Here is a 288358-nt window from a genome sequence, read left to right as displayed (position 1 = left end):
GTGCATCCGGAGCCTGTGCTCTGCAACGGGAGAGGCCACAGCAGTGAGAGGCCCGCGTACCGCAAAAAAATAATAATAAATAAATAAAATATTGATCAAAAGGTATATTAAGAACCACCAAAAACAAAATAAGAAGAGCTGAATAATAGAATCAGAATTCTGTGGGAGGATAAGATCTTTGAAATCATCTGGTCCAGCCTCTTCACTTGTATACATGAGGAAACTGAGGTTCTGAGAAACAAGACTTGCTCATTCTCAATGGCAAAACTGAAAAGAAAATCAAGGAGACAACTCACTGATCAGTGCCAGGATATAAACTGAATATTTAAAACCAGGTTTCTGGCATTCGATATACAGATTACTATGTTTAAATATACAGGTCCCTTCTAGAGTTTATAAAGCAGTATTTGCTGGCAAGTGTTAACCAGATCTCAACATGGCCATCTGGTACATTTCTGTTTTATAGACGTCCCTTAAGAATAAGCCTTCAGGGAAAAAGATATAGGAATAAACTTATGTTTTATGTATGCCACTTTAAGCCACCCCACTGCCCCTTTTCTGTTATTGTTCATTTCTCCAAATGATATCTATTCTTTTCCATTGCACTTCTCTGATTAAAAAGAATTTTTTTTCAACAGACAAAACAGTTCTAAATAAATCAAATATGAAGCAACTAATGACTGATTAAGGAGATGCAAAGTGGAATAATCCAGAACAAATATAAATTGATACATTTTAGAATGTATCATCTGCCAGACATAATTAGGAATCATATACTCAACCAGGTGTCTTCTGGGTTTTTGAAAATGAAATAGTCCAAGATAATAATACATATGCTGTCTCCTAGGATATTTCTAAATGTCTTAGGATTTCTTAGTAGTGAATTTAGAGAGAAAACAAGAATATGAAGCTCTGGAGTAGAGCTTCTGGGATTTAATTCCCACTACATCATCAAATAGCTTATTTGTGTTAGAAAAATCTATTTAACCTCCTTGTGCCAATGTTTCCAAATCTGTAAAATAGAATTGTATAGGGTTGGTCTGAGAATTAAATAATTTATTCTTCTTCAAGATGATGAAGAGCCAAATGCTTTTGTTAATCCCTCTGAAAACCTTATTTAAATAACCCTGAAAGTTATTTTCAGTGTATAAACCCACAACATTTAAGAGAGAAGGTAAGCCATTAGAAAACACATTATTTTAACAAATTTTTGGGAAACAGAAAGAGGATGAAAGACCGATGACTAATAAAGCAGGGCAGGAGGAACCACTACTTAGAATATGAGTGGAAAAGAATGTAATGGAGGAGTGCACCAATATTACCTGAGGAAACCCAAAATACTTAGAGCCAGGAAATTCTGACTAGGATGGACAACAGGAGCTGGGTCTGAAAGCAGGGTAATTAATTAAAGCCTGTATATGGAAAGCACCCACTCTCCTGCCAAGAACCAGGAAGCAAAATAGCCATCAGACAGGTGATTATCTTTGGGGCAAAAAATAATAATGCAGGAAGTGGTAGACAGTAGAAAGCATGTTCTTAACCATGAATACTGCATATTTTGTTTTGTTTTGGTTAACTTTCACAACAAAGGAGATGAAAGACCTGCAGAATGCAAACTATAAGACATTGATCAAAGAAATTGAAGAAGGCACAAATTAATGGAAAGATATTCCATGCACATGGTTTGGAAGAATTAATATTGTTAAAATGTCCATTTTACCGAAAGCAATCTATAGATTCAGTGCAATCCCTATCAAAATTCCAATGGCATTTTTCACAGAAATAGAACAATCCTAAAATCTGTACAGAATCACAGAAGCCCCATTTTAGCCAAAGCAATCTGGAGAAAGAACAAAGCTGGAGGCATCATGCTCCCTGATTTCAAGCTATACTACAAAGCTGTAATAATCAAAACAGTATTGGCATAAAAACAGATCAATGAAACAGAATAGAGAGCCCAGAAATAAACCCATATATATAGTCAATTAATTTACAACAAAGGAGCCAAGAATATAAAATGTAGAAAGGACAATCTCTTCAATATATGGTGTTGAGAAAACTGGAAAGCCACATGCAAAAGAATGAAACTAGACCACTATTGTACACCATACAAAAAAATTAACTCAAAATGGATTAAAAACTTGACTGTTAAGACCAGAAACCATAAAACTCCTGGAAAAAAATATTGACAATAAGCTCCTTGACATCACTCTTGGCAGTATTTTTTTTGGATCTGACTCCAAAGGCAATGGCAACTAAAGCAAAAATAAACAAATGGGCCAACATTAAACTAAAAAGCTTTTGCACTGCAAAGGAAACCATCAACAAAACAAAAAGACAACCTAGTGAATGGGAGAAGATATTTGCAAATCATAGATCCAATAAGCATATCCAAATATATAAAGAACTCATATAGCTCAATAACCACAACAAAAATATCCATTTTAAAAATGGGCAGAGGATCTGAATAGACATTTTCCTACAGACAAACAGATGGCCAGGGGACCGTATATATATTATATATACAAAACATGTTATGTATATATAATATATATACATATACAATCAACTATACTTCAATTTAAAAAAAAAAAAAAGTGTGCCTGGAATCACCCAGGGAATTAGGTTAGAGGGAGGTAAAGAGGAGAAAAATGAGAAATTTGGAAAGGGGGGAGAATTCTCCAAAACTGGAAAGCAGATGGCAGAGTGTGGGAATTCCAATAATAAAACCCATTCCCCTTGGGCTTCCCTGGTGGCGCAATGGTTGAGAGTCCGCCTGCCGATGCAGGGGACACGGGTTCATGCATCCAGAGCCTGTGCTCCACAACGGGAGAGGCCACAACAGTGAGAGGCCCACGTACTGCAAAAAAAAAAAAAAAAAAAAAAAAACCATTCCCCACCCCACCCCTGAAAGGGGAATGGCTATTGGTGCACTTAGGAAAGTTGGGCTTAGCACCAGGGCTCAAGAACCTAAAGAAAGAGTCAAACAGCCTTATGGCCAATATATGGGGAAGCTGAAGAGAAGTAAATATGTGCAAATTCTGATGAGACCAAAAAACCCTTTCATTATCCCTCATCTTCATATATATATATATATATTTTTATTATTATTATTTTATTTCTTTGACTGCATTGGGTCTTTGTTGCTGTGTGGGCTTCTCATTGCCGTGGCTTCTCTTGTGGAGCACGGTCTCTAGGCATGCAGGCTTCAGTAGTTATGGTGCACGGGCTTAGTTGCTCCACAGTATGTGGGATCTTCCCAGACCAGGGATCAAACCCGTGTCCCTGCTTTGGCAGGTGGATTCTTAACCACTGCACCACCAGGGAAGTCCCCCTGCACGTATATTTATATTCTCTAGGCTATTCTGGAGGTTCTTTCCTTGGCAAAGTAGAATGTACCCCATATGGCACAAAAGGAGTCATTTGGGCTTATACCATGAATATCAGCTGTAAACATCATGGACTAGGGACCAGTGGGGCCTCATCTAATGTTCAGTTCTTTCTAAAGCCCTCTGGAAACTTCACACGAATCTGAGTAATGGAACCCAACTATTATCTGTGGTTGAGCTTTCCACCAACCCAAGAAGGATTAAAGTCAAATTAAAGATGTAGGGGGAAATGTGTGCTACAATAGAAAACTACATCTTGTGTAGATAACTCTCCTCCCAGTTATCTAATTCTGATCCTAAGGGAGCTATTTTACAACTCTGTAAGTTGTAGATACCTGATAGCAATGCAAAACAATTGTCTATAGACATGCAAGTTGTCTTATCTGACAGAGGATCAGCTAAGTTCCTGTCCTCTCTGTGGAAAGACCAGTTTTGCCTCCATTTGTACATTACTTTCAACATCCCTTTACTCCATATAAATTTGTGTTTCCTATTCTGATTACATATATTGTAACCGTTTATAGGAAATACTTGCTGAAGTATTTGGGGGTGACACAGCTTAAGTTTGCATTTTCATATAAATTTTAGAATCAGCTCGGTTTACACTAACATGTTCTACTGAAAATGTGATATTGCATTGAATCCATAGATTCAATGATGCAAAGATTTGGGGAGCACTGACATCTTTAAAATATTGAGTATTCTAATCTATGAACTGAATTTACTTACATCTTTAATATTTTGTGGGTTTTAGTGTAGAAGTCTTACACATCTTTCATTACATTCATTGCAAAGTAGCTGATGCTTATGCTAGTAAATAGCAGTTTCTCTTTTCATTTTATATTTGTTCCTGATACATGAAAACACAATCAAGTGTTTTTTTCTATTGTCCTATATACAGTAACATTGCCAAGTACAATGTACTACTAATAGTTTATAGATTTTGGATTTCCTACATACACAAGTCATTGGCAAATAAATAAAGAAGTTTATTTCTCTCCAACACTTGTTTGGTTTTCTTTTTTCTAGCCTTATTACTCTGGCTAGGACCTCCAGAACAGAGTTGAACAGAAGTACTAATAGCAGATATCCAGTCTTAATCCCAATCCTAAGTATGATGTCTACTATAGGTTTTATGTAGATACCCTTCATTAGAATAAGAAAACTACCTCTTACTAGTTTGTTTTTATTATGAATACATAAATTTTATCAAATGCTTCTTCTGCATCTACTGGAATGGGCTTATAGTTTTTATCTCTTAATGGGAATTACATTTACTGGTTAAACTATCCTTGCTTTCCTGAAATAACCCCACTTTGTCATGATGTATTCTTTTTATATTTTTAGGTTTAATTGCTAATATTATATTTAGGATGAATTTATATTTTGAAATTATATTCATGAGGATTAATCTGTAATTCTTTTTTTCAATCTCCTATGCACATTCAAAGTTATGTCAGCCTAGAAAAAGAATTGGGAAATATCCTCTTGCTGTCTAATCTCTGGAAGAATTTATGTAGAGTGGTGTTAATTTTCAATATTTGGAAGAACTCACTGGGGATGCCATCTAGGTCTGGATTTGTGAGCTTTCAAATAGTAGGTCACCCTTTTAAAGTGTACAATTGACCGTGGTTCTTAGTATATTAATAAAGTTGTGCGACCATCACAACCATCTAATTTCAGAGCGTGTAAATCATCCCCCAAAAAAGCCCATATCCATTAGCAGTCATTCACTGATTATCCTCCCTTCTGCTCTGGGCAACCAAGAATCACTTTCTGTCTCTATGGATTTAACTATTATGGATATTTCATATAAGTGGGATCATACACTGTGTGGTCTTTTGTGTTACTTTTTACACTTAGAATAATGCTTTTCGAGATTCATCCATGTTGTTCCATTTATCAATAATTCATTCCTTTTTATGGATGAATAGTATTCCATTGTACATATGTATGCATTTTGTTTCATCAGTTGATGAACATTTGGGTTGTTTCCACTTTTTGGTTATTATGAGTAATGCAGCTATGAATATTCATATATAAGTTTTTGTGTGAGCATACACTTTCAATTTTCTTGGGTAAGAATGGAATTGCTAAGTCATATGGTAACTCTATATTTAGGAAATGCCAGACTGTTTTCCAAAGAGGCTGTACCATCTTACAGCCCCATCAATATATGAAGGTTCCAATTTCTCCACATCCTTGCCAAAACTATCATTGTCTCTTTGATTACAGCTATCCTAGTGAGTGTATAGTACCTCACTGTGGTGTTCATTTGCATTTCCCTAGTGACTCATGATCTTGAGCATTTTATGTACTTATTGGCCATTCATAGATCTTCTTTGAAGAAATATCTATTCAAACACTTTGCCCATTTTTAAATTGGATTATTTGTTTTTATTGTTGAGTTGTAGGATTTTAGATACTAATCTCTTATCAGATATATAACTTACAAATATACTCTCCCAGTCTGAGGGTTGTTTTTTCATTTTCTTGATAGACTTTGGAAGCACAATTTTTTTTTTAAATTTTTATGAAGTCCAATTTATCTGTTTCTTCTTTGGTTGTCATGTATAAGAAACCATTGCCCCATCCAAGGTCACAAAAACTTACAACTATGTTTTCTTCCAAAGAGTTTTATAGTTACAGCTCTTACATTTGGGTATTCAATCCACTCTGAGTTAATTTTTGTATATGATGTGAGCTATAGGTTCAACTTCTTTCTTTTGCATGTGGCTATGCAGTTGTACCAACACCATTAATTGAAGACTATTATTTCCCCTTGACAAAAATAAATTCAACTACTTTAACAAAATACGGAGCAATTTAGATTTTTCTTTCTTCTTCTATCTGTAGCTTTTCAGGTATTTGACCATTTCATCTAAATTGTTTAATGCCTCAGCATTTATTCATAATATATTCTTAGAAGATTTTTAATATATATAGAAACAATAAGTGGTGTCTCTATTTCATTTGATATTTTTGTCTTCACACTTTTCCCTTCATTTGAATCTCAAAGAAGCAACTCTTAGCTTTAATTTTAGTATGTTTGATTCCTATTTCAATAAATTAGGCTCTTTTTCTTCCCCCTTTGTGCTTAATTTGCAGTTTTTATAACTTACTGGGATAAATGCTCCACTCATTGACTTTTAGCCATCTTTTCTACTAAATTAAAGATATAAAGTCCCCTCTAAGCACAGCTTTACCTACACCTCATGAATTGATACTTTATTTTTTAAATGAAATATTTTCTAATTTTCATTGTGGATTCTTCCTTAACCCAAGGTTACTTCGGAGTATCTTTTGTAGTTTCTAAATATATGAGATTTTCTAAACCCCTGCCTTTATTTTTTTTGTATCTCATTTTAATTATGGTCAGAGAGTATACTCTGGTTACAATTCTTTAAATCTTGTTTAGATGTGCTTCCTGGTATGGAAAATGGAGTTTTTGTAAATGTCCCGCATGTCCATGAAAAACTATTATCCATTTGTTGAGTACAATAGCCTACACATGGTTGTTAGGTCAATTGTACTTTCTATATCCCTACTAACTTTTGATTACTGAGTGTGTGATCTTCCTCTATGATTATAGATTTCTCTATTTCTCCTTGTAGTCCTCTGATAAACTTAGAAGCAATATATAGAATTCTATAAATTTCAAATTGCAAAATCTTCCTAATAATTAGTCCTTTTATCATTATCAACTACTAGTAAGTCTCTAGTAGTATTAATTCTCTTTACTACTAGTAAGTCTTTTGCCTAAAATTCTGTTTGATATTAATATAAGCATAGCAGCTTTCTTTTGGTTAGTGTTTATATATTTTTTATATAAACTTTTCTGTATCATTACATTTTGTTTCTTTTGTATATACAAGCATACCTCGGAGATATTCTGGGTTCAGTTCCAGACCTCCACAATAAAGCGATTATCACAATAAAGTGAATCACATAAATTTTTTTGGTTTCCCAGTGCATATAAAAGTTATCTTTACACTATACTGTATTAAGTGTGCACTAGCAGTATATCTAAAAAAATGTACATACCTTAATTTAAAAATAACACTGTTGGGCTTCCCTGGTGGCGCAGTGGTTGAGAGTCCGCCTGCTGATGCAGGGGACACAGGTTCGTGCCCCGGTCCGGGAAGATCCCACATGCCACGGAGCAGCTAGGCCCATGAGCCATGGCCCCTGAGCCTGCGCGTCAGGAGCCTGTGCTCCGCAACGGGAGAGGCCACAACAGTGAGAGGCCCACGTACCGCAAAAAAATAAAAAATAAAAATAACACTGTTTATAAAGCAGAAACTAACACACCACCGTAAAGCAATTATACTCCAATAAAGATGTTAAAAAATAAATAAAAATTTTAAAAAGTAATAAAAAATAAAAGTACTAAATGCCACTGAAATAAAAACACTGTTGGGAAAATGGTGCCAAAGACTTGCTAACCAGGGTTACTACAAACCTTCAATTTATAAAAATCACAATAAAGCAAAGCACAGTAAAGCAAAGCACAAGGTATGCCTGTCAATTGGATTGTGTTGTTAACTGACAATGTTTGTCTTTTATTGGAAGAATTAGCTTATTTACATTTAATGGAATTTCTGATCCATTTGGATTTTTTTAACATCTTTATTGGAGAATAATTGCTTTACAATGTTGTTAGTTTCTGCTGTATAACAAAGTGAATCAGCTACATGTATACATATATCCCCATATCCCCTCCCTCTTGCATCTCCCTCCCACCCTCCCTTTCCCACCCCTCTAGGTGGTCACAAAGCATGGAGCCGATCCCCCTGTGCTATGCAGCTGCTTCCCACTATCTATTTTACATTTGGTAGTGTATATCGTCAATGCTACTCTCTCACTTTGTCCCAGCTTACCCTTTCCTCTCCCTGTGTCAAGTCTATTCTCTACATCTGCGTCTTTATTCCTGTCCTGCCCCTGGGTTCATCAGAACCTTTTTTTTTTTTTATTCCATATATATGTGTTAGCATACGGTATTTGTTTTTCTGACTTTCTTCACTCTGTATGACAGACTCTAGGTCCATCCACCTCACTACAAATAATTTCATTTTTTATGTCTGAGTAATATTCCATTGTATATATGTGCCACATCTTCTTTAACCATTCATCTGTCAGTGAACACTTAGGTTGCTTCCATGTCCTGGCTATTGTAAACAGGGCTGCAGTGAACATTGTGGTACATGACTCCTTTTGAATTATGGTTTTCCCAGGGTATATGCCCCATAGTGCGATTGCTGGGTCATATGGTAGTTCTATTTTAGTTTTTAAAGGAACCGCCATACTGTTCTCCATAGTGGCTGTATCAATTTACATTCCCACCAACAGTGCAAGAGGGTTCTCTTTTCTCCACACCCTCTCCAGCATTTGTTGTTTGTAGATTTTCTGATGATACTCATTCTAACTGGTGTGAGGTGATACCTCATTGTAGTTTTTTTTTTTTGATGATATGCGGGCCTCTCACTGCTGTGGCCTCTCCCGTTGTGGAGCACAGGCTCCGGACGCGCAGGCACAGCAGCCATGACTCACGGGCCTAGCCGCTCCGGGGCATGTGGGATCTTCCGGGACCGGAGCATGAACCCACGTCCCCTGCATCAGCAGGTGGTCTCTCAACCACTGCGCCACCAGGGAAGCCCCTCATTGTAGTTTTGATTTGCATTTCTCTAATGATTAGTGATGTTGGTCAGCTTTTCATGTGCCTCTTGGCCATCTGTATGTCTTCTTTGGAGAAATGTCTATTTAGGTTTTCTGCCCATTTTCAGATTGGGTTGTTTGTTTTTTTAATATTGAGCTGCATGAGCTGCTAATATGTTTTGGAGATTAATCCTTTGTCCATTGATTCATTTGCAAATATTTTCTCCCATTCTGAGGGTTGTCTTTTCGTCTTTTTTATGGCTTCCTTTGCCATGCAAAAGCTTTTAAGTTTCATTAGGTCTCATTTGTTTATTCTTGCTTTTATTTCCATTTCTCTAGGAGGTGGGTCAAAAAGGATCTTGCTATGATTTATGTCATAGAGTGTTCTTCCTATGTTTTCCTCTAAGAGTTTTATAGTGTCTGGCCTTATATTTAGGTCTTTAATCCATTTTCAGTTTATTTTGTGTACGGTGTTAGGGAGTGTTCCAATTTCATTCTTTTACATGTTGCTGTCCAGTTTTCCCAGCACCACTTATTGAAGAGGCTGTCTTTTCCCCACTGTATATTCTTTCCTCTTTTATCAAAGATAAGGTGACCATATGTGTGTGCGTTTATCTCTCTGGGTGATCCATTTGGATTTAAATTTACCACCTCACCCACTGTTTTTCCTATATACCATTTTTTCTTTGTTCTTTTCCCTTTCTTGCTCTTTTGGGTTGAGAACACTTTTTTGCTCTTGTTATTCTTTTTATTCTCATTAGTATATAGTGATAGACTACTTTTCAAATCTTTTAGCATCTATACTCTAAATATAACATGCAACTTTGAATATTGAAGTCCAATATAAAACAGCAGATTTAACCTTTTCTCTGACATAAGGACCTTAAAATACTTTTCTTTATCCCTCACTCAACTGCCATTGTTTTCATGTAGTTTAGTCCTTTGGTTTTTTTTAACCCTCGACATTATTTTCATTTCAAAATTGCTATTCATTTAACCCATATATTTACCCTTTCAGTTGTTCATCATTCCTTCCTGTGTCTCCAAGCTTCCATCTGGTTACCATTTTCCTTCTGCTTAAAGACAACCTTCTTGTGTAGTTTGTTAGGGAAAAAATTATTTTTGTGTGTGAATTTTTCTTAATTTTACCAATTGCACCCTTACTGTTAAGGGCATTGTTGGTTTGTACAGAACTCTAGGTTGGTACTTATTTTTTCTATCATTTTGAAGATGCCATCCCATTGTCTTCTGATCCCCAAATTTTTTAATTGAGGTAAAATTGGCATATAAGTTTCAGGAGCACACCATCATGATTCCCACTGTATTTAGTCAGTTGCCATGTTTTTGGTCCTTTGAAATATGCCTTCTTTCACTGCTCTTTTTCTCTTTTTTTAGCTTTCAATGGTATTGATAATATTTGCACAGGTATGATTTTCTCTGAATATATTTTGCTTGGGGTTTGTGGGACTTCTGAAACCTGTAGCTTGATTTCCATAAACTTTATAAATTTCTTAAGCATTAACTCTAAGTGTTCTCTATTTCCTCTCTTTCAAGGACTACAGCTACATTAATGTTAGCCCTTCTTGGTGTTATACTGTTTTCTGGTTCTTTTCCATGCTTTTGTCTTTCTATACATTAATCTGAATTTTTTTCTTCTGACCAAATTTAATTCACTGTATCCTCAGCTGTGTTTCATCAGGAGTTAAACTCATTCACTGATTTTTTATTTTTAGCTATTATAGTCCTTTAGTTTTTTAAAATTCCCAATTCCCTATTGATATTTTCAAACTTTTCTGTTTTCCTCTTGCGCATATTACACAGTTGTCCATGAGTGTCTGAGCATTTCTTGTAGTGCCTGCTAACTCCAGAATTGAGCAGATGTACCCACCCAATCACAAGCAGTGGTGGACTAGGGCAGGGGCCAATACATGTAAGATATACAGAATGGAGGAGCAAAGAATATGTACTCTCTGAAAGCAGATTCACTCCTAAGAGGCACACAAAGATGATCTGATTATGCCCATGTTTTCCCCTTCCCATCTGCTTCTGCCAGCCTCCCACAGCGTCATTCTTTTTTGAATTCTCAGTTGGAGATTATCATGCAGGTAACTTGAGTGTCTGCTTAGTCTCACATAAGAGCAGACCTATGGGTACGAATTCTCAGGGAAAACTTTTTACCTCTCTACTAGAATCTAGGTGAAGTCAACCAAGTTTTCTTATAGTCTCCCTTTGCTATTGGGCAGATTTTTCTAATTTACTCTTTCATTGAAGAAGATATTTGAGGTGCCATGTATGCAGAGGTTTCAGGGCTTTAAGTACCATGTTATTGAACAGATGATGAGAAATCACTAAAAGATATTAAGCAAGGGAACGCAAATGATCAGATATGTTGATTCATTTGTAATAACAATAAATACTTACTGGAGTTACAAAGGTAAATCACTTAGCCATACCCCCAAGCCGCTTATATTCCATTAAAGCAATGGTTCTCAACCAAGGGCAGTTTTGTCTCCCAGGGAATATTTTCTGGTTGTCACAAATGGAAGGATTCTACTGCCATCACATGGGTAAAGGCCAGCCCATGACAGCTCTCTACAACAAAGAATTATTCTGCCCGAAATATAGCAGTAAAATAAAGGAAGCAAATAAGTACAATAATATATATAATATTAGTCTGTACAATGTATAGAGGGCATGGAAGTGGGCAGGGGAATTCATGAAACACTTCAGTGGGCATCTAAAGCTTAAGCTCAGTGGAAATACAAATAAATATGGGAGGTAGCGGTATTACTATGAGCCATGCATGAGGCATATTCCCCACATCTGGAGAACAACTATGACTAAAATTTAGTGGCAGACCAGGTAGGTGAATAAGGAGATAATGGGACTTCCCTGGTGGCGCAGTGGTAAAGAATCCACCTGCCAAAGCATGGGACACGGGTTCAAGCCCTGGTTAGGGAAGATCCCACATGCCGCAGAGCAACTAAGTCCATGTGCCACAACTGAAGCCCACGCACCTAGAGCCTGTGCTCCACAGCAGGAGAAGCCACTGCAATGAGAAGCCCACGCACCACAACAAAGAGTAGTCCCCACTCGCCGCAACTAGAGAAAGCCTGTGCGCAGCAACGAAGACCCAACGCAGCCAAAAATAAATAAATAAAAATTTATTAAAAAAAAAAAAGAATAAGGAGGCAAGATGAGGCTGAAAAGGAAGGCAAGAGTCAGATTGCAAAAGGCCTTACATACTATACATGAAGAGTTTGGACTTCACCCTGTAGGTAAGCGGATAGGAGGAGGTTGTTATTTAAGGGTAACAAAAAGAAAACAAGAAATTTATTATTCAAGAAAGATCATTCAGGAAGAATTACGGGAAAAGGCTTAAGGGCAAAATAAGGCACAGGCCAATTAGTAAAACTACTGGAATACTTAAGGCCAGAGAAAACTAGAGCCAGAATTAAAGCACCAATTAGAAGGATGGACTGATATGGTAAAATACTATACCCAGTCTTTAGTGACAGAATATGAAGAGAAAATAAGGTTTAATCCCAGCTTTCCAGCACTACTCAAAGAGATAGAGTACAGGAGAACATTTACAAGAAAGATAATGAAAGATAACATCCATTTAGATCTCTTGTAGTAAAAGAGCTATGCAAGTATATAGAAGTGGTTATTATCAGATGATATAGCAGCAAAATCTGGATTGTGCCTTGAACTCTGATTATCATCCTTCAAGCAACAATGACAAAAGATTTTAGAATATTTTTCTACTATATCCATATATTTTTATATATGTATTTATCTTACTTCCAGATATTTTCCTATTACATTATTTTAACTAAAAACACAGTGTCTTCATTTTATTATTTAAGTATTTGTTTAATGTTTTAAAATTCAAGACACTTTAATTTAGATTTTTTTAAAAACAGAAGAATAATAAAAATAATTTTACCTTTCAAATGTGACTTTTTAACAGCAAAGTGGGAAAGTGGGAAACAGTCTCCCTTCTGGGTTTTTTTTGTGGGGGTGGGAGGCCGGGGGGAACAATCTCCCTAAAAAAGAAATCAGCACTTCCAACAAAACTAAAGGAAGAACTTACATGTACACCTAATTCAGAAAGGAGATAACTGGGACTTCCCTGGTGGTGCAGTGGTTAAGAATCCGCCTGCCAATGCAGGGCACACGGGTTCAAGCCCTGGGCCAGGAAGATCCCACATGCCGCGGAGCAACTAAGCCCACAACTACTGAGCCTGTGCTCTGGAGCCCACGAGCCACAACTACTGAGCCCATGTGCCACAACTACTGAAGCCCGCGCACCTAGAGCCCATGCTCCGCAACGAGAAGCCACCGCAATGAGAAGCTGTGCACCACGACGAAGAGTAGCCCCCGCTCACCGCAACTAGAGAAAGCCCGCGTGCAGCAACAAAGACCCAACGCAGCCAAAAATAAATAAAATAAAATAAATTTAAAAAAAAAAAAAGAAAGGAAATAACTAAAGACATGTGTAAATACCTTATTTTAATCCAGAAAAAAAAATGAAATACTTACTGGATCTTCTTAATAATAGATTATCGTTGAAAATAAGGTTTTTAACTATTCAATATAATCTCTGAAATGGTATCTAGTTAAGATAATATTTGTTTTAAATATACCAAATATTTCCAATCAGCAAAACAAAACCCAGCAAAACAATTTGTATCTGAGTCTGACATTCTAATCCACTGGATTTACATTTTTTCCTAATAATATAAACAAATATTTTGGGGTACTCTACATATTAGAAGTACTCAACTACCTATTTGTAATTGTTAACTTTCAACAGTATGATTCATCAGTAAACACCAATACAGTACTTTAGCAGTCACCTTATGTGAAATAACAAGTGGAAAACAAAATTTCTCAACAACAGTGGGTCATCAAATTGCTTCAGCAGTTACTATAAAAAATTTATTTAAAAAACTTATATACACAAACATAATTAAACATTTTAAAATTAGACTGAAATCAGTTATGAAACTTCCTTTTCCCCTTTTACAAAAAGAAAGTTGTGAAAAGTAAAAGGACAAATTTAATTCTAAATATTTCCTTGTTTTTTTAAATTGTTTGCTAGTAAATTATTTCTTTACTCGCCTCTTTAGGTTCTCAAGGTGTTCCACATTAACATCTTGTAATGCCAGTACCGTTCCCTTAGACAAGGAGGGATTCAATGAAATAGTCATTAGACAGCACAAATCTATTAGATCTCTCTGACATTTCTGCAAACCTTCCAGGAACTTTTGGTATTTACAAGGATCCTTTTTTAACTGTTTCATTTCTAGTACTGAAAACCCTATCAGACTAGTAAGTATTTCATCTACAAAGTCTACATCTAGATATGCAGTACCATCAGAAATTTTTGCTGTTATGCTCCAAATGCCACCAGAACTTGAGAGATTTCCAGTTAAGGTTACAATAAATGCTTTGACTTTCACTGTTGTAACTTCCTTTGGTTTGCTGGCCATTAGAACAGACAAATAGATAAAAGGTGGAGAATATAAATCCATGGTGATAGAAAGATTAGTGCTATTCTCTGATAATCTTGAAGAACAAGTCTGTAAGTGGTGCTCATTTTTATTAGAAATGTGTGAACAACTTTTTGGTACATAATTGACCAGCTCTCCGTTTAATATTTTATTATTTAAGGAATGTCCATCTGAACTGCTGGTTTGTTTTATTTTATTGTATGTCTCTGAGTTGTTATCTTTATTTGTAAAATTATGGGGTAGGGGTACATTATGATTAACTGAAACAATACTACTGTTTTGGTCTCTAGCAGATGGACAACTAAAAGATTTCTCTTCATTAGTTATTTGCTCAGATAAATTTTTTTCATTCCAATTATTATTTCCATTTTTGCAAATCAAAGAAAAATTATTCAGAGTATTAGATCTATGTGAAAATCTCTCTATACTTTCATCTGCAGTTCTGTTCAAAGTCAGTGGCTGTAATTCTTTGGTCTCTGTTTGTTCTTTCTGGACAGCTTCTTCTAAAAGCAAGGCCTCCTCCAATGAAAAGTCATCTAATTCCTCATCAGTAAAAAGCATAGACTGGTTTTGTGGTTTCTCCTTTGATCTTGGAGAAATAACAAGTCCTGGTTCAAAATCTGACTGTCTGATGGGAACAGTATTTGAAGAACTACCTGTGCTGAAACAACTTCTTTCCAAAGAGGTGTTATTATTTGCTGCAAGCTCATCGTTTTCATCAAGACTTGCCAAGAGTTCTTCATCAGAAGGTCCTAACGCAGGATGTAGAACATCTGTAATTCTGGGGATGCTTTGGTTAGAATTATTTGGTATGACTGGAACTATAGGATCAGGTTCCCCAATTAATCTTGCAAGAACTTTTTCTTGGGCATATTCCTCTAAAAGAGCATCTACTTCTCCTCCCAACACCTTCACATTTTCTGGTTTCAATAAGAGAACACCAAGACGGAAAGAAATGTTTCCATAAATCAAAATTTTTGTACCTGGAGGAAGATCACTATGAAGAGCTGGAATAGACTGATATTCCATCCCCTGTATTTGTACAATTCCATCAGTAAGCTGTAGCATCAACATTCGTGAAGGCTTTGCTTCCCAAGGTTTTGGGGTTACTTGTGTTTCAGCTGTAATTAGGTCATTGGTTGTATTCTTTCCTCTCAGCTTTTGTATCTGGGCATACGCAGGTTGACTTACATCAACCAATGAATTAATCTGCAGAGCAAAATATCCATTCAGTTCTCCTTTTGGAACTTCTAAAATGCCATCAGGTAAAAGACGATGCTCCAAATCTCTCAGATCAGTAAGGAGCCATTGCTCAAACACTTGTTTATTCATTTGTGCCTGACTCAAATTAACATTATCATTTTCTTCTTGGATCCAGTTAATACAAGCTTCCAGCCACATTAAAGGCACTTTAACATGCCATGTAGCTAAAAGCCAGGTTTCAACTCTTAATGTAATACTAGCTATACTCATTTCTTTTATATAAAAGAAATATTAGGCATCTATTACCTGAAAACAAACAAAAAAAATTATGGTAATTCAGTACATCTAAATATAGTTTCTATAATTCTCTACAATGCACAAACAGGAGCAATCAAACTTTTAGATTTTTCTCTCTTCAGCACCTTTATAATTCTTTGACTTTCTACATGGCAAAACTTCAAATGCCACAAGTAATCAGATGGTAAAATAAGAAAAGCAAAAGGTTTGAGACAAGATATACCTAGGTTTGAAGGCTAGCTCTTCAAACTATAAGTTCTGTGATCTAGTATAAATTTCTTAACTTCTCTAACCTAATTTTTTCATCTGTAAAATGTCAGTACCACCTCCTATCTAACACAGTTGTTGTGAGGATTACATGGGTAACATTTGTAAAGCATAATGTCAGACCTACGAAATACCTGTAGTAATTAGTAGTTATGTTAATATAATAATCAGATTCTAATCATTTAAAATTTAGCTAGGAAACAATATTTACTAAGGTCCTTTCTATATCTATAATTCATACTCTATTAAAACTTATACCATTGTATTCCATAAAATTATAACAAGTAACAATAGATTCTGAGCTGATGTAAAGCATCTTATTTGTTTGGCTAAATAATTCTCAACAGTCCTATCAGGTAAATATACTTCTGATTTTCTCAGTATGATAAAAAAGTAGCCAAACACTAAAGACTAACCTTTTTTCACAAAAGTATATTTTTTCCTTCTACAGATGAAGATATCTAAGAGTTCAAATTTATAAAAGTTTTAACATGCCCGTAAGAAAACTTACCATTTGGAACAGAAGCACAGGATTTGAGGACGGGATTTGGAACTGGTTGTTCAGTGGAGTACTTGTAACCTCTATTGCTCAGAAATGGCCCTGAGAGCTAAGACAAGAAGCAGTAAGCGTTATAAGAGGAAGCTGCAGAAAGAATCACTGGCCTATTTTCATAAGTGCAAAGTTTGATGGTATGGTTTGAAGGTTCCTATTATCAATCAGGGTAGAGTAGAGGTAGTACAGAATAAAAACATGAGGTTTGGAATGAAATAAACAAAAGCAAGTTACCACGAGAAACTCAGACACTCTACCTTAGCTTGTTTCCTTCCCTTTATACTTACTTCATAGGGCTACTGTGAAAATTAAAGGATAGGAGAAGATGGCGGGCAGAGCACCAGCACAGGCACAAATCAGCTGACCCGAGGTAGCAATCCAATCATTTAGGCTGCTCACTTAGGCCCCAGCAATGGTTGCAGGCCAGAAGCAGGCCACCCAAAAGGCGTCCGAGGCCCGCAAGCAACCTGAGGCTGAAGCAGACCAAAGCAGCTGAAACTGAAATTGAACAGTACCAACTGCAGAGGGAGAAAGGTTCAAAGCCAGAGAAGCTGGAGCTCTGGGATTCCATGGGAGGGGCAGCACTGGGGTGGAAAAAGAGACCCAGGTGATGACCATTCTCCAGATCTACCTCTGGCAAAACAGGGATGAAAGTGTTAGATAACCTCTTGGCCTTTGTCTGCTACATCTAGCCAGAGATCCATGAAAACTACTGCATAAATGCATAGGCGAAGAAGCTCTGTTCCACGGACTGGCATTTTAGATGCCTTCATGGAAAATGAAATTCTAACAAAGCTCAAGTTACATTCTTGTGAAAAGGCATTAAATTATCTCTGTATATTATATAGTAGGTCCTCTCACTTTTTGGAAAATAGCAAATCTAGCTCCCTTGTAAAAACTTAAAGCTTATCCAAAGATTTCATTTTTTTAACATTGCATTTCTTAGAAAATTTAATAGGCATATATTGTCTGGTTTCCCATACCTTTTAGCTAAAGCAACATATATATCAATACTGACGACTTCTTTTGTAGATGCAGTTTTGTTTGTTTGTTTTTAATTTTTTAAGAAGAAAGGGATTAATTTTTTTCCCCCTAAAGCTTTGTGAAGGTCAGGGGATTTATCTATCAAAAAATAGTAAATAGTTATTTGTAACCTGTACTAAGCAGCATCCAGCCTTAAAACAGTCTTTTCTGGCTAAAGGTTAGAACAATGAATACTAGTATAATTGTTTGGGCTGCTTTTAATATCTTTTAATAAAAATTACTAGAGGACAAGAATTTGTTACATGTTGTTATTTGGTGTACTGATAATCATTTAAAAGTAAAACCCGGGGCTCCCCTGGTGGCGCAGTGGTTGAGAGTCCGTCTGCCGATGCAGGGAAACACAGGTTCATGCCCCGGTCTAGGAAGATCCCACATGCCGCGGAGCAGCTGGGCCCGTGGGCCATGGCCGCTGGGCCTGCGCGTCCAGAGCCTGTGCTCCACAACGGGTGAGGCCACAGCAGTGAGAGGCCCACATACCACAAAAAAATAAAAAATAAAATAAATAAAAGTAAAACCCCCTTATCGTGTAAAAAAAAAAAGAAATAAAAAAACAAATGAGAGCCAGTATATAATCTAGCGGTTCAGAGTGCAAGTGTGATGCCAAATTATCTTTCACTTACAAACTCTGTGACCCTAAACAAGTGGTCACATTATTAATTTAACAAATGGTTAAAATTTAAAGGAAGAGTTAGTTATTGTGAGGAATACAAGAATAACATTTTAAAGGAGGAATTAAGGTCATAACTACCAAACTGATAAATCTTTACACTGAAGAAAATAATTGAGCGTACAGATATATAATTTTTAAATTACATGTGAAAAACAATGTAAAAATTCAAAGGTAGGATAGGTCCCTGCCCAGAGTGATAAAAATAAACCATGCAGAGTCAAATCGGCATGTCTCTTTAACAAAGAAACCAACAATCTCTACATGAGTCCTCTGATTTATCAAATGGAAATATTTTCTACCTTCTGGCTAAAAAAAGCAAAACACAGTGTGCTAACTTTTGTGTACAAAAGAAAGGAAAATAAGCACATTCTTATTTACTTTATACATAAAGGACCTCTAGAAGGATATACAAGAAACTAGATAAAACTTTAAATACATAGCTACACTCAATAACAAAGAGCAAAATCTTGTGGGCCAGGGCTTCCCTGGTGGCACAGTGGTTAAGACTCTGCCTGCCAATGCAGGGGACACAGGTTTGAGCCCTGGTCCAGGAAGATCCCACATGCCATGGAGCAACTAAGCCCGTGGGCCATGACTGCTGAGCCTGTGCTCTAGAGCCTGCGAGCCACAACTACTGAGCCCGTGTGCCACAACTACTGAAGCCCACGTGCCTAGAGCCCATGCTCCACAACAAGAGAAGCCACCGCAATGACAAGCCCGTGTACCTCAGCAAAGAGCAGCCCCCGCTCGCCGCAACTAGAGAAAAGCCCGCACACAACAACAAAGAACCAACGCAGCCAAAAATAAAAAATAAGTAATTTTTAAAAAAGTCTTGTGGGCTAGGAACAGAGGAGAAACCTAAAGTTTTAGTGCTGATTTAAAGCCACCAGGAAAAGGAGACTTCAGGCTAAAGCTCCAAGGCTTTAAGTTTAAGGGTCCAGTGTGCCAATTATAGGTCAGAAGACCAGAACAGACTACTTGCTAGAACTGGGCCAAAAAAATCTTCCACTCAATACCTACCTATGGCCTATGGAGGAAACAGAGATAACCTAAGAATGGAAATGAGGCCTACATAACTTGTATAGTACATATAGCATGGTCCAGAACTAGGCTATTCACATAAAAACCCAAGTCTCTAATGACACAGCTGATCTAGAGCTATGCCAGCCAGAGGGTCAGGTTGAAGCAACTCCAAAAAAACACAAAAGGGAAAAACACACATGGGAAAAACCTCTATCCAACATGAGCTCTCAAACCAAAATTATAACATATTTAAGGAAAATCACCACCATAAGCCACATCAGCAGACACAACTAACAGGAGAATTTATACCTAGAGAAATCTGTTTTTAAATGAAGAATCTTAAATATTTTTAAAATAATCTTAAATATTTTTAAAATGTCTTTGAGCATACTAAATACACTTTAAAAGTAGGACTAATCCTTAAAGAAGAATAGAAGATAATTAAACAGTAACAGGCATTTATGAAAAGTATCAATTGGACATCTTGGAAATGGGAAACAGCCTCAGAAATTTAAAACTCAGTAGATGGGATAAACAAAAGGCTAAAAACAAATGAAGAAAAAACTTACACTTTGGAAATTACATAGAACAGAGTATGAAAATTTAAGAAATTAAGTAAAGAAGGGAAAAAAAGGCTAAGTAGGGAAAACAGGCTTCTACACTGAAGTAATCAGTTTCAGAAGAAAATAGAAGAGGTGAAGGAAACAGTTTTGTTTTTTTTAAGATAATGGTTAAAGGTGGTCAAAAGGAACAAATTTCCAATTATAAGATAAACAAGTAATGGGGATGTAATGCACAACATGATGACTGTAGTTAACACTGCTGTTCGATATATACGAAAGTTGTTAAGAGATTAGATCCTAAGAGTTCTCATCACAAGGAGAATTTATTTTTTCTTTTTCTTTTTCTTTTTTTTTTGGCTGTGTTGGGTCTTTGTTGCTGCCCGCAGGCCTTCTCTAGTTGCAGTGAGCGGTGGCTGCTCTTCCTTGCAGTGCACGGGCTTCTCATCGCAGTGGCTTCTCTTGTTTCGGAGCACAGGCTCTGGGTGCGTGGGCTTCAGTAGTTGTGGCACGTGGGCTCAGAAGTTGTGGCTCACGAGCTCTAGAGCACAGGCTCAGTAGTTGTGGCACACGGGTTCAGTTGCTCCGTGGCATGTGGGATCTTCCCGGACCAGGGCTCGAACCCGCATCCCCTGCATTGGCAGGTGGATTCTTAACCACTGCACCACTGGGGAAGCCCAATTACCTTTTTATCTGTATGAGATGATGGATGTTAGCTTAATCTGTTGTGGTAATCTTTCACAGTATATGTAAATGCTATACACCTTAAACTTATATGGTGATGTATGCCAATTATTTCTCAATAAAACTAGAAAAAAATATATAAATAAAAGTGAAATTTTTTCATAATAAAAAAATAAAGAATAATGGTTGAAATTTTTCTAAAATTCAAGAAAGATATGATTCTGTAGGGTGTAAAAGCTCAATACTGCTAAGCAACAAGTGTAAAAATCCACCTGTAAACATAGCATGGTAAACTGTAAAACATCAAGGACAAAGAAAAAAAATCTTTTTTTTTTTAAATCTTAAGATTCAACAAGCTGGATCTAAAATTTGAGGTAACAAAAATGTAGAAAATACAAAAAGAATTCAGAGGGAAGTTAAGGTATTATGTTTTGTCAAGGAGGATAATAGAGATTCTGATTATGTTTACTATTTTATAAGAAAAATATAAAACTTATGTGTTTAAGGGTAAAAATGAAAGATTGAAAAAACATTCTTATAATCCCCACAAAACTCAGATAATAGATTTTTTAAAAGTCATAAAATTCTAAGAACAAAGAAAATGGGAGAAGAAACAATGGCAACAAATTTTGGAAACTGGAAAGCAAACAGATTAGTACATGATTTAGCAGACACTAGAAAGTTGAATTCTAAGGTGGCATTAAGAATGGCTGATATAAAAACCCAGAACCCACAAAAGGCAATACTAAGTATGCCTGGAAGTAAAGGGTACTCTAAAAACAAGATTGATTAGACGATTCTTTAAGACATTTAAGACTGTGGCATCCCTATCCCACATCAGGAAGATACATAATGTACACTTCAAAACTGTTAAGAGGGTAAATTTATGTTATATGTTTTTTACCATAATTTTTTAGAAAGAGAGAAAAATCAAGAGGGAAGTAGAGGAGGAAAAAAGGGAAAAAATAAAATTACCTCTATTTGCAGATGACATGAATGTTTATGAAAAAATGCCAAAGAATGTACAAAGAAGCTATATCACCTGATAAATGAGTTAGCAAGATGCAAGTGTCTTTTTTGTACTCTATTTAGTGCCACATTTTCACACTTTTGTGCTTTTTGTTGATGATTTCACTATTTAAAACAGCCCCGTAGCATACTTCTGAAGTGCTGTCTAGTGTTCCAAAGCATAAGAAAACTGTGTGAGATGTGTCATATGTAAAATCTGTGTGTTAGATTAAGCTTCATTCAGGCATTAGTTATAGTGCCACTGGTCGTAAGTTCAGTTAATGAATCAACAACATATAGTGAATAAAGTGTCTTTAAACAGAAACACAAATAAAACAAGGTTATGTACTAATCAGTTGGTGAAAATGTCATGACCAGAGGCTCAGAGGAACCTAACCTTGTCTTTCCTCTAGGAACAACAGTTCAGAATTCCCTAATTCAGTGTTCACAGGGACTTTATATAGAACATAACTACCAGGAATAATGAGACTTGACTGTACAAGCAATGAACAAAGAGTACAATTTACAGTAGCCCTCAAAACTTAAATCTAACAAAATATGTGCAGGATGTATATGCTGAAAACTACAAACTACTGTTGAAAGAAATCAAAGACAACCTAGACAAATGAAGAGATATGCTGTGTTGAAGACTCTATGATCAAGTTTCAATTCTCCCCAAACAGATATATAGATTCAATGCAATTCCATTCAAAATCCCAGCATTTTTTTTTTTTTTTAAAGAATGGCAAGCTGATTCTAAGATTTACATGGGAAGGCAAAGAAACTAGAATAACCAAGGTAATTTTAGAAAAAAAAAAGTTGGAGACTCACACTGAGTTCAAGACTTAGTATAAACTACAGTAATCAAGACAGTGAAGTATTGGCAAAAGGATTAACATATCAGTCAATGGGAAGAGAAGACAGCCTAGAAAATAGATCCATTCATATACAGTCAATTGATTTTGCAAAGGCATTTCAAAGGAAACAGGATAGTCTTTTGAACAAATGATGCTAAAACAACTGAACATCCATATGCAAAACTATGAACCTCAACCAATACCTCAAATCATATATAAAAGTTAAATGGACCACAAACCTAAATGTGAAAACTAAAACTGTAAAACATCTATAAGAAAAGTTAGGAGAAAAAAAAACCAAGCTCATAGATAAGAGAGAACAGATTGGTAGCCGCAAGAGGTAAGGGGTGGGGGTGGGCAAAATGGGTGCACGGGGTCACAAGGTACAAACTTCCAGTTATAAAATCAGTAAGTCATGGAAATGTAATGTACATGGTCACTGTAGTTAAAATACTATATTGCATATCTAAAAGTTGCTAAGAGAGTAGATCTTAAAAGTTCTCATCACAAGAAAAAAAATTTTTTTCTAACTAAGTGGTGATGGATGTTAACTGGATTTACTGTGGTGATCATTTTGCAACGTATACAAATATCAAATTATTATGTTGTATACCTGAAACTAAAAGGTTATATGTCAATTATACCTCAATTTTTTTTAAAGGGGAAGAAAAGTTAGGAGAAAAATCTTTGTGATCTTGGTTTCTTAACAGTGTTCTTAGATACAACACCAGAAGCATAATCCATAAAAGAAAGAAATTAATAAACTGAGCTTCACCAAAATTTTAAAATTCTGCTCTGTGAAAGACACTGTTAAGAGTATAAAGACAAGCCAAACACACACAAAGACAAGCCACAGACTGGGAGAAATACATAATTGACAAAAGACTTATATCCAGACTATATAAAGAATTCTAAAATTCAATAGGAAGACAAACTAATTTTAAAAGGAACAAAAGATTTGAATAGACATTTCACCAAAAGATATGCAGATAACGAGTAAGACATTAAGGAAATGCAAAATTGAAATCACAGTGTGATATTACACATCTATTAGCATAGCTAAAATAAAAAATAACTGACAATACCAACTACTGGAATTCTCATACATTGCTGGTGGGAAAGCAAAATGACACAGCCACTTTAAAAAACAGTTTAGCAGTTTCTTAGGAAGAAAAACAGTTTAGCATTTTCTTACAAAGTTAAACTCACCATACAACCCAGCATTACTAGGTATTTACTCAAGAGAAATGAAAACGTATACTCATTAAAAATCTCTATGTGAACATTTATAGCAGCTTTTTTCATAATCACCAAAAAACTAGAAACAACCCACATGTCCTTCAAGTGGTGAATGGATTAACAAATTGTTGTACATCATTACAATGGAATACTATTCAGTAATAAAAAGGAATAAACTAATAGATGCAATAACATGGATGAATATTGCTACAGATGGTATCACTCAGAAAATTCATATGTTGAAATCTTAATGCCCAATGTGATGGCATTAGGAGGTGGGGCCTTTGTGAAGTGTTTACATTATGAGAATGAAGCCCTCATGGGACTTCCCTGGCAGTCCAGTGGTTAAGACTCTGTGCTTCCACTACAGGGAGCACGGGTTCGATCCCTGGTTGGGGAACTAAGATCCCACATGCCGTGCAGCATGGCCAAAATAAATCAATAAATCAATAAATAAAAATAAAGTCAGAATTTTGAAAAGATATTAATTAAAAAAAAAAACTTACAACCCAATAACAAAAAAATAAATAAACAGTAGAGACGTCTCCACACAGCTACTTACCCCTTCTGCCATGGGAGGTTACTGTAAAAAGACTGTCATCTAAGAACCAAAGAAGCATGTTCTCATCAGACACCCACTAAATCTGCCATCACCTTGACCTTGGACTTCCCAGTCTCCAAAGAAATAAATCTCTGTTGTTTATCAACCACCCAGTTTATGCTATTTTGTCACAATAGCCCAAATAGACTAAGACAAATGTTAAATGCAGCGAGCTAAGTAAAAGAAGCCAGACAAACACTGTATAAGTCCAAGATGGCATTATGGAAAAGACAACACTATAGAAACAGGTGGCAGCAATGATGTGACTAATGTTTGTCAAAACTCATAGAACTATATACGAAAAAGAACATGAATTTTACTGAATGTAAATTATATCCTCAATAAAAATACTGAAGACAAACACCAAAAGGATAGATATTTAATAACTAATTTTCAAACTTGCTGAGGAAAACACAGAATAAAGAAAACAATCCAAAAGAAGGCACAAAAGGAACTGGCAAGCACTATAAATAGAAAGAATAAACAAGGTGGTAGAAATAAGTCTAAATATATCAGCAATCATAATGAACATAGATTAACTCACCTGTTAAAAGATACTCTCAAATTGAAAAAACCAAGTTCAGCTGCATGCTTAAAAGATGACCCTAAAACAAAATAACATCGAAGCATGAAATTAATTAAAATAAGGCATGTTAAAATCCCCAAGCATGATATTATGAGGCCACAGCTGAGTGACATCTTATCCTCAAGACAGAGATCTGTACTTCTATAACCTAAGATTCCCAAGTGCTACTTTATCGCATCTGTTGTCATTTTTTTAACCTCAAAAATTAAGCTAGATCCAAGGCTCTTAGGTGTGCTCATTCAATAGTAAGTTACCTTACTTTCTCCACTAAAATTTAAACACCACAGCACTGGCAAATGGGCCTAGTCTAATTGGCAGAGTGTTGTAGTAATGAGATGACAGTCATTAAGTAAACTGAAATCAAGACAGTGTACTTTCAGTAGAGTTATAATTATTTAAATGAATTATCAAGTATAAATGCCACAATTAATTAAGTTGTTTGCAGAATGTTTTGTACTATAAATTATTCGGTGTATACAGTATATATCCCTAAATTATTATATGCAGCCATTTAACACAAATGCTATTTTCTACCTGAACCTGTTAAACAGTAGGAGTTAATACTGTTAGTACTTCTAGGAGGATGAAGGAACCAATAAAAAAGAAAGACTGATTGATTGTGAACTGAAAAGGTCAAGGCTGGATAGAAAATGAAAGAAAGGAATTTCAGTGGTGTTAATTCTATATCCCAGCAGTACAGCTGTTTAAACAGAGAACTGAAGAAAAAGGTTTAATAAAAATTAAAACCTCTTATTTGTAAGATTTTAAACTTTTTCAAAATACATACTTTTACATCTGTAATATTATCTAAACCTCAAAATAGTCATTTATGATAGAAAGGGTAGGGATTGTCATCTATTTGGGTGAGAATGAAACAGGCATGAAGATTAAGACATACAGATCATACATGGTAGCAGACGCAGAACGAAATTCTGCTAACCTCCATTTCTATATCATTTTCTAGACCCTGTTCGACTTAAAAGAGAAAGTAAAGCCAGTCCCTCATTTACATATACCCACTTGCATATAAACTATAAAACTCATTCATAAATGGCCATTCTATAAGAGCACTACACTATTACAATGAACAGACTTTTCTCAGATCTCATTTAAACGACAAGCTCACCTAGTATATTCTAAATTATTTCCTTTACAAAGTCAAATCAAAGAAACACCTACTGCATCTATCTTTGTAACAGCTTCAAAACAGTGTTATCATTAAGTACTTTTCCTTTTGCTATAACTCTACTAAAATATGACATAAAAGTTTTTTAAATTTTTAAATATTACAAACTGATATTTTAAGGCTTATGTATTCATTTATTTTATTTTTTTAATTTTGTAGTTATCTCAAACACGCACTTCCTTGTTTGTGTTGTTGCATTCGGCAAGTGACAAAACTCCTTTCAGATGATAGTTGGGACAAATTCTGAGAAACAGTGCTCAATGAACCACAGTGAAATTGTTCTATAAACACGTGGCAGTTCTAATTAATAATTTTCTCCAAATACTACCTTCTAGGATTTAAATTTCCACTTCCAGAGCTACATGATATACTACAATTTTATAATAATGTTATAACTAAATGCACATTTGCTACATAGAATTCTTCATTTAACAGCAAAGTAAGTAAAGTGGAGGGCATATTGATCTGAAACATGGTTTACTCCCCACAACTGCATGTTAAAAACAATTTCAATAAGAAGATGTTTCTATATATAATAGGATTTTTTTTTCCTACAGGTAAAAAAGAAAAGCTTATTAAATTTTTTAATTAAATGGAAAAAGTATTATCATGTGGGATTACAAAGTTTAGACTGGGTTTCAATAACCGAGCCCTTTAATAATTTAGTAAATTGTATTACTTGCATCTACTCCTTCAAGAGAATTCCTAAAGTTTTGTTCCTCCCTTTCTTGAGAAACTGAGTAACCACAGTCACCGCAGGTAGAAGCAACTCAGAGGGGAGGTGTTAGCTACAGCAGCACAACTTCTCATCTGCTCATACATAAAGAACAGCCCCTGATCCTCAAGAACATCACTGTCCAAGAAAAAAATATGAAAAAGTATACGTTGTTGAAATTGTACATTAAGAAGTGTTCACACCGTATGATTTCAAAACTTAATCTTAAGAAAATAATCAGAAATGAGGACAAAGATTTTATGTGCCAGAGTGTTTACCACTGTGCTTTTACACTTTGGGAAAAAAACAGAACAATCTAAATGTTCAACAACAGTAAAAAAAATTTTTTTAATTAAATATATTACATTGGATCCATGAAATAGTCTTCTGAAAAAACATTTTTAAGTACTATTTAATGACATGAAAATATGTTCATATTTTTATTCTGTTAGGAGAAAAGGTCAGATGTAAAACTACATACATCTTAATCTCCATTAATTTTATAATCATGAAAAAAATGTTTTTTAAAAATTGATTTACATCTTGTGCTTGTTAAACTTGGCTGACCACACTAATCTACATTCTAGATCTTGACTGCAGGAACTAAGCAGAAGAGAATAGAGTAAGAAAATTCTATCATTTGCCACTAAGACTTAGGCAAATTTGATTTATATTACTTTTCAGTCAGCCTCACATATTTCAATTTTTTAAAAAATAGAAAAAGAGGCAGAAGTATTGATACCATCCTTTTGGACATTGTATGCAGCGTTCAATCAATAGCTAAGACTTAAAAGCACTAACAAATACTCAAGTTATAACCAGTCCATGTTTCCACTGTCTTCATCTAAAAAATACAGGTGAGTCTGTGTTTTAACTCCTTGGGGATGACTTTAAGGTAACCCCAGAATTTTGAGAAGGCACTCTGAAAATTATGGGAAAAAAATTTGTATTTAATGACTGAAATCAGAAAGAAGTAATTAGTGGAGCTGTTTGTGGATCCTCCATAACCTAATGTAAGGAAAAGACAGACAGAGAATAGGTTTAGGAGTCTGAATCCCATTTCTGCTATGTGACCTTAGACGTGTTCCTTAACTTTTTCTTAACCACAATTTACTAGCTGAACTGTAATAAGCATTAAACTGCCAGCACAAGGTCTGGCACAAACTCAGAAAATAGTAGTTATAAAATTTTAAGTAATCATCCAGCTCGCTGGTGTACAATCTCAATTATATTAGTTTATCTAAAGCAAATCCCACAAGCTAAGTAATACTAGCTCTAAATTCATCAGGAATCCAAATAATCATACAATTATTTACTCAACACAGGAGCCACAATGTATCAACCAAGTTGGTAAGTTCTTGAATGAGCACAGATGTAACAGTTTGGCTGAAAACAATAGAGAATGAAAGGATGGTGAAAAGACAGACTTTCCTCAAGAGAGCAAGTCCCTGAATGAAAATGGTGGAAAAAACAGACTTTCTTGTTATTTAAACAGTAAACCTATAAAGCAAATTAAAAGAGGTAAGGAAGAAAACAAGTAGAAAAAGAAAAAAGCAAAAAAAAAACAACAACAACAACAAAAAAAAAAAACCTGACAATGGCATCTAGAAAAGAGAAATAAGACCTTTCAGCAATTAGGGTCCGGTCAGAAGACAGTGAAACTGGGAATAAGTCCTTAAGATAAAGCTGCTTACTTTGCATTCCTGCTCATCAATCATCACTGTTTATCAAGGCAGAAAATGATGGTTGCGACAGAAATACTAGCTTGAAAGAAAACATCATTAGTACAGTACCCCTATATGTGCCTATCTGTGTTAGTGAAGTGTCCCAGGTTTTAAATGACAGATTCAATTAAATGCTGCAAATCCTGACTGGCAGATTAAATCTCTACAATCCAAGTATCGCCAGCCCCTTCATACACTCAATTTTCTTGGCTGAACATTAAATAAAAATCCAAACTATGTATCGTAAAACCAAACACAAGTTAAGTTTTACCTCCCAACAAGGCTATGATATTCTTCATGGTGGGGCCATTAAAAAATTATATTACCACTCAAAGAGCCTTTTAAAAACTCCACAATCCCAGACAGTATGCTCTAACAGTATTTGTTAACTATCCTCCCAGCCAGTAAATGTTGGTGGTTCATGAAGTTCTCCGTTCCTCCTAAAGAGTTCTCTTCCTGATTAAGCAAGTAAAAGATAAAAGATGGCGGAAATCAGACATTTTTTAAAATGCTGGTTACATCTAATTTGCAAAGTATTCAAGAGGAAAATCAAGTTACAGCGGAATGAATCAGCACAAATTCATAATTACAAAAAAAAAAGTGTATTCTAACGGTGGGTTTACATCCCATGTAAATTATAACATTTTTATGCTTGAACACAAGTTTGGGGTTGTGGGTGAGAGCAGGAGAGCTGAGTCAGGTTGTGGATACTGGGTACTAGTTACTGGCAATTTCCCAGGTTTGTCACCGATTCAGAGTGACCTTAAGTGCCTTAACAGAAGAAACCATCAAAGCCTGACACAGGGGCCTTAGAAGTAACCGCACACAAAGCAAGTATAAACTGAACACGCTAGAACGGTAACATATCTGAGGGCGAGGGTTTTAGTCTGTTTTAATCACTGCCGAATACCTTGACACACGGTGGGCGCTTTAAAGAGGTGAACGAACGCAAAGCGGATGTCTACAACGCATTTTGCGATTTGCATTCATTGTAGGACATGAAAGCAATACTTCCAGAAATTTTTCACACGTAGCGGCAGCACCGACACTACAAAATACTCGTATCGCAGGTCCCATTAACAAAAAAGAAAGAAAGAAAAAGAAAGGAAAAACGAAAGGTTTCGTCAGAACCGAGAGCCCTGTAAAGACCCCGGGAGTACAGGCTCAGCGCCGGAAGCAAAGGGACTGAGTTCTCCCGGACTCCGAGGCTCGCCCGCCACAGCCCAGCGGGACGGCCAACAATTCCCGGAACCCCAAGCCGCCAGCGGACAGCGGGCCGCGACCCTCCGGCTGCGCCCCCGGCCCAGGCCACGCCTGAGGGGCGCCGCGGCCCGTTACACACAACTCGCCCCGCAGCCCGGGCGAGAGGGGAGCACGGGGGAAGAAAGGAGACGCGAATGCGGGCTGTGGAAACGGGGACATTCGCCTGGGCCTAACACCGACCTGGACGTCCCGCCTTCCCCTCGCGCAACACTGGTTCCTGGGCCTCGCGACTGTGAGAACGGGAACCACCACGGCGCGCGCCCTAATCCTTTTTTGCTCCTTCCCGCCCGTTTTGCCGCGCACTCACGCCCCTCCTCCAAACCCTGAAGACTCCTCAGGGCCCCGAAGACGCCCCTTCACCCGCCCCCTCCCTGTGCGCGTGAACTGGACAGCCTTTAGTTCTCGCGAGAGGTTTTCCCCCCCTCCCCCCAGCTAGTGAGTGCGCGAACGAGAAAGGAGGAGGGCTCTCCGGGCGAAAGCACTGCAGGCGCCATTATCCTCTGTTTCTCTGCTGCACCAACGTCGACGTCTTCCCTACTTCCCGGTTATTTGCGGCCCATAGGTAATTAGGGTTATTGGGGCTTGGGTATTATGGGTTCGGGCAGGGGTTTGGCCTCCCTAAAGGCTGCGCTGACTTTTTCCAAGTCTGGTTTTTCTCGGGCCCTTAGCGGCCTTACAGCCTGAAGGGAGGCGCCGGCGGGAGGCGGGGCTGTCGCCTCCTCCAGCGCCTTGATTGACGCGGCCTTGGGCCAATCGCTTCGCCCTCGCGCCACCGCTGTAGCTGGGGCAGCCTATCGGGCCCGGCGGCGGAGTAGGAGAGCGCGGGGAGGGCGGTGGGGGCCTACGCTCGTTCTCTGTCTAGCTGTGACCGGCTGAGGCGGCGCGGCGGCATAGGGACGGTAGCCTTGCCCGGTGAGGAATGGGGCTGGGCGAACGGCGCGTGGGGGCGAGGGCCGGAGACCAGTTTCTCCACTTGAGGGAGGCGGTTGGGGCTGCTTGGTGGTTGGCCTGTTCTGGGATGGAACGTTGCCGGGTTTCCCCTCCCCCCACCTCCGCCATTTCCCTGAGCGTATATCTGCAGTCTGCGCTGCGGTACTGGAGGCTTCGGGGAGTCGCGAGGCTTGTGACGGTGGAATGAGCTGCAGTTTTGTAGTGTTGGGAACTAGGTCTTGTGGGAAGGAGAGGGGGTCGGCGGGCGGGCCCCGAGGGCGGTAGAGAACGCCGCTCTCTTTGTGTGGATTCCGGCGCACTTGGGCGCTCCCGGCCTGGGCCCGACGCGGGAACGGGCGAGCTGGAAGGGTCGGAGCTGCCACAGTTGCTTTGTCTCTCCCGCGGTGGGGGGAGGGCGCGGGGGACGAGGTCTCGGGACCGCGTGGTGGGTGGGGGAGGGGGGGTCCGCGCTCGGCTCCGCCTAGTAGCACGTAGTCGCCATTACGCGGGCCGCCATTTCCTGTCGGATCCGGGTGAGGAGAGGTGCGGCGCTGGTGCTCTCGCCTCGGGAGCTTTTTCAACTCCTGTTGCTGGGCCGTTGCCGATCCCGGTGTCCCGGGCGTTGGAGAGAGAACGGCATGTTTGCGCTCGGCTGGCCACGCATGTACTTAGCGATTTTCACGGTCTGAGAAACGGTGACTGAAGGACCTGAAGGATACTTGTTTATTTTCATAAATAGAGCTTGCGGTCGTTAAACCACTTTACCCAAATCTTCCACCACACCTCAGTATTTAACTGAGTGATGGGCCAGGTTAGCGTTTCAGTTGGTCATTGGAAGAGTGGAAGGCGTAAATATGGCCTTGATTTTTAGCTCTAAGCTGTTCAGCTATTCCTGGGGGCCGCAGGTCGCCGCTTTTTGCCAGTCATGAGAGGCGAGCTAAAAGGCTGTTTGCAGTCCTATCGCCAGTGTGGTGTTGGAGGTATAATTGTGAGGTTATACCGCTTTTAACGTAATGTAAAATATCTCGCTAGTGATGGTGTTGGTGTTCAGGGGTTCTGTTGGATAGTCGAGTAGTATTAGCAGTTTGGGTGTGCTCCTGTATCAGCTTTGCAGGTTTATCGCTCCAGTAGATTGACCGGCCTGTTGGGTATGGCTTGAATTCGCTTTTGTATTTGTAAACTTTAAAGATTTCAGAAGGTAGTTTTTCAAGTCACCAATGGAAAGAAACCCAAAAGCGGTTTAAAATCCCAATGTAAAAATAATTTTGTGTATCTTTTTATAAATTTATATTCTTCGGGAACAATAGACTCATGGGTTTATCGATATGCCCTACATGTGTCTAGTTTTCTTTGTATTTATCATATAAAGTAACTAATTGCTGTGGTGGGACTTGATCCAAAGGCTAAAAATGTGTTTTTCCTTTTACAAAAGAATCAGATACGGTCTTTTGGCTTGTGTTTTTGTGTTTGAAGGCAATCGTTTGGAAGTTTAAGACCCTAAAACAAAGAAGCAAGTTTTAGAAATAGATCTTTTGTTTGTTGTGTTCAAATTGGTGTTGATTAGTATTCAGTAATAACCAAAAAAGCAAAACTGATTTGTGTTGGTTTTTATAGGCTACTGCAGCACTAGGGTGTCAGTTGGTCCCGCCCAGAACACTTCAGTTCTGCCCTGCAAGGATATATTTAATAACTGGTACGTTCTAGAAACAGTCATTACTTTCCCTTGTTTTTAACATTTAGCAAGATGCACAGCTTACTTTTCAATAAACCAATTGTACTAGCCTCTTTATTTTTCTACAGATTGGTGTGTTCCTTTAATACAAGAAAATGGAAACTGAACAGCCAGAGGAAACCTTTCCCAACACCGAAACCAATGGCGAATTTGGTGAGAAGACATTTTAACAATTTTATTCTTGTTGGTCTGTTAATTTCATTATTACTTTGTATGTTTAATTTGAGATCCGTGTCAGTTACATCTGAGCATATATTTATGAACCAGAAGTAACTCATTTGCATAGGTAATGGTAAACTGATTAAAAGAAAGCCAGTAAATGTAAAACTAATGTTTTTCTTGCATTTTGAAGTTTCTTATCCTTTGAAGTGTTGTCACAATATCTTGTGTTTGGAAAACCATTTGGAATGGAGTGCTTAAATTCATGCTTAAAAGTCCAAGAACCAGTGCCTTTGGCCTTTTTAAAACATACCTAAGATTGGCAACAAATCCCTTTAAACAGTGGACTTAAAGTTTCTCTAATCTGTAGGTTAAAATTGAAATGTAATTAAACCTACCCTTCCTTGAAGATGCTGGTGCTTTCTGAAATTTGAACTGTTAATTTTTAGGTAAACGCCCTGCTGAAGATATGGAAGAGGAACAAGCTTTTAAAAGATCTAGAAACACTGATGAGATGGTTGAATTACGCATTCTGCTTCAGAGCAAGGTATAAATTTTATTCTTGAAACTTTGAAAGTGGTTCTTAAGTAGGAATTAAGAAAAGTTCTGATTGAACCTTCTGGGAAGCTTGCAAAAGCTTACAGCCTGCAGAATATAAAAGATTTGTTTGGCTTTTCCTAAACAGACTTTCTAGGTTATGGTAATTGTGTTATTTTGCCAACAATTAAAAAGAAAGCCCTTAACATAGTGAGCCTACTACAGGGCTGAACTAGGAGATGGATGTGGATGATCCTTAAAGCATTAATGGATTAAAGATTGTGTCTGATTACATTGTGAATTCATTAGAAAACATCCTGGTTGGTAGCTTACCTGACTGATAATACACCTCACAATGTGAAAGTACCTACTGGCATTTAAATTATTTAATTGGCTTGCAGAAAGACATTGTAAAGTTAGTGCTATTGCTTAAGTTTTAGACTCAGTATGTTCTGAGTATTTCAAAGCTCTGCCTTGGTGTTTAGTCCCTAAAGCACATAGACTCTTTAGTTTTTGCTAACCTGATGGTCTTGACATCCCCAGATAGATTTTCATCTCTATAACCAAAAAAGAGTTTAGACATGTGTGGTGTGTGTTTGTTTGGCTAAAATCTTAAGAGCGTAGGAAGGCACCTTAATTCTAGGAAAAGACAAAATAAGTTTCTTTTTATTTTCTCCAGAATGCTGGGGCAGTGATTGGAAAAGGAGGCAAGAATATTAAGGCTCTCCGTACAGACGTAAGTATTTAAGAGTTTAAACTACTACACAGGAAGCTTCAGTTTATGTGTTTGTAGGATTAAAGAATTGCATCATAGAAATCATTTAATAGTCTAGATTCAAGCCTTTTATAATAATTGGTTACATAGATGATTTTCAAGGTTTGACATTCCTAACTTAACAAAGCCCAGATTGAGCAGGGGGTGGTCTATATTAAATCTCCCTTTCTAATAACTTTACACCAAATTATTCACTTCAAGCAAGATAACATCTTAATTAGAAATAACAATATAAAACTCCTTAATTTGTACCATTTCCCATGTATGAATCAAGTACAGTATTACTGAAAACCATTGCAGGTGGCTGATTAAACTCCAAATTTTTTATTCCTTTTTTTTTCCAATTTGCCCATCTGTTCTTTAACAGCTTGCACATGGAGCACAAAGAAATTAAGGTTGCATGATTAAGATATGGGTAAAGAATAGAGTAGGCACTTAATCTTACAACTGGGAAGCCGTTTGTCAATGCCGATGATTTGTTTTGAGTCTTCATATTTTATAGTGGGTTGACTCTTGTGATTAGACACATTAAATGTTGGTATCACCAGAAGTGAGCATATTTATAGGACTTGGGTACACCAGATTTCCTAAATTTTTTTTCTCATGTACACACTCTTGATGTTTTCTTGCTAAAGTTGAGGCAAATAATAACTGTGTTGAATACTTATTTGGTATTTTTTCATTTCTCTCTTGGTCACAGATCTTTGTATGTTCCTCTTGATTACTGTAAACTGAACTTGAAAAATTGTTTAAATTTTACAAACTTGCCTGTAGGATCTAGGAGTGCGTTTTTAAATCTCCAGGAAACCAAACAGTCTTTTAACAGTTAGGGTTTTTGGTGGTGTGGGAATTTTTGTTTTGTCTTTTATAAACCTCTTTCCTTTTAATCCAGATGTTCTATATAATTATCTGGGTTAATAATTTCCCCATTTCCTCAAGAATTCGAGTCATGACAGGTTTTGTGTCTACCCTCATGAGCCAGCCTGCTACTGAAACATCGTTTGTTTAAAAAAAAAAAGTACCATCATTAAAGGTCCTTAAATGTTAAGCCACAGTCAGATATAGAGAAGTCCATTATTGTGTTAGTCTTCAGAACAACTTAAGCTTGTTTCATTAATTGAGAGTATGAGTATAGTTTGTATTAAATTAAAATTTATTGCTTTTCCCCCTTTTCCCTCTCCTTGTTTTTTTGGCCATATATCTCCGTTGCCCATGTACTGGATCGACTTACCCCTGCGTTGCCCACCATGACGTTGGCCCATCCGCCCCTGAACGCCCATGTGAAAACCCTGGTTGGCTATGCCCAAAAATGTGCTCGTTGCCAAACGGGTACCATACTTGACAACTTCTGATTGAATGCCCATGCCCAATGCCAACATCCACGAACGCCAATGACCAATGCAGTACAATGCCAGTGTTTCAGTCCCAGACAGCAGTGGCCCCGAGCGGTATGTCCCAACAGTTTATGCCTCACTGCCTGATTAGAAAGAGAGAAATGTATTTTATTACCTGCCTTTTATATAATTAAATAGTATCCCCTTTAGACGGTGTATTGTTTTTCAAGTTTCTGTCTTATTTTCCCCATTAAGTCTTTTTGTCACTGAACTTTTACCGTGAGTTGCCCACCCAAACGATCCACTAATTTTATTTCGATGGAAGGAGCACAGCTTCAAGTGTTGCATATTTGCTGCATTGTAAATCAAATTGTTACCGAAATAGTCTCTCGCTCTGTCTTTGTGGCCCACCTTGCTTCCCAACATTGCCTGTTCATAATTTTTTCTGATGAAATGCTAACTCTGGTTCACTTTCCTTCACTTCTCATTTGTGTTGTCTTTGTTTTTGTCTTGCATTTGTATTTGTTTTCTTGCAGAGCCCATTAGTGATCTAATTTCTAACTGGTATTCATAACCTTACTCCAAATATAATGTTCACCACTTGCATATTCCCCCACTTTGCCTAAGAGAAGGTGTGCCAGTTTTACCAATGTAACAGCGAGGGTATCCTTAATTAACTTAGTGGTGGCGGGGAACATAAGTATTCAACTCTGCTTCAGTTCTGGTCAATTTATTGCCCACTTAATCTGAGCCCTTCCAAGAGCCCATTCTCTGTCTCTCTGCAAGTCTCCTAATAATGTTACCATGTTTGTATTGGGCATAAAACAAAATGCATGTGAAAAATGTATAAATAGGCTACTTTAAATGGGGAGGATTAAATAATTGTATGTTCTTCTCTGTAAAAGTTGTTTGACTACTGGTGATGACCACAAAACTCATTTTTCTTTTCCACCTTTTTTTTGTACTATCTGGTATTTGTGATGTTTGACAGCATATTGAGTATCAGTGCTGATATTGAAACAATTGGAGAAATTCTGAAGAAAATCATCCCTACCTTGGAAGAGGTAGGCTCATTTTTAAAATGTATTTGGCAGTTGGGGGGGTGCTTAGAGGATGTTTTAATGAGGCAAAATGGGGGAGGTGGAGAGACATTGGCTATAACAGTTTTGTAGCAGCAGTGTGTTGCACTCTGCCACTTAAGGTGCAGGGTTATTATACCCACATTACTTGTTTGAAAATGTAGTCTAGCCACTGGAGTAGATAGGAACTACCTGTGGCCATACACTTTCATGAGGTTTAGCATATGTTTTATGGGCTTTAGTTTTAGAGATTTTGAGTTAGAATAATGATTGTGGGACTGTCAGAAAGGACTGTGTTTGATTTAGTTCAAGGATTTTTAAATTTTATGTAATCATTTATTTACTAGGTGTATAGAGAAAAGCAATGTATGTTGATCCTTAACGTAGATAAGCAGTTTCTTGTTATTTAATGATATAGATGTGAAATATGTTGTAGTAGCTTTACCAATATATGCGACAATAGCCTGATCACACTAGACACTTAACCTATTACTCTTATTTTTCTACTTTCAGGGCCTGCAGTTGCCATCACCCACTGCAACCAGCCAGCTCCCGCTCGAATCTGATGCTGTGGAATGCTTAAATGTATGTCATAGTGCCATTGAACCCCACTGAAGTATGGAGCCTGGCCCATAGGATCAATTTTATTTTCAACATAGCGTACTTTTCCCATCTCTATAGAAAAAAGGCTTAAAAACATGATAAATGAATGGTCTTACAACTCACTGTTGACCCTGCTCCATGCTGCAGTGGGAATTAACTACATTTGCAAAGTGCTTTGCAGTCATTTTTATTATGGTGTTATTTGAATGTTAATAATAATTTTGTGGTAACAGCGACATGCTAAATGGCTGCAGTGTGGGTATGGTGTTGCAGGACCTGAAAATAAAATAGTTTTTTAAGGTGGTGCAGAATGTCCTTTTTGGGCCTGGCTATTGAGGATAATAAGCACATAACTGGTAAAGTTATTGAAATATAAATTCAGGTTGCTCACTGCAACAGTATATTGGTATGCTTATAGCAGATAAGTGTGTATTCTTGGGGAATCCTTGATTTGGGACTAAAATTTTATAACTCTCCCTCCGCAGTACCAACACTATAAAGGAAGCGACTTTGACTGCGAGTTGAGACTGTTGATTCATCAGAGTCTGGCAGGAGGAATTATTGGGGTCAAAGGTGCTAAAATCAAAGAACTTCGAGAGGTAAAGTGATAGTTTTCTTTTTTCCTGCCATATTACTAGAAAATAGCTTTTTATGTGGACTTGGTTCCGTGGGCTTCTCTCATTCCCCTTTTTGAGTTTCCTCCCTTAAGTTTATCTAGTTTGCTAATTAAAATATAACAGAAAGGCCTGACCATGCTATACAAGTTATTTTGCCAAAAATTTATTGTGCAAAGTCCTAGTGTTACTAACAAGCTTTTTATATGGGGGGAAATTTTACTGAAATACAAATTAAATCTGTCTAAACCTGGACGTTGTTTTGTACTGCATTTCCTTTTTTCTGATTGATCAATGATTGATTAATGCTGCTTTTTTTGTAAATCTGTTACAGAACACTCAGACAACAATCAAGCTTTTCCAGGAATGTTGTCCTCAATCCACTGACAGAGTCGTTCTTATTGGAGGAAAACCTGATAGGGTTGTAGAGTGCATAAAGATCATTCTTGATCTTATATCAGAGGTACCTTCAGAACCCTTTATTTTATTTGCGCTTAATTTTGTAAAACAGATGTCTTGTTCAAAAGTACTTTGAGAACATTTAGACAAATGGCTTTTACTTTTACTTTTCCTTCACCTAACAATTTTCTATCACCCTGCTTTTAGCTATCACTTTAACTTAGAAATACTTTGGGAGAATCTGGAGAGTTGTCTTTACATTGTTGGTGAGGTTTTTAATAGCCTTTGGTCCTTCAAAAGAAGTTTCTATGGTTCCTTTATAGTACTACACTGCATACCCAGGATATCGATCCCCTCAGCCCTTGGGGTGGTCACTTCTTCATAATCCCCATTGTGAAATGTGAAAGGGGTTTGTAGTCTGTTACTTAAGCTCTAAGGGTAAAATAAAGCTGTTAATCCTTACCTCGCAAGCAGTAAAACTCAAATTTTTTTGTTTGAAACTCACCAGAAATGCTTTTTTTAAATCCTTCCTATCTTTGCATATATTCCTAGCCCTATCTCGAGTACCTCCCAGGATAAATACAAAGGGTTTAAATGTTCTGTTTGTTAAAAGAATGTTTGGTGTGAACTAAGGCTTTTTCCTCAGTCTATAAAGTTGCTATGTTTTTGTTTCAGTCTCCCATTAAAGGACGTGCTCAGCCTTATGATCCCAACTTTTACGATGAAACCTATGATTATGGTGGTTTTACAATGATGTTTGATGACCGCCGTGGACGTCCTGTGGGATTTCCCATGCGGGGAAGAGGTGGTTTTGACAGAATGCCTCCTGGTCGGGGTGGGCGTCCCATGCCTCCATCCAGAAGAGATTATGATGATATGAGCCCTCGTCGAGGACCTCCTCCACCTCCTCCTGGACGAGGTGGCCGGGGTGGTAGCAGAGCTCGGAATCTTCCTCTTCCTCCACCACCACCACCTAGAGGGGGGTAAGTTTCTTTCATCCACACATTAACATACAAGAAGCTGCACTTTATGGGTAGAGGGGGTAGGTTTTTATTTGATATGTGTGACCAGCTGAGATTACAACAAGTACTATGCTTGCAGAGATCTAATGGCCTATGACAGAAGAGGAAGACCTGGAGACCGTTATGATGGCATGGTAAGAACTTTGATATTTCATCAGTGTTATTTATGAGTGCTAAAAGGGGTCTTAAAGTCGGATAGCTAACATTTTGTTCAAGATTATTAACTGAGGAATTTTGTCTTACAAACGGGCTTTTGTAGATAGATAGCCACTTAAATCATTGTTTTGGGTGTTTGCTGGGATATTAAGACTTGTTCCATCTTTGTTTCCCCCAAAATACATGATTACTGCCAGTGTATATAGAGATGTGAAATAATAATTGGTCATAAAAATGGTGATTTCAGACAAATATAGTGCAGGTTCATATTAATAGTTTTATCTCTAACACAGGTTGGTTTCAGTGCTGATGAAACCTGGGACTCTGCAATAGATACATGGAGCCCATCAGAGTGGCAGATGGCTTATGAACCACAGGTTGAGTATCATGGGTGTTTATTATTCATGTCACTAATAATTTTAACATTCTCATTTAGTCATCGATAAGTGTTTTATTTCCCCTCAGATAACATTTTTGTTTCTTGGGATACTGTGTACCTGAATGGTTTCTTCCCCTGAGGATTGTCTTTGAGATTTACTTACTAGGGAAGATATAGGAGGACTTTGCTTTCCTAATAAACTCTAGGGGATTTAATGTTAAAACACCTGAAGTTTTGAAGGTGAAGTAATTTTCTGTTTTTTTCTGTTCTGTTTTTAGGGTGGCTCTGGATATGGTAAGTTTTCTTCTTTGTGAAATCAAGTATTATTTCATGCTTTGTAAATGAACTTAATACTCATTATTTAAATCAGATTATTCCTATGCAGGGGGTCGTGGCTCATATGGTGATCTTGGTGGACCTATTATTACTACACAAGTAACTATTCCCAAAGATGTAAGTATCTTTAATATTATAAGGGACATTTAGTAAGTCATTTTAAGTTCCCTGGCTTTTAATAAAAGGTTTTAACAAAAATATTCCATTTTAGGATTAAAATTGTGTTTCAAGGACTTCAGCTGAGGTGTCATTCTCAAGTTTAAGCCTTGTCGAAAGATGTTCAGTACCATTAAAAAGCAGTTAGGAGGGTTCTGAGCCCCTGGTTCATTTATTAAAGGAAATGTCTATGGGTGATGTAACTACATTGTAATTCAAACCTTGACTAGTGTGGGGCATTAAATTAGCACAGCATAGTCAATATGTTGTACAAAGTTAATACTCTTGATGGTCACTGAACATACAGGATAATACTTTGAAAGTATATAATAAACACTTGTTTTTAAAACTCTTTTCAGCTGGCTGGGTCTATTATTGGCAAAGGTGGTCAGCGGATTAAACAAATCCGTCATGAGTCAGGAGCGTCGATCAAAATTGATGAGCCTTTAGAAGGGTCCGAAGACCGGATCATTACCATTACAGGAACACAGGACCAGATACAAAATGCACAGTACTTGCTGCAGAACAGGTCAGTTTGTTTAGCTTTATGTTAGCCTAAACATACTAAAACCTTAAAAAGCTTCTCTTCTCAACTGATTTTTCTTTTTAGAAGCCATGGTGTCTCAACCTTTTGGGGACCTAACTTCTAAACATTCTAATAGCTTTGCTTTAATTTTCTTCTGCTTTCTTACTAAATAAAAGAAGACATTCAATACTAATCTTGCTGGAAGAAGCCTTAACCAAGCAAACTTCTCATTTCTCTGGTGAAAACTGCTGCCAAAACCACTTGTTATAAATTATACAGAGCCTGTAGAAAATATAGAAGATTCAATGGATGTTGGTCTAGTTCTGTGTGGAAGACTAGTGATTTTGTTGTTTTTAGATAACTAAATCGACAACAAATCACAGTCTGCCATATGGCACAGGCCATGCCTCTACAGGACAAATGATTGGTGCTGTAAAATGCAGCATTTCACACCTTAACTGACATTTCTTTGTCTTTTCTACCAAATATTAACAACTTTGGATTTTAATTCTGCTCTACTAATGTCTGATTTACTGTTAATCTTTTTTCTTGGGTTTTACATTGCTCTAATTTGTAATTGCTAATGTTTTAATTCTTATCTCTGTGTAATGGACATGTTTATCATTTTAATTTAGCATTGAAATTGTCTTAATGTTGATTAAGATGTTACGAACAAAAATTCTAATTCGTACTTTTTTTTCTTTTCTTTTATAGTGTGAAGCAGTATGCAGATGTTGAAGGATTCTAATGCAAGATATTTTTTCTTTTTTATAGTGTGAAGCAGTATTCTGGAAAGTTTTTCTAAGACTAGTGAAGAACTGAAGGAGTCCTGCATCTTTTTTTTTTTATCTGCTTCTGTTTAAAAAGCCAACATTCCTCTGCTTCATAGGTGTTCTGCATTTGAGGTGTAGTGAAATCTTTGCTGTTCACCAGATGTAATGTTTTAGTTCCTTACAAACAGGGGTGGGGGGTGGGGGAGGGTGTGCAAAAACTAACATTGAAATTTTGAAACAGCAGCAGAGTGAGTGAATTTTAATTTTTGTTCATTGTTGGTGGTTTAAAAAAAATCCCCCCATGTAATTATTGTGAACACTTTACTTTGTGATCACTGTAACATTTGGGGGGGGTGGGACAGGGAGGGAAAGTAACAATAGTCCATATGTCCCTGGCATCTATTCAGAGCAGTGTGCAGAATGTAATGCTCTTTTGTAAGAAACGTTTTATGATTTTTAAAATAAATTTAGTGAACCTATTTTTGGTGGTCATTTTTTTTTAAGACGGTCATTTTTCAAATGGCTGAATTCCCCCCAACCTGCCCCCAAACTGAACACTAAGTTTAATTTTCAGTCCTCTGTTGGATATAAATAAATGCATCTCTTCTTGGACTTAGGCAAAGTATCTTGACACATTAAGTTCTGGTGATTTCTTAAGTGATTTGAAAGTCCATTGCTTGGGAGGAAATTCCACCACACATTCATGCTTATAATAAGCTGGGGATTTTTGTTTGTTTTTGCAAATGCTTGCCCCTACTTTGCAACGATTTTCTGTTTGTAATTGTGAAGAACCAAGGTGGGGAGCAATACAACAGATATGGAGTAGTTGGTATAAGTATATACCAGAAGCCTAATGGCAGCAAGTTTTATTAATCAGAATAATACTTGGTTATGGAAGTGACTGATGCTAAATAAATTCTGATTATTTTTTATTAGATAATTTCTCACCTATAGACTTAAATTGTCAGCTTGGTAGTGTCTATTAGTTAAACTTTGTAAAATATATATATATATTCTTGTTTTTCCATTGTATGCAAACTGAAAGAAAAAGATGTACCATTTCTCTGTTGTATGTTGGATTATGTAGGAAATGTTTGTGAACAATTCAAAAAAAGATGAAAAAAGTTCCTGTGGATGTTTTGTGTAGTATCTTGACATTTGTATTGATAGTTAAAAGTTCACTTCCAAAATAAAACTCCCAAAATGCTAGATTTGATGTGTGCCCAATTCGAACAAAGGTTGATTGACACCTGTAAAATTTGTTAAAACATTCCTCTTGTAAGGAAATACAGTAATCTTAAATTATATATTTTTCGTGTGAAGTGTTTTTCTAGCATTTATAAATCAGATATGATAGGGGTGGTAAGTTAAAAATTACAGTAGTTGGGCTCTTAGTTTTAAAGGGGAGTCCAGCATAATGAGAGCTGAGTCATTCCAATTCTACAAGTCCTATTCTCACATTGCCTGTGAGCTGCTTTGAGTTTCTTAGGTTTAACTTTAAAATAGTTCCAGTTTGTTGAGAGTGTTTACAGATGAATGTAAAATTTTTTATTCTGGTTCTTGGCTCCGTAAATCCTTAAAATGCTACCTGTTAACTTCCAACTGCCCAGAAAGCCTGAGAACTCAGCAATTACATGGAAAAGAACTCATGGATGCAATTCTGTTTAAGTCTAGAAGAGGCTTGTGTATGATAGAAGAAAGTGAAGTGAGCAGAATTTTCTGGACTATGTATGACTAGTACATGCAAAGGTGTTTAAAATTTCAGTGATACCCCTTTTTAGGGAGGGAGATGGGGTGTTCTCTTGATAAGTGACAGTGATACCACAACATCACTTAAAATGCTACCTGTGATAAGGTTTCCCCAAAGGTGAAATTAGTCTGAATTGCCACTTGGGTGTTAGTTTCCCTCTTGTGTTTAAGTATGGGTAAGTTTGGGTTGCATAGGGTCAGTATAGTGTACTTATGCTGAAATGTGCCCCTCCCCTAGAGAAAAACTATTCGGTAATGACATTTTAGTCAAATTGTTACTTATATTGGAGGAAAGTATCCCTGGAGAGAGCACTGGCTTTCAAAGTTTTCGTTTGTCATTCAAAAATTAGTTGTGTAGGGACTTCCCTGGGGGTCCAGTGGTTAAGACTCCCCCTTCCAATGCAGGAGGTGTGGGTTGGGGAGCTGGGATCCCACGTGCCCTGCAGCCAAAGAACCAGAAAGCAAAAGCATTGTAACAAGTTTAATAATAAAGACTTTAAAATGTTCCACATGAAAAAAAAATCTTTAAAAATTATGTAAATAGACTTGGCTGAAAGTTTTTATTTTTGCCTTTTAAAAATCAGACCTTGAACACAACCTACTAAAAAAAATCTGTGACGTTGGTAAATAGGGGACACAACTTTGGAGGGAGGGGCCTGTTTCATTTCCACTGTTACCTGGTAAATGGTGTCTGAACATGGGCTGGCAATTTGAGAAAATTCTCTGAAGTAAGCTTAAAATTCACTGAACAAACGGAATTTTGAGCCTATTTTGTAAGAAATAAATATTAGGCAAATTTATTGAAGTTTTAAACGTTTAAATGTAGTTTCAAAAATGTTTTTAGCCTAACTTTTTGAAAATCAAGTGATAGGCAAACAATGTTGGAAACCAGATTGCACCAAAGTTTTTTCAGGATCAAGGAAAGGAATTCAAATCTTTTCCCTCCTATTCAAATGTTAATAGTTTGCATAATGAAACTGATAATAAAGTACATGAATTTTATTGAATGATCTGTCAGTTACTCCTAAATCTAATCACTGATACCATTGCAACACATAGAGACTGAATCTTTAAGGAAAGCGGACAGCAATTTTTCTCTTAACCATACTAGTGGTTTTGTTTTGAAATGCCTTATGTTGTTGGTGCTCAAAATGGAATTACTGTTCCACAAACATGATAGGTTGTGGTTTGCTTAAGACTGCTGCTAGATAAAGAGACCTGTATTTTAAATTCTTTTTACACCAGTGGAAACTTTTCTGTCAATAGGTGTTCAGTGTCATCAAAACGTTTATTGAAAAAGTAACCTTGAATGCTACGTTTTACATCTCCCACTTACCAAGGTTTGCCCATTGTTGGCAAGTTTGAAGTGAAACTGATCCAGCTTTTTTTTTTTCCTGCCGCGCCTTGTGGCCTGCAGGATCACAGTTCCCCAAGAAGGAATCAAACCTGTGTACCCTGCACTGGAAGCGTGGAGTCTTAACCATTGGACAGCCAGGGAAGTCCCAACCCAACTTCTTGATGGTGGCATTGAACCCTTGGGAAGCAATATTGCAGTGTTTCTCAGGCTGTTCTTAGGACCACCTTCAAAATCAACAGTGCTGGTTAAAAATGAGAATTTCTGGACCATCCTTCAGCTGTACTGAACCACAATCTCTATAAGAGGTGCCAGGAATCTGCATATTTAACAAATTCCTCGAGTTAAAATAGTTTTGAAGACCTGTAATATAGCAACATGTAGTTAAGAGAACCACAAGTTTCCATATTTTTTCATTAATTCATCAAATACATATTTTGTTCCTAGGTGTACAGTGGTAGGCCCTGAAGAGGCAGTGGTTAGCAAAAAGTATTTGGAGAGAGCAATAATTACAACAAGCTGGTAATGAAAAAGAAACAGTACTGTGAGATGTGTTTAAGAAAGCAGAAACCAGCATACATGTGTGTACGTGTATGTATAGTCATTACAAGCATATTGCTTGAAACAAAACTGCACTAGGAATATCCCAGTGTGTTGACTAAAATTCTGCCTTCTGCTCCTCTTAGCAGATGAAAAAATAAAGACATGGGGCATATATACACAGATCAACATCATTTACCCAGGCCAGGCCTCAACACTTCCAGTCAGGGAAGACATCTGACCTGAGGAAAAAGAAGGGGAATACCTGAAAAATTAAAGCCCAAGCAGTTACCATTTGTCTATATGAAAAATGGGGAGCTCATCTGCTGAATCAAGGTGGTTGGATGTGCAAATACACATGGAAAAATGGAAAATGCAAGTGTTTTGTGGGGTTGGGCTTCCCTGTTTGCTAACTGAGCAACAGGCACTAGCGAGTGTTGGGGTAAAATGATATACCAGCTATCCTATGACTTTAAAGCTTTATCCACCTCACTCTTTGTCCAGAACCCATAAGACTTTCCTATCCTCCCTCTCTACAGATCTCCCCCAATTTCTCCCTCCTCCCCTGAACTCAGACCTATAACCCCCAAACCTGTAATTGTGAAGGAAATAAACATTTGGTCACCAAAACCTCACACTTCTCAAAATCTCATTCTCCCCACTTCCCCCCTCCTTTTTTTTTTTTTGGCCACAGCACACGGCTTGCGGGATCTTAGCTCCCGGACCAACCAGGGATCAAACCTACACAGGGTCCTAACCATTGGACTGCCAGGGAATTCCCCATTTTCCCCTTTTGGACATCTTACTCCCTTTTCCCCTTTTTTCCCTAAAGTCTTTCTACCATTAAGGACAGGCTTCACTGGAAAGGAAGGGTCACCTTGTTCACCTAGTATGAAGGAAGTCTATAGAGTAGCAAGGGAAAGCATATGATATCTGCATATTAGACCAAAAGTGGGAGAAGTGATTTTGACAGTAATGAGACAGATTTGGCAGAAACAGTGTAGAAAGTGCCAGCTAAGTCCCTCAGAGATCGCCCTAGGGTTCAGCCTGGGGCAGGGCAAGTGAGCAGAAATTCCAGGGAGGTTGAATAAGAAGCCAAAAACAGAAGCAAGGCTCAAGACACCTATTTGGAACACTACAAAGTGTCCCTATGACCACATAAGCTAGTAAAGCACAGCAGAATTGAGACATATCACGTTTGGGCACAGAGAGAACCTGAGGCTCTCGTTCTCCTCAGAATTCCCTTTGATTCCTATATGGCATAAGAGGAATATTAGTTAAGTGCTAAGGGGCTTGCCATGGGGCCACTGTGATGAAGGAGGTGGTTACTGCATGACAGGAGCTATAAGGTAGACAGCCCACCCAGGGACTGGATGGAGACACAGCAGAATTTAAAAGGGTTGTCAATACCAGTGAAAGCCAAAGTGAGATCAAGTTAGTCAAGGAAGACCACTGGCCTGAGTGCTGAGAAACCAGACCACCAGTTACACTAGCATTGGTCATTCAGTGGTAACTATAGGGAGAGTAGGTGCCAAAATTCAGACACCAGACAGACTACGCCTCAGAGGTCAGAGTTTACTGATAAAGGCCCTTTCCTTCCATTATCAGAACACCTAAACCCTTTGCACCCAGACCTTGGAAAGTCTTGGAAAGGTGGAAATGAAAGAGCTTTTAGTGAAAACAAATAGCCCTAATAATAGGTCTGACCTTTAAGTTAACTGAAGTTATCTAACTTGAATTAGATCATTTTAAACTGGAAGAGATCAACTTACTTTTACTTGGCAAGTTTATGTGTTTGTTCTAACCTCAGTGGAAAATGGAAACTTAATGAGAAGGAGGGTATAAGGGAATTTGGGACCTCTAGAAGACCCCATTTTAAAAGCAGGAGAGGGGCTTCCCTGATGGTGCAGTGGTCAAGAATCCGCCTGGGAGACATGGGTTCAAGCCCTGGTCAGAGAAGATTCCACATGCCACCAAGCAACTAAGCCAGCATGCCACAACTACTGAGCATGTGCGCTAGAGCCCCTGAGCCACAACTACTGAGCCTGCGAGCCACAACTACTGAAGCCCGTGTGCCTAGAGCCCATGCTCCGCAACAAGAGAAGCCACCACAATGAAGAGTAGCCCCCGCTCGCCACAATTAGAGGAAAAACCCGCGCTCAGCAACGAAGAGCCAACGCAGCCAAAAATAAAAAATAAATAAAATCAGGAGAGGTAAGGCTAATACTACCAAACTATATGTTCCAGGTGGAGGTGGCCCCAGTTGGGTTGGGGCCTTCATTTGGTAAATCACGTGGCCTTTTTTATCTAGATCATTTATTCATACCTGTGTTTCAAAGTGGCACCAATTCTGTGTACGGTCCAGACTCCAGAATTCTGTGGGATCAGGCTGACACTAATCTCCAGCTGAGATCAAATCATGGCTTGACTGATTCCCTGTCCTATCCTGCTTCCCTCACTCCCTTTCACCTGAGAGCATTTCCCCAGCAAATCATTTGCACAAGAATCCCTGGGCTGGGCTCTGCTTCTAGGCACTTGATCTAAGACAGCTGAGCTGGAGCTAGAGCAGAAATTGATTTCACCTAGACACCCTTGACAGAGTTTGATGCAGTAAATAATGATACATTGAATTATCTCCTTCTGAGGAAGGAGTGCGAATCCTTTTACTTTATGAGGCATAGCTGCATTCTGTTAGGCAGGAGTATTTTTGAAAGTATATATATGGGAATAAAATTGTTTGGGTGCCGAACAGCCATAGGGGTGAATTTTGTTAAACAACACAGCATTAGTTTTTCCTTTCTAATAGAACCCAGTTTTCCTTTTAGAATTTTTCTCTCCTGGTTGTATGTAGACTTGATGAGATAGAAATCTTGGTCATTAGAGACTCCTTATCACCCAAAAGAGTGGGCATTTGACCCAGCCTTGCCCAACCAGACACTTTGTCCTGGGACTTTGAACCTTGAACAAAATAACGGAAGCAAGTTACAATTATCATAGATTTTTCAGCAGCACCAGTAGAAGAGAACTTTGGGTAGTTTCTGCTCTCAGTACTCTAGAACTGCCTGATTTCTGTTTACACATTTCATTCCCCAGCCTTCCCTTCCATCCTGAGAGCTTTTTCATAACTTTTTTAAAAATTTGTTTTCCTTAATTAGCTAGCTAGTTGCTATTACATGCAGCCCATCAAATGAAGAGGCTTTTCTATTTATTTATTTATATTGAGGTGTAGTTGATGTACAATATTATATAAGTTGCAGGTGTACAACATAGTCACAATTTTTAAAGGTTATACTTCATTTATAGTTATTATAAAATATTTGCTACATTCCCTGTGTGTACTATATATCCTTGTAGCTTATTTATCTTACACATAGTACTTTGTACCTCTTAATCCCCTACCCCAGTCTTGCCCCTCCCCGCTTCCCTCTTCCCACTGGTAACCACTAGTTTGTTCTCTATATCTGGTAAGTCTGCTTCTGTTTTGTTATATTCACTAGTTTGTTGTATTTTTTAGATTCCACATGAGTGATATCATACAGTATTTGTCTTTCGCTGTCCAGCTTATTTCACTAAGCATAGTACCCTCCAAGTCCATCCATGTTGTTGCAAGAAGAGGTTTTTCTTGTACAGGCAGCATGGCTAATTTCAGGGAGGAGAGCCACAAAGTATGGGTGAGAGCTTCCTGCTCCACCTCAGCTGCCACTGCTGCAACCAGTGTCAGTTGGGCCTTCACAGCTATGCCATCTGGGGCATAAATCAGTCATTTTATAGGAAAGTGCCAGGCCCTATCTCAAGGCTGCCACTGAACATCCAGAGCAACTAGCAATGTGCCCCGAGTTTCTGGCTTTTTCTTCCACTTTCAGACTGCGATAAAATGCCACACGTCACAGGCAAGGAATCTGACTTCTCTAACAGCCACCAAAGGGGCTGGGTGATGCAATCTGGGATGACGGAGGAGTTAACTCCCAGTGGGGAAGACTCTCTGACTATGGGGAAATAAGAGACAGGAGAGAGATGTACACTGTCCTGTGATGGATCCTCTCCAGCCAGCTCCAGCCATGCTGCTCGGGATGCACTGCAAACACTTGGAGGTAGGCAGTCAGTTTTAGCTCAGGCCACCAAGCTGCCTAGCTCTGTGTTGTTAGACATACAAAAAGAACTACTAGACCACAAAGGAGTTGGCATTAGTGTTCTTGAAATGAGCCACAGGCCATCAGCTTTAGCTGAGATTATTAACGGCACATAGAATCTCATGTGAAAAAAAAAAAAAAAGAAGAATCTCATGTGGAAATTGTTAACCGTTCCAGATAATGATTTTTGTGCAAAGAGGAGGGTTGGTTGGGCCAGTTCAGTGCTGTCCCCTTAAACCTGATTGACGTGAAAACCCCCAGAAGCCTAGAAGTTTGGGAACTATGAGTGTCATCTATTCTAAACTTAGAAGTTATAGGAAAATTCTGGATCCAAGCCCCTGGAACTTCAATCAGGTCACTTCCTCTATGTATTACTGCACAAATGAGACCAGGTCCAGAGTAGAATTTTACTTTATCTCTGATGTCAGGGGAGCACTGCTGGTTTTTGACACGTCCTCAAATTTCCCATATAAACCAGTTTGGTGTTTACAAGTTTGGTGTGATTTTTGATGGTGCCCAGCAGAATGCTGGCTCTTCAGGGGTCACAGTGGTGATCTTTCAAGATATCCTGCTAGGATTCACCCTCAGAAAGTGCCCCTCCATCCTGGAATACAAAGTGCAAGCCAGAAACAACTCTATTCAACACAGCTCCCTGTTTCGGCTTCTATGGCATTGGCTTGGTCTTGGAGTATATTAAGAATAACAGTGGTGAAGGACTTCCCTGGTGGTCCAGTGGTTAAAACTCCATGCTTCCACTGCAGGGGGCGAGGGTTTAATCCCTGGTCGGGGAAGTTCTGCAAAAAAAAAAGACTAACAGTGGTGAAGCAACAATGAAGCTTAGCTCTGTCAAATCTCAAATGATTTATGATGTTATTGATAATTCTCAAGGATCCTATGTATATCCAGTGACGCCCAGAATAGAAGCAAGGCAAATATTCCATTCTGAAGCAAGATGAATATTCCATTCTGCATTGGCAATGCCAAAGGAGATGATGCTTTAGACTAAAAGATTTCTCAATAAAGCTTTTGAATTCAATATAATCTCCTTGAAAGGGCATGGGTCTGTGGCAGGCATCATGGCTTCTCTGTATAATGCCAACAGGAGAGAAGATGTTCAGAAGCTGGCAGCCTTCATGAAAAATTATTTGGAGATACATCTATGAACACATCCTAACCAATACGTACTCTGTCCTTGAACATCGGACAAAATTTAAAGTAACTTGGGAATGGCTACGAAAAACTTAACAAACACGGCATTTTTCTCGAATGGACATATTTATTATAGACTCTTCTTTTTTTCAAGGAACAATAGCAAAACATCCACAGCTGGTGGGACTTAGACATCTTAATTCTGACTTGAACAGGAAACATTTAAAAAATCTTCCTCTTGCTTTTCTAACAAAAACTAGCTTATGTTGCCTTTGCTGCTACTTTTTCTAGCTAGATCTCAGTATTCACACTTGATTGTGGACTTAATTACGCAAACTGAAGTTGTTTCTAGAGGCACACAAACACACAGTGAGGAGGGTGGATGGTGTTCTCTACAAACTCGATTCTTGATCTTTAACAAAGTGACAGCAGTGGGGTCTCCTGGCTTCCGCAGCTGTTAATTCAGGTCTGCACTGACCGTGTGCTGAGTGTTCAGAAGTTCCAGACTAAAGGGCAAACTGGAGATCTTTCTTTATACTGTTATTCTCATAAAGCGATAGAAGTGACATACTACATGTTTATATAGCAAGGTCTGTTTTTAGTACCAAATAGTTTATATCACTATGCGCTTATATTTCCAATAATGTGGTTCTCAGTAATACACATAGAGAATTTTAGAATGTGTTAGAATCCTTCACTTCCTGCATTATAGCATTACATTAGCCACAGTTGCGCTCCCCACTTCCACCCTCCCTCCCTTTTAAAGCTGCTTTACAAAAAAGATTTAGAAGTTCTCAGGTTCACTTTTGCTTTCCTTTCAAAGAGTAGAAGAGAAGGTTGGTTGATTGGCTCTTTTTTGGTTATGCCGTTGAACTAAAATTCTCTGTTAAATTCCCTTATCCTTTGTTCACTTGAATGTTCTTTTATAGTGTTTGACCAGAGGGAAACTGAGTTCTGGAAGGTCTTTGCTGAAGAGTCTTTTCCCTTATTGTTTATATATTGTCAATATTTTATGTTGAATAGGTGAAGAACATTAAAATCCTAAAACAGCTAGAAAAAGAGAGAGACAGAGAGAGAGAGGAGGATTTCCTTTCTTTTCTCCCTCCACAGACTGCTCTGAGGCACAGTTTCTTCATGTAGTTTGTCCAGGTAGTGCAGGCTGTGCCAATGCTTCTACACAGTGATTAGCTGTGTCTCTTCCAGGCTCACCGTGAAGCAGTAGTCAGCACACATACTATGTCCCCCTGTGTTACTTGCCAACCGAACTTCCTCTTTTCCTCTCCCTCACTGTCAATGCCCTCAGATTGCACCTCATAGATAAAACATCAGCACTTAATCCCTGCCTCAGATTCTGTCATGATAAATATTCCTTTGTATCTGTTTATTTTTGCACTTTTTAAAAGTAGGTTTTTTGCATATGTTACTGTGAATCCCCACTCCACCCACACCTTTTTTTTTCACTAAGTGATCTGCTGCCAACTGGCACCAATTCTGCAAATCAAAGTGTGCATTGCAAACATGATCATGTGATCCTCTTTACTAGAAGGTACACCAGGCAATCTGTCTACTTCTGTTCCCCAGAACCTCTCCCACATTTGCGTTTTTTTTGGTTCGTGTGTTATTTTCTTCCAGTTTTATTGAGATATAATTGACATACAGCACTGTATAAGTTTAAGATGTACAGCATAATGATTTTTTTTTTTGGCTACTTTTTTTTGTTTGTTTTTTGGTCTTCATTGCTGTGCACAGGTTTTCTCTAGTTGTGGCAAGCAGGGGCTCTTCGTTGCAGTGCACGGACTTCTCATTGTGGTGGCTTCTCTTGTTGTGGAGCATGGGCTCTAGGTGCACGGGCTTCAGTAGTTGTGGCACGTAGGCTCAGTAGTTGTGGCACACAGGCTTAGTTGCTCCACAGCATGTGGGATCTTCCTGGACCAGGGATGGAACCCATGTCCCCTGCATTGACAGGTGGATTCTTAACCACTGCACCACCAGGGAAGTCCCCAGCATAATGATTTGATTTACATACATCAATTTTATTATGAAGTGATTATCATAATAAGTTCAGTGAACATCCATAATCTCATATAGGTCCAAGATTAAAGAAATAGGAAAAAAATTTATTTCTCTTGTGATGAGAACTATTAGGATTTACTCTCTTAACAACTTGCATATATAACATCCAGCAGTGTTAATTATAGTTATCATTACATCCCTAGTACTTATTTCTCTTATAACTGGAAGTTTGTATCTTTTGACTGCCTTCATCCAATTCCCCCTTCCCCTGCCCTGCTTCCACATATTTAAATATCAGTTATGGAAATTTCTTTAGCTTGTCTTTGGGCAGTGCAACAACCCCTTGCTTGATGATTTCCAGAACCCATTCCACTGACAGCTCAGCTCCAGCTTGTAGCATCCTTGAGCTAAAGAAGGTGATTACCAGATCAATACGTTGTGTTACATCCTGAAATGAAGGGTGAGTTCAAAATTGTTCAGAGATCTCATGTTCAAAGCAGTGCATACACCAAGTTTGGATGGTGGTGAAGAGAATTTGGCAGGCAGGAACTGATGATCTCTAATATCATTGAAATCATTTCTTCAATGACATTTAAGTCTTGTTTGTAATCTGCTAAAGGAACATTCCTGGAACTCAGCAAACCTCTCAAGGACTGTCTGGCTTGTTCCAGAACTTTGTTGTGTTTTTTAGACAGCAAGGAAAATAAATAGATTATCAGTTTACTGTAAGAGGATAAAACTCAGGAACAGCCAGATGAAAGAGACACATAGGGCAAGGTATGTGGGAAGGGGCATGGAGCTTCCATGCTCTCCCAGCATGTTACTCTCCCTGAATCTCACCAATCTGGAAGCTCTGTACTGTTTTTTTAATAATACTTAGTTCTTCCTCCAAAGTAGGAAATGTTAATATTAATATTTCACTAGTTAAAAGCAAACTATGGTTCAAAAAAATTCTAATTGGTTTTGAACTGTAGTGAGAATGTTAATGATATATAATGGAAATGATATATTTATTCCATTATAGCTGCATATTTTTAAATAGAAGTTGAAGTATTTAAGAGTCAGAGTTTTCACTAAAAAGAGTCCATTCTGTCCCTAAGCAAAGCCTGTAGATGGGACGTTCTACATACAATAAGAAGAGAGGAGGAAGAGAAGGAGCCTTCAATGGTACTAAGAAAACTAGGATAATATAATATAATGCCCTAGAAGCCAAGAGTGAATTTAAGGAAGTGATCAATTTTAAATGCTATACATGGATAAATCAAGGAGAAAATGAACAGAAAAACTACATAGTAGTGAACCATATCTCTTTTCTGTTAAGCCTTCTTGGGGCTTTAGTATGTTGGTCACTTCGGGAGAGTCAGGAGAAATGAAAATAACAGATATCCTACCTTCACAAAATCCATTTTACTTCTTTAATTTCCTCCTTCTGCATATATCAGAAACTACTGCTCTCTAGCAATGTCTATTGTCCGTCCATTGCTCTAGCCAACTTTTGCCCAAGAATACATTTTAACCCACTTTTTTAAGTATCTGCCATAGCAGATCATGACAGAAAATAGCAGATGTAGCAATGATTGTTGCCAATGCTTGACATTTAATTTAGCTCTTCAGAATGATGGCTCTCTTGATAACTGGAAAAATCTAACTTGATTACTGTTTGGGGGGTGGAAAATGATAGGGACACAACATCATTGACCATGCCTCCCTCCCTTGATCTCTTCAAAAGCCTATGCCTATGTGGTAGAGCTTCTGGCAAAGGTTTTCAAAAGAAACATACTCAGTTGGCATGTTTCCTTGGCCCTTTGCCCCCTTTACTTTCCTCCTTCTTTTTGTGGACACAATGCCTTGTAACGGTAGAGCCATCTTACAACCATAAAGCCACATACTAGTGATAGTGAGACAGGAAGCAAGGAGCCTGGCTCCTTGCTGGCATTCTCAAAGAGTTGCACCAGCCCTGGAGTGCCTACCTCTGGACTTCTTATTATATGAGAATAACAATCCCCTTTTTGTTTAGTCACTAGAATCTGGTTTTCTGTTGCTTGAAGCATAATTCTACCCAGACATTTGATTGTCTGCCTTCCCCACTAGATCATAAGATGTCAGATAGCATGTCTGTATTTGCTACCTAAGATAGGAAGCTTTCATAGCAAATAATAGAAAACCCAACTCAAAACTGCTTTAACTATAAGGAAGTTTATTAACTCAGATAACTGGAATCCAAAAGTAAGACAAACTTAAGAGTTGACGTGAGCTTCGCTGGTGGCACAGTGGTTGAGAGTCTGCCTGCCAATGCAGGGGACATGGGTTCGTGCCCCGGTCCGGGAAGATCCCACATGCCGTGGAGCGGCTGGGCCCGTGAGCCGTGGCCGCTGAGCCTGCGCGTCCGGAGCCTGTGCTCCACAACAGGAGAGGCCACAGCAGTGAGAGGTCTGCGTACCGGAAAAAAAAAAAAAAAAAAAAAAGACTAGCAATTTCAAGCCTCATATCCAAGAACAACCATGTCCAGAAGGAGCATGAATCAATTCTGGAAGTTCTCCTGGAATAGCTTTTCTGGAAGCATCCTGCAAACCTATCCTTGCAACTCATTGAGGTGAACTGGGGAACATGCATGATCCTAATCCAATCCCTGGCAAGAGTGTAATATTACCCTTAGACCAGTCCAGACCACCTCTGGAGCTGAGCATGCTGTGCTACACAAACTATGGGTAAGAGAGAGATTCCTGAACAACGTCAGAATTCTGCTGGACAGGGAGATCAGCTCTGTGCTTTGTGACCACCTAGAGGGGTAGGATAGGGAGGGTGGGAGGGAGACGCAAGAGGGAGGAGATATGGGGACATATGTATATGTATAGCTGATTCACTTCGTTATAAAGTAGAAACTAACACACCATTGTAAAGCAATTATACTCCAATAAAGATGTTAAAAAAAAATTCTGCTGGGAAGGAAGAAAGAGGGAAAGGATGTTGAGTAGGTAAAGAACTCACTTTTTCTATTCCTAGCATCTTGCAAACATACTTTAAAAAAAAACAACTCCTCTTATACACGAAAAGTTTATGCTTTATCTTAACAAGTTCCTTGAGAGAAGGAAGCATGTTTTACTTTTGTTTATACTACTCTTATGTCTCACTCAATAGCCTGAACATAGTAGAATTTTGACTTTTTTTTTTTGTCAACAAGCCTCAGTATAAGAAAATGGCCTAAATTATTTAACCTCTTGGATTCTTTCATAGATTGCTAAATTTTCTTGTTAATCAATCAACTTTTTTTTTCCTTTGGCCACATGGCTTGCAGTATGTTAGTTCCGGACCAGGGATTGAATCTGGGGCCGTGGCAGTGAAAGCACCAAGTCCTAACCACTGGACCGCCAGGGAACTCCCTACTAATCAACTTCTTTGACTCCCAAGACTTACAACTGCTGGGGTAGTCAATAGGTTGACATTTATTCAACAACCGTATTACTGTACTAGTGACTTTTTCTGGAAGAGCAAATCGTAGTGAAGCTCTTAAAGTTCCTTTTTCTTATCCAAATGAAGAAACTGCAGGGATGAAGGTGTTCTGCTTCTCTAAAGGCACAGTTGTCAGACTTAAAGTTCCAAATACTCCCCCAATTCAATAACTAGGGATGACTACTGATGATTATTTTTAATGGGTGATTTTCAAAGATGTGAACGTTTTATATGATCCATGGAGATTTAAGTCTCTGAAGGAGAAAAAAATACATGCCTCTATACCAAAATTTCATCACGAGGCAAACTTGGATCATCGCTAAACTGACTCCTAAACCTCTCTCCTTATACTACTAGAAGGTTTGTGTGCGTTTGTTTTGTTTTGCTTTTTTAAGTTTGGGGCTGTAAGGTGATACTTATATTTTATAATAATGTCTCTTCAGTTGACTAGAGCCACTGACATAGTCCCTTACTTGACCAGGATGGTTGGCACTGGTGAGCTTGTTTCGTGGAAAGTGCCTTTGACTTGGAGATGGAATCTCAGCCCAGACCACTGACATGACCAGGAAGTAAGCACTGAATCACTCAGCTTCTCTTGCACAAATAGGGATTACGATTGCTGCTTTTGACACGGTCGTAGACTAAATGGGATTCGGTATCTAAGCACAAATCCAGGCACATAATATTAATTTAACGATTTAATACACTTGTTTCCTCATCCATTTCTCCAAACATTCCAACTAATCCTAAACCTCCAAATGGGCCAGGATTCAGCAAAATGAAGAAGTGGCCTGCCTGGGACATGTGGGTGGGGGTGGCGGGACCGCCAACCCGTGTCGTAGTCTAGGGGTGGCTCGGCCCCCCATACCGAAACCCGCGGCCAGAAAGCTCCTCGCGTTCCAGGAACCCGGATGCAGGGCGTCGCCACGGATATCTTGCCTAGACTTCGCCCTCCGTGGAGAGGGGAGGGGCGGGAGCCGAGTGAGGGCAACGCAGTACACCGGTCGGAATCATCGCGACTCGGGCCACGGCGGCGGACGCAGGCCCACCTGCCCGAGGGAGGGGGGAGCACGGGCAAAACAGCCAAGCCCCACGTCTCGGAGTGGGCAACTCCCAGCAAGGGCGCGCCGGACGCTTCGAGGCGGTTTCCAGACCTTCAGAAGCGGAAGCGGGTCCCGGGAGTGCGCCCCGGCGCGAGTGGGCGGGGCCGCCCTCCCGGAAGTGCCTGCGGCCTCGGGCTGGCGCGCTGCGCAGCGCAGCGGTATGCACAGTTCCCCAGTCTGGTACGGCTTCGGCTGTCGGGGCCGGGCCCAGTCGGTTTTGCTAGCCTCTCTGAGAGGGCGGGTGTCTTTTAGGGCAGCGATCCCGCGGTGGAAAGGGAGGAGGAGTCGTAGGGGACCCTGGCCCTTGCCCCAGCTAGAGAGGGAAGAGAGTTTGGCCGGCCTGCGGGCGAAAGCGTCGGTTCCCTTTCCACAGGGGAGGGGTGGATGGACGGGCTTCTGACTCCCAGGGAGTCCGCAGAATTCATTGCGGAGAACAGTCGAGATGTGTTCATTGACGGCGGAGGCGTGCGGAGGGTGGCCGAGCTTCTGCTGGCCAAGGCCGCGGGGCCCGAGCTGCGCGTTGGGGCCTGGAAGGCCCTTCATGAGCTGAACCCCAAGGCGGCGGACGAGGCCGCCGTTAACTGGGTGTTCGTGACAGACACGCTCAACTTCTCCTTCTGGTCGGAGAGTGACGAGCACAGATGTCTGGTGGGGTACGGGGGGAAAACGTACAGTGGGTACTGGTCCCTGTGCGCCGCGGTCAACAGAGCCCTGGACGAAGGTTGGTGCCCCTTCTCCCGGTCAGACCCAGCAACTTTGAGGTTTCAGTTTAGTGGGAGGGTCCCACAGAGCGGGTTGGGAGATGGAATAATGTGTTGATAAGGCGAAATTGAAGTTCTTCACTGCCGGTACCTCTGCTTAAAAGTATGAGAAGAGGCTGGCATGAAATCTTTATTCAGTGGGAAATGATTCTAATATTTATCATTGTCACAGCTAAGTCAAAGTCAGTTTTCTAAAGAATGCCACTTTGATGGCATCTGAGGAACAAAGGGCAGAAATTATAACACATTTTACACAGTCAAAATACATCTGATGTAATATTACAATTGTTAGAAGTGAATGAATAAATACAGCCAAGCAAATAGAGAATGAGGGATCTGCTTCAGATTTTTAATTACTCATCCACTTTTACTGCATTCCTGTAACAATTACGCAGTTTCATTTTAATTGTGTTGCAATAGCAAGGGCCTAATGAATATAAATGTATGACGTTATTCCAATGCCTTTTCTTTTCTCCCCAAGGGATACCAATAACTAGTGCTTCGTACTATGCCACAGTTACCCTGGATGAGGTTCGGCATATACTCCGTTCTGATACAGACGTCCCCATGCCTTTGATAGAAGAGAGGCATCGGATTCTCAATGAAACCGGGAAAATTCTGCTTGAGAAATTTGAAGGCTCTTTTCTTAATTGTGTCCGAAAAAGTGATAAAAGTGCTCAGAAGTTATTGCACCTGGTAGTTGAAAGCTTTCCTTCTTATAGAGATGTGACTCAGTTTGAGGTGAGTTGCTTCTGTTGGCCATTTAATTTTTTTTATTTTTTAAAATATACTTATTTATTTTTTGGCAGCATTGGGTCTTCGTTGCAGTGCGCGGGCTTCTCAATGCAGTGGCTTCTCTTGTTGCGGAGCACGGGCTCTAGGCGCGCGGGCTTCAGTAGTTGTGGCACACGGGCTCAGTAGCTGTGGCTCACGGGCTTAGTTGCTCCGTGGCATGTGGGATCTTCCCGGACCAGGGCTCAAACCCGTGTCCCCTACATTGTCAGGCGGATTCTTAATCGCTGTGCCACTAGGGAAGCCCCTGTTGGCCATTTTAGAGTTCTTTAATTATCTTCTCATAGTTAACTCTTTTACTTCCAGAATTCCTTTTGAGAATAAAAATTTAAATTTTGGAATTTTTTTTCATGTGGAACAAAGGAACAATAACAAAATTATTAAGTAGTGTTTCAAAGATATTACTTTTCTTAATGTTTTCTAATCAGTGTATTCTCTTTATTCTGTCCTTTAAAAATGTTTCAAACCTGAATTAACCACTAGACCTTCAACATGATGTTGTCACTTAGGGATAGTGAGGTCCTTTTAGTACTTCAAAAAATTTACTTCATTGGATGAAAATCAGGATGTATACTAAATTCTCTCTAATAAAAAATATTTCTTGCAGAGTTCTAATGTATATATACTGTGTGTTTTCTTTTTCATACACAGGGTACTTTAACAGTATTATTTGCTTTATGGTACAAAAAAGTTTAAATAGGCGTTCTTTTAAAAGGGTGAAAAAAATAAAAAAAAAAAGGTGAACATTTTGTGTACTCTCCCAGTGTACACCTGGATTTTGCTTTTGTATAATTCTTTTAGAATTTGTTATCACTGTTTATTTTAACTGTGACGTAGAATTGAAAGCAACTTGAGGGGGATCATATAATGTAAATCTATTGACTAAGTTAATGAATACTTGTGTCAACTTAAAATTTTGAAGCTACCCTTTTGTAATCACAATTCTACAACTAAAATTACCAGTAATATTGTTCAAATCATTCTTTATGATTTACAAGGTGTTTGCACAGACACTCTCATTTGATCCACAGAACAACTCTGTGGGACCTAGGGACAAGGAACATTACAGTCCTGTTTGCAGACCAAGAACCAAAGTCTGAAAAAAGAAAAGGTTAACTAGTGTATCTTAGGTCACTTAGTCAAGAAATAGCTAGCTTTTCAATTCTGCTGTAAAGTGAGAGATGCCTGATTATGTATGTTAAGATTCTTTTAATTGCAACTGACAGACACAAAACAAGGAAAAACTTAAGCAAAAAGAATTTGGGGATAGGTACTGGGGATAAACATCCAGGATCAGGGACTCAATGCCATCAGGATTCAGTCTCTCTTCTTTGTTTCTTTTGACTCCATTTTTCCTTTACTGCAGACCAGCTTTCTCCATGAAGTAGAAAAGGTCCATAAATTTTGCATTTTATCACTTCAGCCATCAGGGAGAGAGGGAGAAACTTCCTCTGGGTTCTAAAACTCCTGGGCGAGGACTGAATGGGCCGGACAGAGGCAGTTCTTAGAAAAGAGGCCCTAGGCCACTGTTGAACTTTATTCTCTTCTGAGGAACCATTTTACTAATGCAGAGGGTACTTTGAGATTTATCTTTGTCTTCAAAGTATGTCATTTCAACCTTGTTTTTCAGGAAATTTGGATCAGGTTCCTTGGTCCATCATTCCGACCATTTATAAATATATTAAACAGTGTATAAAATAAATCAAACTGCCATTAATGTGGCTAAGACTCTGTGTATTCCAGAACTGACATGGTTGTTGTACAAGAAGGGCTGAGATTAAATCTAACATGACTTCAGGATGGAATGAATTCAGGACACCATGTAGTTTATTTACTTTCAAGTTGTCCTGAATTTTTGTCTTTGTGAAAGAAAGGAGTGATTTTTTTGGTAGATTATGGTGTTGATTTAGTAAGCATTTGTTGAATTTCTCTTTTATTTACAGCATAGTGCTTTCTTTTGATCTGTTATGTATGCTGAAAAGTTCAGTTAAAAACTGTACCAGGATATAGATTAATTTTAAGGCTGATACATTTTAAATGAAAATTAGTACCTGAACCATTTCCCATCAGTATTTATTTCTAAAATACATTCTTACAGAAATATCCCCAAAATGTAACAAAAATCAAACCTAAACCTTTTAACACTTTCCTAAAGGAGTATTATATTTTTTCATGAATTTTTTCATAAGATTATCATTATTGTTACTCAAAAGCACTATATTTCTGAAAGCCATATGATTCCTAACATAACACTGAGCATGTAGTGGGTGTTCACTTAACCCTTTGATTAGTTAATTTACAGTTACTTTTGCATATTCATTTAAAAGATATATAAATAGTTAGAGCACTTTGCTCAATTAATTCCAAGTCTAAAGGAATTCTAATTAAGTTTGGGCGCTGCTTCTGAATTCAGAAAGTGCTAAAATCAAATGTCTTTTAATCCATATTTTAAAATTTTCTAATTGCAAAAGTAAAACAAATTAATACAGAATTTGGAAGGTACAGAGGAGCAGTCTTTATTCTGCCAAGAGGTAACCACTGTTCACAATTTGGTCTTTTTCTCTGTGTGTGTGAATGTGTATACATATGAGTGGGGGAGAGTTATGCTATACAAACTGTTTTAAAATTTAACATATTATGAGCATCTATGTCAATAAAAATTCTTTCACAGCACACTTTTTTTTCCATACTACTATTTTTAAATACAGTATTCCACCATATGGATGTACATTACCATAATTATTTGCCCGAACTATTTTACCAGAATAATTGTGATACACAGTTTTAGTTTTTAAATTAAATTTTGTATCTTATTGTTTTCAGTTTTATATAATAATAAGCAATACTGACAACAGTTCACACCCATAATATTTTCTTAGGATGGATTCCTAGTAATGGGATTACTGAGTCAGAGCATGGCCAGGATTTTCAGGCTTGTGATACATAAAAATGGTAACTCTTCTCCAGAAAGATGATCAGCCACAGCATATTGGAATGCCCTTTTCCCTGCTCCTTCGTAATATGGTCGTGGTATTGGTTGCTGTATTTTTTTTTTTTTTTTTGGTTGCTGTATTTTTTAATCTTCAGCAAGTTACATAAAAATAGTTACAATTGTTTTTAATGTTTAGTTACTGCGATTATCATTCATTTTTAGATATTATGAACAAATTAATGAAATTAGAAAATTTGTCTAAATGAGACAGTTTTAGATCAGTGATTTCCCAACCTGGCTGTGCCCCAGAATCAGTTAGGGAGCTTCAGAATTCAGATACATTTCCAAAGCACCATCCTCAAAGATTCTGATCTATGGGTAAAAGTACTATTTTTTTTAAGCTCTTCAAGTGACTCTGATTTAGACTATTCAGTAGCTATATAAAAGTCCTAATTAATAGATTGGCTTCCTTTACGCTGATGTACTGATAAATATACATGAAAAGCATGAGCTTTTCTGATATTTTAATTGATAACATTTTATGTTACTCTTAAGCATTTGTAATTTTTGACCTTTCTAATTTGTTCATAATAAGTTTGTTGCAGAAAATCAACTCATGGTTATAGAGTTTTACACTGGTAATTACTTTATAAAGGTACTATTTTGAAAATATTTTATTCACAAAGCAATATTATGGAAATATAGGGTAATTGTTATTTGGGGATTTACTGTATTTTCAGTGATATCAGTTAATATTTTACAGATGTAGAATTTTATTACTAAAATTATTTCATTACTAAAAACCATATCAGCTTGTTAAGAAAATGTTTTATAGGTGATTTGAGTTTATTTTTAGATTCCTTGCTTGAATTTGTTTTTGTTTTCATTTTAGGGTATTATAATCTAATCCTTGTGATACTAGTTGGCTACCATGGAAACAGTGCTCATGATGTGACAATTTGTGTTTTGTTAGATGCCAGCACTGATTTTGTTATATAAGTCTGGTTCCTAGATTTTTCCAGTTTGCTCTATGAATCTTGTTAAAAATAGGAGACAGTAGCTTCTATCATAGTAAATATTATGATGTAATAATTTTGTTTGAAACAGTTTTATTTTGCCAATTAAGTTTTATGCCTTGCTGCTTAATAAAGTAGACTTGAATTAGAAACCTAGTTACCATATATAAGTCCAGTGTATATAGAGGAACAGCTGCCAGGTTGTCATATTTTGATAGGTTTGAGAATATAGATTATTAGCAAATGATATAGGGATATTTCTTAGTGGTGATTTGTTCCCCCAGCACTCAGTGTAATTTACAGTCTTTACACGATGTCAAAAAATGAGTGTATGTGTTTGCCCTAGAAAACAAGATACCCGCTTTTTTAGTGGTGGCCTTAGAAAATTTAGTTTAAAAAAAAAAAAGAAATGAAATTTAGTTTATTTAGTAAAAGTAAGTCTGGATTGATTGTAAGAGGTATACCTTAAGGTTAAGGAATATTAGGTTATTTCTCATTAGGACAGTGTAGCATTGGAGGTTTTTTTAGTAAATAAAGGAATCTATATTATCATCTTAAAGAATTTTTATATGGAGTCTTTCCTTGAAGAATTTAATTTCATTTTTTATTTACTTCTTTATGTCATTTACTTATTTAAACATTCTCCAAGGTGGTCAGAATATATTTTGGGAGCCAGTGATACTGATTATTCACATTTAGCAGACTAGCAGTTATAAAAGATGATTTGAGGTTATTAGCATTGGTGTTAGGACTAGGAGTAGACTGTAATTATCTGTTTTTCCATAGTGAAAGCTAATGAGCATTTGTAGTTTTATAGAGAGTTTTAAAAAATTTATTTATTTATTTGGCTGCACCGGGGTCTTAGTTGCGGCACATGGGATCTTTAGTTGCGGCATGTGGGATCTAGTTCCCTGACCAGGGATTGAACCCAGGCCCCCTGCATTGGGAGCATGGAGTGTTAACCACTGGACCACCAGGGAAGTCCCTATAGAGAATTTTTGAGTTAAATTATGACCCATTATCTTATAATGCCTGGTTAAATTTGTTTCTTCCATGTATAAATATAATTGGTAACTAATTTTGTTATATGGACTTACATATTAACTTGGACCATTTCCAAAAAGGGTAGACTTGATAAATTATAGCTGCTGATCAGTTTTGTCTTTATCTCTGAAATAAGTTAATCATTTTATCTGAAAGGAAACATTAAAAAATGGATGTTGTAATTCTCTTCAGAGGTGAATTTAGGAATGAGTATTTTCTTCTTTATACTCTTCCATATTTTATACAATTAATGTGATTTATGTTGCAATCAGAAAAACATATATTTTTTAACTTAAGAAACTTTCTAAAGAAATGCTATCTAGCCCTTAACAATAGCAAGCAGGTGGATTATAGTGACACGGAAATATGTATATGAAGTAATGTCATTGAAAAAGAACACTAAATAGTGCCATGATTCCATAAATTGTATTTTATGTGCTTTGAAAAATATAGGAAGTAAATTTGGAGTGATAGAGATAACTTAGTATTTATTAGACCCCTTCTTTTCTTCTGTAAAAGGCCTATAAATTCTTACCAAAGAGTAAGATTATTCCACCCTTGAAAAATGTTTTCTATGTGTGCCTTTTTTTTAACAGCATACATAAAGCTTTCACATACCCAAGTAACATTTATATTCTCCTCATTCATCAGGGGAAAAGAATTTCTTTTTACAAACGGGCCCAAATCCTTGTGGCAGATACGTGGAGTGTATTAGAGGGAAAAGGAGACGGCTGCTTTAAGGACATCTCCAGAATCACCATGTTTGCTGACTATAGATTACCTCAGGTTCTTGTTTACCTGGGAGCCCTGAAATACTCTGACGAACTACTGGAGAAACTTCTCAAAGGTTTGCCAGCTTAATTAAGCCATTCTTTGTTATATGTTGTGTCTTTGTCTAGTTTCTTTCACAAAAGGTCTTCTTTCCTTAAAAAACAAAACAAAACACTATTACTGTTAAAAGCACATGTAAAGAAGAATGCAGGGACAATTAAATTACAAAGAAAATTGCTTTTTGTTGTTTACAGTGTGGAATATTGATATTGTTGGAAATCACACTATTTGGACATCATCATTTCAGAGTCTTATAATAAAATGAAACCTAAATTTATGTCATGTGAAGGTGTGCAACACTAAGACAGTTCAGGTTTGTATTTAAAGCATGCTAAGCTGAAGAGCACACTACACTGTGAAATAAAAGGTGGGCTGAGGGCTTCCCTGGTGGCTCAGTGGTTGAGAGTCCGCCTGCTGATGCAGGGGACACGGGTTCGTGCCCCAGTCCGGGAAGATCCCACATGCCGTGGAGCGGCTGGGCCCGTGAGCCATGGTCGCTGAGCCTGTGCGTCCAGAGCCTGTGCTCCACAACGGGAGAGGCCACAACAGTGAGAGGCCCGCGTACCGCAAAAAAAAAAAAAAAAAAAAGGTGGGCAGAGAGATAGGTAATATGTACTGGATTTTGCATTAGGAGGCTCCAAGGTCTGTCACTGGCTTATCTTGCACAAGTTGCTCACTTTCCTAGGCTTATTTATTTGCCGTTATTGGGTTTGATTATTGATTCTCAAGAGTGGGAGCCTTATTATAATATGTGAGTATAGATAATTGTGTTTGTATGAAAAGTAGCTTTTTGTTTTTTAAACATTTCTTTGTATAAGGAAAATAATTATACTGTACAATTTTCATGTTAATTTCTCTTTTAGGTACAGTATTTTCAGCTACTTTTTTCTTTATTTTTAAAAGAAGTAGTTTTTATGATTGAATAATTTTCTCTTGTGAAATAGATTTCAATCACCCAAAATAAGAATAGCACAGGATATAAAAGTACCATTATTCCTATGATTGCTTCTACCAGGTTTTTATGCAGCCTTGGGCAATCTGTTTTGCCCATTTCCTCATTTGAAAAATAACAAGCTATTTTATGTCACAGTGCTCATGTCTGGGGTCATTAATTGTTGGATACCTTTAAAAGGGACAACATTGAGCAGTCAGGGCTTCTACATACAGCCATATTCAGCTGATCTTTTTTTTGGCCAACATATAGAATGTTCATTCCTATCTCTAAACACACTCTTGCTTGGTTTCCCTCACCCAGATTTTCTTTTTTTCAATTCAAATCCTACACATCCACAAAGGCTTAGTTCAAATGTTACCTCTTCCACATAGCTTTTCTTAACTCTCCATGCTTTGTCCGTCTCCTTCTCCTGAGTTTTTAGAGCACCCAGTTGTCTCTGCTACTGTGAGAAAAACTCTGGTGAGAAGGGATCACCCAGCATAGTTGTACAGAGTTGTCTGAATTTTCTTCTTCCATCCATTTCACCTCCAGAGGCTCTTTTCCAGATGTGCAGCTGCAGCTGTTACTGCCTCTTATTACATCCAGCTTCAAACTATCCTTCGCTAGTTTGTCATAGGGGGAGCAAATTCCCTTGCCTCTTAGTTTATTTAAGCAAAGTTGGACTTTTTTTTCCCAAAAAAGTACTTTACTAGCAAACTAGAGGAGAAACATTGATAGAACCTATAAATATAAAGGAGCACACATAAGTCTAGGACACTGATTAAAAAAATTTTTTTTTAATATTTATTTATTTGGCTGCGCCGGGTCTTAGTTGCGGCATGTGGGCTCTTTTAGTTGCAGCATGCGAGCTCTTAGTTGCAGCGTGCGGAATCTAGTTCCCTGACCGGGGATTGAACCCGGGCCCCCTGAATTGGGAGCATGGAGTCTTAACCACTGGACCACCAGGGAAGTCCCTAAAGATTATCTTAAGTGAAATCTAGAACCACGTGGCTTGATTAGATGAGGTAGAAACTTCCTTAACTGATATCCAGTGATACTTTTTCCAAACTTGAGGATATGCTACACATATAATTCTTCTCTTCTCTTCTGGGTAGGGCAGCCCTTGGAAGACCTACTTAGATTTCTGTTCATTTACCTACCTAGATTTCTGTTCATTTTATCTTTAGCCCATCTCTTTGCCAAAGGCATATTTTTTAGCTAGCTATAAAGACTGACAATGCAGTTTGGCTTAAATTAGATTCTTCATTGTGATTCTAAGGCTGACTTTTAGGCCTAATATGTTGGCCAAATTACCTTCCCTGACTCTAATCTATGTCAGTCCTCTCAAATGGTTTCATTCTTTTTCTGTTTCAAAGTCCATGTCCTGTTCCATACTATAAGTTGCTGTATTAGTTACTTTGTTTCCTTATGGCTGACATAACAAATTATGACAAACTTGATGGCTTAAAACAACAGAAATATATTCTCTCATGTCTCTGGAGGCTAGAAGTCTGAAATCAAGGTGTTTGCAGGGCCATGCTTGATCCCTCTGAAGGGTGTTGGGAAGAATCTTTCTTTGCCTCTTCCTAGCTTCTGGTCGCTGCCAGCAGTCCTTGGCATTCCTTAGCTTTGTAGCTGCATCACTCCAACCATGGCTTTCTTCACTGTGTGTCTCCTCTGTCTCTTCGTATCCTCTCCTTTTTTTTATGAGGACAGCAGTCATGGCATTGAAGGCCCATCCTAACACAGTTATGACCTCATCTTAACTTGATTACATCTGTAGAGGCTCTTTACGAGTAAGGCCACATCCACAGGTACCAGGAGTTAGGACTCGAATGTATTTTGGGGGCGGGGGGGGGGGGGGAAACACAGTTCAACTCTACAGTTATTTGTTACTGTGTAACAAATTTTGCTCATATTTAATGACTTAAAGTAACAAACATTATCTCACAGTTTCTATGGATCAGGAATTTGGGTGCTGCTTAACTGAGTGCATCTGGCTCAAGGTTGCAGTCAAGCTGTTAGCTGGGGCAGTGGTCTTATCTAATGGCTCCACTTGGGTGTGGTATCTACCTCCAAATTCACTGTCATGGTTGATTTGGCAAATCTGGCAAGTTGATAGTCAAGTTTGAAGGAGTTGATTAGCAAGAGAACTGAAGAATGGATTTGTATGCTGGCACCTGGGGCAAAGGAAATGGAGGGACACAGCCAGTGTCTGTTCTTCCACCTGCCCCAGGGATCAGGGAGAGATGGATGGAGGGGACACTATTTAAGATCCTAGGTGACAGAGTGGAACTCAATGGGGCTAGGGTATTTTCCCTAGGTCTCAGTGGATCACAGGGCCTCTCAGGTACTGTGAAGCTCTGTGCAAGGGTACAGATTGGTGGCCAGAGGCCAAATTTAGCTTGCAGATGTGTTTTGTTTGGCTTGAACAGTGTTTTAAGTGATTTTTAATTAGTTATCAGCACTTGACAAATAGGAGATTTCACATGAAAATCAACTTTCTGGCTTCTCTTGTAAGAGTAGAGAAATATAGGTACATTGGGTTTACCTTTACACGGGGCAGCACATGCTCTCTAGCTCACCACAGTTTGCATCTGGCAGCTGCATCCACTTACTCTATCTGGTTTATCTTTATAGGCAGTTGAGTTGATGAGCCCAACTCTAGTCTCCCTGGCAAAGCACTGCCAGCACCCACCCTGCAGGATCAGATATACCCTGGAGATGGGCGCTGAATATACTGCAGGTCCTATAGGAGCTCGCGGCTCCATATTCAGGCAGAGCTGACTAAAGGATCCTGAATCCAGGATGTGAGGGCAGTCTGGCTACGACATCTGTCACCCCATTGATGGCCAGGGTTGATTCGGCTGATCTGGCTGGCTAGGCAGGTGTCCCCTTCCTCCCTCACCGCTCCATGTGCGTCCCTCCTGAAGCTGCGCGCTCGGTGGAAGAGGACGACCTTCCCTGATAGAGGAGGACCGTTCTTTGGTCAAGGGTATACGAGTAGCTTCGCTCCCCTGCTAGAACCTCCAAACAAGCTCTCAAGGATCCTAAATCCGAAGAATGATGATGGTTTTCCTTGCTCAAGCTAAGAACTTTGATTTCCTAAGTTTTCCTTGATGTACCTGGCATGTCCCCAAGACAGTGTTAAGTGGGGAAGGGAGGTACTGTTTATTTGGCCCCCTAGGAGTCCTCCAGATTTTGCAATAATGTTTTTATTTTTCCTGACATTATCCCAAAATTTAAATCTTCTCTAAAAGTAATTTAATAATCTTGCTGTCATATTTTAAAATGTATGGTTAGGGACTTCCCTGGTGGTGCAGTGGTTAAGAATCCACCTGCCAATGCAGGGGACATGAGTTCAAGCCCTGGTCCGGGAAGATCCCACATGCTGCGGAGCAACTAAGCATGTGTGCCACAACTACTGAGCCTGCACTCTAGAGCCCACGAGCTACAACTACTGCAGCCCGCGTGCCTAGAGCCTGTGCTCCGCAACAAAGAGAAGCCACCGCAACGAGAAGCCCACGCACCGCAACAAAAAGTAGCCCCTGCTCGCCGCTGGAGAAAGCCTGCACACAGCAACAAAGACCCAGCATAGCCAAAAAAAAAAAAAAGTATGGTTACCCCATACTTTTTATTTATTGGGGAGCTAGTATATGCAAGGTGCTAGGTTAGGTCCTAGGAATATTGAGACAACTAAGCCAGACATGATCCTTGTCCTTGTGGAACTTAACTTGCAATTTTGAATTAATGCCTGAGTTTAGAAATGGTTTAAATTACCAAAAATAAATCTGAGATTTACAATTTTAAAATCAGTACTATTTAAATACTGTGTTTTGTCCTATAGTAAAGTTTTGAGTAGATTTCATTTCATTGACTATTAGTGCTTCTTGCTCTGTCTTTTTTCCCTTTCAGGAGAAGTGCTTTCGTATGGGAATAGGCAAGAGGTGGAAATCAGAGGGTGTTCACTTTGGTGTGTTGAGCTGATCCGGGATTGTCTTCTGGAGCTTACTGAAAAAGAGGATGAAAAAACTAGTGGAGAGATCAATTCCATTCTTCTGGATTATTTCTTATGGGACTATGCCCGTGATCACAGGGAAGATATGAAAGGAATTCCATTTCATCGCACACGTTGCATATATTATTGACCCACAGTGTAAACTGATCCTAAAAAAAAACTTGCATTTTTTTTTTTTTTTTCTTTGTGGTATGTGGACCTCTCACTGTTGTGACCTCTCCCGTTGCGGGGCACAGGCTCCGGACGCGCAGGCTCAGCGGCCATGGCTCACGGGCCCAGCCGCTCCGCGGCATGTGAGATCTTCCCAGACCGGGGCACGAACCCGTGTCCCCTGCATCGGCAGGCGGACTCTCAACTACTGTGCCGCCAGGGAAGCCCTAAAAACTTGCATTTTTATATCGCATAATTATTTGTATAATTTTGCTTTGTTATTAGAGAAGGTGGTAGAGGTTACAGCAACAAGAAAATTGATTACCCAGGCTCTCTTAAAATATTTTTCCTGACATATCACTCTGTATTGCCAACTTTTCCCTTTGTTTGCTTGTTTAGTTCTAACTATATTTTTCTTTTCTGTGGATACATGACAGAAATAGTAAAGGAAATTTAATGCTTTCTTTAAATCTCAGATTTCTTTTTTTTTTTTACATCTTTATTGGAGTATAATTGCTTTACAGTGGTGTGTTAGTTTCTGCTTTATAACAAAGTGAATCAGTTATACATATACATATGTTCCCATATCTCTTCCCTCTTGTGTCTCCCTCCCTCCCACCCTCCCTACCCAGATTTCTTAAAATTAATCATGCCTTATAATGTTATTGATCTTTGGTAATAATATTTCATCCATTCTATTGGTATCTTTTTTCAAGGTGTCATAATTTTCTATATACCTTAATCATTTGATATAAGAGAGAGGGAAAGTAGGGTCTTTGCTGTATGAATGCTGCTGCTCTTGTAGAAATCAATCTTGACAGATTTTTAAAAACTTCTTATTGATAAACATAATGATTTTCAATTAGGATATCTGTCCAGTTTTCTTTTTTTCCTTCGGAGTAACTATATTAGAATTTATTGAATAAAGATTTTTTAAACTTCTCTTAAATCTGGAATGAATTATTTCATTAAAATAGAATTTACCACACATATTTTTAAAAGGTTTACAATGAATTTGACTATTTACTTTATGTTGCAGGACTCTCATTACCTACCAAGCAAGCACTCGTCTCCCACCTTCATCCCCACCTCCCTTCTAACGTAATCTTGATTTTTGTTACCTACCTTATCACCTCACTGTGACTTGGTGTGAATCAGAAAAAGCCGGCCTTTCTCCAAGCACTTCACTGCCATCTGCTGGAAACTTGTCATAATAGCTTTACAAATGACAATGAGTGGGAATGTGAGTGGGGCCCCCTGGAGTCCTGTACTGCACAACTTGCCCCGCCAGAAGTAGTGGTCCTGTATCTGTCTCTCCCCTATGTGACTAAGGGGAAGGTGATCTTGTCCCCAGTTCTGGAGATAGACCCGAGTTAATATGAATGGTGTATTATTCATGATAATCCTATTCTCTGCCTGTGATTGTTCTAATAATAGATATATAATCTAGTTCTGGCCAGTGACACTGGAGGGCAAGTCTGCAGGGAGGCTTATGGGAAAAGGTTTCTTCACTTTTAAGAAGGGGCCATGGGAGAAGATCCCTCTTCTTCCTCTGAGCAATGTTCTGCCTAAAATGTGATACCTCAAGCTGTAGTAACGATTGTGTGGAGCCAGAGCCCTCCTGAACCTGCCCTGCCTGAGTCCAACCTAGCTATGGCCTTCATTCCTGAGATAATGAGCTCAGCACCTTATTATTGCCATAATTTTGAATTAGTTTTCTGTAGAAAGTATCATAGTTAATAGTTTCCAATTTAACCCGCTCTTACAAGGCTCCAGGAAGCGTAAGCAGAACAGTTGCTTAGACCTCAGGGCTGGCCCAGCTCCTTCTCCTGTCGCCCTTCTTGCTCCTCTCCCTGTCCTGCCCACCGCTGTACCCTTTCCCCTGCTTCCTGTCTTTTCCCTCTTCTCCCTCCTCCCCACCTCTCCCTCTCCTCCCCTCTCCTTCCCCCTCCAGGCTCAGCCAGCTCTGGGCTTCCTGCTTTCCCCATTTACTTCTCCATCATGTAAAAGACAGGGAAGGCAGTTTAGGGCTGTATGGTGCTCCTTGATGTCCAAGACACAGCTGTCTTTTCTTTTGTTTACACTGAGCATAGCCTGGACTCGCCATCCAAGGTGTCTGCGTTCTAATCTAGGCAGCAGGGTTGAAGAAGCTATGAAGTTGAAGAGTGCAAGGGTTGACAGGAAGCCTCTAGCAGTTACCACGTGCAGTTTTGCTTTCATTTCACTGACTAGAACTTAGTCACATGACCACAACTTACTGCCAGGGAGGCCAGGGAACTATTCTCTATTCCAGGCATTGGAAACCAGCTAAACTAAGGAGTGTGGATGAATATTAAGAAACAGCAAGTTTTCGTCACCATGTATGGATTTTATAGTTTTCATACCTGATACAGACTAAGAATTTAAATAACAATTCACCTAATGGTTTTAACAGTCAATGATGCTCACTTTCCAGATCTATTGTTTCATTAGGGATTGCAAAATAGTAATATTCTAATTCTAATATTCTTGGTTGTGTGAGCCTTGCACAGAGAGAACTTCTCTCTTGATGGATTTCAGGATAGACTGAGGAGCATAATGAACTTGGAGCCACAGCTCCTGAAGTTCCAGAAGATGAGAATGTAGAAATAGGATCTAGAAAGGTTTCTGGTTATGTTGATTTATTGTGCATGCTAATCTCAAAGACAATTAATGTAAATGTGCACAGTTCCTGGAGCCCTCCCCCGCCCTCCCCATCACAGCCCTCCATTCAGGGGAGTCCTTTGTTTACTGTCATTAAACCAGCTCCCTAGCAGAGATCAAACATTAGTTCTGATTCCTTGGTGACTGTTTCCTTTAATAGCTTTTGCTTTGTAACAAGCTCAAAAAACATTTTTTAAAAACATATTTCATTGATTTCTTTAGGATTTTCTGATGGTTTAGCCGTGGTACCATGTCGATGTCCTCCAGCCAAAGTAAACAGGTTGGGTTAATTACTTGTTGCAGCATGGGATGTCTCAGTAAGAGGATGCCTTGGGACAGGGTCTAAGGAAGCAAGGTTCTCTCTAAATTGGATGCCATCAGCCAAAGGCAATTCTACCTTTGGCTATCTCAAATCTTATCCATAAGGAGGGCAGGCTGAAGCAAGGAAAAACAGAAATTGGTAAAGAAGCATCAGTCACTCATTTCAGCCAAGATAGTAGGATGTTTGGTTCTGTGTGTGTGGCACAGTAGCCTAGGCAAAATTATCAAGTGGACTTATTTTGTCTCACTTTATCAAGGTCTCTGAGTAACCTCGTCTGAGATTATGTTCAACAGGCGAATACCATGGCATAGCTGTGAGTGCCAGGGCAGCTTTTGTCAGGGGCTGCTTTTGTTCCTTTCTCAACCTTTAACTTCTCCCTGATTAGCACTAAAGAAATTAATAGATTTCATTCAATTCAGTCCAGAAATCAATTAATGAATTCCTTCACTGTTCCTCTTCCCTGAAGCTGAATGGATAATGGTTTAATAATCCAGTTGCGGAGGTGCAGGTTTAATGAGCCACAGTACGTGACTTGAGGCAACTACACCTTCCTTTTCCTTGTAGCTCTATGACTCATCTCTCCCTCAGTGTGCTTAGATCAGTTTTTTCCTTTTTTCTTCTTTTTTTACTTCGTTTTTTTATTCTCAGCCCTTTGGTGGATGTTATTGCCAAAGAGAATACCCGAACAAGTAAGGAAATTGACCTTATTCAGTTAATTGCAATATGAAGAGCACCCCAGATGCGAAGATCAGGGTTTCTTGGCAGGGTGGTGTTGCCCTAGTCTTTTATAGGGAGGAGTAGACAGGTTACAGGTGGGGGAATTCACAGGTGGGTTTGTTTTGCAATCAGAAGGCATCTCAGTTCCCTGAAGAGGAAATTTTTATCTTTGTGTCTAGCTAGTTTGAGGCAGACAGATAGTTCTGATTTCAGCTAATCATTCACGAGACAAAGAATGAGGAATTGGGGAGTCTGTGGCTGGCCTCCTCAGCAGGTTTGGGTGAAAGGGGAAAGATTCGTGTTTGGTCTTGTCACAGTCACAAGTCAAGCAGGGAGACATGAGAAAGAGTCGACAGACAGTCTTATCTAAGTCACATGGAGAAGGGTCGTTCTTTTGGGTAAACCGTTTCCCAGAACATAAAAGGGTGGGGGATTTCAGAAAACAAAAGGTTAAAAGGTTGAAGGGATTTCTTTTTATTCTTTTTTAAGATATTTATTTAGTTAGTCACTTGGCCACGTCAGGTCTTAGTTGCGGCATGCGTGATCTTCATTGTGGCATGTGGGATCTTTCGTTGTGGCACGCAGGCTCCAGAGTGTGCAGGCTCAGTAGTCGCAGCACATGGGCTCTGTAGTTGTGGCATGTGGGCTAAGTAGTTGTGGCATGCGGGCTCAGTAGTTGTAGCACGCGGGCTCCTGAGTGAGGGCTCAGTAGCTGCGTTGTGCAGGCCTAGTTGCCTTGCGGCATGTGTGATCCTAGTTCCCTGACCAAGGATCTAACCTGCGTCCCCTCCATCGAAAGGCAGATTCCCAACCACTGGACCACCAGAGAAGTCCCTGGAGGGATTTCTTTTTTTATAATTTTTAAAATTAATTAATTTTATTTTTGGCTGCATTGGGTCTTCGTTGCTGTCCGTGGGCTTTCTCTAGTTGTGGTGAGCGGGGGTTACTCTTTGTTGCCGTGTGCGGGCTTCTCATTGCAGTGGCTTCTCTTGTTGTGGAGCATGGGCTCTAGGCACACAGGCTTCAGTAGTTGTGGCTTGCGGGCTGTAGAGCACAGGCTCAGTAGTTGTGGCACACAGGCTTAGTTGCTCTGCAGCATGTGGAATCTTCCCGGACCAGGGCCTGAACCTGTGTCCTCTGCATTGGCAGGCAGATTCTTAACCACTGGATCACCAGGGAAGCCCCTCTGGAGGGATTTCTTAATGTCACTGTTTTCTGAAAGTACAGAGCTCAGGTAAAGTTCAATGTTGTCGCCATCAACCCTTTCTTGTGCTTGTGCGTTTTTTGGGAAAAAGATGAGCTGCCATGGCCTAGGCAACATTTGTATTTGCTCTCAAACCATGGGAGGTAATGATCCTCAAAGTAGGGAAGTCCAGAATTGTGAGTTCTCCATAGTATAAAGTATCCAGAATTAAGATCCAAGGGTCTGGGCTGCCCTAAGGGGAATCACTGTATGCTCACTCCCTTGGTTCTGTCATCAGCTTTTGAACAAATCAGTTAAAATCCCTATGCCTATTTAATTTACATATGCAAGAGGATAATCTGAGTCTGATTTTCTAGTTCTGGTTCCAGTTTTCTTTTTGCATCATTTTGTAAAATATATGCATGTCTCATTTACAGGCTGCAGTAGGATGATATCGTGGTGGTTAATTTTGTGTCAGCTTGACTAGTCCAAGGTGCCCAATTAGTTGGTCAAACACTAGTCTAGATGTTGCTGTGAAGATATTCTCCAGGTGTGATTAACATTTACAATCAATAGACGAGTAAAGCAGTTACACTCCATAACGTGGGGGCTTCAGCCAATCAGTTGAAGGCCTTAAGAGCAAAGACTGAGCTTTCCAGAAGAAGGAACAACCCTGCCTCAAGGCTAAAACGTAGGAACCCTGCCTGAGTTTCCCACTTGCTGCCCTGCCCTGAAGATTTTAGACTCAAGACTGTAACATCAGCTCTCATCTGAATTTCCAATTTGCTAGCCTGCCCTACAGGTTTCAGACTTGACAGCTCCCACAATCACATGAGCCAATTCCTTAAAATATATCTCTTTCTCTCTAGATAGATGAATGGATGGGTGGAGGGATAGATAGACATATATAGATTATATGTCTATAGTTAGATCTATGTATCTATCTCTCTATATATATTCTGTTGGCTCTGTTTCTCTGGAGAACCCTAATACAGGTATGAATAAATAAAATGGCAAAATAATTTTTGTCTAACTCAGGGATATCGAATATATAATAAGAAATTAATAAATGTATAATGGGACTAAGTAATTTTCAAGATTCCTTTCAGGTATAAAATTTGCTGACTAGGGCTTCCCTGGTCGTGCAGTGGTTAAGAATCCGTCTGCCAACTCAGGGGACACGGGTTTGATCCCTGGTCCGGGAAGATCCCACATGCTGCGGAGCAACTAAGCCCGTGCACCGTAACTACTGAGCCTGCGCTCTAGAGTCTGTGTGCCGCAACCACTGAGCCCCTGCGCCACAGCTACTGAAGCCCACATGCCTAGAGCCCATGCTCCGCAACAAGAGAAGCCACCACAATGAGAAGCCTGCACACCGCAACAAAGAGTAGCCCCCGCTCGCCACAACTAGAGAAAGCCCACGTGCAGCAATGAAGACCCAATGCAGCCAAAAATAAATTTAAAAATTAAATCTTTAAAAGAGAAAGAAAAAATCAAGCATGGTTCCTGTACTAACTGTATTTCAGGATAACCTGATAGTGGGAAAGCTCTTCTTTATAGAACAATTCTAGCTAATAAATGCAAAAAAGAATATTAGAATTAGGACATTACCATTTTGGAATTCCTACTGAAATAATACCTCTGTAAAATAATATCAATGGTTGTTAAAACCATTAAGTAAAATGCTGATGGGTAAATTTTAAAGGGATGGATTAGGCTGAAAGCACCTGAACTCACTAATAATCTTATCACCAGAAGTGAGATACTCAGACATCATGTACCTCCTGGTGTGTTGCAATAGGGAAGTATACAGCCCTGTATTCTTGCCAGAAAAATTGAGCCTGAATCTAATCAAGAATCTAGATCTACAAGTTTACAGGAAATGTAGGAAAAAAGAGGAACAAGTTAAATGGCAACACAAAGATGCCATCGCCAAATATAGAATGTGAGATGTTCTAAAGGACAAATGGCACAGCTTCTTCAACAAATAAGTGATTAAAAAAAAAGTGGTGAGCATTGGTGAGGATGTGGAGAAATTGGATCCCTTGTGCACTGTTGGTGGGATTGTAAAATGGTGAAGCTGCTGTAGAAAACAGCAGCTTCCTCAGAAAATTAAAGATAGGATTACCACACAATCCAGCAATTCCATTCTGGGTATATACCCAAAAGAACTGAAAACAGGATCTTGAAGAGATAGTTGTACACCTTTGTGCTTAGCAGCATTATTTTCAATAGCCAAAAGTTGGAAGCAACTCAAGTGTCCAACAAGAGATGAACGGATAAACAAAATGTTATATGCATACAGTGGAATATTAGCCTTAAGAAGGAAAGAAATTCTGACACATGCTACTGAGGCAAGAGACAGATGGGCCCTCAGGGCAAACGGTTTGCGTTCGTTCCTTGTAGATGGATACTCTGAGATGGGAATAACAGGACAACTGAGAGAGGAGGCTCAGCCCTGCCCAGATAGAAGATAAGAGACCTCATTCTCGAAGTTAGAAGACCTTCCCGACTACACATGTGCAGAAAGGCTCCTTGGAGGTCAAAAGGGGAGTCATGCCAAGTGACCAAACCTACACGTAGGCCTCGTTGGTAGAATCCATCTTGGCTAAGAGATGCATGTGCACACATGGGAAAATCCTGAGGTACACCAAATATGGACTCTGAATCAGACAAATCAAAATGCTTGGTCAAAGGAAACATGGAAGAAATGCCCCATATAAGTGATTTAAACTGCCACGATGGCGCGACTCTCTCTCTGAGCCCGCCTGTGTGTCTATCCACACGTACTGTACTTTTTTTTCTCTTAATAAATACTTTACTTGTTTCACTACTTTCCGTCTTTGTGCGAATTCTTCTTCTGCAAAGACGTAGAGCCAGGGCCTTGTCACTGATCACTGGTCTAGTGGCTAGGATTCAGTGCTCTCACCGCCACAACCTGACCTCAGTTACTGGCCGGGAGCCGAAATCTCACTTCAAGCCGCTGCAGGCCAAGGCCACCCAAGATCACTACAACATGCGTGAAGTTTGAGGATATTATGCTAAGAGAATAAGTCAGTCACAAAAGGACAAATACCATATGAATCCACTTAATGAGGTACTTACGGTAGTCAAATTCATAGAGACAGAAATTAGAATGGTGGTTTCCAGGGGGGAAAGGGGTGAATGGGGAATTGTTGTTTACTGGGTATAGAGTTTCAGTTTTGCAAGTCAGAAAGTTCTGGAGATTTGTTGAACAACAGTGTGAATGGACTTAACACTTCTCAACTGCATACCTAAAAATGGTCAAGATGGTAAATTTTATGTTATGTGTATTTTACCACAGTTTTTAAAAAGGTGGAGGTAACTTACTGAAAGAGAATTAAGGGACCTGTCAACCAAATGCTACATGTGAACCATGTTTGGATCCTGATTTGAGTAAATACAGGGAGAGAGAAAGATGGAGAGGGGAACAGACAGAGAGAGAGAAAGAAAGATGTACATTATGTAGAAAGCTATAGCTGAGCTCAGTCTTTGAGGAGGCAGTGTTGACTTTGTCATCTGACACATATAGGCTTCAGTCTTGCCTCTGTCACTTACCAACCATGTAGCCTTGAGCAAATTACTTGCTGTCTGTTTTTTAGTTTTTTATTTCCATAAATATTTGTTGCATCTCTGCGACGAGCTTAGTATTTACTATGTATTAAACGCTGTTCAACAATGGGGGCATAAAAATAAATAATATATGGTCTCTGCTGATGCTGGAGAATAAAATGTGAGGCAAGAAATAGCAGGGATGAGTCTAGAAAGGTAGGCAAAAAGTAGATTAAGGAAGGCCTTTGTATACCATGTCAAGAAGACTGGACTTTATCATGAGAGCCGTTTTATCTTTTTCATAAAAGAGCCATGCAGTTTATACATTTTAAAATTTGTCCTCTATGTTTATAAAAATGTGTTATAAATTTAAAAAATTTAACTGCAATTCAATAAAAAAAATCTCAATGGAACTTTCTTCTGGAAAATGTCAAACTGATTCAAAAGTTCTTCTGGAAGAGAAATGCTAAGAATAGTCAAGAAAGTTACAATAATGAGGAAGGGCTTGCCCTATCAGCAAAATATACAGCAAAATGTGCAAATATACAGTCTGCCTCACTGAATGCTTGCCCGTATTACATTATGAAAAGATGTTGCCAACTTTATAGGGGAAAATGGTTTATCATTTTAATTTTTTAAAATATTTATTTATGGGCTTCCCTGGCAGCACAGTGGTTGAGTCCGCCTGCCGATGCAGGGGACACGGCTTCGTGCCCCAGTCCGGCAGGATCCCGCATGCCGCGGAGCAGCTGGGCCCGTGAGCCATGGCCGCTGAGCCTGCGCATCCGGAGCCTGTGCTCCACAAGGGGAGAGGCTGCGGCGGTGGGAGGCCTGCGTACCGCAAAACAAAAACAAAAGTATTTATTAATTTAATTTATTTTTTAATTTATTTCTTTTGGCTACGTCAGGTCTTAGTTGCAGTATGAAGGGTCTTTGTTGAGGCATGCGGGACCTTTCGTTGTGGTGCAGGCTCTTCACTGCGGCATGCAGGTTTCTCTCTAGTTGTGGTGTACGACCTTCTCTCTAGTTGTTGCTTGTGGGTTTCTCTCTAGTTGTGGCATGCAGGTTTTCTCTCTCTAGTTGTGGCACGCAGGCTCCAGGACACATGGGCTCTGTAGTTGTGGTGCGTGTGTTCCAGAGCGTGTGGGCTCTTGTAGTTTGCAGCATATGGGTTCTCTAGTTGAGGCGCACGAGCTCAGTAATTGTGGCAAGTGGGCTTAGTTGCCCCGCAGCATGTGGGATCTTAGTTCCCCGACCAGGGATTGAACGTGCATCCCCTGCATTGGAAGGCGGATTGTTTACCACTGGACCACCAGGGAAGTCCCTATCATTTTAATTTACATTGTTTTGGTTTATTAGTGAAGTAAAACATCACTGACATGTAAGCCAGACTGGTTTTGTCCAGCACCAGACTTGACTTAGGGGCTGGCAGATCTTTAAGTTGCTACAAGCAATCCTCTGTCACAAATACCTCGGTTAGCAATGTAGACTTTACTGAAGATTTTGCAGGGGAGAGAGAGGAAGAGGTTCACCTTCCTCACAGCATGCAACCTAAAGATCTCCATTAGCCATTTCTGTTCTCCCTGGAATTCCTTTATCAGCTATCCTTTCCCTCTCTCTGATTCAGCTTCTTCCCAGCATCTTGGGCTTCCTCCATCTTTCTCATTCCTTCTCAAGAGCGGTCAAATAATTCTCCTGGTTCATATGCGCAACACCATCTTCTCTGAAGCCTGGGTACCTACCAAAGGTCAAACCCAGGAGACTTAACTTCCACCTGGGTGTAGGCTGGCAAAGCATCTTCTCGGCAAAAGAAGTCTCTCTCTCTACATGGATTTCTCATTCCAGCTGCTGAGTAGTAATATTCTCCATGATGTCATAGAAATGGTATAGGCAAAGGGCAGATTTGTGGTCAAGTTTGTGTCCTGCATAGATCACTATAGCAGGTGTGCAGGAAGGATTTGTGAGGGCAAGATGGGAAACACAGGAAAATCACAGGTTCTTGCCCTGCCAAATGGTGGGAGTGCAGGCTGCTGCACTCCAGCGCCCTCCCTGCACTGCTATCCAATTGCTTTGCTTCAGTATAGAGAGGCACATGCAGCCTCTTGCCCTAGCCCTGTCCAACCAGAAGGCCAGTTTCCCCTTGGTGCCACTCCCCCAGGCTCTCCAGGTCACTCTTAGAGCCTCCTTTGACTTAAGAGAGATGCCTCTTACTTGTGAACCCTCTATTCCCCACTCCACAAGGACCAAGACCCCATGACTCTCCTTTAACATGCCAAGTCCCTCTTTATAAGGGCTATAAAAGGAGATAGGATTGGAGTTGGAATGGAATTAGTTTTGTTCTGCTGTAAATCCTGGGGGTGAAGGGGGTGATAATGACTGGTGTCTACAATGTGGGGAACTTAAGTGACCCCTTCTCTTCAACTTTGGACTCAAGACACCAATTTGGGGGCAACAGGAAATGTCCCGTTCCAATTCTGTTAGGCATTTGCTGACCTCGTCTGCAGACATGTGGCCTCCTGAAACCTGCTGCCTAGTCTTCCCGGGAATTCCCAAACCTAAATTGTTACTGTTATTCATTGCAGTTTTGTCAGCAGACCAGTCATGATAGGCAACTTTAAAAAAAAAAATTCTAAAAGTGCAACATAATTAACAAATTCACATCTTTGGATTTTAAAAATTCAAAATAATTCAATTTAATAATTTAAGCAGCTTTTTTTCCTGCTTTCACTTTTAATTTTTATGAGAGAAGGACTGCTTTTTGAAGATACTTAGATGGTGCTATTAAAAATGGGAGGCATTGAGGCATTTAAAAGTAAATTGGAAAAGTTAAACATAGAATTACCATATGACCCAGCAATTTCATTCCTAGGTCTATACCCAGAAAAACTGAAAAAAACAAAACAAAACATTAAACAGATACTTGTACATGATGTTAATAGCAGCATTATTCATATTATTCCCAAAGTGGAAAAAACCCACATATCCCTCGGCTGATGAATGGATAAATAAAATGTGGTATGTCCACATAACGTAATACTATTCATCCATAAAAGGGAATTAAAGTTCTGATACATGCTACAACATGGGTGAAACTGGGAAACGTTTAGCTCTTGCCAGACACAAGGCCACAAATTGTATGATTCTATGACTATGAAATGCCCAGAACAGGTAAATCCATAGAAACAGAAAGCAGATTAGTGGTCGCCAGTGGCTGGGGAAGAGAGGAATGGGAGTGACTGCTAACTGGTATGAGGCTTTCCTTTTGGGGTGATGAAAATGTTTTGGAAATAGGTTATGGTTGCACAACATTGTGAATGTCTAAAACGCCATTGAATTGTACACTTTAAAACGGTTCATGTTATGTTATGCGGACTTAACTTCAATAAAAATAAACGAATTGGTAGCTAAAATATTGAAAGCAATGTGAATCTTTCTCATATTCATCTTACAAACTCCTGGAGAGTTCTCTGGCTCAGCACTATGAGAGGGGTCCCTGGGTAGTATTTACTTCGGAGCTAATCTGGGAGACGGGGCCTCCAGGTGGCCGGCTCTAGGCTCCTCCCTGACGGGGCGGGGGCATGGGCGGGGCTTGGCGGGCTGGGGCGGGGCCTGGGGAGCTTCCGGCCGCCCTGAGGGGTAGGGGCGCGTCAGCGCGGGCTTTGCCGGTTGCCGGGAGAACCCGCGACAACAAAAGGCGCGGGCTGAGGCGGTAGCTGCGGTGCGGCGGTGCGAAGTGAAGGCGAAGAGTCCTGCGCTGCGCTAGCCGCGGGAGACTGGGGTTTCTCGAACCGGTCAGTGAGTGGCAGGCGGGTCGGGCCGGGCTGGCGGGGTCGGCCCTCGTGCGGCGCCGGCCGGCTCTCTGAGCCGGTGTTCCCGGTTGGCCGTTGGGAGGAGAAGGGGCCGGCCGGGGGGATTGGGAGCCTCCGCGGCTCGGCTGGCGGGGAGGGCGGTCGGGGCGCCCGCAAGGCGGAGCAGTGCGTCCGAGGGGCCTGGGCCTATGCTGGGACTCCCAGGCGAGCGGCCGGGGAAGTTGGGTGCGCCTTGAGGTAGAAGGGCTTGGGGAAGAGGGACGCGCGGGAACCCCGGGAACCCCGGACCGAGCCTCACTGAATCGGATCCTGTGTATTTCTTGTTTTCGTGCTTCCAGCTGCGGTATCTGAAAAGGGATGGAAAGGCCCATCTTCCTTGGGGATTTCGTTTTGTCACAGGTCTCCTTTTTCCATTGCGGATGTTGAAACTTCGGTGCATTATAAGTTCTGCGGAAGTCTGAAAGACCCCTCCCTTAGAGCAGGAGATAATTGAGAAAGAAAGGGTGCCCAGATTCTTTCTTTGAAACACTTTTAAAATAAAACTTCGCCCACTCCAACTTTAAAAATCTTTGTTGTTTCCCCTGTTTGCTTCCTGTCTTCTCCATCTGTTCTTTATGCATTTGGGGCCTTTTCTGAGATCCTTATGAGATTCACTATCCACTTGCCAGAAAGTTTCTTAAGAAAATATTACTTACAAACTACAATTTTTAGCAGTCACTACTTCTGAAAAGCCAAGGGAACAGGATGGCAACGGTATTTGGAGACACTTTTCTGATCAACGACACGGCATCAGTGATCGAATATTTCTCCTTCCTTTGCTCTGATTTCAAAACTCCGTTGAGTATGCCAGCCAATCAGATTTCACCTTTCTTTACATTGATTGGTGAGATTAATACATACGCTTCTGATGGCTGTAATTGATCAGAATCTGAAGAAGTATAAGTGCTATGGATTTTTTAAAAGACATGTAAATTCTTTTTAAAATTTATTCATTTATTCATTCATTTATTTATTTATTTTAGCGGTACGCGGGCCTCTCACTGTTGTGGCCTCTCCCGTTGCGGAGCGCAGGCTCAGAGGCCATGGCTCACGGGCCCAGCCCCTCCGCGGCATGTGGGATCTTCCCGGACCGGGGCACGAACCCGTGTCCCCTGCATCGGCAGGCGGACTCTCAACCACTGCGCCACCAGGGAAGCCCAGAACCATTTATTTTTGTTTTGTTTCTTTAAACATTTTTGAGTATCTTCTTTTTTTTTAAGATTTATTTTTTTGGCTGCGTTGGGCCTTCGTTGCTGTGCGCGGCCTTTCTCTAGTTGCGGCAAGGGGGGCCTACTCTTCGTTGCAGTGAGAAGGCTTCTCATTGTGGTGGCTTCTCTTGTTGTGGAGCATGGGCTCTAGGTGAGTAGGCTTCAGTAGTTGCAGCACGCAGGCTCAGTAGTTGCGGCATGTGGGCCCTAGAGCATGTGGGCTTCGGTAGTTGTGGTGCATGGGCTCTGTAGTTGTGGCTTGCAGGCTCAGTAGTTGTGGTGCATGGGCTTAGTTGCTCCGCAGCATATGGGATCTTCCCAGACCAGGGATCAAACCCGTGTCCCCTGCATTGGCAGGCGGATTCTTAACCACTGCGCCACCAGGGAAGTCCTATGAACCGTTCTGAATTAACTTTTGTATACGATGTGAGGTAGAAGTCCAACTTCATTTTTATGCATGTGGATATCCAGTTGTCCCATGACCACTTGTCGAAAAAACTATCTTTCCCCCATTGAATTGTGTTGACACTGTTGTTGAAAATCAGTTGCCCATAAATATGAGGATTTATTTCTGTATTCTCAATTCTTTTCCATTGATCTTTAAGTCTGTCGTATGCCAGTACCACACTGTCTTGATTACTGTTGCCTGGTTTTAAAATTGGGGAAGTATGTCCTCTAACTTTGTTCTTTTTCATTATTGTATTGGCTATTCTATGTCCCTTGAATTTCCATATGAATTTTAGGATCAGCTTGTCAGTTTCTACAAAGAAGTCAGCTGGGATTTTGATAAGCATTCTGTTGACTCTTTAGATCAATTTGGGGAATATTGCCATTTTAATATGTTAAGTCTTCTAATCCATGAACATGATATGTTTTTCCATTTATTTAAATCTTCTTTACTTTCAACAATATTTTGTAGTTTTCAGAGTGTAAGTTTTACACATCTTTTGTTAAATTTATTCCTAAATTTATTTGATTCTTTGTAATGCTATTGTAAATGGAATTGTTTTCTTAATTTATTTTTCAGGTTGTTCATTGTAAGTATAGCTACCAATTTAATTTTTTTAAAACATTGTCCCTGCAGTTTTTTAAAAATATTTATTTATTTTACTTTTGGCAGCATTAGTTCTTAGTTGCGGCACATGGCATTGTTCGTTGGGATGCACAGGTTCAGCAATTGTGACGCGCAGGCTCCAGAGTGCACAGGCTCTGTAGTTGTGGTGCACGGGCTTAGTTGCCCGTGGTGTGTGGGATCTTAATTCCCCGACCAGGGATCGAACCTGCATCCCCTGCATTGGAAGGCAGATTCTTTTCTGTTTGTTTTTAAAAATAATTTATTTTATATATTTATTTTTGGCTGTGCTGGGTCTTCGTTACTGCACACGGGCTTTCTCTAGTTATGTTGAGTGGGGGCTACTCCGTTGCCGTGCGCAGGCTTCTCATTGCAGTGGCTTCTCGTGTTTCAGAGCACGGGCTCTAGGCTTACAGGCTCAGTAGTTGTGGCACATGGGCTTAGTTACTCCACGGCATGTGGGATCTTCCTGGACCAGGGCTCGAACCCGTGTCCCCTGCATTGGCAGGTAGATTCTTAACCGCTGTGCCACCAGGGAAGCCCAGAAGGCGGATTCTTAACCACTGGACACCAGGGAAGTCCCCCAATATAATTTTTAATGTATTAATTCCACCAGAGATCTTCAGAAATAAGTACCATGTAATTTAGGAGTGGAACAGCAGTTTTTCTGTTAGTTTTGGTTATTTTTAAATAGAAGATTTAGTTTTAAATTTACATTGACTTATAGAAATCCTTAAAACTATTTTCATGGATTGATTTCTAACATTTGCGACAAAGAGGAGTTGTTATTTTTCAGTACATAGCTGTAAAATCTAAGGGTTTGCTTTGCACTACTGTGTACATGTACAATTACCCAATTATTTCCTTGCCTTATGTTTCTTTTTAATTAATTAATTTATTTATGGCTGAGTTGGGTCTTCGTTGCTACACGGGCTTTCTCTAGTTGCTGAGAGCAGGGGCTACTCTTCGTTGTGGTGCGTGGGCCTCACATTGTGGTGGCTTCTCTTGTTGCAGAGCACGGGCTCTAGGCATGTGAGCTTCAGTAGTTGTGACACGTGGGCTCAGTAGTTGCGGTGCACAGGCTTAGTTGCTCCGTGGCACGTGGAGTCTTCCCAGACCAGGGCTCGAACCCGTGTCCCCTGCATTGGCAGGCGGATTCTTAACCACTGCGCCACCAGGGAAGTCCTTGCCTTATGTTTCTAATTCCCCGGTTATTCAATATTTAGATTAATGAGCTGGGAAACATATTACCACTATAGAAAGAATGGCATAGTGGAATCCCATGCACTTATCACTTTGCTTCATCATTTACCAACTCAAGGCTCCCATCCCCTAGATTATTTTGCAGCAAATCCAGACATCATATCACTTCATCTATAAATTATAGGTATACTTTTTCAAGACAGATTTACTCTTTGTAGCTATCTTATATTAGAACAAAACCTGCTTTAATTGACTTTGCTTTAGAAGTTGCTTAGTTTATTAGGATAGAGAAGTCAATAACTAAATTTTGTTTTTATTTTGATACACAGGAGTCCAGATCTTACGTAAAATGGATGTTTCTCACGCTAGATACTGAATATTAAGTAGAAAATCTGTTTAGTAAAATCTAAGCTGCCATGGAAGAAATACCAGTAAAAGTTGCTGTAAGAATTAGACCTCTGCTGTGCAAAGAAGTTCTTCATAATTATCAGGCTTGTGTGAGAGTTATTCCAAACACCCAACAAGTTATCATTGGGAGAGATAGAGTCTTTACTTTTGATTTTGTTTTTGGCAAAAATTCCACTCAAGATGAAGTTTATAATACCTGTATAAAGCCACTAGTGTTGTCACTCATTGAGGGCTATAACGCAACCGTTTTTGCCTATGGACAGACTGGATCTGGGAAGACATACACCATTGGAGGAGGCCATGTTGGTAAGATTCTCATACTCTTTTACTTTTATTTCAGACAGTAGAAAGAAGCTGAAATACCAGTGCCTGACACATAGTAGGTGCTCAGCGTATTAACTGAATGAAATAATCAATAGGATAACAGATGTGTTCATAAGATCATCATCTTTGAAAGATTTGCTTTAAATAGTGAAGTTTCATTAAACAATTTATGATTATATTAGCTTGAGGAAAGACGTTTAAGACAATGTTCAGTATTCAGCCCTTTGCTGTTTTTCCCCAGTTTTGAGATATAATTGACATGCAACATTGTATTAGTCCAAAGTATACAGCATAATAGTTTGATATATCTATATATTGCAAAATGATTACCACAGTAAGTTCAGTTAACATCAATCACCTCAGTTACATTTTTCTTCTTGTGATGAGAACTTTTAAGTTCTACTCCCTTAACAATTTTCACAGCTTGGTCACATACTTAAAGCTATATTATTTTTTTTTAAGAGGCCATGAATACAATTTTAATTCCTTAAGGGAAAAGGTTATTAAAGTTATCTATTGTCCTAAAATATTTTAGCTAAAATATTTCATACCAAAAGAAACAGATCACCATTAGGAAGAGTTTTTGATGTTTTTTTCTGCTAGTTTAAAAAAAATTAATGTTCATTGTAAAAAGAATTGCAAGTGATGCTTAAGAAATCTAATTAAACTAATGAAAGCTCCTCTCATTCCCAGGAAATAACAGTTTGATGTATACATTCAGAGTCCTCTAGACATTTTTCTAGGTATATTACAAGTACTCACACATGTAGTGTTTGGGTTTTCTTGTTGTTAGTTTAATTGTTTGATGAGGTATTTCATACCTGTGATTCTGTAACTTTCTTTTTGCATTTAACGATATAAAATATCATTTCACTTCTTTCCATTTGGGTCATAGAATTTCACCTCATTTTTTTTGGCTGTACATATAATGTTCCATAGTTTGAATGGATCATAATTCACCCATTCCAGTATTAATGGACAGGATTAATGGTTGGTTTTGATTTTTACTGTTATAAAAAGTTACAGTGTATATATCTTTATGCATTTAACTTTGCATCCATTTGTTAGTATTTGTAGAATAGATTCCTAGAAGTAGATTTGTTGAGTAATGGGTATGCACGTTTAAAATGGGGATAGATACTGACAAATTATCCAAAAGGGTGTACCAGTTTATATCCTGCCACCAATATGTGAAAGCCATTTATTTGCTCATATCCTTGCCAGTTACTGGAAATCAGAAATCCGAAATTTTTTTTTCACTATCTGATAAGTGAAAAATTGCACTTTGTTGTTTGAAGTTACATTTCTTGGTGTATTTGTGAAAATAGCATTTTTGATTTCCCAGCCTAGCTGTAAGACACCAATTCTGGGTCAGTCATCTGCTGTTTGATTATTGACCGTGCAAATAATGTAGTTTTTTTCTCCAATAAATAATTTATTGAGCTTTTGCAGTGGCTAGAGTACCATGCTAGGCACTGTGGTAGATGAAATCTCTTATTTTTCAATATGATGCTTATTTAAATTACTATTCATTTCCCTGTTTTTCAGAACCTTGGATTTACCAACTTTTACCAGGTGTAATCTTCTCTAAAAGCTTTCATTTGCATACTCTTTTTTTTTTTTTTTTTTTTTTTTTTTTGCGGTACGCGGGCCTCTCACTGTTGTGGCCTCTCCCGTTGCTCCGGACGCTCAGGCTCAGCGGCCATGGCTCACGGGCCCAGCTGCTCCGCGGCATGTGGGATCTTCCCGGACCGGGGCATGAACCCGTGTCCCCTGCATTGGCAGGCGGACTCTCAACCACTGCGCCACCAGGAAAGCCCTGCATACTCTTTAAATAGTGTATAAGAGCTAAATGATGGCTATTAAAGTATAAAACTTTACAGTTTTTCTCTCTGAAATAGTCTTTCAGGAATATAAGAGTGACAGTGAAAATGTGATCTTTAGGTTACCAGAATACATTTTGAAGCTTTATTTGTAAATATTATTTGTAATTCAGCTTTTTTTTTTTTTTTTTTAAGTCTTTTGAGTTACTCTGCTTTGTAATCTGTTGAAGTGGGAAATGAATGAGCTATTCTGATCAGCCTCATATTCTGGCTAATCTAGAATGCATATATTCAATATATGCTGGAGTTTATAGATAGTACTATTGGCTAGTTCCTGGAAGCTCTCCAGAAGGAATTTTCACTTTCTCTTTTACTCGAAAAACCTGCAGCTTCCCATATTTGCTACATGATGGCAATCAAAGGCGGTCCAAGTTAGTAAGGTTCAGATTTTCAGGATGTTTGTTGCCAAAAATCTGAACATTGGTAATCTTCAACTTGGAAGCAAGTTGTTTTTAAGGTTCATTTGTAAGCCACCTTTTTGTAGCTTGGAATATATTTTCCATGGAACAATGCTAAAAATGGTGGGCAGGTTTCTAAGTTGGCCTACAGAAACTTATTTAACTTTAAGTCCAATTTATTCTTGTACTTATTCTAAATTTTATCTTGTACATTATTTTTACTATTTTAAAAATTGTGGTTCAATAAATAAATGTAAAACAAAATTTACCATTTTAACCATTTTTAAGAGTACAGTTCTGTGACATTAAGTATATTCACAGTGTTTTGTAACCATCACTGCTCTTTCCAAAACTTTTCATCTCCCCAAATAGAAACTTTGTACCCATTAAGCAATAACTGTCCTCCCCCTGCCATCCCCTGGTAACCTCGAATTTACTTTCTTTGACTGTAAGTTTGCCTCTTCTAGATATTTCATAGAAGTGGAGTCATACAGTGTTCGTCCTCCTATGTCTGGCTTCTGTACTTAGCAGAATGTATCTAAGGATATCCTACATGTTGTAGCATGTATTGGAACTTCATTCCTTTTTATGACTGAATGATTTTCCATTGTATGTATAAGTCATCTTTTGTTTATCCATTCATCTGTTGATGGACACTTGAATTGTATTCCCCTTTAGGCTATTGGGACTAATGCTGCTATGAACATTGGTGTACAAATACCTGAGTCTCTTGTATGCATTTCTGTTCATTCATGTTATTGTGTTAATCTGTGTTCTGCGTTGCGCAAGTGATGGAGGAGAAGAGGCAGTAATGGAGGAGAAGAGGCGTAGAGATGTTCCCTTCCTCATTCCTGGATTGAGGTCTTGGCTTGGGCAGAACTGGTCTTTCTGTACCTCTCTTCTGCACACGTCCTTTGTTGCCATTAGACCCTGGCTTGCTCCCCTGTCCCTTTCTTATGCCTGTTTACCCTCAAACTACCTGTACCTTTCCATCCCAGAAATCTCAAAACATGCTTTTTGGCTAAATTTGAAGAAATACGACACAAATAATTTTTTTTAAAGGGTTCTTGCTAACATAAATGAGTTGCATTCCAATGATTGGGATTCTCTCCAGACCATAATAAATGATCTAAAGAGAGATATTTTAGATATTTTAGGTACTACCTCTACCTATTTTGAACTTCACTGGTGCCACTTATGCCTATTGCATTCCTGGGGTTTTCAATAAATATTTTCTTATTAAATCTTTTATTTTTGCCTTAAACTGTTATATAACTATCATTTAGTTTTTTTCATTGTCATGTCATTTGATTGTAAGCTTTTTTTGTGCTGCTTGCAATTCTATACAGTATATTTAGTTTATTTTTAAGTTATTTATATTTAAAATTTTTAGACTATATATATTTATTTCTAAAGGTAAAAATTCAGATATTACAGCCATAAGATAAAAGTAAAAGTTTTCCTTTCTTTTCTCTCCCTGTTCTAACTCCCCAGAGGTAACCACCGTTTTTTGTGAATTTTTTCAAAAATATTCTTTGCATAGATATGTATGTTTTCTTTTATGCAAATGAATTTGCTCTCCAGTTGCTTTTTTTTTTTTTTTTTTTTTTTTTACCGTACGCGGGCCTCTCACTGTTGTGGCCTCTCCCGTTGCGGAGCACAGGCTCCGGACACACAGGCCAGCGGCCATGGCTCACGGGCCCAGCTGCTCTGCGGCATGTGGGATCCTCCCGGACTGGGGCACGAACCCGTGTCCCCTGCACCAGCAGGCGGACTCTCAACCACTGCGCCACCAGGGAAGCCCTGCAGTTGCTTTTTTTAACTTTATGGATCTTAGACATCTGTTTAACAATAGGTGCATAGTATACCATTGTTAACCATTCTCCTACTAATGGATTTATTAGTGTTTGGAATTTTTTATCAATTACAGGAAATTGTTACTGATCCTTATACAACACCTTTGGGTATGTGTATATGTATTTCTTTAGGACTATATCTGAGTCAAAGGGTGATCACGTTTCAACTTTTGATACTATTTATACTAATGTTTCTCCAAAAAAGCTGTGCTGCTTAATATTGTCATAGTATTCTAAAGGACCAGTTTGCTCACCTTGAGGAAATGAGGCATTATCAAATTTAAAAATCATTGCTCACATGACATTTTAAACAGTGAATAGTCATAATCAGTGATCACAGTTTTTCATTAATTACATTGATGTTCACAATTACATTGTGAATACAGTTTTTTCATCAATTACAATGATGTGATTTTTAATAGTATTTTAGTGTTAATAATTGAGAGAATGCTGGGTAATTCAGTCTTTATTGTATCTTAAAATAATTACATTTCTCACTTCCCCTCTGTTTTACCCACTCTCGCTGCCATCCAACCACCCCACTTCTCACTGCTCCTCTTTGCTGCAGAACCTTGAAGGTATTATCTGTGACTCGTGGTGTCAGTTCTCCTCTTGGTCTTTCATACACTCACTCCGTTCAGACTTTCACCTCCACTACCACTGACACTGCAATTGTCGAGATATCACAAATGACCTTCACTTACTAAATTTAGTGGTCAATTCTCATCAAACCGGCCTTTCAGCAAATTTGATGCATGCTCTCCACTTGGTTTCCAGGCCACCACGTTCTTGGTTTCCTCCTACTTAACTGGTCACTCATGCTCTCTTGCTGGTTCCTGATAAGTGAACCAACAAATGATGAAGTGCCCAGGGCTCAATCTTTGGTGTTCTTCTCTTCTGACTCTCAACTTTTCCCCTTGGTCTCATCCAGCCCTACGACATTAAATACCATCTATATGTAGCTTCCAGTTTTTTACCTCCAGTCCAAATGACTGTCTTGTACTCTAGTCTCATATATCCAACTGCCTATTCAACCTTCCCAACTGTATCCCTAATAGATACCTCAAACTTAATAGGTCAAAAAATGAACTTCTGACATTTTCCCCTTAAACCAACTCAACACACACTCTTCCCTATATCAGTTGATGGCAACTCCACTGGCTCAAGACAAAATCTTGGAGTCATCTTTGACTCATCACTTTCTGTCACATTCCATATCCAATCTGTCAGGGAATCTTAATGGCTCTCCCTTCAACATAAATCCAGAACCTGGTCGCTTCTCACCTTTCTCTGCTGCCAAGCTTATGTCACCGTCATGTCCACCTCTCCCCCGAACTCTCTAGACTCCTGGATTAGTGCACTGGTCTCCTAAGTGGTCTCCCCACTTCTGCCCCTACCCTTCTATGACTGAGGCAAAACGCAGCAGACAGAGTGGTTTCTTTTAAATCCCAAGTTACTGCTCTGCTCCAGTGGCTCTCATCTCACCCAGAATAAGACCTAAAATCTATCGTGGTCTACAAGGACCTACATGGTCTTGTTTCTGTCACCTCTCTGACCTCATGCCCTGCTACTCTCCCCTTGCTCCATCTGCTCCAACTACAATGGCCTCCTTATTTATGGATCACACCATTTTAGCACCTTTATGCTTGCTGTTCTGGGACATTCAGATACCTAGATGGCTCCTCTGCCACCTCTTTCAAGTTTCTGCTCAAAGATCAGCTTCTCCGTGATGCCCACCCATCATGACTTTCCTATTTAAAGTTACAAGCACCTCCCATCAAATACACTTACACTTCCAGTCCCCCTTACCTTGCCCTATTTTTTTCTCCAGGCATACTTAATGCCTTTTAATATACTATATAATTCACTTATTGTTTTTAGCTGTTGTTTGTCTATCCTAGTACAGTTCCTTAAGGGCAGGGATCTTTTCCTTGTTTTGTTCACTGATGGTTCCCAGGGTCCTAGAATACTGCCTGGCACATAGTAGGTACTATATAAATATTTAATGAATGCATGAATGAAGTTTGAGTAAGAGCATACATGTGAAAATTTTCACTTCTGAACTTTATAGAAAAAAAAGTTTTTTTTCTATTTTTAAATTTTATAATAGAAATTTGAGAAAATAAATTTATTGATTGTAGCTTTTCTTATATCTTAAATTTCAGATGTGCTTTCTTTCTCTAAATTTTCAGCTTCAGTTGTGGAGGGTCAAAAAGGTATCATTCCTCGTGCTATCCAAGAAATATTTCAAAACATCTCTGAAAATCTTAGCATTGACTCTAAGATAAAAGTGTCTTATATAGAAGTATACAAGGAAGACCTAAGAGATCTTCTAGAATTGGAGACAGCTATGAAGGATCTTCACATCCGAGAAGATGAAAAGGGAAACACAGGTAAAGTAGCCTACTTAATTGATAGTCTTCATTAGCAAATGAATATGATTTAATTCAGTTTCTGGATATTTTCCAAGGATTCTTTAAAAACAGACATAGAAACAAAATGCATTTGTTTTTGCTTTTAAATTGAATAGCTTATTGATTACCAGTAGCAGTTAACGCACCCAGGTGAAAAGTAGAAGTTCAGAGTGGTTGGTAAGATGAAGTTATTAAGGTGTAATTCCAAATACAGGTGACCCTTGAACACGTGGTGGGGAGGGTGGCTATTAGGGGTGCCGACCCTCTGTGCAGTCAAAAACCCAAGTATAATTTACAGTCATCCTTCTGTATCCACTGCCTCAGCGGATTCAACTAACCTCAGATTGTGTAGTACTGTAGTATTTACTATTGAAAAAAATCCACATGTAAGTGGACCTGCACAGTTCAAACCTGTGTTGTTCAAGGATCAACTGTATTTATTTCCTATAATTGCCACCTCCCCCGCCCCTGGGCTGATCTTAAGAAAATGTGACATAGGCTAAATTAATTTTTGTACTTTTTTTTCTCCCAGAGTTACCCTGAGGTTGGGGATGGCTTCTCCCTTTGGTGTTTTGGTGTTCATCCAAGTTGATCCAAGAACTCTCCTTTCTTCCTTTCTGATTTTTGTCCCAGCACACCTATTGCTTCCTCTTTTTTTTTTTTTTAAATTTAGAGTTTATGTGTTTGCTCCTTCATATTGACATTTACTCGTCCTTTGTTGTGCTTCTCAACGTCTGACGTTCTGTGCTGTCAACCTGTTAATCTCATTAAACATCTATTTGTTTGGAAATGGGAGAACGTTAGAATGGGAAGGTCAAAATACAAGTATTTTAAAGAATAACACTTTCTGATTTTCTGACTTAAAAGGTAATATGTTCAACGTAGAACATTTTGAAAATATAGTAAAGTATAAGGAAGAAAGTTAAAGATCATCTTTAATCTCAGAACTCAGAAATAGCAACTTCCAATTTTGGTGTGTTTCCTTCCAGATTTCTTTTTCTATACACATCTGATTAAAAAAAAAAATACACTCACAACCCCACATATTGTATGGCATCTTTTTTTTTTTTTTTTTTTTTGCGGTACGCGGGCCTCTCACTGCCATGGCCTCTCCCGTTGCGGAGCACAGGCTCTGGACGCGCAGGCCCAGCGGCCATGGCTCACGGGCCCAGCTGCTCTGCAACACGTGGGATCCTCCCGGACCAGGGCATGAACCCGTGTCCCCTGCATCGGCAGGCGGACTCTCAACCACTGTGCCACCAGGGAAGCCCCTTGTTTTGTTTTTTAGAAAGAAAGCATACATAGTACTTTGTGACCTTATTAGATAATTTTGTATAGTTTATCTTTTCTGGACGAAATCCAGACGGATGTTTTGAGCTTCTGTAAAGTGTAATTATTGAATGTGTTTATCTTTTATTAAAAGTTACCAAAAAATACATGTTTATTGTAAAATAGACAGTAGGGAAGTATACACTATCACTCCTCATAAATTTAATGATGGAAATACTCCACACCTGATAGCAATCCTGCAAAAATTTTGGGAGGATGTAACAGTCTTAAGACAAATTACCATATATCTTATAAAATGTCCCAATCACAACCAAAATGCTTTTGTTTGACATATTTATTGAGTTTCTCTGTATCAAGTGGTAGTTGGTATCCAACCTAGATGCTGCACAATTAACATCACCTTGGAAGCTTTTTAAGAAATACTGATTTCTGGGCCCCACTTTTCACAGATTCTGATGAATTAGTTAAAGATGGGGCGTGGGTGTTGGCACTTTCCCTTTTATAAAGCTCCCAGGTGATTCAGCTGGGTTTGAGGACCATAGATAGTGCTAAGCTATAGCCTAACATTAGAAAACTTTTAGAAAAGTTATACTATGATTTATGGTTAAATTGTTATATTTTATAAACTGATAGTTTAGCACTCCCTGTTGTAGTACAGGTACATTAGAACTTTAAATGAACTGGGCTGTTAAAAAAGGTGTCATGATGGAAACAATGCAAGAAAAGTGAATATTTTTTAAAGAAACAGTGACTGACAAGATCTGATTAAAGAGGAAGCTTGGTGCTGTAATTCAAGCACAGACTTGGGAGGTTTACTGCTGTGATTCAATTCCCAAATCCACCTACTCCTTTTCGAAATATTTTTGGATATAAACAAATAACACATGTAGTAAGCTTAGGTTATTTTGGGTTCTATTCTGTTGTTAAAATAGAAACTTTTTTGCCTTTTTTGAATTGCCTTGCACTCTTATATTATGTAGGGGGAAACTGTTTTTAAAATGAATAAACAGGGCTTCCCTGGTGGTGCAGTGGTTGAGAGTCCGCCTGCTGATGTAGGGGACACGGGCTCGTGCCCCGGGCTGGGAAGATCCCACATGCCTTGGAGCGGCTGGGCCCGTGAGCCGTGGTCGCTGAGCCTACGCATCCAGAGCCTGTGCTCCGCGACTGGAGAGGCCACAACAGTGAGAGGCCCTAGTACCGCAAAAAAAAAAAAAAAAAAAAAAAGAATAAACAACTTTATTTATATTGAAATTTTCATTTATCATTGGTTATTTACCAAAAACTTTAAACCTTAGGATGGCTTGAATATTAACGAAACTCAAAAGAAACTAATTTAATTTAATTTTAATCTACTACTGATTAATTCTTTTGAGTTATATATATAATTAATCTATTATCTTTCAATCAGTATATTAGACTCTACAAATCAAAATACTGGAATAAATAATTTTTCTTTTGTCATGTGTTTTAAAGAATTGAGTGTGATGTGTGATTCCAAAAAAACCCACAGATTGTTTAAAACATACATATATATGACATCTTTTAGAATTTAAACATCAAAATGAATGCCATCTATTAAAATAGTCCTGTTAGCAGATTATCTAAAATTATTTAATGATGTTGCTGATGTTACTTTTATTTTGAAATGCTATGAAGTTTTTTAAAGGGACTGTCTTAGCTGGGCGGTATAAGCAGATGATAATTGTTGTATGGTTAATTTAACTCTACTGGATTTTGATTAAAACTTGCTGTTGCTATTTTAAGTGATTGTTGGGGCCAAGGAATGCCAGGTGGAGACTGCAGATGAAGTGATGAGTCTCCTGGAGATGGGCAATGCAGCCAGGCATACGGATACCACCCAAATGAACGAGCACTCCAGTAGGTCACACGCGATTTTCACAATCAGCCTTCGTCAAGTGGCGAAAAATAAAGAGGCAGCTGAAGATGGATCGTGGTGTTCCCATCAGCATATTGTCTCAAAGTTCCACTTTGTGGATTTGGCTGGATCAGAAAGAGTAACCAAAACAGGGAATACTGGTGAACGGTTCAAAGAATCCATTCAAATCAACAGTGGCTTGCTGGCTTTAGGAAACGTAATAAGCGCTCTTGGGGACCCACGCAGGAAGAGTTCACATATTCCATACAGGGATGCTAAAATTACCCGGCTTCTGAAAGATTCCCTGGGAGGCAGTGCCAAGACCGTCATGATCACCTGTGTCAGTCCATCCTCCTTGGATTTTGACGAGTCCTTAAATTCTCTCAAATATGCCAACAGAGCACGCAACATTAGAAACAAACCCACCTTAAACTTCAGCCCCGAGTCAGACCGTATGGGCGAAATGGAATTTGAGATTAAGTTGCTTCGAGAAGCTTTGCAAAGCCAGCAGGCTAGTAGCAACCAAACTAGCCAGATCCATCGGGAGGGGACTCCTGATAAAAATAGGATCCATTCTCTTGAGGAGCAAGTTGCTCAGCTACAAGGAGAATGTTTGGGTTACCAAAATTGTTTAGAGGAAGCCTTTACCTTCCTGGTGGACTTAAAAGATTCTGTCAGACTAAACCAAAATCAGCAACACAAACTGCAGGAGTGGTTTAACGTGACCCAGGAGGTCACCTCATTCAGAGGAGACCAAGGCATTGGAAACCTGGAAGAAGGACCACAGCATATTACAGTTCTCCAGCTGAAGCGAGAGCTTAAGAAATGCCAGGTACTTAGACACTTTTGTAAGTAACTTGTTTAAAGACTAAATTTATCTGGGCAAGTAAGAGTCATTTTGGAATTTCAGAAGTTTTTTTGGAAAGGATTATATATAAAATCTCATTTGCCTTTACTCTGTTTCTTTCTCCCTTTTCCTATTGCTTTCTCCTCATAATTCATCTCTTTCTTGGTTCCTCCTCCTTTCTTCTTCAAATGTATTTTAATTTGTTGTATTTATTAAGTAGGCTCTTGTGGGACTGGTCATTAATTTAGAGGATGAGAAGAAACACAGTTTCAGAACAAAATTAGGTTAAATTTTATTGAGTTTTTAATCCCTCTTTAGGTCAGTGCTTCTTGAAAGAAAAAAAATACTACCTGACTCCTTGAGTTTGGTGTTTTAATTTTTTAGACAAACAAATAAATCATCATATTTGATAATATTTAAGGAATGTAGCTATGTACATGTATACATATTGTATATATGTATATTGAGTTAAAATTACATTTTCCCACTTTTCATTTGAAAAACATTTGTTATTTAAAGATTATGTGTCACTGGGGAAATAATGGAGAATAGACATACCTAGTTCTGCTTATGTGGAGTTTGCAATCTGGTGGACAAATGGATAGTCCACCATTTTTTTTAAAATAGGAAAAGATATAGGTAATAAGACGGCTTTCTATTTAGAAATCTTTCCTCAATATCTATTTGTATGTATTAGAAAGAAACCTCTATTACAGCAATTCTCAAACTTTTTGCTCACAAGTTTTCTTTACTTTCTTCAAATTGAGGTTCCCTAAAGAGCTTTTGTTTGTGTGGGCTGTTATCTATTGATATTTACCATATTAGAATTAAAACAACAAATTTAAACTATTAATTCACTCAGAACTAACAATAATAACCCAATTACATGTTAATATAAAGAACATTTTTTCATTAAAAATAACTATTTTCCAAAACAAAAAAATTTAATAACAGTGGAATTGCTTTATATTTTTTCAAATCTCTTTTCATGTCTGATTTAATAGAAGACAGGTGGATTTTCATATCAGTCAGCATGCAGTTTGTTGCAATATGTTGTTTTAGTTGAAGTATATGAAGAAAATCCAGCCTCATCTAGATTTGTAGCTGGAAGAGAGGAATATTTTAATGACTTTTTCAGATAATTGTGCATATTCTTTGACATTATATCAAAACTCAACAAGCGGAAATTTCCTAAAGGTTACCTGCAATGTGGGATTTGAAACCATTTTGTTACATTAACATTCACTGATTTTTATCTTGTACTTTGAATGGATCTTTTATCCACACACGATTTTGAATCAACATGCATTGGACACTTGAAAAATATTTGTTTACTAAATTATGAAGATCTTTCAATGCTGACACATTTCACTATACACTATCAAAAAAATCACATTCCTTAATATCACCACTGATCTCACCTGCAAAGTTGTTAATTACTGGAAGCTGTCAAGTTTACAGTAGCAGAAGTGTTTTCCAAAATTCTAATTTTTGCATGAAACCTGAATTTTATCATTTGCAACAAATACTATTAGTTGTTTTCCTTGAAATGATGGTTCTGTCACACATACAAGTGTGAATAGTTTGTCTGTTGTTCTTTAGAGGAAAAATAGCACCCTATGAAAAATGTGGCTAGTTCAGCTTGCAACTCAAACAGTTGCACAAGATTTTTTGCCCCAGATAACTATCACCCTTCAGTATACAGCAGAACTACTTTATGCATACCTCCCATTTGACACATAGAATACTAAAAAAGTGCTCATGTGTTGAGATTTAATGAAATCATGTTTATTCCTTTATCAAGATATTCTTAAGTGAAACTGGCATTTGTTGGTTTGTTTGTATTGTTAGGGCACAGCAGTGAAGAATACAGTGGCTACCACTACAGTTTGGTGACACTTTCTTTATTCATACTAGGAGCCAGCAGTATTACATATCATTGTTTTTGCACCATCAGTACAAATGACAACATGGTGAAAAAGGCAAATATCATTTTAGTATAACTAGGAAAATGGTTTTAACCTCATGGATACCCTGAAAGGATCTAAGTTTCATGCTAAAAGATTCACTACTGAATACACTACGAGAACTGCTGCTCTTTTACAAAGCTTTGATCTTTAAATATGAGCATATAAAGTACTGCTTTTAAAATCATGGATTTTTTTTTTTTTTAAAGGCAGTAACTCTGCTCTGCCTTTTTCTTAAATAGAGCAGGCCTGGCCCTTCCTGTTTGGTATAAGAAACTGGCAGAACATTAAGTACAGGTAATAGGAAGCTTGAACTTTGTGGTACACTATAGGAGTTGGTGGTAGAAAGCATGCTTCTAAGATGACTAATTTTGGAAGCCCACAAAACCCATCTGCTTGGGGGTGAGATGGGTAGTAACCTCCTCTCTCCGTCTGTTGGAAACTCTAAATTTAAACTTGCTCTAGATAATGTACTCTAGATTATGATATCCCAAAGATATTAACAGTCTTGATGAAAAATGGTACCATGATCAGATAGTTTTGGGAAATGCTAGGTTGCAAAAAACAAACAGGTTTCTTAATCCAAAGACTTCCCAGAACTTTGAAAAGTACTGATGTATATTGTGAGTCTCCAGGTGAGAGATACAGCATTCAGTGTTTCCCAATTTAAAAAAATGGATTCCCTTTTTTGGTCTGCAACCTTCTAGGCCTAGTAATCTATGGATACCACTGAACAGCAAATAGACAAATGATTGGTGTCATTCCTTACCCCATATGTCTCTTTAAAAAATTGTTTTTTAAACTTCATTTCTGTTCTTTTTTTCTGTGAGAGAATATAGTAGTTAAGAACATGGGTAACAAACTTCAAAGGTTTGAATCCCAGCTCCTCTGTTTACTAGCTCTCTGACCTTGGACAAGTACTTAACCTCTCTGTGCTTCAGTTTCCCTACCTGTAAAATGGAAACACTAATAATAAGCTCCGTTTAGGGTTGCTTTCAAAGCTATTAGAGCATTATTAGTTCCCATAAAGTGATGATAAAGATGCCTGAGCTATAGTAAGGCTTAATACACATTAGCCTATTATGATCTCCTCTCATTTATTCTTCTTCTACCTGGGCCTAGGTTATACATCTGTGGCAGCTAAGGGATTGGACTCAGTAGTTGTAGGTAGGGCCACGTGCCAGGGGTTCTGTGAAGGCAGCTCATCCCCTCATAAATACCTCTTAAGTCTCTTGGTTACTTTTGTACTCCATAATTTGAACACAGGGACAGTATGTGAACATGAATATACTCAACAGATAAATACTTTTAAATAAATAATAAACAATAAAACTGTAGTTTATAAAGTATATGTAAAAATATTTAAATATGCAGCACTGGGAGAGCAGTTACATTTTAAGCTTCTCGGATGGGCAATTAATTGCCCATAGCAGAGGGTATTAACTAATGAGAATTATAGTTATATTTTATTTTAAAAACAGAAAAGTCATAAAGGTCATATAAATATATAGGGTTATAAGGACCATCAGGGTCATGCGTCCTCTCCTTATTTGGTCATTCAAAGATCCCAAGCAGAGAAAAGAAGGGACTTGCCCAAAGTCCCAAGGGAAGGCTGTAGCAAATTCAAGGCTGGCCTTAGTCCGTGGGTTCCCAGTGCAGAGGCCCATCCACCTCCACACCACCGCCTGAGAGGTCACGCACATGCTCTGGTTTTGTGAATTAAATCTTGTTTGTAAAGAGAGCACCATTTTGTAAATAGCTACTCTTTCTTCTCTTTTCCTGTGGCTTAGCAGAAAGAGCATAGGCTTCGGATCTAGAAAGGCCCTGGAGTTGACTGTCAGGAATTTGGTTTTATCCGGTGTGTTGTCCTGGGAAGAGGTGTTAACTCACTGAGCTTTAGTTTCTTCATGAAAAAGGAATCATGTCAATTCAGTGAGATATTTTTAAAATGTCAAGTTACAATCTAGCATAAAGTAGACCCTTGATCAATGTTAATTTTCTGTTTATTTAGTTCAAAATTTGTTTTAAAAGTATTATTTGCATATCCCGAGTTTATTTGGAGACAGGCAAACTAAGAAAACTATACGTTTAACCATATTTCCAGACATCTTCAAAATATATCTCTTTTTAGTGAAAGGGTGCAAAATTAGCAAATGTTCTTTATTTAAACATCCAAATGCACTGTTATACTCTATAGGTCAGTTTGGGAAATGTGACCTCTTTGATTTTTAAAAACCCACATTAAAATCTCATGGCAATTCTAGAAAACTTATAAAAATCTCATTGAATGTACTCTAGAACTTGAATAACTGGCTTCAATGTTAAAATGCAGGAAATAAAAGTAAGGAAAATCTTCCTGTCTTTGTGGTGATTAATTCTTACATTATAGCAGTAATAGGTCCTCTCAGCTGTTTCTGCCTTTCTTATAAAGAAACCAGAAACAAAGGATAAGACAATTTTAAGAGACATCTTCAAGGTGTCATTAAACCACAGTTTTTGTGGTATTATGTGGGCTTGCTCTCGAGTACTTTCCATATTGAATCTCTCTTGTGCTTTCTTTCCCTCCCCGCAGTGTGCTCTTGCTGCTGCTGAAGTAGTATTTAATCAGAAGGACCTGGAAGTGAAGGAACTAAAGAATCAAATGCAAATGATGATGCAGGAAAACAAAGGACATGTTATATCTTTGAAAGAAGCGCAAAAAGTGAATAGGTTGCAGGTAGAGTTTTTTAATGTACCTTGCTCTGTATATTTCATTGGAATAGTACATGACTAAATAAAATAGCATTGTAAATGATAAGTGGGAATGTTTGCAAAAATAGGTTTCAGATGGAGTTCTGGACACAAGCACCTGAAAGAGTTATTACAGTTTTCCTCCTAAATTGGTGTGAAGGGAAAACATTTTTATAGTTAGCTTGACTTATATTTCAAAAATACAAAACCTGGGGCTTCCCTGGTGGCGCAGTGGTTGGGGGTCCAAGTGCCGATGCAGGGGACGCGGGTTCGTGCCCCGGTCCGGGAAGATCCCACATGCCGCAGAGTGGCTGGGCCTGTGGGCCATGGCCGCTGGGCCTGCGCATCCAGAGCCTGTGCTCCTCAGCGGGAGAGGCCACAACAGTGAGAGGCCCGCGTACCGCAAATAAACAAACAAACAAAAAAACAAAACCTTATACCCAGGAACTTAGTTTGCAAATCATATTATGGTTATCCTTTCTTTATACTTTCCCTTCCGTTGTTTGCCAAAGTAATAGGCAATATGATATTGTCAAGTGTTGGAAGGTAAACACATAATTTAAACTTTTTGATTTGTTAGATTATCGTTTTATACTCCATCAGTGATTTGCTCTTTAATTTTGGCTAAATATTTCAATTTCTCTATCTTAGCTTTTCTGTATTAACATGGATGTGCCTGCAGAGTAACATGGTATGTCCCTAAATATTATACTCCCTGGCTATGAACCCTACCACCCCCCCCAAACAGTTAATTTCATTTAAAGACTTTAGCTTCCTATCAAGGAGTAACTACTGCTCTGAGTAATAATCTGATTCAGACAAATTAGACTTTGATTTTGACATTATTTTTGTTTTCTTTTTTAACCCTTCTAATTCTGTAATAATTTAAAAACATAAAACATATATAAAATAATATGTGTTGTTCAGTGATTTATCACAAAGAGAACAGCTGGGTAGCCACCACCAGTTCAAGAAATAGCACACTGCCAGCCCCTCGGAAGCCCTTAGTCTCTCCTCCTCGGAGAGAGCTGCTCTCCTAATTTTCATAATGATAATTTCCTTGCTTTGCTTTGTGGTTTTACTATGTATCCTTGAACACTACAGTTTAGTTTTTGGAATTTTTATAAATTTAATCATTCAATATATATTCTTTAGTATCTGGTTGCTTTTATTGAACATTTTATCTGTTCTGATTCATCCACGTTGTGTGTAGCTGTAGCTTGATTAGTTTATAGCTGTACAGGATTTCATTGTATGAATATACCACAATTTATTTTTCTGTTCTACTGTTGATAGACATTTTTTTCTATGAATTTTCTTAAACATGTCTCCTGGTGCACACGCACACACATTTCTTTTGGATTTGTGCCTAGGAGTTGAATTGCTAGGTCATAGGGTAGGCGAATCTTCAACCTTAGTAAATGATACCAAACTTGTTTTCCAGTTTAAACTTGCACCAGCACTGTATGAGCATTCCTGCTGCTCCACTTGCTTGCCAGCATTTGTTATTGTAAAGTTTTAAATCTTAGGCAATCTGGTAGGTATATAATATTATTTTATTGTGGTTTTAATTTGCACTTCCCCGATGACTAGTGAAGTTGAGCACTTCTTCATGTTTTTTTGCTATTTGGATACCTTCTTTTGTGAAATGCTCATTCAAGTTTCTTGCTTGCTTTCCTATTGGACTGAGTCTTTCTATATTATCTTCTAGGAGCTTTATTGTTTTGCCTTTTACATTTTGCTGTACAGTTCTCCTGAAATTGATTTTTGCGTATGGGGTAAAGTAAAGGTCAAATTTCATTTTTTTTCCATATAGCTATCCATTTGTTCCAGCATCACTTTTTGAAAAGGCCATCTTTTCACCACTGTCTTTGTCATAAGTCAAGGTTCATTCATGCATGCATCTATTGTATATTTCTGGGACTTCTGTTGTATCTCATTGGTTTTTCTGTCTTTGGACCAATGTCACATTTCTTATTTATTGCAGGTTCCTAATAAGTCTAGATATTCTATAGAGCAAGGCCTCTGCTCTGTTTCCCTCCTCCCCAAGAATGTCTTGGTTGCTCCATATAAATTTTAGAATCAGCTTTTCAAGGACCACAAAAAAAAAAAACAAAAACTTTTGTGATTTTGGTTGGGATTGCATTAAATCTATAAGATACATTTGGAAAGAGTTAACATCTTTTGATCATGAGTCTTTTCACTAACCCATGAACATGGTATATTCCTCCATTTACTCATGTTTTCTTTGGTTTTTCTCAATAATGACTTTTTTGTGTGTATGTAGAAGTATTGCACATCTTTTGTTAGATTCATTCCCAGGTACTTTATTTTTTTATGTGACTGTAAATGGAATCTTTTCAGATTTTCATTTTTTGTTGGTATGTGTAACTGTATTGATTTGTGTATGTTGATAGCTTATACCCAGCAACCTGATTAAATTCATTTTTTAATTCTGATATTTTATGTAAATTCTTTAGGATTTTCATTTATAATTATGTCATCTGCAAATGAAGACATTTTTATTTCTTCCTTTATGATCCTTATACGTTCTGTTTTTTTTTTTAACCTTACTTCATTGACTGACATCTTTAATACAGTGTTGAATACAAGTGTTGATACCAAACATCCTTGTCTTGTTTCCAACTGCTGAAGAAAAGCTTTCACTGTTTCACTATTAAGTATCATGTTTGCTGTAGATTTTTTTTTTTTTTTTTTTGCTTTTTGGCTGCATTGTGCAGTATGCGGAACTTCCCTGACTAGGATCAACCTGTGCCTCCTGCAGTGGAAGTGTGGAGTCTTAACTGCTGGACCACCAGGGAAGTCCCAATATATATATATTTTTAATTTATCCTTTATCAAACCAAGGAAAATTTCTTTGCTGAGAATTTTTATTATGAATGGATATTAAATTTTATCAAATGATTTTTCTTTATCATGATTTCCTCCCTTTATCCTGTTAATGTGGTGAATTATATTGATTTTTCTAATTTTTAAACCAATCTTATATTCCTGGAATAAACCTTTCTTTGGGTCATGATGTATTGTGTTGGGGGTCCCCAAGACCACCATCAGGTTGGATGATGAACCAGGAAGACTCAGCATATAGTTGTGCTCGTGGCTAAGATTTATTACTGTGAAAGGAGAGCAAAGGGAACGGGGACATAGAGTGAAGTCCAGGAGAAACCAGGCACAGGCTTCCAAGAGTTGTCTCCCGGTGGAGTCATCCACATGTGCTTAATTCCCCCAGCAAAGCCTGTGACAACTCACGTGAAATGTTGTCTACCAAGGAAACTCAGTAGACTCAGGTTTTATTGAGGGCTGGTAATGAAGGCATTCTCTGCCCAGCATGTACCAAAATTCCAGACTACCAGAAGGAAAGCAGGTGTTCAACATAAACCACCTTGTCTGTACAAACACTTTGAGCACAGTGAGCCACTCTTACCAGTTAGGGTGTTGGGAACCCTCTTAGGATCCAAGTTCCCAGACACCAGCCAATGGACAACCTCTTAAGCAGGTCTTTCAAAGGATAGCAGTCAGGTCTGCTGTGTTAACTGTTTTCTACAAGTGTCCTTGATTTGGTTTGTGATTATTTTGTTAAGGATTTTAGCATCTCTATTCATGTGTGAGATTAGCCTATATTTTCCTTTCTCAAAATATTCTTGTTAGATATTGTAACAAATTAGGTTAGCCTAATAATATAGGTTAGGTAGCATTCCTTCTCTTTCTATACTTTAGAAGAGTGTGTGAAAAATTAGTGTTATTTCTTCCTTAAATGTTTGGTTGAATTCACCTGAAAAACATTTGGGACTGGAACATTTCTTTGTGGAATGTTTTATTATGAATTCAATCATATTTTCTTTTTGCCCCCCTTTTGATAAGGTTTATTTGTCTAAGAATCTAACAACTGTGTCTAAGTTTTCATATTTATTGGCATAAGTTTGTAATAGTCTCTTATCTCTTTAATGTTTTTAGACGTGTGATGATATCCCCCTTTTCATTCCTGGTTATTTGTGCCTTCTCTCTTTTTTTTTTTCCTTGATCAACTTCACCAGGGATTTATCAATTTTATTAGTCTCTTCAGAGAAGAAATTCTTGACTTTGTTGATCTTCTCTAGTATATGTTTATTTATTATTTAATTAATTTCTACCCTTATCTTTATTATTTAATTTTTTCTGCTTTTTTGGGGATAGCATCCTATGCTATCTTTCTAAATTCTTTAGATGGATGCTTAGTTCATTGATTTTTAGCCTTTCTATATATTTTTAGCCTTCTATAATATATGTATTTAAATTTATATGTTTCCTCCTAAGCTTATTTTTACCTGCATTTCACATTTGCCTCAAAATATTTACTAATTTTTATTGTGACTTTTTTCTTTGACCTATGGGTTATATAGTTATTTTATTTCCAACACATGGAGGATTTCTTTTTATTAACTTTTAGCTTAGTTGGATTTATCAATTTTTAGCTTAATTGTATCATTTCAGTTCTTTGTGTTGAAAATTGCTTTATGGCTTAGCATAAGGCCAGTTTTTGTAGATACTACAGAAGTGTTTGAAAAGAATGTGTATTCTGCAATCATTGGGTACTCTTAATCCTGTTTATCCTGTTATTCAAATCTATATTTTTACTCACTTTTTGGGGGTCTTTTTGTCATATCAGTGATTTAGAGTGATGTTAAAATCACCCACTATAATTTTGGATTTGTCTTGAGAATAGTGACCATTTTTGCATTATATATATTTAAGCTCGGTTATTAAGTACATAGAAATGTAGAATTGTTACATCATCCTGGTAAATTGACCTTTTTTTTAAATCACTTTTTCCCTCATTTTATCTCTTCTAATGGTTTTTGCCTTAAAGTCTATTTTATATTAATATAACTATACCAGCTTTCTTTTGATTAATGTTTACATGGTATCTCTTTTTCCATCTTCTTTTTAATCCTTCTGTGTCTATTTTAGTTGTGTTTCTTGTAATTAGCAGGTTAGATAATTTTACAATTCTTTCTGACAGTCCTTATCCTTTAATTGGATTACTTAGTTCATTTCTGAATTTAACATAATTACTATTACATTCTGGTTATAATCCCACCATTGTGATTTTTACTTATCCTATCTGCTCTATGTTTCTTCTTCTCTCCTTCTTACCTTCTTTTGGATTAATTGTGTATTTTTAAATTTACTTCATTACCTTAGAAGTTGTACTTTCACTTTTTTTAGTGGTTATTCTGGAGAGTATACCATGCACCCTTGATTTAATACAGTCTAATATTAATTGGTATTTTTACCCTTTTCCTAGAGAGTATAAGGACTCCATTTAATATCCCCCGTCAACTTATATGCTATTGATGTTTTATATTTTAATTATCTGAATACATGACTTTTAAAATAAAGTTACATTTTATAGCTCAGCATTAACACAGTGAAAGTTTAGGGTTTTTTTTTTCTCCTATTTAAACATTATAATACATGTGAAATATTAAGATGAATGACATTTCTTATTTACATAATTTTGTGCTTATAAAACAAAGATTGATGTTAGAGCTTTCTAGATTGGATATACTTCAAAATTTTTCTTTAGAGGATATGTAAGAAGCTAAACCACACACGGTGTCTCCCCCCCCCACCCCCCCATATAATTTGTTCTGCCTTTGATTTCCAAGTTCTTTCTCCCACGACTCTCAATTGCCTATCTTCTATCTCTTTGTGTTTCTGGCTTTCTTTTTTGCTGAGTAAAGGCTTTCACTTCACTGCACCTGTTACCACTTTCTGTCCCCTTTGCTGTCACCTCAGCTCTTTGCAATTTTCTACACTTTTTAACTTTCTGGTCTCTTGTTACTTCTTGGATTTCACTCTGAAGTTTCAAACTTTTATAAAGATCAGCTAATCACAGTGCTTCAGGTTGGCAAGCTAACCAGTCACAGTGTGTGGGGCACTGTCTTGCACACTCTTTAGGCTGTATTTATCGGCTTACTATTCGAAAGTTTTTACCACTCAGGACAATCCTAAATTCTTGTGAACACCAGAAAGCTAGTCTTTGTTTTTTGGGTTTTTTTTTTTAGAAAAAAAAAAATTTTTTTTTTTTTTGGCTGCGCCACACACCCTGCAGGATCTTAGTTCCGTGACCAGGGATGGAACCTGCGCCCACTGCTGTGGAAGTGTGGAGTCTTAACCACTGGACCGCCAGGGAAATCCCAGAAGGCTAGTCTTTGGATAAATGAGGTTTTACTGTTTTGTTAAGGTAGTTGTAATTTTGGTCGATGTACAGTTATTTTTAATCATTATACACATACTGAGGTTCTCTGTTTTTAAAATTCTTATCTCTCTTCTACAAAGAATGAAAAAATAATAGAACAACAACTTCTTGTGGATCAACTGAGTGAAGAACTAACAAAACTTAACCTGTCAATGACTTCGTCAGTTAAGGAAACTTGTGGTAATGGGCCAGATGCCAGGATACCTGAAAAGAGACCATATACTGTACCATTTGATACCCGTTTGGAGCATTATATTTATATTCCAGCAAGATCAGATTCCAGGAAGGTAAAGTCTAAGCATTAATTTCTTTCTTATTATGAGATTTTAAAAATATTGTATATAATATAATATCACAGTGTATTTGTATAGTCTTAGCAGGTTTTTTTTCCATTTGGTTTCATACACTTTTGTTTATACTCTTCTTTTTTGTTTGTTATGTATACTATTTTTTAAATCATGCTTCTTTTTAATAAAAAAATTAATAGGTAGGAGAATGTATAGATACATTTGGAAGGAATAGTTGAAGATAATGCTTACATTTATCAAGGAGAAAAAAGCTACTCTTTGCTATTGTATTTTCAGACATGACTAAGTCTGATATCTTCATGAATTTTTTCTATCTTTAATTACCCAACCCAAGTTGATGAGGTTGGAGGTATTTATTTTGACTTACTTTGTCTGTCTGATTATTTTCAAAATGACATTTATGTGTTATTCAGTCTTGCCAAGTTTGACATAATCAAGACTATATAAAAATGAGTGTGAAGTTTCATCTTAATTTTTATTTATTTATAAAAAATATGTGTGTGGGTGGTAAATATGTGCACACACTGATTTCTCTTGAAAAATCAAGGAATCTCCACCATGGAAAAGACTAATTAGCAGATTCATGAATTTTGGTTTCCATTTATTAATTTTAGGACTGGAAATGATTTGTTTGAGATCTATACATTGGTTACAGTCAAAGGGATAAGAAATATGAGAGGTGTCATAGACTTTGCAGTCAGGCTGGCTTGGGTGTGGATACCATCTCTATGGTGTAGGCCTGGATGGATGACTAAAACCGTATGAACCCCAGGCTCCTTATCTGTCAGAATGGGGGACCTGCGGGGGTGTATGGAGGATTTACATGAGATGTTGACTCCAAAAGTGCCTGGCACACTGCATCCTAACACATGTTCATGGGGTGCTTCTACTATGTCCCAGGCTCCATGCCTCAGAATGAGTGGGACAGATGCTGCTGTTACCTCTACAGTTTTCAATTTTGAGTGGTTGGATTTAAAATTTAAACCATCGTTACTATTAATTTCAGTTAAACTTTTTAGAGTTATTGACATTTTTTTCTTGGTTGAATACATGGTAAATTTGCATAGAACATTTGAGAAGAAAGATAAGGTCTTCGTAGGATTCAAATTGGATATCTATTAATTCAACTTAATTATATATCAAGTCTTCTATATTAAAAAGAATTTTTTTTACTATTGGCTAGTAATGTGAAAGAATTTCCTGTTTCTGTTCATTCTTTGTTTTTCTTTTTAAATTTTCTTTTGGCTGCGTTGGGTCTTCATTGCTGCATGTGGGCTTTCTCTAGTTGAGGTGAGCGGGGGCTACTCTTCGTTGCAGTGCGCGGGCTTCTCATTGCAGTGGCTTCTCTTGTTGCGGAGCATGGGCTCCAGGCGCGCGGGCTTCAGTAGTTGTGGCACGTGGGCTCAGTAGTTGTGGCTTGCGAGCTCTAGAGTGCAGGCTCTGTAGTTGTGGTGCACGGGCTTAGTTGCTCCGCGGCATGTGGGATCTTCCCTGACTAGGGCTCAAACCTGTGTTCCCTGCATTGACAGGCAGATTCTTAACTACTGCGCCACCAGGGAAGTCCCTCTGTTCATTCTTTTATTTTATAATAATAACAACATATTTTTCTGATTATAAAAGTTAGACATATTTATTATCTCAGTCTCTGTTTCTTTCTCTTTTTACTAGATGTTCACACACATGCGTGCGCGCACACACACACAAACACACACACATTCTTTGAGGAGACAGAGCTCCATGGACTCTTGAGAAGGGGTTAGGCCCCTCTGTTCCTTTATTTTTTTAAGATTAAAAAAAATAATAAATTTATTTATGGCTGTGTTGGGTCTTCGTTGCTGTGCACGGGCTTTCTCTAGTTGCAGTGAGCAGGGGCTACTGTTCGTTGCAGTGCACGGGCTTCTCATTGCGGTGGCTTCTCTTGTTGCAGAACACGGGCTCTAGGCGTGCAGGCTTTCGTAGCTGTGGCACATGGGCTCAGTAGCTGTGGCTCCTGGGCTCTAGAGCAGTTGTGGCACACAGGTTTAGTTGCTCTGTGGCATGTGAGATCTTCCCGGACCAGGGCTCGAACCCATGTTCCCTGCACTGGCAGGTGGATTCTTAACCATTGTGCCAATAGGGAGGTCCCTAGGCCCCTCTGTTCTTATCTCTAGTTGTTTGATTAGACCTGAACAGCCATGACTGGAATAAAGACTTCCACAGTTATTGTTTCAAATTAGCAAATTATTATTTTTAAAATTTTAATTAGTTTCGTTGCCCCCTTTCACTTTCAAGGGTTTTGGTTTGGAAAACATAAGTGTGGTTACCATAGCTTAGGAGAGGGCAGATACACTATAAGACTTGTAGCTCCTCTGTGGTTACAGGTAATCTCAAAGTTCCCTTATGACCAAGTGGGATTAAGATGTAACAGAAAGAAAGAACCAGTGAGTTTGCCAAAAGATTGCTGTGACATGGAAGGAAAAGACCCAACCAGAGAGACTCCTGCATTATGTTGAGGAATGGCAACACTTACTCCCAGTGCTGTTTCCTTCATCATGGATGGACATGTATTCAAATTAGCAAATTCTTAGTTTTGTTTTTAAAATTTTCCTTCTACCCCAAAAGAACCCTTCTAGCCACTAAAAGAAGGGGAAAAGGGAGAAAATGCAATGATCAGCAGTTTTGAGAGTTCTCTTGCTCCTATTGTGTGTCCAGGAATCCTGGCCCCCACTCTTGCTTGGACTGGTTACTGCAGCAGACATGAAGACTTGCATGGAAAGACACAAAGCCTGCCAAGCCTTGTTCAAGTCCTGTTTCCTGTTCCATTGTTCTAGAGTGAGCAGAACGTTTCATATTAAATACCAAAACTAGTTAAATTAAGCTAAAGAAGACGTCTGAAATCTCATTTCATTTTTACCTGGATTTCTGTCACCTTGGCAGAAGTTGAGCTAATATTTTCCAGCTCTAATATTTTCTTTTAGAATTTAGCTCAAATATTTTCTTGAAGTAAAAATAGTCTGACAAGGGAAATATTTCCTTGACTTAAAATACTTTCAAAGAGGGCTTCCCTGGTGGCGCAGTGGTTGAGAGTCTGCCTGCCGATGCAGGGGACACGGGTTCGTGCCCCGGTCCGGGAAGATCCCACATGCCGCGGAGGGGCTGGGCCCGTGAGCCATGGCCGCTGAGCCTGCGCGTCCGGAGCCTGTGCTCCGCAACGGGAGAGGCCACAACGGTGAGAGGCCCGCGTACCGCAAAACAAAACAAAACAAAAAAAAAACTTTCAAAGGAAAAGGGGAACAATGGCTTAATTAGTTTTTAAATTGATTGCATAAAGAGTTTGATTTTATTTCTTATATGTTTGTTTATGCATATTGGAGGGAAAGTGAAAAGATCTTATTTATTTTAAAAGTGTATTTTTTTATATATATATATATATATAAAACATATACTTTTGTAGCTAGCTTTTCTCACTTAATGTATCACAAATGCTTGACAGTCATTAAATATTCTATATCATGATTTTGACAGGTAATAATATTTTATCCTAAGGATATACCATTGTGTACTTTTTCCTATTGTTGCACATTTAAGTTGTTTGCAACCATCTCTTAATCTAAAAAGTTTAATTCCAAAATGGAATTTTAGGATTTATCTACTTATGTAGAAATCCTAAAGAAATTGCCCTTCACAACTAAATATTATAATTTACCAAATTATTAGGAAAAACGAGAAAGAAACTCATTTGTCTCAAAAGATACCAGAAACTCATCTAATGTAAACTCATGTAAAATTGAATCTAGATTTAAATTTAAGGAAAAAAATGTAACAGAGGTTTCTATTTTCTTAATGTGGTAAATATGATATAATTAAAGCCAAACACCAGTGTTATATCAGTACATACCAAAAAGGCACTTTGGAAGGAAAAAAATTACAAAGTGGTACCAGTCTTTACTTAGGTTTAAAATAATACCATATATGCTGATGATGCTACCATTTTTCATGGATTATAAGACTCACATTTTTTTTTTTCACTTTATCATCTTTGGTGGTAGGATATGTTTTACAATTGATGGTATGTCATAGATGATAGCTTTTTTCTTTTTTGCTGGTATAAAAATAATGGTGTGTCTTACAGTTGATGACATTTTAGATTTGATAAAATATTGTATTATGAAAAGGAAATAAAAGCAATAGGTAAATAATATCACTTTCAGTACTTGACATAATTGTATAGTAAGAAAACCAACAAGAATGTTCTTAAGGGATTTTTTTTCTTTCTTTCTTTCTTTTTCTTTTGGCTGCCTCGAGTCTTAGTTGCGGCATGCGGGATCTTTCTTTTTCATTGCGGTGCGTGGGCTCCTCGTTGCAGCACACAGGCTTCTCTCTAGTTGTGGCATGAGGGTTTTTCTCTCTCTAGTTGTGGTGCGTGGGCTCCAGGGTGCGTGGGCTCTGTAGTTTGTGGCATGCGGGCTCTCGTTGAGGTGCGAGAGCTCAGTAGTTGTGGCATGCGGGCTTAGTTGCCCCATGGCATGTGGGATCTTAGTTCCCTGACCAGGGATTGAACCCGCATCCCCTGCATTGGAAAGTGGATTCTTTGCTACTGGATCACCGGGGAAGTCCCAAGGGATATATTTTTTAAAACCTCTGGAATCTCCAAACTCACAAAAGTGGAAATATCTGTAAAATCTTTTCTGTTTTTCCTGAATGAATTACATTTTTATTGAGTCACAAAATTCTTATGCATTAAATCCCATACACTGAAGTCAACAGCCTTTTCAGTTTTCATTAAGATTTTATCTTTCACACAAAGCCCATTTTTTTCTCACAAAATAATTAATTAGTTTTGCTTTTTAATCACGTCTTTGCATAGATTGTTGCTCATGATGAAGCAGAGCTGTGTGAGATGTGTCTGCTGAGCTTTGACCAGGTTCCCTTGCCAGCCCAGCACTCATTCCTGCAAAACATACCAAGTTCACAGTAGCAAAATGACAAATTACATCTTATGAACCTTTGTGGAACTCTCAAATTCAACTACAAAATTAAATATGTGAAAGCCACAATCTGTGGTAAATAAGTTACAACACATCTCATGAAACAAAATCAAACGCATCACTAGTGAGAAGAGATTATCTTATTGTATGATGATTGAGAATATTATGCTCAGGTCTGGGTACAACACCTAAGTCAAATTAGATTATTTTTGGAGAAAACCAAGTTGCTGAAGGACCTTGGAGAAAATCTGAAGTAACTCTAGATTTAGTCTGATTCAGAGGAGACATGATAACTACTTTCAAGTATTTGAAGGCTTATCATTACTGTTAGACTTTGTCTCTAGAGCTAGGACCAATGAGAAGCAATAAGGCAATATAAGAGGCAATATAAAGAGGGATTTATTAATGAGAACTGTCAAAGTAATATGAGAGGTCTCAGGGCTTGTGCGGGTCCCCACAGTGAATTTGTTTAAGCAGAGGTTAAATGATAACTTGCAGTATTACAGAGGAGAGTCAAACATGGGATGAGTTGAACTCTAATCTGTAAAGTTCTGTCCAGTCCTGTTGCTATGTAATTCTCGGAAAAAATGGTTAGAATAAAAAAATTGCCTTCTAGTTGGATACACTTAAGTTATCTGAATTATTACTCAGCTTATTGAGTACTTACATTGTGATCAGTGTTGCTTGGGGTATGGTTGAAAATGCAAAAATATTCTTTGTTGGGAGCAGGGAGTGCAGAAGCAACTGAAAGAAGCAGGACCCAACACTTAGGTAGGAAGGGGCCAGATTATAGAAGGCTTGGTGAGCCAGAAGGGGCTAAGAACCATTCTTTTGGGTGGAATGACTGTTAAGGAATTAATTTACTGAATGTTACTCATTGTGGCAGAACCCATTTGGTGTTCATTATTAAGCTGGGTCATTTGCTTTTCTTTGTAAAAAGAAAATTTTAAAGCAAGTTACAATCCCAGAAAACAAAGTTTGATTCTGAACAAAAAGTTTTATTTGCTCCTGAAATAAAGCCCTCCTCCCAGCCCCCACCCTCACCCCCATCAAAGAGCAACCTTGAATCCTGTTGGTTATGGTGCAGGTGGCCATGCTAGGTACAATGTGCTTGTTAGATAAATACTTCTTGAGTTGGTTCTTCTGTAAATAATCTCCATACCCCAGAATTGGGAGGCCACCTAGAAAACTTTACCCTCCATCCATCATGGTGCTGATGTGATGGATGGTCTTATTAGGTGACCAACAGTGGAGGCACAAAAATCAAGTATCAAGGAATATCCAGTATCAGGTTGGCTTTCCTGGGAGGTGGTGTGTAAAGGACCTACGTCAATTGAATCTTCACACCATGTGATATACACATTCTACTGTATGTAGTAATTTTAATAGCTTATAATGATTTATATTAATAAATTGAATGTCTCCTCTAAGATCTTATTATTTACCTTTTTTGAGAAATTACCCTCAGGTTTGGTTATAGAGAAGTGGTTAAAAAGGAAATATTTGGTAACAGAAACTAGAATAAAAGTATAAAGGCAATATCTAATTCATTGTTTTCCAAGGTGAATTTTTGAGAACTTAAGGCCAATAGAATAATAATATAGAAAGTTTCCAGGCTAGTCCATGAAAATCTGTTTATCCCATGATACATATTAAGTGTCACTTAGAGCATTAATTCAGCTCTCCCTGACTACTACATGTAAAGTCTGAATAAATACATTCAAATTTTCAAATCAGGAATATTTTTCCCTGGCAGAAGGAGTGGTTGTGGCTCTGGATTTCTTCATGTGGTGGGATTTGGATTAGAGGGGAATTGCAGATCCTTAGCAGCACTGCAATTCTCCAAGTGTTCAGAAATGGGAAGATTGTGGTGGGGTGGGTAACAGTTGTCTCCTATTACACTGTGTATGGGCTTCACATTTGTTGGAGAGTGCCTGAGCTATGTTTAAGAGCTGTGATGTTGGGACTTCCCTGGTGGTCCAGTGGTAAACAATCCGCCTTACAGTGCAGGGCCTGGTCAGGGAACTAAGATCCCACATGCCGAGGGGCAACTAAGCCTGTGTGCCACAACTGTTGAGCTCACATGTCTCAACTAGAGCTGGCGCACCACAACTACAGAGCCCACGCACCCTGGAGCCTGCGCGCCACAGCTAGAGAAGAGAAAACCCGCAGGCCGCAACTAGAGAGAAGTACACATGCCGCAATGAAAGATCCCGCGTGCCTCAACGAAGATCCCGCATGCCGTGACTAAGACCCAACGCAGCCAAAAATAAATAAATAAATAATAAAGAAATCTTTAAAAAAATATATTAAAAAAAAAAGAGCTGTGATGTTTTCACTCATGCCTCTTTTTGGTTTCATTTTTGAGTGCTATTTTCCCTGAAGCTATACGAGCTTTCTAGAAGAGGAAGAGCTGTGTATAGATTCTGAAAGAAGTGTGTGTCCATGAGGCACAATAGTATTATGAAATGAATTTTGACTTTTTTTGTGGGCGGGGGGGGGAATGTATATTTTCAGTGATTGGCTATTTTAAGAGTACCTGTCTAACCTCTTTAAAAAACATTTTGAGTGATAGCATAAAAACAGACACTAAAAATCACGTTTTTTGTTGTTGGGTGGGGGAATCACTTGTAAGGTCTACACAAGTCCTCCTGTATACTCTCTGGATCGACTAGTTGCCGGATTTCGAACACGAAGTCAGATGCTGCTGGGTCACTTAGAAGAGCAGGATGAAGTCCTCCACTGCCAGTTTTCTGATAACAGTGATGATGAAGAGTCAGAAGGCCAAGAGAAATCTGAAATTAGGTATGTTAATATAGACTGATTTAATAAACATAATTACATGATGCAATTAATATATACAGATGTAGGTTTTTTTTCATTAAAGTATATCTTTTTCCATTTAGTAGGAGGGTTAACTGGTTTTTGCTACATGTACTGTCAACTAATGTGTTATGAAACCAGTGTTTGAACACAAGTCATCCGTCTAACAACTGTAAAATAATTTTGCTTTAAAGCGTTTATGGTGGTTGAATTTTAATTTTCAGAGAGAATGATTTTGGATTTCCTAATTCTGCTGCCACAGTGGCAACAAACATGATGAATTTTCCACTGGGTCCAACATGGTGGGGGATATCTTTTTATTTTGTGGAATATTAGTAAGTTCCATTTGTTTTGTATTAATCATTTACAGAATAATTAATCAATTTAAAGAATAATTTGGGGGGAAACTAATTTGAGGGCATATTAGAAACCACTAACAGACAAGTTACCTTTGATCCTGATATTTTTTTTTTTAGACATAAAGGTTGCTCGTGGATTCAAAAGCTAGGCTCTGTTTGTTCTTTTGTTGAATTGAATGATATTCAGGATCAAACACAAAAGTCAAGATTGGAGAATGAAGGTACACAGACTTTCTCAAGTACTTTAGATCTAATATTTATGACACCTCTCTTTTTCTTCAGGCAATAATTTAAGAAGCATCTGGGAATTCTCCAAGACGGGAACTTGATTAGGAGTGCTTTCCTGGCTTTTCCTTTGTGTTCTCTGCTCTACCTCTGAATTTTTGTTCGTTTTTATTCCTTAATGAAAACAGTTTTTCCACCAATCAATTCAAGCTAGAGTTATAGGCTAAATCTCTCAGAATGGGGATTTTATATTCAAACATGAGTTGATATACATTGTACTCTTGACTTATTTAAAATGCATCTTAAGTAATTTACTAGCTCTCTACTGCTTCACTGGCACCCATGCCTACCATTAGTGATATATTTGGCATTAGAGCCAACTTAGTCTAGTGGGTACTTATAATGTTTACAACTGACGAGAATTTATGCATCAAAAAACAGCATAAAAGACATTTATGTTGCAAAAAGTATACGCGGAGATTTTAGCTCATTTCTCTTAGCCTATGTGTGGTCACAACACCAAGAGTAAGAGTACAGAGAATATAAATAACATGATAAGTCCTACACTGTGAAAATAGCATCTTTTTAAGAGCCTATGGGGGACTTCCCTGTTGGCGCAGTGGTTAAGAATCTGCCTGCCAATGCAGGGGACACGGGTTCGAGCCCTGGTCCGGGAAGATCCCACATGCTGCAGAGCAACTAAGCCCACGCACCACAACTACTGAGCCTGCGCCCTAGAGCCCGTGAGCCACAACTACTGAAGGCCGCACGCCTAGAGCCCGTTGTCCACAATAGAAGCCACCGCAATGAGAAGCCTGCTCACCTCAATGAAGAGTAGCCCCTGCTTGCCGCAACTAGAGAAAGCCTGTGTGCAGCAGCGAAGACCCAGTGCAACCAAAGATAAATAATTAAAAATAAATTTGAGCTTATGCATGTAATATTAAAAAATGAAATTGAGATAAATTTTTAAAATGTATAAATAGTGTAGATAAGTGCTACCCAAGTAGCCATCCTTGAACTGTTTGTTACTGGTCTACAACCAGGTAAGAAACTTAATGTCAGGATGTAAATCAGTGCACCAGCTCCTTCATTGAGGAAGTCTCACTGTGAAAAAAATGTCAGCTGAGCTAAAAGAGTGAGGTAATTGATTTATGTTCTAGTACAAGACAGAAACAAACAGTGTGAGGCCACACTCTTATTAGCCTGGGGTAGAGGGAGACTACATTCTCTGATTACCGTAAAACTGTGAGTTAATAGGAAAAAAATTAAAACCTCTACCTATCTGGAGATTTTATATCTTTCTTAAATAACTCGGGTTAAAGAAAAAGTCAAATTGCAGAATATCTAAGGGTAATGAAAAACTGTATCAGAACCTACAGGATATGACTAGAGCATATACATATGTTTTAAGAAAAGGAAAACTCACTGTGAGCTGGGAAACTAAAGTCCCAATTGCTATGTATTTTTTCCTTTTTTTTTCTGTCTGTCCCTTCCTCTGTTTCCTCTAGACTGCTTGTGTATCTGCCTTTTTTTTTTTAACTCTACTTCTGTCAAATATTTCTGAGCAGATAGTTTTTATTTCTCAGTTTTGTTTCTTTTATTTTAAAGATTTAAAGATTGAATGTCTCCAGCAGAGTCAAGGGTTGAATTTGCAAAAATTAAGGAATTCAGACCTCATACTTACTGAAGCTAAACAAAAAATGAGGGAACTTACTATCAACATCAAGGTGAAGGAAGATCTGATTAAAGAATTAATTAAAACAGGTAATAGTATCCTGTGAAGCAGCTTGTATGAGAAAGAAAAGCTTCTAGGGCTTCCCTGGTGGCGCAGTGGTTGAGAGTCCGCCTGCCGATGCAGGGGACATGGGTTCGTGCCCCGGTCCGGGAAGATCCCACATGCTGCGGAGTGGCTGGGCCCGCGAGCCATGGCCGCTGAGCCTGCGCGTCTGGAGCCTGTGCTCCGCAACGGGAGAGGCCACAACAGTGAGAGGCCCGCGTACCGCAAAAAAAAAAAAAAAAATCTTCTAAAGTTGCTTCTGATGTTGTAACATTTACTTTAATTTTTGATGCTCAGGACTATCCACGTTAGCTTGGAATTCGTTCTAACAAGGTGTGCTCTAGAGCCAGTATGTGGAGGTTAATTATCAAAAGAACTTTGTTATATTTGATTTCATCTATGAATTTTTCTAACCAGTGTGAACTCTGTGTTGTGCTGGAACTCTATGGTACTTAATGTTTTTTGCCACTCTTTAGAAACATTATACTAGGCATCTGGGATAAGTCTGAGATGTTTTCCGAGTTCATTTTTAGTAAATACTTATTTTAAATTATTAGTCTTTATTTTCTTGGATAGTTCATATTTAACCTTAATTATAAACTTTATATTTTAAATGTAGCTAATTTTTGTTTTTCTGAAGATATAAGGATTTGTCCTTGAGAGCTGTCCTCTTGAGTGAGCCAGGCTTTCATCTCCTCCCCTTAATCTACCAGGTTGGGCATATGTACAACATCCTCTCCTCACCCTGCAACTCCGTTAGGCTTGCCTTAAAATGCACATCTCAAGCTTTTGGGGTTCCTCTCACTAATACACTCCAAGTGTAAGCCTTGACTACTCTGAAATTCAGTAAAGAATTGAAGGAATAAGACACACTAGCTTTTCTTTTCCCCAATGTCAATGCAAAACAACTCTGGTCACATTTGGGGAAACTGAAGGAAATACTATCCTCCTCTTCTTCAAGCCCAAGACTATAATCACACTCAAACTACACGAATTGTGGTTCCCAAATCCTCTGCCAGCAAAGAGAAACCTGCCTGGCCTCTCCCTCCTCTTTCCTGCAAGCTTGCTTTCTGACTGTCGGTCCTCCTTTCTCAACTTCCTCTCCTCTAGCTGCTGTCCAATGCGTTTTCCTTTCTCATTCCTAGTGGTGTATGGGCTATGCATCGTCCCAGCTCCAGTTATCCCAGATGTTTGATTTTGACCATTCTCCTTCCTCATAGGCAGGATCAATGCCAGTAAACCTCTCTTAGGAGTATCTAGGAAATGGTTTAGGGGTTTAAATAGCTTCTCTATCCCCATGATTTTAGGGTAGTGAGTGTAGAAATTGAGGATATTTACCACTCTGAAATAAACGATTTTCTTTCATATAGGTTATCCCACCATGGGATATCTAACTAAACAAGCACACTTTTGTAACCTGGTATACCCATCCTGGTTGCCTTAAAATAGAGGATACCTGAACTTAAACAGAGAAGGTCTTCTTGTTCATAGAACGAAGGGCAGTTTGGAGCTTTCCTAAAGTCCCTTAGAAATGGTGATTAGCAAAAGGGTCAATGTGTACTTACTTTTCCAAGTCCTCTCACTGAAGACTTCCCCAAACAGTAGCTACTTCAGCCAAAATTAATAACAATGACAATTATACTGTATTTCATCAATTTTAATACACACTTTTTTCACATTTTAATATCTCTGAAATCAGGATGCATCTTAAAAATCAGTGGCATTTTAGCATTTTGTCATGGTGTAATTGGTACTGTATATTTTTTTTCTTAGTGGTTCATAAAATATTAGCGTGTTAAACAATTTATGGGATCACAGATTCATTAAAACATTGTTGTCCTATGTATTTTGAAGTTAGTTGAAAGCATAGAATTGTAGAGCCAGAAGACAACTTACAGTGCATTTAGTTCAATAACTCCCTGTATTAAAAAATTAAGAGCTTTACAGTATACCAGTATAACAACCTGTCCTGGTGATTATTCACCCCATGACCTCTAGACTCTTACTTCCCACTGCTGCTAGTTTGCCAGTCTGGTTCAGGACAGTCGACTATTCAGAATAAATCAGAACTAAATTTTTAGGGTCAGTAGCTGGGCTTAGAATGAAAAGAGATATAGAAATACCTATATTCTATTTTTCTCTATGTTCTAAATATTCATAAGAAAAGCATTTTAAAAAAATTATCTTTAACAAGTTAAAATGAAATAAAAAAGGAGAGGGGGCTAGCTCTATATTAAAGGATTCTTAAGAAACATAACAGTAAGATGTACTGTGACCTTGTTTGGATTGTGATTAAAATAGACTAATTGTAAAAGACATTTTGAGACAGTTGGGGAAGTCTGAATAGGAACTGGTGGGTATTAGCATTGTTAGGTGTGATAATAACTTTTTGATTATTTCCATATTCTGTTTAGATGCTTATTGAAGTATACATAGGTGATGACATTATATCTGGGATTGCTTTAAAGTTTTTAAGTAAATTGAAGAAAAAAAGTATAGATGAAGTAGCTGTGGCAAAATCTTGATAACTGTTGAATCTGGGTGATGGACTTTCATTATATTATTTCTCTACTTTTGATATGTTAAAAAATTTTCATAATAGTAAAAGAAAAGAATTCGGAGACAGATTATGGGTGGTAGGAAGACAAAGTGTAGTAAGCAGTAGGCCAGTGAGTCACCCCAAATACCTTTTAACTGAAGTTTGATGCCAGCAAAGGTAAACTGCAAATTCAGAACAAAAGATGAACCAGGGAGAAGATAGAATGGCACCAGATGGGGACAGTCATTAAGGAACTAATTATTAAAAGGACAGGTGGCAAGTTGTGTTTGATGGGGATGGGAGGGACAGCTGGATTTTTAATGCTATGCCTTAAATAGTTACTGCCCAGCTTTTTAAGAGTAGGGAAATTTTATGTTTCTGGTGTTTTACTTAGTTTTTAAACATAATTTATAATTGTTATTACTACTATTATTATTATGAAGGTAATGATGTCAAGTCCGTAAGCAAACAGTATTCTCTGAAAGTAACAAAACTTGAACAGGAAGCAGAACAGGCGAAAGTGGAATTAACTGAAACGCAAAAGCAGCTTGAGGAACTGGAAAATAAAGATCTTTCTGATGTTGCTTTGAAGGTAAAATTACAGAAGGAATTTCGTAAAAAGATGGATGCTGCGAAGCTAAGAGTCCAGGTAATTTAAAAAATATAATTGAGAAAACTTATTTAAGGCTTCCTGATTTTGAGGATTCTTGTACCTAGTTAGGAAAGAAGTAAGATTCAGTTTTTACTAGCGGGAGGAACTGGATGGCAAGTTTTCTTTTCCAGTATGCTGGTGGGTTTACATAGTTTTAGTCTGGGTAGTATATTTCTTCATTCAGGAAGTGTATTATTTTAATCTTTTTATCAAAAACCACATGGTGAGAAATAAAGATAACCACAGAAAATAGTATCCTTTTCTGAAGGATAAAAGATTAACTAATGATTAAATAATACATATATAACATCTGGTATGTATATAGCACTTTTCTTGACACTCAACAAATATAAGTGTTTCAGACAGTTTTCTGAAATCATAACTGATTGGTTTAAGAAAGGTTAATAACTTTGAGTACCACATCTTATTCTTAATTTCCTAATGCTGTACTTTGCTATATCCTCAAATATAGCTACAGTTTAAAAATTCTATTCTTTGAGAAGTATTCCATTATAGAGAGATTTTGTGTATGAAGCCGTTCCCAGATGCTTTTGGTATAGTCAGAGTGCTTTGTTAGTTTGCTTATAATGAATTTACTAAAGTGCCTTTTCCAGTTCTTTTGATTCATAATCTTTTTTTTAAAATATTTTATTTATTTTTTCGCTGTGTTGGGTCTTAGTTGCGGCACGTGGGATCTTTCGTTGTGGCATGTGGGCTCTTCACCGTGGTGTGCAGGCTTCTCTCTAGCGCATGGGCTCATTAGTTGCAGTGTGCAGGCTCTCTAGTAGCGTGTGGGCAGGCTCAGTAGTTGTGGTGTGAGGGCTCCAGAGTGCATGGGTTCTGTAGTTGTGGCATGCAGGGTTAGTTGCCCTATGGCATGTGGGTTCTTAGTTTCCTGACCAGGGATCGAACCAACGTCCCCTGCATTGCAATATGGATTCTCAACCACTGGACCACCAGGGAAGTCCCTGATTCATAATCTATTGCTTTCATATTGTTTCCACTGTACATAGAATGGAATTGTAGTTAACCTAGTCAGAGCATTAGTTATCTATTTTTGAAACTGTGCCACAGTTATTTTCTTTCAACAAGATAAGTGTTCACCGCACACCTCCTGTGTGCCAGGTCCTGTTCTAGATGGGGATGCAGGAGTGAAAAGAGCAAAAAAGTCCCTTCTTCTAGGGTTTTTAATGCCATCTCAAACATCTGCACATCGCCATTAAAATTTTTTTTTACTTAAGTAGCCTCTCAAGTCAACACCAAGTTAAAATAACGTGACGTGACACTTTGCACTTTCCTTCAGAATACATTTTTTCCCTTAGCAATTCACCTCCGAGAGTCTTGCGATCAATTTTTTAAAATTTCTTGACCGTTAAATTAAGGCTGCGACATCTAACAACGTACTCGTTTTAACAAAACATTAGTAGAACAAAACAATTAAGAGCTTTCCTTTATGATTATTATAAAATTTATTTATAATTTCATAGGTTTTTATCCTACCTTCAGTTCTTTTTTGTTTTTTAAAGACACATTTATTCAGCGTCGTGATCAGACTATTACAGTTAGCAATCAACAGCATGAGTGCAAAAAAAAAAACCTACATTAAATAAAACCCTTTGTTGGAATGCTTTACACTTTCCGCAGAACAGAAACTAAAATAACCTGTTATACAACTAGGCACAAATACAGCCCTTGAGTTTTTTTTGCCCATACACATGAGTATTGTCTAAAACATGTCTTCTTTGTAGCAGCTAGACCCTGCCACCGCTGTGCTTGGCCGAGTTCACAAATCTCTTGTAACCTGTAGCTTCCCTGTCACTCTCCTGGCTCTCCTCTCCTGCTAAACTTTGTTTCCTGGCAGTAATTAAAACCTTCTGCCACTGCCGTAGCTACTGCTGCTGCTGGAATTACCATAGCCACTTTGGTTTCGTGGTTTGGCAAAGTATTGGCCTCCACCACCATAGGGGCCAGAACTTCTGCCTCCAAAGTTTCCTCCTTTCATGGGTCCAAAATTTGAAGATTGATTGTTGTAATTGCCAAAATCATTGTAGCTTCCGCCACCTCCAAAATGGCTTCCGTCATTACCAAATCCATTACTGCCATCCCCACTGCCACCATATCCCCCCCCCACCACGGCTGCCACCAAAGGCATCTCGACCACTGACGTTCCCTCCACGAGCAGAGTTGTCATTCCCACCAAAACCCCCTCCACGACCACCACCAAAGTTTCCAGAACCACTTCGACCTCTTTGGCTGGATGAAGCGCTAGCCTTCTCTTGCTTAGATAGGGCTTTCCTTACTTCACAGTTGTGGCCGTTCACTGTGTGATATTTCTGAATGACAGTCTTGTCTGCGGCGTCATGGTCATCAAAGGTTACAAAAGCAAAGCCTCTGTTTTTGCCACTGCCTCAGTCGGTCATGATTTCAATCACTTCAGTTCTCCCACACTGTTCAAAATAATCTCTTAGGTGATGTTCTTCAGTGTCTTCTTTAATGCCACCAACAAAAATTTTTTTCACGGTTAAGTGGGCACCAGGTCTTTGAGAATCTTCTCTTGAGACGGCCCTCTTTGGTTCCCCAACTCTTCCATCCACCTCGTGTGGCCTCGCATCCATGGCCGCATCCACCTCCTCTGCAATGGCATACGTGACAAACCCGAAGCCTCTGGAGCACCTGGTGTTTGGACCCCTCGTTACCACACAGTCTGTGAGCGCTGCCCGCTGCTCAGGTGGCTCCTCAGATTCGCATCAATTGTTTCAAAGCTCAGACGTCTGATGAGGAGCTTCTGCAGCTGTTCGGGCTCTTTGGGAGACTGACTTAGACACGACAGCAGTAGAGGGGGGAGGCTTCAATGATGCTTACTTGGCGGCATCCACGGGCAGAAAGGTTATCCTACCTTCAGTTCTGATTGTAATTCTTATACTCAGTATTAATAAGTAAGAACCGATCTTGTACTAGTCATCTGTCTATTCAGATTTTCTATTTCTTCATGATTCAGTCTTGGAAGACTGTGTGTATCTAGGGATTTATCCATTTCTTCTAGGTTATCCAATTTTTTGGTGTATAATTGTTGATCATACTCTTTTTTGTCTTTTTTTTTGGCTGTGTTGGGTCTTCATTGCTGCGCACGGGCTTTCTCTAGTTGCGGTGAGTGGGGGCTACTTTTCGTTGTGGTGCACAGGTTTCTCACTGTGGTGGCTTCTCTTGTTGCAGAGCATGGGCTCTAGGCACGCGGGCTTCAGTAGGTGTGGTACGTGGGCTCAGTAGTTGTAGCTCGCAGGCTCTAGAGCTCAGGCTCAGTAGTTGTGGCACATGGGTTTAGTTGCTCCACGGCAACTGAATGTGGGATCTTCCCAGACCAGGGCTCGAATCCATGTCCCCTGCATTGGCAGGCGGATTCTTAACCACTGCGCCACCAGGGAAGCCCCTGATCATACTCTTTTAGGGTCCTTTGTATTTCTGTGGTATCAGTAGTGACTTCTCTTTCATTTTTGATTTTATTCACTTGAGCCCTCTCTTTTTTTCTTTCTGAGTCTGGCTAAATTGTCGATTTTATTTACCTTTTCAGAAAACCAGCTCTTAGTATCACTGATCTTTTCTATTGTTTTTTTAGTCTCTATTTCATTTATTTCTTCTCTGACCTTTATTATTTCCTTTCTTCTACTAACTTTGGGCTTTGCATGTTCTTCTTTTTCTAGTTCCTTTAGGTGTAATGTTAGATTGTTTATTTGAGATTTTTCTCGTTTCTTGAGGAAGGCCTGTATCACTGTACACTTCCCTCTTAAAACTGTTTTTTTTGTGTCGCATAGATTTTGGACAGTTGTGGTTCCATTTTCACTTGTCTCAAGGTATTTTTTGATTCTCCTTTGATTTCTTTGTTGACCCATTGGCTGTTTAGTAGCACATGGTTTAGTCTTCATGTGTTTGTGTTTTTTCCAGTTTTCTTGAAATAGCCAAAATTATTATTTTTCTAAGGAGGTTATTATATTAACCATATAAATCTATAGCTTAAGCCTTGTGTGTGGATTTAGCAAAGATTATTTTTATGGTTGTGATTAAAAGATTAAATGAAAGATTATTAATAGGGTTTGAATTATCATGTTCTTTTTGTTTTCCATGTTTCTTGTTGTGTATCTTTTTCTGCTGAGGGTACTGATGAGGAAAGGAAAGAACTTAATTAAATTCAAAAGAAACATCTCATAGAAGGAGGGCTGAAAGAAGTGTCCCACATAGTTTTAGAGATTTCTGTGCCTTTGCCATATGCATGCACAACTGATGGGGATTGGGATGCTAAAGATGATAAGGATGGTGGTGGGGATGAGAAGTGTGATAGTTAAGTATCTACCAAGTGCTATATACACACTAGATGTTTTATATGTATTATATGTATTACTTAATCATTACTTAATCCTTTGAAGTGGGTATTTTTATTTATTTATTTTTTTTTTTTTTTTGCGGTACGCCGGCCTCTGTGCCACCAGGGAAGCCCTGAAGTGGGTATTTTTACACTCTTACAAATGAGGAAGCTAAGGTTTACAAAGGTAAAATAACTCACTCAGTCACATAATTGTGATGATAATAATGGTTTTCAGTACTCTAACATTTCATACCATTTTAACATTGAAATACTAGTGGTTTTATTGGTATAATGAAGTTATTTTAGTTTTTAAAACTTAAAAAATTTTAATTAAAAAAAATCTAAAATCTGTATTCTTGGTCTTTAGATATATATAGCATTATATGCTGCATTATATGCTCTGTTTAATACTAACAGAGGTGCACGTTTGAGCATCTGTGGAATAAGTGCAAATGACAAACCTCTCTCACTTTTAAATAAGATTATCAGTACTTATACTGATATCTTCAATATCATGTGGAAAAGACACTAAAATTCTAGTATTAACATTTTTTACTCCAGTATTGCAATACTGTCAAATATAAGTGACAGGGGCTTCCCTGGTGGCACAGTGGTTGAGAGTCCGCCTGCCGATGCAGGGGACGTGGGTTCATGCCCCGGTCCAGGAAGATCCCACATGCCGCGGAGGGGCTGGGCCCGTGAGCCATGGCCGCTGAGCCTGCGCGTCCGGAGGCTGTGCTCCGCAATGGGAGAGGCCACGACAGTGAGAGGCCCGCATACCGCAAAAAAAAAAAAAAAAAAGTGACAAAGCCAGGGTCCAAATCCAGGCATGGGAAACTGCAGAGTCCTGTGGCCTCCAAGCTAGTAGTACTCCAAGTAGTCCATCTGCAGATTGTTCATTATTGGTCTGCAGTGAGATAAAGGTAAATGGGAGCACAGCTTCTCTCATCAACAAAGTCTTGCATGAAAACATCATCAGCTGAATCTAATAATGTGCTTCATGGTGCAGGCTGACAACAGTCTGTGAGTGGTACTGGTCCACAGACCACATTTTGAGTAGCGCTGCTCTAAGCTACAATGCCTCTGTGAATACTTAGTTTAATTAAAACAAAATGTGTTTATGTCAACAATTTATCGCCAAGATAAAGAAAATAATTAATCATAGTCTGCATAACTTACAAATGACTTCACCTTAACTTTTTTATGTCACATAAGAGGTACTTACTTAGTGTAACGCTAAAGTACAGCATACAAATCTAATATATGTTTGCTTGTTTGATCAGGATTAAATTGAAATACTCTGGTATTTTATATTAGTAAACTCTTCAAAAAATTTTAATGCTGTCTATGGATAACTTTACCTAGAGAGGAAAAGCCTTATTTAAGGTAATTAAAATAGTAATTACAATGGTTGGTCACTCTCAGGGAAAATGGTATCATTTCTGATCATCTTAACTCAGGGATTAATGATTTAGGCTGCAGCTGGATATTAAAGATGAGCACAGTGGAATACTATGCAGTCATATAGAAAGAACAAATCTATGAGAAAACACCTCTAAGATACGTTAAACAGAAAAAAAGGGGAGGTGGAGAATAGTCTACCTAGAACATAAAGTTACTTATGTGCATATAAATTATTTCTCAAGGAATATTTAAGAAATTGGTAATTTTGTTTCAGGAAACAGGACAGGTAGATTAGGCGTCTGAGAGAAGAGTCATTTTAAATATAAGTTTAGTTTTGTATTGTTTTAATTTTTATTATGTACATAAAATATTTTAAAATTAAAACAATAAAAAAAGCAACGATGTCAATTTTGTTCTGTTTGGCTGTCAGCACCAGGAAGTCTCATTATTCTTTATATCTGGTGAAAATTATGATATTTGCTTGACTGTAAAAGTAGAAATGTAGAAAACAGTTGTGAAACTATCAAGAATAAATTAAAATCTAGGCAAAAATGCCTACCTGCGTCATTAAATGAAAAGTTTAAGTTTAGTGGAGGGATATGAGAGGTGCAGTTTTTCATTTTGAAATATTCATATGATCCCAGGTCTTACAGAAGAAGCAACAAAATAGTAAGAAATTGGCATCACTGTCGATCCAAAATGAGAAACGTGCTAATGAACTAGAGCAGAATGTAGATCACATGAAGCATCAAAAGGTACAGCTGCAAAAAAGACTTCAAGAAGAAAATGAGAAAAGGAAGCAACTGGATGCAGAAATTAAGCGGGGTCAACAAAAAATCAAAGTAATATTGTCATACTTTCCTGCTAAGCATAATATGAAATGTTCAATGGCTCAGAGCTAATGTAACCAAGGTCTTGATTCAGTTGGCTTGTGAGGTATCTCACCTTGGCCTGTCCTTGGCTGCTGTCCTCATTCACTTTAAAACTTTGTTGATCTACATAGTAAAAGCTATTTATTGAATTCTGAGTACTGTCTTGAAGGCTTTGACTTCCCAAAAGAAAGTGCCGTGATAATTTCTGTAACTAGGATCTTAACTTCAGTTGAGGCTGTCAAAAACACAAATTTATAAAGCTGACTTTCTAAAAAAATATCTAACATTTGAATAGGATTTGCCATTTTCAAAGTGCTTTGACATGCATTGTCCATGTGGCAGCATAGAAAAAAGTACAAGGTAAAATGGTACCATTTCATTCATAGTGTGCAGAAAAGTGATCAGACCTGTATGCCCAGCCGTTCTATAGAATGGATTGGGCTGGGGAGGAACTAGTGGTGTCAGCCTGGGCTCTGGAGCCAGGCTTGCATGTATTCAATCCCAACTCTCTCAGTTCCTGGCTAGATAAGATCATTTACTGAGAAAAATCACTTACCCTCTCTGTGTCTGTTTATTCTTATCTAAGATGGCCTTATCATACTTGCCTCAGTAGGGCTCTTTTGAAGAAGAGAATGATGATAATGATCATAATAACAACAACAAACACTTATCTAGCACTGTGTACCAGGCTCTGTTCTGTTCAAATGTTAAGCCAGACCCAAGGTTTGGAACATAATTGGAGATTTCCTAGATTTTAAACTTTGGAAAATAATATATTCTCAGACCTTCAAAAAAAAAAATGACAGAATTTAGTGATGGAAGGGAACTTAAAAGAGCATTTAAGCCAAATTACTGATTCTTTTTTTTTTTTTAATCAGCTTTATTGAGATATACTTCACATATCATACAGTTCACCCATGTAAAGCGTACAGTGAGTTTTGGTATATTACATTATTGATTTTTATAAAATAATATAACATGAAATTGACCATTTTAACTTTGTTTAAGCATATAGCTCAGTGCCATTAATTACATCCGGTGTTGTGCAACCATCACCACTGTCTTTTTCCAAAACTTTTTCATCACCCTTAATAGACACTTGGTAACCATTAGCAATAATTCCCTTTCCCCTCTTCCCCCCAAGCCCCTGGTAACCCTAATCTACTTCTCTCTTTATGAATTTGCCTATTCTAGATATTTCATAAAAGTGAAATCATACAATATTTGTCCTGTATCTGGATTTTTTCATTTAGCATCATGTTTTCAAGGTTCAGCCATGTTGTAGTATATATCAGAACTTCATTCCTTCTTATGGCTGGGTAATATTCCGTTGCATACACAACATTTTGTTTCTGCATTTATCTGATAGGCACTTGGGTTGTTTCCACGTTTTGGCTATCGAATAATGCTGTGATAAACATTGGCATAGAAGTAACTGTTCAAGTGCCTGCTTTCAATTTGGAATTGAAATACCTAGGTGTGGAATTGCTGGGTCATATGCTAATTCTATGCTTAGCTTTTTGAGGAACCACCAACTGTTTCTGATAGTGGCAGCACCATTTTACATTCCCACCAGCAATGTATGAGGGGTCTGATTTCTCTGCATGTTCATCAACACTTGTCATTTTCTGTTTCTTTTTTATTATAGTCATCCAAGTACATGTGAAGTGGAATCTCGTTGTGGTTTTGATTTTCATTTCCATAATGACTAATGGTATTGAACACCTTTTCATGTGCTTATTGCCCGTTTGTATATCTTCTTTGGAGAAATGTCTTTTCAAGTTCTTTGTCTACTTTTTAATTGGGTTGTCTCTTTGTTGTTGAGTTGTGGGAATTCATTATGTATTCTGGACATTAAACTTTATCAGATACATGACTTCCAAATATTTTTTTCCATTCTGTAGATTATCTTTACATTTTCTTTTTTTTTTAAATTTTATTTATTTATTTATTTTTGGCTGTGTTAGATCTTCATTTCTGTGCGAGGGCTTTCTCTAGTTGTGGTGAGCGGGGGCCACTCTTCATCGTGGTGCACGGACCTCTCACTCTCATGGCCTCTCCTGTTGCGGAGCACAGGCTCCAGACGCACAGGCTCAGTAGTTGTGGCTCACGGGCCCAGTTGCTCTGTGGCATGTGGGATCTTCCCAGACCAGGGCTCGAACCCGTGTCCCCTGCATTGGCAGGCAGATTCTCAACCAGAGAAGCCCTTTACATTTTCTTGATAATATTCTTTGATGCACCAAAGTTTTACATTTTTTATGAAGTTCCAGTTTATCTATTTTTCCTTTTGTTGCTTGTGCTTTTAGTATCATATCTAAGAATCCGTTGCCAAATCTAAGGTCATAAGGATTTACCCCTATGTTTTCTTCTGGAATCTTATGGTTTTAGCTCTTATATTTAGGTTCCTGGTCCATTTTGAGTTAATTTTTGTATATGGTGTGAGGTAGGGGTCCATCTTCATTCTTTTGCATGTGGAAATCCAGTTGTTCCAGCACCATCTATTGAAAAGACTATTCTTTCCCTGTTTAATGGACTTGGTACCCTTGTCAAAAATCAATTGGCTGTAGATTTATGGATTTATTTCTAAACTTTCAGTTCTATTCCATTTGTCTATATGTCTATCCTTGTGCAAGTACACACTGTTTTGATTACAGTAGCTTTGCAGTAGATTTTGGGAAGTAAGTCCTCCAACTTTGTACTTTTTCAGGATTGTTTTGGCTATTTGAGGACTCTTGAAATTCCACATGAATTTAAGGGTCAGCTTTTCCATTTCTGCAAAAAAGGCCATTGGAATTTTTTTTTTAATGCTTTAATTGTGTTTAATGCATGGTTCTTTTTTTTTTACAGCAGCACTCAACAAATTTTTATTTTCAAATTATTCCTTTTACGACGATCTGTTCTTGGGTTTTTCTCTGTAGATCCACTTTTTAAAAATTTATTTATTTTCTTTATTTTTTTGGCTGCATCTGGTCTTAGTTGAGGCATGCAGGATCTTTCGTTGTGGTGCAGGCTCTTTGTTGTGGCACAATGGCTTCTCTCTAGTTGTGGTATGTGGGCTTCTCTCTAGTTGTGGCATGCAGGTTTTCTCTCTAGTTGTGGTGCGTGGGCTCCAGGGTGCGTGGACTCTGTAGTATGCAGCACACAGGCTCTCTCATTGAGGCGCGCAAGCTCAGTAGTTGTGGCGCGTGGGCTTAGTTGCCCTGCGGCATGTGGGATCTTAGTTCCCTGACCAGGGATTGAATGCAAGTCCCCTGCATTGGAAAGCGGATTCTTTACCACTGGACCACCAGGGAAGTCCCAGCCATTGGATTTTTTTTTTTTTTTTTTTTTTTTTGCAGTACACAGGCCTTTCACTGTTGTGGCCTCTCCCGTTGCGGAGCACAGGCTCCGGATGCGGAGGCTCAGTGGCCATGGCTCACAGGCCCAGCTGCTCCATGGTATGTGGGATCCACCCAGACTGGGGCACGAACCCATGTCCCCTGCATTGGCAGGCGGACTCTCAACCACTGTGCCACCAGGGAAGCCTGCGGCCATTGGAATTTTGATATGGATTGTGTTGACTATGTAGATCTCTTAGTGTAGTATTGGCATCATGACAATATTAAGTTTTCCTATCCATGAGGATGGGGCATCTTTTCATTTATTTAAATCTTCTTTAATTTCTTTCAGAATGTTTTATAATTTTTAGTGTACTAGTCTTTTACCTCCTTGGTTAAATTTATTCCCAGATATTTTATTATTTCAGATGTTATTATAAATGGAATTGCTTTCTTAATTTCCTTGAGTTACTCATTCTAAATAATAATGGTAATAATCATTATTATAGCAGTAAATAATATTTATTATTTGTCTTCAGTCAGTACTGTGCTAAGCACTTATGTGCTTTATCTCATTTGTCTTTTTCTCTTCCTGTATTTTCATCTTTTCCTTTTCTCCTAGATTCTTTCTTTAAACATCTTAGACTTTTCTCATCCTAAAATTATTCTCCTTCAACTTTATACTTCTCTCTCTCACTTCTCCCCTTTATAACCAAACTTCTTGGAAAAGTTTACTATATTTGATTCTGTTTCCTTTCCTTTCATTTGTTCTCTTCTCCTCTCCAGTCTGGTTTCTGGGTCTTGACTGTACCGTTCACTTCAAAGCTCTTGAGAAGTTCACTAGTGCTCTCTCTGTCACACCTCAGCTGCATCCACCATAGTTCACCACTCCCTCCATCTTGAAATATTTCCCCCTTTGCCTTTGTGAAATTATACTCACCTTGTTTTTTCTTCTCTGATTGCTTGTTCTTTGTCTTTGCTAGCTTATCCTACACTATCGTTTCCTACCTATGGAAATTACTCAGGGCTCTAGCCTATGCCCTCGTATCTTCCATACTCTGTCCTGGGTGACCTCTCACCTTGTCTTTTTCCATGACTGCAGTTTAACTCTGACAACTCCCAGATTTAATCCTTAATACCAGATTTGCCATTTGAGCTCTGGATTCATATATCCAACCATTGACATCTTTATTAGGTTGTCTTATAGGTGAATTCCCTTACTTACCTCGCCACTATTCCTCCTCCCTGCTCCCTTCATGGGAGAGAAAATATAGTTTTCCAGTGTACTTTACATGACATTTCAATGCATTCAGATGGGTAAGCTAGAAATTTAGCAGTCATCCTTGACTCTGTCCTCTTCCTCATTACGCATATCCAATGAATCACGAAGTCCTATAAATTGAGTCTTCTAAATATCTTGAATCTGTTCAATTCTCATTTCGCTGACAACAGCCTAGTCTGTTCGTTCCTGTCCTTCCTCCAGTGTGAGGATCAGGCCTGCCTGTCAGTCCTGTGGTCTTTGGGTCTCAGCTTCTCATCTCTCATGAACCCTGGCTTAAAGCAACAAGACATAGCACTCTCTAAATCTATGTTTAGGGAAAAGAAAAATACTTTTGAGCAGAATGCATAGTCTGCTGAAATGCAACTCTGCCTGTAACTTAAACTTTTTACATTTACATTATCTAGGGTAATTTTGTTCCTTCTCTCATTCTAGGGAAATGTGACCCATTTAAGGGGAGAATGAGTATTCCAGAGAAAGGAACAGTCTGCCCCGAAGATATATTGAAGTTTCTACTACTTAATGCAAAAGCAAAACCTGCTCAGAGTCCTAAGGGATATCTTGTCTTCTGTTTGGAGCTAACTGTCTAACATTCCATTTTTCACTTGACTAAACCATTTCCAGAGAATACTATGACTTCTGCATAGGTTCTCCATGTTCTTCTGCATGTTCTTCTGCATAGGTTCTTCAGTTCTTAACTGAAGACAATGGATGAGCTATAAAGGAAAGGTATAGGAACCCCTGAAATGTGACCTGGGATTTTTACTTCTCTAAGCACCAATTTCCTCATCTATAAAATGGGATTTATAATGGTATCTGTTTCATAGGATTATTGTGAGGATTAAATGGGATAATTAAACAGATGTAAAAAGCATAGCACAGTACCTGGTAGACAGTTATTTTACTATTATAATAGAGATTACAATATAAGGTAAAGGTAATTATGTCTAGAGCAACATGCAAAAGAGGGGATTAGACCACCTGCAGTACACTTTCAAAGCATTTGTAGAAGAATAGGAATAGTAGGCAGTCAGCTCCAGTATAAGGTGCCTTTATTTCAGCATCCTGAAGTTGCTGTGACTGTGACAGGGGCTAACTTATAACTGTGAACTAGAGCTAGGGAAGCATGAAAAATTAATGGGTAGTAAATATAACAGGGTCCAAATGCACTCATAATTCAACTCAAGTGGGCATAGAAAATTTATCTAGTCTATAGCAGACCTGTGTTCCTTATGACACCCCTCCCACCCTGCCCTGCCCAAACCATGTCACGAGAATTTCTGGAAATATCATGGGAACTAACCAAATTACCAGTCTGTCCAAACCTTATTCTGATAGTTTAAACATTTCCTTCAAATAATTCTCAGTTCTCTTGAATAAGAATATTCAGTCTCTTGGCCTCTTCCTCCCCATGATTCTCAAAGATAGAGTCTGGTATATGTGGTGTTCTGGTGTGTAGCTTTATTGCATCACATGGTGTTGAAGGGGAAGGGACTTTCTGAGTTTCATTTGGTCCTTGGATGTGACTGGCTGGAATCTGCTCTCTCTTGTTCACCTTTCCCTGCTGGCACTTGATATGAAGCCAGTATAGTTCATAGATTGGTCTCACTTTCAGCTTAGAGCCTGGAGGTGCTTTGGCTTCATCTCATCTCCTAATGGCATTATAAATCCCTGTTGAGATTATTAGATCTTCCATCTAGCTTGCTAGCCCAGTGGCCTGTCCTCACCTTCAGTTTTGGGGTCAATTCCCCACAATAACTGACCCCTATTTGTTCTCAACTCAGGATCCTCATCATCTGAGGCCAAGAAGTCCAATTAGTCTCTGTTTCCTGATCGTACTTCTCTGTTCTTTCAGCAAGACTGGGCAGATCCATGTGTGTGTGAGGCCTCTGCGCTGCAGTCCTCATTTTCTCCGTCTGCTCTCAGTGATACCTTTATTTATCATCCCCTTTCTGGGCCAAAACTCAGAGAGAAGAAAATTGGGACACACATCTTTTTTACTGTCTCTTTTCTCCTTTCTGCCATTTCCAGGGCTGGAAAATGGTAGACTTCCCTTTTACTTCCTTTTTATCAGTACTTCTGAAATTACCTATGGAAAAGATACAAGTTTCATTTTATTATTAATTTGTCACAGCCCAATACCTTTGTAAAACAAGAACTAGTAGAAAAATGAAATAAAAACTAAAATATACAAGTCTATCTTTTAATTATTAGATTCAACAGACATAAAATTATTCTGTTAAATTTTTGTAAAAGGTTCTAAACACTTACTTTTAATTTCTGTACTTATCCATCGTGGACCAGTAAGGAATAGCAGTGTGGACCAGTTCACTTTGAGTTCATGGCCTCCTTCCTGATTCCTGCTAAGCTTTGGTGGTGGATGGCAACATCGTCTCTAAACCCCAGTAGAACACAAGGGCCCTCTTGACATGACTCTTAAGATGTGAATGGAAACTAAAGGAATTTGGAAAATACTCTTCAGAGGACCATGATCAATCTTGAAAGACTATTTTCATGCTGCAGAATCTGATTTTTGAATGCTGGAAACTGAATATAAATTTTCTTTTTACATTTCTCCTGTGATAAATTCTAATATCCCCATTGCAGATGGGTGCCTTGGGTGGACTAACTGAAGGTAATGAACTCAGAAAGGCAGAAGAAAAGAGCAAATTTATAATTTTCATACTCTTATCCCTGTTATGCAAATTTGTAACACTGGCAAAGAATGAAAAAAAATACCTAGTTTTTCTAGTAAATCCTGATTTTTACTGTGAGATTTTATTGCTTGAATGAGGGGTTAACATTATTTTCTTCTTAAATGGTCCCAACCTTCATCTACTCGTTTTCTTTCTTTTTGCAACTAAGAAAGTAAATGTTAAAATGATTATCTGCATAAATATTTAATGATGACCATGTAGTAAAAGCAATAAGGTGTTTTCAATTCCTGTTATCTATAGGAACTACAGTTAAAAACAGAACAGGGAGAAGGTCTAAAACTGAAAGCTGAGGACCTTGATGCATTTAAGATGAAAAGGAGAAAAGGTTCGTTTGGAAGTATAGACCAACTCCAGGTTTGTCGATTCTATTTAGTGTTTCCTGGTTTCACTTCAATTTGATGATTGTCTAAGTAGGGGTAAAAAGTGGTGGACTCTGAATAAAATCTTCAAACACTAGATTTTGCCACTCAAGTACAAAATTTCTAATATTTCTTCTGAATTTTTTGTGTTATTAAAAAATTAATTTCCCATCCGGAAATGTGCTGTATTCTTATTTCAGTAGAAATGGGTTTATCTGAATGTTGAGGAATGTAAACATGAAAACTAGATTTATTCCCATGTCAAGACTGGTTTATTCACCTGGAAACATATATTTCTAAAGATAAGAGATCTCTACTCAAGCACAACCAAATTGTATATGCACCATATATAATATATTAAAAAGCTATTGTTTTAGTGCCACATTTAAAAAATGAAATCCATAGATTAATATCAAAGTTCAAAGAAACAAAGTTTTAATTTTATGTAAATTAGAAATGGCAGTTCTAAAAGTCTTGAAGATTAATGTGCTTAAAACTGTAATTACCCTCAAGTGCAAATACATCACCTAAATTCTGAAAAATTTATTTGCTCTCTCTTCTTAAACCTTATATATTTTAATAGTAAAATTTAGGACATGAATGTATTCTCAGTTATTTTACTAGTGTATTTTAGAAATTAGTTGAAGAGCTCTCTCTCTGACGTGCTTGGTAATATTTCTGGGTGGAAGGGTATGTGGGGGAGTAGGTGAGGTAGGAATGCATAGAATAGTTAGACCTGCTTTTCAAAATGTTAAGGATCTAAATTTTAAATGAATACAATAATAGATTCCCACAGCTTGCACTGATTATGTTGGGTTAAAAATAATAATAAAACAAACAAACAAACAGAGACCTTCATGCTTTTTAATGTTGTAAAACAACATTTTCCAGAATTTGACTCTAAACAAGAACAAGATTATATATTAATCAATATGACTATCCAAAGACCTTTTAATAGGACATTGATTTGATATGAAGCTCTCTTATAAGAAGAGAGTATTTAAAATTGGAACTGTGTGGTAGGAATATTTATTATAAGAAAAGACAAAATAAGAAATTTTCAGAAAAGTTACTAAGATACAGTGAATTGCACAAATCATACCCTTTATTATATCAAATGCAGAAAAATCCATTCATTTATTATTATTTCCCTAAAAAAACCTGTATTATGTTAGCAGACTCCTACCCATTCTTCAAAGCACAGCTAAAATATTGCCTACTCTGTGAGGCTGGCACTGACATTTCTTCCATTTCTCAGACAGAACCGATCCCTCCTTCCATTTTTGCATACATAGTACCTAGGAGTTTGCTGTATACAACATTTATTATCAACCGTCATAATTTTTTGGTTTCTTTCCTGTTGGAATGGAGCTTACAGAATATGTTATTCATCTTTCAGACCCCACTCACAGTCAAGAAATGTTTGTAGAATATGTTTTAAGTTAATTGCTAGTCTTCATAGGGTCTCATATATGGAGTTTCTAAGGTATAGCTGGATATAACAAAACTAAAGTATTTCTGTAGCTGCTCTGGGATATGCTTCCTGTTCCTAATAATTGTAGAGCTGCTATTTTAGGCCTCAATATTATTTGGATGTGCTGTTGCTTATAGGACCATACTATCTAGGTCTGGATGGAAAACTACATAGCTCTGGACCTGCTTTGCCTTGGCTACTTTGCTCTCTTTTTCTCATGCATATTCACTGTCTTATTGTCTTAATATAGATTTCTAGGGACAGTTTTTATCAAGTTTGAGAAGAACTGGAAAATAGTTCTATATTGATTTGTTTTCTTATTATTTGTTATTTAGGTGGCATTGCTTCATTACTATGTCCCAGTGCAGATGGACACTTGATAGAGTTCATCTTGGACAGTCATTCCATTCACATTTTTGTTTGTACTTATTTCTGGGTATCCTTAACTGAAGAGAATACTGAGATGTTTGTTTTGGAAATCTTTACAGCTCAATTTATTTTATTTTGTAATTATTTGATGTTGACAGGCTACAATGCAGAGTGGATTTCCATGCTCCATCATCTATGTCTTCCACAATGCGTATTCATTTATTCACCTCATTAGTTGATTGACTGAATCAAGAATTCATTTAACATTTTATTGAAAGCCAATCATGGGCCAGGCAGTAGAGCAGGCACTGAGGCTACAGAGGCAAAAAGCACTGTCGCTGCAATCAGTCAAGGAGCTCAAGTAGGGGAGAAAGACTGTAGAACAATCAGTAGTATTAGTGCTGTGAGAGAGGTGTGCACCTCTGTAACAGAGAAGATTTCCAGCATGTTCTCAGAACTAACTCTCAATGTAAAGAAAACTGTCAGCCTGAAAAATCTCAGACTCAAAACATATTTGTGGAATAAATTTTAATTCCTTGTAAAACAACACAGAAAGATGTTAGCTTAGAACCACTTATTTCTTGACAGTTTTGGACAGACACATTTTATTATTCTCACTGTTCATTTAAGGTATTCCAGATAGTTTTTAAATGTTCATTTAAGGTGTTTTAGTCAATCTGAAGCTATACTATTACCATATAAATTTTATGGTGAAGAAAAATTATAACATTTCTTTGGAATTTTAATGTAGAAATTGGATGAGCAAAAGAAATGGTTAGATGAAGAAGTAGAGAAAGTTCTGAACCAACGCCAAGAATTAGAGGAGCTGGAAGAAGACTTAAAGAAACGGGAGGCCATAGTTTGTAGGAAGGAGGCCCTGTTACAGGAGAAGAGCCATCTGGAAAATAAGAAGTTACGATCTAGTCAGGTATTCTATTTAATATGCTCTTTGATTCTGGTTGTAAGCCTTATAAACTAGGATTTATTTTTCTCTATGAAGTAAATCATACCACTGTAAAGTTAGAAACCAAAAGAAAACTTTTCTGGTTTTCAGTGTATTTCGCTTATTAGTGCTTACTTAATGTCTATCACTAAAATCTATTTTGAAGTAAAATGTTCAATGTTCTACCAAGTATGATTTACTTATTATTAACTTTTGGGGGGTATTTTAAAAATTGTAGTATATTATACATAACATAAAATTTACCGTTTTGACCATTTTAAAGTGTACAATTCAGCGGCATTAATTACATTTACAGTGTGGCACAACCATCACTGTTGTCTATTTCCAAACTTTCTATTGCCTCAAACAGAAACTCTGTAACCATTAAGCAATAATTCACCATTTCCCCTGGCAGCCTCTATTATTAACCTTAGTGGATATTTAATTAATTTATTTATTTATTTATTTTGCGGTACGCGGGCCTCTCACTGTTGTGGCGTCTCCCGTTGTGGAGCACAGGCTCCAGACGCGCAGGCTCAGCGGCCATGGCTCACGGGCCTAGCTGCTCTGCGGCATGTGGGATCTTCCCGGACCGGGGCACGAACCCATGTCCCCTGCATCAGCAGGCGGACTCTCAACCACTGCGCCACCAGGGAAGCCCCCTTATTGGATATTTTAAAAATTAATTGTACCATTTGATGCTGTAGAGTGAACATTGATAATTTGGAAGAATAGACTTGAAAACGATCTGTCATTTACTACTCACAGTTAGGGGTTTGCAGGTTTCGTGTAAAAGAAAGAAGATTTTGTATAGTGAAGATTTGTTTATTTTTCTAATTAAAAAGACAAGGGAGACTTCTAGTTTTCTAGTTTCAACAAGATGTGATATTTAGGAAGTCAGAACATACTGAGGTAAGCAGAGAGTGCAAATAAAGGAAACCCACAGGAAATCATAGCAAAATTGATTCTTTGAAGGTTGTTTTAATAAAACAGAAGAGAAACTTGAGACATATTTCTGGGTTTCTTTTAAAACAAAAGTCATAAGAATATTACATATTTTTTCAGTATTTAAGAAATACCATAAGATGCGATCATATGCATTTCAGACAAGAAACATGATATAAAAAAGCCTATATTCATAACATATAGAGATTTAACTCAAATGAATGAAAGACCTAGATGTAAGTGCTAAAACTATAAAAGTCTTAGAAGAAAACATAGGTATAACTCTTTGTGACCTTGGGTTAAGCAATGGTTTCTTGGATACTTCACCTAAAGCACAAGCAACAAAAGAAACATTAGATAAATTGGACTTCATCAAAATTAAAAATGTTTGTGATGCAAAGGACATTATCCAGAAAGTGAAAAGATAACCCACAGAATGGGAGAAGATATTTGCAAATCATATGTCTGATAAAGGACTTGTATCTAGAATAGATAAAAAACTCTAACAACTCAATAATAAAAAGACAACCCAATTAAAAAATGGGCAAAGGATATAATAGAAATTTCTTCAAAGAAGATATACAAATGTCCAATAAGCACATAAAAAGATGCTCAACATCATTAGCCGTCAGGTAAATGCAAACTAAAATTTAAATGAGATACTGCTTCACACCCACTAGGATGGCTATAATCAGAAAAATAGATAATAAGTGTTGGTGAGGATATGAAGGAATTGGAACTCTCATACACTGCTGGTGGGATTGTAAAATGGTGCAGTTGCTTTGGATAACTATCTTGTAATTCCTCAAAAGGTTAAACATAGAATTACCAAATGACCTAGCAATTCCACTCCTAGGTGTATATCCAAGACAAGTGAAGACATACGTGCACAGAAAAACTTGTACATGAATGTTCATAACAGCATTATTCATAATAGTCAAAATATGAAAACAACCCAAATGTCCTTCAACTGATAATATATAAATGAAATAATGGGATATTATTCAGCAATAGAAAGGGATGAAGCACTGATACATTCTACAACATGGATGAACCCTGAAAATGTTATGTTAAGTGAAAGAAGCCAGTCACAGTAGGCAGTTCCATAGAGACAGAAAGTAGAATACTGGTTACTTAGGACTGGGTGGGGGCTTGGTGAGGAAATGGAATGACTGCTAGTGGGCATGGGGTTTCTTTTTTGGGGCTGATGAAATGTTCTAATATTGATTCTGGTGATGGTTGCACAACTTTGAGAATATACTAAAACCATCTAATTATACACTTTAGGTGAATTGTATGGTACGTGAGCTATATTTTAGTAAAGCTATTACTCAAAAAAACTATAAACCCATAAAGGGAAAAAACAGTAGGGGAGACAACAGAGGACAAAATGTTACCAAAAAATGTAAGATGGAAAGCAGATAGATAAGTGGTTACTGACTTAGCAGAACAGAAGAAGCTGAAATCCAAATGTCTAGAAGAGGGACATCAATGAGAGCCAAGCCTTTAACTTTAGCTTTTTTTTTTTTTTTAAATAACAGCTTTATGAGATATAATTCACATAAACATGAAAAAGACTCAGAAATGAAGGGACCCTGATTTTTAGACGGCGGGAGTGAGGCCTAAGGATGAAAACAGGGCATAGTCAGGAAAGCATCCTTTTCTGATTCTGGGACTAGATGATTTATTTTCTGAAGATTGAACCAGATACAGCAGAGGGCCGGGTTAAGTCAAAATAAACAGGGAATGAATGAAAGTCTGAATCCTGAGATATTCATTTCCTAACCCCTACTTGGATCCCAAAATGCTGGCAGCCAGACTTAGACACTTCCCAGCAGGAGATTGGTGGATCTTTCTCAAACAGTCCCAGAAAAAAAGACCTTAAAAAATTTACATTTGGGAGCCCCCAACTAAGTGGCCAGATCCCAGATATATCCTATTGTGACACATCTTGCCCACAGCAGTTTATCAGGATTTTAATACCTGACTCTTAAGTATGATGTATATTTCAGGAATGCTACTAACATTAAAGACAGAGGCCAAAACAAAAGGAAAAAAAAAAAAAAGAAGCTCAGATAAATTATAGAGATAGAGCAAGGAGCTGAAAAAACTTCTTAAAAAACCTTAATATCTTCAAGGTGGTAAAAGATGATACTCTATCCATAAAGCAAGAATTGCAGCCTATAAAAAACATGAAAGAACTTTCGGAAATTAAAAGGATTGGAGGATAATGTTAAGGAAGTATCTCAGAAAGTAAATAAAAAGATAAATAGAAATTAGGAGGAATAAAATTTAATTGGCAGGTAAACCCACAAAGTCCATCATCCAAGTAACAGGAATTCCAGAAAGATACAACAGAGAAAACAGAAGAGGAAATTATCAAAGACATAATACAAAAAAATTTGTCAGCACTGAAGATATAAGACTGGGTTGAAATAGCTTATCAAAGGCACAGCAAAGAGTACTAAAAGCATATCATTGTGAAGTTTTGAGTACACTAGGGGAAAAAATGTATCCTGAAAGCTTCCAGATAGAAGACTAGTCACTTGAAAATCTTGAGAGTCAGAATGGCATTAGACTTCTCAACCTTCTTCATTAGAAGTTAAAAGACCTGAAGCAGTCTTAAAATTCATAAGGAAAATGGTTTCCAAACAAGGATTCTCTTTTTAGCCTAACTATCAATCAAATGGGAAGGTAGAATAAGGACATTTTCCGGTGAAAAAATTACCTACTACCTAGTCTGTCTCAGGAAACTACTAGAGGATGTGCTCCTTAAAAATGAGGGTGCAAGCTATGATAAAGGAAGACTCAGGATCCTGCAAATGTGATCTAACTGGAAATTTTCAGGATAGTACCAAAGGAAGTCCAGGAACAACTAGTCCAGTTTGGAGCAGGAGGATGGAGGCTCCAGGCAAAATGTTCATGTATTCACAAAATCATGTAAACTGACCATTGGTTTATCTAAAAACTATAATACAACTTATGTTGGGAGAATAGAGGGAGGGGAAGTACAGAAGAGGAGGCACAGGAGTGCTAAATCCTTGTCTTCCGTAATAGATAATCAGCAGACAGTATCTAAAATTGGTAATGTTATTTAGAAACATGGACATAAACACCAAAAGAAATAACTTAAAAGGTTAAAGATGGTTGTTTCTAGGGAGCAGGACTCAGGGGAAAGGGTCAGGTAGGGGACTCTTTTTAAAAACATTATTAAACCTTATGGCAGTATATACATATAATTATTTGACGAAAAACTCTTTTTAAGATTATCTTAAATTGGTCATAATGAAGATCACCGTAAATCTAACTGGCCATAATTTTGACCGGAATGAAATAAGAGTAGAAACAAATTGTATGTTTAAATAACAACAAACCAAATGTCAACCTCTAGGAAACGTTAGCATACTTAATTCTACTATGTAACAGGCCAAGAAAGAAAAGTTTAATTTGGAAAATAATACAAAAGAAAAATACTGCCTCTCAAACCTGTGTTGTATAGTCTGGTTTGGCCAAGCAATACTTAGTAATAAATTCATTGTTTGAAAAATCTCCACTTTTTAAAAAAAGGCATTCAACTTAAGATTTTAGAAAATGAAGCTCCCCAGTCCCCCAAAAAACTCCATGGGAGAAAACAATAATGTAAAAGCTAAAAATATGTTCACTTAGTAATTTTCTCTGTGTTTTTCCTAATTTATTTACAGTCTGGATTTCTAATAACTGATCTTGGGGTGTCTGGTTGATTGTCTTTTTAGGCTTTAAACACAGATAGTTTGAAAATATCAACTCGCCTGAGCTTGTTGGACCAAGAGTTGTCTGAAAAGAATGTGCAGCTCCAGAACAGCACAGCTGAGGAGAAAATAAAGATTTCAGAACAAGTTCAAGCCCTCCAGAAAGAAAAGGATCAGCTACAGAGACGAAGAAACAGCGTGGATGAGAAACTTAAAAATGGTAGTGTGTTATCACCTGAAGTAAGTCGGTATGCTTTGAAACTAGAAGTACTGTATGATGGATCACTTGGATGATTTCCTCCATTTTTGTTACTTAAACATAAAAATGACAAATCTGGTCAACTTTGTTTCCTTGAGACTTTTGTCAGATGTAATGAGTCTGCCTGTCACCTGTTTGGCGCCATGAGGCATGCTTGACTAGAAACTGTGATGTCCTCTCGTAGAGGTCCATGAACGTGGTCCCTTCCAGGCATTGCCAGGGACTGGGAGACTAACGTTTCTTTTGAGTATGGTCTTTCTTAGCTGGGGTTTCTCATCTGAAATCACAGAACACAGAAAAAGATTTGAGGGACACTTTTCTTCATTTCTTCCAAAGAGGGCACCTGTCTTCTCTCTATGTACCTTTCTTGAATGATACTTGGTAATTCATCACATATAACTGATGTCTAGGGCATTAATGCTTAATTCTTTCAGAAAGTATGGGAGCATGTTCCACTCTAAGTCCTAGCCAAGTAGATGCATAAAACTCATACCCCAATAAAAACACCTTTTAGGGGCTTCCCTAGTGGCGCAGTGGTTGAGAGTCCACCTGCTGATGCAGGGGACACGGGTTCGTGCCCCGGTCCAGGGGGATCCCACATGCCGCAGAGCGGCTGGGCCCGTGAGCCATGGCCGCTGAGCCTGCGCGTCCAGAGCCTGTGCTCCGCAACGGGAGAGGCCACAACAGTGAGAGGCCCGCGTACCGCAAAAAAAAAACCCAAAAAACAAAAAAAAAACACCTTTTACGATTTTTCATTTAGGGGAGGATATGACTTCTCTCACCTTTATTTTTTTTAACTATGTAAAAGATGTTTCATTTGTTGGCTAGCAAACTGTCCCAGACTTTGTCTTTTCAAAATTTTACTTCAGTTGGCAGTGGTATCTATACCTTATTACTTTATCAGACAAAGATGAACTTTTTTTTTTTTTAATTTATTTTTGGCTACACTGGGTCTTTGTTGCTGTGTGCAGCCTTTCTCTAGTTGCAGCAAGCGGGGGCTCCTCTTCATTGCGGTGCTTGGGCTTCTCATTGCAGTGGCTTCTCTTGTTGTGGAGCACGGGCTCTAGGTTTGCGGGCTCAGTAGTTGTGGTGCACGGACTCAGCTGCTCCGCGGCATGTGGGATCTTCCTGGACCAGGGCTCAAACCCGTGTCCCCTGCATTGGCAAGTGGATTCTTAACCACTGCGCCACCAGGGAAGCCCCAAAGATGAACTTTTGAGCCTGGATTTTCTCTGCAAATATTTATAGTTGATGTCCAAAGTAAGGGAAAGCTGCTGAGAGAAAGTAAGTGGCTGGGAATCATGTATCTTGTGGTGTTTTAGATTGGAGCAAGTGTGACAAGAAGTGAAAGGGGCTGGTTAAGAAGGAACAGGGGAAAGGATTTCATGACATTATTGTTCATTGAGTTGATGAAAGAAATTGAAGACAACCTTGACTGGGGGCTATGTGACATTATAAGCTTCTACTGCCCTATTTTATAACTTAATTGGGGTAGCTTTGTCAAGGATCACAGAATGAGGTTGTCCTCCTGAGGCTGTTAAATTGGAGCCCCAAGCCTACAGATGTGAAGGTCTGAGAGCCTTAGATTCAGCAAAACATAGGATTTAAGGAATTCTTGCCTGCCCAGGACAGTTACTGGGCCCTATGGGAGAAAAAAAAAGAAGGAGAAAACATTATGCTTCTCTTGAGGAATTCATACTACATCTGAGGAGACAGATAGAAAGATGAGAAAACTCTAAACCCTGAAGAACATAAAAAAGCAAGTTATAGATAATGTAATAAAGCTATACTTATTACATTATTTATACAAAACAATGCAGTGATCATTTGGGGGAAGATTCAATTAAGGCAGCCTTGTTAGATCAGAATCTTGAGCTGGATTATGAAAAACATGGTATATATTGATAGATATAAGAAAGAAGGCCATTTTAGATAGAACACTGTTAAATAAGGCATAGAGATGGGAATGAGCAAATTATGTTTGCAGAGGGGTAGAGTGGCCATTCTTTTTTAATTTTAATCTTTTTGTACAATTTTTTTTTTTTTTTTTTTTTTTTGCGGTACGCGGGCCTCTCACTGTTGTGGCCTCTCCCATTGCGGAGCACAGGCTCCGGACGCGCAGGCTCAGTGGCCATGGCTCACGGGCCCAGCCGCTCTGTGGCACGTGGGATCTTCCCGGACCGGGGCACGAACCCGTGTCCCCTGCATTGACAGGCGGACTCTCAACCACTGCGCCACCAGGGAAGCCCTTTTTGTACAATTTTTAAGGTTACACTCCATTTAGAATTATTACAAAATATTGTCTATATTCCCTGTGTTGTACAATACATCCTTGTAGCCTGTCTTACTCCCAATAGTTTGTACCTCCCATACTCCCACCCCTATAATGCCCCTCCCCCCACACTGGTAACCACTATTTTGTTCTCTATATCTGTGAGTCTGCTTCTTTTTTGTTATATTCACTAGTTTGTTGTAATTTTTAGATTCTGCCTATAACTGATATAGCATTTGTCTTTCTCTGACTTATTTCACTTAGCATATTGCCCTCCAAGTCCATCCATGTTGCTGCAAATGGCAAAATTTTGTTCTTTTTTATGGCTGAGTAGTATTCCATTGTGTATATATACCAATTCTTCTTTATCCATTTGTCTGTTGATGGACACTTAGGTTGCTTCTGTGTCTTGGCAGTTGTAAATAATGCTGCTGTGAACAATGGGGTGCATGTGTCTTTTCTAATTAGTGGGTGTTTTTTTTTTTCTGGATATGTACCCAGGAGTGGAATTGCTGGGTCATATAGTAGTTCTATTTTTAGTTTTTTGGGAAACCTCCATACTGTTTTCCACTGTGCACCAATTTACATTCCCACCAACAGTGTATGAGGATTCCCTTTTCTCCACATCCTCACCAACATTTGTTATTTGTGTTCTTTTTGATGATAGCCATTCTGACAGGTGTGAGGTGGTATCACATTGTGGTTTTGATTTGCATTTCCCTGATGATTAGCAATGTTGAGTATCTTCTCATTTGCCTGTTGGCCATCTGCATTTCTAGAGGGTCAATTCTTATCTTCAAGAAACATTTAAGTTTCTATTTCATGAGGAATTCTGTAACTAAAAACATTATGTAGTGTTTTGTGGTGAAAATGCAGCACAATGCATGGTACTTGTTTGGCAGCCACCCTGGATTTGTTTGAGGGAAGGGTGAGCCGCCTACAATCGGTGGGGTTCCATTTAGTCCTGTGAGCGTCTGTGCACCCTGCTTCCACATGGTTGGTTCTTCTTAGCATAGCTCTGAAATGGGCTCTGCTCTCACCACTGTTTTCACGCCAAGATTGGTAGTACTAAATAGATCTCCAGTAGCAGATGATCAGGAACATGAGATTCTGCTGTGACATAAGACATCAGTAAAATCTAGGTGGAATGGTTTGCTGTTTTGATGTCTTTAAACTTGCTCAGAATTATTTTTTCTTTCCACAATAAATCAGAATATTTTTTCTAATTGTATTACTTCATGGGAAATGATAGAAAGATTTTAGATCACTATACTAGTACAGGATTACCCTGTACTAGTATAGTTTAATACTATTTAATATAGACAAATCACCTCCTTTTTTGAGGGGTAAAATCCAGAAACTAAAATTTAGAAAAAATAAAATATTTGAACTCTGTTTTTCTAATAATGCAGAGCAGTTACCTAGTAAGTGGAGTATAGGAAGAATACATATGAATATCTATGTTTATTTCATTTTTTACATTTTCAATTTCATGTTTTTTCGTTTTTTTTTAAATTTCATGTTTTATCATTAGGAAATGCATATAGTTTATAGAGAAATACATGCAGTGCTTGCTCAAAAGGTTTTGTTTGTCATGTTTGTTTTTTACTAATGGGAAATTTGTGATCTAAGATGTTTGGAGATCACTGCTTTAGATCCTTGTTACTCTCAGTGTGATCTCTGTACCAGCAACAATAGTATCACCTGGGAGCCTGTTAGAAATGCAGAGCCTCAGGCACCACCAAGACCTGCTGAATTAGAAGTCTGCATTTTTACAAGCTCCCTGGTGCATGTTTGGAAAGCAGTGCTCTGTGACAAAGCATAGTCAACTCTTGATAATCTAAGGTTTGAGTTGTGGCAAATTCTTCATCCTGGGACAGCTTCCCATTGCCCCTCATCTTCTCAACCTACAACTTTTTGCTGGGTTAGATGGAAACACAAATATTTATATGCTGGAGCCTCACTAGAGCAGGCTATCCTCAGGGTTCTATAGATTTGCTGCCTTACATTATCTCAGTGCTTCGCTAACATAGATCCAAAACTATAGAAACTAAATTTGTACCAAATTGTTCTCAGCCATTACATAAAGGCAAACTCTTTCCACATTTATTTTTTTTGTTTTTTTTTGTGACCTTTCTAAACTGTTTTAACTTACAGGCCTTATAAAATGTCAGTTTTATGGCAATAAATATTAGCTCCTGTGCTTGCAGAAAACATGAACTTACTACTTTGCAGGAGAAAGAGTTATCAGCAGAACTATGTCTTTTTCACAAATAATGGGGCTCACTGTGCTCAGGTGTACTAGGTAATCCTTTCTTTTTTTTTTAATTTTTAATTTTTATTTATTTTTTTATGCAGCAGGTTCTTATTAGTTATCCATTTTATACATATTAGTGTATATATATCAATCCCAATCTCCCAATTCATCACACCACCACCACCCCCTGCTGCTTCCCCCCATTGGTGTCCATACATTTGTTCTCTACATCTGTGTCTCAATTTCTGCCCTGCAAACTGGTTCATCTGTACCATTTTTCTAGGTTCCACATATATGCATTAATATACGATATTTGCTTTTCTCTTTCTGACTTACTTCACTCTGTATAACAGACTCTAGATTCATCCACATCTCTACAAATAACCCAATTTTGTTCCTTTTAATGGGTGAGTAATATTCCATTGTATATACGTACCACATCTTCTTTATCCATTCGTCTGTCGATGGACATTTAGGTTGCTTCCATGACCTGGCTACTGTAAATAGTGCTGCAATGAACACTGGGGTGCACATGTCTTTTTGAATTATGGTTTTCTCTGGGTATATGCCCAGTAGTGGGATTACTGGGTCATATGGTAATTCTATTTTTAGTTTTTTAATGAACCTCCATACTGTTCTCCATAGTGGCTGTATCAATTTACATTCCAACCAACAGTGCAAGAGAGTTCCCTTTTCTCCACAGTCTCTCCAGCATTTGTTTGTAGATTTTCTGATGCTGCCCATTCTAACTGGTGTGAGGTGATACCTCATTGCAGTTTTGATTTGCATTTCTCTAATAAATAGTGATGTTGAGTAGCTTTTCGTATGCTTCTTGGCCATCTATATGTCTTCTTTGGAGAAATGTCTATTTAGGTCTTCTGCCCATTTTTAGATTGCGTTGTTTGTTTTTTTAATATTGAACTGCATGAGCTGTTTATATATTTTGGAGATTAATCCTTTGTCCGTTGATTCATTTGCAAATATTTTCTCCCATTCTGAGGGTTGTCTTTTTGTCTTGTTTGTAGTTTCCTTTGCTTTGCAAAAGCTTTTAAGTTTCATTAGGTCCCATTTGTTTATTTTTGTTTTTATTTCCATTACTCTAGGAGGTGGATCAAAAAAGATCCTGCTGTGATTTATGTCAAAGGGTGTTCTTTCTATATTTTCCTCTAAGAGTTTTATAGTGTCCGGTCTTACATTTAGGTGTCTAATCCACTTTGAGTTTATTTTTGTGTATGGTGTTAGGGAGTGTTCTAATTTCATTCTTTTACATGTAGGTGTCCAGTTTTCCCAGCACCACTTATTGAAGAGACTGTATTTTCTCTATTGTATATCCTTGCCTCCTTTGTCAGAGATTAGTTGACCATAGGTGCATGGGTTTATCTCTGGGCTTTCTATCCCGTTCCATTGATCTGTATTTCTGTTTTCGTGCCAGTACCATACTGTCTTGATTATTGTAGCTTTGTAGTATAGTCTGAAGTCAGGGAGTCTGATTCCTCCAGCTCTGTTTATTTCCCTCAAGACTGCTTTGGCTATTCGGGGTCTTTTGTGTCTCCATACAAATTTTAAGATTTTTTGTTCTAGTTCTGTAAAAAATGCCATTGGTAATTTGATAGGGATTGCATTGAATCTGTAGATTGCTTTGGGTAGTATAGTCATTTTCACAATGTTGATTCTTCCAATCCAAGAACATGGTATATCTCTCCATCTGTTTGTATCATCTTTAATTTCTTTCATCAGTGTCTTATAGTTTTCTTCATATCAACAAATTGAAGAATAAAAACCATATGATCATCTCAATAGATGCAGAAAAAGCTTTTGACAAAATTCAACACCAATTTATGATAAAAACCCTCCAGAAAGTGGGCATAGAGAGAACCTACCTCAACGTAATAAAGGCCATATATGACAAACCCACAGCAAACATCATTCTCAATGGTGAAAAACTGAAACCGTTCCTCTAAGATCAGGAACAAGACAAGGATGTCCCCTCTCACCACTGTTATTCAACATAGTTTTGGAAGTCCTAGCCACGGCAATCAGAGAAGAAAAAGAAATAAAAGGAATACAAATTGGAAAAGAAGAAGTAAAACTGTCACTGTTTGCAGATGACATGATACTATACATAGAGAATCCTAAAGATGCCACCAGAAAACTACTAGAGCTAATCAATGAATTTGGTAAAGTTGCAGGATACAAAATTAATGCACAGAAATTTCTTGCATTCCTATACACTAATGATGAAAAATCTGAAAGAGAAGTTAAGGAAACACTCCCATTTACCACTGCAACAAAAAGAATAAAATACCTAGGAATAAACCTACCCAGGGAGACAAAAGACCTGTATGCAGAAAACTATCCACATTTGTTTTTGGTAGAATATAATCATAGTATGCATTCAAAAGTCAAATATTTTTTTGGGTTATTCACTTTTATTTTCTGGTTCTTCTTATTCACCTAAGTACCTTTCAGGATTTAAGTTTGTTTTTCTTAAAAAGGTGAATATTATTTTCTTCCTTATGGAGTGATTATCAAATCTTCAAATTCAGTAATTGCACAAAGAAATAAAATGGCTGCTGAACTTTTTTTTTTCCAAAATGGCTCTTTCAGGAGATTTTATAAAATGGCTTTAAAAAAAAATAAGTATTATTCAACCTCCCATTGGAATAGGTTATTAACCTACCTTTTCCCTGAATTCCAGAAAAGGAGTTCCAGAAGTCATTCTAACTGTTCGTTGGGGAGATCAGAAATAGTAACATTATTTTTCTTTGAAATGCTATGGGGAGGAGAGGAGAGAAATACTTGGGTCATATACCCAAGACATATGAAAATGTTTTTTGCTCCTCTCTCTTCATTAAGTTGTTCAGCAGATACGTACTGAGTTTAAACTATGTAATATGTACTGTGCTGGGCAATAAGGATGTGAGTATGGACAAGACCATCTGCCCTCAGGGAACTTAAAGTTGAAGTGGCCTCCACCACAAGTATGGGGATACAAAAATATATATCCAGGTCTTACCACGTCCAAAATAATTTCTTACCAGAGATTTAAATCCCCCAAATAAGATGTTATTTGGATAATTCAGAGAACGGCTAGGTTTTCTGACAGCAATTCATCAGATTTTTTTTTTTCCTACAGAGGGAATCTTCTTTGGCATATGAAAAAAAGGTTTTGCTGCCACCATTTTTAGTGCCTCCACTTTCCCTCTAATGACATCTCCTAGGAATCTTATAAAATGTTTCATGTCCTTAAATCCTCACTACTTTTTCTTATGTTACACAGTGTTTTTTCCCTGGAGACTCTCCTCTGATTACTAGTTCTTAATAACTTATTTTAATATATTTCCTCTTTCCTTCCTAGCAATATATTGTTTTGATAGATCCTTGAAGGGACCCCCGAGGTCTCCAGATCTCAGTGACACATAATATGCACTTTAGGAGCCATGGAGGGAGATAACATGATGATGACACTGTCAAACCTGTGGGCTGAGGCTTTGTTCAAGTGTATTCCTTCGTGATCAGCATTTGCTTATGACCTTGGGATGTGTCATAACTCACCTAACCTTCTTCCTCTTCCATTTTGCTACCCAAGGTTTACTACAAAGATTCAATGATTATTTGTTATATATATGTGTGTGTGTTTGTGTGTGTGTGTGTGTACACACAGTGCATTGTGTAGCATAGTAAGCACTCAATAAACATTTTTTTAATTTAGTAGAAGAATGGTACTGTCCGTTAGACTCAAATAGCATAATAAGATCTTAGTATATGACAAAGTCCAAGTTATACTGTTTCATTTAAAATGAGTGATTTCTTTTGTATTATATCTAGGAAGAACATGTTCTTTTCCAACTTGAAGAAGGGATTGAAGCTTTGGAAGCTGCAATTGAATACAAGAACGAACATATCCAGAGTCGCCAGAACTCACTCAGAGCTTCACTTCAAAATCTCTCTCATAGTGAAGAAAATGTCTTAGAAAAACTAATCTGCCTGAGTCCTGTTGAGATTAGAGCTATTCTTTTCAGATATTTCAATAAGGTTTGTTCTTCAGGGACAGAGGATTTTCTTATAAAGAGGGGTTGAGATGCTTATACAGCTCACATTTATGTAGAATTTACAGCACTGAATGTTGTCATCTGAAATCTTTGCACTTATCCACATATGTAGGCCTAACTTTGTGAGGTTCTTAAAGTTGAAGGGCCTTTTGAAAGAGGGCTTTTGGGAATAGTTTTAAAAACCAAAGAATTTAAGTTATATTCCTCAGTCACTATATCTTGGTTGTATGTTTTCTAGATTTGATTGTTCTTACTCAGCATTCGTGAAAAATCAAGGGCCCTCCAGGTTTGGGTTCCCTTTCCTTCATTGCTGTAGGGTAGGGGTAACCTGTACCTTCTCATTATACCCTATGAATTGAAATGGAGGTGAAATGGTGCATCAGTGACAAAGATAGTAATAGATTTTAGCATTAACCTGGATGGGCTTAATATAAATTAAAATATTTTATACAGATTTGACAGCTTACTGATAGAGATGTTTCACAGCATTGAAAACTGTATCTGTCTTTTCTCTAATGTCTTCTCTTAAGATATATATTATGAAGTGTTAAACAAGTAGATAACTCTTTTCTCTGAAAAATATATTCAGTTTAAGGGAATAGCAGACAGTTGATGAAAAATGAAACACAGAAGTTTTAAAATAAAGTTCTAATTCTGTTAGACAATTGAAATAAAGATGACTAAATTAATGGAAATGTGATACACAGGCCTTCTCTTGGATAATTACCGTCAGTAGTAAGCTTCTATTATTGATGCAAGTGCATCCCATCACTGGGTGTGTGGAGGGCAGAAATATGGTGCATGTTGTCTGAGGCTTTGATACAGATAACTCTTCTGTGGTGTTCTTAGAGCAAGGGTTCTTAACCCAAAGCACCCAGGTGAAGGTCAGTGGATTTTCTGGTCTTAAGAACTCTTTGTAGAAATGAGTATTTTTCTGGAGAGAATGTCATTACATTATTAACAAGTTCTGTGACACAGATATTGTCTGAAGTGTTTTTACTTTATATCAGTGCAGAGAGGAACCCACTGGACTAAATGTACAATCTGAGACCGAACTCTATAGCTTAAAAATTCTGTCACTTATTTATAACATTCACTTTGGAGTTAAAGATGAGAATTATCTAGATGTTACAGAAGTCTTTAGATTCTTGATATCTTTTTAGACTGGAGAAATGGAGTTGTAGGATTATAAATGTAAACTACAAAGATCATGTCTAAGAAATGATGGAGAGGTGATTGTTAGAGTAGAGCAACATTATATTTAAAATGAAGTTGTTACCAATTCAGAATCTCAACGAATTAAAAAGGCTGTTAGGTTATCTTGTGGGTATATTACAAAGCATTTGCCTAGTTATACCATGGGGATTAAGGGAGTTCATCTTTATGAAGTCTAAGAGAAGTAAATTGTCTATTAGGCTGTCTAAAACACACTTAAAAGATCAAAAAAATGTCTTTGCTAGGTGGTTAATCTGCGAGAAGCTGAACGGAAACTACAGTTACAGAATGAAGAAATTAAAATGAAAGTTCTGGAACGGGATAATGTGGTTCGTGAGTTGGAATCTACACTGGAACATCTGAAATTGCAGTGTGACCGGAGACTGACCCTTCAGCAAAAGGAACACGAGCAAAAAATGCAGCTTCTGCTACATCATTTCAAAGGTAACTGCCCCTTCACATCAGTTGTGTAATGGGGACGTGTAGGAGGGGGATTGGGAAAGGAAGGTAGGACAGAATTGGATCACTTAAAGTCCAACATGTATAAATAGTTACTACTTATATGTGTTTTGTGCTTTACATGTTTTGGTCCACATGTTGGGATAGTTGACTTTGTTGCAGGGCTATTCATGCTTGAAATGCCATCTCCTCTGCCTGTCCCCAGTGCCACACAGAGAACTGCTGCAATCCTGTTACTTTGTTGTGGTCTACTTTTTATGTAGGAATGTGGGATGACTTCTGGCTTGGTGGTGTACAGTTGAAAAGTTCCCCATCTCTAGGATATAGAACCTTGATATTTAAATCACTTTCCCTTCATAAAATTAAACTGATAGGTTCTGTCAGGTTTCTGGTTATATTTCTTGTTACAGTTTTCAGTAAATTATAAATTTTATGCATTAAGTTATAGCTTAGGTCAAAATTAGTCTACCATTGATGGGCACATAGTGTTATCAGTGCACAGTAGTTCAACCGTCAACTGTGGTATGGAGTTGTCATAGCAATTGGTCTTCAATACCTGGGCTTATGGCTGGTACACACAGTTCCTATGGCAACAAAATCACTGCCTGGCGATAACTTCAACGCCTGGAATGCTTCAGTCCAGGTGGCTTGGCTGTTTAGTCTTGATTCTTATGAATCTATAGCTGGAAATGTGCTAAAAAGGATCTGGAAGAAGCAACCTGAGTAAGCAGAAAATTGGAAAATATATGCATTTGAGTGTTGAGGCAGTTTGCCTCTAAGTTAATTCTATAACAAGTTAATTAGCAACCAGTTGCCTGATGACGGGATTTCCTTGACTGGATTCCATATGTTATTTCATTCAAACATGCTTTCCTTACCTTATGTTAATTCTGTCTTAAGTCTCTAAAAGTGATATTTTAATAGAATTTTTAATATGTTTTTCAAGTGGTTGGCATTTTACCGCAAAAGTTCATGCTTTAGCCAAATGAGAACATTTAAAAAATCATTCATTTCTATAGCTGGGACAAGTTTTTCATAGCAAGGTTATAACTGAAAATGTTAACAACTTACGAATTTTCTAATTTCAACTGAATATAGGCCATAAAATTAAGTTCATTTTTATGATATCCTTCATGGGGATTCTGATTTGTAATGTTATTAATTTAAAATGTTTTTAAATAAGATGATGGGTTAATATAAAATTACAGATATACTTAGATCAATTTTTACAAAACAACCAATTATAACAAAAGAAAATTACAAACCAGTAGGACCATTTTGTAGATTTACCAATAGGAAAGAGTAGGTCTGAAAGTGTGTATTTCTGAAGGTCAGTAAACTGCGTTTTACTGGTTCTAGAACCTAACCCAAAGGGGACAGTTTTAGACATTCCTAAATATTAATTAGAAGCTTTAAAATTATATTGTGTCATAAACTAGAACTTTACTTATACTTTCCCCCCCTTCTCCTTTTTTGGTGGTGTTTTCCTTTGTAATTTAATCTTTCTAGCCTCTTTTGACAGGTTTCCAGTTTTTGAGCGTTTTTTTGGTTCTATATTTCTTGGGCCTATAAACTTTAGGCTTATAACTTTCCATATATCCGTGGTTCCTGATATAAACTTCAAGACATTGATGCAGCTGGACAGAGTTCCAAATGTGAACCTTACTTCTGCTCTTCTGAGGATAAATTTAGTTAGTAGCTATTCAAAAAGTGCTTATGAATCATGAAAAATGCGGTAGCTGGTAGGGATTAGGGTGGAGAAGGGCTCATCCTACTTCGAAAAATTTTACAGGCAGAAGACTCCAAATTGTAGCTGAAAACAAATCCAGCCAAGTAATAGATATATGTAACATACTTCTGACCCTACAATACAGTCTGGGAGTTCTGTTAGAATTTTCAATCATTTACTTTAAACTGATTTTAAATGTAAATTTCTGTTTTATAGAGCAAGATGGAGAAGGCACTGTGGAAACTTTAAAAAATTATGGAGATAAAATCCAGCAGCTGGAAAGAGAGCTTTATTTCTATAAGAAAACCAGCAGAGATCTTAAGAAGAAACTTAAGGAATTGGTAGGGGAAGCAATTCGGCGACAACTAGTACCATCAGAAAGTAAGAGATTTAGTGTTACTTGTCACGCCAACACCATAGCATGGTTTGTAGTGGAGCCTTTCCCAATTGATTGGATTATTTAGGATTAGATATTTAACTTCTCTTTGTCTCTGTAGACAAAAATAGTTGTCTAGTCTATGTGTAACACAGAACCACTGGAGAAAAGAATAAATGAACAAATGTATATGTGTGAAGGAAATGATCATTTATTCGATTGCCTGCCATGTACCAGGGGCTCTTGTGTTCTCTAACTCACTTAATTCTTAAAATAACCCTAAATATAGGATAGCTGTTGTTTTCCTGTTTTATAGTAAATTAAGCCTTCTGATTATCATAAAAAAGTAAAATAGAGAATAATAAAAGTAAAATAATATTTATGTATTTCTAAGATCAGTCATGTTTTTTCATATCATGACCTCTAGAAATTCAAACATATAATAAAACCCATCATTGAGACAAGGAAGTTTTCTTGCATAATTATATGTAGATATGTAGAAATAACCATCTTCCTCAATGAAATGATAAAACATGACAAAGAACTTTGCAAAAGCAAGAAGTGCCATGAAGGTGATATACTGTTATGATTAAAACATATTGTCTTACTACCATGTGTAAAAGAGATAGCTAGTGGGAAGCTGCTGTATAGAATAGGGAGCTCAGCTCAGTGCTCTGTGATAACCTAGAGGGGTGGTATGGGGGTGGGGTGGCAGGGAGGCTCAAGAGGGAGGGGATACAGGTATACGTATAGCTGATTCACTTTGTTCTACAGCAGAAACTAACACAACATTGTAAAGCAATTATACTCCAATAAAAAGAAAAAAGAAAAAACATATTGTCTTTAAGCCACCAATAGAGAGGAATCAATATCTCTAAAATAATGTATACTCATTTTATAAAAGAATTAGCCTTCCTTTAGAGAAAGTATTCTTCTAATAAGTTAAGAATGGCTTTTGAAAGTTGACTTTACAGCTCTTTTTAGGAACACAACTATTTTGTACCTGTAAAGAAAACTAAAGATGGGTACAACAAGGTATAAAGAGTACACCTGAAACTAATATAATGTTATATATCAATTATATCTCAACTTAAAAATATAATTATAAAAATGAAACCATAAAAATATAGAAACCAATGGAAAATGATATATATGCACAATGAAAAGATATATACTGAATATATAATATAAGCAGAATTAACATAGTTTTAAATCTTAAAACTTAGTAATATTTTAGAAAAGTAGTTCTAATACTACCTTATATTTATTGTATTTATCATTTACAGGCATTTTCCCAAATAGTTCAGTTTAGCCCTCAAACTCAGGGTAGGCCGGTATATGCTAACCTCATTTTTAGATGAGGAAATTAAAGCTTAGAGCGGTCCAGTGACTCACGAGCTGACCAGTAATTAGAGCATGGTCTAAGGTCCCTGGTCTTCTGATTCCTGGTTCTGTGTTCTAGTATAAAAGTCATTTTAGGATAGAGATGTGATACAAACATATGAATTCTGCCAAAGAGACTAACCTTTCTGATTTTCAATGTAGTAATGCAGAGGTATTTACTCATATAATTAAAATATTTACTTGAAATACAGCCTGCAACATGTAGCTGAACCTTTTACTTGAAACACTATCTGCAAAAAATTAAAATGTAAACAGGTATTAAGTAGGACACAGAGCAATTAGCACAAAACCATTTTTGCTTTAAAAAAATTCACTTTCAAATTTGAGATATCTGAAATTAGATGTTTACTGTTTAAATGGCCCATGTTTATACTGCTGAGTCTACTAGACATCTCTTAAAATGACAGTGTGGTATACGGTGGTAAACAGGTTTAAGAAACCTAGATCTGGGACTTCCCTGGTGGGCCAGTGGATAAGACTCCACGTTCCCAATGCAGAAGGCCAGGGTTCAACTAGATCCAGCCTGCCACAACTAAAGATCCCGCACGCAGCAACGAAGATCCCATGTGCCACAACTAAGACCCGGCACGGCCAAAATAAAATAAGTAAATAAATAAATATTAAAAAAGAAAGAAAGAAAGAAACCTGGATCCTAATCATGCTCTTGAATGAAACAAATATAAAAAGCTTTAAAAAAGCTAAATAATCTTGGAGATGTGTAAAGTGAGGATAACTCCTGTTTTACCAACTGACCTGGGAAGTCTAGTCTTTTTCTTTCTTTTTTCGGCTGCACCACGTGACTTGCAGGATCCTAGTTCCCCGACCAGGGATCAAACCCCGGCCCCCAGCATTGGAAGCTCAGAGTCCTAACCACTGGACCGCCAGGGAATTCCTGGAAGTCTAGTCTTAAAAATAATAATGTTGAAGATGTTATCTCAGCTAATTTGCTATATCCCCTAGAACCATCTTAAATATGTTTATTTTTTGGCTATAAAAAGTAATACATAGTCATTATAGAAAACTTTGAAAATATAGAAAAAAATCAGAAAAAGACCACCCATAATCCTACCCACAACTATTAACATTTCAGCATAATTCTTTTCACTGTTTTCCTTATGTTTTAAAAAAATTCATTTGGAATCATATTGGTGATATAGCTTGTACTGTATCCTACCTCAAAATGCAGCTCCAATAAAATGACATTAAATAAGACTTGTTTGAATTATAAAATATAGCAGTTTAAATATATCAAATTTTGAGTTCCCTAACCTGTATTATATGCTTAATAATCAGTATCCTAATTAATATATAACTGTCTTGGTATTCAGTTGACTGGGTTTTGTTAGTAGTCTTTTCATTGTCTGCCTACCAGACTTTATCTGCTTTGAATATTTTTAGCATTTTCAAATAGCAAAAGAATTAATCTTTTGACTAAAATATCTTGGTCACTTCTAAAAAGTGACCAAAAAGACTAAAAGCACTTGGTCATGCTTCTGTCACAGTGCATCTATTTTCTAACATTTTGTGAGGATAAAATCAGTATATATGGACATGCAGTCTGTGTACTTGTTTAAGTATTTAAAACTCTATACTTTTTTTAATTGAATAATATTGTATTTTATCCCAAAACAAAACATAAAAGTCTTGAAAGATACACAATTTAAGACATAAATTCTTATTTCGTTAAATCCAAGCAACTCTTTAAATTCAGCTTTAGCCATAATTAGAAGAATTTAATTATTGTTTCTTTTCTTTGGAGAGGATTGTTGTTTGAATATAAAAATACTTACATATCATTCATTTCAGAGATTACATTGAATTTCACTGAGAAAGAAAATTCTTTTTTAGCAAAAGTTATGAACTTAATTATAAAATATATAATATTTTGAAGACGTTACACTGGAGGTACAAGTTTATGACACAATAAAAATTTGATGAATGTATATGATACTAAATGCATTAATTAGATTTGTGTGTTATACCATACATTTGTAAATATATAATTTACAATGTGGTCAATTACATTAGTAAAACCATTCATCTTTTTTTTTTTCTTACCTTTTAACATCTTTATTGGAGTGTAATTGCTTTACAATGGTGTGTTCGTTTCTGCTTTATACAAAGTGAATCAGCTATACATATACATATATCCCAATGTCTCCTCCCTCTGGCGTCTCCCTCTCTATCCCTCTAGGTGGTCCCTAGATCCCTCTATCCACCCTCTATATCCCACCCCTCTAGGTGGTCGCAAAGCATCAAGCTGATCCCCCTATGCCATGCAGCTGCTTCGCACTATCTGTTTTACATGTGGTAGTGCACATATGTCCATGCCACTATCTCACTTTGTCCCAGCTTACCCTTCCCCCTCCCCGTGTCCTCAAGTCCATTCTCTACATCTGCATCTTTATTCCTGTCCTGCCCCTAAGTTCTTCAGAACCTTTTTTATTTTGGATTCCACATATATGTGTTAGCATAGGGTATTTGTTTTTCTCTTTCTGACTTCCTTCACTCCATATGACAGTCTCTAGGCCCATCCACCTCACTACAAATAACTCAGTTTCGTTTCTTTTTATGGCTGAGTAATAATCCATTGCATATATGTGCCACATCTTCTTTATCCATTCATCTGTCGATGGACACTTAGGTTGCTTCCATGTCCTGGCTATTGTAAATAGAGCTGCAGTGAACATTGTGGTACATGACTCTTTTTGAATTATGGTTTTCTCAGGGTATATGCCCAGTAGTGGGATTGCTGGGTCGTATGGTAGTTCTATTTTTAGTTTTTTAAAGCATCTCCATACTGTTCTCCATCGTGACTGTATCAATTTACATTCCAACCAAGAGTGCAAGAGGGTTCCCTTTTCTCCACATCCTCTCCAGCATTTATTGTTTGTAGATTTTTGGATGATGGCCATTCTGACTGGTGTGAGGTGATACCTCATTGTAGTTTTGATTTGCCTTTCTCTAATGAATAGTGATGTTGAGGGTACTTTCATGTGTTTGTTGGCAATCTGTATACCTTCTTTGGAGAAATGTCTATTTAGGTCTTCTGCCCATTTTTGGATTGGGTTGTTTGTTTTCTTGATATTGAGTTGCATGAGCTGCTTGTAAATTTTGGAGGTTGATCCTTTGTCAATTGCTCCATTAGCAAATATTTTCTCCGATTCTGAGGGTTGTCTTTTCGTCTTGTTTATGTTTTCCTTTGCTGTGCAAAAGCTTTTAAGTTTCATTAGGTCCCATTTGTTTATTTTTGTTTTTATTTTCATTTCTCTAGGAGGTGGGTCAAAAAGGATCTTGCTGTGATTTATGTCATAGAGTGTTCTGCCTATGTTTTCCTCTTAAGAGTTTTATAGTGTCTGGCCTTACATTTAGGTCTTTAATCCAGTCTGAGTTTATTTTTGTGTATGGTGTTAGGGAGTGTTCTAATTTCATTCTTTTACATGTAGGTGTCCAGTTTTCCCAGCACCACTTATTGAAGAGGCTGTCTTTTCTTCATTGTATCTTCTTGCCTCCTTTGTCAAAAAAAAGGTGACCATATGTGCGTGCGTTTATCTCTGGGCTTTCTATCCTGTATCATTGATCTATATTTCTGTTTTCGTGCCAGTACCATACTGTCTTGATGACTATAGCTTTGTACTATAGTCTGAAGTGCAGGAGCCTGATTCCTCCAGCTCCATTTTTCTTTCTCAAGATTGCTTTGGCTATTCGGGGTCTTTTGTGTTTCCATACAAATCGTGAAAGTTTTTGTTCTATTTCTGTGAAAAATGCCATTGGTCGTTTGATAGGGATTGCATTGAATCTGTAGATTGCTTTGGGTAGTAGAGTCATTTTCACGATGTTGATTCTTCCAATCCAAGAACATGGTCTATCTCTCCATCTCTTTGTATCATCTTTAATTTCTTTCATCAGTGTCTTACAGTTTTCTGCATACAGGTCTTTTGTCTCCTTAAGTAGGTTTATTCCTAGATATTTTATTCTTTTTGTTGCAGTGATAAATGGGAGTGTTTCCTTAATTTCTCTTTCAGATTTTTCATCATTAGTGTATAGGAATGCAAGAGATTTCTGTGCATTAATTTTGTATCCTGCTACTTTACCAAATTCGTTGATTAGCTCTAGTAGTTTTCTGGTAGCATCTTTAGGATTCTCTATGTATAGTATCATGTCATCTGCAAACAGTGACAGCTTTACTTCTTCTTTTCTGATTTGGATTCCTTTTATTTCTTCTTCTCTGATTGCTGTGGCTAAAATTTCCAAAACTATGTTGAATAATAGTGGTGGACATCCTTGTCTTGTTTCTGATTTTAGCGGAAATGCTTTCAGTTTTTCACCATTGAGAAAGAAGTTGGCTGTGGGTTTGTCATATATGGTCTTTATTATGTTGAGGTAAGTGCCCTGTATACTTACTTTCTGGAGGGTTTTTATCATAAATGGATGTTGAATTGTGTCGAAAGCTTTTTCTGCATCTATTGAGATGATCATATGGTTTTTCTTCTTCAATTTGTTAATATGGTTTATCACATTGATTGATTTATGTATATTGTAGAATCCTTGCAGCCCTGGGATAAACCACAGTTGGTCATAGTGTATGATCCTTTCATGTGCTGTTGGATTCTGCTTGCTAGTATTTTGTTGAGGATTTTTGCATCTATGTTCATCAGTGGTATTGGCCTGTAGTTTTCTTTCTTTGTGACATCTTTTTTTTACGGTACACGGGCCTCTCACTGCTGTGGCCTCTCCCGTTGCGGAGCACAGGCTCTGGACGTGCAGGCTCAGCGGCCACGGCCCACGGGCCCAGCCACTCCACAGCATGTGGGAGCCTCCCAGACTGGGGCACGAACCCGTGTCCCCTGCATTGGCAGGTGAACCCTCAACCACTGCGCCACCAGGGAAGCCCTCTTTGTGACATCTTTGTCTGCTTTTGGTATCAGGGTGATGGTGGCCTCCTAGAAGGAGTTGGGGAGTGTTCCTCCCTCTGCTATATTTTGGAAGAGTTTGAGAAGGATAGGTGTTAGCTCTTCTGTAAATGTTTGATAGAATTCGCCTGTGAAGGAATCTGGTCCTGGACTTCTGTTTGTTGGAAGAGTTTTAATCACAGTTTCAATTTCAGTGCTTGTGATTGGTCTGTTTATATTTTCTTTTTCTTCCTGGTTCAGTCTGGGAAGTTTGTGCTTTTCTAAGAATTTGTCCATTTCTTCCAGGTTGTCCATTTTATTGGCATAGAGTTGCTTTTAGTAATCTCTCATGATCCTTTGTATTTCTGCAGTGTCAGTTGTTACTTCTTTTCCATTTCTAATTCTATTGATTTGAACCTTCTCCCTTTTTTTCTTGATGAATGTGGCTAATGGTTTATCAATTTTGTTTATCTTCTCAAAGAACTAGGTTTTAGTTTTATTGATCTTTGCTATTGTTTCCTTCATTTCTTTTTCATTTATTTCTAAACTGATCTTTATGATTTCTTTCCTTCTGCTAACTTTAGGCTTCTTTTGTTCTTTCTCTAATTGCTTTAGGTGTAAGGTTATACTGTTTATTTGAGATGTTTCTTGTTTCGTGTGGTGGAATTGTATTGCTATAAACTTCCCTCTTAGAACTGCTTTTGCTGCATCCTGTAGGTTTTGGGTCATCGTGTTTTCATTGTCATTTGTTCCTAGGTATTTTTTTATTTCCTTGTTGATTTCTTCTGTGATCTCTTGGTTGTTAAGTAGTGTATTGTTTAGCCTCCATGTGTTTGTATTTTTTACAGACTTTTTCCTGTAATTGATATCTAGTCTCATGGCGTTGTGGTCGGAAAACATACTAGATACGATTTCAATTTTCTTAAATTTACCAAGGCTTGATTTGTGACCCAAGATATGATCTATCCTGGAGAATGTTCCATGAGCACTTGAGAAGAAAGTGTATTCTGTTGATTTTGGATGGAATGTCCTATAAATATCAATTAAGTCCACCTTGTTTTATGTATCATTTAAAGCTTGTGTTTTCTTACTTATTTTCATTTTGGATGATCTGTCAATTGGTGAAAGTGGAGTGTTAAAGTCCCCTACTATGATTGTGTTACTGTCGATTTCCCTTTTATGGCTCTTAGCATTTGCCTTTTGTATTGAGGTGCTCCTATGTGGTGTGCATAAATATTTATAGTTGTTATATCTTCTTCTTGGATTGATCCCTTGATCATTATGTAGTGTCCTTCTTTGTCTCTTGTAATAGTCTTTATTTTAAAATCTATTTTTTCTGATATGAGAATTGCTACTCCAGCTTTCTTCTGATCTCCATTTACATGGAATATCTTTATCCATCCCCTCACTTTCAGTCTGTATGTGTCTCTAGGTCTGAAGTGGGTCTCTTGTAGACAGCATATATATGGGTCTTGTTTTTGTATCCATTCATCCAGTCTATGTCTTTTGGTTAGAGTATTTAATCCATTTACATTTAAGGTAATTATCGATATGTATGTTCTTATTACCATTTTCTTAATTATTTTGGGTTTGTTTTTGTAGGTCTTTTCCTTGTCTTGTGTTTCCTGCCTAGAGAAGTTCTTTAGCATTTGTTTTAAAGCTGGTTTGGTGGTGCTGAATTCTCTAGCTTTTGCTTGTCTGTAAAGGTTTTAATTTCTCTTTCAAATCTGAATAAGATCCTTGCTGGGTAGAGTAATCTTAGTTGTAGGTTTTTCCCTTTCATCACTTTCAATATGTCCTGCCACTCCCTCTGGCTTGCACTTTCTGCTGAAAGATCAGCTGTTAACCTTATGGGGATTCCCTTGTATGTAACTTGTTGTTTTTCCCTTGCTGCTTTTAATGTTTTTTCTTTGTATTTAATTTTTGATAGTTTGGTTAATATGTGTCTTGGCGTGCTTCTTCTTGGTTTTATCCTGTATGGGACTCTCTGCACTTCCTGGACTTGATTGACTATTTCCTTTCCCATATTATGAAGTTTTCAACTATAATCTCTTCAAATATTTTCTCAGTCCCTTTCTTTTTCTCTTCTTCTTCTGGGACCCCTATAATTCAAATGTTTGTGCGTTTGATGTTGCCCCAGAGGTCTCCAAGACTGTCCTCAATTCTTTTCATTCTTTTTTCTTTATTCTGTTGTGCAGTAGTTACTTCCACTATTTTATCCTCCTGGTCACTTATCCGTTCTTCTGCCTCAGTTATTCTGCTATTGATTCCTTCTAGAGAATTTTAAATTTCATTTATTGTGTTGTTCTTCATTGTTTGTTTGCTCTTTAATTCTTCTAGGTCCTTGTTAAACGTTTCTTGTATTTTCTCCATTCTGTTTCCAAGATTTTGGATCATGTTTACTATCATTACTCTCAATTCTTTTTCAGGTTGACTGCCTATTTCCTCTTCATTTGTTTGGTCTCGTGGGTTTTTACCTTGGTCCTTCATCTGCTGTGTTTCTCTGTCTTCTCATTTTGCTTAACTTACTGTGTTTGGGGTCTCCTTTCCGCAGGTTGCAGGTTTGTAGTTCTTGTTGTTTTTGGTGTCTTCCCCCAGTGTCTAAGGTTGGTACAGTGGGTTGTGTAGGCTTCCTGGTGGAGGGGACTAGTGCCTGTGTTCTGCTGGATGAGGCTGGATCTTGTCTTTCTGGTGGGCAGGACTGCATCTGGTGGTGTGTTTTGGAGTGTCTGTGGCCTTATTATGATTTTAGGCAGCGTCTCTGCTAATGGGTGGGGTTGTGTTCCTGTCTTGCTAGTTGTTTGGCATAGGGTGTCCAGCACTGTAGCTTGCTGGTCATTGAATGAAGCTGGGTCTTAGCGTTGAGATGGAGATCTCTGGGAGAGCTTTCGCCGTTTGATATTACATGGAGCTGGGAGGTTTCTGGTGGACTAATATCCTGAACTCAGCTCTCCCACCTCAGAGGCACTGGCCTCACACCCGGCTGGAGCACCAAGACCCTGTCAGTCACAAGGCTCAGAAGAAAAGGGAGAAGAAGAGAAAAAAAGAAAGACAAATAAAGTTATTTAAAAAAATAATTATTAAAAATAAAAAAGTTAAAAAGTAATAGAAAAAAGAAAGAAACAAAGAAGAGAGCAACCAAACCAAAAAACAAATTCACCAATGATAACAAGTACTAAAAACTATAGTTAAAAAAAAAAAAAAGCCAGACTGACAGAACCCTAGGACAAATGGTAAAAGCAAAGCTATACAGACAAAATCACACAAAGAAGCATACACATACACACTCACAGAAATAGAAAGAGGAAAAATATATACATATCTATATATATTAAAAAAAAAGGAAGAGAGCAACTAAATCAATAAACAAATCTACCAATGATAATAAACTCTAAATACTAAACTAAGATAAACATAAAGCCAGGAACAAATTAGATGCAGAAAGCAACCCCAAGTCAACAGTTGCTCCCAAAGTCCACCTCCTCAATTTGGGATGATTCGTTGTCTATTCAGGTATTCCAGAGATGCAGGGTACATCAAGTTGATCGTGGAGATTTAATCTGCTGCGCCTGAGGCTGCTGGGAGAGATTTCCCTTTCTCTTCTTTGTTCAAACAGCTCCCGGGGTTCGCCCAGACAGGACGGGGTTAAAGTAGCAGCTGATTAGGGGGCTCTGGCTCACACAGGCCGGGGGGAGGGAGGTGTACGGAATGTGGGGCGAGCCTGCAGCAGCAGAGGCCAGCATGATGTTGCACCAGCCTGAGGCGTGCCGTGTGTTCTCCCGGGCTAGTTGTCCCTGGATCACAGGACCCTGGCAGTGGTGGGCTGCACAGGCTCCTTGGAGGGGAGGTGTGGACAGTGCCCTGTGCTTGCACACAGGCTTCTTGGTGGCTGCAGGAGCAGCCTTAGCGTTTCAAGCCCGTCTCTGCGGTCCGTGCTGATAGCCGCGGCTCTTGCCCGTCTCAGGAGCTCGTTTAGGTGGTGCTCTGAATCCCCTCTCCTCGAGCACTAGCCCCTTCAGGCTGTGTTCATGCAGCCAACCCCAGTCCTCTCCCTGGGATCCGACCTCCCTCCGAAGCCCGAGCCTCAGCTCCCAGCCCCCGCCCGCCCCAGCGGATGAGCAGACAAGCCTCTCGGGCTGGTGAGTGCTGGTCGGCACCGATCCTCTGTGCGGGAATCTCTCCGCTTTGCCCTCTGCACCCCTATTGCTGCAGTCTCCTCCGTGGCTCTGAAGCTTCCCCCCCGCCCAACCCCTGTCTACGCCAGTGAAGGGGCTTCCTAGTGTGTGGAAACTTTTCCTCTTTCACAGCTCCCTCCCCGAGGTGCAGGTCCTGTCCCTATTCTTTTGTCTCTGTTTTTTTTTTTCTTTTGCCCTACCCAGGTATGTGGGGAGTTTCTTGTCTTTTGGGAGGTCTGAGGTCTTCTGCCAGTGTTCAGTAGGTTTTCTGTAGGAGTTGTTCCACATGTAGATGTATTTCAGATGTATTTGTGCTGAGGAAGGTGATCTCCGTGTCTTACGCCTCCGCCATCTTGAAGGTCTCCCCCAAAACTCTATTCTTGTATCAATTTAAACCACTATAAAACTCTACATGTCAGGATACTAGAGTCAGAAGATCTGGTTGGGATCCTAATTTCTTTTACTGGCTGTGTGACTATGGGTGAATAAATCTTTCTTTAGTTTGTTCCTTTGGTGTTGAAATTCTGGAAGAGGGAAACTTTATATTGTGAGGAATCTAAGTGGGCTTGGGAGTGAGCCTTTCCAATGAGCCCATCTCTGCTCTTTCTCATATGATCTTTAAAAATTAAGGGGCTTCCCTGGTGGGACAGTGGTTGGGAGTCCGCCTGCCGATGCAGGGGACACGGTTCGTGCCCCGGTCTGGGAGGATCCCACATGCTGCGGAGCAGCTGGGCCCATGAGCCATGGCCGCTGGGCCTGCGCGTCTGGAGCCTGTGCTCCGCGGCGGGAGAGGCCACAGCGGTGAGAGGCTGGCGTACCGCAAAAAAAAAAAAATTAAGATGCCTGGCTCCCTCCCCGAGACTCTGTGACCTGGGCATCAGGATTTTTTTTTTCATTGAAATATAGTTGATTTACAATATTCTGTTAGTTTCAGGTGTACAGCAAAGTGATTCAGATATATATATACACACACGCTCTTTTTCAGGTTCTTTTCCATTATAGGTTATTAGGCCAAAGGATTTTTAAAAGCTTCCAGGTGACACTAATGTGCAGCAAAGTTGGGAAGCCACTGTGAGCACTATGATCAAGTTTGTACCTGCTAATTCCACATGAGGATTTATGTCATTTGCTAGTTCAAGTTTTTTGTTTGTGAGAAGAATTTTAAAAACTAGAAAATCAATCCTTTTTTTCTTTTTTTTATTGAGTAGAGTTGATGTATGATATTATATAAATTTCAGGTGTACAAAAGAGTTATTCACAATTTTTTTTTTTTTTTTTTTTGCGGTACGCGGGCCTCTTACTGTTGTGGCCTCTCCCGTTGCGGAGCACAGGCTCCGGACGCGCAGGCTCAGCGGCCATGGCTCACGGGCCCAGCCGCTCCGCGGCATGTGGGATCTTCCCGGACCGGGGCACGAACCCGTGTCCCCTGCATCGGCAGGCAGACTCTCAACCGCTGCGCCACCAGGGAAGCCCCAAAAGAGTTATTCACAATTTTTAAAGGTTATATAGAAAATCAATTATGTTTTAAACCAGGGTCACAAACTAAAATGCCTGCAGGAGCCAGGAAGCCAAAGTGACCGGTGGGACTGCAGCAGTTGTCTAAATTGGCAGGGGCAGCTCTGCTCCAGCTGCTGTTGCCAGGCAGAAATTGTCAGTTTTTCTCATTTTCTTTAAAATCCGGAAATCTATATTTTTATATGAAACTTTCCACTTTTTAAATTTTGTATCACATATTATTTTATAGGCTAAGTAAAACATGTCTGTGGGCAGATTTGGCTTGGGAGCTGCCAGTGTGCAACTTCTGTTTTTAAACTTGGTTCTCGCAGGACCAGAAGTGTCCTAATTGCATCATCAACATATTTTAAAGTTGGCATTGTTTCTTTGCATTAGGTCTAGTACCTATATGGACTTCCCTTAAGTAAGTTTTGTCTTTGATATTAGATTATTCTATGATTTGAGGGCCTCAAGCTTTGATAATTTCACTCACTCCTATCACTCATTCCAGCAAGGTAGTCCCCACTGAGGGGTATGCTGTCATTTCCATTTTGATGGTGAAAGCAGTGGCATGTACCCCAGAGTACATTCAGACGGAAGAACCCTGCTCTCATGCTTGGAGTTCAATCAAGACTAGATTTTTGGGCTTCCCTGGTGGCGCAGTTCTTGAGAGTCCGCCTGCCGATGCAGGGGACACGGGTTCGTGCCCCAGTCCAGGAGGATCCCACATGCCGTGGAGCGGCTGGGCCCGTGAGCCATGGCCGCTTAGCCTGCGCGTCTGGAGCCTGTGCTCCGCGGCGGGAGAGGCCACAACAGTGAGAGGCCCGTGTACCGCAAAAAAAAAAAATTTTAAAAAAAAGACTAGATTTTTCACACATATAATGCCAAGTCCCAGAACATTCCCTGGAGATATGACCAGGATTTGAAATGTGATTCACCAGTGGCAAGCCCAGCAGAGGCAGGTGTGGAAGGGCACCAGAGAGGCCTAAAGCACCTCTGTGTTTCCAGGGGTACCAAAATCTCTAGAAGACTACTTCTCAGTTTTGTTCTATTAATTGAAAGTTCTCAGTTATTCACATGGAAGATGCCTCTAAGTGAAATAAGAATAATTAATGTTCACACTTCTGTTCCTCTCAAAGAAGTCACTTAACAAAAAAAGCTGGAAGACAATTTATATTGCATGATAATAATGTAGTTATGTTAAGATATCATGATTAAAATACCTGTTTTGGAGGAAACCTCTTAATTTTTTTTTCTGCTTTTTGGATTATTTTTAGATCATGATGCTGGAAATGGAGTACAGAACCCAGAAGAAGCAGGCATGGTTTCAGAAGAATTAAAACGGGCATCCAGAACTGAAAGTATAAAATTAAGTGGAAGGGAAAGACAATTGGACAGTTCCGCAAGCAGTTCAAGAACACAACCAAATCCTCAGAAGCTCTGGGAAGAAGGCGCAGAATTACCACCAATTTATAGCTCTTTAGCACCCACTAGTGGGCATTTGTTAAGCAATGAGGCCAAAACAGAAAGGGATGGCAATCAGTTTACAAAATCTCACAGTCGACCAACACCCCAAATTCAGCCAGTAGGAAATGTGGCACAGTTGCATAGTGTCACACGTGTAAAGTTGTGTCGCAAAGAGTTACGTCAGATTTCTGCCTTGGAACTGTTGTTACGAAGTTCCAGTCTTGGAGTTGGGGTTGGGTCTATGACTGCTGATTCCATTGAAGTAGCTAGGAAAATGAGTGACTTAAAAACTTAGGCATTTAATAAGAAAAATTTTAATTTAGTAGGTGGGTAAGATTCCTTTTTCTAATCTGTTAAAAATTAAAGCTTAAGCTCACTAGCTGTTCCCTCAGGATAAAAGAAGAAGGGGAGGAAGTAATCCCTAATCCTTTTGTATACCATGGATATGTATATCTTCTATAGTATATTTGAGGACTTTTAATTTGTATTTCCATAATAACCAAACACATACTTTATCAAGTAATGGAACATTTAAATGTTTCCACTTCTAAATTTGCTTAAAATTTTTTCCAGGCATATTTGAAGAACAAAACTAAGAGTAGAATAATAAACTAAAATATCCATTAAATGTATATTATTATATAATATAAAAGTATATTATTAAGTATATTGTAATATTATAAGAGTATGTTATAATACAATAATTATAATATAAATTTATATTGTTATTCTCAAATACAAGTATATTTTGTTATTTTTTTAAAAAACAGGGGGCTTCCCTGGTGGAGCAGTGGTTGGGAATCTGCCTGCTAATGCAGGGGACACGGGTTTGAGCCCAGGTCTGGGAGGATCCCACATGCCGCGGAGCAACTAGGCCCGTGAGCCACAACTACTGAGCCTGCGCGTCTGGAGCCTGTGCTCCACAACAAGAGAGGCTGCTATAGTGAGAGGCCCGTGCACCACGATGAAGAGTGGCCCCCACTTGCCACAACTAGAGAAAGCCCTCGCACAGAAACGAAGACCCAACACAGCAAAAATAAATAAATAAATTACTAAAACTCCTACCCCCAACATCTTATTTAAAAAAAAAAGAAACAATTAAATATTGCTTATATCAGAGAGAGAGTCACCTGCTGCATATGTTTTGGCTGAAACAGCTGAAAATTTGTGCCAGAATGCACTCTATGGGCTAAGGCAACTGGCTAGGTTTAGGGATTAAGGTTAATTTATGCTCCTCAGAGGCTGAGTGATCATTCTTGACTTTTTAAACATGGTCTCTGCTCTTTTTTCTGGAATTGCTTTTAGAGTATTATATTATTGGTTTGCTAATATTTTGGAATATAGGTTTATCATCTCTCTCTTGCCCTATCTATTCAGCATATCTCTCATTATGCTACTAAAATTGGGAGAAATGAATACAGTTCCATGGAATAGGGAAACAAGGACAGAATAACACTGAAGTATTCTAACATATCAAGGAAAAGGTATCTAGTCATATGGAGTACACCTATAAAGCTTGACATCTAGCCAGAGGATCTTTAGCTAATAAGTTGATGGACTTAATCTGAGATTTTTTTCCTCTACAACCTGGTTAGTCAGGCCTGTACACAGGCCGCCCAGATTGCACGGGGGTTGTAAATATGTAAATGAAATTTTTTCTTCAAGATATTTTTGGTCTAAATCTTATATAATGTAAACCTCAGTTTGGAATTAAGAACTAAACATTGCTTTGCCCAACAAATTTTTCATCGTAGTTTTCAATCACAGAAAACATTTCATTATAATGACCAGAGGTATGATTTTGTTACTTATATTGTTATTTTTGTTACTTTTCCAAACTTTTGCTTGTAAAATAAAGTTTTTTCTTAAACCAATTAATGTTTGTTTGGGGGGCAGTAGCAAAATCACCCTGATTTATGGAAGCTTACTCCATGAGAGTAACCCACTTTATTACTGACTCCAACTTTTCCTACCTGATACTAAGTTTTTTTTGTTCTTTCCTTTGTTGCTATTGACCCTGACCATCTTACCTAAGACCCAGACTGTTGCCCTGTGCTCAAAGACTGTTTTCCTTTTCTATTTTCTAGCCCCTAGGAAGTAGGGTTCCTTGGTCTTACCGGTAAAAAACAGTTCCTATAGGAGAAGAAAACCAAGCCAAAACAAACTTCTAAATTGGTGAATAGTTTCTAGATCTCTTAAGTATGGTATTAAAACTCATTTGAATTATGGGTTAAATAGACTTCTGTGGACTTAACCTGGAAACGGAACCACAAGTTATAACTTCGGCCCAATGAGAAACTGTTTCAACCAACAAATTTACAAACCAACTTAGAGATTTTATTTTTTTAACAGGGACTATTTGAAGTCAGATTCCTGTTTTCAGCTAGTTTTCTCTTTTTACCTTTGGTTTGTATGATATGTATTTAATATATATATTGTATATAATGTGTGTTTTAGATAGATAGATAGACAATGGCAAAAGGCCAGTGCCTTAGCAAAGCACAGCAATCATATATTTATTAATATGTACATATTAATGAAGCCCCTAATTTTAAGTTCCTTATAAAATTAAGTAATAATTTAGAAATAATTCATATAAGAATGTATTTTGACATTGGAATTCTGCTTGCCCAAGAAATTGACACATATTTGCTTTACCTGTGGAAATATAAACACATTTTCTAAAAGCCAGCTCACTAACAAAGCAAGAAAATTTATATTAAACCAACGAGTAGATTTGATAATGCAAATGTGAACTGACATCTAAATAACAAAGGTACAATTTTTTTTTCTTCCTTTTGGTTAAACATACATCCTTTATATGCTATGATAGATTTCATATAAATAAACAAACATATAAATCATGTCCTGGATAATATATTCTGGGAGTGAACCTCTTGTCTTTCTTGTTTAGTCAGTGCAGTCACAAAGGAAAGAAAAATTGTCATCTCCCCCAAGGCAAGTACAATTTTTTTTACATTAACTAGTAATAAATTTACCCTCTGTTTCATATGCTCTCCTTAGTCTAAACATTTTGCCTTTGCCTTTTTGCGTGTATATGAAATATGTTTGTGGGGGTTTTTTTGTTCATTATTTTTTTTCCACCTATAACAGAGCATTTGGAAAGAAACATATTTGCCTCCATAAAGTACTAGTTCTTTCCCTAACTCCAGAGTGTTGTAGATAACAGAGTTGGAGAATTCTATGAGTCTGAGAACTATGGGTGGCAAGAACATCAGTGAAGGTGCTTTTGTGCTTTAATGTTTGTTTTCCTTCGCTAATGTTTTTCCCCCCCTTAGTTCTTCATATCTTCATGAATTCAGTGTCCAAGGAGTCAGCAAAAATATACATATGATCTTCAGTAATGTGGACTTTATTGCCATTGGCTTGTTTGTAATAGTCCAGGTCAATAAAGTGATAAATGTTTATTTAAGAATGGGTGTCTTATATTTTAAAACAAAGTGTCATACTAAGTTTTAGAATGAATTGCTAAGAAGTGAAGTCCTTAGTGGGAGTTCGGTTCTATAGTCAACACAAATTCTCATGCATTAAAAGCAAGTGTGACATGTTCTGCTCTTTCATTTATTTCCTTAGAGACATATTTGTGATTTTATAAAGCACCTGGAGTATGAATAATGAAAGCTCAGTGTCCACTCATGTCTACAATTCCTCTCTCAACTTCACTGGAATTTTTTAAAATATTCATTATGTATATTTTACATTTAAAGATATAATGGGCTGCAGGCTGCCTTGATTAGATTGATAACACATATATCTTCTATGTTTATATTTTCAAAAATAGAAAATAAAGTTGAGAGTGAGATCTTGCCACAATAAATATCTCATGCATTGGGTATTTTGAGCTCATCTGGGCAGTAATACTCAAAGGGTGGATATAGGAGCATCTTTCTTATGGCGAGGAGTATTTTATCACTGTCATTGTTTACCTTGATGCTAATAATAAGAAGTAGACTGACTTTTCATAAGTTTCATTGTTTTAAAATTCTCTACAAACAATGCACCCCTTAATGCCTGCATTAGGGGTGACTGCTTCCATTCCTTGCTTTTGGAATGCAGTGCATACGTGGCAGCGAATACTAGAGTGGTGTTTGATTTTTATGATGGCCTTCATGTTGACATCAAAAATACCTCAATGTGGTGGTAGTTAGAACAAGAGAAATTATAAAAAGAAAGCTCAGAAAAACTTGATGTTATAATGTTGGCTTTTGATATTTTGCATAGTTCTTTTTGTCCATTTTTATATCTTCTTTCCTAGGAATGTCCACAATGAATCAACAGAATTGTCACTATTGTAATTTAACTGAACCCAAATATATTGACTTAGATTTAGGTATTAGGTTCTATTGGTAAATTATTACACAAAACTCCACTGAGTGATCTCTACAGTACTCAAAGAGAAAAATAGAACAATCTCACAGACTTTGTTATAATGAGCAAGATCCTTATATGCCCAGGGAACAGAACCATTCACAACAGAAGAGTAGAAAACTAAACATCTAAAAACTTGTATACTTAGGATTTTTGGAAATTTAAAACTCCATTTATTAGTAAATACTTATGTAATTAAAGTAGAACAAAAGAAATGCATCTTGAAACAATATTTGCATACTGTATTATTGTGTTTTCAAGCTTATTACAGTATATACAAAGCAAGGTATGATTTTTCAAGTCCAAAGTGGTAAATATTGTTAGAATTTATTTGATCTGAGGGGTCTCTTAAAAGAACCACTTCTTGAACCCTGCCCCAAGTAACAACAAATTATAGGCAGATTATAGCTCCCCTCACTCCTCACAGTGTTCCAGGATTCAAATAGCTCTGATAAAAAGAGAAGAAAAAGAGGTTTATTTTAAAGCATTCCATAGGCCAGCAAGGAATTTTCAAAAATGTTTTAAGAGAATATATTTTATTTCTCTTGAAGCAACATAAATTTAACTTCACTCTTTGGCTATCTCTATACCCTAAAGAATACTCCTAGTTAGTATTGAATTTGCCATTTGAAAATATACATCCCAGTTTTTAATACTGATCTCTCTTCCTATGATTACTATTAATTCAGGATTGTATGAAAAAAAGCCACCCTAGACAGAATTTGAATGGAAATTGTGGAGCCATTCAGTAGAGAATTACAAGAAACATTAGTTTTAGATAAATTTCATCAGTTGTAACATAAACTGAAGAATTTAAGTGAAGGACTTAAGTGATTTTACCGTTGAAGAACCATCAAGAATATGCAAAAACAAACACTGTAGGCAGAATTGACAGGATTTATCTTTATAAAACAATACTTAACCATTTTGCTTAATTTTTCTCTCTGCTAAAATATCCCTGAATTTTTCTCCTGAAAAATCTTTGGCTAAAAGACTTCCATTCATAATTACAAACCAGCAGCTCTTAGACTGCCTTGAGAGGCTGAACTGATGTTATTCATTTTTGTTTGTGGCCTTCAGTGGTATTTCATTGTCCACCATGAAAAGGAGTAAGGAGTGAATCTGAATTTATAATTTTGATAATTTATAAGTATTATCAAAGTTTTGTTGTCACTTTCTAGCGTGATTATTTTTTTCTAGATCGGGAAAAGGGCAAGGTATTTGTATACTGAGGTGCCAGTCTTCTTTTGAAATTCATACCCATCACCTGGGGGTTGGGCAGCATTTAAATTGTTCCATTCAAAGCCTGGAAGTAAGCCTGTCTGTTTCACTGGACATTTTCCCTAGGTGTCACTGGCTGTAAGACAACCAGAACATGATCAGAATGACCCAGGTTATAATCTTATTAATGGAGTACCTTAAATAATTATATTTTCTAAAACACCAAACAGCCATTTCTTTTAAAAGAAAGCAATGTATGAATCACTCCCTTGCATTTAAAATCAAAACCTTATTTTTCAAATGCAACTCTAATTATTTAATAAATTATTTGGTAGTGAAACTACTGTTTTTACTACATGTAAATAGTTTGTTGCTTTATCAAATAAATATATAAAAGCACTTTGAAAACTAAAGGATCATACATGTTTATGATAGAATTACAAGTAGGTTTTCCATGGAGTTGGTTGTCAAAATGTGATAACTTTTTAGCACAAATGTGGTTGCTTATTTTATATATATCAAAAAACATTTTAAAACAAATTCTCAGAGTTTTAATTATATATGTTAGCAACAGTAGAAATAACTAGTCTCTGGGAAGTTTCATGTGAATTCAATTCTCACAAGAAAATATTTTAAAGACTTGGCTGAGTCTATTTTTATAGGCCTCAGAAGTGCTTCATTACTATTTCTTTGATTTACAAACAAAAAAATATGTTTTTACTGGGTTTTTAACCACCAGTTTTTGGCCATTTATTACTTATTTCTTTAGTAACAATTACATTTTTTTGTTATTGATGAATTCTGGCTAGAAAATAACTTTTCTGGGACTTCCCTGGTGGTGGAGTGGTTAAGAATCTGCCTGCCAATGCAGGGGACACGGGTTCAAGCCCTGGTCCGGAAAAATCCCACATGCCACAGAGCGACTGAGCCCATGCGCCACAACTGCTGATCCCGTGCGGCACAACTGCTGAGCCCACGCACCGCAACTACTGAAGCTGGCACGCCTAGAGCCCGTGCTCCGCAACAAGAGAAGCCACCGCAATGAGAAGCCTGCGCACCGCAATGAAGAGTGGCCCCCGCTCGCCACAACTAGAGAAAGCCTGAGTGCAGCAACAAAAACCCAACGCAGCCAAAAATTAAAAAGAAAAAAAAAAGAAAGAAAATAACTTTCCTTAAAACTGAAAAGTCTAGTTTCTATTTGGTAAATATTTTAAGCTCAATTTTTCCCTTAGGGAAACTGTAAAAGTTAATTTTTTGGTACATGTATAGGTATGTGATCAAATTAACAGCAAAGTCAGTCTTTGGCCTTTCATACTCTTAGCTACTATATACAAGAAGTATATTAGAATTAAATCTAACATTACCATGGCAGTCTCCTTTGTAAGTATTCTGAGGGAAGCTCATTTCCCTTAGTTCACAAGTATCTGCCAATGTTAAGGAATACTTTGTCTCTATTTAGATCAAAGCACCCATGACCTGTGCAGCCAAGTAATCAAAGAGAAGGCCAAGACTTTAAGTGTAATGGAACCTATAATCAGAAGTATTCTAGTGGATTGTGAACAAATAGAGAGGAAGAATACTAACATACACTTTTCCTGGGAGAGTTACTTTCATTGGTCCTCTTATAAGGTTTATTACAAAGTTCACTATCTCACTAATCACTGAGAAGGGAAACTAGATGTAAGGACCTGATTATGTGAGTTTAATTGGCCAGGCTACAGCAAACCAAAACACCCTTCAGAACCAGGCCAGTACCCCGGGGTTTAGTTCTTGTACGGGGAAAAATCTGTACCTCTTTCAAAGGGTGAGCTGATAATTAAAGTTACCTGTATTCTGAAGATATCACAAAAATGGCATCTATAGACAACTGATGGAAATTTTCTTTAGATATTTGTAGGCATTTTTCTGCTTTATGTTTTCTATTAACCTTTTATCATTGAGGCTAGAGCTGAGAACTAAAAGCCCTATCACTCAAGGAACTTACATTGATCGCAGTGATGAGTACTATGGAGAAAATAAAGCAGGGTAAGGGAATAGAGAATCAAGGATGCTTTTTTTTAGTTAGAAATGGTTTCTGAGTTAGGCAAACACACAAAGCTGTAAAAAACAGATGTAAGCTCACCAACTTAAAAATTGCTTTTCAATTGACCCAGTGCATGCATGCTCAAAAGGGGCAATTATCATAAATTGCATCTGAACACAGAAATCCCATCCAGCCAGTTTTTATGGGAGGGGAAGAGCACTGACTAATTTTGCTGAGCCATTGGAAACTGCTCTAGATCTACTGTTTTGATCTATACAGTTGCTTAGAACTTATTTTAAGTTTAGGATCACATTCCACTTAAAAATTTTTTGAGATATAATTCACATAACAAAAAATTTACCATCTTAAAGTGCACAGTTCAGTAGTTTTTAGTATATTCACTGTGTTGTGCAATCTCACTAATTCCAGAACATTTTCATCATGCCAAAAAAACCTCTGTTTTAATTAGTAATCAGTCCCAATTTTCATTTTCTCCCATCCCCTGGCAACCACTAATCTCTCTGTCTCTGTGGAATTGCCTGTTTTTGACATTTCATACATCCTTTAGTGTATGGCTTTTTTCCTTAGGATAATGTTTCCAAGATTCATTCATGTAGCCTGTAAGAGTATTTCATTCCTTTGTATGACTGAATAATAATCCATTATGTGGATATACCACATTTTGTTTATCCTTTCATGAGTTGATGGACATTTGGATTATTTCTATAATTTGGCTCTTATGAATAACCATGCTATAGAATGCTATAAACATCTGTGTACAAGCTTTTGTGTGAATATGTTTTCAGTTCTCTTGGGTATACGCCTAAGAGTGGAATTTCTGATTCATATGGTAAATCTACGTTTAACTTTTGGAGAGATTGCTGAACTGTTTTCCATAGCAGCTGCACCATTTTACATTCCCACCAGCAGTGTATGAGGGTTCCAATTACTTTACATCCTTGCCAACGCTTGTTATTGTCTGTCTTTTTTATTATACCCATCCTAGTCGATGTGAAGTGGTATATCACTGTGTTTTGAGTTACATTTTCCTAATGACTAAAGATACTGAATATTTTTTTCATGTGTTTATTGGCCACTTGTTTATCTTCTCTGGAGAAATGTCTGTTCAAATCCTTTGCCCCTTTAAAATTGAGCTATTTGTGTTTTCAATGTTGAATTGTAAGAGTTCTTTATATTTGCTAGATACAAGTCCCTTATCAGATATGATTTGCAAATATTTTCTCCCATTCTGTGTTGTCTTTTTACTTTTTTGATGGTGTCCTTTGCATTGTAGAAGTTTTTGCTTTTGATGAAATCCAGTTTATCTTTTTTTCTTTTGGTTGTTTTTGCTTTAGTTGTCATATCTAAGAAACCATTGCCTACTCCAATATCATACAGATTTACACCTGTCTTTCCTTCTAAGAGTTTTATTGTTGGGACTTCCCTGGTGGCACAGTGGTTAAGAATCCACCTGCCAATGCAGGGAACATGGGTTCGAGCCCTGGTCCGGGAAGATCCTACATGCAGCGGAGCAACTAAGCCCATGCGCCAGAACTACTGAACCTGCACTCTAGAGCCTGTGAGCCACACTACTGGGCCTGCATGCTGCAACTACTGAAGCCCATGTGCCTAGAGCCCATGCTCCACAACAAGAGAAGCCACCACAATGAGAAGCCCGCGCACCACAACGAAGAGTAGGCCCCACTTGCCGCAACTAGAGAAAGCCTGTGCATAGCAACAAAGACCAAAGCAGCCAAAATTAAATAAATAAATAAAAAGAGTTTTATTATTTTAGTTCTTTCATTTATGTCTAGGGTCCATTTTGAATTAATTTTTGTATGCGGTGTGAGGTAGAGGTTCAACTTCATTCTTTTGCGTGTGTATATCAAGTTGTCTCAGCACCATTTACTGAAAAAAACTATCTTTTCCTTACTGAGGTGTCTTGGCACCCTTGTTGAAAGCTAATTGACCATAGATGTTTGAGTTTGTTTATGGACTCTTGATTCTATTCCATTGGCTTATGTCTTATGCTAGTGCCACAGTTGATTACTGTAGCTATGTAGTAAATTTTCAAGTTGGGAAGTGTCAGTTTACCAGCTTTATCTTTTTTCAATATTGTTTTGGCTATTTGGGGTCCCTTGAGTTTGATTATGAATGTTAGGAACAGCTTACCCATTTCTGCAAAAAAGTCTGTTGGAATTTTGATAGGAATTACATTGAATATATATCTATATTTGGGGAGTATTGCCATCTTAATAATATTAAGTTTTCCAGTCCATAAACATGGGCTGTCTTTTATTTATTTATATCTTTAATTTCTTTTAACCATCTTTTGTAGTTTTCAGTGTACAAGTCTTATGCTTCTTTGGCTAAATTTATTCCTGAATATTTCTTTTCTTTTGATGCTATTGTAAATGGACTTGTTCTATTAATTTCATTTTCAGATTGTTCATTGCTAGTGTATAGAAATACAACTAATTTTTGTATATTGATCACAATTTGTGATGAATAGTAAATTTGGGTTAGAAACACACCACACCATGAATCAAGGAACTTAGGTAATGTTTACCCATACAAACTGACTGAACCAGCAGAAATCCACCTTTTTTTTTTTTTTCTTAAATTGGCCGCGCTGCACGGCTTGCAGGATCTTAGTTCCCTAACCAGAGATTGAACCTGTGCCCCCCTGCAGTGGGAGCTCGGAGTTCTAACCACTGGACTGCTAAAGAATTCCCAGAAATCCAACTTTTTTTTGTTGATGATGATCATAACTTTTTAGCTGATTATTTTAAGATTATTCCTTCAAGAATTATTTCTGTTTTTCTTATTGCTAGGTGAAGGATGGTAAGAGCATAGAGCACCACTAGGTAATTTGGCCTTTGTAGTCTATAGTCTCAGGTCTTTCACATGTATTTTTCCTATTTAAGTAAAACACAAATGGAACAATCCTCAGCACCCTGTCTCTCTGTATCATGAGAATACTTTCTGCATATTCCTCAATGCTATATATTTTAAAGATTAATGGTGATGCAGAGAAAGCTAATTTATTCAACCAATTTCTATGTGCTAGGTGTTATGCTAAAAAAAAAACATAGTTTAATAAATCACAGACCCATCCACCAAGAAGCACACACTCTGTTGAATAAAGACAGACAGTAACATTTTGACCATTTGAACGCATACAAGGAGCCTGGCACTCTAGTGACATACAAGTGAGTAAAAGGCCAGGTTTCTGTTTTAATGGGACTCACAATATAAAGGAGAATATAATGGCTCTGGTAAAAATATAGAGGGCACTATGGGAGTATGGAGGAAGGGCTTTTAACGTTCAAGGGTAAGGGAAGGTGCCCCTTGTATCTTAATGGATAAGTTGGGTTTTAGAAGGTATAAGAATAAGAGGAATAGCATTTTAGATCAGGAAACCCCATTGCAAAGGCTAAGAAAGGGGAGACAACACCATATACTCAGGGAACAGCAAGCAGTTTAGTAATGGTCCTAGTACATTGGGGACTCCAAATAAGGATCTGCTGAGTGACTGAATTAGTGCTGGGTGTAAGGGATGGCTGAAGTTGAGGATAGGAAGGTAGCTTAGATCACAAAAGGACCACACTAAAGAATCGAAAGGCTATGGAAAGCCTGCTGCATTTATTCTGTACAATTTACACAGCAATTGGACTGGTTTACTTTTGCTGCCCGAAATCCTTTCTCTTTAGACATAGTACAAATGATGTACAAAATACCAGAAGAGAATTTAAAACCCATTAAGTAGAACTAATTATTTACAAATAATTTATAGGTGATATCTGTGTCTATATCTATGCATAACATCGATTTTAATCACTGCAAGGCTCCTGAGGAAAATCCTTTTTTTTGGGGGGGGGGTCTAGTGTGAGAGGGTATTTTAAAAATTAATTATTTTTGAAAGTACAAAATAGCCTTTCATAAAACAATTCCATATTCACGTAGGTCATTTTTCAAATTCAAGTTAGTGATGTTTGACTTCATATAAATAGTACACTATAAATAACACCATAGTAAGGGCAAGGGAAGGAGGTAGCTGAGTCAAAATACTAGCAAAGCCATATTGACATTTCTATTTTGTAGTGGACAGTGTGAAGGTAGAATGAAAAAGTTTAGCTTATTTGATTCATCCAATTCTCTTGAAAAAGATATTTTAAAATTAATTATTAATCAGGAATAGTTTTACTTACAATCTTAATATTACTGTGGGATGATTAATGATCAGTCTATTAAATTGACTGAATTAAGAACAATAATACTGGGCTTCCCTGGTGGCGCAGTGGTTGAGAATCTGCCTGCCAGTGCAGGGGACACGGGTTTGAGCCCTGGTCTGAGAAGATCCCACATGCCGCGGAGCAACTGGGGCCCGAGAGCCACAACTACTGAGCCTGCGCGTCTGGAGCCTGTGCTCTGCAACAGGAGAGGCCGCAACAGTAAGAGGCCTGCGCACCGCGATGAAGAGTGGCCCCCGCTCGCTGCAACTAGAGAAAGCCCTCGCACAGAAACGAAGACCCAACGCGGCCAAATAAATAAATAAATAAATAAAATAAATTTATTAAAAACACACAAAAAACAAGAAAACAATAATACTACAACATTTCCCTCTTCTCACTTGGCATTAATTTTTTCTTAAGTGTAAGAAAAAAATTTTTTCTTACATTTTTTCTTGTCATTTTTTTCAAAGTGACAGCATATATGGTTTGAGTCAAATAATTACAAGGCTCGTAACAATAAACAGAAGGCCCTGCTCCATTGGTCGTCACTCTGATGCCTGCTTCTCAGAGGAAAACTGCTGTTCTACTATTTAACTCCACGTTTCTAAAAAGCACATTTCTTTTTTCTTTTTTTTTTAATTAACAGTAATCTTTTATTTATTTATTTATTTATATTTTTGGCTGTATTGGGTCTTTGTTTCTGTGCGAGGGCTTTCTCTAGTTGTGGCAAGTGGGGTCCCACTCTTCATTGCGGTGCGTGGGCCTCTTCACTACCGCGGTCTCTCTTGCTGCGGAGCACAGGCTCCAGACGCGCAGGCTCAGTAATTGTGGTTCACGGGCCTAGTTGCTCCGCGGCATATGGGGTCTTCCCAGACCAGGGCTCGAACCCGTGTCCCCTGCATTAGTAGGCAGATTCTCAACTACTGTGCCACCAGGGAAGCCCTAAAGAGCACATTTCTATTGCCATGGCTTAGTTATTCCGTTTTAGCCATTTTATGCCATTTACTAATTTCCCAATATGCTTATATCCCATTGTTCAGTGTTTATATATTTTAATCTCTATTTTATATATTGTCCACAGCATCCCATGTTATATCAGTCAGGAGAGGTTAATTATGCTGCATTAACAAATTACCACAAAAACCTCAGTGGCCTACAACAATAAAGGGTTATTTCTCATTTACACAGCATGTTGGCGGCAGGCCAGCTGCAGTTCGCTCTACCGTGTCTGCATTCAGGACTCAGATGGCCAGAGGCAGCCTCTAACAAGTGCCCACCTTGTGGCAGGCTCAGAGACATGGCTCTAAAGCTTCTGCCTGTGCCTCTATTTCCCTGGCCACCGTAATTCACCCTGCCGGGTCTGACATCAATGGGGCAGGGAAGTATAATTCTCCTCCAGGAAGGTAACATCAAGTACTAAACAATCATATAGTCCACCACAATTATTTTGTTTTCCCTGGAATTTATAGCCCCCTCTTCCTTGGGTTGCTTAGTTTTCTCTATATCCTATCACCATTTCATCTCTATATGTTCCACCAGAGCTGTGAAATTTCTCTCATAAGGTTCAAACATAGTAGGTAATCGATCAATTCTGTGGCTTTTATAGTTGTTGTTTTGTTTTTTCCTTGGAGACATCCCTTCTGGAGCCCTCCATCCTCCTGTGTCAGAGTAGACTGCTCTCCAGGCCTGCTACACAGTCGTCATCCTGGAACTTCCCTTCACCTTTATCTCAGGAATTCTCCCTATTTTCTCTTTTGTTGGAGCTCCTGTTTACCAGGTAGGTCCTATGTGTTTCTGTTTCTTGGTTTACACCCTTATTTTGATGAGGCATCTCCCTCTAGTAGATTCCTGAGCATATGTGAGTTAAAATTTTTTACTTTGACATCTTTTTCTGCTCCCTCCATTGTCTCTGTTTCTTTTCTTCTTTTTTTTTTTCGCCGTACGTGGGCCTCTCACTGCTGTGGCCTCTCCCGTTGCGGAGCACAGGCTCCGGATGCGCAGGCTCAGCGGCCATGGCTCACAGGCCTAGCTGCTCCGCGGCATGTGGGATCTTCCCAGACGGGAGCACGAACCCGTGTCCCCTGCATCTGCAGGCGGACTCTCAACCACTGCGCCACCAGGGAAGCCCCTCTTTTCTTTTTCTCTTCTTCTTCTTCTTTCTTTCCTTCCTTCCTTCTTTCCCTCCCTCTCTCTCTGACTTTTTCTTTTTTTCTTTCTTTACCCTGTTTGTTCATTTCAGGCTCTTTCATGTAAGGAGGTTTCTTCAAATATCTGGAGATCCTGGACTATTCACTATTGACTAACAGTGGATGAGAGCTTCTGTTGGTAGGAACAGGACTTGTCTATTGTTGGTCTTCATTGTAAAGAGATAGGTGACAAGCCACATTCTCCATTACAGAACCCCCAATTGTCAGTATTTGTAGGCTTTTACTCTTGGACCAGCTGGTTTTCCACCCAGAGGAAGCTTCTAGTTCCCTGACATGATCCCAGCATTCTAGAATCTGAATTCGGGAATGAAGCTGGGGTGGGGGGGATATGTCTCATAACTCAACATGCATAACTTCATTTAATTCTGCTTTTCTATGGAGTGAGTCATCCCTGTCCTTAGCTCTGCCTGGGGTCCAGAGGAGCCCTGCATCAAACTGTCCAGAAAGTAAACTTCCTGTCTGCTGAGTTAAGGCAGGAGGGAATGGGTTAGGGACTGGGGGAAGGAAGGATCCCACTGTTCATCATAAAGTCTTCATAATAAATTCCCATTCTCAGTCCCACTCTACTTCTGCTTTCAGAGGTGCGGCAGCTCTAGCTTCAGACCCTTTCCAGGGTCTAGGATGTGAAAAGGTTCACTCTGGCTGGGTCAACCTCCTCCCAGGAGCTTAGATATTAAATTTTTTAGTTTGGGTAAGTTAGTTGTCACTCATCCATCTCCTTCCATGTTCCTAAGTTTGTTGACATCCTTCATCAGCAGGGATCTTTTTTCCTGTTTGCATTGTCTTTATGGGTTTATACCTTTTTTATCCCTTCACTCTCATTTTAATGAGGTATCTGGAGTGAGTAGGGAAAAACATGTGATCAATGCACCGTGTTTAACCAGAAGTCTCCTTACCATGAACACGAATAGATGTAACGAACATGTTTTCTAAGTGGGAAAAGTCCAACTATAGTTATAGGCAATTCTATAAGAATTAGATATAGATTAGTACAATAATATACCTAAATTTTATTGAGTGCTTATATGTGCTAAAAAGTCTTTTAAATGCTTATATGTATTATATATATTAATATTTTATCCTCACAATAATCCCATGAGATGGATGCTGTGATTCAACACCTAGCAGTCTGACTCCAGACCACCTATGCTATATAATGGGGTACTTCATGTTTTAAACTACAGGTAATCTTGTTATTTTCAACTTGTCAGGCCTCTAATCAATCCCTATTTATTGTTAGCTTAAGCTATAGCTGAGGTTTTTCACATAGAATTTTAACATTTACAGCACATTATTTGATGTGGCAAGGCTAGCATCACTTTTGATGTGTCTATTTGAAGATACATGTTGGAGGTAGAAGGAGTAGTTTATGACCAATTTTAAAGCATAGTCATTTAAACTGGGAACCCTAGCATGTGTTTGTTTTATAATACAGACAGATGGGCATTTCCTCTTAAAGAAAGCAGTCACCATCTGTAATCTGAGAGGTCAAAGAGAAGCAATTAGAAATCTCACATTAGCAACAAAACTTTAAAGTGCCTGAAACATGCAAGAGTTTAACATCTTAAATCACTGATGGCCTTGAACACCTTAATTCAGAGCATTCAGCCCCTCATTCTTTGAAGATTTTAGGACCAGGCTCATTATCACTCTCTTCAAAGCTACTCACTACTCCAACACCACTGTCACATCTGCAGATAATTCTTTGCAAGATATAGATATAGATATAGACATAGATATCTTTCAAATTCTTACTGCCTCTCAGTTCCTTGACCATCTCTCTTGGAATGATCTTTCCCTCTGCTATCGCATCTACCCACTCTTATGGTCATTCCCTACACCTTGACATTACTTCTAATTTTAATTTCAAGCCTACTACTCTCCAACCCCTCTCTTCTCTTTTCAGGTCATTCTCTATGGTACCTAAACTCCAGCAATTCTTCAACCTGATCAGAAACACCATTCCATTCACCCTCCCATCTTTTCACAGTTCCCCACCCCTCTCAAAGCCTTATTTCTTACCACATCTGAAATTATAATGCCTCCTTTGCATCTACCCTCAACTACCCTTTGCCAATCTCTCCCCATCCTACTTGCCCAGCCAAATCTCAGTCCTGGGTAATCCAAAACTGCCTACTCAGTGCTTGCACATCGCATGAGCAACTAAATCTGGCTGGAGAAAAATGCACAATCATAATGACTGGTCTCACTATAAATTCATGGCCACTCACTCAGGTGGGCGTTATTAGTGCCTGGAAACCTTACCATGTTTCCCTCATCAATTCCCTCTCCCACACTGACAGACTAGTATTTCATCTCTTTTCTTCTCTCCCTCCCCTGCTAACTCCCCCCTCATTACTTTCAGTTAATAACTACATGAGCCACAGTAGGCTAAACTGTTATAACAAACAAAAATGTTATGGCTCCCACTCAATAGAAATTTATACCTTGCTCACAAAATAATCCAGAGTGGGTGTTCCAGGTCAATGGGCAGCTCTCCTTCATCCCTGCACGTTCTTTCTGTGGTTCTGCCAACTCCAGGGACTTGTAGTCATCTGCATAATCCAGCTGGCAGGAAGGAAAAATGCATGAAGGAGGCACACTAGCCTGGCAGTGGCCGACATCATCTCTGCTCACATTCCAGTAGCAATAACTTCACATTTGACCATACCCAACTGAAAGAAAGGCTGAGAAAAATAGTCTCTGTGGTCAGGAAGAAAGAGAGAATACATTGTGATGGACAATTAGCAGTCTCCCAAAATGATCTTGTTTCTTATTTCACTGAGAAGATAGAAGCAACTAGAAAAGAACTTCTACTTTGTCCCACTATGAAATCCGCAAGCCTACTTTAATATGTCCCATATATGTGGGGACTGGAGGGATTATATTTCTAGGCTGTCCCCAATCACAAAGGGGCAGTTTCCAAGCTTTCAGTTAGAACAACATGGTCATAATGACCACACCACTTAATCACAAAGTTCAAACATACCTTCTTTCCTTGCACTTTTTGACCTCTGTGGTTTTGGATATTGTGATCAACTCTCCTTCCTGCCCCTGTCTTTGTGAAACTCCAATGTATCTTGCTTTGGTGATTCTGTGTTTCTCTGGTTCTCCTCCCACTTCCTCCTCTCTTTCTTTGCTGGCTTCTCTATCTAGGTTAGATCCCTTCTTTATTTGTTGGCTTTTCTCATCTAGGTCTGAGCTTCTTAAACTTTAATGTGATACAAATCACTTGGGGTTCTCGTTAAACTGAAGACCTGATTCAGCAGGTCTGGGGTGGGGAGGGCTGAGATTCCACCTTTCCAACAAACCCCCTGGTGATGCTGGGCCAGTGTGGCTGGGCCACTGACCATGCTTTGAGTAGCAAGGTTCTAAAGAAGATGTTCTCCAAGATTCTGCCCTTTGTTTTCTTTTTTTCTCTCACAGTGGTATCACTGCTAGGCTGATAACTTCCCAATCTATTTTCTAGTTCAACCCTCTTACCCTTACTTCAAAACCTTTACATCTAACTTCTCAGTGTCCACCTCTATCTGGCTGTCTCAACAATCTTTCAAACCCTTAAAATGTCCAAGTCTAAATTGATCTCTCAAGAAGTTCCTATTCCTATCTCTAATTGTCTTTTTTCTATCTTCTATAATTATCTCCAAACTCAAAACCTCCATTACCTTTAATTTTTCTCTTCCTCCTTCATGTATGTTCTCAAGCAATCCCCTCTTACTGGAAAACCAATTAATCAAATGCCAAATTCTGTAGATTCTGCTTCCACATCATCTTTTAGCCAAGCTCTTTTAAATTCCTCCTGCCTTACCTTTAGTTCAGATTTATCATTACCTTTTACCTGGCCTATGGCAAGTCTATCTGACCATTTTCCCACCTCTCATTTCTGTATCCATTCACAGAGAGATCAAAGAAAAGCAAGGTTTTTAAACCCCCAAACTTTTAAACCACAAAAACTAAGTAATGATTTGAATACAAATTCTTCCACTTGGCATCCCAGGCCCCATTCTCCTCTGTGTCTGCCACTTCTCAACATGCCCTAGAGCCTTACCATTTGCTTTTCCTGAACACAACTTCCATTGATTCACTTTCATATATGTTCTCATGCTGTCTCTTCTTGTTGTAAAACCATCCCCATCTCCTTCAAGGTCAATCCCAAATGCCTTCTCCTCCTTACTGCCTTTCTTTCCTGATTCCCCAGACAGGTGTGAGCAGTTCTTTGATATTCTGCAGTACTCTGTATTTTTCACATGGCATCTGTCATGGTTTGTCTTTTAACTGTTTTATCCTTGTATTATTTCTTATTTTGAAGGCAAGGATAACAGCTTTAACTCCCCTCTGTAACCCTGCAGCGTCTTACCTATGGGGGCGTCTACTATTAGTTGAAACAAAGTGATTTAGGAAGATAATGTGACACAACGGTAAGCAGCACAGAATTTGAAGTCAGGACAGCTGTGTTCCGGCTGTGCCGTTTATTAGATGTGAGGCTTTGGGTAAGTCACTTAACTTGGCTTGCAAAATGAGAATCCTACTACCTGATGTAGCACGAAGGGAGGTAACGTGAAAGTGCTGTAACTCTACAGAGAACTGAGCAATGTTCATTATTTTCCTTACAGAGAAATGATGCAGTCTTTCTATTCAAATCTTGTTTGCAGGACCAACCCTACTTCACTAACTGGAGGTCGAGCCCGGAGGGGCTGGGAATTCGGGCCCCCACGTTCCACTGGCCCTTTTCCACTGCAGGGCTCTCTAACTGCTCTCCGCGATTCAGGTGAAGCCGCCGAACTGCGGAGAAATAGCCTGGAGTCCTATTCTCTCGGGAGGCCTCCGTCCTTCCACCTACCCCGGGTAAGCCCTTCTCTTCCCGGTAACCCCGAAGACCGCGGCGCCGCCGCCTACGTGAGACGTTTGGACCCTGCCCGGCCCCCGTAGCTCCCCTTCTCCAGCAGGTGGGTCTGGTCCTTTCCCCCAACTCCGGGCGCTCACGTCACCCGCGAACCCCTACCCACGCGACAGCGCAGCAACCAACCTAGAAAATAAACAAACCCCCGCGCGCGGCGGCGGGCGCGTCAGGCCCCTCCCCCGCTCCGCCCCGCGGCTCTCAAGCCGCCCCCTCCGCCGGGACTTCCCTCCCGCCCTCAGCTCGCGGCCGCGTTTTCCCCGCCCCTCACCGCAGCCCGCAGCCGCGCTCCCCGCCGCGGTCCGCCCGGCCCGCCGCCCCGGGGCCCGTTAGTGCTCCGCGCCCGCTCGCGGGTCCGCCGTGCGACCCCCGCCCGGAGCGAGCCCGCCCCTGCCCCCCGACACTTGACCCAGCGCAGTCCCAACGCCCAGTGCGGCCGCCCCAGGAGCCGCGGAGCGGCGGCGGCGGCGGGGGGAGGAGGGAGAGGAGGGCCGTGCCGGCGGCCGGGGAGGCCCGGTGAGTACGCGGAGGGCGGGCCGCCTCGCGGGGGACCGCTCCGGGGACCCTGAGGCGGTGGTGGCGGCTCGGCCGCGCTGCTCCGTGCGCCCCAGTCTCGGCAGTTGGGGACTCGGCCTGAGGCGATGGGCCCCGCTGTCCGGAGCCGCTGGGCAGAGTGCGCGGGAGGGCCGCTCCTTGGGAAGGGCCGCGGCCCCGACGCTCGGCTCTGGTCTCGGGGGCGGCGGAGAGAGACCCACGCCGACCTCAGGCCCAGGCGCCCGGGCGGTGCCTGCGGCTCCCGAGACCCCGCGGGGGCCGGGGCCGGGGTCGACCGCGGTGTCTGGGCCGTCGAGTGACAGGTGCCGCCGCCCCCTCCCCGCCGCGGGCATCGCGCTCCCGCCCGGGGAGCCAGGCGCTCGGAAATTTCTGGAGCTTCGTCCTGACTCGCTGTTTTCTCCCTTTCAGGTTTTGAAGCCGCTTCTCTGCCCGAGTTAGGTCTCGCCCAGCTCTGTTTCCTTCTGTATGTACTTTGCGCGAATAAGTTTTGGAGCATTGGTTAACAGCCTGTGGGTGAAATTTGGCTTTCATTCGTGAATGAGGTATAGTGAATTACTTTTTGAGTAAAGTGCTTCTCCTCCTCTCCGCTAACTATTGAAGAGTAAAAGGGAGAAGGATTTTGAATTTTGTTTGTTTTTTGTAGTTATTGTTTGGAACAAGCACTCTTCCAGAATTTTTGTCATCTCTAGCACTTAGGGTGCTTGGTAGATATTGAACAGTGATAAAAAATGACTTATTAAATTGTCTTTTCTCTCCGCCTTGTTTTAGATTTTTCATTCTTACCTTAGCTAGATTCTACAATTGAGTAGGTGCTATGGCTTTCATTAGAAGCACTAATGAAAGATCGTCTTTCCTCTACTGAAAAGCCAGTGAAATTTTCTCTGCACTGTTCATTACTATTTCTTTACGTAGTAAACGTGCTTGTGATTGTAACCTGAATCATCAGTTTAACAAATTTGACTTGCAGCCATAAGAATATTGAACTTTGTGGCAATTAAAAAATTTTTAAATCTTTAATCTGTGGAAACTTAGATTTTTTTTCTCAACAGGTTCATAACACTTAAGTTCTCATCAGTCAAATCCTAATTAATGGAAGATATTGTCATAAATGGTTACAACAAACTTATCTATAAGATAATCAGGTGGCTTCACTCTTTAAGAGTGAAGAACCCAGAAGTTGACCAAGAGATCACTGGGGCAAATGAAAATACATGTGCTTTATTTATAGGCGAATCCCTTAGGTCTTCAACCAGTACCTGCTTGTACTTTTTGCCTAGGTTTTTCAACCCACAGAAATTAGGTGATGCAGATTGGAGATGGGAGGCAGTATTTAACTATGAAGAAAAAAAATGGAATTTAGGGCATACCCATTAAGTTTATATGGTTTGTTTGCGTTAAGTTTGTTGCGAGCAAAGTTTTGGTATGCTCTTGGCACTTACTGGTTGTGAACCTTACTTTATAAGAAGCCAAAGTGAAAGATATTGTGTAGTTGTGTTATTTGAGGAACAGACGTGAAATAATATGATAAAAAATTTCACCAGGTATTAAGTCATTCATACTCAATGCCATTTCATTTTATGGTTTTTGTTTTTTTTTTAATCTAAGCTACATTTCAGTGAGACCACACTAGTTGGTATCTACATGGTATTCACTTCTTTTTTCATCAGGCTTACTGGTCAATAGTGTTAATAGAAGATGACTATCATTACATTTTATAAAAGGGATATATTTGGTCTTGATTGAGGAGCTTATACATATACCAGTTTTGAAGTGCCCTAATTGTGGTTCCCTGGACCTGAGGTATGGCTACTCCTACCATCTTTCTTGACCTTAGAGAGATCATAGTCTAAAGGGATTACATCATAGTGGCACTGGTCCTCAGAACCTTAGTAGAGGAGCCCAAGAGGATCAGCTGTTTATAAATCCTTCTGCTTGCAGTTTAGGCTATTCATTTAAAAAAGTAGTTTACTTAAGCTCCTCATGTATCCTAGTTCTTTTTAATCAATACTTTGAAACCAGTTGTGTTTCCTAAACAAATATGTTTCCTAAACAAAATTAGTTGTGGTGATAATCAGTTAGTAGAATGGCCCTTATAATGAAGCAACTTTGAACTGCTAATAATCACTGTTAACTCACATTTGCATTCTGGGAATTGAGGATTATCTCTAGTGCACTTTGCATTTTCTTTAGCTCCATTCTATTTTAGAGCTTGTCTTTGAATGCATAGATAGCTGTGTACTTGGGGAATGTAAATATTTTTTAAAAAAACAAATTCAATAAATGTATCTTCTGTGTGCCAGGTCCTGTGGTTTTGTTAGGGGTGGAAAGAAGAAGCTCTTGCCTTTCAGAATGTTGAAATCAGGATTATAAGGGGCTAGGCACAACAGTAAACAGATAATTTTAATTAAATCTATTCAGTAATAAAAGTAAATATAAACTACAGAAATATTACAAAGGAGGGAATGATTAAACAGGCAGGTCAGAGAAAGCGTTATAGAGATCCTAGCATCTGAGCAGGATTTTAAGGAACAAATACAAGTTGTAAGTGGAAGAGATGGAGGGCATTTTAGGCAAAAGGCACAGCAAAAAGATTTGAGCAAGTAAAACTAAATGTGTGGTCAGGAAATTTTAAGTAGTTTGTTTTGCTGGAGTACAAAATCTGAGGAAGGACAGTTGCTATAGAAAGCCCTAACATATGCTCTAATATTTAATAAGTAATTGGCTTTTCTAGTATTGAGTATATATAAAGTGGAGACTTCACTATAATTTGATTTTGCTGCGATTTTAAGTATAGAGGAATTAATAGTTTTTACTAATAGATTCATTAAGAAATTATAGAATGTTGCACTTATATGTGATGAGCTGCCTGCATATTTGTAAACTTATTTGTTTCTTATGCATTTGACCTGTAACATTTGTTTTCAAATTATCTTTCAAATTTTCTTTTGTCTTCCTTCAACTACTTAAATTAGCCTTTAAATTATTTTTTGAAAGGAGACTCAGGATTTCCCTGGTGGTCCAGTGGTTAAGACTCTGCAGGTTTGATCCCTGGTTGGGGAACTAAGATCCCATATGCTGCGGAGTGTGGCCAATATATAAATAAATAAATAAATAAAATAAAAGGAGACTCAAAGGGAAGAGGGAGAAACATAGAAAATAATCATTAAATTTCTGGACTAAAAACCTAATTTGTGTAGTATTTTAGTAATTTGTAACTGTTTAACATAGAGCACTAGCCACTGCACTCATAGACTGACCAATGTAGGTAGCTTAGTGGATGTCCACTGTATTTTTGTTTTGTGTATCTTAATTATGTCCTTGTTATTTAAGTGTATGTTTATAAATGAGCATTTATATATACTCAGGTATCTGGATTTTAAAGACCATGTGATGCATAAAGAAAGGGAAAATAACAGGGGGAGGGAGAAGAACTCTGAATCTATTTATCCAAGTATCTCTTAGGTATGACCGTAGGTGGAGATGCAGAAGTTTAGGACACAAGACCTCTAACCGTAGCCTCACAAGAATACTGACCCTAGCCTTTCCCTGAAATAGTATCTTTAAAAGTCTCATGTTTTTGTGGTCTGCTTATTTATCTCTTTTTCTCTTCAAGGTTTTAAAGCAGTTACAAATGAATTCCTGGATTGTATAACATGATTATCTTTTTGCAAATTCTGAAAAATCTGTTAATGAAGGCAATGTTCTCTTAAAAACATGCACCATAATCAGTCTTTGACAATTGCTTTGTGTCATTTATCTTCTCAATCACTAACATAAAAGAACCTGAGGCATGTCATTGTTAATTCTGACCTGTAGTTGCCCTTTTTAAGTTTTGACACAGGGCAGAAAAATCAATATTGCTTTGATTACATTATGTTTTTCTTTTTTGAATTTGGGTATAGATGACCATTTTTCCTTTTCACGATGAGAGTTTTTTCTTATAGAAGGAATATGGTCGTTACAGAATATTTGGGGAAATAGTGAAAACTATAGAAAGGAAAAGGAGTAGTCCCATGCATTTCCTCCTTTTGGTATGTAAATAAATAATACACATATTTACAAATTGGGGATTATTTTTATATTTTTATTCCCTTCTTTCATTTAAAATTTACATTTCCCCCCTCTTCCACCTCTGAAGTACTGGTTAGTGTATGGTATATAGATTTTTGACATAGTATACAGATTTCTCTCATGGCTAATGAGGTAGTTGATGTGTTGGCTGTTCATTACTTTTTTTTTTTTTTTAAGTACAGCTTGAGTACAGATGATGAGCCCTTCCAGTTGTCCCATCTCCTTACTCCCTCAGCTGCTGAGTAGAGCTATTTTTGGCCTTTAGTATTTACTATTATGTAGAGTATAGTGCAGGTGGCTACCACTCTCCTATTCTACCTGTACCCCTTACCGAACAAGGGATCATTGGAGGTGAGCATTTACCCTTTCCATTTACCCTTTCATTAGTTAGAGAAAGTATTTTAACACATGGGTTGCTAAGATGTAGCATAGGTAGCTGCCTCAGAAAAGTAATTATTTTGAGTGTTTATCACTGATTCTTTTCTCAGTTAACAGTATTTGTTCTGATGCTTTCTTTTCACTTTGTCTTTCTTTTATTCTTTTCATTCATTCAGGAAATATTTATTGCTTGTTGTGTGTGTCCACTGTATAAGAGATAGTCTCTACTGTGATTCTAGGGTTTCAGATAGATTGGTGTTTTCCTTATGCATTGTTAGGTATAATCTTTAGGTCTCTGACTCTTCAGTGGCCGACTGCTCAACCACAAATTCTCAATGCCTAAAAACTTTTTTCTTTTCATTTCAAAGAAAAAAAATTTCTGTGAGCTTTGGAGAGATATTTAGAACACCTGTGAACATTTCACTCATGCAGAACAATCCAAATATGAAATTCACAGTTTTGATATCAGTCCTGAAATGGAGAGGAAATGTATTTGTGTAAGCTATCAGTGATGATAAGGTTAGATTATATTGCAGTAGCAACCCGAAAACCTCAGCAGCTTAAAGCAGCAAAGTTGCTTTCTTGCTCAAGCTACATATCCATTACAGGTTAGTAAGGAGATTTTGTTCATTGTAGTTTTAGACTCCATCAGACTTGACTCTAGGAGGCTTCATCTCAGCATACACTTCCACAATAACAGAAGCAGAGAAAAGAGAACACGGTGAACCATGTTCTGGCTTTTAAAGCTTTTTAAAGCTTATATTTCACTGGTAGTCACATGGCCAGCCTGCATTCAACATGAGAGTGATACGCAATTCTCTTTCAGGGAGGGGCGGTGAATATTTGTGAACAGCTATCATATGCAATTTATAGTTGCGACAGTTAAAATTAAATACAGTAGTTGTAGAACAACTGTGTAGGATTAGTGTACCTAAAGTGGTCAAAGCTACTAAAACTTACAGGATTTTAACATGGCATGTTGAAGTTGAAGCAGAATTAATGTTTTCCTTAATATTTTTGAGTCTGGAATTTCCTTTTCATTTTGTAATATTTTCTTCCTTATAGTAACTTACAAAGCCTTAATTCTCATGTCTGTGGGAAAGATTTAAGCCTAAAAATACGTCATAATTTTAATGGTGTGATGTCATCTCTGTATGTTGTGGTATTTTATCTTAATCTGTATGCTTCTGAACATAGGAGCAGTAGGTATGAATGTGGTATTGTGATAAAAATACTTTGATTTCATAACTATTAGATGACATCTTCAAATCTCAGTTCTTCTTTTGATTTTTTTCATTGTTTAACAAAAAATTGAAAGATTTCCAAATAATTTTCTAGATTCTTAGGTTAAGATGGAAGATTGAACGTATGCTTCTCATTTTTGTTCCCTCCTGAAAACATGCAAACTGTAGTGTGTGGTTAGCTTTCAAAATGGACCTCAGTGATCCTCACCTCTTAGTATTCACACTTTCACACAGTCCCTTCCCACAATGAATAGGGTGAACCTGTGTAAACAGTAGGATATTGTGGAAATAACAGTAGCTAGTTCAGATATGAGCGCTGTGGCTCAAGACAGACATGATAAAACTATAAAGAAAAACAAAGTGATAAGTAACAAATCAGAATAATAATTATCTCTGGACAGAGTGGGAGTTGGGGGGTTGCTATTGGGGAGAGGCATGGGGTGGGTTAACATTTTGTTAATCTTAGTGCTAGGTACTTGGAGTGTTCCTTTTTTTAAAAAAACTTAATAGTTTATTCAGTTATGTACTCAATACATTTCAAAATAAACAAGTTTCTCAGTTTCACAACTTATTAAGAGAATCTGTTTCTTTTGAATTGAGAGAGTACTTAGTCTTCTAGTAGTTACAAGGCTGCTTACTTAGAAATTGCAGAGTAAGGTTCAGCAAATCTAGTTTCAGGTCCTGACTTTGCCAGTAACTTGCAGAATGACCTAACCAGTCTAAGTACCAGTTGCCTCATCTGTAAAAAAGGATTTGGGTTAGATATTACTAGAGGACCTTTTTTGTAAAAAGTTTTTTTTAATTGGTGTATAGTTGATTTACAATGTTGTGTTAGTTTCTGGTGTACAGCAAAGTGATTCAGTTTTTTATGTACATATATTTTACTAGAGGACCTTTGCAATCCTGTCTTAAGTTTAAAAGGCTCTTAAAAAGCTGAAAGGTACCAACAAGGGATTAATTTCCAAAATATACAAACAGCTCATATAGCTTAACATAAAAAAAAAACCCAATCAAAAAATAGGCAGAAGGCCTAAATAGACATTTCTTCAAAGAAGACATACAGATGGCCAACAGGCTCATAAAGATGCTCAGTATTGCTAACTATTAGGGAAATGCAAATCTAAACTGCAGTGAGGTATCACCTCACACCAGTCAGAATGGCCATCATTAAAAAGTACAAATGATAAATGCTGGGGAGGCTGTGGAGAAAAGGGAACCCTCCTGCACTGTTGGTGGGAATGTAAATTGGGGCAGCCGCTATGGAGAACAGTATGGAGGCTCCTGAAAAAACTAAAAATAGAGTTGCCATATGATTCAGCAATCCCACTCCTAGGCATATATCTGGAGAAAACTCTAATTCAAAAAGATACATGCAACCCAATGTTCGTATCAGCGCTATTTACAATAACCAAAACATGGAAGCAACCTAAATATCGACAGATGAATGGTTAAAGAAGATGTATATACATACAATGGAATATTACTCAGCCATAAAAAGAATGAAATAATGCCATTTGCAGCAACATGGATGGACCTACATATGATCATATTAAGTGAAGTAAATCAGAGAAACTCAAGTATCATATGATATCACATATGTGGAATCTAAAAAAATGATACAAATAAACTTATTTACAAAACAAATAGATTCACAGACATAGAAAACAAACTTACACTTACCAAGGGGGGATAGTGGGGGGAGATAAATTAGGAGTTTGGGATTAACATATACACACTACTATATATAAAATAGGTAAACAACAAGCACCTGCTGTATAGCAGAGGGAACTATAATCACTGTCTTGTAATAACCTATGATGGAAAAGAATCTGAAACAGAATATATATGTGTATATATATATATAAATAACTGAATCACTTTGCTGTACACTTGAAACTAACACAACATTGTAAATTAACTATACTTCAATAAAAGAAAAAAAAGCTAAGAGAGGTAGGGGGCACTGAGACTAGTGAACTAAAAGATAATGGTGGAAGGTGATTTTGAAAAGTTTCCTTTGGTTGAGAGAATTTAAGTTGTCTATTTTGCTGTCACTTCTCTAGAATCAAACTCAAGCAGAATTTGTACACGGTAAGAATGTTCTTTGTTTCCTACTCCTTTTTTCCTGTCTTGGAAGTTGGGGATAAGTATGTAGTTGGACCAATGGTCTCTGTGTGCGGTGAAAAATGATATTCTTACTCTTCCATTGTAAACCATATTGATTTAGGATGTTCTCCATAAATACGTATATATTAATCAGATTTAGGATATTCTTCATATATATGTATATATTAGGATATTCTCCATAATTATGTAAATATACAGCAGTGTATTTAAAAGAAAGAGGAAAGGGCTTCCCTGGTGGCGCAGTGGTTGAGAGTCCACCTGCCGATGCAGGGGGCACGGGTTCGTACCCCGGTCCAGGAAGATCCCACATACCGCGGAGCAGCTGGGCCCGTGAGCCATGGCCGCTGAGCCTGCGCGTCCGGAGCCTGTGCTCCTCAACGGGAGAGGCCACAACAGTGAGAGGCCCACGTACTGCAAAAAAAAAAAAAAAGAGAAAGAGGAAAATCATTAATTTTTGGAAACTGTATATGGAAAATCAATACATTGTATTGGTGGTATTCTTGCAATAATTGTGAAATCTCAGTATATCATTTTTCTTTTTTATATTATACAATCTTACGTTGTTTACTTAAGTTTAAAAAGTATGTTTCTACCAGTAGAACTGTGTGTACGAATCCAACTGTTAACTAAATTCAGTGTCAGGAGAAGTGTATGTGTGTGTGTGTGTATATATATATATTTGTTCTAAAATCTGAAACAAATTCTACTGTGTTTATTCATTTTCCTCCTTTCTCCCTTCCCACAGGAATTATTCTTGACAGAAGTATTTTAAAAGAAAAATCCTTACAATGGCCTCAGCAGTACTTAGTTCTGTTCCCACTACTGCTTCTCGTTTTGCCTTGTTGCAAGTGGATAGTGGCAGTGGTTCTGATTCTGAGCCTGGAAAAGGCAAAGGTCGGAATACTGGAAAGTCTCAAACAAATAAATCAACTACAAATGAGAAGAAAAGAGAGAAAAGAAGAAAAAAGAAGGAACAGCAACAGAGTGAAGCAAATGAGGTAGCAATTATAATTACTCATGTCTGCTTTCCCAGTAGGTTGTATGCATCATGAGCGTAGATACTATCTTGTTGACCTATGTATCCACAGTTCCTGGTCCATAGGTACTTGGTAAATATGACTTGAATGAATGGATATAAATTTGTGTGTATTTGAAGTCAGATGTAATGAACATATTTTAAATTGCCTTTTTTTTTTGTCTACGGAAGCTTATGTGCTCATTCCAAGACGTTTCTGAAAAACAAAGTCTTAAAAGGAAACAAAGGTCATTTGTAAATATAACTAGAGATATAAGAAATTAATATTTTGGTATGTGTTTTCTGTATACATATATAAGTTTACTTGAATATATAGATACATTCATATATACATTCATATTTTACTTAAATGAAAATGAGACTATATAATAGACTTTCATATCTGGCTTTTTAAAAATTAGCATGAGCAGGTTTCCATGAGTAAATAAAGATCTACATTATTTTATCCACATTATTTAAAATTATGTGGCTTTGTCATAGTTTACTTAATCAGATTGTTGTGATAAACATTTAGGTTGTTTCCTTTTTTTTTTTTTTTTACTGTTATAGACAGTAATCCTATGACTAGACAATAAGCCTATGACTAACCTTGAACATTTATGCATTTGATGATCATCTGTTTCTTAAGGGTAGTAAACAGGGCCTTCTCCCCTAGACATGCCTAGCATGAGTTACGTGACCAACATTTAATGCGCCCATTTATTTTTAAAAGAAACATTGAAAAACACCTCTAGTCTGTGTCTGTCTGTGTTTTAACAGAAGAGGCAGTTAGATATTACGGACTTTTCTCAATATCACTTAATGAGAGAAGTAGTAAAAGTGTTTTTTTCCCCCTATATTCATTTTATAATATCCCAAGACTTAGAAAAAGCCTTTTCAATTTATTTCCATCACCATTGCTTTCTAAGTATCTCTTTAAAATGCTGCCACACAGAGAGTCACTTTAAAAGACATTTTTCTCACCATACAACCTTTCAGAAGTCCAGTCTTACAGAACTTTTGATTGCCCACCATTTTCTTTTTTTTTCTTTTTTTTCTTTTTTTTTTGCGGTACGCGGGCCTCCCACTGTTGTGGCCTCTCCCGTTGCGGAGCACAGGCTCTGGACGCGCAGGCTCAGCGGCCATGGCTCACGGGCCCAGCCGCTCCGCGGCATGTGGGATCTTCCCAGACCGGGGCACGAACCTGAGTCCCCTGCATCGGCAGGCGGACTCTCAACCACTGCACCACCAGGGAAGCCCCCATTTTCTTTTTGGTATTAGATGTGGGGAACAAAAAATAAGGTAATAGTGGGGTTTACATTACATTACTGAGAATGAGCCTGAGGATCCTCCCTTCCCACTTCCACAGCTATAGTTCTGTCAGTCTACTTTCTGTAATAAATAAGTAGTGTACCTGCCATGGCTTTGTCTCTAGCAGCATCCCCTCTACTCTGTCTTTTCCACAGCAGAAAACAGCTGCTTAAAGTGATGTTTGTATCTCATCACTCTTGCAGAACAGTGTATTGATTATCAGTTAAATTGTTGATCCTTGATTTAAAGCCTCTTCATTGGTTTCCTAGGGCTGCTGTAACAAAGTACCACAAACCAGGTGGCTTAAAACAACAGAAATTTATTCTCTTAACAGTTCTAGAGGCTGGAAGTTCTAACCATGGTGTCAGCGGGGCCAGGCGCTCTCTGAGACTGAGTAGACTCCCTCCTTGCCTCATCCTAGTTTCTTATGGTAGCTGTCAGTCCTTGATGTTCCTTGGCTAGTGGCTGCATCTTTCCAGTCTGCCTCTTCTGTTACATGGTGTTCTCTTTGTGTATCTTTGTCTATACCCTTCATTGGATTAGGGCCCACCCTAATTCAGTATAACCTTAATCTTAACTTGATTATATTTGCAAAGATCCTATTTCCAAATAAGGTCACATTCACAGAGAGCAAGGGTTAGGCCTACAACATATGTTTTGAGAGAATACATTTTAATCCATAGTAACCTCTCAGTATTTTTCTCCCTGTTTCAACCTCTGTGACTAAGATTTTTCTTATTGTTGGGAGTGGCTTGGCCAGTACAGTTTTAGTTCATTATGTTACTTTGTGGACTAGGCCCTGTATTTTTCAGGACTAGCAAAATAGTTGTTAGAGTTCCTTAAGCTATCTTCTCTCACTATTTAAACTTTTAAATTTATAAGCTATTAAACTTTAATCTTATTGAACGCTATTGTTTTGCATTTTAAAAGCATACTTGTTATCCTGTTCTCTACTCCTATAAACTTCCCTTTAGAAAAGCAGACTCATTAAAATGGTGGTATAGTAGAGTATAATCCATTCTCACTTATTAATCATTTCATCGAGAAATCCACCAAAATTATCTCAAATGCTGGTGAAATTAGCATTCTACAAAGACTACAAAAAATTCAAATAGTGACTTTGTGAGTTAGCATAATGAGTATTTAGAAGTATAAAAATATTGATTTCTTAACTTCCAAAATAATCATTTGTATCTCAGGATTGGTAAACTGAATTTAATTTTTTGTTTGTTTCGTAGCTTAGGAATCTTGCTTTTAAGAAAATTCCCCAGAAATCCTCCCATGGCATTTGTAATGCTCAGCATGAGCTATCATTACCAAACCCAGTACAGAAGGATTCACGGGAAGAAAATTGGCAAGAGTGGAGACAAAGAGATGAGCAGGTACAACTAAGTAAATCAAATTGTTTTGCTTTGGTTTTCAGTGCATTTTTGCATTTTTAAGATAGCAGTGCATCTGACCATGACACCACTGTTCTGAGGAGCATTTTATATTGGATTAACTCCCATGTGTTTGCTACTTTTTATAAGAGGTTCTGGTTTTTATCTACTAGGAAAGCAGATTGACACATATTATATTTGTTAGTTTTGGCAATTTCAAGCAGTTATTTTCTGAGTTTTAAATTCATCTGCCTTTTTACAAATGAGGGAGAGATAGGGAAGGGAGAAAAACAGGATTAAATTATTTCAAGTAAAAAAATCACATTTGTAAGACCAGAGGTCTCTTATTAAAAATACTCAGTGAAATCATTAGAGAAGTGCAAATCAAAACTACAATGAGGTATCACCTCACACCAGTCAAAATATCTACAAACAATAAATGCTGGAGAGGGTGTAGAGAAAAGGGGACCCTCTTGCACTGTTGGTGGGAATGTAAATTGATACAGCCACTATGGAGAACAGTATGGAGGTTCCTTAAAAACTAAAAATAGAACTACCGTACGACCCAGCAATCCCACTGCTGGGCATATACCCTGAGAAAACCATAATTCAAAAGGAGTCATGTACCACAATGTTCATTGCAGCTCTATTTACAATAGCCAGGACATGGAAGCAACCTAAGTGTCCATCGACCGATGAATGGACAAAGATGTGGCACATATATACAATGGAATATTACTCAGCCATAAAAAACTTGAGTTATTTGTAGTGAGGTGAATGGACCTAGAGGCTCACACAGAGTGAAGTAAGTCAGAAAGAGAAAAACAAATACCGTATGCTCACACATATATATGGAATCAAAAAAAAAAAATGGTTCTGAAGAACCTAGAGGCAGGACAGGAATAAAGACACAGACGTAGAGAATGTACTTGAGGATATGGGGAGGGGGAAGGGTAAGCTGGGACTAAGTGAGAGAGTGGCATGGACAGATATACACTACCAAATGTAAAATAGATAGCTAGTGGGAAGCAGTGCATAGCACAGAGAGATCAGCTCGATGCTTTGTGTCCACCTAGAGGGGTGGGATAGGGAAGGTGGGAGGGAGACGCAAGAGGAAGGACATATGGGGATATATGTATATGTGTAGCTGATTCACTTTGTTATAAAGCAGAAACTAACACACCATTGTAAAGCAATTATACTCCAATAAACATGTTAAAAAAATACTCAGTGACAGTTTTACTTAAAGAAAGAAAGACTTTGAGGGGAAACTTTTCCTTTTCAACCTTGTTGTAAAATAGTTTATGACGTTTGTTTTTTTTAGCCTATTTACACGATGTTTTGTTCTTTTATGCCTCTATTAAATAAATGTCATTAATAACCAAATCAAAGAGATAATTTAATAAAACCAATCAATTTCTTTTTGTGTGTGTGGTATCCAGGGAAATAACACACTAAGCCTGGAGTGTACTCTAGGAGGTGCTGTATGTATGGGAAATGAATAGTTATTTTCTTATCTGTTAAACTGCCATTTGATCTGTTGGGAATAGGTATTGTTTTAGCAGATGTTTGGCTTAATGGAGTGGCTATACCTATCATGCTTGGGTTACCAGTTTTAAAAGAATTAGACTAGGGACTTCCCTGGTGGTGCAGTGATTAAGACTGCCTGCCAATTCAGGGGACACGGGTTCGATCCCTGGTCCAGGAAGATCCCACATGCTGTGGAACAACTAAGCCCGTGTGCCACAACTACTGAGCCTGTGCTCTAGAGCCCACGAGCCACAACTACTGAGGCTGCGTGCCACAGCTACTGAAGCCCACATGCCTAGAGCCTGTGCTCCACAACAAGAGGAGCCACCGCAATGAGAAGCCCGCACACTGCAATGAAGAGTAGCCCCTGCTCGCCACAACTAGAGAAAGTCTGTGTGCAGCAACAGAGACCCAACGCAGCCAATAAATAAGTAGACTATACTAAACTCTGCTCTTAACATAAACTATGTTAATTATAACATTTTCTATAGAATTTTGTAGTGCCTCGGGCTCATCTTTACGAGCATCAGTTATTACACTAGGGCTGTGCAAAAATGATATTTCCGAGCATTGGTTAACTGGATAAATCATCTTGTATTATTCTAGAGGGGTTATTTGATTCTTTTTTCCTTCTACAGCATTCATTATAACAATTTTTTTTCTGGTTTACAAGTATTATTAACGTAATGATCTACTTGTTTAGACAGTAATAGAATTTGCTAGTGTCTTCACCAGAGAGAATTTCTCCCAGTGGCCCAAGAGGCACTGGAAAATTAATAAAGGAAAACTACTCAATTTTGCACCAAAATAAATGCCACGTAATAGGGGAACTTAAGCACAGATATTTGATTGCCCTTCTTCCTGCTGCCATTGATTGCTGCCAAAATGACCAGGTAATTATGAGAAGGAAATAGTCAACTTGGCCCCAACCCTATATAAAAATATCATCCAAGGCTGAGGAACTTAGAGGAATTTCTGCTGGATATACTATTGATGGGTCACTTAGGAAAACCTGGTACCTTATTTGGAAGTCTCACTTGTAGGAAAATAATCAAGGTCATGAGAAGTAAAGTAGTTCTTGGGATAATTACAGTGACAAGTGAAGAAGAGATAAGGGCAAGCTTTGGGACTGATGGACAGTATACCATCTGGAATCTATTTTACTGTGTGGAATAATAGATTTTAAAAGTAGGGACCAGACAGTGACTGTACTAGGCAGAAGGTATACAGTTGTGGTGGGTGTTCTCCCTCACACAGGGAAACAACACTATGAGAAACTCCACGTGTTGAGGGCTGAGCCAGTCAAAAAGCTGGATATAGAAATCCTGTCTGTTATGTGGCTGCTTATTGTAAACACAAAAGAGAAATGCTAAGACAGAGTTTACTACTCCTAAATTATCAAAGTGATAATGTAAATTTACATTGGCTAAGCCTCAGCATAAAATCTGAGAGCTGGCATTAAACAGCAACAAGATAGACAGTAAAGAAACATCCACTCCACTTACTTAGAAGCAAACACTGGATCTTAGTTGATCTCATGCCAGCTGAAGAAAAGTTTCTGCCACATAAAAGGAGAAGAACATTGTACTTAATGTCCAAAGTGAAAGTGTACTTTGAAAAAGATTTGCTACGGGGAACAGAGAAATTGATTTTAGACAGCACCTATTTTTTGATTTAATAAAAACTAAGGAGCTAGAACATTTTGTAAAAGTCAAGGTGTTGGTAATGTTATATAAAAAGGTGAAATAATAGACTAAGATGAAAAATTGGGTAAGAGAAATTGAAAGGGAGATGAGCAGAATACAGAATTTCTTTGCAGAGATGTATACATCAAAGGAGGTATATGTTTCACACTTGAAGTGGGTAGATTTTATGTGATACATAAAATATGTGAATTATATCTCAGTAAAGGTGTTTAAAAAAAAGTAGAATAGGCCATGACTTTGATTGTTTTCAGAATTTTTAACATTTTTTTAAAATATTGAATCAAGATCAAGAGACATATTGTTCACCATTACTTGTTGCCTGGGAATAAATCTCAGTGTAGATGTTGTTCAGGTATAACCTCTTATATTTGTGGTAGTGCATTGATAATACTGATTCCAGTATTACCTTTTTAAAATTTTACATCATGGCTCAAACATAATGAATGAATAGAAAAGTCTCTTCTCGTGGATATTCAGTGATAAATAGATCAAATTTTATTGTGTATTTCTTACTCCTGTTGTATTGATTCAGACTCCACATATCACTGGTTTTGTCCAGCTCTGAAGTTGAATATCTGCTAGCATGTGCATAGTTAATTGTTTTTTCACACTGTAGCCTCTAGTACATCTATCTGATAAAGGCATTTTGCCAATAGTTTGTTCTGTTTTTTGTTTGTGAGTGTGATATTTCTCATTAACCTTGTGGCTGGTATAATAAGTCTATTGTTGATAGTTTGACTTGCACCTGGTTTTACTATAAGCAGTGCTCTTTGTTTTTTTGGCTTTTTCTTTAGCAACAAAATTCATCACTTTTGTTCTGGAAAGCATTACTTGGTACTTGTTCTGTTCTGGAAAGACTCATACAGGTCATTGTGCCTTGGAAGTGAAACAAAAACTATAATGTCTTTAGGCCACTGGTCTGACCATGTTTCATAGCAGGAAGCTAGGAACAAATAGATTGATGACTCAATAAATTGAAATTTCAAATATTCACTATGTTAATTTTCTATTTATAATTTTCCTTTTCATTTGCTTATGTGACAATCACTCTTGTGCTGACACATGCAGATTTATATTCTGTATTCACTGTATTAGAGTCTTCTTCATTTTAAAATTCATGTGTTTTTATAAGTTGCATTATTTACTATTTTCATTACTACTTTTAATCCTTCAGTGAATCATTGAACCATTTTTATTACTTTGAGATATAATTAAAGCATACAACTTAAAAAATGTAAACAGCACTCAAAAGATATGAAGATGCATTAATTGAGATGAACAAATCCTGATCATTAGTATGAACACGTAGATACAGTTTTTGTAGAATATTTACAACCTTTAAAATCATAATGTTCAGGCTTCCCTGGTGGCGCAGTGGTTGAGAGTCCGCCTGCTGATGCAGGGGACATGGGTTCGTGCCCCGGTCCGGGAAGATTCCACATGCCGCAGAGCGGCTGGGCCCGTGAGCCATGGCCGCTGAGCTTGCGTGTCCGGAGCCTGTGCTCCGCAATGGGAGAGGCCACAACAGTGAGAGGCCTGCGTACTGCAAAAAAAAAAAAAAAAAAAAAAAAATCATAATGTTCAATAAGACTACTGGAAGATTTTCTGGGAAATGATTCTGCTTTCCAAATTAGTGAAGGTATATGTTCCACACTTTGAAAATCACTGAGTTAGAGGACCAGAAGGCGCTACTGCTACTGTGGCTAAGCACTTGGCTGCAAGTGTTAGATGTCCTCAGAATGTTGCTGTGTGTTGTTTTACAATAACCCTGTTCCCCTGAGAAATGAAGATTAATTCTTCATTTGGGATTTGTTTTGCTTGGATTTAAAGTGGGTAAAATTTTTATGGTACTTTAATTTACAAATTTTTAAAAATCTAGTTACAAAATATTTACTGTCCTTCTCATTTTTCGTTGGTTCTTCATACTCTTTAACTGATCATAAACCCTTGAGCTATAGGTTTATTTATTTAAATAGAAAAAAAATGTTTTACTACTAGATGGGGATAGGAGGCAATGAAGGAAGCCAGGAGGAAGGGGATCTGAAGTACTCCATCTTGGGCACATGTAAGTATCTTCTCCAATCCTGTAGGCATTTTAGTGCCTACTATTTCCTCTTTTTCTTCCTTTCCTCCTCCTCCCATAAGTACAAAGAAAATGATGAGGAATTCTCAATTTGCAAACTTAACATATAAGATACTTTTTAAAAATCATGGTTATATTGCATTTTCATGTCCAGTGCCTGTCTTTCAGGCCCAGACTTTTTTTTTTCCTTCCCAGTTCTACCTCTACATGTACTGATTAATTACATTGACAGCAGTCTTATGATTAACTAATTCTCTAATTAAGGCATGTTTAGGGAATTTGGAATCATGTTTTCTCTTTCCTGGTATTGTAGTCTTGTGTTACCTTTCTCCCTGTTATCTGGAGTAAAAAATCTTATCTTTGATTCATTCTTCATATTTAATCAGTGATCTGAAACTTGGTCATTCTTTGGTGAGAAATAGCCTTCTTTGTTTCCTGCATTGCTATGTTCAGGTCCAGGTTCCTGTATGCTGAGGCTACAGTGGTTTAGCCAGACCCATTGATTCTAAGTTCTCATTCTTCTAATATGACAGTTTATTTCTTTAAAATTACTCTTATCAGTTTTCCTCTTTCATCTATCCTGAATCCATAATTTTTAGGGAGTGTCTGGAACCTAATTTTACCCTACCTAAGCAATCTTATTTTCTACTATTCTCCAGCATAGAGAAGGGGAATTCTAATTTATTGTGTGTAACTCTTGTGCCAGGTAGGCACTGTGCTAGGTACTTGACATATATTATAGCTTAAAATTTTCAAAACTACACTGCAAGGTTGATATTTCTATTTCCTTTTTATTTATGAAGAAACTGAGATTCACAGAAGTTACATAACTTGCCCCAGATCACAGCTAGAATGGGTGGAATAGAAATTTAAAGTATCCACCTGTGTGATCTTCCAAAGCCTGGGTTTTTTCCACATCTCTCTTGTATTGCATAGAATTTATCTTTTATCATGTATCCCATAATATATATATTCTTAATATCACACTTTTTGTTCACGTGACTCTTTCCTCCTAAAATTCTTCCATTCATTTTGCTACCTATCCAAATTATATCTCTCCTTTAAGGACCAACTTAGTTTCTTTTCTGTATGCTTCTTTGAATTCTATTTCTTGTTTACCTATTTTCTGTCAACTTTTGTAGCACTTTTAATATCTTACTCTATTTTCTGTATGTCATGTGTGTTAGTTTTTTATTCCCAACTGGAGTAGAAATTCTTTGAGGGCAAAAGCCAAATTTTTGCTGCTACTTTAAAGGACTAGAGGCAAAGTACATAGAGGGTTCTCTGTGAATCCGTATAGGCTAAACGGTCATATGGTGACATTTGGGAAGTTTTTCCTAGTTTTCAAAGAGTTAAACTGAAATTTAAATCATTTTTGCCTAATTGTATTTCCTTGTATATTAGTTTTTGTTAATAATTAAAAGGTAAATGTAAGCTTTAAACTGCTGTATTTAGAATCAAATGCTTGGGAGAGGCGTATTTTTAACTTTTAAAAGGTCCATTTCATTCAGTTTTTATCATTTTCTTAGAATCAGCTGTCTTAATATCTAAGTTACTTGAGATAGTTTGAAAAAAAAAATAATCGCATCTTGCAAGACTCCCAACTTTGTCTCCTCTTCTGCCCACTAATTTATTTTTGGAATATCAGTCAGAATATGTGACATATTGGAAATAATCTTAAATGTGTTTTCTGTAAATGTTAAATGTCATTAATATGGATTAAAAGCTTAGTGGTAAATTTAACCAACTTTTCTCAGAATAAACTTAAGTAGTTTTGTCACTTTTTCTATGTTGGAATGACTGCTATGCTCTAATTATATTGAAGTATTTTGTACTCAGATTGCTTTGAGTTTTGGTGGAGAAATTGATGTAAACTTCCTTTTTTGTGTAACACTAACATGAATCCACTTCCTTTTTACCTTTTAACTGTATATTGTTTTTTAATATACATTTATATAATAAAGTATTTAAAAGGTTAACCTTTTAAAAAAGATTACTTTTTCCTGATTGTTACTAATTTGGATTGAATTAATTCTTCAGTTCTTTTCAGTTACTCCATAGAAAAAGTATGTACAGTTTACTTGGGGCTTAACCAGAATTTCGAGTGCTATCTGCCCTTATTTACCATTTTAATTCTAACTATTTTTCTCTGAGTTAGATTAATTTTTTTCTGTGATGAACCTATTTTTCCCCCCTCTTTTTGTTGTCTTAGTATAGGATTGGATGAAATGCTTTGACTAGAAGTAAAAGATTTATTAGTTCATGGTGTCCAGTGTTAACATTTTTCTACTTTTTAAGGTGTCCTTTTGAAACAGATGACTTCTTTTTGGAATCGGTTTCTGTTTTAGATTAGTTTTTTTTTTTTAATTGTTAAACAACAGAAACAATTCTGAATAACTTTGGCAAAAAATAATTTGACAAAAGGATACTGAGTGATTCACAGATTTGAATTAAAAACTAAACAATGAGACCTTGGGAAAGATGGAAATAAAGGAATTCTGGGGTGCTCAGAGGCATGAACTAGTACACTCACTTTTAGAGGCTATCATCAGCTGATTGAACCCCACTTACTTTGTGTTCTCAAATTTTAGTTCCTAGGAGAACAAAAAAGAGTTAGGTCCTTTGCTCCCATCCTGTTGTTGGTGATACCATATACGTATTTGTGTGGGTGTGGTAGTGGGTGGTATATAAAATTAGGTGATTGGCTGTCTTGCTAGAATCCTAGGACACTGGATTGAATTGTAGTTATTCAAAGAAATAAAGGAAGAGATTATGGACAGACAAAAACAAGCGATGCCTACTAAATTTATGCTTTTATTATACAGTATGCATAGGTCAACACATACATGTAAACAAATCCAGGATGTTTACATGTGGCAGCTATCCTATTCAGCTGCAGATATACCTTATCCCCCAAGGTAGACAACCCAAAGCCCCATCCAACCACTGTACCAATTCTGTTTGGCAATTAGGAAAAGTAATTCTTAGAGAATAATTTGATTGGAGGGTGGCAGAAGCTAGATTATGAGAAGTTAAGGTGAGATTGAGTGGTGAGAAAGAGGAACCAAAAGATACAGATCACAAAGAATCATTTTATTATAGTGTTAGAGGAGTTTAAAGGTAGGGAAGTCATACAAAAGGAATAAAAAGATAGCAGTAAAAAGATGCACTACAATTTTTCTGTAACATCAGGCATATACCAGGACAATTGGTCCCTTATTTAAAGGTTCTATACCTGTGAATTAGTCTGTATTAAGTAAATGGTATGTTTTATAATGCTTACTGAGTTCTCAATATTCTTATATTTTTGAGTAATAATCACTGTTATATTTTCTGTGTCCAAAACTAGATACCATCTTTAACATCTATTACAGTTTCAATTCCTTTGTGAGATTTTGTTTTGTTACAGTAAAAAGATTATGTATTATACAACAGATAATTGACAATGAGAAAGTAAAAATATCAAAATAGTAAGTTTTTGCTTTGGTATCTTCTATAAAACACAGTTCTCTACTTTGGCATGGGTAGATAACTTTGGAGAACCCAGACTGTTTATTGAAGTATTTGTTTTCTTATCCTGTATATATTGTCGTGTTGTATAATGCTATTATCTGTTTATCGTTAAACTTTCTTTTTATTTTTAGCTGACATCTGAAATGTTTGAAGCAGATCTTGAGAAGGCATTGTTGCTAAGTAAATTAGAATATGAAGAACACAAAAAGGTATTTACACATTTATGGATTTAGATGTTTTAGGTTTAAGTGGTCAAAAGTTAGAACCACCCTTCCTGAATTTTGTATAAAAGTTCTTTAAAGTTTGTCCTAAAAATTTATCCTTGTGACAAAGTAATTAACATAAAGTTTTCATGAGATTTCTCCTCAAGTTCTTAGAGATAACAGAAACACAAACACTAAGCTTTGTCCGGTGATTTGGAATGTTCAGTTAAGAAATTTCTCCAACCAAGATGAAGGGGAGAGAGGAAATGAGGCTAATAGCAGATGATTTATTTTAACTTATTTTAAATGAACCTAGAAAATAGTTAAATTTTAAAAATTTAAGTAACTGTGAGTACAGGGGCATCCATTAAGAGACCCTCTGCTAGAGATACACTGCTAATTAACTGAAGTAAATAGAAGGACATTTCTGATAATTTGGCCTTGTGAATTCAGCATTTATCACTAAGCTTTGATATTGGGCTGTGTGTTGAAATGCATTCTACAGCTTGTAACTGTAGGGACATTTGCGCAAAAAGTAGTGTTTGTTTCCATTTTCTATGTTTAAATTGAGCATTTATATCATCTCCATATTATTTAACATTTTAGTCCTTTATATATATTGGGAATTTTTTTTGGTCTGTAAAGTTTATTCAACTTGTGATTACTCAGTGGTTGATCATAAATGGCCTCTGGTCATGCTTAAGGGCCTTTATACTATGTACACTAGCTTCTTCGCTCAAGAGGAAGGGAGGAGAGGAATTAACATTTACAGTAGATGAGTTTGCTATTTATTTATAGCTCAAGGGAAGAGGATGAAGATTGCTGTTAGACTGGACTTGGTACACTATATGTGTTAGTTTCATTTTCCATGTCCCTATTCCTTTTATCCAGAATTATCAAGAATAACTGTAATCCTTGTTGTTACGTGTGTAAACAGACAAAGATAAAGACATGGTCCAAGCTGTTGAGTTCAGTGGAAGGAGACACACCCATAATTGTAGTGTATTGAGAGATTTTATGTTTTCAGTGCAGTGGGAATTCAGGAAGATAGAAGAATTTTCTGTGCTTTTGATGGGGGTGGGTTTTAGGAAAGGATTCTTTTTATTTGATAAATTTGAATGTTACCATTTGTAAATTTAAGGTGTACAGTGTGTCACTTTGATACATTTATATATCGTAATATGATTGCCAGTGAAGCAATATTCATCATATTACAGCATTGTAGTATAGTATTATTGACTATATTCATTATATTGTACATTGGATCTCTATGGTTTATTTATTACTCATTATAAGTTTGTATACTTAAAACACCATACCCCCATCCCCATCCCCATCCCCTGGTAACCACCATTTTACTCATTTTATTTTAACAGGTTTGACTTTTTTTTTTTTTTTTAAAGATTCCACATATAAGTGATATCATACTGTACTTGTCTTCCTCCGTCTAACTTATCTCGCTTAGCATAATGTACTCAAGGTCTATCCATGTTGTCACAAATGACAGGATATCTTAGGAAAGCGTTTTTAAAGTGGAGTCTTACTCAATGTATTAGAAGTTCAGCAGTAGGCAAGAGAAAGTAGGCATTCTCAGGGAAGGAGTAACAAGTACATAAAACATGTACACATGAAAGAGTAGCGTTTTGAAAAACTATAATTTACGGACCTAGAGTTGCTAGAGATACTGCTACCAGAATAGAATATAAAGAACCTCATGTACAGGCTAAGGAGGTTGAGTTTTATACATTTGTTGGCAGAGAGCTATTGAATATTTTTAACTTTCAGATTGATTTCAGGTTTTCATTTTAGAAACTTATGCCATAACAGTGTAGAAGATGAATGGAGGGGCTAAAATTAGAGAGTGTTGCAGTGTCAAGCTAGAGAAGATAGGGGAAGTGACAGAAGGTATGAATAAATGAGAATAGATTTAAGAGATCTTTAGGAGATAAACTCAACAAGACCTAGGGACTAATTTGCATATGAAGTGTATAGGAAGAATAAGCAAGGATGACTGAGGTTTCTAACCTAGACAGTTGTGTAGATGATGGTGGCATTAAGCAAGGTACTTACTAGAAGATCAAGCAGGGAAGGCAGGGTGAACATATTTAGTTTGCAGATGTTTATTGAACATTCTGTTTGAGTTGTCTGTACATACACAAGTTATCAGGTAGAACTTTAAATTTTGAGTTTGAGGAACAACAGGTATAAAGCATGAGAAGAATGGGTTAAGAATGGAATAATGGTAAACAGCGGCTGCATTTTTAAGAATATAGTTGGGGAAAGAGAAACCAGTGAAGGAGACTTAAGAATAGTCAGAAGTGTATTGAGAAAACCAAGAGATGCTTGAAAACATAATGTCTTTGGGTTTGGCATTGAAGAGAAGGTTGACTTTAATTTTAGTGTCAGAGACTAGCAGAATCCAGATTTCAGTGTGGTTAAGAAAGGAAATTGACTGTAGATTATTGTGTTAAGTTTGGTCCTGAAATGAAGAAGAGGGTGGCAACTAGGAGTTACAGACCAAGGAATACCTTTTTATTTTTATTTTAGTGTTTAAGAGGGAAGAGATTGAATGTATAAATAAACAGGTGTCTTTTTATACGGTTTGGCTAGCCTATGTTTTGATTTTCTTATTTGCCTCTTATCTTTAAAAAATAAAACTTTAAGAAACATATTGCCCATTGGTTAGTTGATTTTACTAGTGTTAAACCAAGCTTAATTATTGTTGGTAATTTTTTTTAGGAATATGAAAATGCTGAAAATGCATCAGCTCAGTCAAGGGTTATGAATAAAAAAGACAAAAGAAAGACTCATCAGGGAAAAGACAAACCTCTCCCAATATCACTAAAAAAGTTTCAATCTGAAGGTAATATACGTATGAAATCTATTACACTAGAGAAGCTATTCTTAGTCCTTGTATAATTTCATTTTAAGTACCTCTCTAATTTTTAAAATAAGTAAAGATTGTTTTATTAATATGTTACTTAGAATGTAAAAAATGTAAACCTGCTTGAAAATAAACTATTTCGGGGTTAAAGTAATTTAAAATCAGTCATTAAAACCTCATAAAATTTCAATAAGAATTTGTCTTTATGTAATTCTGAATTTGTTCCTTTTCTAAAACTCACTGAAAATAAAAATTGATATTTGTAGTTTTTGAGTCATCTTGAAACATATTGTCCTTATACATAAATTGATTTGGCTTACACTAGACCAGGAATGGTATTTTCAGATTTCATCCATTATTGGTCAACCTCTTCAAGTTATCTGGAACTATATCTTAGAAAATTAAAATGTAAATTTTTAGAATGAGACTTATTACCAGAAATCTCTTTATAATATCATTTGTATTGGTTTTATTGAACAAAGAAGACAGAAGGAAATTATACCATCCACTGAACTTTCGAAGACAGAGCACAAAGCACATTATTTTTGAATTGGGAAATGGTGAAAACTCTAAGTCTGTGCTGTATAATATGGTAACTACTATTCATGTGTGGCAATTTAAAGATAAGTTAATTAAAATGAACTAAAATTTAAAATTCCTTAGTTGCATTAGCCACATTTGGTGCTCAGTAGCCACATGTAACTAGTAGCTTCAATGTTAGACAGCACAGGTATAGAACATTACTGTCATCACAGAAAATTTTAATGAAGAGTGCTGTGCTTATACCAATCAGAATAGTTGCTAACCGGATAAACAACAAGGTCCTACTGTATAGCGCAAGGAACTATATTCAAAAAGGAAAAGGAATAGTTGCTGACCAAATGAACACCTGTTTCTTCATTGACCAAGAAGTCAGTTTGACTCATGAATTTAAGCTTAATACGTTGGGCATTTGTTCCATGAGGATTAATAAGACCGTAGCAATAATCTAAAAAAAACCAAAACCCCAAAATACTTTGTTTTCAGAAAGAAGCCTACCTGTGAAGTTAGGAATAAATTTAGAGGATCGTATTTTCATTTAAGGATGAGGAAACGTTTCCCTATAGTCTGCTTCTCTAAGTTGCTTTGTTTCGGGGTTAAAAAGAACAGATATATGTTAAATTTCCAACTTTAGTAAGAAAGATTTTAATATAAGAATTATGTCATTAAAAACTAGGCAGAGACATGAAAAGAATGCTTTTTAAAACTTCTTTATTTTTCATATGTTTAAGTACTATGTAAACTTATTAGATGCATTGAGAAAAACATTAGTATGATAATGTTAAAGGGAAGCTGTACAACTATTTCGAAGCATGATTAACACAGTCATAGTACTTCCCTGGGTTTTGGGCATCACATTGTATACTAAGTAGAACATGCTAGAAGAATGACTGGATAACCCACCAGGATTTGGTAGTTTGACCTGAAACATGTGATTTTGACATTTACTGGGTTTATGGACTCTATTCTGATCAACAGATGCTTTAGAGAACTGGACCAGCTTTTAGATTCTCAAATAGATTTCTCATAAGAAGCTATGCTATTAAATTATTTTTAGTCCTTGAGAATGGAAAATTTCTGCTGTGCACGAGAAGCATTGTTAAATATTAGATATCCTGATCATCTCCAATTTAAGAACACTTGCTACCTATTTGTACTTTAGTTCAACCTTATATCTGTGTGGATTCCCTATGTCTTCCTTGTAATCACTTCCCAGAAATACTGTTGTTACTAAGTCAATGATGTGTTTAATTTGGATATAGTTATGCCATCTTTTTTGTATTCATTTATAAACATACATTAATTTTTAGGATTTTTTTCACAGTATTATCAAATCACTATGATATGTATTTTTAAAATTAAAAAAAAACTAGGTAACAGTTTTGAAGGACACAAATTACTATTCTACCTTTCATTCCACAAAGGCAGTGATCTGTACAGTTCTTACAGTAACAGTACCTTGTGATTGATTTTAGACATACTTACCTCCCTGCAAGTTCTCCCCCCCCAAAATTATGTGAAACCACAAATCTGAAGTATATGGGATTCAAATGTTTAAAATTTAATAATACACCTTGGTATGGGTGGCATTTACTGGGATAGAAGTCTTTTAAGCTGAGCAAATTAGTAATTATATGGTAAATTTTAACATCGTATCCCTAGAAAAGTAAATCCTGATGTGAGTCCCAGACAACCCCCAAATGTCTTCTGTAACTCTTATTATAATTTTGAAATTCTTTTCAATAACTTTGTTTAAATATTTTTTACATACTGAAATATTTTATATGTTTATGTCCTTCAGTAAAGTCTCACCATTTTTTTTTCATTTACAGATCACATTAGTAAAAAGACTGAGGTAAGTAATATTATAACCATCTTTATTCTAGAAAACACTTGATGGTTTTTTTTTTTTTTTAATTTATTTATTTTTGGCTGCATTGGGTCTTCGCTGCTGCGCGCGGGCTTTCTCTAGTTGCGGTGAGCGGAGGCTACTCTTCGTTGCAGTGTGCGGGCTTCTCACTGTGGTGGCTTATCTTGTTGCAGAGCACGGGCTGTAGGCGCACGGGCTTCAGTAGTTGTGGTTTGCGGGCTCTAGAGTGCAGGCTCAGTAGTTGTGGCGCACGGGCTTAGTTGCTCCGCGGCATGTGGGATCTTCCCAGACCAGGGCTCGAACCCGTGTTCCTTGCGTTGGCAGGCGAATTCTTAACCACTGTGCCACCAGGGAAGCCCACTTGATGGTTTTAAGAATGATACTTTAGTGTTTAGCAGTAAGTCTGTTTTGAGACATAGCTATTTAACCCATTAGCTTGTCATGAATGAACTCAATCCTGTCTCTGGCAATTAAAAGGATATAAAGTACGTTACAGTAGAATAAAAATACTATTTGCATGCAGTATAATATCGTTTGACTTTAGCATCCTAATTGTTGTGTGTCCAAAGGTTACCACATGTAAGCTTAAAATTTTAGGGAAAAGTGGTGTAACACTTCAATCTTTACTAAAAAACATCCTGAAACCATGACTCAAGATATTTTGGAATTATGGAAATTGTGAGGTAAGCTGTGATTTTATAGTTTATATCTGTGGATAAGATAACCTGATCATATACTTCTCTTACCATTCGCCATTAGAGGGTAGTGCAGCCTACACATAATTTCCTAGTGTTATTGGTTACTTTTTTTCTTTTAAGACTCTAATACAGCCTCTATAAACCTTTTAGAATTGGAAGATACTACTATAAAATATCTTCTAATATTGAGGAAGGTACTAATGTTAGAGTTCTTTTGACTTCTTTAGGTAATAATTGAAAGTTTTATTATTCTTCTGTTACATATTATTCTTGTAATTCCATTAATTGATTTTTTTTAATGGTCAGATGTTCCTTGATTTCACTTTAGAATGCATACATGGTTTTGAGCATTTTTTATTGTTGTTTTAGGTGTTTTCTTGACAGGTCAGGGAAATGAAATCCACCTCTAAAAAAACCACATCTAAATAACTCTTTGACTACATTAATAATATAGTTCTCAACTGTGCACACAAGCACAAAATTGATTTGTTGTTAGATGATAGAAATTCTTTTAAAGTTATTTACAAACCACTGTCACTGTTTTTAGATTAAAATTTAAATGACTGCAAATATAGACAGTATTATGTTTGAAAGTGGAAAACATGTACTTTTGGACTGATTCCAATTTTTTTTTACCCATTGATTTATTTGGAAGATAGTTTTACGCAAATGAGAAAGCAGATACAAATGGTACACACTGTTCTTGATACTACCAGCAACTGGTAGTGGAGGGAAAAATAATTTTTATAAACTATTCATGCTTGCTTTTTCTTCTTCACTGATTTGAAAGAAAAAAATGCAGACTGACAGGATCTCATCTATTTAATATATTTAACCCAAGTCGTATTTAAACAAGCATAGGTATGTGACATAGCATATGTTTTGTCTCCCATTATAGTTTTAGGGCTGTTTTCTATTATTAAATAATTTGATGTGTAATAAAATTCACTTTGAGTAATCCTGATGATTAAGACATTTTAAACATTTGTAAATGCATTCTAATTATAATTTATTTCCTACATAACTGTTTTAAGAAATTGGTCAAAAGAATATGTAATTCACATTACCTATGACACTTGTTAAAAATATACCAAAGTTATGTTGTATTTCTGTTAGAATTATTACCTATTTTCTCGGGACTTGGATATTTAAATGTGCAATGGTTATGCCATTGTTCTAGGAATTTAGAAAAACTTTTTTCTGGAGAGTTAAAAAAATAAGTCTGAAAAAAATTCTCATTTCAACTCTAAAATGAGATATGTTTTCTACTCCTAAAAATGTACTAAGTTTTGTTACCTTGTATGCTCAATAATTGACTTAATTCTTTCCATATTTAATATGTCACTTATGCCAAGAGATTTTTTCCCATGGGTAAAATTCCTAACCTCTGTAGAGAGCAATATGCATGGTATCTTAGCCATCCCCTTTTAAGTCAGGAGTTTACTGGGTAAAATTCAAAAAAGAAGAGATGTTTACTTTATTGCTTGGTGAGGATGAGTACTTAAACTGCCTGTATATTTCTGTAGCTGCTAGCTAAACGTGTTCTCAGGTTAATTTCATCATTCCCCCTTTTCTTTCTCCATCCATCTTGGTTATATGTTATTAATCTCAGTGTTTTCTTTTCAGTTCCAGTTCTTTTTAATCTCTCTCACCCTAAAACAATTGGAATAAAAATGACATTTGTAGGAGTAGAAGGTGGGAACAATTAAATTGTCTTTGTTAGATGTCCAGGAGATGTTACACTGTTAAATCAGTACCCTCTCCATTATTTGCTGCAATAGTCAAGAAGATCCCAAGAGAATTCTAGACAAGCAGAGTGAATAATAGAATAGGTGCTCTTAAAAACCTCAACTAATCATGCCTTTAAGGAACATTACTTGATCCTTAAAGTTTTTTTGTTTTTAATTTTAACTTGTTGTCTTTTTAAATGTCAGTGCTTCTGGATAGAGTATCACGTAGCTACTCCTTTCTCTTTAGCCCCACTTTTATCAGGCCTTCCCAACTCCAGTCCTTCTAATGCCACTGAATAACTTTAAAAATTTTAGTGATCATCATATGTCTTGCAGTCTAAAAGGTCAAGTCTTCAATAAGCCTAAATAGACTACCTGTAGAAGAGAATGCAAGAAGTTGTAACAGTGGTTGCCAAAGGGTGGGGAAGAAGGGGTTCCTGGGACAGGGATAGGAGAAAGGCTTACTTTTCACAATATAAGCTGTTGAATTTTCTATCTAGTCTATGTACTACCTATTAAAATTTTATATTAAGAAAAAGCACTGGGTGAGAGAAAGAACCGGGGAAAAAACCCAGTCCTATGTGGCTCCACAGCCTATTTCTTTTTTATTGCACTGTGCTTTCAGCATGTCTGCCTTGGATATATGAGCTTGTATAAATAATTTATTCATTTTAGATCCTAATTATATTAGCTAAAAAGTAAGATGTGGGATCTGTTGATTTCTAAAATTATGATAAATGGTCAGTGTGTGACTGAAATTATTACATGCTAAAAAATGAACCCAGTAGTTAATACTACCAAAACACAGAATAGCAATAATAGATCATTAAATTCTAAAAACAAATAAATTCTCCTGAGCTTTAAAAAATCTCACCTAAAATCTGACTTTACCTAAGCAATTCAGCCTATATCCTACCCCTCTCAATGTCCTGAATCCATTTTTCTTCCCATGCCTTCCCTTATTCATGTTTATTATATTTGTTAGCTCTCTTGGTTATAAGTAACAGAAGCTGAACTCAGTTGAGCATAAGCAAGAAAGGAGACACTTATTTGGTTCATATAGCCAAACCATGGAAGAATAGGGAAAGAACTGGCCTCATAGTTACTGGAGCCATGGATTTTATATAGCCTTAGGATAGTTCATTTTTCTCCCAAGTCTCAGTTACCATTTATGACCTCACCTCATGGCAGTTCACGTAGTTACTGGGGGACCTCAGGGTTACATCTTTATAGGATTTCCTATAAACTATTAATTAGCTCTTGAGGCTTGATAGAGTGAAGTTCAGGTGTTTTTTGTTGTTGTTTGTTTTTTGGAGAAGAAGGGAGCAAAAGTATTTCCTGGGTGGTGTGTCACACTTCCTGTCATCTCAGCATCAGGGGGCATAGAATGTCTGGTTATTATGTTAAAATTGAACAGTGGTTCTATCATTCTCCAATAAAAGGAACCACAATTTCTTGGAGAAATGGCTCTACTTCTAGGGCTGCAACAGGGTATATGTAAGATGAGCCTGGAGCATCTTGTAGTGCCAGAAAATAAGGAAGTGCTCAAAAAACAAAAGGATAGGCTTGGGGCATATCAGAGGGACATAGGAACCAACCTGAAATACTTTGCAATGGCCAGAGCTGGGACAATATGAGAAACAAAATAAAATCCCTGAGTTGATACTAATATAAATAAGTTATTTGAATAAATGAGAGACAAGAGACAAATCTCCCATACAGAAAATTTGCAGTAACTTATATGATTTATTCCCCCTCCAGGAGAGGGAGCTTAACTCCTTCCACTCCCCTTAAGTGTGGCCTGTATTTAGTAACTTGTTTCCAAAGATAGAGTACAGAAAGGGAGGGAAAATAACTACACTGGAGAAACCTGGCAAACACAGCCTTCACCAGGTGATCAATGTTATATTATTAGGGATAAATCATGTTGATAGCATGTACCCTTGATACGATGTGAAGAGAATGGCCTATTCCTCTGAAAACACATGTCTAATCATGAGAAAAACATCAAACAAACCCACATCAAGGGATGTTCTACAAAATACCTGACCAGTATACCAGTATGACTTGAAAATATCAAGGTCATCTAAAACAAAGTCTGAGAAAATGTCATGGATCAGAGAAGGCTAAGGAGACAGGGTAACTAAATGTAATATATCCTGGATGGGATCTTGGAACAGAAAAAAGACATTAGAGGAGAACTGCTTCTAGGGAAATCCAGATAAAGTGTGGAGTCTAATTAGAGTAATATACCAATGTTGGTTCCTTAGTTGTAACAAATGTACCATAATTAAGAAGTTATCAACAGGGGAAACTGGGTGAGAGAGATATATGGAAACTTTGTACTATGTGAAACTTTTCTGTAAATCTAAGACTATTCTGCAATTAAAAGTTTATTTTAAAAATTGATTAGTGGGTTCAGGTTTGTGAGCCAATATAAAGTTTCCCATCAGACTTTCACGTGATGCTTTTAGTAGCTGTTAATGATTATTTGCTTGATCTGTTATTTCTTTAGAGCTTGTTCTTCATTAAATTTAAATTTATTACTTCAGGAATACATGCATACAGTAATAATTGAATGGTAGAGTTTATGAAACCAGTAGTATCCCAGCTATTGTCATTCTCTTACTACATTTTAAAGTCCTTCTCATATTTCAAGATTGACTCTGTGTCAAGCCATGCAAGAGTATTTAGAGTTCTTCTGAACGTGCTGTATTTTTTCATACTACCTTGCCTCCCATGTATTCTTCCCTTCCATCTTTCTCAGTGGTGTCTTGTCTGTGGATAGTTGTTAGTTCTTGTGAGGGGGAGTGAAATCAGGAACAACCTATGTCACCATGTTGGTGATGTCACACCCTTTCCATCTTTTTTTATTTGGCTAACTATGTGTCAGAACTCGGCCAAAGAGTCACTTTTTCCTGGAAGGGTTCACTAATCATGGTCTTATTTAGATGCCCAAACATCCTGTGTATTCTTAATATCACTCAACACCCTGTTTTATCATTGTTTTGTTTCTTCACTGGAATTTGAGCTTTTGGAAGTCTGCGACCATATCTTACTGCTTTAATTTCTTTGGTAGTCCTAACTCCTTTCACATAATAGGTAATGTAAATGAATGTTGGTTGATGAGTGAATGTTCTGCTTTCTTTCTAAAACTTTCTCTAGCCTTTTTTGGTCTGCTTCTTCTGTGTATTTTTATCACACTGTAACAGAAGCATATAGGTTTTAATTCCTCTGCCAGTTCAAGCACATTGTTAGGGCCTTCATGGAGTTCTGCATTAAGAAGAATTTTAAGACTGCATCCTTGCTCAGCAAGAAAAAGTGCCACACTATCAGTTAATTATGTTTGCCATTTATAAAAGAGGAAGAAGTGGCTGCATGCTTTACAGGTATTTGCCATCCCTGACGTGTATAGAAGAGTGCTTAATTATTGTGTTTATTATTATATCGTGTGTTGGTTTTTGTCTTTCGTAGTAAATTGTGAGTTCCGTGAGAGTAGCTGATATGTAGCATAGTACTAATTGCATAGTAAGGGTTTAACAAATAATTATTTCAAGTCAAATTCAAGACTTGAGTTCATCAGGGTCTGTTCTAGGGGAGAGAAGAAAGTAGACTTATCCTATATATACTGTCATCTTTAATACTATGCTTATATAAAGAACACCATTATTTTGATTTCCTCTTGGAATAAATTCAAAGCACTTAAGTGTGGCAAAAGAGGAATAACATACAGATGGAACATTTTGAAGTTTACATGTTACTGTATATTAAAGTATCTTAAAACTATTTGGGGGGTTTTTTTCTTTGTTTTTTTTTAACTGTAAAGCTGGGAGGCTATTCTTCTAAGAGTTGGCATGGAGCCCTTAGAAATATGAAAATAATTGTTAATCAGTGAGTTTATACTTGTCAGTTTACTCCATAAATGATGTGTTCTTCAGATAGGAAACAGGTACTCAGTGGGAAGCTAGGTTTATTAATTGAAGTATAATTTGCACACAATAGAATGTACCAGTCTTAAGTGTGCAGTTTGATGAGGTTTGACACATACATAAAGTTATATGACATACATTTCTATCAAGATAAAGAACATTTTCATTACATTACAAAAAATTCCCTTCTGCCCCATTGCAGTCATTCTCTCATGCCCTCCCCTGTCCCCCACAGGCAACCACTTTTGTGATTTCTACCATCATAGATTAGTCTTGCCTCTTTATTTAAAATAAAGCATACAGTATGTTATTCTTTGGTCTGGCTCTTACCCTCAGTAAAATGAAGATTCATCCTTGTTGTTGTGTAGGAGTAGCTTTTTCCTTGTCATTGTTAAATTATATTCTGTGGTGTAAATGTATCACAATGTGTTTGTTTATTCATCCTGTTGATGAACATTTGGTTTGTTTCCATTTTTTGACAGTTATGAATAAGGCTGCTATGACATTTTAAAAAACAGCTTTATCAAGGTATAATTTATGGATACTATAAAAGCTATCCATTTTAAGTGTACTATTCAGTGGATTTTAGTATATTTACAGAGTTGTACAGCCATTACCATAATCTAATTTTGGATTATTTCCATCATCCCCAAAAGAAACCTCGTGCCCATTACCTATACCCCTTTTGCCCTATCCTCCCCTCTCCCCTGGCCTAGGCAACCACTAATCTATGTTCTGTTTTTATATATTTGCCTATTCTGGACATTTTATATGAATGGAATCATAAAATATGTAGTCTTTTTTAACTTCTTACACTTAGCATGATGGTTTTTAAGTTCATCCATGTTGTAGCATGTATCAGGACATGCTACAGTTCCTTTTTATTGTTAATAGCATTCCATTGTATTTAATTTTATTTCTGTATTCATCAGTTGGACATTTGGGTTGTTTCCACTTTTTGGTTATTGTGAATAATGCTTCTATGAACATTTGTGTACAAGTTCTTTTATGAACATGTGTTCAATTTCTCTTAGGTAAAAACCTAAGAATGCAGTTGCTGTGTCATGGGGTACATGTAACTGTAAGAAACTACTAAAGAGTTTTCCAAAGTGGCTGTACCATTTTACACTTGTGGAAGTATAGGTGGGAGTTTGCGAAATAAAGAAAGTTATTTTCGCATTCCTTGCAGGGAGGCTGACAAAAGGTTTTTTATGATGCTAGTCTTAGTTCCTTGCACTAAACTTTAAATGAAAAAACATTTTCAATAATTATTTGTATTCCTCTATGCCAGTAACAGCAGAAAGTGTAATTTAAAAGCAAAATGCGAGACTTCCCTGGTGGTCCAGTGGTTAAGACTCTGCGCTCCCACTGCAGGGGGCCCGGGGTGAACCCCTGGTCAGGGAACTAGATCCCGCATGCTGCAACTAAGATCCTTCATGGGGCAATGAAGATCCCATGTGCCGCAACTAAGACCCAGTGCAGCAAATAAATAAATAAATAACTTTTTTAAAAAAGCAAAATGCTTTTTACAATAATAGATTATAATAATACTTAGAAATAAATCTAATGAAAGGTCTGTGAGACCTATATTGGGAAAATTATAAAACTTTATTGAAAGATAGTAAAGACTTAAATGGAGACACATACCATATTCATGGATTGGCAGACTTATTATAATGGGGTCACTTTTCCTCAAGTTAATCTATAAAATCAGTGTAATCCCAATTGAAATCACAATTTAGTTTTTAAAATAAAAATGAAATCACTTCTAAAAATTAATGTGAAAGTGCAAAGGACCAAAAATAGCCAAAATGCTCTTGAGGAAGAAAAAGAAAGGAGGACTTGAGCTATCACATATCCAAGATTTTTTTTTATAAAACTAATAATTAATACTGAAAGGATTTGGCACAGTGATAGACAAATAGACCATTAGAACAAAATGGCCCATAAACAGACCAACCATGTATGTACCCTTGATTTATAACAGAATGATGTGGAGTATTACTAGGAAAAGGATGTACTTTTTAGAATAAGTGGGTTTTGGGGGCCAGCTGAATATATTTATGGAAAAAAGAGATTGGATTATTACTTCACATCATACACAAAAATTCATCCACAGTGGATCAAAGACCTAAAAGTCAAAGGCAGTGTTCTTTTAGGTACAAATATAAGAAGAATATGTTTATGATTTTAGGGTAAGGAAGACACAAAACCCACTAGATTTAAATCAAGGACTTCTTTTCATCAAAGTAAATTAGAAAAGTGAAAGGATGATCTCCAGGGTAGGAAAAGATTTTTTTCCAAAGAAGAATTCAATTGAAGAATGGGTGGAAAAACAAGTACTCACAAAAGAGGATATTTACATGTCCTTAAAAACATACAAAAAGATGTTCACCCTCTTTTGTCATCAGGGAAATGCAAATTAAAACCACAGTGAGAATATTATTTATCCTCCATGTTAGCAAAAATCAGAGTCTGATGATTTGAAGTGTTGCTGAGGATACAGCATAATGAATAGTACACTGCTTATGAAGAAGTAACCTGTTATAAACAGTTTGGTCCAACATAGTATTGGATGTCCTAGTCAGGGCAATTAGTCAAGAAGAAGAAATAAAAGGCATCCAGATTGGAAAGGAATTCATAAAACTGTCATTGTTTGCAGATGACTGATACTACAGTTGACCCTTGACCAATGCAGGGGTCAGGGGTGACAATCCTCCACTTAGTCAAAAATCCATGTATTTATATATTTATAGTTGGCCCTCTGTATACACAGTTCCTCTATATTAGAGGTTCCTTTGTGTTTGGAGTTCCGCATTCACAGATTCAGCCAACAGTAAATCATGTAGTACTATAGTATCTACTATTGAAAAAAAATTCACGTATAAGTGGACCCATGTGATTCAAACTCGGATTGTTCAAGGGTCAACTGTAATATAGAAAACCATAAAGACTTCACCAAAAAACTGTTAGAACTAATAAATGAACTTTGCAGGGTACAAAACCAAGGTACAGAAATGTCTTTCATTTCTATGCGCTAATAATGAGCTATCAGAAAAATTAAGAAAACAATCCCATTTGCAATTGTATCAGAAAAATAAAATACCTAGGAATAAATTTAACCAAGGAGGTGAAAGACCTGTACACTGAAAACTACAGGAGTACCCTAGGAGATACTGCTGGTTCAGTTCCAGACCACCACAATAAAGCAAATGCTACAGTAAAATGAGTCACACGAATTTTTGGCTTCCCAGTGCATATAAATTATGTTTACACTATATTGTAGTCTGTTAAGTGTGCAATAGCATTATGTCTTTTAAAATGTTCATACATTAATTAAAAAATAATTTACTGATAGAAAATGCTAACCATCATCTGACAATAGAGGATTGCTATAAACTTTCAGTTTGTCAAAAACGCAGTATCTGTGAAGCGCAATAAAGCAAAGCACAATAAAACGAGGTATACCTGTATTCTATTACACGGGTCCATTTATTCCTGTGCTAATATTGCAATGTGCTCATCACATCATAATGTCTTATATATGAAAGAGCAAGGAACAGTTGTTAGTCATTAGAAAAATCAAATTGGATTTCTACCTTCCATCATACATTAAAATCTGTTCCACACAGATTAAATACTTGTATATGAAATACAAATTATACCACCCTTAGAACTATAAAATATAGGGGAATATGTTTCTGGCCTGGGGGTAGGGGAAAACTTAACGAAGACACTATAAACTGAAAGATTGTTAAATTGGATGCTGTTCAAAATAAGTAACTTATTTTCCACAAAAATACTAAAAAGAATTTAAAAGACAAGGCACAAATTGAGAGAAGCTATTTTCAAAACACGGAACTGATCTCTATTAGTGTCCAGATATATAACAACTGTCACATGGTTAAAAAAGAGATTGTTGTCTTGTTTTCTTACTGTCTCATGGGATAAAAATTTTTTAAAATAGGTAAGGGACATCAGGCATTTTACAGAACAGGGAAAAATTAATAGCAAAAAACATGAAAAAAATGTCCAACTTTGCTACTGTTGGAGAAATGCACATTAAGACCACACTGAGATACCATTTTTTTCCCCACTAACAGGCAAAAATTATGAAGATTGGAAATACTGACATTCAGAGGTTATAAATCAAGGGAGTTATGGATCATTTACAATGGTGGAAGTGTAAATTAGTACAAATATTTTGTATAAGTTTGGTGTTCTTGGAAAGTTGGATATACATTATAACCCTGGAGTCAGTAAACTTCTGTAAAGGGACAGGTAGCAAATTTTTAGGCTTTGGGGCATATCAAATCTTTTTCACAACAACTGAACTCTGCTACTGTAGCGTTCATAGGCAAAGCAGCCATAGGCAATACATAAATGAGCATGGATGTGTTCCAATAAAATTTTATTTACAGAAAACTGCAACAGGCCCCTTTTGGGCCATAGTTTGCTGACCACTGATAAGACTTACCAGTTCTCATATAGGTATACATGCCCTAGAGAAACTTTCCCATGTGTCCTGGGAACTGTACTTGAATGCTTATGAATGTGTAATAGCCCAGCCAAAAAAAAAAAAAAACACCATGGAAAGATCCAAATGTTAATCTAAAGTAGAATGAATAAATTTTAAATATAATCACACGATGGTTTATGCAGTAGTGAAAATTAATGTGTAGCTCTAGGCAACAAAATGGATGAATCCAAAAGAGAACGTTAAGTGAAAATGTCTTAGAACTATGTGATACCAATTTTATAAAATGTAAAATCAAGCAAAACTAAACACTCTTGCCAAAAATGTTTAAGCTGTACATAAATCAAGCCTGAAGATCTGACTTCCATTTTACAAGAACTATAGGGATTAGATGTACAAGTTAACTGATATCTAATGGAAGCAATTAGGGAAATCTAGAAGATGGACATTTTGTAGGACAACTGGCCTGGTCTCTTCAGCAAGAAAGTATTATGGAGAAGAAAAGGTGGACTGTGGAGAGGAGAGGTTCTGGATTAAAGGAGATTTAAGAATGACCAGTGTAATGTCTAGACCCAAATTAGATTAGCAATAGTAGACATTTTTATACAATTGAATAAATTTAAATATGAAGTAGGTATTAAGGAGTATTTTTGTTAGGTGTGATGACATTATGGTTAAATTAGAAAATTTATTTTTTGTAGCTAGCTACATGTGAATTTTAAGATGAAATGTTGTGATGTCAATACTTTAAAATACCTAAGCAAAAAAGGGGGTGGGATAAATTGTTAAGGAAGATCTTAACAATTGTTAAAACTAGGTGTCGAGTATATGGGTGAAAAATTTCATAATAAAAAGTAAAACAAGCAAAATGAAAATATATTGTTTCCTGTTACATCTATAAGACAACAATAAAAGATGGAAATGATAAACACTAAATTTGTTACTCTTTTGGAGGGCACATGGTATGGGTAATAGTCTAGTTTTTAAGTAAAATAGTGGAATCATGGGTGTCCTTTTTTAAAAAAAAAAGCTTTACTGAGTTATAATTTACATACTATAAGATTCACCCATCGTTAAGTATATAACTCAATAATTTATAATAAATTAAAGAACTGTGCAACCATAACTATAGTCTAAATTTAGAACGTTTCTATCATCCCTCAAAATTCCCTTATATCCATTTGTAGTCAATTTCTACTCCACCTTCAGCCCCTGGCAACTGCTGATCTACTTTGTGTCCCTATAGATTTGCCTATTCTGGTATCTAATGTGAAGGGACTCATACAACATGTATTCTTTCATATCTGACTTTTACTTAGCATAATGGTTTTGAGGTTTGTCTGTGTTATAGGATGTGTCAGTAATTCACCTCACTTTATTGTTGAATAGCATTCCATTGTATACATGTTATTTATTCCCCAGTTGATGGACATTTGCTATCAACGTTTGATACATGTCTTTGTGTGGAGGTGTTTTCATTTCTCTTAGGTGGATACTTAGGAGTGAAATTGCTGGGTTGTATGGTAATTTATGTTTAACTTTTATTTAAGTGTCTTTTCAAGCTGTTTTCCAAAGTGGCTGTACTATTTATCATTCCCAACAATATACATGAGGGTTCTTCCAGTTTTTCCACATCCCTGTCAACACTTGATACTGTCTCTTGGTTTTTTTTTGTTGTTTGTTTTGTTTTTGTTTTTGTTGTTTTGAGGTACGCGGGCCTCTCAACTGTTGTGGCCTCTCCCGCTGCGGAGCACAGGCTCCGCGGCCGTGGCTCATGGGCCTAGCAGCTCCGCGGCATGTGGGATCTTCCCGGACCAGGGCATGAACCCGTGTCCCCTGCATCGGCAGGCGGACTCTCAACCACTGAGCCACCAGGGAAGCCCTGTCTCTTGTTTTGATTATAGCCACACTAGTGGCTATGTGAGTGGCTGTCTCACTTTAACTTGCAATTCTGTAATGACTAGAGATTTTGAACATCTTTTCATTTACTCATCAGCTATTCTTACATCTTATTTGGGGAAATGTCTATTCATACCTTCTGCCCATTTTTTAAAAATTAATTTATTTTTTGTCTGTGTTGGGTCTTCGTTTCAGTGCGAGGGCTTTCTCTAGTTGCGGCAAGCGGGGGCCACTCTTCATCGCGGTGCGCGGGCCTCTCACTATCACGGCCTCTCTTGTTGCGGAGCACAGGCTCCAGACGCGCAGGCTCAGCAGTTGTGGCTCACGGGCCTAGTTGCTCCGTGGCATGTGGGATCCTCCCAGACCAGGGCTTGAACCCGTGTCCCCTGCATTAGCAGGCAGATTCTCAACCACCGCGCCACCAGGGAAGCCCTCTTCTGCTAGGTTTGAATTTAGTTTGTTCTTTTTCTAGTTCCTTAAGTTGTAAAGTTAAGTTCTTGATTTGAGATCTTTCTTGTTTTTTAAGGTAAGCATTTATAGCTATAAATTTTTCCTCTAGCACCATTTTCACTGTGTCCCGTAAGTTTTGGTATGTTGTGTTTTGGTTTTCACGTGTCTCTACGTGATTGTCCTTGTGATTTCTTCCTTGATCCTTTGGTTGGATAAAATTGTGTTGTTTAATTTCCACATTTTGTGAACTTTCCACTTTTCTCTGTGTTGTTGATTTCTAACTTCATCTGACTGTGGTCAGAAAAAATACTTTGTATGATATCTGTCTTTTAAAATTTGTGGAGACTTAATTTGTGGCCTAATGTGGGCTATCCTGGAAAATATGTGTGCACTTAGAATGAGTATACTGTTGTTGGTTAGAGTGTTCTGCATGTATCTGTCAGATCGAATTGGTTTATTGTGTTAAGTCCTGTATTTCCTTACCTATGTCTGGTTGTTCTGTTCATTATTGTGAGTGGTGTATTGAAATCCCAAACTGTTATTGGAGAACTGTCTATTTCTCCCTTCAAACCTGTCAGTTTTTGCTTAATATATTTTTAGGGTCTGTAGTTAGGTGTGTAAATGTTTATAATTATATTTTCTTGCTGTATTAAACCTTTTATTAATATATCCTGTCCTTTATCTCTTGAAACTTTTTTTGATGTAAAGTCTGTTTTGTCTGATACTAGTATAGCCACTCTTGCTCTCTTTTGGTTATTATTTTCACATAGTGTAATTTTTCATCCCTCACTTTCAACCTGTTTGTGTCTTTGGATCTCAAGTGAGTCCCTTGGAGAGAGCATATACTTGGATCATGAATCTTTATACATTCTACCAATCTCTGTCTTTTGATTGGAGAGCTTATTCATTTTCATTTGATGTAATTACTGATAAGGAGGTACTTATTTTTTTTAACCTAAAATATTATGTTAGTTTCTCAGATTTAACATAGTGATTTGATATTTTTATGCATTGTGAAATGATCACTGCAATAAAACCAGTTACATCCATTATCACACAAAGTTGTTTTTACAGTATTTTAAAATTATTTATTTATTTATTTATTTATTTTTGGCTGCATTGGGTCTTCGTTGTTGTGCGTGGGCTTTCTCTAGTTGCAGCGAGTGGGGGCTACTCTTCATTGCGGTGTGTGGGCTTCTTGTTGCAGTGGCTTCTCTTGTTGCGGAGCACAGGCTCTAGGCATGTGGGCTTCAGTAGTTGTGGCACGTGGGCTCAGTAGTTGTGGCTCGTGGGCTCTACAGCGCAGGCTCAGAAATTGTGGGGCATGGGCTTAGTTGCTCTGTGGCATGTGGGATCTTCCTGGACCAGGGTTCGAACCCATGTCCCCTGCCTTGGGAGGCGAATTCTTAACCGCTGTGCCACCAGGGAAGTCCCCAGTTTTTACAGCATTATTATTATTATTATTTTTGGCGGTACGTGGGCCTCTTACTTTTGTGGCCTCTCCCGTTGTGGAGCACAGGCTCCGGATGCGCAGGCTCAGCGGCCATGGGTCACGGGCCTAGCTGCTTCGCGGCATATGGGATCTTCCTGGACCGGGGCACGAACCCGTGTCCCCTGCACCGGCAGGCGGACTCTCAATCACTGCGCCACCAGGGAAGCCCTTTACAGCATTATTGACTACATTCCCCATGTGTACATTACATCCCTGTGACTTATTTATCTTACAATTAGAAGTTTGTACATCTTAATTCATTTAGCCTATTTCATCCGTCCCCCTCCCCTAATCTGACAACTGCCACTTTGTTCTCTGTATCTATGTTTGTTTTTTAGATTCCACTTATAAGTGAAATCATATGGTACTTGTTTTTCTCTGTCAGACTCATTTCACTTAGCATGATACAAGGAGGGACTTCTGTCATTGTGCTATTTATATGCCTTATAGTGTTTTTGTCTCTCATTTCCTGCATTACTGTTTTCTTTTGTGTTTAGTTGATTTTTTGTAGTGAAATATTTTAAATTCCTTTCCTGTTTCCTTTTGTGTATATTCTCTAGCTATGTTCTTTGTGATTACTTGGGGATTACATTTAACATTCTAAAGTTATAACACTAATTTGAATTTATAGCAGCTTAGCTTCAGTAACATCCAAAAATTATTCCTTTACACTGCTGTCCCCACCCCTTTCAGTTTCTTTTAATTGAAGTATAGTTGATTTACAATGTTTCAGGGGTATAGCAAACTGATTCAGTTATATGTGTATATACATACACACACATATATTTCAGATTCTTTTCCATTATAGATTATTACAAGATACTGAATATAGTTTCCTGTGCTATACAGTAGGTCCTTACTGTTTTTTCTGTTTTATGTATAGTAGTGTGTATCTGTTAATCCCAAATCCCTAATTTATCCCTTTCCCCCTTTCCCCTTTGGTAGCCTTACGTTTGTTTTCTATGTGAGTCTATGTCTGTTTTGTAACTTCCTTTATATCATTTTTTTAAGATTCCACATATAAGTGATATCATTTGTCTTTCTCTGTCTGACTTACTTCACTTAGTATGATAATCTCTGGGTCCATCCATGTTGCTGCAAATGGCATTATCTCATTGTTCTTTTATGGCTGAGTAATTTTCCTGTGTATGTGTGTATGTGTGTTTCTTCTTTATGTATTCATCTGAAGATGGACATTTAGGTTGCTTCCATGTCTTGGCTATTGTAAATAGTACTGCTCTGAACATTGGGGTGCATGCATGTATTCAAACTAGAGTTTTCGTCTTTTCTGGATATATGCCTAGGAATGGGCTTGCTGGATCATATGATAACTCTATTTTTAGTTTTTTAAGGAACCTCCGTACTGTTCTCCATAGCGGCTGCACCAGTTTACATTCCCACCATCAGTGTAGGAGGATTCCCTTTTCCGCATACCCTCTCCAGCATTTATTTGTAGACTTTTTGATGATGGCCATTCTGAACAGCATGAGGTGACAACTTATTGTAGTTTTGACTTGCATTTCTCTAATAATTAGTGGTGTTCAGCATCTTTTCGTGTGCCTGTTGGCCATCTCTATGTCTTCTTTGGAGAAATGTTTATTTAGGTCTTCTGCCCATTTTTTGATTTTTTTTAAAATTGAGCTGTTTGTATATTTTGGAAATTAATACCTTTTTTGGTTACATCGTTTGCAAATATTTTTGCCCAGTCCATAGATTGTCTTTTTGTTTTGTTTATGGTTTCCTTTGCTGTGCAAAGCTTATAAGTTTAATTAGGTCCCACTTGTTTATTTTTGTTTTTATTTCCATTACTGTAAGACAGATCCAAAAAGATATTGTGTGATTTATGTCAGAGTGTTCTGCCTATGTTTTCCTCTAGGAGTTTTATAGTATCTGGTATCACATTTAGGTCTTTAATCATTTTGAGTTTATTTTTGTGTATTGTGTTAGAGAATGTTCTAATTTCATTCTTTTATATGTAGGTGTCCAGCTTTTCCAGCATGACTTATTGAAGAGACTGTCTTTTCTCCATTGTGTATTCTTGCCTTCTTTGTCATAGATTATTATTGTTATTATTTTTTTTTGCGGTATGCAGGCCTCTCGCTGTTGTGGCCTCTCCCGTTGTGGAGCACAGGCTCCGGACGCGCAGGCTCAGCAGTCATGGCTCACGGGCCCAGCCGCTCTGCGGCATGTGGGATCTTCCCGGACCGGGACACGAACTCGTATTCCCTGCATCGGCAGGTGGACTCTCAACCACTGCGCCACCAGGGAAGCCCTGTCATAGATTAACTGACCATAGCTGTGTGGGTTTATTTCTGGGCTTTCTATCCTGTTCCATTGATCTATATTTCTGTTTCTGTGCTAGTACTATACTGTTTTGGTTACAGTAGCTTTGTGATGTAGTTTGAAGTCAGGGAGCCTGATTCCTCCCCATCTCCATTTTTCTTTCTCAAGATTCCTTTAATTATCCTGGGTCTTTCGTGTTTCCATAAAAAGTAAAAAAAAATTTGTTCCAGTTCTGTGAAAAATGCCATTAGTAATTTGATAGGAATTGAATTGAATCTGTAGGTTGCCTTGGGTAGTATAGTTATTTTGACAGTATTGATTCTCCCAATCCAAAAACACAGTATATCTTTCCATTTGTTTGTGTCATCTCTGATTTCTTTTATCAGCATCTTATAGTTTGTGGATTACAGGTCTTTTGCCTCCATAAGTAGGTTTATTTCTAGGTATTTTATTCTTTTTGATAGTGGTAAATGAGATTGTTTCCTTAATTTCTGTTTCTCACCTCTTGTTGTTAGTGTGTAGAAATACAACAGATTTCTGCGTATTAATTTTGCATCCTGAAACTTTACTGAATTCATTGATGAGTTCTGGTAATATTTTGGTGGCATCTTTAGGATTTTCTATGTATAGTATCATATCATCTGCAAACAATGACAGTTTAACTTCTTCTTTTCCCATTTGGATAACTTTTATTTATTTTTTTCCTCTGTCGTGGCTAGCACTTCCAAAACTATGTTGAATAAAAGTGGCGAGAGTGGACATCTTTGTCTTGTTTCTGATCTTAGAGGAAAAGCTTTCAGCTTTTCACTGTTGAGTATGATATTAGCTGTGTGTTCATCATATATGACCTTTATTATGTTGAAGTGTGTTCCCATTGTGCCTGCTTTCTGGAGAGTTTTTAATCATAAATGGATGTTGAATTTTATGAGAAGCTTTTTCTGCATCTGTTGAGATGATCATATGGTTTTTATTTTTCAAGTTGTTAATGTGGTTCATCAAACTGATTGATTTGTGGATATTGAAAAATCATTGCATCCCTGTGATAAATCCCACTTGATCATGGTGTACGACCCCTTAATGTGTTGTTGGATTCAGTTTACTAGTATTTTGTTGAGGATTTTTGTGTCTATGTTCATCAGTGATATTGGTCTGTAATTTTCTTTTTTTGTGATATCTTTGTCTAATTTTGGTATTCAAGGTGATGGTGGCCTCATAGAGTGAGTTTGGAAGTGTTCCTTCCTCTGCAGTTTTTTGGAATAGTTTCAGAAGGATAGGTTTTAACTCTTCTCTAAATGTTTGATAGAGTTCGTCTGTGAAGCCATCTGGTCCTGGACTTTTTCTGTTGAGGGTTTTAAAATCTGTTTCCATTTCAGTACTTGTGATTGGTCTGTTCATATTTTCTATTTCTTCCTGTTTCAGTCTTGAAGATTGTATAACACCTTTCTAAGAATTTGTCCATTTCTTCTAGGGTATCCATTTTTATTGGCATATAGCTGCTCATAGTAGTCTGTCATGGTCCTTTCTATTTCTGTGGTGTCGGTTGTAACTTCTCCTTTTTCATTTCTGGTTTTATTGATTTGGGCCCTCTCCCTTTTTTGCTCAATGAGTCTAGCTAAAGTTTTATCAATTTCATTTATCTTTTCAAAGAAGCAGTTTTAGTTTTGTTGATGTTTTCTACTGTTTTTTCAGTCTCTGTTTCATTTATTTCTGCTCTGATTTTTATGATTTCTTTCCTTCTACTTACTACTTACTTTGGGCTTTGTTTGTTCTTCTTTCTGTAGTTGCTTTAGATGTAATGTTAGGTTGTTTATTTGAGATTTTTCTTGTTTCCTGAGATAAGCTTGTATAGCTATAAATTTCCCTCTTAGAACTGCTTTTGCTGCATCCCATAGGTTTTGGATCATGTGTTTTTGTGTGTGTGTGTGTGTGTGTGTGTGTGTGTGTGTGTGTGTGTTTTAATTTAATTAATTGATTTATTTAGGCTGTGTTGGGTGTTCGTTGCTGTGCTCAGGCTTTCTCTAGTTGTGGAGAGCAGGGGCTGCTCTTTGTTGCGGTGCGTGGGCTTCTCATTGCAGTGGCTTCTCTTGTTGCGGAGCACAGGATCTAGGCACGCGGGCTTCAGTAGTTATGGCTCGCGGACTCTAGAGCACAGGGTCAGTAGTTCTGGCACACAGACTTAGTTGCTCCACAGCATGTAGGATCTTCCTGAACCGGGGCTTGAACCTGTGTCCCCTGCATTGGCAGGTGGATTCTTAACCACTGCACCACCAGGGAAGTCCCTGGATCGTTGTGTTTTTATTGTCATTTGTCTCTAGGTATTTTTTGATTTCCTGTGACTTCTTCTGTGATGCATTGGTTGTTTAGTATCATATTGTTTTGCCTCCAAGTGTTTGTGTTTTTTGCAGTTTTTTCTTATAGTTGATTTCTAATCTCATAGCATTGTGGTCAGAAAACATGCTTGATGCTATTTCAATTTTCTTAAAGGCTTGCTTTGTGGCCCAGCATGCGATCTATCCTGGTGAATGTTCCATGTGCACTTGAAAAGAATGTGTCTTCTGCTGCCTTTGGATAGAATGCTCTATAAATATCAATTAAGTCCATTTGGCCTAAGGTATCATTTAAGGCCTATGTATCGTCATTGATTTTCTCTCTGGATGATCTGTTTATTGATGTAAGTGGGATGTTAAAGTCCCCCACTATTATTGTGTTACTGTTAATTTCTTCTTTTATTCCTGTTAACATTTGCCTTGTATATTGAGGTGCTCCTATGTTGGATGCATATATTTATAATTGTTATATCTTCTTCTTGGATTGATCCCTTGATCATTATGTAGTGTCCTTCTTTGTCTCTTGTAACAGTCTTTATTTTATTTTATTTATTTTTTAACATGTTGATTGGAGTATAATTGCTTTACAATGTTGTATTAGTTTCTACTGTATAACAAAGTGAATCAGCTATCCATATACACATATCTCCATATCTCTTACCTTTTGCGTCTCCCTCCCACCCTCCCTATCCCACCCCTCTAGGTGGTCACAAAGTACCGAGCTGATCTCCCTGTGCTATGCAGCTGCTTCCCATTAGCTATCTGTTTTACTTTTGGTAGTGTATATATGTCAGTGCTACTCTCTCACTTCATCCCAGCTTACCCTTCCCCATCCCTGTGTCCTCAAGTCCATTCTCTACATCTGTGTCTTTATTCCTGTCCTGCCCCTAGGTTTATTAGAACCACTTTTCTTTTTAGATTCCATATATATGTGTTAGCTTATGGCATTCGCTTTTCTCTTTGTGACTTACTTCACTCTGTATGACAGACTCTAGGTCCATCCACCTCAGTACAAATACCTCAATTTCATTTCTTTTTATGGCTGAGTAATATTTCACTATATATGTGCCACATCTTCTTTAACCATTCTTCTGTCGATGGACACTTAGGTTGCTTCCATGTCCTGGCTATTGTAAATAGTGCTGCAGTGAACATTGTGGTACATGACTCTTTTTGAATTATGGTTTTCTCAGGGTGTATGCCCACTAGTGGGATGGTTGGGTCATATGGTAGTTCTATTTTTAGTTTTTTAAGGAACCTCCATACTGTTCTGCATAGTGGCTGTATTAATTTACATTCCCACCAACAGTGCAGGAGGGTTCCCTTTTCTCCACACCCTCTCCAGCATTTATTGTTTGTAGATATTTTGATGATGGCCATTCTGAGTGGTGTGAGGTGATACCACATTGTAGTTTTGATTTGCATTTCTCTAATGATTAGTGATGTTGAGCATCCTTTCGTGTGTTTGTTGGAAATCTATATATCTTCTTTGGAGAAATGTCTATTTAGGTCTTCCACACATTTTTGGATTGGGTTGTTTTTGTTTTTGATGTTGAACTGCATGAGCTGGAGTTGTATATTTTGGAGATATACAAGCAGCTTCGTCAGTTGCTTTGTTTGCAAATATTTTCTGCCATTCTGAGGGTTGTCTTTTCGTCTGTTTATGGTTTCCTTTACTGTGCAAAAGCTTTTAAGTTTCATTAGGTCCCATTTGTTTATTGTTGTTTTTATTTCCATTTCTCTAGCAGGTGGGTTAAAAAGGATCTTGCTGTGATTTATGTCATAGAGTGTTCTGCCTATGTTTTCCTCTAAGAGTTTTATAGTGTCTGGACTTACATTTAGGTCTTTAATCCATTTGGAGTTTATTTTTGTCTATGGTGTTAGGAAGTCTTCTAATTTCATTCTTTTACATGTAGCTGTCCAGTTTTCCCAGCACCACTTATTGAAGAGGCTGTCTTTTCTCCATTGTACATTCTTGCCGCCTTTATCAAAGATAAAGTGACCATATGTGCGTGAGTTTATCTCTGGGCTTTCTATCCTGTTCCATTGATCTATATTTCTGTTTTTGTGCCAGTACCATATTTTCTTGAGTACTGTAGCTTTGTAGTATAGTCTGAAGTCCGGGAGCCTGATTCTTCCAGCTCCATTTTTCTTTCTCAAGATTGCTTTGGCTATTCGGGGTCTTTTGTGTTTCCATACAAATTGTGAAATTTTTTGTTCTAGTTCTTTGAAAAATGCCATTGGTCGTTTGATAGGGATTGCATTGAATCTGTAGATTCCTTTCGGTAGTAGAGTCATTTTCACAATGTTGATTCTTCCAATCCAAGAACATGGTCTATCTCTCCATCTGTTTCTGTCATCTTTAATTTCTGTCATCAGTGTCTTATAGTTTTCTGCATACAAGTCTTTTGTCTCCTTCAGTAGGTTTATTCCTAGGTGTTTTATTCTTTTTGTTGCAATGGTAAATGGGAATGTTTCCTTAATTTCTCTCTCAGATTTTTCATCATTAGTGTATAGGAATGCAAGAGATTTCTGTGCATTAATGTTAGATCCTGCTACTTCATTAAATTAATTGATTAGCTCTAGTAGTTTTCTGGTAGCATCTTTAGGATTCTCTATGTATAGTATGTCATCGGCAAACAGTGACAGTTTTACTTCTTCTTTTCTGATTTAGATTCCATTTATTTCTTTTTCTTCTCTGATTGCTGTGGCTAAAACTTCCAAAACTGTGTTGAGTAATAGTGGTGAGAGTGGGCAACCTTGTCTTCTTCTTGATCTTAGCAGAAAGGGTTTCAGTTTTTCACCATTGAGAACGAAGTTGGCTTTGGGTTTGTCATATATGGCCTCTATTATGTTGAGGTAGGTTTCCTCTATGCCTACCTTCTGGAGAGTCTTTCTCATAAATGGGTGTTGAATTTTGTCGAAAACTTTTTCTGCATCTGTTGAGATTTTCATATGGTTTTTATACTTCAGTTTGTTAATATGGTGTATCACATTGATTGATTTGAGTATATTGAAGAATCCTTGCAGTCCTGGGATCCAGTCCCAGTTGATCATGGTGTATGATCCTTTTAGTGTGCTGTTGGATTCTGTTTGCTAGTATCTTGTTGAGGATTTTTGCATCTGTGTTCATCAGTGATATTGGCCTGTAGTTTTCTTTTTTTGTGACATCTTTGTCTGGTTTTAGTGTCAGGGTGATGGTGGCCTCGTAGAATGAGTTTGGGAGTATTTCTCCCTCTGCTATATTCTGGAAGAGTTTGAGAAGGATAGGTGTTAGCTGTTCTCTAAATGTTTGGTAGAATTCACCTGTGAAGCCATCTAGTCCTGGGCTTTTGTTTGTTGGAAGAGTTTTAATCAGTTTCAATTTCAGTGCTTGTGATTGGTCTGTTCATATTTTCTATTTTTTCTGGTTCAGTCTTGGAAGGTTGTGCTTTTCTAAGAATTTGTCCATTTCTTCCAGGTTGTCCATTTTATTGGCATAGAGTTGCTTGTAGTAATCTCATGATCCTTTGTATTTCTGCAGTGTCAGTTGTTACTTCTCCTTTTTCATTTCTAATTCTGTTGATTTGAGTCTCCTCCCTTTTTTTTCTTGATGATTCTGGGTAATGGTTTATCAATTTTGTTTATCTTCTCAATAAACCAGCTTTTAGTTTTATTGATCTTTGCTATTGTTTCCTTCATTCCTTTTTCATTTATTTCTGATCTGATCTTTATGATTTCTTTCCTTCTGCTAACTTTGGGGTTTTTTTTTTTTTTTCTTCTTTCTCTAATGCTTTAGGTGTAAGGTTAGGTTGTTTATTTGAGATTTTTCTTGTTTCTTGCAGTAGGATTGTAGTGCTATAAACTTCCCTCTTAGAACTGGTTTGCTGCATCCCATAGTTTTTAGGTCATTATGTTTTCATTGTCATTTGTTTCTAGGTATTTTTGGATTTCATCTTTGATTTGTTCAGTGATTTATTGGTTATTTAGTAGTCTATTGTTTAGCCTCCACGTGTTGGTATTTTTTACAGTGTTTTTCCTGTAATTGATATCTAGTCCCATAGCGTTGTGGTTGGAAAAGATTCTTGATAAGATTTCAATTTTCTTAAATTTACAAAGGCTTGATTTGTGACCGAAGATATAATCTATCCTGGAGAATGTTCCATGTGTGCTGGAGAAGTAAGTGTATTCTATTGTTTTTGGATGGAATGTCCTATAAATATCAATTGTCTTTCTTGTTTAATGTATCATTTAAAGCTTGTGTTTCCTTAATTATTTTCATTTTGGATGATTTGTCCATTGGTGATAGTGGGGTGTTAAAGTCCCCTACTATGATTGTGTAACTGTTGATTTCCCCTGTTATGGCTGTTAGCATTTGCCTTATGTATTGAGGTCCTCCTATGTTAGGTGAATAAATGTTTACAATTGTTATATCTTCTCTTGGATTGATCCCTTGGTCATTATGTGGTGTCCTTCTTTGTCTCTTGTAACAGTCTTTAAAGTCTGTTTTGTCTGATATATTGTTATTCCACCTTTCTTTTGATTTGCATTAGTATGGAGTACCTTTTTCCATTCCCTCACTTTCAGTCTGTATGTGTCTCGAGATCTGAAGTAGGTCTCTTATAGACAGCATATATATGAGTCTTGTTTTTGTATATATTCAGGAAGTCTATGTCTTTTGGTTGGAACATTTTATCCATTTACATTTAAGGTAATTATTAATATGTACTTATTGCCATTTTGTTAATTGTTTTGGATTTGTTTTTGTAGGTATTTTCCCCCTTTCTTCTTTTGTTCTCTTCTCTTGTGATTTGATGACTTTATATTTAGTATTGTATTTGTATTCCTTTTTCTTATTTGTGTGTATATCTGTTATAGATTTTTGGTTGGTGTTTACCGCAAGGTTTTTGTATAGCAGTGTATGTATATACGTGATTGTTTTAAGTAGCTTATTCCTTAATTTCAAATGCCTTTTAAATACCTTGCATTTGTATTCTCCCCTCATGATTACTGTTTTTTTATATCATATTTTATGTCTAATTGTTTTGTGCATTCCTTAACTGCTTATTGTGGATACAGATCATTTTACTACTTTTTTTCAAAAATAAATTTATTTATTATTTATTTTTGGCTGCGTTGGGTCTTTGTTGTTGCGTGCGGCTTTGTCTAGTTGCGTGAGCGGGGGCTACTCTTCTTTGTGGTGTGCAGGCTTCTCATTGCAGTGGCTTCTCTTGTTGTGGAGCTCGGACTCTAGGCGTGCGTGCTTCAGTAGTTGTGGCTCGCAGGCTCTAGAGCGCAGGCTCAGTAGTTGTGGCGCATAGGCTTAGTTGCTCTGTGGCATGTGGGATCTTCCTGGACCAGGGCTCAAACCTATGTCCCCTGCATTGGCAGGTGGATTCTTAACCACTGCGCCACCAGGGAAGCCCCATTTTACTACTTTTGTCTTTAAATCTCCCTACAAGCTTGGTGTGTGGATGATTTCTTACCTTTATCGTATGTTTGTCTTTACCAGTGAGCTTTTTCATTCTGTAATTTTCTTGTTTCTAGTTGTGGCCTTTTCATTTTTGCCTAGATAAGTTCCTTTAACGTTTGTTGTAAAGCTGGTTTGGTGGTACAGAATTCCTTCATTTTGTGTTTGTCTGTAAAGCCTTTGATTTCTCTGTCAAATCTGAATGAGAGCCTTGCTGGATAGAGTATTTTGGTTGTAGGTTTTTCCTTTTCATCACCTTAAATATATCATGCTACTCCCTTCTGTACTGCAGAGTTTCTGCTGAAAAATCAGCTGATAACCTTATGGGAGTTCACTTGTATGTTATTTTTTGCTTTTCCCTTGCTGCTGTTAGTATAGTCTCTTTATCTTTAATTTTTGTCATTTTAATTACAGTTTATCTTGGTGTATTCCTCTTTGGGTTAATCTTGTATGAGACTCTGTGTTTCCTGGACTTGGGTGACTGTTTACTTTTCAAGGGAGTTTTTTAGCTATTATCTCTTCAGATATTTTCTCGGGCCCTTTCTCTCTTCTTCTTCTGGGACCCCTGTAATGTGAATATTAGTGCTTTTGATGTTGTCCGGGAGGTCTCTTAAACTGTCTTCATTTCTTTTCATTCTTTTTTCTTTTTTACTGTTCAGTGTCAGTGATTTCACTGATCCATTCTTCTGAAGTATTTAGTTTACTATTGAGTCATTCTAGTGTATTTTTCATTTCAGTTATTGTATTCTTCATCTTTGTTTGGTTGTTCTTTATGGTTTTGTAGCTGTTTGTTAAAAACTTCCGACTTCTTGCTCTTTCATCCATTCTCCCGCCGAGTTCTTGGATCTTCTTTATGATCCTTACTTTGAACTCTTTCTCGGGTAGATTACCTATCTCCAGTTCACTTAGTTCTTCTTCTGGGGTTTTATTTTGTTCCTTTGTCTGGAACATATTCCTCTGCTGCCTCATTTTGTCTATGTTGCTATTCATATCTCTGTGTATGTGATAGGTCAGCTCTGATTCCTGACCTAGGAGAAGTGGCCTTCTGTAGGAAGCATCCGGTGTGTCCCCACTGTGCACTCTCCTCTTGGCACCCAAGCTGTGTGCTCTGGGGCTTCCCACTAAGAGAGCTGTGTGGTCCTTCTTTTGCAGCAGGCTCACTATGTGAGCAGTCTGGTAGCCTTGATTGGCCCCTAGTCTGCTTAGTTGCTAGGCCCTGCCTCGTGCAGATGCTGTTGGCTGCTGTTTAATAGGGCCTGGTCATAAAGTGGCTGGATTGGATGCAGAGTCCTAGGGAGCCCCGGGGCTAATACTGGCTTACTGGTGGGCAGAGTCAGGGTCCTGAAGAGTCTGTGGCTGTTGCCAGTGCACCGTTGCCAGATCCTGTGGTTAGTGCTGGAATACTAGCAGGCAGAGCTTGTCCTAGAGTCTGGCTGTAGGTCCCAGGGATCTCAGAGCTCGTTTCAGATTTTTGGGGGGAGGCAATTCCTGATACAGTTTTTGGGTCCACGGTGTCCCAGAGGGTGCTTTGGCCAGCTAGTGGGCAGGGTCAGGGCCTGGCTGGTCCCAGGGTTGGGTCTGGCCTGCATTGCAGGATCGTAGTTTTCTTACTTCTGGTGTCTGCCTGCAGTGGGTGAGGCTAATCTAGAGCTTGTGCAGGCTTGCTGGTGGGAGGGGCCGATGCCTGGCCACTGGTGAGTGGATCTGGGTCTCGGCCCTCTGGTGGGCAGGGCCATATCTAGGGGCATGTTTGGAGGCAGCTGTGGGCTCAGGAAGTCTTCAGGCAGCCTGTTTGTTGATGCCTGGGGCTGTGTCCCTGCCCAGTTAGTTGTTTGGCCTGAGGTGTCCTAGCACTGTAGCCTGCAGGCTTTTGGGTGGTGCCAGGTCTTGGAGCTGATGAGCCCAGATGTCAGCCCCCATGACAGCAGAGTTCACACAGCTGAATGTTCCCCAGTATGTCTGTCACCAGTGTCTGTGTCCCCAGGGTGAACTGCATCCACCCCCCACCTTTCCAGGAGACTCTCCAAGACCAGCAGGTAGATGTACCTCTGTCAAATTACTGCTTTTGCCCTGGGCCCCGGTGTGCATGAGATTTTGTGTGCAACCTTTAAGAGTAAAGTCTCTATCACCCCCAGTCCTGTGGAGCTCCTGTCGTTAAGCCCCACTGACCTTCAAAGCTGAATGCTCTGGGGGCTTGTCTTCACAGTGCTGGCCCCCTGGGCTGGGGGGCCTGACATGGGGCTCAGAATTCTCATTCCTGTGGGAGAACCTTTGCAGTATAGTTATTCTCCAGTTTTTGCATTGCCCACCTGGGGGTATGGGATTAGACTGTGTCACGAGTCCACCCCTCCCACCCATCTCATTATGTCTTTAGTTGTAGAAGATCTTCCCTGGTAGGTTCTAGTCTTCTTCATCAGTGGTTGTTCTGCAGATAGGTGTGAAGTTGGTGTGCTTGTGAGAGGAGGTGAGCTCTTGGTCTCTGTACTCTGCTGTCTTGACCACTCTTCCCTTTCAGTTGCTGATGTCACAAAATTACGTCTTTATGCATTGCATGCTCCAAAACATAAACTGATAATTATTTTAAGTGCATTAGTCTTTCAAGTTATGTAGAAAACAAGATTTGGAGTTACAAATCAAAGTTATGTTAATGTTAGCATTCACACCAATAATTGTTTTTGTTCCTTTAAACATATTAGTCTCTTAAATCATGTAGAAAACAAAAAGTACAGTCACATGCCATTTTTACAATAATACTTGCTTTTTTTTTTTGTGGTACGCAGGCCTCTCACTGTTGTGGCCTCTCCCATTGCGGAGCACAGGCTCCGGACGCGCAGGCTCAGTGGCCATGGCTCACGGGCCCAGCCGCTCTGTGGCACGTGGGATCTTCCCAGACCGGGGCACGAACCTGTGTCCCCTGCATCAGCAGGTGGACTCCCAACCACTGCGCCACCAGGGAAGCCCAATACTTGCTTTTATAATTAGCCTTTATTGAGATGTTTACTTCCCCATGTGGCTTTGAGTTACTGTCTAATGTTCATTCTTTTTACCTTCCCAGCACTACCGTGAGTATTTCTTGCAGGGCAGGTCTAGTGGTCACAAACTCCCTCAGATTTTGTTTTTCTGGGAATGTCTTGATTTCTCACTCACTTTTGAAGGAGAGTTTTGCCACATATAACATTCTTGGTTGAAAGGTTTTTTTCTTTTAGTATTTTTAATATTTCAGCCCATTGTCTTCTGGCCTTCAAAGTTTCTGATGAGAAAACTGCTTATGACCTTATAGAGGGTCCCTTGTATATGATGCTTTTCTTCCTTTTGCTGCTTTTATGATTTTATTTTGTCATTGTCTTTTTTTTTTTTTAATTGGCTGCCTCAGGTCTTCGTTGCAGTGCGTAGGCTTCTCTCTAGTTGTGGCATGCAGGTTTTTTCTCTCTAGTTCTGGCGCATGGGCTCCAGAGCACGTTGGCTCTGTACTTGTGGTGTGCGGGCTCCAGAGCATGTGGACTCTGTATTTTGTGGCATGTGGACTCTCTCTAGTTGAGGTGCGTGGGCTTAGTAGCTGTGGCATGTGGGCTTAGTTGCCCTACGGCATGTGGTATCTTAGTTCCCCCAACCAGGGATTGAACCTGTGTCCCCTGCAGTGGAAGGGGGATTCTTTACCACTGGACCACTGGGGAAGCCCCTTGTCATTGTCTTTTGAAAATTTATTATAATGTGACTTGCTGTGGGTCTTTTTGAGTCCATCTTACTTGGAGTTCTTTAAGCTTCTTGGATGTTTATAGTCATGTCTTTCATCAGATTTGGGAAGTTTGTGGGTTTTGTTTTTTTTTTTTTTGCGGTATGCGGGCCTCTCACTGCTGTGGCCTCTTCCGTTGCGGAGCACAGGGTCTGGACGTGCAGCCTCAGTGGCCATGGCTCACAGGCCCAGCCACTCCGCGGCATGTGGGATCTTCCTGGACCAGGGCACGAATCTGTGTCCCCTGCATTGGCAGGCGGACTCTCAACCACTGCGCCACCAGGGAAGCCCTGATTTGGGAAGTTTTTAGCCATTATTTCTTCAGATATTCTCTCTGCCCCTTTCTATCTCTTTTCTTCTTCTAAGACTCCCACAATTTGTATGTTGGCCTGCTTGATGGTGTCCCACAGGTCCCTTAGGCTCTGTTTGCTTTTCTTCAATCTTTTTTCTTTCTGTTCTTCAGCCTAGATAATTTCTGTTGTCCTGTCTTTAAGTTTACTGATTCTTTCTTCTGCCTGCTCAACTCTGCCTTTCAGTCACTCTAGTGAATGTGTTGTTTCAGTTATTGTACTTTTTAGCTCCAGAATTTCCTTTTGGCATCCCTTTAAGTTTCTTTTTTTAATCCCTAATTACATTTCCATTTTGTCCACACATTGTTTTCTTGATTTTCTCCACATCTTCCTTTAAATCTTTGAGCGTCTTTAAGACAGTTGAGTTGTTTTAAAGTCTTTGTCTAATACAACTGCCATAAATAAGTATTTTTCAGGAACAGTTTCTGTTGATTTCTTTTTACTTTCAATGGGTTATACTTTCCTGTTTCTTTGTATGCCTTGTGATTTTTTGTTGAATATGAGACATTTGAGTCTAGTAATATGGTAACTCTGGAAATCAGATTCTCCTCCTTCCTCAGGGATTGGTGTTTTTTATTACTGTTTTGGGTTTTTTTTTTGATTGTTGTAAACTTAATGTCTTAGGTCTTTTCATAGCCTTTCCTTGGGCATTCATAGTCACTTTCTAATTTTCCCCTTACAGGCAGTTGTTTTTGAATGGCCTATTTTTTTTTAATAAGCTGGTCTTTATTGTATTTTTTCAAACATTAATATATATTTTTAATTTGTTATTTATTTTATTTTTGGCTGCGTTGGGTCTTTGTTGCCACGTGCAGGCTTTTTCTAGTTGTGGCAAGCGGGGGGCTACTCTTTGTTGAGATGTACAGGTTTCTCACTGCAGTGGCTTCTCTTGTTGCGGAGCATGGGCTCTAGATGTGCGGGCTTCAGTAGTTGTGGCCTGCAGACTTGGTAGTTGTGGCTCACAGGCTCTAGAGTGCAGGCTCAGTAGTTGTGGCTTACAGGCTTAGTTGCTCTGTGGCATGTGGGATCTTCCCAGACCAGGGCTCAAACCTGTGTCTCCTGCATTGGCAGGCGGATTCTTAACCACTGTGCTACCAGGGAAGCCCATGAATGGCCTCTTGTTTAAAGTCTGGCTCTCAAAAGTGGAAAAGCAAAATATGAGGGGGGAGGGGGAGAGCACTAGCTCTTTAAATCCACTGGAAGTCACTTCAGCTAGATGGGGAGGGGCTTGCAACAATGAGGGGAGGTGCAGCAAAAACGGCTGCCTGCCTCTTTGTGTCTTGGTCTGCACCTCTGTAATCAGAAGCGGCAATTAGTGACCAGAACACAGATCCCCATTATTTGGAGGAGAGGCTCCTTGCTGCCCACCCTGGCTCCCATAAACTGTGTACAAGCTGCTCCAGGAACATGTAAACAGCTGCCTGCCACATCACTGAGGGTGGTGGATGGGTAGTTGCTACTGTGCTAAGAGCTGAAATTGACCAAAATTTACTGCAGTTTACCATCCAAGAGTTTCCCTGGAAGTTGCAAGCCTTCAACAGACTTCAGAGTTCCAAAATAGTTGTTCCCAAATCAGACAGATTCTGCCAATGCAGTTATTGTCTGTGTGAGGACACAGGTTCCTGGTGCTTGCTACTCTGCCATCTTCACAGAATCTTCTCCATGATCTAATTTTGAGTTAATTTTTGTGTGTAGTGTGAAGAAAGAGTTCAGATACACTTTTGGCATGTTTATATCCATTCTCCCAGCACCATTTGTTGAAAACAATATTGTTTCTTTAATGAAGTAACTTGACACCTTCATAAAAATTAAATTGACCATAAATGTGAAGGCTTATGTCCAGTCTCCTAATTATGTTCCAGTGATCTATAAGGCTATACTTACACAAACACTGTACTGTCTTTTTCATTACATTCTTGGCACATAATAGGTGCTCAGAATTTGTTAAATTGAAATTGAATTGGCTAGACTTATTAAAGAATCTGTGTTCTTAACACTTGGTGCATTTTTGTCTTTTTTCTGTTGAGGTGTGTGTTGGGGGAGGGGGGCGTTGTTGGTTCATTTTTGTTTCATTTCTCTGTAGTTTCCTGTCAAGGTATCTTTTGAAAACTTCTATCCTTAGGCTGAAAAGAAATTTTATGCCTCACTAAAGAAAAAATATCAAGGACAGAGTACCCTTTGGGATAGGCATGCTGGTAATGGTAGCAGCTATCAAAAAACAGAGGACATTAGTTGGAACTGCACTATTTAAAGTAGTGAAATCCAGAGGCTGATTAGTTGCCATCATCATGCTATACCTTCCATAGAAGCTCAGCAGTGTTTTAAGCATTGTTGTATTCATTGCTTTAAAATGAAGTCTTACCAGAATATACTGGAAGTATTTTATGAAGCAGTGGACTTTGAGTTATAGCTGTACCACTTGGCAGTAGAATCACTCATGAGCAAGTTATTTAACTTTCCTATGACTATGATTACTTTGTGGGGAAAATATTCTTGCTCTATCAGTTTCTTACAGTGTTAATGAGATTCAACTAAAGGGATGTTTCTGTAAGTGCTTTGCAAAATATAAAGTGCTCTACAAACATTTAAAATATTATTTGTATATTAAGCACTGATACACACTTTTTTTTTCTTTCAAACACTTTCTAAGATAAGGTGAAAGGAAAAGGATGAACAGTCATTGAACTGTTGGGTCATTTGCTGACAAATACAGTTGAAATGGGTAAAATCGGGAATATTAAAACTCAAGAATGTGGGACATAGGGAAAAGCTATGAGAGTGAGAGGAACATTTTCTTCAGTCTCTGTCTTGCGACAGGAAGTTGGAAAGGAAATGATACTTTTCTTGGAGAACATATAAACTCTCTAACTTTACATAATTGAGTAGATTGTGATAGTCTTATCTCCTTATCATTTGTGTGTAGAATTTATGTAAAAATTGCTTTTAAATATACTGTAAAAGTTTGAGCAATACAAGGCTAGAGTAGTTAAGGCAGTGTGGTATGGCATAAGGGTAGACATATGGGTTGAAAGAATAAAATTAAGAGTCCAGAAAGAAGCCTTTTTATTTATGTTCACTTGATTTTGGACAAGGGTGCCAAGACAATTCAATGGGAAAATAATAATCTGGATAGCCACATGCAAATGAATGAATTTGGACCCCTTCTCACACCATATGCAAAAAATAACTCAAAATGGATTATAAACTTAAATGTAAGAACTAAAACTATAAAGCTCTTAGAAGAAAATATAGGAGTAAATCTTGATGACCCTGAGTTAGGCAGTGATTTCTTGGATAAATTGGACTTTGTCAAGATTAAAACTTTTGTGATACTAAGGATACTGTCAAGAATGTGAAAAGACAACCCACAGAATGGGAGAAAATATTTGCAAATCATGTATTTGATAAGAGACTTGTTTCTAGAATTTATAAAGAACTCCTAAACTCAAAAATAAAAAGTAACCTAATTAAAAATTGGGCAAAGTGGACTTCTCTGGCGGTCCAGTGGTTAAGACTCCATGCTTCCAATGCAGGGGGTACAGGTTCGATCCGTGGTTGGGGAACTAAGATTGCATGTGCTGTGTGGTGCAGCCCCCCAAAATTTTTTTAGTAATAAATTCACATGTAGTTTAAAAAACAAAAAAATAACAAAAAAATTGGGCAAGCTATCTGAATAAACGTTTTTTCACAAAGATATACAAATGTCCAATAAGCACATGAAAAGATGCTTAGCACCATTAGCCATCAGGTAAATGCAATTCAAAACCACAATGAATCTCTTTCACACCCACTTCACACCCACTAGGGTGTTTATAATTTGAAAAGATGTATAATAACAACTGTTGGTGAGAATGTGGAGAAATTAGAAGCCTCATACACTGAATATATTAACAAGTTGTAAAATAGTATGGTCACTTTGGAAAACTATTTGGCAATTTTTCAAAAGGTTACACATAGAGTTACCATATGTCCCAGCAATTCTACTTCCAGGTATATACCCAAGAGAACTGAAAACATGTCCACACAAAAACTTGTTGCATGAATGTTTACTGGAGCATTATTCATAATAACCAAAAGGTAGAAACAGCTCAAATGTCCATCAACTGATGAATTGAGAAATAAAATATGGTGTATCCATCAGTGGGATATTATTTGGCAATAAGGAATGAAGTGCTGATAGGTGCTATAATATGGATGAATCTTGAAAACATTTTGCAAAGTGAAAGAAGCCAGTCACAAAAGACCTTATACGGTATGATTCCATTTATATCAGATGTCCAGAATAGCCAAATCTATACAGACAGAAAGTAATTAGTGTTGCCTAGGGAACAGCTGAGGGGAGGGATTAGGAGGGAATGGGAAATGATGCTAATAAGTTCTGGGTTTCTTTTTGGGCTTGATGTAACTTTATAAATGGGTTATGGTTGTACAACTCTGTGAATATATTAAAAACCATTTAAATGTGCAAATTAAATGGGTAAATTGTATGGTACATGGATAAAAAATAATTTAAAAATCAAGCAATACCCAACTCAAAAAATATGAAGTAAAGAAAAGGACATTTGCAAATGTATCTCTACTGGTTATCTTCTGGAGATAGAGAAGAATCAGATGGTTGATTGTCTCTATGTTATTTTTTTTTCATTCTCTATCCTTCTAGTGGCTGACCAGGTTTATTAAATGCATGCATGCACTTTTGTGTTGATTGATAGTAAATCTTAATTCATTTTTGACAGGAATTGAGTTCTTCTCAGACTTTATCACATGATGGAGGATTCTTCAATAGACTGGAAGATGATGTTCATAAAATTCTTATTAGAGAAAAAAGAAGAGAACAGCTTACAGAATATAATGGAACAGATAATTGCACAGCTCATGAACACAACCAGGCATGTAAAATAGAAAATTCTCTTAAAATCACAGTGAAATTATTTTTCTTTTAAAAAACCTAAGCAGTGGAACCCAATTATGATTGTATAAAGTTACAGTTTTAGGATATTATCTTAGTCATTATTACACATAGATACTTATATTAAAAAGTATGAAGACTTCTTTAGTTGATGAATATTTATTGAGCATGTGCTATAATGCTAGGTATTGTTAGGCACCAGTGTAGGGGAGTGGGAATATCAAGATGGATAAGACCATCCATGCCTTAGACAGAGTAGTGGGGATAGGAGGAGGGAGACTGGAAAAATATCATTCAGCATGATGAAGGCTTTAAGAGAGATATGAACAATAAAAAAGAGGTTTTTGAATAGAAAAGGTAATAGATCACTCCTTGGGTGAATTGGGAAAGGTATATAAATAAGTGACATTTGGGATGGATTTTGAATGGTGAATAACTGTATAAACTGAGAAATGGAGAAAACCTAAGGGAGCTGCAAGAGCAATGGCCCAGAGCTATGAAAAGCCTTAGACTTAATATTCAGGAAACTGAAAAATTCTGCATCTAAGAAGTATAGACTTAAGTGAGTGTGGGATAACATGACTAGAGAAATAGATTGGATTTAGATTATAAAGGTCTTTTTATGTGAAACTAAGAAGTTAGAATTTTATCCTGCAGACCAGGGGTTGCAAACTATGGCTGGGCAGCAGTCTGTTTTGTTTTGTTTTGTTTTTTTTAGCAGTCTGTTTTTGTAAGGCTCACAAGCTAAGAATGGTATTCACATTTTAAAATATTGTTTGGAGAAATACAGAAAGAAAGAAAAGATATTATCCTATAGAGACCTCTAAGTCTGCATTTATTGTTCTCACCACAACCACCAGTCTTTTCTTTTACTTCCTCTTAAACTGTGAATCTGTTCTTTACCTTATATTGACCTCCAATACTTACTGGTCAGTCATTCAACAAATTAAACACTGCTGTGTTGTGTTATATAGGACACAAAAGAAGCCAGACTCTTAAGAACTTGTCACTCCAATGCAGCAATAATATTGCTTTATAAAAACACTATACCACATGAAAATCTATTTTCAACTTAGTACGGGAAATCCTTGCCTGCCCTGAGGTACTTGTGAGCTTCTTCCTTTCCGGCATTGAATTAAATTTTGTGTTTTCCTGTCTTGTCTTGACTGTCAAATTTTATGTACAGTGCAAGCAACTGTGTTAACATTTATAGTTAGCATATTTGTTTCCTCTTTTTACATTGATTATGATTTTCCCCGTTGTGGTTTGTATCTTCTTATTTTTCTGAGTCATCTCAGATCATTGTTGGATAGTAAGAATGATATTAATATACTTGAGCAAATAATTAGATGTTTCAGATCTTTTGTAGGGCAAAGTTGGGTACACATAAGTTTAATTAAATTATTAAGTAATGTTAATGATATTTTAAAACCAAAGTGACAGTGCAGTATAGTAGAAAGAGAACAGTCTTTGAAATCAAACCTAATAACACAAAATATAGCACTGCAGCTTATCAGCTGTGTTACATTGGAATGAAATTACCTGCCTTTCAGGCACTGTTATTATGAAAATTAGCGATTATGATGTAAAATGTTTAGCAGAGCATGTTGTACACAGCATGCACTTGATAATTGTTTTTGTACAAGGTGGAAAGTGGTAGATCCAAAAAAGGTAATTCATAGGAATGGAGATGAGAGATGGCTTTCTTAGGAGAAAATAGCTTTTGGTTTTTGTGGGCTTTTTAAAATTATTTATTTATTTATTTGGCTGTGCCAGGTCTTAGTTGTGATGTGTGGGATCTTAGTTGCAGCATGTGAGATCTTTAGTTGCAGCATGCAGGCTCTTTTAGTTGTGGCATGTAGACTCTTAGTTGCAGCATGCAGGATCTATTTCCCTGACCAGGGGTCAAACCTGGGACCCCTGCATTGGAAGAGTGGAATCTTAACCACTGGACCACCAGGGAAGTCGGAAAATAGCTTTTGAATTGGAATTTAAGGGACAGTAGAATTTGAACATGAAGAAGTGAGGGAGACGAAACTGGAATGTCAGAGTAAAAGAATGGAGGCAGTGAAGAATAAACCAGTTTAATTAAGACAAAATTCAAAGAGGAGCATAGTATAAATTTGGCATAGTGGGTTTGGAGGGATTGTGGAGGACTTAAAAGCCTGATTTATGATTTAGTCAGGAGATTTTAAAGAGTTTTTGAGCAGAGGACAAAGTTCTATATGGTAATACTAATTTCACTGCAGTGCCTAGGAAAAACGGAAGGAAGGTGAAGACTAGTGATAGGAATTGGACAATATGCCATATGGTAAGGATGTAGAACAACAGTAACAAATTACTAGTGGTAATGTAATTTGGTATGACCATTTTGGAGAACAATTTGGCATTAACTTTTAAAGTTGAAGATGATGGGGAGACTGTGTTTTAGAAATTCTACGTTAGATTAAACCCTGAAGACATCTTCAACAAGAATGATTCAAACTCAGTTGTTTGTGACAACAAAATCAGTAGGAGAAATGAATGAGCTACAGCAACACATAGCAACGTGGATGAATATCAAAAACATAATCTTTAATGAAAAAAGCAAGTCACCAGGGCTTCCCTGGTGGCGCAGTGGTTGAGAGTCCGCCTGCTGATGCAGGGGACACGGGTTCATGCCCTGGTCCGGGAAGATCCCACATGCCATGCAGCGGCTAGGCCAGTGAGCCATGGCCGCTGAGCCTGCGCGTCCGGAGCCTATGCTCTGCAACGGGAGAGGCCACAACAATGAGAGGCCTGCATACCGCAAAAAAAAAAAAAAATAGTAATTGCATCAAAGCATGTAAACATCTGTGTTGCTCTTGATGTGTTACCAACATTGTCTTCTAGCAGCAGGATATGAGTTTACTAACTTTTCCACAGCTTCACTGGCATTCCCTCTAATGGCCTTCGGGGCTCTGTTTTATCAATTGTCTTTGTGGCATATTTCACTCTTGTTCTGTGGATACCTTATACTCACTATGTCCAAACTCGAGGTCATCATTTACGCTCCAAACCAAGCGTTTGGCTTGACTTCCTCATTTCTGTTTTTGGTTTTATCATTTTATCCAGATATTCAGACTCTGAACCTCCTGTTTCACTTTTCTGTTTTTCAAAGTTTGGGAGTTTTTAATCTTTGAAATAGTTCTCAGATCTATCTTCTCTTCCATTCTTATTAACATTTCTCTAGTTTAGGCTCTCATTATCTTTTTTTTTTTTTGGCTCTCATTATCTTTTACTGGTATTATTTCAGTAACCTAATAAGTCTTTCTGCATCCTGCCTTCTAATTCTAGGTAATTTATCTTATACATTGCTAACAGATGACTTTTTTTTTTTTAACATCTTTATTGGGGTATAATTGCTTTACAATGGTGTGTTAGTTTCTGCTTCATAACAAAGTGAATCAGTCATACATAAACATATGTTCCCGTATGTCTTCCCTCTTGCGTCTCCCTCCCTCCCACCCTCCCCATCCCACCCCTCCAGGCTGTCACAAAGCACCGAGCCAATATCCCTGTGCCATGCGGCTGCTTCCCACCAGCCATCCACCTTACTACATTTGTTAGTGTGTATATGCCCATGACTCTCTCTCGCCCTGTCATAGCTCACCCTTCCCCCTAACAGATGACTTTTTAAAAAAATTTTTTGGCCGCACCACACGGCATGTGGGATCTTAGTTCCCTGACCAGGGATCGAACCCGTGCCCCTTGCACTGGAAGCGTGGAGTCTTAACCACTGGACCGCCAGGGAAGTCTGAACAGATGACTTTTTGAAAAGCAAGACTTCCATCCTGCCACACCATGTCCCTAAGCTTCAGTGTCTGTTGAATCAAGTGCAGATGTCCTCGACCTGACATTTAAAGCCCTCAAGCTTTTCAAACTGAGAGTCCCAACCCACTTAACCAGTCCTGAAATCAATTTAGTAGATTGCTACCAGCACTAACCAAAAAAAAAAGTTGTCAGCATATATGACATCTGTTCGTATTTTATGAAATTTGTTTCTGTGTATATATATATATATAACATACAAATACATACATACACTGACATGTATGTGCATTCTGGGTCACGATAGAAAACATTCCTTAACATGGGTCGCTGTCCAGTAAGTTTGAAATCATTGTTCTACAGTGTAGCTTCGGCCTAAGTAACTTCAGCTGTACTCTTTCCAGTTTTTTCTTCTAGCTAGAGCAGAGCACTCCTATCACAGCGCTGGATCCTTCCCAGCTTTGCTCAAGGTTCATTTCACATGCCGTCTCCTCCCTGAAGCTCTCTCATTGCCCTATCCCAATCCCAAACACAGAAAATCTGGATATGATCTTTCCTTCTTTTTCTATACCTCATAGCATTTTGTTTTTCTTATGGCACATTTCACACAGCACATTTTTATTTGTTATTATTTTTAATAGATTACAAATCCCTTGTGGACATAGACTTATAGACCCTTTTATCTTCATTTTAGTATAATGTCTTCTACTTAGAAGATAAGTTTAAAATTTATTTAATGAAATATAGGACTTCATAAAAATGAGTATACATTAAAACAATATGGTTTTCTGTTTTAAAAAGTGATGTTTGTTGTAGAAATTCTGGAAATAACTGATAAGTGAAGAAATTTTAATAGTGGCAAAAATACTTGAGGGCTTAGTATATATTTACCAGATATTCTATTAAGTACTTAAAATGATTATTTCATTCAGTTCTCACAGTTAACTGTGAAGTTGATAGGCACCTTTATGATCCCCAATTTGCAGATGCAGTGGAAAAAAATTGACCCTAATCTCATTCACTTGGAGAAAACTACCATTGATACTTCGTTGTGGTCCTACTTTTCTGTGGATTTACACTTTTTCCCCAATAATGTAGAAACTTACATGGACCACTTTTCAGTTAAATACAGAGATGGTGAGCAATTCAGATCATTAAGTAATACATTGACTCTTGAACAACACAGGTTTGAACTGCTTGGGTTTACTTATACATGGATTTTTTTCAGTCGAGGTTGGTTGAATCTGCGGATGCAGAGAAGCCGCACACTGAGGAAAATTTTTTTTTTTTGCGGTACGTGGGCCTCTCACTGTTGTGGCCTCTCCCGTTGCGGAGCATAGGCTCTGGACGCGCAGGCTCAGCGGCCATGGCTCACGGGCCCAGCCGCTCCGCGGCATGTGGGATCTTCCCAGACCGGGGCACGAACCCGTGTCCCCTGCATCGGCAGGTGGACTCTCAACCACTGCGCCACCAGGGCAGCCCATGAGGAAAAAATTTAAATATACCAGTTTGATATAACATTGCTTACTACTGAGGTTGCACACTTATTGAGTTTTTATTGGTCATATGCCTGCATATAGGTGCAACTGTTTTTTCTAGTTTTTTTCATTTACCTTTTGATTTTGTTTCAGTGTTTCTGGAGATTTTTCATCAAGTTAAATCTATCAGTCTTTTCCTTTTTGTTTTCTCCCTTTCATACTATGTTCAGAAGAGCTTTCCTATTCAAAGATGTTAGCTAGTAATATTATAAAGAGTTTATTTTAATACTTAAGTGGTTTTATTTTTTTTAGTTAAAATACTATTTTATATTATTCAATGATTATATACTCAGTATAAAACAATTTTGATGAAAGGAAATTTTTAAACAATAAAGTGAAATCTTCCATAATAATTCTAAGAGAGTTATTAAAATGTTGATGTATGTCCTTCCAGGATTTTTTCTTTGTATATAGTATTACAATTTTGAGATCATACAGATGTGTTTTATGGTTCTGTATCATCATTTTTAGTGATTTCAGAGTTTTCAGTTTGTAAATTTGTCATATATTTAGCCTATATCCTTATTGTTGGGCATTTAAATTGATGTCCAATTTTTTGTTGTAACAGCAGTGAACACTTTCATAGATACTCCCCCCTCGCGTATCTATTTAAGATAAATTCCCGGAAATGAGATTTTTGGGCCATTAAAATAGTATGTATATTTCTAAGTTTGATCCAAATTTTTTCTTCCATAATCATCTTATACTATCATCTTCTTCACTAATCTCCAACCGGGCTTGCCTCTTTAATATCCTTCAAATTCTGTAGGCTCTTTCCTGCCTCAGGGCCTTTATACCTACTGTTCTTTCTACCTGGAAAGCTCTTATCTCCCTCCACTTTTTACTTAGCCAATTCCTACCCAGTCACTCAAGGTTCATCTTAAGGGTCATGGCCTCAGAGCTTCCCTGATCCACCAGGGAATAATCCACATTATTCCCTTTATAGCACTGTGTTTCTTTTCGTCATTGCTTAAACCTTGGTTTCTAATTGCAGCATTTCTTTATGTAATATCTGCCTCCTCCACCAGACAAATCCCATGAGGGCAAGAATCTTTTCAGTTCTGTTCACCATTGTACACCCAGCACCCAGCATAGGTGCTCAGTGAGTATTTTTGGAATAAAATTGTCACCACATTACTCATTAGATATAGAGAACCAGTATATATATCCTTATGAAAAGTATGACTTTGGGTTGATTTTTTTGCATTTAAATTTATTTATTTTGGTGTATGTTACAAGATGGCAGGCATTTAACTTGATTTTTCCAATTAGCCATTTGTCCCATATACTACCATTATTCTGTAATTCAGCCTTTTCTCACTTCTTTAAAATACCATAGTTAGTTATATTATAATAAATTCTTGTGTCTTAAATCTCTTTCTGGACTTTCTTTTCTGTTACATTGCTGTGTCAACATAGGTGCCATGACATGCTGTTTTAATTATTTTTGCTGTATAATATATAATTATCTGGTAGGCAAATTCTACTGCATTAACTTTTTGTTTCTATCCTGTATTCTCCCAGGTGAAGTTTTGACTATCTCGCTAAGTTCCAAAGAACAAAACTCTATTGAAATTTCTGTTGAATGTACAAATTAATATTTAGTAATACTTAGTTTTCCTATCTAAAAACATGCTTTGTTCTGTCCTTTTCAATATTTTATCATTTATTGATCCTGAAAATTACTGAATTTTATTCTTGGGGATATTTTTTATTGCTGTCTGGAGAAAATGTTTTTTCTAGTTATATCTTCTATGTGTTCATTGCTAATATAGAGAAAAACTATTTTTGTTTTATTTTTATTTTTTTATTTTATTTTTTTTTTGCGGTACGCGGGCCTCTCACTGTTTTGGCCTCTCCCGTTGCGGAGCACAGGCTCCGGACGCACAGGCTCAGCGGCCATGGCTCACAGGCCCAGCCGCTCCGCGGCATGTGGGATCCTCCTGGACCCAGGCACGAACCCGTGTCCCCTGCATCAGCAGGTGGACTCTCAACCACTGTGCCACCAGGGAAGCCCTATTTTTGGTTTTTTATATTATTTATTTTGTATTTTTCTCATAAGTTTTCAATTCTTTTAGGTTGTTAAGATAGACTAATAACAACTTGTCAGAGACCACTTTAGTATGTTTATTCCAGGATGGAAATATCATTTCAAATTCCTGATATTGTTTTAGGTTACGTTTGTAGTTTGAGATTAGGCATAAATATCTTATTTGCTTGTACTGTACATAATTACATTTATAAAATTGAGTACAAGTGGAAATGTATTCAACAGTTTAGGTTGCTTTAGAAAATGAATTAAAATTGGGACTTTTTTTCCTCTTAAACCTTTCAAAAAGGATATTGTAAATCAGAATTGGCAGAACTGTCTTTGTTCTAAAATGTTTTCCCCCTTTAGGAAGTAGTTCTAAAAGATGGAAGAATTGAAAGACTAAAGTTGGAACTTGAAAGAAAAGATGCTGAAATCCAGAAGCTGAAAAATGTGATCACTCAGTGGGAGGTTTGTATATATTTACTGTTGTAAAGTAAACTAATTCTATAAATTTGTACATTTTCTGTTTTTATTATATTGAAATATGTTTAATATTTGATTGATAGAAATAATATTTCTGCTATTTAGGTTTTTTTAATGCATTAATTATATATAATCTGAATGATAGTATATTTTTATCATAGTAAAATACATATAACATTAAATTTGCCATTTTAACCGTTTTTAAGTGTACAATTCAGTGGCATTAAGTACTTTCTCAGTGTTGTGTAACCATCACCACTATTTCCAGAACTTTTTCATCATCCCAAACAGAAACTCTGTACCCATTAAACTCCCTATTTCCCCTTCTACTGCAATCCTTGATAACCTCTAATCTCTGTAAATTTGCCTATTCTAGGTACTTCCTATAAGTGGAATCATGATATTTGTCCTTTTGTGTCTACCTTATTTCACTTGGCATGTTTTCAGCATGCATATCCATGTTGTAGCACGTATCAGAACTTAATTCCTTTTTATGGCTGAATAATACTCCACTGTATGTATATACCATATTTTTTGTTTATTACTCTGTTGATGGACACTTGCACTGTTTCCACCTTTTGGCTATTGTGAATAATACAGCTATGAACATTGATGTACAAGTATCTGAGTCCCTGCTTTCAATTCTGTTCGTATATACCTAAGAGTGGATCATATGGTAATTCTGTGTTTAACTTTTTAAGGAACCATCAAACTGTTTTCCATAGCAGCTGTACCATGTTACATTTCCACCAGCAATGAACAAGGGTACCAATTTCTTCACATCCTTGCCAACACTTGTCATTTCTACAATTTTTTTTTAAACACAAGCCTATTACTCTCCTCTTTTCTTAGGCTTTTAAAAAAATCTCTTATTCATCTCAAGTATCATTCTCTTTTTGAACTAATATTTATTCACTCAACAATTATTTGTTGAATGCCTGTAATAGGCCAGGTGCTTTTCTAGACCCTGTGTATGTAATAGTGAAAAAGAGTCAAGTTCCAGCCCTGCTGGTTCTTATATTTCCCTTCCTCGTCTACTCATGTCTTTAAGAATTATCCCTGTTAAAAGCTTTTTGAACTGCACCCACTTCTGCCTTAGTTTTTTCTTTGTCATTTATATTTTCTTTTGCTTTTTTTGAGCATTTACCATGTGTTAGGCACAGTGAATACAAAGATGAGTTAGTAAGAAGCTCATAGTCTAATGGAGAAGGTAATCATGTAAATAATTGCAGTACAATGTAGAATTTGTGATTGAGATCTGACAGAGTGCTCCAGAAGCCCAGAAACAGGAATAAATCCGTTGCTGCTATTGAAACTTGGTAAAGGTTTCACCAAAAAAAAGATAGTTTTTCCAGATAGAACAGTGCATACAAGGCATGAGAATGGTAGGAAATGCATTGTTACTGATGTTTAGAGAAATGCGAAGTTGTAGAAGGTGAGATTGGGGGTGTTAGTTGAGGTTAGTATTTGAAGGCATTTGCATTTTAGACACGGAGAGGGCAGTGAAGGCTTTAGTAGGGAAGTGACATGAGAATTTTTTTGTGGAAGATAATGCGTATAGCTGAGGCCTGGAGTGAAGACTGTCTGGTAACAAAATTAACAGGTACTGAGTGTAAGAGGAAGAACACATTTTGAACTGGTTTGGGGAAACGGAACTAATAGATCTCGTTTTGGACATGTTGAGTTTGAAATGGCTGTGGATGCAGGCATAGATGTTCAGGATGTTGAACATCTGTGTTGGACACATTGGAGTCACACCATACGTGCGTTTAACTTTGTGTTCTCTTTTTCATGAAGTTAAAAATACTAATGAGGGCACTGTATATTTCATATGTTCTTTATTATAAATTGCACAGTACTAGGATTTTATACTCTTATGTTTTCATAGATACATTTACTCTTCAGGATTGTAAATGCAAAACTATATATGTTATTTTTATCGCAGTATAAAGAATATTCAGGGGTAATTTTGTTCATTTGCAATTTTTGCTTTATGAGCTGGCTTTAGGTTTTGAAGACTAACTAAAGACATGCTTCCATATACACTGATCTGAACCTTGGAGAAAAGGCTTGAGCTAGAGTTTGATGAGATATTAACATTGATTGAAACCCTGAGAGTGAGAATTTCATAGTGGATACAGTTTTATATTCCCAGTAGATATATTTCTATATTCATAGTGAGTATAGTTGTAGTTGACTGTATTTGTTTTTCCCCTTCATATTTTTATGTTTCCATCTGACTTATCTCCCTCTTTCATTACTTAGCTTCTCAAAAGTCCTACTCCCTTTTATGTTTACTTCTTCCATTCAATGTATTGTCTGCAGTATTACTCAGTAACATTATTGATTTATCCTCAGCAATTTACTGGACAGAGTATTTAGTAAAAGTCATCTACTGGACTTAATTTAAAATACATCAACTTTGTTTTACAAGAAAGATTTTTGAATCTGGTAACTTCTGTACATATCTGTGTACATGTTGAGAGAAGAAATGACAAATTTCTTATATTGATCTGTTTTCTTTCCCTGACCTCTTGTATTTCTATAGTTACTAAATATATTGTTTTCTCGAATGTATTAAATATTTATAAATACTTCAGTGTGTGCTATAAGACACGTTGAATAAGAGTAGTGTAGGGGAAAAGTTCCCTGGAATATGGATGTTAATGTGGGAACACAATTCCAAAATTGTTTATAATGTATAATTGTGTCATTCATGTAGTTTGAAAAGAAGCTAAGCCATTTTTTTTAAGTTGAAAAATAATTGAAAGATACTTCAGTAAATTACTAATTCATTTCAGCCAAAATGTAAGTAATTCAAAAATTACTTTAAAATATTTAATGAAATAACAAAAGATTAGTAAAGCCTTAACTGAGCAAATATAAAACTGTGCTGTACAGTAACTACTACACGTGGTGTAAAATTAATACACTATATGGGTTTTAAATACATAAAAGTAAAATTTAAAATTTTTATATATAAAAATTAAATAAAATAAAAATTGTAATTAAATAAAACTAAATACAGTTGAAAGTCATTTTCTCAGTAACACTGGCCACGTTTCCAGTAGTTAGCAGCCACATATTGGACAGTGGCCGATAAAGAACAGATACAGAGAGTTCTAGTATAGTACTGGTATAGAACTATGAATCATTTTTCTTTTTGTTTTCATATAATTATTTTGAATTGTATAAGGATTTTATTTGAGGAAGAAAAGAGAAAGACTCTTCAGGAAAATTTAGTTTTATTCTGAGTTTTCTCCACTTTTACTCTACTCTTTTTAAATACAGTCACCTATAATATTGATTTGTATTATTATACGAGGGATTTAATTAAGTAGTAGATAGTTGTGAATACATTTTCCTCCATCTTTTTTCTTTCAGAAGTAATTTATGTCTTTGAGCAAGCCTAGATTCATAGCTCCATAAATTGGTAGTAAATCGTTAATTATATCATTTACTTTTTAAAAATTAAATCTTTTTTCCTTGATTATTAGGCAAAGTATAAAGAAGTAAAGGCAAGAAATGCACAGTTATTGAAAATGCTTCAGGAAGGTGAAAGTAAGTGATTTCTGTGTTTTTAGAATTAAAAGTTAATCTTAAAAATATTTGAAGATAACTTTTCAAGATATATGATTTATTAATTCAACAAAATAAAAAGGTTTCCCAAAGGATACAAACTGGATATTGTTGATAATTTTATTATTACAAGTCTCCGTTGCAGCACCTTAGTATTACACAAGTTTACAACTATTCAGCTAAGAAACTCTTGAAATTTCAATTCTTATGAATTATTGGAGTACATTTAGAGGCAAAACAAGAAAACATTTGCTTAAGATTCTGTTTATTAATTATTAGAGGAGAAGGCCTGTCATGATTTTAGGTTTTCCTTGTACCCCCCCCCCGCCACCAGCCCCGACTCTTCATACTTTTGCTGCCACTCTAAACTTTTGGCAGTAGATTACCAGCAGGAAGCCAAGGAAATCAATCAAAAAAGATTAGAGATAATAACATTAGTAAAGTTGATGTTATATGAAACCCCCCAAATCAATTGCATTCCTGAATATGAATACCTAGTGATGCTAACCTTGAAAGCTCTCTGAAAATTTTCCATTAATAACAGAAAGGGAAGCGTGTATTAAATTTGCAAAAGAAAATGAACCATAAAAGAGACATAAAGAAAGACATGAATAAATGAGAAAGTCTTCTGAATAGACAAAATTAAGTGTAATAAACAATTTCCCTTGTTAACAAATGTTAATGAAATCCCACATATAGCTCCTGTGAGTACTGTATAGCACTTGAGAAATTATGAAGCTCACCTTAAAGGATAAGTAAACAGGATACCCTAAATTGTTTCAAATATGAAGATACTGGGAGTGGAATTGTCCAACCAAATATTTAGACTATTAAATAACAGTTATCAAAAACCAGAAATCATGTCCAGCTGAACAGAATATATAGTCTTGAAGTAGAGTCAAATACTTTTTATAACTTTATGACTTCTATAATATAACTTAACTGTTACAAGCTTAACTATGATAAAATAGAAGTTAAATAATAATGGGAAAAGGCATTATTTGAACAATTAGATATCAGTGTCCTGAGATTGATTTAGATATGCTTGTCACTGAGCTCCATGTGGATCATTTAATGAATAAAATTATGAAAATAATTGTTTACAAGATGTATTTCTAATTGAAGAAAGTAAGGGTATCATTGAACATTGGATGTATGATTTTTAAATACCTAAAAATAAAGTAATATTCCTTAAGGAAACGTTTGTGAAAAATGAGAAAATTAACTGATAAAAACTTACTCTCAAAAATAGATTAAAGGGGCTTACCTGGTGGCACAGTGGATAAGAATCCTCCTGCCAATGCAGGGGACACAGTTTCGATCCCTGGTCCAGGAAAATCCCACATGCCGCAGAGCAACCAAGCCCATGCGCCGCAATTACTGAGCCTGTGGTCTAGAGCCCACGAGCCACAACTGCTGAGCCCGGGTGCCACAACTACCGAAGCCTGTGTGCCTAGAGCCCATGCTCTGCAGTGGAGAAGCCACTGCAGTGAGAAGCCTGCGCATGGCAACGAAGAGTAGCCCCCGCTTGCAGCAACTAGAGAAAGCCTGCGCACAGCAACGAAGACCCAACACAGCCAAAAATAAATAAATAAAATAAATAAAGTTTTAAAAATAGATTAAAAATGGCTACCAGTAAATAATATCAGTGTCCATACTCAGTGCTATAAGTAGTCCAAGTAGAACAATTTTATACAGGACCATGACATGAAAAATACAGTACGTTAGAGTTTACAAACTCTAGCATTTATAATATAAATGCAGTCAGTTATGTTACAGTACAACATGTGTTCCTAAAAATCACTAATCTCTATAAAATCATACAGTTAAAACCACAAAGTTTATGGGGAAAATGGAGTTAGGAGCATACAATACTCAAAAATTTCATCAGTGACACATTAAAAAGAAAAAGGGAACCTATAACAGTAACAGTTTTATACATGTTAAAATGGTTGAATACATAAATACTATAATAAATATGGCACTTCACTTTGAAGACAACCTAAAGTTTGCTGTAGAAGTAGGTTTCAGAAGGGTTGCAGCTTGTGTGTGTTAACTGTTAAGTGATGGAAGGATGGAAACTTGGTGTGGTTCTTGACACAGTGCGCTGAAATAGCTGGTAGATATTTGAGGTGTGTGAGTGGGTGCAGTTTTCTTTGTTCATGAAATTGTGCTTAAGCATTAAGTACACAATTCATGTTATGTTCATGTTGTTCCCTGATGTATCAATCTCTTTGAAACACAAAACAGCATTATAGGAAAATTGACTGTAGTTAAAATATTACATAATTGTTAAAAATCACTACTTCTCAGTGAGTGTGTTTAATTCTGAGGATGGAGGAGTAGAAAGTATAATTTGTAAAAGTTCCCAAGTTGATTCTTAAGGGACTGTGATTTGTTTCTTGACACAGCATCTCACCTTAGTGCATATCATATTAAACTGTGAAAAATAAGTTTGAATGACAGAGTTATATTGGTGGAGCTCTGGTGATATCAGTACTCTTATATATTTGGACATTTCCTCCTTTACTCATTTTATTAGTTTTACCTCTTCAGTCTCTCCTAGCTTTTCAAAGTTGAAGAATTAGTTTTTCATGTATTATCCTTTACCATAGGTTAAGTAAATTGTCAGCCATGTGGAAATTTTTAAAGCTTAGGGAACACAGAGGCCAAAGAACAGATCTCTTGCTTCCCCAAAGAGGGAAAAACCTCTAGATGAATGAACAGTTCTGAGACCACAGATGTTATATGATTAACTGTGCTCATATGAGCTAACACTTATTTGATAGTGCTTTAATGGTATGAAAAGTCATATAAAAATAATTCTTGTGGACCTTATGATATGCACACCTTGACAATTTAACAAAACAAAACAAACAAAAACACTCTACATTGTTTTTAAAATCTTGCTTTAAGATTAGTTGAGGCATTTTAAAGTTTTTTTCCCTATGTGAAATATTTTATTTTCTCTGTCCTTGTCCTTTTCAGTATAAATGGAAAAAATTAATCTTTTGTCATGTCTGTACAATTAATATTTTAACACCACAGAAATGTAGAATTTCCAATAAAAGCTGCTGTGGTGATAATAATGATCAGAATTTACCAGTGAAAATTAAGAGGTATATATAGGGTCAAGGAATACATTAAGTATGAGGACAATTAATCTTTGCCTGACTGTATTGCTGTCTTGGTTCAGTAAAAGTATTGTTAAAGTATCTGAGTGATTGAAAAGATTATACTGCTGTTTTTCCTTTTTTGTCAGTGAAAGATAAAGCAGAAATACTTCTGCAAGTTGATGAATCACAAAGTATCAAGAATGAGCTAACGATACAGGTAAGAAAAACTATATATAGGACTGGTTATAGTAAGCTGTTCTTTAGTCCTGAATTATGAAACTTGACTAAACAAAAACACAGCCCATCAATACTGCAAACCATACTTCATTATTATTATGTAATAGCAAATGATTGAAAATTCTGTTTACTGAACTGAGGGAGGTATGTATGTCCTAAAGAATAGGGGAAGATAAGGTTGTATTTTAGTTGATGTGGGCTGAATATAGAGATAGAAAGGACAGACAGAACTTATCCTGTTCATGGACTTGATTTTCTCCCCTTCCCATCCTTATTCTTTGGTCTTGTCTTAGAACAGTGAGCTTGCCCTATGTATCTTTAATATACAGCTGAATAAAATGCCTAATTGAAATTGTTTGTGAGGAGAGAGGTTCTCTTCTAATGCTCATTAATCTCATAGTCAAAAATCATCATTGTGAATAACAATTAAGAGTATTTACCAAAAAAGACCCCAAAAAGTCTTCTTTTATTGAATATTTGGTTATAGGTAACTTCACTTCATGCTGCGTTAGAACAAGAAAGATCTAAAGTGAAAGTATTACAAGCAGAATTAGCCAAATATCAGGTATGCTTTTATAATTATGAAAGTGTTTTCATCACAGATAATACATTTGGAATAGGTATATACATGTGAGAATAAAGGTACTATTTTATTCTTAGGCCAAAATTTATTCACCAAACATATTGATGATTTTGTTATTATTGGTTATATAATTTACATCATAGAAAATGTTAAGTTTATTCTAGACATTAGTATATACAGCAATAACTAAAGTAACTCAAAAAGACCTTTGGTACTACATAGATGATGTGAGATATGTGCCAGTGAACCTTATCGAGGGAAGGTACATAATGACATTTATCCCATTATATAATAAGTTTTATCACTTGGGTACAGCAATCTCTCCTAGATATCGTCATTGTAAAGATATCTTTTCCCCTTTGTAATTAATAAATAATATGTGAAGTTATAGTTTGAGATTGTATGAATATCCTTTTCTTTTTACCCAATGATTTTAGCATCCAGATTAATGATATTTTTATCAGTTATTATTTTGGTAGTTGCAAAATAGTGATTTTTCTAATTCTGTCATTTCGTCTGCATTTACAAGATGGCATTCAGCATTTTTTTCAGGGTGAAGCAGTAAACAATATCAGGGCTTTGTTTCAATATATGTGTATATGTATATTTGTGAATACACACAAACACATATATTTGTATATACATATGTATGTGTGTCTATGTCATGATATAAAATGAGTTAATTGATGTGGGGGTCATAGTCAAAAAAGTTCGAAAGCCACCACTGGTGGCCTAGAGAACATAAAAGTTGTTTAGCTCCAGCTTTGACATGTCATCAATCCAGGAAGGAAGATTCCCTTTGCCTGGGAAGCTTTGAAAAGGATCTTTGAATTATTATTATTTTTAAAAAACTCTTGTTTAGAAGAAAGGTAAGAGTTTTAAGCTATATAACATTGGTACCTCTGTATAGTGGGTATCTACCTTGTAGAAAGTTTTTTAGTAAATTTATTTTTTATTTCCCTGCTATCAGGAAATCTTATTTTTAACACCTGTCATTATACATCTCAAGTTTCATATAACCTCTTCGTACTTTTTTTTCTCTGAATGAATCTTTGCAAAACTTTTATTTGGTCAGGACTGAATAACAGCATTCTCATACTTGATTTTTTTTTTTTTTTTTAAAGAAGGTTTGTTGTAGACATGTTTTTGAACACCAGGAGGGAGGTTATGGGCAGAAAAAGGGTGAAACAAAGAGAAGCTGCCAACATTATTAAATGGGTCTGGGTTCCATGTGCCCTTGATATAACCACCACTCTAAAAAATGTGCTTTCACAGACAAGTAGTTCCCAAACTTGGCTGATCATCAGAATTTCTTGGGAACTTTTTGATTGTTCAGCCCACTACTAATTATCATAAGTAAATAGGCTGGGACAAAGTCTAGCGATCAGAATTTTTAAAATATTACTACTTAGGTGATTCTAGTAATTAACCAAGTTTGAGTATCATTGCCATAGTTTACAAAAATGTAGAAAAATTATAAAATTATTATAAATGCATCAAACCATTATTTATGGTTAAAATGGAGGGTAGAATAGTTATGGATGATTAAATTTTTTTGTACCTTTGTGCTTTCCATATTTTTAAAATGATTATTTGCTTTTTGAATCAGAGTAAGGCAGAAAATGTTGTTAAAAGTAATTAATGAAAAATACTTCCTGTCTTTTAAGCCACCTTTCTCTTTCTTTGGCTCAAGTCAAATACCGCTGATGGCATTTCATTTGGAGGAAATTAAATACAGATTTATATATGTCACTGAGCAAATAAACCCACTGATGAACAAAATCAGATTTCTAATGCTGTCTTATATGAACAAAACTATACAGAACTTGAATTAGAAATTGAATTACCCAAAAGGGTAATGAAGTGAATCACCAAATTTGCTGATCATATGGAGCAAATTGCCTATTTTGATCAATTTTTTTTGGCTGCATTGGGTCTTCGTTGCTGCGCACGGGCTTTCTCTAGTTGCAGCGAGCAGGGGCTACTCTTTGTTGTGGTGCACAGACTTCTCATTGCAGTGGCTTCTCTTGTTGTGCAGCATGGGTTCTAGTCGTGCAGGCTTCAGTAGTTGCAGCACGAAGGCTCAGTAGTTGTGGCATACAGGCCCTTGAGCACGTGGGCTTCAGTAGTTGTGGCGTGTGGGCTCAGTAGTTGCGGTGTGTGGGCTCAGTAGTTGCGGCGCGCAGGCTCTAGGGCACGTAGGCTTCAGTAGTTGTGGCGTGTGGGCTCAGTGGTGTGGCTCGCAGGCTCTAGAGCATGGGCTCAGAAGTTGTGGCTCACGGGCTTAGTTGCTCTGCGGCACGTGGGATCTTCCCAGACCAGGTATCGAACCCTGCATTGGCAGGCAGATTCTTAACCACTGTGCCACCAGGGAAGTCCTGACCAAAATTTTTATTTAAAAAAAAAATCTGGGACAGTGCAAATGAGCTCTGAAAAATAAGATACTGGTGATCAGACTAAGTCCGGACCAGTTCAAATAGATAACTGTTTTCTACAACCTACTTTAACCGTTTGTAAAAATAACAAAGGTTATTGCTATTTAAAATACGTAAAAATAATTTAGTGGTATGTTCATTCAAATTTGCAACAAACTCAGAAAAGAAGTTCCTTCCTTTTCATAGTCAAATATGCCTTTGATCTCATTTATTCTTGAAAAGAAAATGCCCCCAAAATGTTATTTCCTCAATAATTTACCCTATTTTTCTTTACAGGGTGGCAGAAAAGGGAAAAGAAACTCTGAATCCGACCAGTGTAGGTGATTCCATTAGCCTTTGAGGTCAACACAAAAATTAAAACTTTCAGGGTTTTGCAAAAATGTATATATTTAATGCTGTGCAACTGCTGAACTATGCAGTTTTTGTTGAAGAAACTTAAAATGATTAGCTCACTAATGGTTTATAATTTTATGTCCTTTTGGCTTAAAGTGAAAAGAAGAAAAATAGAATTCCAGCACAACTCAATGATTATTGTTTACTATTCGTACTTCTTATCACTTTAGTTTTTCATCAGTCAATAAAATTAATTTACTCTTCCATTAATGTTTGATTTTTTTAAAATTTCAGAAACAGTGTGAAAGTATTGTTTTTGCTTATAGCACAATCAATTTAATTGGATTTAAGCTCAGTGAATATTTACGCAGCACTTTGTGCATGCTAAACCCTACAGAACATACAAGATATCCTCAAATGGCTTATGCTCAGAGGAAATAGAAGGTGGGGGTGGGTAATGGCAGCAGCAACAAAAAATTACCATACATATTAGAGTGTGATATCACATTGTTTGGAAATTGAGAAAACTTGCATGAGATATTGGGTTGGCCAAAAAGTGCCTTCGGTTTTTAAGTAAAAATAAAAGACATATTTTTCATTTTCACCAAGAACTTTATTGAACAACGTATTCACCCTTTTGTTCCACTACCTTCTGCCATTTTTCAGGCAACTTCATAATTCCATCTTCCCAAAGCTTTTTATCTTTTTGAGCAAAGAACTGTTCCAGGTGCCTTTTACAGTCTTCCAGGGAATTGAAATTTTTTCCATTAAGAATTTTGTAAAGACCTAAATAAATGGAAATCCAAAGGTGCAATGTCTGGTGAATACAGCGGATGAATCAGAACTTCCCAGCTGAGCTGTAACAGTTTTTGCCTGGTCATCAAAGAAACATGCAGTCTTGCGTTATCCTAATGGAAGATTATGCATTTTCTGTTGACTAATTCTGGATGCTTTTTGTCAAGTGCTGCTTTCAGTTGGTCTAATTGGGAGCAGTACTTGTTGGAATTAATCGTTGGGTTTTCTGGAAGGAGCTTATAATAGAGTACTCCCTTCCAATCCCACCGTATACACATCACCTTCTTTGGATTGAAGACAGGCCTTTGGTGTGGTTGGTAGTGGTTCATTTCACTTGCCCCATGATGTCTTCTATGCCACATTATTGTACAGTATCCACTTTTCATCACTCATCACAATTTGTTTTAAAAACAGAACGTTTTCATTACGTTTAAGTAGAGAATCGCATGCGGAAATAAGGTCAAGAAGGTTTTTTTTCGCTAAACTTAGGTAGAACCCAAACATCTAAGTGATTAACATAACCAAGCTGGTGCAAATGATTTTCAGTGCTTGATTTGGATATTTTTGAGTATGTCGGCTATCTCCTGCGTGGCATAAAGTTGCTTGTTCTCAGTTAATGTCTCGATTTGAGCACTATCAACTTCAACTGGTCTACCCAACCATGGAGCATTGTCGAGCAAGAAATCTCAGGCACGAAACTTTGCAAACCACTTTTGACACGTTCAGTGAGTCACAACACCTTCTCCATACACTACACAAATCTTTTTTTGCATTTCGGTTGCGTTTTTACCTTTCTTGAAATAATACAGCATAATATGCTGAAAAAGTTGCTTTTTTCTTCCGTCTTCAATTTTAAAATGGCTACACAAAAATTCACCAATTTTGATGTCTTTTTTAAAATGCACACTGATATGACAGCTGTCACATACAATCTAACAAAATTGTTTTGAATGAAGTTAAAGACAACTAAGTGCTACTAGAGCCATCTTACGGAAAAAACCGAACAAACCTTTTGGCCAACCCAGTAGTTTTTTGGAAGGTGGATACCTTTTCTGTAAATTTTTTGAGAAGCATCCTAGGCAGAAGGAGCAAACTCTGGGCTGAAATATTTATTTAAAGGACAGTCTGGCTTGAGGACAGAAGTGTGACACACTGAGAATAGGAAGAGTGTTGATGTGGGGGAGGAATGAAGATAGATTTTTTTTTATTCATATAATCAGCAGTTTATGGGATTGATTTTTTTAGTGTAGTCAGTGAAATACAAATATGATTCATTAAAATACAGAGTTTTTTGCTTTATAACAAAGGCAAACACATAAATACTGGTATTGGCCTCCAAAACCAGCATTATATGAAAGACTCCACTTCATGACAGTCTTTAATAAGAAAAAATACTTAATGTCATCATTGTTTATATGTCTGGCTTCTTCCATGCGGTTACATGAACCTTGCAAAGAATTGTGGCTTATTATTATTCTCAACACTTAGTTCTCTATGTATCACAGAGTAGATGTTAAATAATTATTTGTTTAATTAATTGATAAAGTGGTAAAGCTTTTAAAGATAGTTTTCCCCTAATTTTACCTTTGATTAAGAATAGGTACCATCAAAACCTACTTAATTACTTAAATATATTTGGTAATCCATGGTACCATATTTTTCAATCCAGTGATGAACAAAATCAAATTTCTAATGTTGTTTTATAGGAACAAGCCAGACAGAACTTGAATAGTTTCAATTATAATTGAATTACCCAGGTAGTTAATGAACTGAATTACCAACGCCTATCACATTATCATCTGCTTTTGATTATTTACCTATACACTATCCATTTGGTACATTATCTAACATCTAACACAGTGCCTGTCACATGGTAGACACTCAACAGATATGCCATTTTCTACTAGTGTATATATGGTTTAAAATCACCTGAGCACATAGATTATCCTGTTTTGTGTTGGGTATTCTCTGGAGTACTGCACTCATGACTTTGTTTTTCCTGCTGATTTTTTTTCATTGATTGATGTATCCAGTTCTGTGGGCTTAATCTGTCACTTCTAGGCCAATGTCTCAATTTCAACAGAGAAAGCTTTATCTAGTAAGAGACAGAAAAGACAATCAGTTGATTTCTTCTGTTAGATTGATTTCTCAGGCATCCCCTTTTAATAAATATCTTTACTCAGATTCTTTTCTGCTTCCTGAATATGCAATGAAATTATTGATAGCTTACTATGTGTTAGGCATTGTGCTAAGTACTAGAGATGCAAATATCCACAATCAATTGGAAGAACATAGAAATGTAAAGAAATATTCATAAAATATTCTAATAAATAATACTGATGTATTCAAATTGCTGTTGGTGTACAGAAGAAAATACATCTTACTCTTTTAAACATTTTAGACATCTTCTTTGGGATTTTTGACATTTTCTATAGTGTGTTAGTAAAGCCAACACTCTTGAACTAGAGCTTTGTTCAAGTTCTATTACTTATTAGTTGTATGGCCTTGGCTCATAATAAATATTCAATAAATGATTGAACAGCATGAAATTTGGTATCTAATGAGAATAGTCAGTGGAAGTACTGGGTAAAAATTACGTAAGATGCCATTTTTACCTGCAAATTATTTTCAGTCTAATATGAATAAACAAGCATAGCACATAAGTAAATGAAATTCAAGATAGAATACAGTGGATTCCGTAACAATTTTGTGGAAGGAAGAGAGTATATTTGTTAGGGAAGTCCAGTGTTACTTATTAAAAAGCTAATGTTTTAATTGATAAGTAGCTTTCCCCGAAAGTTTTAAAGGGCAGAGGTTGTTTGACAAGAAAGGAAAATTTAAAAAGAGGGGTGAAGGAAAAGCAACGTTTACATGTTCAGGGAATAGAAAGATAACAAGGCATGTGTTGAGGAGCATATCAAGCTAATATAATAATACTTAATTTTTGAGTTTTTGAAAACAAAAGTTTATGAACAAAGAAGTGATGCAGTCAAAGTTGTCCTTTAAGAAGATTGAAATGGTAATGATGTAATAGAAAATTATAGAAGAATTAATTTGGAAATATCAAGGAAGCTTTTATAATAGTAGAAACAGGACATAAAAAGGATCTGAACTAGGGAGGTGGCAGTGGGATTCAGAATACAGAATAAAAAAATTCCCAGGGTGGAATTTAACAAACTTTTGTAGAGTGAGGAAAAGAACAAGGGCATTAGACATGAAAAGCAAGATCTCTAGCCTAAATGAGAGTGAGGATGATAGTGCCATTAGTAAGGTACAATGATGGAGGAATTTATGTGGGGGAGATGGACAGAATTAACTTCTGACTTTTTAAACTGGATTTGCCTACAGAACATCTGAAAATAGTCCAAGAATTTGGAAATATAGATCTGGTCCTTTGAGGGAAGGATGGATTTGGGATCTGGGATCCATCTACAGTTAAGTTGTATAAATAGTTGACATGCCCAAAGGAAAAAGTTTTTGAAGAGAAATACTGCTGAGGACAGACTTTGGAAATGGTAGGAAACAAGAGAGATTGGTGAGAAAGGTGGGAGGCATGGTTATGAATGTTGCATAGAGGTCTCAAGTTATGAGCCTGAGGAAAAACTACTGGTTTTAACAGAGAAAGAACACATTGATGACTTTCAAAATAGCTTTTTCAGTGGCACAGAGCAAGGCACTGAGGAAAAAGTTAAACTCTGTAACACTTTTGGCAGTTATAAAAAAGGGCCCCCAAGGTGCTTTGAAGGGACTACATGGTTGAGTGAGGGTTGGTTTGTTTAAATTTAGGACTCAGTAGACCTTTACTATGTTCATGAACAAAAAGGAGCCATTTAAGAAAACAATGAGACATTTTTAGCAGAGGGGACGGAGGCAAGATGGCGGAGTAAGAGGATGCAGAGTCCGTGTCTCCTCACAACTAGGGCACCTACCAGACACTGGTGGGGGACGTTGACACCCAAGGGGGACAGGAGGAACCCCTGAGTGACTGGGTAGGACACGGGGGAGAGCAAGGGGGTAGGATAAGTGGAGGTGGGATGGGAGCAGTGCCCCTGAGGGCGGCTGGGGCAGGGGAGAGGTGCCGACGCCTGGAGAGGCCCACTCACTGCAAGGGGATCAACAGGGATGGGGAGAGACCCTTGGGGGGATTGGAAGGGAATGTGGCTGGCATTTCCCCTGCCCAGTTGGGCCCCAGGGAGCCTGCTGTGGTCCCCAGGCCTGGTCCTCTGCCCTCTGAGGCCCCCTCTGGCCATGTGGGTCCTGGGGACATAGGAGGGAGGGTAAAGGAAGAGCAGAGGCCAACAGGGAGGGACCCTTGGGAATCAGAGGATCAGAGCAGGGGAATGAGGCTAGTGTTTCCCCTGCCCACTCGGTCCCTGGCAAGCCTGCTGAGGTCTCAGGCCTCATCCACCACACTCCGAGGCCAAAGGCACTCCAGGGACCCATCCCACCACGCTGAGCCTAGCCCTGCTCCCATCCCCCCCAGGGCCTTTACTGGCCATGTGATTCTGGAGCCTAGACCCTGCTCCCCACCTAAACCCTGGCCCCCTAAGCCCCACCCCCATCTAAGCTCCTCACCCCCACAACCAAGGCCTTTTCTGGCCCTTTATTTTTTTGTGGGGGGGCTATTGTGATTCTGTTTTATTTTCTGATTGTTTCATTGATATTTTTATTTTTTCTAATGTATCTGTTTTCTAATTTTTTGTTATTGTTCTGCTTTTTTTTTTTCCTTTTTGCCACACTGTGCGGCTTGCGGGATCTTGGTTCATGGGTCGGGGGCTGGCCTGAACTCCTGCGATGGGAGCACTGCATCTGAACCACTGGACTAACAGAGAACCTCAGACCCCAGGGAATATTAATCAGAGTAAGGTCTCCTACAGGTCCTCATCTAGGTACCAAGATCTGGATCTACCCAACTGCCTGCAAACTCCAGTGCTGGAAGCTTCAGGCCAAACAACCAGTAAGACAGGAAACAGTCCCACCCATCAAAAAAAGTGAGATGATGAAAAAACATGTTAAACACGAAGAAGCAAGGTAAAAACCTACAAGACCAAATACATGAAAAGGAAGTAGGCAACCTACCAGAAAAAGAATTCAGAGTAATGATAGTAACGATGATCCAAAATCTTGGAAATAGAATAGAGGCACGGATCAAGAAAATACAAGAAATATTTAACAAAGTCCTAGAAGAACTAAAGAACAAAGAGATGAACAACACAATAACTGAAATGAAAAATACACCAGAAGGAATCAGTAGCAGAATAACTGAGGCAGAAGAACGAATAAGTGAGATGGAACTTAGAATGGTGGAAATAACTGCTGAGGAGCAGAATGAAGAAAAGAGAATGAAAAGAATTGAGGACAGTCACAGAGACTTCTGGGACAACACTAAGTGCACCAACATTCGAATTATAGGGGTCCCAGAAGAAGAAGAGAAAAAGAAACGTTCTGAGGAAATATTCAAACAGATTATAGTCGAAAGCTTCCCTAACATGGAAAAGGAAATAGCCACCCAAGTCCAGGAAGCACAGAGAGTCCCATACAGGATAATCGCTAGGAGAAACACACCAAGACACATATTAATCAAACTAACAAAAATTAAATTCAAAGAAAAAAATACTAAAAGCAAGGGAAAACCAAAAAAATAACATACAAGGGAATCCCCATAAGGTTATCAGCTGATTTTTCAGCAGAAAATCTGCAGGACAGAAGGGAGTGGCAGGATATATTTAAAGTGATGAAAGGGAAAAACCTACAACCAAGATTACTCAGCAAGGATCTCATTCAGGTTTGATGGAGCAATTGAAAGCTTTACAGACAAACAAAGGCTACGAGAATTCAGCACCACCACACCAGCTTTACAACAAATGCTAAAGGAACATCTCTAGGCGGGAAATGTAAGAGAAGAAAAAGACCCACAAAAACAAACCCAAAACAATTAAGAAAATACATATCAATAATTACCTTAAATGTAAATGGATTAAATGCTCCAACCAAAAGACACAGACTGGCTGAATGGATACAAAAACAAGACCCATATATATGCTGTCTACAAGAGACCCACTTCAGACTTAGGGATACATACAGACAGAAAGTGAGGGGATGGAAAAAGATATTCTATGCAAATAGAAACCAAAAGAAAGCTGGAGTAGCAATACTCATATCAGATAAAATAGACTTTAAAATAAAGACTGTTACAAGAGATAAGGAGGGACACTACATAATGATCAAAGGGATCAATCCAAGAAGAAGACATAACAATTATAAATATTTATGCACCCAACATAAGAGCACCTCAATACATAGGGAAAATGCTAATAGCCATAAAAGGGGAAACTGACAGTAACACAATAATAGTGGGGGACTTTAACACCCCACTTACACCAATGGACAGATGATCCAAACAGAAAATAAATAAGGAAACACAATCTTTAAGTGACACAATAGACCAGGTAGATTTAATTGATATTTAGAGGACATTCTACCCAGAAGTGGCAGAATATACTTTCTTCTCAAGTGCACATGGAACATTCTCCAGGATAGATCACATCTTGAGTGACAAATCAAGCCTTGGAAAATTTCAGGACATTGAAATCATATCAAGCATCTTTACTGACCACAATGCTACGAGATTGGAAATCAATTACAGGAAAAAAAAACTGTAAAAAACACAAATGCATGGAGGCCAAACAGTGTATTACTAAATAACCAAGAGATCACTGAAGAAATCAAAGAGGAAATTAAAAATTACATAGAAACAAATGACAATAAAAACACGACGACCCAAAACCTATGGGACACAGCAAAAACAGTTCTAAAGGGGAAGTTTATAGCAATTCAGTCTTACCTCAAGAAACAAGAAGAATCTCAAACAATCTAACATTACACCTAAAGCAACTAGAGAAAGAAGAACAAAGAAATCCCAGGCAGTAGAAGGAGAGAAATCATAAAGATCAGAGCAGAAATAAATAAAATAGAAATGAAGGAAACAATAGCAAAAATCAATAAAACTAAAAGTTGGTTCTTTGAAAAGATAAACAAAATTGATAAACCTTTAGCCAGATTCATCAAGAAAAAAAGAAAGAGGATGCAAATCAATAAAATTAGAAATGAAAAAGGAGAAATCACAACTGACACTGCACAAATACAAAGGATTATAAGAGACTATGACAACTATATGCCAATAAAATGGACAACCTAGAAGAAATGGACAAATTCTGGCAAAGGTACAGTTTTCCAAGACTGAACCAGGAAGAATTAGAAAATATAAACAGACCTATCACAAGTAATGAAATTGAAACTGTAATTAAAAATCTTCCAACAAACAAAAGTCCAGGACCAGATGGTTTCACAGGTGAATTCTATCAAACATATACAGAAGAGCTAACACCTATCCTTCTCAACTCTTTCAAAAAATTGCAGAGGGGGGAACACTCCCAAATTTGTTCTACAAGGCCACCATCACCCTGATACCAAAACCAGACAAAGATACCACAAAAAAGAGAACTGATTTTGAAAGATTGGTTCAAGATGGCAGAGCAGAAGGATGTGCTCTCACTCCCTCTTGTGACAGCACCGGAATCACAACTAAACTGCTGAACAATCATCAACAGGAAGACACTGGAACTCACCAAAAAAGATACCCCACATCCAAAGACAAAGGAGAAGCCACAATGAGATGGTAGGAGGGGTGCAATCAGAATAAAATCAAATCCTATAACTGCTGGGTGGGTGACTCACAAACTGGAGAACGCTCATACCACAGAAGTCCACCCACTGGAGTGAAGGTTCTGAGCCCCATGTCAGGCTTCCCAACCTGGGGGTCTGGAAGCGGGAGGAGGAATTCCTAGAGAATCAGACTTTGAAAGCTAGCAGGATTTGATTGCAAGACTTTGACAGGACTGGGGGAAACAGAGACTCCACTCTTGGAGGGCACACACAGAGTAGCGTGCACATCGGGACCCAGGGGAATGAGCAGTGACCCCATAGAAGACTGAACCAGACTTACCTGCTAGTGTTGGAGGGTCTCCTGCAGAGGTGGGGGATGGCTGTGCCTCACCGTGAGGATAAAGACACTGGCAGCAGAAGTTCTGGGAAGTACTCATTGGTGTGAGCCCTCCCAGAGTCCTCCATTAGCCCCATGAAACAGCTGGGTAGGCTCCAATGTTGGGTCACCTCAGGCCAAACAACCAACAGGGAGGGAACCCAGCCCAACCCATCAGCAGACAAGCAGATTAAAGTTTTACTGAGCTCTGCCCACCAGAGAAACACCCAGCTCTACCCACCACCAGTCCCTCCCATCAAGAAACTTGCACAAGCCTCTTAGATAGCCTCATCCACCACAGGGCAGACAGCAGAAGCAAGAAGAACTACAATCCTGCAGCCTGTGGAACAAAAACCACATTCACAGAAAGACGAGATGAAAAGGCAGAGGGCTATGTACCAGATGAACAAACAAGATAAAACCCCAGAAAAACAACTAAATGAGGTCGAGATAGGCAACCTTCCAGAAAAAGAATTCAGAATAATGATAGTGAAGATGATCCAGGACCTCGGGAAAAGACTGGAGGCAAAGATCTAGAAGATTCAAGAAATGTTTAACAAAGACACAGAAGAATTAAAGAACAAACAGAGATGGAAAATAGCTGAAATGAAAAATATACTAGAAGGAATCAATAGCAGAATAACTGAGACAGAAGAATGGATAAGTTACCTGGAAGACTTAATGAAAAAATGAAAAATATACTAGAAGGAATCAATAGCAGAAATGAAAAATATACTAGAAGGAATCAATAGCAGAATAACTGAGACAGAAGAATGGATAAGTCACCTGGAAGACAGAATGGTGGAATTCACTGCTGCGGAACAGAATAAAGAAAAAAGAATGGAAAGAAATGAAGACAACCTAAGAGAACTCTGGGACAACATTAAACACACCAACATTTGCATTATAGGGGTCCCAGAAGGAGAAGAGAGAGAGAAAGGACCCAAGAAAATATTTGAAGAGATTATAGTCAAAAACTTCCCTAATATGGGAAAGGAAATAGCTACCCAAGTCTAGGAAGCGCAGTGAGTCCCATACAGGATAAACCCAAGGAGAAACATGCCGAGACACATAGTAATCAAATTGACAAAACTTAAAGACAAAAAAAATTACTGAAAGCAACAAGGGAAAAATGACAAATAACATACAAAGGAACTCCCATGAAGTTAACAGCTGATTTCTCAGCAGAAACTCTACAAGCCAGAAGGGAGTGGCATGATATATTTAAAGTGATGAAAGGGAAGAACCTACAACCAAGATTACTGTACCCGGCAAGGATCTCATTCAGATTTGACAGAGAAATCAAAAGCTGTACAGACAAGCAAAAGCTAAGAGAATTCAGCACCACCAAACCAGCTTTAAAACAAATGCTAAAGGAACTTCTCTAAGTGGGAAACACAAGAGAAGAAAAGGACCTACAAAAACCAGCCCATAACAATTAAGACAATGGTCATAGGAACATACATATCGATAATTACCTTAAACATGAATGGATTAAATGCTCCAACCAAAAGACACAGGCTCGCTGAATAGATACAAAAACAAGACCCATATATATGCTGTCTATAAGAGACCCAATTTAGACCTAGGGACACATACAGACTGAAAGTAAGGGGATGGAAAAAGATATTCTATGCAAATGGAAATCAAAAGAAAGCTGGAGTAGCAATACTCATATCAGATAAAATAGGCTTTAAAATAAAGAATGTTACAAGAGACAAGGAAGGACGCTACATAATGATCAAGGGATCAATCCAAGAAGAAGATATAACAGTTATAACTATATATGCACCCAACATAGGAGCACCTCAATACATAAGGTGACTGTGAACAGCTATAAAAGAGGAAATTGACAGTAACACAAAAATAGTGGGGGACTTTAACTCCTCACTTACATCAATGGACAGATCATCCAAACAGAAAATTACTAAGGAAACACAAGCTTTAAATGACACAATAGACCAGATAGATTTAATTGATATTTATAGGACATTCCATCCAAAAACAGCAGATTACACTTTCTTCTCAAGTGCGCACAGAACATTTTCCAGGATAGATCACATCTTGGGTCACAAATCAAGCCTCAGTAAATTTAAGAAAATTGAAATCGTATCAAGGATCTTTTCTGACCACAACGCTATGAGATTAGAAATCAATTACAGGGAAAAAAAGGTAAAAAACACAAACACATGGAGGCTAAACAATACACTACTAAATAACCGAGAGATCACTGAAGGAATCAAATAGGAAATTAAAAAATACCTAGAGATAAATGAGAATGAAAACACGACAATCCAAAACCTATGTGATGCAGCAAAAGCAGTTCTAAGAGGGATTTATAGCAATACAAGCCTACCTCAAGAAACAAGAAAAATCTCAAATAAAAAATGTAACTTCACCCCTAAAGGAAATAGAGCAAGAAGAAAAAACCAAACCCAAAGTTAGTAGAAGGAAAGAAATCATAAATATCAGAGCAGAAATAAATGAAATAGAAACAAAACAATAGCAAAGATCAATAAAACTAAAAGCTGGTTCTTTGAGAAGATAAACAAAATTGATAAACCTTCAGCCACTCTCACCAAGAAAAAAGAGTGAGAGGACTCAAATCAATAAAGTTAGAATTGGAAAAGCAGAAGTTCCAACAGACACACAAAACACAAAGCATCATAAGAAACTACTACAAGCAACTCTATTCCAATAAAATGGACAATCTGGAAGAAACTGACAAACTCTTAGAAAGGTATAACCTTCCGAGACTGAATCAGGAAGAAATAGAAAATATGAACAGACCAATCACAAGCACTTAAATTGAAACCGTGATTAAAAATCTTCCAACAAACGGAAGTCCAGGACCAGATGGCTTCACAGGTGAATTGTGTCAAACATTTAGAGAAGAGCTAACACCCGTCCTTCTCAAACTTCCAAAAAATTGCAGGGGAAGGAACACTCCCAAACTCATTCTATGAGGCCACCATCACCCTGATACCAAAACCAGACAAAGATACTACAAAAAAAGAAAATTACAAACCAATATCACTGATGAATATAGATGCAAAAATCCTCAACAAAATACTAGGAAACAGAATCCAACAACACATTTTAAGGATCATAAACCATGATCAAGTGGGATTTATCCCAGGGATGCAAGGATTCTTCAATATACGCAAATCAATCAATGTGATACACCATATTAACAAATTGAAGAATAAAAACCATATGATCATCTCAGTAGATGCAGAAAAAGCTTTTGACAAAATTCAACACCAGTTTATGATAAAAAAACTCTCCAGAAAGTGGGCATAGAGGGAAACTACCTCAACAAAATAAAGGCCATACACGACAAACCCACAGCAAACATCATTCTCAATGGTGAAAAACTGAAAGCATTCCCTCTAAGATCAGGAACAAGACAAGGATGTCCACTCTCTCCACTGTTATTCAACATAGTTTTGGAAGTCCTAGCCACAGCAATCAGAGAAGGAAAAGAAATAAAAGGAATACAAATTGGAAAAGAAGTAAAACTGTCACTGTTTGCAGATGACATGATACTGTAAGAGAATCCTAAAGATGCCACCAGAAAATCACTAATGAGCTAATCAATGAATTTTGTAAAGTTGCAGGACACAAAATTAATGCACAGAAATCTCTTGCATTCCTATACACTAATGATGAAAAACCTGAAAGAGAAATTAAGGAAACACTCCCATTTACCATTGCAACAAAACGAATAAAATACCTAGGAATAAACCTACCTAGGGAGACAAAAGACCTGTATGCAGAAAACTATAAGACACTGATGACAGAAATTAAAGATGATACCAACAGATGGAGAGATATACCATGTTCTTGGATTAGAAGAATCAATATTGTGAAAATGACTATACTACACAAAACAATCTACAAATTCAATACAATCCCTATCAAATTACCAATGGCATTTTTTTACAGAACTAGAACAAAAAATCTTAAAATTTGTATGGAGACACAAAAGACCCCAAATAGCCAAAGCAGTCTTTAGGGGAAAAAACGGAGCTGGAAGAATCAGACTCCCTGACTTCAAACTATACTACCCAGCTACAGTAATCAAGACAGTATGGTACTGGCACAAAAACAGAAATATGTATCAATGGAACAGGATAGAAAGCCCAGAGATAAACCCACGCACCTGTGGTCAACTAATCTCTGACAAAGGAGGTAAGGATATACAATGGAGAAAAGACAGTCTCTTCAATAAGTGGTGCTGGGAAAACTGGATAGCTACATGTAAAAGAATGAAATTAGAACACTCCCTAACACCATACACAAAAATAAACTCAAAATGGATTAGAGACCTAAATGTAAGACTGGACACTATAAAACTCTTAGAGGAAAACATAGGAAGAACACTCTTTGACATAAATCACAGCAAGATATATTTTGATCCGCCTCCTAGAGTAATGGAAATAAAAACAAAAATAAATGGGACCTAATGAAATTTAAAAGCTTTAGCAAAGCAAAGGAAACAACAAACCAGAGAAAAAGACAACCGTCAGAATTGGAGAAAATATTTGCAAACGAATCAACGGACAAAGGATTAATCTCCAAAATATATAAACAGCTCATGCAGCTCAATATTAAAAAAACAAACAACCCAATCCAAAAATGGGCAGAAGACCTAAATAGACATTTCTCCAAAGAAGACATACAGATGTCCAAGAAGCACATGAAAAGCCGCTCAACATCACTAATTATTAGAGAAATGCAAATCAAAACTACAGTGAGGTATCACCTCACACTAGTTAGAATGGGCATCATCAGAAAATCTAAAAAACAAATGCTGGAGAGGGTGTGCAGAAAAGGAAACCCTTTTGTACTGTTGGCAGTAGTGTAAATTGATACAGCCACTATGGAGAACAGTATGGAGGTTCCTTAAAAACTAAAAATAGAACTACCATATGACCTAGCAATCCCACAACTGGGCATATACCCAGAGAAAACTGTTATTCAAAAAGACACATGCAGCCCAATGTTCACTGCAGCACTATTTACAATAGCCAGGTCATGAAAGCAACCTAAATGCCTGTCGACAGACAAATGGATCAAGAAGATGTGGTACATATATACAATGAAATATTACTCAGCCATAAAAAGGAACGAAATTGGGTCATTTGTAGAGATGTGGATGGATCTAGAGACTGTCCTACACAGTAAACTAAGAAGGAGAAGAACAAATATCATATATTAACGTGTATATGTGGAACCTAGAAAAATGGTACTGATGAAGTGGTTTGCAGGGCAGAAATAGAGACACAGATGTAGAGAATGGAAATGTGGATATGGAGGGGAAGGGCAGGGTGGGACGAATTGGGAGATTAGGATTGACATATATATACTACCATGTGTAAAACAGATAGCTAATGGGAACCTGCCATAAAGCACAGGAAGCTCAGCTCAGCTCAGTGCTCTGTGATGACGTAGAAGGGTGGGATGCCGGGGCATGAGAGGTCCAAGAGGGAGGGGATGTATGTACCCATATTATCTGATTTTCTTCATTGTACAGCAGAAACTAACACAACATTGTAAAGCAATTATACCCCAATTAAAGAAAAAACAATGAGATTGGGGGAATGCGGTGAGGAATTGACTTCAGAGCCCACCAATTAGGTATTTACTTGCCATTATGTAATTTGGTTTCCATGTCAACCCTCTCTGATTCATCGTTCAATTCTAAATTAAGCTGCTCTCTGATAATGGAATGATGTACTTTCCTTATAATGGTTTAAAAATGTTTAAACAGAACTTAAGGACTTAAAAAAGAAATATAAAATGATTTCATGATCAGACATTAGTAAACTTCCATGAAAGAATAATTCCTGAAGCAACAGACAAGATGGTAAGTGAAAGATCCTCCAAAGTATGTAAATCATTGATGAATTTGTCCTGGGGTAAATTTTAAATTGAATTTAAAATGTTATTTACTTAAAGTTAACACCCACTGCTAGTATGGTTGTTTTGAAGTGGACACCCATATGTACTATTAGCAATCTTGCACTTTGATTTCTTCCTTTTAGAAAAGTACTATCGTAATATATTTCAGGAGCCTGAAAAATGTTTATACCCACTTATTCCCAATATTGGATAATTTATCCTAAGGAAACAGCTTGAGAGAAGAATAAACTTTAAAAGATCTATACAGGTATAACAGTAAGTGTAACAGGGAACCATGGAGTAACCCAAACATTTAGCTTTAGTGTCGAACCCAAATACCCAACTCGAATGACTAATTAACACATCAGTGGGAATTAGTATTTATGCAGCCTTTAAGAAAAGTATAATTAGAACAACTCTGTAAAAACTTGGAATATATTGAACAAAGTTTAAATATAAAAACTTGTACACTCATTACGGGCAAAGTGAAAATCTATATGCATATGGACAAACTGGAAAGTAGTAATTCCAAAATAACACTGCTTGTGTGGGGATGGGGGATAATGGAGAATTATGGGTTGTTTTTCCCCTCAATTTTTATCTAATACACCATTTTTTTGTAATTGAAAAAAAAAAGAAAAAGTATTACTGCTTGGATTTGTGTTATTTCCTGTTATGGAAGAAGGTTGTAGTAACTTATTTATTGACACGTTCAACTGAATTGTGTTAATTAATACAGAACATCTCCTGGACATGGAAGTTTTGCTTTTTAATCCAGAACCCTTCACTATAATAGAACTGAACCAGGGAAGGTAGCTTTGTGAATCAAAATGACTGTGTGGCTGCAAGAAAACTTGTAAAATTGTAGTCAACCAGCTTGATGTTTCCCTTGTTTTATTTCTCATTCAAAAATATTTCAGAATTTTAGAAGTTTTACTATCATTAATCATATTGTACTGTTCTGGTGACATCTATTCAAAAATTAGTTTTTTGATATTCATATTACAAACTAAAATGTGAATTATTTTATTGTATAACTTATATAATATGCTCCCCATTCTGAATTTGTTAAGGAAGAGAGAATTTTCTTCTTGATACCTCAATATACATAATGGGTACTAACTGTACCATTTTATATAAAATTAATTATTATTATTATTTTTTTCGGTACGCGGGCCTCTCACTTCCGTGGCCTCTCCCGCCGTGGGGCACAGGCTCCGGATGCGCAGGCCCAGCGGCCATGGCTCACGGGCTCAGCCTCTCCACGGCACGTGGGATCCTCCCGGACCGGGGCACGAACCCGCGTCCCCTGCATCGGCAGGCGGACTCCCAACCACTGTGCCACCAGGGAAGCCCCTAAAATTAATTTTTTGTAACACAACTTTATTGAGATATAATTGGCATAGAGCTGCACATAGTTATATGGGATAAGTAAACATTCTGTGATTTCAGTACTTTGAAATTTGTTAAGATTTGCTTCATGCACCAATATGTGATCTAACTAGTATATGTTATGTGTGGGCTTAAAAAGAATATGTCTCTTGCAGTTGTTGGATGCAGTATTTAGTATTCTATACATGTCCGATTAGATTGAGTTTCTTCAAATCTAATACATCCTTAATTATTCTTTGTCCTCTTTTCTATCAGTTACTGAGAGAGAGAGAGAGAGAGAGATGTTCAAATCGGACAGTGATTGTGGATTTGTCTACTTTTTAAAAATGTGTGTGTGTGTGTGTATATGTATTTTATGTATATAAAATGGAAAATTAGCCATAAAGAATGAAATCTTGCCATTTGGACAACATGGATGGACCTAGAGGGTATTATGATAAGTGAAATAAGTCAAACAAAGACAAATATTGTATAATTTCACTTATATGTGGAATCCAAAAGATGAGTCATACTGGATTAGAGCGGGCCCTTAATCCAATGACTGATACTTTTATGAGAGAAAAGAGAGGAAAACTTGTACATATAAACATAGGGAAGAAAGCCACGTGGCAATAGAGGCAGAGATTGGAATGATGGCAGGTATATAAGCCAAGGAACACTAAGGATTGCCAGGAGCAAACCAGAAGCTGAGAGAGGCAAAGGATTCTTCCCAAGAGCCTTCAGTGGAAGCATGACTCTGCCAACACTTTGATTTCAGACTTCTAGCCTCCAGAACTGTGAGAGAATATATTTATGTTCTTTTAAGCCACCAATTTATAGCGATTTGTTATGACAGCATTTCTGACCTCTAAATATTGTGGTGCTCCATGACTTAGTTCTGGGATGTCTGCTTTTCTCACTCTACTCTATCACCCTAGGTGAGTTCATCCATTACCATGCTTTAAATACTAGCAATATGTTGATATCTCTCAAATTTATATTTCCATACCTGATTTCCCCCTTAAAGACAGGCTGGATGTAAATAGATAACATATCCAACTACTTTATCCTCACTTGCATATTTAAGAGACATATCAAATTTATTTTATTCCCTCTCCTCCCAACTCTTCCTCTCTCAATAAATGATACTAATATCCATGCAGATACTTAAGTCAAAAATCTATCATCATTGATCTCTCCCTCTTCATCATCCCATATCTTAGCAAGTCCTCTCAAGTTTTCCTCCATACATATCTCAAATTTGCCCATATCTCTCCAGCTCTATTGCCAACACCCTATTCCAAGTCATCGTTATCTCTACGTTGGACTAGTGCTAGCCTTCTAATTGGTCTTCCTGCCTTTGCTCATGCACCCACACCATTCACATATAACCACATCAATTTTAAAAAAGATGTAAATCAGGCCATGCCACTCTTTGCAGAAAGTCACTAACTGGCTTTGCATTGCATGGAAAATAAAATTCAAACCTACCTCTGTGGCATACAAGACCCTGTAAGCATGGGCTGCCCTCTACTTCTCCCATCTTCTTGGACTATAATGCTCCAGACACACTGGACTCCTTTTTGATCCCTGAACACACTAAGTTCTTCCTCACTTCAGGCAGGCCTTTGCACTTTACCAGGGACTGAATATTTGTGTCCCCCACTCCCTAAATTCATATACTGAAACCTAATCCCCAATGTGATGGTATTTGGAGGTGGGACTTTTGGACAGTGATTAGGTCATGAGGTTGGAGCCCTCATGAATAGAATTAGTGCCCTTATAAGAGTCACAAGAGAGTTTGCTTCCCCTCTGTGCTGCTGTGTAGGACAGAGCGTGAAAGCCATCTATGAACCAGAAAGTGGGTCTTCACCAGACGCTGAATCTACCAGCACCTTAATCTTGGACTTCTTAGTCTCCAGTACTATAAGAAATAAATTTCTGTTGTTTAAGCCATGCAGGCTATGGTGTTTTTCTTATAGCAGCCAGAACGGACTAAGACACACTTGATGCTCTCTCTCCTTATGGTGCTCTTTTCTCAATTCTCAATATCTAGCTCCTTCTCATACTTTAGGTTTCAGTTCAAATGTCATCTCAGAGAGGCCTTTCCTGACTATTATGTTTGAAGTAACTCTTACTAGTTACTCCCTATTACATCTTAACACTAAAAAAATTCTGGCACTTAATATCCAAAATTATCTTATTTTTATAGTTTTGTTTTTCTTGTTTGTTTTTACTATAATGTAAGTTCTATGAGAGCTAGGGTCATGTCTTTTGGTAATACTGTATCCACAGTACTTTGTGCGTGGTGTGTCATGGATTCTTAATACAAATATCTTAATGAATGATGAATGAATCCAGCAAGTCTTCAGGTCATGAAACATTCTAGATATTTATTTACAATGAGATATGAGTAATTATTTGAGGCTAATTTAAAATCTCTGTCATATAAAAAAGAAACCACCATAACCAAGTCTTCATAATCTAGCAACCAGTAGAACCAGAGACTACTAAAAGGTTGAATAAATCTTAAGAACATATGCAACCTACTCAATTTACAGATGAGGAAACTGAGACCCAGAGTTACAGCATGTGTATTGGTAGAAATATACAGAATATTCCCCCTTTGGAGAACCTCTTTCTGCACAAACAAATGCCACTTTTAACAAAGACTATCTCTCCCTTTGCTCACTATGTTAGCCCATAAAAGGCTATAAGCTTTAGTAATTTAATAAGCAAGATGATACAAATTGCTTACATCACAGTGGTTTGAATTCAGAAAAACATGCTATTAGATACTCAAAAGTTTGAGGGGCTTAACTGCACAGGGAGAGTCAAGCCCATAAATATAGTGGCTCTCACTATGAGCTGCTAGTGCATCCAGTTAGCCTGAAATAGAGGGTTCTATGGCCCTCTTCTGGGCAGTTTGAATGAACAAAGCCACATACCTTGGTATGTATTAAACATGCTCTAACTCAGTGAATAAATGTCCCTCCCTGACTTCCTTAGATGCTCCTCCCTTACCTCTAGGTTGATGGTATGATACCTTTCCTCCAGCTCTTCCCACCATCCAAGTATACCATATCTGCCTGGAGTGGTGAGAGCTTTCCTTCCCTTTACCCTGAGCTAGAGATCTTCATCTTGACTCCACACTGAGAAGACAGAAGACAAGATTATGGATAAGTTTATATTCTATATGAAATGGCTCACTAGAAGAATGAAAAGGATCTGCTCTCACCTGTGGAACCAGGATATTACTAGTTTTTAATTAGAATAAACAGTGACTTACATAAGATCTCTCAGTGACTAAATAATGGAGCCAGGTACTAGAATTCTGAATGCAGTTCCATTCTACTATATCTGTTTCTCAAACTGGTTTGCAGATCAAATGCATTAGATTTAACTGGTGGCGCTTGTTAAAAAACATGTAATTTTGGAGGTGGGTCTGGGTATCTAAAGTTTTAATGAACTTCCCAAGAAATGCTTATGCATGTTAAAATCTGATAATCACTATACTACCACTGCTTTTTCTGATATGTATATTAAAGTAGTCATTTCCATTTGAGCTTTCAAAGTACTTCTTAAGTATCATTAAGTTCACAAAACTTCAATTTCACCTATAAAATTCATCTTGATTTCTTTATCTGTAAATTAAAAGTTCTATTAGATAATCTCTAAAATCCTTTTAAGGTATAAAAGTAAATGTTCTTCACAGAACTCTTGAAACTACAGAATGCACATTTAGTATTTAAACAGTGACTATCAAGATATACTGATATCAAATGACTGAAAATTACCATTATCAAGTGATGGAAAAGCACTTCAAAGTTTAAAGAATAAGTTATTTACAAAAGTTACCAGCTGTCTACAGATATATCAGATGTATAACACTCTTGGATGAAGCAAATAGTATTGTTTGTTATAACATCTCTTAAGTAATGAACTTTATGTACAATAGAAGCCTATTTTAAAGGAGTCTCATTTGAGCTAGAATTGCTTTCAGTGGGGCATTGTGAATAAGGTGAACTCCAACTGAAGAACCACATTCCTGATATACAAAGGGGAAGAAAGATTTAAAACTATAGAAAGAAAATATTTAAAAAATAAGTTACCACAGATACTTTCTTGTAAAAACTGACTTTTTTTTTGCTTTCAGCAACTGACCTATTGTACCTTGTGTAGAAAATGTCAAGTATCTCTAGTGTGACTTTTTAAAAAAATTTTAAATTTTATTCATTTATTTTTCTTTTTGGCCACACTGTGCTGCATGCAGGATCTTAGTACCCCAACCAGGGATCGAACCCACACCCCTACCATGGAAGCCTGTAGTCTTAACCATTGGACCACCAGGGTAGTCCCTAGTCTGAGTTTTTTTTTTGGTTGCGCTGGGTCTTAGTTGCTGCACATGGGCTCCTTAGTTGTGGCATGTGAACTCTTAGTTGTGGCATGCATGTGGGATCTAGTTCCCTAATCAGGAATCGAACCCAGGCCCCCTGCATTGGGAGCACAGAGTCTTAACTACTGCGCCACCAGGGAAGTCCCTAGTCTGACTTCTTAAATGTGATATTTATCACCTAAAAATGAAGCACTTTACTAATGTCACCAAGATTTATCTGAGAGAACATCAGGTACCAAATTTGCAGCAGTCAAGGCAACTCAAAACAGAAAAGTGTGGTTGATCCAGATCAAAAGAGCAAAATGAAATCCAAGTGCAGGAGTAATCGTACTAATTTTCAAGCAATTTTAACCTCCTACAGCAAGGAGAACAAGGCTGGATATAACCTGTCATTTCTTCTAAATGTCCTACAAATCTGTCAGTTTATAGACTAGGAAAATTTTTTCTTCTCACATCTAAGTAATAGTTGGAATTCAAAACTTATCTGAACTAATCAGCATTAACAATATCAATATCCAACATCCAATAAAAAATCATTAGTCATGTTTAGGAAGCAGCAAAGTGTTACACATAATTAAAAGGAAAATCAGTCAATAGAAACAGATTCAGAATGGCAGAGATAATGGAACTGGCAACAAGGATGTTAAAACAGCTATGATACATATGTTTATTCAAAGAAAAACATGAACATAAGGAGAGAAATTGAAAACATTAAAAAAAGAACCAAATAGAATTTCTAGAGATGAAAAGTATAATATCTGAAAAAAAATTTTAATTGACTGTATGGGATTAATGCAGATTAGACACTGCTAAAGAAAGTATTCGAACTTCCCTGATGGCGCAGTGGTTAAGTATCCACCTGCCAATGCAGGGGACACAGGTTCGGTCCCTAGTCCGGGAAGATCCCACATGCTGAGGAGTAAATAAGCCCGTGTACCACAATTTCTGAGCCTGCACTCTAGAACCCCTGAGCCACAACTACTGAGCCCTCGTGCCACAACTACTGAAGCCCATGTGCCTAGAGCCCGTGCTCCGCAACAAGAGAAGCCACCACAATGAGAAGCCTGTGCAATGCGACGACGAGTAGCTCCCACTCACCACAACTAGAGAAAGCCCGCGTGCAGCAACGAAAACCCAAAGCAGCCATAAATAAATAAATAAACAGGGACTTCCCTGGTGGCACAATGATTAAGAATCTGCCTGTTAATTCAGGGGACACGGGTTTAAGCCCTGGTCTGGAAGATCCCACATGTCGCGGAGCAACTAAGCCTGTGCACCACAACTACTGAGCCTGCACTCTAGAGCCCATGAGCCACAACTACTGAGCCCACGTGCAACAACCACTGAAGCTCACGTGCTCTAGGGCCTGTGCTTTGCAACAAGAGAAGCCACTGCAATGAGAAGCACGTGCACTGCAACGAAGAGTTGCCCCAGCTCGCCGCAACTAGAGAAAGCCCGCATGCAGCAATGAAGACCCAATGCAGCCAAAAATAAATGAATAAAATAAATCTATAAAAAATAAAAATAAATAAATCTATAGAATAAAAAAAAGAATTTATACAGACTTCT

The 288358-nt window shown here is 37.7% G+C and overlaps 5 protein-coding genes and 2 pseudogenes across 24 annotated transcripts in view; 5 read left to right on the top strand and 2 right to left on the bottom strand.

Annotated features, from left to right (window-relative positions):
• The window catches only part of RMI1 (RecQ mediated genome instability 1), a 288866-nt gene extending 258450 nt beyond the window's left edge, over positions 1 to 30416 (bottom strand). For 2 of the 3 annotated variants that reach the window (XR_009519915.1, XR_009519916.1), the window contains exons 1-2: positions 30224 to 30416; positions 25114 to 25174 (exon numbers count right to left, since the gene is read on the bottom strand). Coding sequence is in view for 1 of the 3 variants with exons in the window: in XM_060014960.1 (XP_059870943.1) it covers positions 14156 to 16036 (1881 nt within the window). In the remaining 2 variants the exon portion in view is untranslated. Of the gene's footprint in view, positions 1 to 12112; positions 16073 to 16841; positions 16939 to 25113; positions 25175 to 30223 lie in introns of those variants that run through there. The other variant, XM_060014960.1, reaches the window with a different exon arrangement.
• Positions 30417 to 30485: 69 nt separating this feature from the next.
• Positions 30486 to 42860, top strand: HNRNPK (heterogeneous nuclear ribonucleoprotein K). 9 transcript variants are annotated; one of them, XM_060014970.1, is made up of 17 exons: positions 30489 to 30605; positions 32588 to 32666; positions 32774 to 32858; positions 33314 to 33411; positions 34081 to 34137; positions 35581 to 35624; positions 36502 to 36574; positions 37103 to 37174; positions 37678 to 37791; positions 38141 to 38269; positions 38881 to 39188; positions 39307 to 39361; positions 39677 to 39760; positions 40041 to 40056; positions 40148 to 40215; positions 40614 to 40783; positions 41495 to 42860. In XM_060014970.1, the coding sequence occupies exons 3-17, from the start codon at positions 32801 to 32803 to the stop codon at positions 41526 to 41528; spliced, it is 1380 nt and encodes a 459-aa protein (XP_059870953.1). In that variant the 5' UTR covers positions 30489 to 30605; positions 32588 to 32666; positions 32774 to 32800; the 3' UTR covers positions 41529 to 42860. The 9 variants fall into 9 exon arrangements, with proteins under 9 accessions (XP_059870950.1, XP_059870953.1, XP_059870952.1 ...); XM_060014969.1 differs by having other exon boundaries at positions 40133 to 40215; positions 41555 to 42860; XM_060014964.1 differs by having other exon boundaries at positions 40133 to 40215.
• Positions 42861 to 43474: 614 nt separating this feature from the next.
• LOC132427691 (phosphoserine aminotransferase-like) lies at positions 43475 to 50489 on the top strand (annotated as a pseudogene).
• A 6604-nt stretch (positions 50490 to 57093) lies between these two features.
• QNG1 (Q-nucleotide N-glycosylase 1) lies at positions 57094 to 70681 on the top strand. 5 transcript variants are annotated; one of them, XM_060014956.1, is made up of 5 exons: positions 57426 to 57762; positions 58284 to 58543; positions 64238 to 64433; positions 64612 to 64730; positions 69267 to 69392. In XM_060014956.1, the coding sequence occupies exons 1-4, from the start codon at positions 57426 to 57428 to the stop codon at positions 64680 to 64682; spliced, it is 864 nt and encodes a 287-aa protein (XP_059870939.1). In that variant the 3' UTR covers positions 64683 to 64730; positions 69267 to 69392. The 5 variants fall into 5 exon arrangements, with proteins under 5 accessions (XP_059870940.1, XP_059870941.1, XP_059870939.1 ...); XM_060014957.1 differs by lacking the exons at positions 57426 to 57762; positions 64612 to 64730 and adding an exon at positions 57094 to 57199 and having other exon boundaries at positions 69267 to 70461; XM_060014958.1 differs by lacking the exons at positions 57426 to 57762; positions 64612 to 64730 and adding an exon at positions 57146 to 57221 and having other exon boundaries at positions 69267 to 70461.
• A 10989-nt stretch (positions 70682 to 81670) lies between these two features.
• KIF27 (kinesin family member 27) lies at positions 81671 to 171281 on the top strand. 4 transcript variants are annotated; one of them, XM_060014951.1, is made up of 18 exons: positions 81671 to 81787; positions 85657 to 86041; positions 92389 to 92589; positions 95665 to 96608; positions 101163 to 101306; positions 107663 to 107869; positions 115493 to 115662; positions 116157 to 116260; positions 117873 to 118028; positions 121024 to 121229; positions 127638 to 127835; positions 135419 to 135532; positions 138132 to 138308; positions 143021 to 143236; positions 151613 to 151819; positions 153297 to 153495; positions 155456 to 155620; positions 168858 to 171281. In XM_060014951.1, exons 2-18 carry the CDS (start codon positions 85744 to 85746, stop codon positions 169340 to 169342), a joined length of 4191 nt encoding a protein of 1396 aa, XP_059870934.1. In that variant the 5' UTR covers positions 81671 to 81787; positions 85657 to 85743; the 3' UTR covers positions 169343 to 171281. The 4 variants fall into 4 exon arrangements, with proteins under 4 accessions (XP_059870934.1, XP_059870933.1, XP_059870935.1 ...); XM_060014950.1 differs by having other exon boundaries at positions 92362 to 92589; XM_060014952.1 differs by lacking the exon at positions 127638 to 127835.
• Positions 123097 to 127561, bottom strand: LOC132426837 (heterogeneous nuclear ribonucleoprotein A1-like; annotated as a pseudogene).
• A 17046-nt stretch (positions 171282 to 188327) lies between the features above and the next one.
• Positions 188328 to 266564, top strand: GKAP1 (G kinase anchoring protein 1). Of its 3 annotated transcripts, XM_060014943.1 has the most exons (13): positions 188328 to 188535; positions 188983 to 189116; positions 197140 to 197392; positions 199959 to 200102; positions 209063 to 209140; positions 211874 to 211997; positions 214391 to 214413; positions 247982 to 248134; positions 255880 to 255981; positions 259494 to 259557; positions 262838 to 262908; positions 263416 to 263493; positions 266223 to 266564. In XM_060014943.1, the coding sequence occupies exons 3-13, from the start codon at positions 197183 to 197185 to the stop codon at positions 266268 to 266270; spliced, it is 1095 nt and encodes a 364-aa protein (XP_059870926.1). In that variant the 5' UTR covers positions 188328 to 188535; positions 188983 to 189116; positions 197140 to 197182; the 3' UTR covers positions 266271 to 266564. The 3 variants fall into 3 exon arrangements, with proteins under 3 accessions (XP_059870926.1, XP_059870928.1, XP_059870927.1); XM_060014945.1 differs by lacking the exon at positions 247982 to 248134; XM_060014944.1 differs by lacking the exon at positions 263416 to 263493.
• The last annotated feature ends 21794 nt before the right edge of the window (positions 266565 to 288358 follow it).

This window comes from Delphinus delphis, chromosome 6 (assembly GCF_949987515.2).
Source record: "Delphinus delphis chromosome 6, mDelDel1.2, whole genome shotgun sequence".
Taxonomy (NCBI): domain Eukaryota; kingdom Metazoa; phylum Chordata; class Mammalia; order Artiodactyla; family Delphinidae; genus Delphinus; species Delphinus delphis.
This window is presented reverse-complemented; position numbering and strand designations above follow the sequence as displayed.

Coding starts and splice junctions, on each gene's coding strand:
- QNG1 (XM_060014954.1), top strand. CDS start 57,426: ATGGACGGGCTTCTGACTCCCAGGGAGTCCGCAGAATTCATTGCGGAG. Junction 57,763..58,283: donor CAACAGAGCCCTGGACGAAG/GTTGGTGCCCCT, acceptor TTTCTCCCCAAG/GGATACCAATAACTAGTGCT. Junction 58,544..64,237: donor GAGATGTGACTCAGTTTGAG/GTGAGTTGCTTC, acceptor CTCATTCATCAG/GGGAAAAGAATTTCTTTTTA.
- GKAP1 (XM_060014943.1), top strand. CDS start 197,183: ATGGCCTCAGCAGTACTTAGTTCTGTTCCCACTACTGCTTCTCGTTTT. Junction 255,982..259,493: donor ATGTGATCACTCAGTGGGAG/GTTTGTATATAT, acceptor CTTGATTATTAG/GCAAAGTATAAAGAAGTAAA. Junction 262,909..263,415: donor AGAATGAGCTAACGATACAG/GTAAGAAAAACT, acceptor ATTTGGTTATAG/GTAACTTCACTTCATGCTGC.
- KIF27 (XM_060014950.1), top strand. CDS start 85,744: ATGGAAGAAATACCAGTAAAAGTTGCTGTAAGAATTAGACCTCTGCTG. Junction 138,309..143,020: donor AGAAGTTACGATCTAGTCAG/GTATTCTATTTA, acceptor TTGTCTTTTTAG/GCTTTAAACACAGATAGTTT. Junction 151,820..153,296: donor TTTTCAGATATTTCAATAAG/GTTTGTTCTTCA, acceptor TGTCTTTGCTAG/GTGGTTAATCTGCGAGAAGC.
- HNRNPK (XM_060014967.1), top strand. CDS start 32,801: ATGGAAACTGAACAGCCAGAGGAAACCTTTCCCAACACCGAAACCAAT. Junction 33,412..34,080: donor GCATTCTGCTTCAGAGCAAG/GTATAAATTTTA, acceptor TATTTTCTCCAG/AATGCTGGGGCAGTGATTGG. Junction 35,625..36,501: donor GACAGCAGTGGCCCCGAGCG/GTATGTCCCAAC, acceptor GATGTTTGACAG/CATATTGAGTATCAGTGCTG.